The 288,358-nt window shown below is 43.6% G+C and overlaps 7 protein-coding genes and 1 long non-coding RNA gene across 14 annotated transcripts; 5 read left to right on the forward strand and 3 right to left on the reverse strand.

Moving 5' to 3' along the window:
* The first annotated feature begins 408 nt into the window (after positions 1–408).
* On the forward strand, positions 409–8,048 carry LOC118370299 (uncharacterized). Its single transcript, XM_052458721.1, has 4 exons — positions 409–635; positions 4,309–4,526; positions 4,624–4,756; positions 6,833–8,048. Coding segments are annotated over exons 1-4 (879 nt in total). The 5' UTR covers positions 409–633; the 3' UTR covers positions 7,359–8,048.
* A 264-nt stretch (positions 8,049–8,312) lies between these two features.
* On the forward strand, positions 8,313–9,513 carry LOC118395833 (uncharacterized). The gene is made up of 2 exons (XR_004828061.2): positions 8,313–8,427; positions 8,758–9,513. It is a non-coding gene; the product is annotated as an uncharacterized LOC118395833 (long non-coding RNA).
* Positions 9,514–20,291: 10,778 nt separating this feature from the next.
* Positions 20,292–30,652, reverse strand: zyg11 (zyg-11 family member, cell cycle regulator). The gene is made up of 18 exons (XM_035783292.2): positions 30,235–30,652; positions 28,912–29,077; positions 28,508–28,719; positions 26,850–27,167; positions 26,529–26,642; positions 26,313–26,429; positions 26,081–26,221; positions 25,772–25,948; positions 25,551–25,615; positions 25,323–25,422; positions 25,169–25,219; positions 24,844–25,005; positions 24,232–24,279; positions 23,843–24,040; positions 23,710–23,762; positions 23,519–23,616; positions 23,226–23,405; positions 20,292–23,139 (listed from the first exon to the last, which is right to left on the reverse strand). The coding sequence occupies exons 1-18, from the start codon at positions 30,235–30,237 to the stop codon at positions 23,123–23,125; spliced, it is 2,220 nt and encodes a 739-aa protein (XP_035639185.1). The 5' UTR covers positions 30,238–30,652; the 3' UTR covers positions 20,292–23,122.
* Positions 30,653–30,673: 21 nt separating this feature from the next.
* Positions 30,674–32,535, forward strand: LOC118391826 (cytochrome c oxidase assembly factor 7). The gene is made up of 3 exons (XM_035783293.2): positions 30,674–31,121; positions 31,327–31,467; positions 31,733–32,535. The coding sequence occupies exons 1-3, from the start codon at positions 31,016–31,018 to the stop codon at positions 32,173–32,175; spliced, it is 690 nt and encodes a 229-aa protein (XP_035639186.1). The 5' UTR covers positions 30,674–31,015; the 3' UTR covers positions 32,176–32,535.
* Positions 32,536–39,485: 6,950 nt separating this feature from the next.
* Positions 39,486–184,780, forward strand: ralgps2 (Ral GEF with PH domain and SH3 binding motif 2). Of its 5 annotated transcripts, none has more exons than XR_008061771.1 (20): positions 39,486–39,645; positions 77,945–78,056; positions 78,393–78,497; positions 83,568–83,618; positions 100,835–100,918; positions 104,410–104,499; positions 104,651–104,743; positions 106,015–106,141; positions 159,919–160,056; positions 160,130–160,220; positions 160,366–160,569; positions 160,742–160,893; positions 166,628–166,682; positions 167,123–167,200; positions 168,246–168,351; positions 171,079–171,171; positions 179,673–179,778; positions 180,536–180,627; positions 180,711–180,808; positions 181,024–184,780. XR_008061771.1 is itself a non-coding variant. In XM_052458730.1 (20 exons), exons 3-20 carry the CDS (start codon positions 78,009–78,011, stop codon positions 180,738–180,740), a joined length of 1,743 nt encoding a protein of 580 aa, XP_052314690.1. In that variant the 5' UTR covers positions 39,486–39,645; positions 52,925–53,026; positions 77,945–78,008; the 3' UTR covers positions 180,741–184,780. The 5 variants fall into 5 exon arrangements, 4 of the variants coding, with proteins under 4 accessions (XP_052314690.1, XP_052314687.1, XP_052314697.1 ...); XM_052458730.1 differs by adding an exon at positions 52,925–53,026 and having other exon boundaries at positions 180,711–184,780; XM_052458727.1 differs by having other exon boundaries at positions 180,711–184,780.
* Positions 110,643–156,518, reverse strand: LOC118391839 (angiopoietin-related protein 1). Of its 3 annotated transcripts, XM_035783308.2 has the most exons (9): positions 156,315–156,518; positions 146,285–146,402; positions 145,576–145,664; positions 137,877–138,133; positions 137,468–137,796; positions 136,918–137,209; positions 112,887–113,080; positions 111,882–112,152; positions 110,643–111,669 (listed from the first exon to the last, which is right to left on the reverse strand). In XM_035783308.2, exons 4-9 carry the CDS (start codon positions 138,079–138,081, stop codon positions 111,482–111,484), a joined length of 1,479 nt encoding a protein of 492 aa, XP_035639201.1. In that variant the 5' UTR covers positions 138,082–138,133; positions 145,576–145,664; positions 146,285–146,402; positions 156,315–156,518; the 3' UTR covers positions 110,643–111,481. The 3 variants fall into 3 exon arrangements, with proteins under 3 accessions (XP_035639201.1, XP_035639195.1, XP_035639208.1); XM_035783302.2 differs by lacking the exon at positions 146,285–146,402; XM_035783315.2 differs by lacking the exons at positions 145,576–145,664; positions 146,285–146,402.
* A 10,411-nt stretch (positions 184,781–195,191) lies between the features above and the next one.
* Positions 195,192–206,347, forward strand: LOC118391865 (glycosaminoglycan xylosylkinase). The gene is made up of 9 exons (XM_035783342.2): positions 195,192–195,339; positions 197,208–197,521; positions 197,615–197,862; positions 198,069–198,155; positions 198,271–198,380; positions 198,741–198,912; positions 198,988–199,179; positions 204,445–204,504; positions 204,628–206,347. Exons 2-9 carry the CDS (start codon positions 197,393–197,395, stop codon positions 204,857–204,859), a joined length of 1,230 nt encoding a protein of 409 aa, XP_035639235.1. The 5' UTR covers positions 195,192–195,339; positions 197,208–197,392; the 3' UTR covers positions 204,860–206,347.
* A 42,916-nt stretch (positions 206,348–249,263) lies between these two features.
* Positions 249,264–260,551, reverse strand: LOC127906535 (uncharacterized). Its single transcript, XM_052458756.1, has 2 exons — positions 258,890–260,551; positions 249,264–250,194 (listed from the first exon to the last, which is right to left on the reverse strand). The coding sequence occupies exon 1, from the start codon at positions 259,866–259,868 to the stop codon at positions 258,933–258,935; it is 936 nt and encodes a 311-aa protein (XP_052314716.1). The 5' UTR covers positions 259,869–260,551; the 3' UTR covers positions 249,264–250,194; positions 258,890–258,932.
* Between the last annotated feature and the right edge of the window lie 27,807 nt (positions 260,552–288,358).

Consider the following 288,358-nt stretch of genomic DNA (forward strand, 5'->3'; position numbering starts at 1 on the left):
CCCTGAATGGGGCAGCAGGTAGCCTAGTGGTCAGAGTGTTGGGCCAGAAGCCAAAAGGTTGCTAGATTAAATCCCAAACTGACAAGGTATAAATCTGTAGTTCTGCCCCTGAACAAGGCATTTAACCCATTGTTCCGAGGGCATCATTGTAAATAAGAATTTGTTCTTAAATGATTTGCCTAGTTAAACAAAGGTTAAAATACCCTTTATTTTCCCATGCCAGCATAACTTGATATAGGCCAAGGTCAATGCCTAGCGTTGCACTAGTCTAATAGTGCTTTCAAACCACTATCAAGTATTTTGCATAAATCTCCTAACTCTGTTCCTCTCCCTCTGGTTTCCATGGTGATCTAGAGACTGACACTGGTTAAATAGCTTTGTCCCGAGACCTCGTTACGGATAGTTACATCATGGTTGGTAAAGGGTGCGGGAGAAATCCTCGTTCTCCCCGCAGAAATACTGACATTCTATCGGACATGGTTCTTTCATAAACTAGGTCTATATGTCATAAAACAAAACGCAGTTATTTTGCAGTAATTCCGGAATATACACTACTATCGTGCGTATCATCTGTTATGGATACAGAGACATTGTAATTTTCTTCTGGCACAATCTGCCCTCAAGGAAGTTATCATGTGAGTTTTACAGAGTGAAATCCTCCTTTGTTATTTTCTTTCCTTGTGGTTTTGTAACAAACGTTTTATTTCCAACAGCAACATATGTGAGTATGTTGGAGAGATATTGACAATTTTGCTGTGTGTTATATCTTACATTTTGGATCGCCTGACTGATGGGTACATTATATACGGTACATTTTGAAGGATCCGCGCAGTGGCGCGCACTTTCTATTTGGGCAAATCCCTCTTGTAGTGTACATTTTATTTATCAAAGCCTACACCATGTACATTATAATTGAAATAGTTTCTAAATGGTAACATGTTTTTTTTATGCTTGTGCTTGATGGTGTAATGTAAGAGTTCGTACAGTGATTCTGTGTGATGTGAAAGTTTGAAGTGTAGCCTACTCCTTCCTGTAAGTGCTCTCCAGTTGTATCCTGCTCTAGCTCTCTGGTAGAACCCAGATTGAGGCGTGGGAGTCCAGCATACAATACTACAGAAGCCTGTAGAACCACTTTGTGTGTGTGTGTGTGTGTCTGTGAGAGAGAGAGAGAGAGAGAGAGAGAGAGAGAGAGAGAGAGAGAGAGAGAGAGAGAGAGAGAGAGAGAGAGAGAGAGAGAGAGAGAGAGAGCAAAAGAGAGAGAGAGAGCAAAAGAGAGAGAGAGAGAGAGAAGAGAGAGAGAGAGAGAGAGCGAGAGAGAGAGAGGAAGAGAGAGAGAGAGAGAGAGAGAGAGAGAGAGAGAGAGAGAGAGCAAAAGAGAGAGAGAGAGCAAAAGAGAGAGAGAGAGAGAAAGAGAGAGAGAGAGAGAGAGCGAGAGAGAGAGAGGAGAGAGAGAGAGAGAGAGAGAGAGAGAGAGGGAGAGAAAAAGAGAGAGAAAAAAAGAGAGAAAAAGAGAGACAGAGAGAGAGAGAGAGAAGAGAGAGAGAGAGAGACAGCCATCCATAAGCGAATTGAAAGAATATGAACATCTCCACTGCCTCTCTGCCATAATTATCACCATTTAAAATGCTAATTTCCTCTCTCCTGCAGGTGCCCAGACAGTGTATGAGACTAAATTGCTTGTCATAGCCGGTCACTCAAAGCTAATGACTGCCTCTGCTCTCTCATTACGCCTGTTGATGGTGAATTATGGCTGCTGTTGATACAAAAGGGAATTTATGCCAGGAACTCAACTCTTTCTAAGCAGATTCTCCTCCTCTTCCTTGTGCAGGGTTCATTCCAGCCCACTGGAGCTAATAGAAGCAGAGAGATGATTGTGTCCTGCTAGAGCCTTCTTGCTAATGTAGCCTTCATGTACTACTCTGTCTACTAAGAGGTTCAGACTTTTATGGCACAGGTGGTAGTGCACTTACCTCGCAACCATAGTGTTGCTGGTTCAAGCTCTGAGTGTCAGAGGTGGGTTTTCTGAGATATTTTTTGATTGTATATTTAACTTTTGATTATTATTTATTTATTGTTTATTTTTCCCATGCCAATAAAGCCCTTTGAATTGAATTGAGAGAGAGAGAGAGAGAGAGAGAGAGAGAGAGAGAGAGAGAGAGAGAGAGAGAGAGAGAGAGAGAGAGAGAGAGAGAGAGAGAGAGGATGTGTAGATGCTTATAGCCCATGGGTCTGGTTAGCTGCGAGAGTGTGTGAGATACCCATGGTGCACTTGGGGAGTGGTAATGCAAAATACAGTGGGTGGACAGTACTGCACACACACACACAAACCCCACAAAGCCCCTGAGGAAGTTGACTGCTTTGATGGGAACATCAGTCTCACCATCAGACACTGACCAAAGCAGGCTGTGCTACGTGGGCAGAATAAGCTGGGCTGTAGATACACACACACACACACACACTTTGATAAAACACAGGCCATGCATAAATCTCTCGCTCCTTCTTTATCTCTGTTCCACACTCACACATCTCTGCTTTCAAACTACAGCACCAAAAACACTATCTGGAGCGCGTGCTCTCTCTCTCTTTCGAGAAAGGGCCACACACACACATTCACACACTTCCTGTTGGGGTGAGTCAGACCCCATGGAGAGTAATGATGGGCAATGATTACATTGAGTCAACAGTCAACATGATCTAACAGCCCAGCATAGCAACACCACAACACAAGAAACATATATATAGAGAGTGGGTGGGGGGAGAAAGAGAGAGAGAGAGAGCACGAGAAGGGGAGGAGAGGGGGAGAAAGTGAGAGAACAAATACACACGCTCCGTGTTTGGAACTATGTCAGTGATGGGGATATGTCTGTGTGTTTACTTGGGTGTTACATGCAACCATACACAATATAGGACGAGTGTAAAGCATGTTTTAACATGATCTGACTGCAATTCATAAATAAGAGAAGGAAAACTGCAGTGAGAAAAGGATTAAAGAGACGAATGACATGAATGACGTTCTGTACGGTACTGTATGAGATCTAATGCTTCCGTACAGTGTATAGACTGTATTATAGACTAACTGTATAACTGACGTGTAAGAGTTGATGGAAGTGGCACATACCGTATAGTGTTAATTGGCAGGCCTGTTTTGCCCCGTCCATAACTTACTAGTGAGACCTATAGGAGCCAGGCCCCCGGGCCCTCGTCCCCCAGGCCCTCAGTCCCCCAGGCCCTCAGTCCCCCAGGCCCTCAGTCCCCCAGGGCCTCAGTCCCCCAGGCCCTCAGTCCCCCAGGCCCTCAGTCCCCCAGGCCCTCAGTCCCCCAGGGCCTGAACAGGGATGTTACTGATGCAGCTAATGGTAAACATACAGGAAACACCATCAAGGCAGAAAAGAAAACCTTCAATACAACACTTTAGACCCATTGGGCATCAGATCAATCTGGAGGGAATGCTATTTGAGTCCGAAAAGGATGTTCATATGATAGGTAAGATAAAGAAAATCTTGCAGAGAGCATATCCAACTGACAATCTCTTAGGAAAAAAAATATAAACTATTGGAACCACAACTTAAAAATAACTGATATTGGCACAAGATGGAGGGAGTGTTGGAACATAACTAATGAAATGACAGTTAACGAAAATGTATGTTTAATCCATCATAAACTAATGTATAGAATTTATTATACAAGAGACTCATTTCACAAATTCTACAGCACAACGGCAGAGTCATGTCTCAAGTGTAAAACTAACAATGACTCAATAATCCATGCCTTCTGGGAATGTTCTGAAGTCTAAAAGTTATGGGCGGAGATAGAACGATGGCTGTCATAAGTATTACAATCTAAATGTACTTTTAAGACATGGCATATGAGGGTGCAGTTAGATACCCTATGGGTTGGATAATACTTGTTTTGTCAATCATCTTGAAAAATGTGTACTTTCCTCCGACATTAACACAATGGAAAGGTCAAACGCTTTTTTATCTAAATGTTGAAGGTGTATGGGTGACGGAGAGAAACAAAATGGTGCAGTTTGAGGCCATGTAGTGGAGAGTGATGCTGGAGATGTGGGTGTGAGCATGTGGGTCACGCCAGGTGGGTCTGGACAAGATATAATGCAAAGAAAAAGTCTTATAAAAAATGTAAACATCGTACAAAAGTTTTTCCTAAATAAACACCTTCAACCTCTCAGTGTAATGGCTCATTTGTTAGACTGACAGATGTAGGGATGCAGGTTGTCACCCAGGTGATCCGATCTTTCAGTTGTACAGTAGCAGACAGTATCTAACTCTATGTATTTATGTATGTCAGGAGGTGTGAGAGAGCCATGCGTGGTGGTGGTGGTGGTGGTGGTGGTGGTGGCAGGGGGCTGTGGCAGGGCAGCGAGGCCCAAAGGAGAGAGGAGCACAGAGCTCAGGCTCGCCTGCAGGGGGGGTTACAGAGACTGGAACAGGCCACGAGCTACCACCTCAACACACTCACCACAGAACAACGAAGACTACACAGAGACCTGCTCAACATCAGGACCGGTGAGAGAGATGCTTGTGTGTGTGTGTACATGTGTGTGTGCACGTGCGTGCATGTGTGTGTGCGTGTGTGAGCTGATCTGTACCTGTGTGACCCCAGGTAACCCCTGGAGGAGGAGCCTTCACCCTCTGGTGTCGCAACCTGTCAACCCTGACCCCTCCCATCTCTCCATGCCCTGCAGGACTACCCTACCCACAATCCCACGGGCCACCAGAGACCCAAAGAAACACAGGTGAGCTCTTCACATCAGAGATAAACCAAACATTTTTAAATCACTGTGGGTTCCTGTCTCAGGCAGACTGCGTCAGCTCAAAGCCACACAGGGCAATTTGCTTTACTTCACGAGATGAAACAGCATGAAGTTTTTGCTGTGCAGTTTGCTTATTTCTTTATGATGACAGCCTTAACAGCCTACAGCCCTACCCCAGTTTATTACAGAGCTACCACAACACTGCCAACTGTACAGTGAAGCTGGGACTCTTTTTGTTAAAGGGTTAATGTAACATGTTCATAGAAGAATGAAGCTAATCTGTGGAGTGCTAGATTATATAACAGGACCTTCATAGGGCTAATCTAATCCTGGCCCAGATGGTTGAGAGAAGAACTGACAGGCTGTCAGGTGAACCTTGGCATTAGTACTTGTCCTTTCAGTTTCTTTGATCATTTCACTTTAGTTGCTGTGAAAAAGCCAAGTAATAACAAGTATAGAATGTCAGTGTTGACTAATCAAACCCCTGATAATAAATTATCTCTGGAGATGGCCAACCCTTCTTCAGGAGAGCTATACCCTCCTGCATGATTTTGTTCTATCCCTGCTCTAACACACCTGATTATTCTAATCAGCTGCTCACCAGGATGTTGATTAGCCAGAGCAAAAGCCTGCACAGTGCATAACCAGAAGGGGAAGTGCTTTCCAGGTGGAATGTTAGCCAGCCCAGCAGTTGGCCAACTGAAAACATTTTGCAACAGTAACATCTATTTATTTTTCCAATTCAATGAATGCACGAGAAATATCTATAGAGTTTAAACTTTAAAGAGAAGATCACATGCCATTCATGGGTTGCACAGCAAGATCAGTGAGTGGATGTGCACATTTTTCAAGATTACAGTATATCTCCCTGTTCTTCCATGCAGAAATTGTATCCATGTGTTTGCACTGTCATTGCATATCTACACATGTAAAGTTACTCATGATGTTTGTTATGGGATGGTAGTGTGTGTGAGTGTGTGTGTGTGTGTGTGTGTGTGTGTGTGTGTGTGTGTGTGTGTGTGTGTGTGTGTGTGTGTGTGTAACTTCACAGTAACTTCACTGTATGTGGGAATAGGATTTTTCCGTGATTTGTGGGGAGGATAGGGTGATGGTGTGTCTGCCTGACTGTATGCTTGTATGTGTGGTCCCCCCCCCCCTCCGCAGCAGGCTGATTGGTGGATGGGGATTTTAAGCAAGTGGACTGGTTAATTATGCTAATCAAGGGGGCAGATAACGAGACGCTTAAAACCTCACTCTGAGATACACACAAACACACACAGCTCTCTGTCAATGTGGGTTTGACTATCATCCTCTTGAGAGAGAGAGAGAGAGAGAGAGAGAGAGAGAGAGAGAGAGAGAGAGAGAGAGAGAGAGAGAGAGAGAGAGAGAGAGAGAGAGAAATTAGTGTGTGTGCGTTTGAGAGACATTCACAATTATAGCTCATATCCCATATCTATGCATATTCTATTGCTTCATACCCCCTTCCCCTCTCTCCTACTGGTAGGCTGCTGGGCTTTCCCCTCTCTTACTGTTAACTAGTGTATGTGGGCGGTTTACAAACACTGTTCTATACTACTCTACATACAGATACTGCTTCTCCAGTGATGTGTCTGTTTTTCTCTGTGCTGTGGCTTGGCAGGGATCCATGCTGGCTCTTTTAACAGACTGATTCTAAACTCATTTTCTTTTATGATGTGCATCCCTCTGCCAACTTCTAGTGGATTTATAGTCCCCTTCCTGGTTTCATTTTTTTTTCTTCTTTCTCCCTCCCTCTATCTCTTTCTCTGTTGTTCAATGCAGCATTTTACTGAATCCACAAAGCAGGCCCCTTGTTTGTTTGTTTGTGTGTGTGTCTGGGTATGATTGTTTTGTTGTCCAAAAACATTTGTTATAGCCAATAAACAGACACTGAGTCACAACATGGTGACACAAGGTGGATACTGATAGTTTGTTGTGTGTGTGTGTGCGTACGTGTGTATGCATTTGTGTGTCGTCTGACTGTTTATCTCTATTTCTCTCTCCCTCTCTCTCTCTTCTCTCTCCCCCTCATTGTCTCAGGTCAGTGAAAGCTGTATGTGGGGGAGTGTCTGGTCTGGCTGCACTCCAGGTTCGGGTCCATGACTTCCTCTGCAGCTCTGCAGACCCACAGAGACAGGGGGCAGAGAGCTCAGTGGCGCCACTCTGCCTGCCAGACCTCAAACTGCAGCCTGCAGCAGAATTGACCAGCACTGGGCTGGGGGAGAGAGGGGAAGTGGAAGGGGGGGAGGGGAGAGCTGAGAGAGAGAGAGAATATGTGAGGGGAAGAGAGAGGAGGGCAACGAGAAAGAAGGAGGAAGAGAACAGGAGGACAGACAGAGACAGAGAGAAAGAGGAGTATTATCCTCTCCCTCCTCCCCCCTCCGACGTCCTCGCTGCTGATGGTCGGCCCAGAACGCTCCACCTCCTGCCTGATTTCAACCAATCACTGTCCGAGGCTCGTAAAGCTCGCTACATCCGTTACCGAGGTCGACCCCCCTGCGAGAGGGAGCTGTCAATCACTGAGATATTCGCCAGGGGCAACACAGGTTCCATCCACAGATTCTGAAAAGAGAATAACCCTGTAAGACAAAACAAATCCTGTGAGTGTGGCTAGTAGTGTGTGACTTTTCTTTTAACATGGGACCTCCGCACATGTGTTAGTCCGTTAAGCAAAAGCCTTAGTATTTGCTCGGGGAGCTATAGCAAGTCTTCAGGTCTCAGGCAAGGTTACTCATCATGCGAGCGTGGTTCAACAAACCACTTCCGTTATATCATGGACACCTCCATAAACATTAGATCCATTCCAACCTACTATGTTTGGACTACATTGTGTCATACTGAACAGGGCTTTGGTCGCTGATACACCTGTTCTGTGCCAAACTGACAATGCATCTTATTCAGTGTTTCTATTTTATTAGGCAAGTTAGTTAAGAACAAATGATTATTTACAATGACAGCCTACCAGGGAATAGTGGGTTAACTGCCTTGTTCAGGGGCAGAACAACTGATTTTTACCTTGGGGATTCAATCCAGCAACCTGGATCTGGCCCAACGCTCTAACCACGAGGCTACCTGCCACCCTGTGAATGTATATCTGTGAATGTAGCATTTGAGATTTGCTCAATGTGAAAGTCCATAATATCTATTGTGTTAAATCATGTACCTGATTGAAATTCTCAATGTATGTAAAGTATAATGTTTAAAACTGTTGGCTCATGAATCATGATTTATCGTAATAAAATAGAGGCCATGAGGTGGTTGCATCAGTGCCTCTGTAATGTGTGTGTGTGTGTGAGGAGAATGCCCCCTGGCGACAGCTATAGATATTGGTTTACATTTATTGCCATTCAATGACCATAAATACTTATTTATTTAGTATCACAATGTTATGATAAACCTATATATATATTTTAAAAAAGGTATGTTCTGTGGTATTATTAATCTTGTATGAAATCTATTGTTTTAAGCCATGGACAACTCAGGTTTTATGCTTAGTCAGTGTTGTGTGTCAGTAACCAAGGCGACGAGTGTGTCCAACAATGAAAAGAGAGAAAAAGAAGAGGAGGGTGACCAAACAGGTTGGAGTACGATTTAGGAGGCTCAACTTTGAACTTTGAATTAGTCGTATGTACAGGGTACGCATGGTATACATAGTCTAACGAAATGCTTACTTGCAGATTCCTCCTTGACAATGCAACAACAATAAGAAATACTAAAACCTAAAAATACAAACGGCTCAGTAGACTAGAATAAACATTTTAGCATAGATTTATAGTCCAATATTTCCATGTGTTTTGGGCAAGGGGGTATTAGGGGACAAGTGTTTAAATGGTGCATTATTTACCAATAATAATAAGGCTGGTAGCAGCAGAATGGTGGGTGTAACATGAATGCAAATGCATATGCGTGTGTGTGTGCGCGCACCCATGTATGTGATGTCTTCTGTTTCTGTGTGTCTCCCATAGGAGCTGATCTGAAGGAGAGAGCTGAGATGAACTGTGTGTCTCCCATAGGAGCTGATCTGAAGGAGAGAGCTGAGATGAACTGTGTGTCTCCCATAGGAGCTGATCTGAAGGAGAGAGCTGAGATGAACTGTGTGTCTCCCATAGGAGCTGATCTGAAGGAGAGAGCTGAGATGAACCACTCTGACTCCGATCTATTTGTTCACGGACTGCTCAGTGGGTGGTGTGTGTGTGGGCCAGGGGCTTCCCCCAGTCTAGTTCAGCCTTCAGCCTGTTCTCATGCTAGTACATCTCACCCCCATCCTCATAATATGTAAAGTTATGATATGGGGGTAGTTTAGTGTTAGCACACAGTCAGGCAACACACTGCCAGGATACACTTCCACACTGCAGGCTGCAGGTTTTTCTTTGGCGGCCATGAGGCCTTTTGTTTGTTTTGTGTTTGGGCATGTCTTTGGTATTTTTCCTTTTTTGTACATATTTAAGTTTCGTCACCATCTGAACAAATAATAATCTGCTTGGACTGGCCGATTAAGAGGTCAAAAAGGAGCTGGCCCTGGACCTTACGCTTATTACACACATTTATGCACATCAAATATATTATATTTATGCACAGGATGAGCCTGCAGGAAGGGTACCACCTGAGGTTGGAGGATGGCTTCCCTGTAATGCACATTGTTGAGATTGCCTGCACATCAAATAAATTAGCAGGCTATTTATTGGTTTCATAACAATAACTAGATCTGTCTGATCTCTCCACATGGTGTTCTACTCTCTGGGTGTTGCGTTGCCGGTCAGTGACCTCTAACCTATCACATAAGCCAGGCTGAAACACAGTTCTATACCGACAGGGGTGATAGTAAGCTGGTCCGGTACAGCGTCCCGCAACTTAACGGTAAAACATGAGCCTATCACAATAATTACACAAAATGCCAAGAACTATAGACTTTAACCCCATTAACATTACTTCATGTCAAAGGCATGAAAATGTACGAATTGACTTGAAACCGAGTGGTCTACGCTTTAAATGATGTTGTGGTTCGACAAGAACACTTTGTCAAGGCGGAGATGAGTGGCCCATCCCGAGACGCGCACGGACAGCAGTGGACGCATCAATTTAGACTACAAGTGTACGTCTAATGACAATCGCAGAATGCCATTACAATACACGTTTAGGTGTTTTGTCAAATGCTTCTTTCCCGTCATCAAATTGTGGGTGCACAGTGCACTATTTGGATGCTTGAATTATTTTGTGAGTGAACGAAGATTCACAGGTAGCCTAGAGAGCACTTTTTTAAAAGTGATTGACAATCAGATGAGAACATCATTAATGGTTGTTTGTTCATCTTTACTCGTCCCACAGAGATTATATGAAATTAATTACATATGTAATTATCTGACTACACCTAGGCTATGAACAAAATGTTTATAGGGAGAGGCCCATACCAATAAGACATTTTATCTACCTTCACCCCTATATACCGAGATACTTTGCTCACTTCTGGCCATGTGATTTATTAGAAGAACATGGTGTTACGTGATTTACAACAATCATTTGATATTATGGGGAGAAGGGATGCATGTTATTTAGATTAGGGGAAATTAATAGCCCGATAATGAACATGATAACCTGAAAAACAAAGGACACAAACAAAACTGAAAATAGAAAAAAAACAACCATTAGAGGGGTATAAATCGAAGTCTCCAGTCTACTTACATCTGCTGCTTCTGCGATAGACTATCCTTAAACCAAAGGATTGAGGTACCGTCTCGACAAGTTTTTTTATATATTTTTTTTATCTGACTCGGCTAGCGATAAATAAAATGGTTATTTTTATATATTTTTTATTTAGTATTGACCGCTGATCTTGATTAATCTATAGGAAGAAATTAGTAGGTGATACGTAGTTGGCATACAAGTATTTGTAGGCTACTGTAAATCATAGTCTTGATCTTGTGAATTAACGATGCACTTTGTCAATCTCTCTGCCAATTCCGGGTTGCTAAAATTCTAATAGTTCACCTAATTTCAGTTTGTGACAAAACAAGCAAGTGTAGAGAATCGTTGTACCATCTAAACCACTGTGAGATACATTTTCCATAACCAAAAAGATTGTATGTGTAGTTGTTTTAAAGCTGTTGTAAACAAGTAAAAGAAGCAAAAAAGAAACTTCAGCTTGGGAAGCAACTTTTTTCTCTATTTACACATTTGTACATTTATGTGGTTATTAAGTATGCTGGTCTATGTCAAATCACTGATTGTTTATGTTTCAAGTTCAGGTCTTTTAGGTTTATCTTTGTGGTGATCTGTCTAGTACAATCACAGAGATAATCAAATTAATCACAAATTCAAATGAATTAAATTAAACATTTAAGCATTAATTGTGTGTTGGTGAAGCAGCCCACTAAACAACAGACTGAACTGTGTTAGAACAAATTGCACAATCGAATGTCCGATTTTGACAAGTAACTCTTTAAATTATATGGCAATGGGGGACACTAGTCAAAGGTGAGGGACACCATTACACCTGTATCACTATGCATTTGTCCCATTTCAAATGTAATTTTAATTGTCTTGTGTTTGACATTCAGAACCCCCCCATCTCTGAACTAGCCTGGCTGACGCGACCCACATGACTCACAGCGCAGGGGGAGCTTTAATCATACTAGGCTGGAAATTAGGCCGTTCGTGCAATATTCGCTCAGAAATTGTGCAACGGGTTTGATTGGTTCTTGCAAATGTTTATTTTATGAGGTTGAGAATTTGAAAGGATTTGAAAATCCAACCGTTGAAATGGAAGTGAGGGGGGGTGTTACTCTGGGGCTGTGCATGTGGCTGTTTGAATGAGAAAGACACTGCGGAGAGCCAACCAATAATTATAATTATTTTCTTGTCTGTATCAAGCAGCTCACTTAATGTCAGACTGAACTGTGACTCTGAACTTCCATCTCACAGCAAGAACTGGCAAATCTGGTGCAGTCCATGAGGAGGAGATGCACTGCAGTACTTAATGCAGCTGGTGGCCACACCAGATCACCAGATACTGACTGCTACTTTTGATTTTGACCCCCCCTTTGTTCAGGGACACATTTCTATTAGTCAAATGTCTGTGGAACTTGTTCAGTTTGTCTGTTGAATCTTGTGTAAATATTTGTATGACATATGTTAAGTTTGCTGAAAATAAACGCAGTTGACAGTGAGAGGACATTTCTTTTTTTGTTGAGTTTAGTTACACTTATCTAATGTATTCTAGTACAATCATTATTGAATTGGTCAAATTCTATTCACCAAGCCCAATGTTCAGCTATGAATGACGGAGTACTGTATGTGCTCAGAGTAAAGTATGAGGTCCTTATCAGTGTCACACCCTGATCTTTCACCTGTCTTTGTGCTTGTCTCCACCCCTCACCAGTTGTCTCCCATCTCCCCGCATTATCCCCTATGTATTTATACCTGTGTTGTCAGTTGCTAGTTTGTTTTGTTCGTCAAACCTACCAGCGCCCCCCCTTGCTCCAGTCTGTTTCTAGTTCCTGTTTTTGAGTTTTGACATTCTGCCTGTGTTATGACTTCTATGAATGGTGAGTGGAGGAGTCAAGCGCAGAGAGCAGGTAATTCCGTACGTGGATATTTTATTCCAAAGACAGCAGAGACACGGACATGCAAAACACAAGGGCGCATGATCCAAAATACACAGGACTAAAACTGTCCGGAAAAATATAGATCGCACTAATACACCAACACCAATAAACAGAGAACAAGCCCGCACAATTACCCAGCGGGCCTAGTGCCCTTAAATAGCCTACAAACAAAACTAACTCAAAACAGGTGTAACCAATTAAACCTAATTAACAGAAACAAAAGGAAAGGGAATCGATGGCAGCTAGTAGGCCGGCGACGACGACCGCCGAGCGCCGCCCGAACAGGAAGAGGCACCATATTCGGCGGGATTCGTGACAGCCTGCCCTGACCCTGAGACTGCCTGTCGTTCTGTACCTTTTGGACTCTGATCTGGATTAATTACCTCTGCCTGCCCTTGACCTGTCGTTTTGCCTGCCCCGTGTTCTAGTAATAAACGTTTGTTACTTCAACACTGTCTTGGTCTTCCCTAAAACGTGATAATCCCATTTCAGTTGCTTTCTTTTTGATTTACTCAGGGGAGTGATATGAGTGATATGCATTTGATTTCCAAGCTACCATCTTCTTGTTTTTATCTTCTGGTGTGTGTTGGTGGAGCAGGCCATTTAACACAAGACTGAAATGTGTTCCTGGCCTTAGCCTGTCTGGTACCCATTATTAGCCCACAATATGATCTCCCTAAGGACGCAAAGGTGAGAGGTTCTACTACACCTCTATCTATGCATGATGTTCAGCGTAAAATGCCAGAGGCGATTTTAATCCCATTTCAATGGTCTTGTTTTTAACCAAAACTTCCTTCGAGCAGACCAGCAGATGTCACACTCATTGGCATCTTTAGGATATTTGATAGTCAAGTCATACATTGATAAGTGTCTCTTGGTACATTTCAATCGATAGGTGTTTACTCTGTTTTATTGATGTGTTGGCTATTGATCTGTTTTTTTTCTTCTATCACTCCAGTGAGAAATTCATCGCTGATCTTTTGAGGGATGTGAAACATGTCACATCAGTTAGACATCATATCACTGAGTACAATTTCAATCTGCCTTTCCCTATTCTAAATCCAGAACGGCATCATATTCTACATACCGTGTGGTTCACCATTTTCTAACTTCTAAAACATCAGGTCTCAAATGTAAACTTTACCCTCTAGTATTAATGAATGAACACCATATTTAAGTTTGGTTTTATTTTATTTGTTGACAAGCTTGCAATAGTTCAGACCATATAGGCTGAGTTTTATGTAATTGTGGTTTTGTACTGTCACGTATGTTTTATATTCTATGAATTCTATGAACGCGAATGTATTAAAGCTTTGCCAAGATAAATCATCCAACTGACAGGTGTGGCATATCAAGAAGCTGATTAAACAGCAGGATTATTACATAGGTGCACTTTGTGCTGAGGACAAAAGGCCACTTTAAAATGGGCAGTTCTGTCACAACACAATGCCGCCGATGTCTCGTTTCCAGGGAGTGTGCATACAGACTGCAGGAATGTCCACCAGAGCTGTTGACAGAGAAATTAATGTTAATTTCTCAACCACCATTGTTTTAGGGAATTTGGAATTTGGGAATTACGTCCAACCGGCCTCACAAATGCAGACCACTTGCAACCATGCCAGTCCAGGACCTCCACATCCGACTTCTTCACCTGCTGGATCGTCTGAGACCAACCACCTTCAGATCCACGCCCCAACCTTTTTATTATTATTATATTTTTTAAGGTGTCTGTGACCAACCGATCCATATCTGTATTACCAGTCATGTGAAAACCATAGATTAGGGCCTTATGACTTCGTTGCATGAACTGTAACTTAGTAAATTCTTAAATTGTTGTGTTTTGTATTTTTGTTCTTTATATGAATGTAGGCTTGGAGTATATGTGTGTGTCTATTTCGCTCAAGGCAATTTGCATATACACCAGAATGTTATGAAGCGTGATCAGATGAATTGCAATTAATTGCAAAGTCCCTCTTTGCCATACAAATGAACTGAATCCCCCCCCAAAAAATTCCACTGCATTTCAGCCCTGCCACAAAAGGACCAGCTGACATGTCAGTGATTCTCTCGTTAACACAGGTGTGAGTGTTGATGAGGACAAGGCTGGAGATCACTCTGTCATGCTGATTGAGTTCAAATAACAGACTGGAAGCTTCAAAAGGAGGGTGGTGCTTGGAATCATTGTTCTTCCTCTGTCAACCATGGTTATCTGCAAGGAACACATATTTTATTTTTGTTTTGTTTTTTTAAATTTTTACCCCTTTTTTTATCCCTTTTTCTCCCCAATGTCGTGGTATCCAATTGTTAGTAGCTACTATCTTGTCTCATCGCTACAACTCCCGTATGGGCTCGGGAGAGACGAATGTTGAAATTCATACGTCCTCTGATAAACAACCCAACCAAGCCGCACTGCTTCTTAACACAGCGCGCGCATCCAACCCGGAAGCCAGCTGCACCAATGTGTCGGAGGAAACACTGTGTACCCGGGAGGCCCACGTGCCGTCATCATTGCTTTGCACAAAAAGGGCTTCACAGGCAAGGATATTGCTGCCAGTAAGATTGCACCTAAATCAACCATTTATTGGATCATCAAGAACTTCGAGGAGAGTGGTTAAATTGTGAAGAAGGCTTCAGGGCGCCCAAGAAAGTACAGGACCGTCTCCTAGTTGAATCAGCTGCGGGATCAGGGCACCACCAGTACAGAGCTTGCTCAGGAATGGCAGCAGGCAGGTGTGAGTGCATCTGCACGCACAGTGAAGGCGAAGACTTTTGGAGGATGGCCTGGTGTCAAGAAGGGCAGCAAAGAAGCCACTTCTCTCCAGGAAAAACATCAAAACAACGGCTAATGAGGTATCCCCCTATTGTGCAAAGCAATGATGACGGCTAATGGTGATCGTAATGAAATATGAAATGTTTCAGTGTCAAGTGAATTTTGGGTAGAATCAATCCACACTGCTCTAGGCTACTGTGAAGTAGTGCAAGATTATATAAGGTTAGGATTCAAGTTAATGTAAATCACTTACAAATACACAAAGGTGGTAGCAGGAATTGACAGAGCCGGACACTTAAGGCAGGGAAATACCCCCTCATGATGTGTTGAGTAAACCAAATTTAAAGGATGTGCAAAGTAGGACACTATAGCAAAACCCTGCTTATAAATAGGATCCTCCAGAGCAGTGGTGGTCAGTTTCTTAAATTGTTTTCAAAACTTTCACGACTGATGAGTACAAATTTGAGATTTTTGGCTCCAACTGCCGTGTCTTTGTGAGACGCAGAGTAGGTGAATGGGTGATCACCACGTGTAGTTCCCACCGTGAAGCATGGAGGAGGAGGTGTGATGGTGTGTGGGTGCTTTGCTGGTAACACTGTCAGTGATGTATTTAGAATTCAAGGCACACTAAAACAGCATGGCCACAGCATTCTGCAGCGATACACCATCCCATCTGGTTTGCGCTCAGTGGGACTATAATTTGTTTTTCAACAGGACAATGACCCACCACACCTCCAGGCTGTGTAAGGGCTATTTGACCAAGAAGGAGAGTGATAGAGTGCTGCATACCTTGCCTCCACAATCACTCAACTTCAACCCAATTGAGATGGTTTGAGATGAGTTGAACCACAGAGTGAAAGAAAAGCATCCAACAAGTGCTCAGCATATGTGGGAACTCCTTCAAGACTGTTGGAAAAGCAGTCCAGTTGAAGCTAGTTGAGAGAATGACAAGAGTGTGCAAAGCTGTCATCAAGGGTGGCTACTTTGAAGAATCTAAAATATACTTAGATTTGTTTAACACTTTTTTTGGTTGCTACATGACTCCATATGTGTTATTTCATAGTTTTGATGTCTTCACTATTATTCTTTAATGTAGAAAATAGTAAAAATAAAGAAAAACCCTTGAATAAATAAGTGTGTCCAAACTTTTGACTGGTACTGTATAAGTCTACTTAACTGAAATGTTGAAGCTTTTTTATTTTGGTTTGGTTTGTTATTTAGGTGAAATGGTTGTTTATGATTTGGCATATTTTGGGCATTTTTTTTGACAGTCCAATTTGTTTTCTTAATTAAGTTTTTTTCTTACTTATTTTAAAGCACTTTTACATGATTCTATCATATGGAGTGCAGCTGTACATGCTAATGATAAGCACAAACAATCTTGATTTATTTGTACATCAATTAATTTAGTTACCAGCAATGTGCAAACTATATGTTGTATGTAAATTCTGAGAGAAATTTGCGTTTTTGATAACTCTGAGTCTATTATTTTATATAATTTGTAAAACAAGCATATTTAGTTGCCATTTGTTTAACATTTTGTATACCAACGTATTTAATTGGAAATAATGTTTAATGTTTGAATGCTAAATGTATTTAAACATTTAACATGATTTCACTCTCATTTTGTGTTTTTCGCTCTGACCGACACATCAGTTAGTCTATACTCCACAGTTAGTCTATACGACACATCAGTTAGTCTGTACTCCCACGGTTGCTTAATGACAAAGCCAAGCAGACCTTCAAGTGTCTTGTGTGTGTTTCAGCCTACTCTGCACAGATGGGTTTGATTGAGAAGACACAGGGGCTACTCCCAGGGGCTGGTAAGATGACCAGTGTGTGATGTACACACATCACACACACATTCTACCATCACATCTCCACACACACACACACACACACACACACACACACACACACACACACACACATACTCCCATCACATCCACACCACAGGAGGTCGGGAGGACGAGCTCGTGGTAATGGCTGGAGCGGAATGAGTGGAACGGTATCAAATACATTAAACACATAGCTTCCATGTGCTTGATGCCATTCCATTTACACCAGCCATTATTATGAGCCGTCGTCCCCTCAGCAGCCTCTACTGATCCACACCCATAATTTACCATCATGAAATCGTGTTTTTTTGCATGAGTTCAGCCTCATTCTCTCTCTCCCTACCTCCTCTCCTGTAGGGGGCAGTCAGCGTCCCCCCAGAGCAGTGGGCTTTGCCCTGGCTAAAGAGCTGATCTTCACTGGTAGGAGAGTGGATGGACAGAGGGCTGTGGACATCGGACTGGTCATCAGAGCTACAGAGTAAAACCCAGATGGAGACGCTGCCTATTGATACTACCACAGGTTAGACGCACGCATACACACTAATACACGGATGCAGTGGAGGCTGCTGAGAGGAGGATGGCTCATAATAATGACTGGATAGTCAGTTGGCTAGCAACAAGGACAAGACGCTGCCATGAGGGGAAACATATTCGGCTGGTTCCAGCTAGTTGTATCTTGTTCTTGATACCATGTCTTGTTTTGATGTGTTTTGACTGATTTAATATCACTGCTAATATGGCAAAGAAACAACCCTTCTATAGCTAATCTCATGCTTTTTGACACATTTTGCTAAGCGGCTGAGAGAAAATATAGATGTTTTAGACTTAATTTCCTGCTAAGGCAAAAATTCAGGGGTGTGTGATACGCCAGTGCCCTTCTCCTCCTCTCCAGGCATCTGTCACTCCAAATTTCTCTCACTCCATCTCAGATGCCAGGAGTTGACAGGGGCATCTCGGCAGTCAAGTGGAGAAACAGTCCACAAATAACATATGCACACATACACAAACTAGTTATTTGCAGTCACACGGCTTGGAGGACATATTTATGTATCTGAGAATGATTTAGGACGAAAAACCATACTGATTGTTTTCTCCATTCCACAGTGATGAGTGATTGACGGCTATACTGAGAAAAAGTATAAACGCAACATGCCACAATTTCAAAGATTTTACTGAGTTACAGTTCATATAAGGAAATCAGTCAACTGAAATAAATAAATTTGGCCCTAATATATGGATTTCACATGACCCATGAGCCAGGGGTGCAGCCATGGGTGGGCCTGGGAGGGCATAGGCCCACCCACTGGGGAGCTTGGCCCAGCCAAACAGAATGAGTTTTAACCCACACAAATAATTTATTACTAACAGAAATACCCCCAGGTTTGAACCGGGGTAACCTACTAGCTAAAGTCTTGCCGTTTGTATGCCTTCAGAAAGTATTCCTACCCCTTGACTTATTACACATTTTGTTGTTACAGCCTGAATACAAAATGGATGAAATATATTTTATTTCACCAACCTACACACAATACCCAATAATGACAAAGTGAAAACATGTTTTAAGAAATGTTTTCAAATTTTAAATACAGATCTCATTTACATATGTATTCACACCCCTTTGCTACGACACTCCTAATTGAGCTCTGGTGCATCCATTTTCCTTTGATCATCCTTGAGATATCACTACAACTTGGAGTTATGTGGCCAATTCAATTGTTTGGACATGTTTTAGAAAGAAACAAACCTGTGCATGTCAGAGCAGAAACTATACCAAGGAACTGTCCATAAATCTCAGAGATAGAATTGTGATGAGGTATATATGTAGGGATGGGTATAAAACCATTTCTAGAGTGTTGAAAGTTTCCAAGAGCACAGTTGTCTCCATCATGTCTACTCTGACAGAACTACTCTTTGGCCTTAATGCAAAGCGCTATGTCTGGAGAAAACCAGGCACAGCTCCTCACCCATCTAACACCATCCATACCGTGAAGCACGGTGGTGGCAGCATCATGCTATGGGGATGCTTTTCATCGGTAGGGACTGGGAGACTGGTAAGGATAGAGGGAACAATGAATGAAGCCAAATACAGGCAAATCCTTGATGAGAACCTGCTTCAGAGTGCAAAAGACCTTAGACTGGAGGCATAGATTTACTTTCCAACAGGACAATGACTCCAAGTATACAGCCAAACCAATGCTGGAATGGCTTCAGAACAAGAATGTGAAAGTCATTGAGTGGCCCATCTAAAGCCCAGACTTGAATTCCATTTGAAAATCTGTGGAAAGACTTGAAGATTGCTATTCACTGCTGCTCCCCATCCAATTTAAGAGTTTGAGAAAATCTTTAAGGAAGAATGGGAGAAAATCCCTAAATCCAGATGTCCCAAGCTGATAGACATACCCAAGATGACTCAAAGCTGTAATCAGCACCAAAGTATTTCCTCGGGTGTGAATACTTATGTAAATGAGATATCTGTATTTCTTTTAATACATTTGATAACATTTCTAAATATGTTTTCACTTTGTCATTACGGGGTATTATGTTTAGATGAGTGAGAAAAAACATCTTTCATCCATCTTGAATTCAGGCTGTAACGCAAACATTTTTGGAATAAGCGGTGTGAATACTTTCTGAAGGCACTGTAGACTCAGAAAAAGGGTTCTCCCTCAGGGACAGCCGGCGAACCCTTAGAACTATTTCTCACAAATGGTTACGCATCATCACATGAGCATTTCTGTGGTCCTTCGTTCTCACTCCCAGTGTGGTCTCCAGGCCCCCTTCGCTGTGAGGATGGCCAAGGAGGCTCTGATCAGAGGCATGGAGGTGCATCAGCTTCTCAACACAACCTTGTGTTCTAAATGGTCTAATGATTGATTGATCAATTAATCATCAGTCACACACATCCCAGCTCTCACACCCTGTTCATTATATGTGTGCTAGTGGCAGGTATGTCTGTAACCTGTCTGTGTGGGTCTGTATCTCTCAGGTGGACGTCACATCGGGGATGGCCAGAGAGGATGTGCTAAGCCAGGGTAAGAGATCAACTGGTAAAATGCCCATCTGCATTGTCCATGGTCAAACTGTAGTGGTATATCATGTCTCTTTCTCCAGCTGATCCTGACACGAGGGCATGGCTGCCTTTATAGACAGGAGACCCCCACTCTACAATGGAGAGTAACACACATGGAGGGTTGTGTGTTTGTTTTTTAAACTGCAGTTGTAATATATTTTAGCATATGGATCAAGGATGACTTTTGAGAAAGTAAAACAGACTGCCAGTTTACAGCCGATGGGGGTGTACATTCTTTATTTCAAAAACATGAAAAAAAATGACCCTCAGCAGCAAAATGGCATCTTAGCAAATGGCCTTCCCATTAGAGCCACCCCACTCCCAGTTTCATGAAATACCCATACAGAAAGCGGAAACTGTCACATTAGGGGAATGCACAGACGAGACTAAACTTTCCCACAGCTTCAATCATAGTGAGAGGACAACTCAAATGTAATATTCTGTCAGTATAAATGTAGAAAATACTGACTTTAGTTTACAGTTCAGTTTGTTCTGTGCATTTCTCTTGATGCCATAGAGAAGAGATACTTTGACCCATGCAGTGGTAGCATGCACATACAATGTGTAGGCTGATTTGAAATCAAGCATGTGGAGATTTGCCAGCAGGCATGAAATGTAGTTTCAGCCGCCATTGCATAGAGAATGAAGACGAGATCAGTAGCATATATCATTATTAGTCACAACCAGGCTCATGCTCAGGAGGGTGCAATGTACAGACCGTTGCAGATAGACAATTTTGTCATTTTGACGGCAAGGAAATAACATTTTTAGTGCGGCCCACAAAAAGCGAATGCAGCCCCTGGGGCAAAATGAGTTCAACACGCCTGGGATAGGAGTCCTTTTGGGATTGCGCTACTCTCGCTGCCTCTCCCCTTAATCGCAGAATTCTCAACTCAGTTTTGCCTCCTACGTTTTCTTAAGTACCTCCTTTTGAAATAAACAACGAAACACATGATATTGTTTCCAACACTTTAAACCAATCATTAAAGACTGTACTTGAGTATGGGAGATGAGAAACTACAAACACTTGCCTGGCTATAGCGGTTAGCACTTAGCACTGACTTCGGAGTCTGGAATGGCTCTGAGGTTGACGGCACAATGCGTCGATAATGAAGGTGGCTGTGATTTTACTGGTTGGTTCTCCTCTTTCTCACTCAAACACCCAGATGCACAGCCCCCGAGCGTCACCCCCTTCAACTACAACAGTTGGATTTTCAAATCCAAACGAGGTCTCAAACCCAGAGGGGGGAAAAAACTAAAACATTGAGAAACCATAAAACCCGCCACACAATTTCTGAGTGAATATTGCATTAACGAACGGCCTCCTTTCCAGACCAGGGAAGTCACAGCTCTCCCTGCGCTGTGAGTCATGTGGGCCAAGTCAGTACAAACACTCCCCCTAGCATCAAACACACACTCACCTATACACTGATCCAAATACGCAAGCATGCACACAGACCAGCAACCATGGAAGCACATAACTTATTTTCTTGAGTTCTTTCTTCCTACTGTGCAAAGTCGTATATGTATTCTGTCTTAATGTTGACCAGTATATGTATTGCCATTTTTGTCCACAAGGGAAACAACATTACTATTAACATCATTTTTATAAACCAGGAGAACTCAAATCTTGTCCTGGAGGTCCACACTACTGCTGGTTTTCATCCTAACCCTCTAATCAGGTACTGATTAAGACTTGCAACCCCTGGTGAGTATACACTGTGGCAAAAATGTATCTATAAATTAATTCATACATTTATAATGCTCAATTAAATACCAGAGAGAAAATAACCATGGACTGTATTGTGGACCTCCATGTCTGGATTTGAATAGTCCTGCTTCAAACTGGGCGAATCAAAAGATCATTCAGACAAACTTGAGCATGCTGGGAAATCACAGATGTGCATATATTAGCTAATCAGCCAGAGGGGCTGGACTCTCAACCCCAGAACTGAGCTTTAAGGCTGCTACACACTTTACACAAATGCAGCAACAGCTTCGTTTTCTAGGTACTTCTACATACTTTTGTGCGGATCCAATTTGGGAATGGCCCGTATACGCTGCCCCATCACTGTTTGCGTAGGGTATGGAAGTGCCCTCTAGGGGCCGAATCCAAACTTGGTGCACCTGCAGAACTCCAACCATGAATTGATGTCAATGGTGTTAATTGATGTTGATTAGTGTGACTCTTCCAAGATGCGTGCAGGATTCTTAAATAAGGATTTGGCCCTTTCAGAGTCCAACAGGAAAGAAACGGTTAAACCATATAGTTCAACTGGTTTTCTATTCATGCTATGGACGCTGTTAACCAACAACTCATGCTTGTCTTAAGGTTTATTTTTCTTTAGTTAAATCAATCATAATTTCCTTATCCCAACAGTAGTACACTGAGTCATACTGTTGCTTTTGAACCAAACAAGAAAATAAATAACAGCAAGGTATGTGTGCAAAGAAATGCGTCGTTTCTGTTCTCTCATTCACTTTACAGCACCACCTTGTGACAGGGTGTCTTTCTTCACCCCAGTTTAAAGGCGCCCACATACTAGGTTTGGTTTACGCCAAGTTGAACTCGGCTAGGCGAAGCAAACGTCTGTGCCTCGCATATACTCCCTTAAAAGACCTTTGCTTGAAAAATGAGAAAAGAAAATGCAATATTACCGTTTCTCCCTCTTGAAACGCCGTAGCAACATAGCCACCCGCTCAATAGTCAGAATTAATCTACGAAGAATCAAGGAATCTGTAAATCATCTTGATAAATTTGGTGCAGTATTTCTCAAGTGAAAAATGTGCAATTAAAACTAGGTTCACTGAATGACAAACACTTCAATGAAGAATCCCGTAGTACTGTTGACTTTGGCTTGCCTCAAGAACACATTTGGTGCGCGAACAACTGTAAAAAAAACCTGCGAACTCCAATATAATCAGAAACGTAAACATTGGGCGCAAACTGTTTCGACTGGGAAGCATGCGACAGGCTTAATGAACATGTGTGAACACACACACCTCTTCCTGGACTCTTGTCTTGACATTACAGGTGGAATTGGGTTCTGATCAGGGTGTATCACTCTCTGGAGGAGAAAGACAGAGCAGTTTTATTGACTTTTAACATGTTTTGAAATCACACACCAGAAATCATTGTGTGTGTGTGTCTCACCTTTGTGTGTGTGTGGGGGTGTTTGTGTGGTCTGGCCGGTGCGAGCCTGGTGGCGCTGCAGGCTCTCCAGGATGCCATCAGTCAATCGCATGACATCTGCGTGTGTGTCGGGGTGTGTCTGGACCTTTTCCAGCTGCTGCAGACCTCCCTCCTCCAGCAGCATACTGCAGTACCGAGGGGCTGCAGGAGTCCAGAGAGAGTACACTCACATTGATGACGCACAGAGCAGAATATACAGAAACGTAGGACAGGTAGAAAACTATTAAGCTCTATATGGAGTGTGTGTGTTTCACCGTTCTTGCTACAGACATGCTGCATGGCCCAGGCTGCCCACAGCTGGACTCCTGGGGTGTGAAAACACTCCAACAGGGGGAAGAAAGGGTTAAAGGACCTACAGAGGGGGGAGGAGATCATTAATACTCAGGCTGCATCTTAATAGTTTACAGTGGCTTCCTCTCCTCATGTGTGTGCATGGAGGTCTTACCTGTAAGCCACCATCTCACACTCTGGGGTCTGCCACTTCAGGATGGCAGAGTGCTGGAGGAGAGACACAGAACACGAGACAATTATTACACACACACAGGTGGTATAACAACTCACAGACCTCCCCCACGTACCAGTTGTTCTAGCAGGTCAGACCTCAGTGTGATACTGAGTGTCCATGCAGCCTTTCCTCTGGAGGTGAGGTGGGCCAGTATCCCAGCAGCGAAGTAGGACACCTCCACCTCGGGGCTGTGGAGCAGGGAGCAGATGTGATCCAGAAAGCCCTGAACCATCAGCTCCTCATGCAGCTCCCCAACCTCTGCTATGTTGTTCTGGAGCGAGACAGAGCCACACAGTCAGCTCTTCCACCACTTCAAATGGGATGATTCAAACATAAAACAAATCGGTTTCATCAGTAGTTTGTCTCTGCTGAATTCACTACGGCTCGCCCCTACGACCACAAACCAGGGTTACTGACCAGTAGAATAAATACACTGTCAGTCAAAGGTTCACTATGACTCACCAGCAGCCCCAACACCTTCTGCTGGATGGAAGACTCCGAGGGGAACGACTACAGAGAGAAAGAAAGGGGACAATAGAGGCGTGAGTGAGTCAACTTGCACTTCAGGCAGTAAGAACATCAGAGAGAGAGTGTTGTAACTAGCACTTTAATGAACAGCTCTAGGGTCTGTGAGTATGTGTGTGTACTACCTCCAGAACTTTAATGAACAGCTCTAGGGTCGGTGAGTATGTGTGTGTACTACCTCCAGAACTTTAATGAACAGCTCTAGGGTCTGTGAGTATGTGTGTGTACTACCTCCAGAACTTTAATGAACAGCTCTAGGGTCTGTGAGTATGTGTGTGTACTACCTCCAGAACTTTAATGAACAGCTCTAGGGTCTGTGAGTATGTGTGTGTACTACCTCCAGAACTTTAATGAACAGCTCTAGGGTCTGTGAGTATGTGTGTGTACTACCTCCAGAACTTTAATGAACAGCTCTAGGGTCTGTGAGTATGTGTGTGTACTACCTCCAGAACTTTAATGAACAGCTCTAGGGTCTGTGAGTATGTGTGTGTACTACCTCCAGAACTTTAATGAACAGCTCTAGGGTCTGTGAGTATGTGTGTGTACTACCTCCAGAACTTTAATGAACAGCTCCAGTCCCTGGTTCTCTATAAAATGGCGGCAGGTGGTTGGTGATTCGTCGGTGAGGTTCCAGAGCGCGCTCAGTGTGAACTTGAGGGTGGCATCCACCCCGCCCTGAGTCGCCTTCTGACGCACAATGTGGAGGAGTTGCTGCAGAGAGAGAGAGAAAGAGGGATAGAGAAAGTGGGGTATAGACAGAGAGATTGTGACAATTACTGTATTTCTTTTTAAACACTGCAGACAGCGATTCTTTCGATTGGGAAGGCATGCCAATGACCAGCTGTGTGAATGGAGGATGTTTGAACAGTCTCACCTTCACTATGAACAGCTCTGCTCCCAGCTGGGCTGTCTGCTCTGTAGATAACTGTATAGGAAAACACACACATCAGCAAAGACCAAACCTCAAACACATTTCTAATACCATATTTGACACACAGTCAGACATGTAGACACACACACACCCCTACCTTGGCAGCCAGTATAGAAATTATAGCCACAGCCATCCTCTGCATGTTCTGGTCCTCATGGTTACATAGCCACTGCATCACCAGCTTAGCAGCCTCAAACCTGGATTATAGACAACACACATGCACAGTACAAAGGATACGTGCATTGTACATACTACATCTCTCATGAGACGCAATCTTAAAGGATGAATACATCTACAGTGAAAGTCATTCAATGTGTATATCTACCTGTTGAAGGGGACCTCCTGCAGTATGCGGTCACTGCACAGAGAGAGAAGGCAATTCTTTTGCAACTGGAGAAAAAGGATCCAAGATGATGGTTAGAGCCAAAACAAAAACCTCACTCAAGCCTGGTCCAGAAACAGCCCCTAGCCAGTCTGTGTTTACAGATGGGACGAACCTGGATATGTGTAAACAATATGGAGGAGAAGGTGAGAGTGTGTGTGTACCTGTTGGTGGTTAGGGAAGGTCCTCATGGCCTCCAGCAGTAGTTGAGTGACTGTGCCAAGCAGTCTAACAGGCATGCCCGCTGCCAGGTCCTGCTTGGTCAGGTTAAACACACATGCACTGGCTGCCAACTGGACGTTCAGGGTGGCAGGGTGGTTCTTCATCCCCAGTATTACCAACTAGAGACAGAAGGATCGAGGAAGAAGAGGGAGTGACTAATTACTTTATAAAAATGTGGACACAGAGCCATGCTGTTGTAAGATGTATTTTGAGGTGAAGGGTAGAGTAGACATTACACAATGTGTGTGTACCTTGAGTATGTCAGGCCGTGGTTTCTCCATGACGTGAGTGAGACTGAACAGATGAAACAGAGCCTCTCTGACAAAGCCGTCTCTCTCACTGTAGCGAAGCAGCGACTCACAGATCTGAGTCTCATTGGCCTCTCCTGTCACCTGCCAAACAGAGGACACATACATAGCGTGGTGCTCAGTCAGTATTGCTGCTTCCTCTACAACGACAGAGAAGAAAAACAGTGAAACCCACCTTGAGGATGCCCTCTCCATTGAGGAAGTCAGAGAAGCCAGCATCTGTAGCCAGCAGACCAACAAAGGTCATCCCTGGACGTTCCTCTACAAACGCCTTGACCGCTGCATCTGTCACCTGGCATAACACACACACCAGGTAAACACTCTACACACACAGCTGCAATACACACACTCACAACTCGAGCCAACTCCACTCATACTCTGTCTCCAGTACCTGTTTGCGTCCAGACACATCCAGAGAGACCAGAGCAGGCAGGATCCCAGGTTCGCCCAGCAACTGGTGAGCCACGTCTGATGTGAACTGTTTATCATCACTGATGTCCAGGTGCTGCATAGGTAGGTTTTCACACATCCACAAAAGCACTAGTATCATAAATAACACTATTCGAGCACCACAAGTAAACGTCAGGGATAGCGAACAATCACAGTGCTGGAACTAGAAAAAAGTTTAAGAAACTTCACTCAGCGATATATATGCTTTTTATAGTGGAGCAAATGAAAACAGAACTTGAGCATTAGAGTTGTCTCCACCCACCTGCAGTGCCTCCAGTTGTCCAATGACGGCCAATAGCTGTGCGGTGCTCATCTCCAGCCTCTTCAGCTGGTGTAGTGTTAGTGACCTCAGCCTCTCCCTGAGGCCCAGTAGAGGACTGAGGTTGGTTACTGAGGTGTTGGACAGGTCCAGGCTCTCCAGGCGGGGTAGGGAACACACGTCAGCCAGCCCAGCGTCGTAGAAGTCCACATTGGCCAGGGAGAGGGAGCGGAGCCCCTGGAGAGAGCTGAAGCGGTGATGAGATGGTTCCTCCAGAGAGGACATGGTTAGACCTGTCAGGACCAACCGCTGTAAGCTCTCCTGTGGGGAGGAAGAGTGTTTGCGGTTGTCTGTCCCTGCTGGAAGCTCTCTTATCTGTGTACACCGCATTCGGAAAGTATTCAGACCACTTGACATTTTCCAAATATTTTTACGTTACAGCCTTATTCTAAAATTTCCTCATCAGTCTACACACAATACCCCAGAATGGCAAAGCAAATGTTTACCTATTTTAAAAAGATATATAAATAATAAACTTATTTAAGTAAGTTTTGAGACCCTTTGCTATGAGACTCAAAATTGAGCCCAGGAGCATTGTTTCCATTGATCATCCTTGAGATGTTTCTACAACTTGATTGGAGTCCACCTGTGGTAATTTCATTTGATTGGACATGATTTGGAAAGGCACACACCTGTCTGACCAAGAACTCGATGGTCACTCAGACAGAGCTCCAGAATTCCTCTGTGGAGATGGTTGTCCTTCTGGAAGGTTCTCCCATCTCTGCAGCACTTCACCAATCAGGCCTTTATGGTAGAGTGGTCAAATGGAAGACACTCCTCAGTAAAAGACGACAGCCCGCTTGGAGTTTGCCAAGAGGCCTCTAAAGGACTCTGATCATGAGAAACAAGATTATCTGGTCTGATGAAACAAAGATTGAACTCTTTGTCCTAAAAGCTGAGCGTCACGCCTGGAGGAAATCTGGCACCATCCCTACGGTGAAGCCTGGTGGTGGCAGCAGCATACTGTGGGGATGTTTTTCAGAGGAAGGGACTGGGAGACTAGTCAGGATCGATTCAAAGATGAACGGAGCAAAGTACAGAGAGATCCTCGATGAAAACCTATTCCAGAGTGCTCTGGACCTCAGACTGGGGCGAAGGTTCACCTTCCAACAGGACAACGACCCTAAGCACACAGCCAAGAGAATGCAGGAGTGGCTTCAGGACAAGTCTCTGAATGTCCTTGATTGGCCCAGCCAAAGCCCAGACTTGAACCCGATCGAACATCTCTGGAGAGACCTGACAATAGCTGTGCAGCGACGCTCTCCATCCAACCTGACAGAGCTTAAGAGGATCTGCAGAAAAGAATGGGAGAACTCCCCAAATACAGGTGTGCCAAGCTTGTAGAGTCATAACCAAGAAGACTCAAGGCTGTAATCGCTGCCAAAGGTGCTTCAACAATGTATTGAGTAAAGGGTCTGAATGCTCCTTTTTCACTTTATACATGTGCAAAAAACTGTTTTTGGTTTGTCCTTATGGGGTATTGTGTGTAGTTTGCTGAGGAAAAAAAACAATTGAATCCCATTTAGAATAAGGCTGTAATGTAACCAAATGTGGAAAAAGTCAAGGGGTCTGAATACTTTCTGAATGCACTGTATGTTTACCTGGCAGTGTTTGTTGGAGGCCAGTCCCTGTAGTATGTCAGAGATGGTGAGGTCAGCGTTTACCCTGGCAGCATCCAGCTCCAGCAGACGGTGAGGACAGAGAGCTCTCTGGAACGCCTCGGCAGAGATACGAGCAGTCCGGATACACGCACGACGCAGCCGTAGGTACTCACAGCTACGAAACACTCCCACTGTACTGTCATTCAACAGACCTGAAAACACCACCCACACTTTTCTTGTAAGAGCTGGGCTGGGAAAAATATCACCCAATGACTGGAAATAGCCCATTACTGCTCTAGACACTGAATTAAAGGCCTGTTTCATGTTTTTGTACTAATAATGAAGGTAAGGATCTGAGCTTGGATCTGTGACCACTGACTACTTCATGTTCGTTGCTCACTTACCTTCAGTGGCCATCTTAGCTAACAGCTGGTCAGCTAGCTCCTGGGGGAACAGTAAAGAGTCTCTGAGACAGAGAGATCCATCGGCGTGCTTCGCACAGAACTTCTCCAGGTTCCCACTCATGTAAGACAGACACAGGTCTGTCAGAGATGCCGGGGACGCCTCGTCCTGGAACACACACACACACACACAACATTAGACACTTACACTACATGACCAAAACTATATTGACAACTGCTTGTCAAACATGGGGATTAATATGGAGTTGGGATCCCCTTTGCTGCTGTAACAGCCTCTACTCTTCTGGGAAGGCTTTCCACTAGAACCAAAAGACCTAGCCCGAACCATGAAAAACAGCCCCAGACCATTATTCCTCCTCCACCAAACTAAACAGTTGGCACTATGCATTGGGGCAAGTAGTGTTCTCCTGGTATCCACCAAACCCAGATTTGTCCGTCTGACTGCCAGATGGTGAAGTGTGATTAATCAATTCAGAGAACACGTTACCACTACTCTAGAGTCCAATGGCGGCGACCTTAACACCACTCCAGCCAATGCTTGGCATTGCGCATGGTGATCATAGGCTTGTGTGTGGCTGCTCGGCTATGGAAACCTCGAAGCAATATCTGCTCGTCATGAAGCTCCCGACTAAACGTTATTATGCTGACATTGGACAGACGGTTTTTACTCGCTACGTGCTTCAGCACTCGGTGGTTCTGTTCTGTAAGCTTGTGTACACTGAGCCATTGTTTACAGTTGACCGGGGAAGCTCTGGCAGGGCATACATTTGACGAACTGACTAGATGAAAAGGTGGCATCCTATGAAGGTGCCACGTTGAAAGTCACTGAGCTCTTCATTAAGGGCAAAATTTGTCTATGGAGATTGCATGGCTGTGTGCTCGATGTTATGCACGGGTGTGGCTGAAACAGCCGAATCCGCTAATTTGAAGGGGTGTCCACATACTTTTGTATATATAGTGTATGCCAGCAATCCCAAATGGCATACCAAGCATATGGCCAAAGTTAAAATGGTCGCCAATGAGACCTGATACCCATAACTCCCAGGAGGTAGAGTATGTCTGGAGTGGTGGGCTGTTGTCAAACCCCAAAATAACGAGCAATGATCGCTAGATAATTATCCATCCTCCTGAGCGAAAAAAAAAGAAGAAGGTTTAACTAGTTAACGACGTGGATCAAATTTCAGCAGATATCTAACGAAGACTAGTTAGCTTGCTACTGGTATGCATTGTTCGATGCCTTGCTGGTCCTTGTCGACAATGCACGACAATTGAATTCTAGACATTGATATCGAAAACAAAACTCACCATTTTCAAGAAATTGAAGGCTCGACTCCCGACCAAAGATCAATATCGCTACTGGTCTCTACCTACGCCGAGTCGTCTCGGTTTGCCTTGTTAACCTGCTACTTAGCTAGCCTAATCTTGCTGGATTATTTTTTGTAAGGTGATAACTAGCTATCTAGCGTTTTAACGTTAGCTACAAGCTAGCTAACTTGTTGGTACCGAACTAAAATAGAAAATCGATGTTCCTGGAAAACGATTAATATAGTTGTGAAAATGTTTCGACTTCATTTTCAAACCATGTCCGTTAGTTAACCTAGGCTGAAGGCTGACACTAATCTAAATCTACACACATACTTGTTTTTAACGACAGCTTTACTTTTTTAATTTAGGGGGCTAAATCAGCTTTAATATTGCAGATAGAGTGTAGCTCTATTTTTGTTGACAAACCGTCAAAAAAAAAAGGTGACACAGGAAGTACATCACCGGTCGATGGGGCGGGACTACGGAAGCCCTTTCGTGCATATTACAAAACCAGGAAGAAAGTCTCAGGAATGAGCATCTCTACCTTTTTTTTTTTTTTTTCAAACGAAAATAGATTATAATTCACTGCATGTCCGTCACATTGTCCACTATCAAGGTGATCTCTAAATACGCTTAAGTTGTTTTTCAACGGGACCAGACGAGCTCTTTCTTAAATTGTTACCTCATCAGTTCAACACCAAGGTCACAAGGAAGTTCTGGACTTTTCAACACGTGTTGTTTTTAGACAGTGTTTTTTTTAGGACACTACACCGTTTGAATCATGTCTGGACTCATAAACTTTGAGGACGAAAAGGAGGTGAAGCAGTATTTGGATAACATAGGTGTGGAATTCAGCTACCAGTGTTACAGAGAGAAGGACCCTGAAGGTAAGGAGCGAAGTGCACTGTCCTATACACTGCTGAAGGGAGTGATGTTAAGCAAATGGTCCATAATTTGCTGTCCCCTAACTGGGGTTCTGAACCACTGATTATGCTTGGTGTTAAGGTGTCTTTATGCCTCATGTAGTACTATAACCTTCACACCGTCTAACTCATTATTGTGGCTAACCTCGTGTATTAATTCTGCTGCCAGGGTGTCAAAGGCTTGCTGACTACATGGAGGGAGTGAAGAAAAACTTTGAGTCTACAGCCCAGGTGCTCAAACACAACTGTGAGACTAATAAACATGGCGAAAGCTGCTACAAGCTCGGGGCTTACTATATCCAAGGCAAAGGTACACAACTACACCACTAAACTTAATCCTATTCACTGGCAGATTACAACAGCAAAGCCTGAAACAATTTGCGTTTTTAACTAGACAAGTAAAAGATTTAAAGATTTGATTAGAGAGAGTATGGCTTTTGCTTGACAAATGTTTTAAGACAAGTCATCTTATTAATTAGAAATATTAGGATGATAAGAAAGTACTGATAGACAGAGAGACCCTGAATCCATCCCCCAAGTGGTCAAGTGCAACATGTTCTAAATCTCTCTATCAGGGGGATTTGCAGAGAATCTGAAAATGGCCTACTCCTGCTTCATGACGGCCTGCAGCAGTGGCGGTAAGAAGTCTGTGGACGCGTGTCACAACGTGGGTCTCCTCGCCCATGACGGTCGAGCCATGGAAGCCGGCCCTGACCCGGTGGTGGCTAGGCAGTACTATGAGAAGGCATGTACAGGGGGGTTCGCACCCTCCTGCTTCAACCTTAGTGCCATGTATATCGAGGGCTCCCCGAAGCAGAGTAAGGACATGGGCCTGGCTCTGAGGTATGCCACAAGAGCCTGTGAGCTAGGACACGTCTGGGGTTGTGCTAACGCCAGTCGTATGTATAAACTGGGGGACGGGGCGGAGAAGGACGAGAAGAAAGCAGAGGAACTTAAGAACAGGGCGAAAGAGCTTCACTTCCAGGAGAAAGAGAGGCAGCTCAAGTTTGGGGAATGAAGGGGTTTGTCAGAGAGAAGTTGTTTCAATAAATCTTTGTTCCAAAGGGGCAATTTGTTTTGAATGATTGTCCAGGGTCATGTGGTGCTTCCTCTTGGGCTGTGTGTAACCTGACATGCTACATAGACATGACTGCTTAGTGCTGGCCAAAGGTTAAAGAATTCATTTGTGTGTTTTAACCTGTGTGTGGATGGTTTATATGTTGCTTCGTAATACATTTACATGTATTTTTTTTCTCTATGGGGTACCGACTCTGTCAATATGAAATTGTCCATCTCGACATGTACACATTCTCAGTCCAACACATCTGCCTGAAAATTGACAACAACTTGACCTGATTAAAATTAGTTCCCGCAAACAGCTCAGTTCATGTGGCGTCATTATAGTTAGGAATCCATGATGGAGAGTATCTCATCATATATGGACAGTGAGAAAAGGGTGCCGTTCATAGTTGAGCGTGTCACAATGCAGCAATCTGGGAAGTAAATCTGTTCTGCCACTAGATGGAGTCAAAGTCAAGGAAAATGAGTCTGCTATGGGGTATGGCAAATCTACTGTATTGGTTAATCAGGGCTGGTGTAGGAGTTTTATTTTCTTATCTTTCATTTGCTCATCGCCCTCTGTGCTGTGTTCAAAATATAATAATCAAATGGGACTGAGTAGAGGTAAAACGTGTGGTATTATAGCATATTTCTTGCGATTTTGCCATGAGGCTGAGAGGACATGTTGCTGTTTTAGAGGTCTGAGATTCTTAAAAGACAGGACAATCTGAACTTTTCCCCACAAATATGTCTTTATTAACAACATTTGAAATATTTTTCGATAGACCAAAGTACCGACAATCACACCTTGTAAAGGAACATATTTTATTTTATATACCATAAAAGGCATTTCATTTGTCCAATTATTGTCCAAGTGTTTAAAGGCCTTGATTGTTTAATTCTAATGTGATTATTCTGATATGTAATACAGTTTTCTAAACTTATTTTTGTTTTGTTTGGATTTATAGCACTAATTGCTCTAGGGCTAATTTTGTTTGCAATTTGCTATGTTTTTCTAGTTTTAGAACATAAAACAACATAAAGCAAACGGTATCCCTTATGTCTAGCACACCAAATACATCAATTGTTTACGCATATGTTAACAAACCGTGATTACATTATTTTTTGTTGTTGTTAAATATTGACCAAAAAATATGGACTCTATCGGTGACGGAGTTGACAACCAATACTCAAAACAGACATTTTTGCCTCTAAAACTAAAAGCTCAATACAAACATTTGTAAAATATGGAGAATTATTCATTTAAAAATCCCCAATTAAAAACAACCATTCTATCAGATCTTTAAGCACTCTGACAGAGTTGACAACTGTTTCATTTTTCTTAATTTGAGTTTATTTTATTTTTTACAGGGACAGTGCACAGTAATCAACGTTTCAGTAAAAGTGCCGGTTTTAGCTAGCTGGCTAGTTTTCAACCGCAGTCCCTGGGCAGATTATTAAAAACAATTAAGAGTTGAAGTGGTATACACAGAAATGTTTTCTTCGGTTGCTTTAGGAAAACCTAATTAAGTGTAACATTTTAACCAAAATTCATATTGTATCTTTATTAGCCATATGGAGTTGACAGTTTATGGTTGTGCCCATGGTGATTCCAGTATTGTTAGTTTTTAAATCTTTCAAAAATAGAACACTTTACAGACCATGAGTGGCATGACATGTATTGATATGAATACGGGGTCCTTATGGTATAGCTGACCCTGCTCATTCCTGATTAATTTAGGATTTTAGACAAATTTGACAGAGTTGACAGTCTTTTAGGAATCAGAGTTTTGAGAGAAATATTCTATAAAGTCACAGGGAGCTATTGCAAGAAACTACAGGAGATATTTTTTCAGTTAATATCCATTATTGGAATTAACTTCTTTTTTTGAACACTTGGGATCTGTTGCCCCGGTCAAGAGCATTTCCAGGTATGGAGCTGACATGGAAATTAATAATATTGTATTTTGAAAATTGAATAAACTAATCTTTTCCCTTTTAAAATGACCATAAATGTACATTTTACGGTCAAATAATGCAACAAAATAACTATACAAATAAAGTTTTCCTGCCGGACAAGGATTGTTCCGACTTTCAAGAATCTCTGAGCTAATTTACTGCTATTGTACACATTTTGCCATGAGACTGAGAGAAATTTTGCAGTTTTCAAGCTAATTTCCTGTAATTCTAAACATTTATTTGATGGCAAATCAAATTCTATTTGTCACATGCTTTGTAAACAACCGGTGTAGACTAACAGTCAAGTGCTTACTTTTGTACCATTCCCAAAAATGCAGAGAGAAAAAAAATAGAAAGTCAAAAGATCTAAAATAATAATTTGAGGAATAAATAGAAAAATAACACACAGAATAAATACACAATGAGTAATGATAACGTTGCTATATACTCAGGGTACCAGTATCGAGTTGATGCAGTGGTACAAAGTACAGTGCCTCCAGAAAGTATTCACACCCCTTAATGTTTTCCACACGTTGTGTTACAGCCTGAATTTAAAAATGTATTAAATAGTTGTGTCACTGGCTTACACCCACAATACCCCATAATGTCATAGGGGAATTATGTTATATTAGATTTTTTTGGGGTTATAAATTAATAAAACATGAAAAAGTTTGTCTTAAGTCAATAAGAATTCAACCCTTTTTATGGCAAGCCTAAATAAGTTCAGGAGTAAAAATGTGTTTAACGAATCATAAGTTGTAGGGACTCTGTGGGCAGTAATAGTGTTTAACCCATAAGAGTCTAAGTCCTGTCTAAGCCAGGGGAGGGGCTTAATTAACAGATTCACTACATGGAACAACAGTCTTTCCATAAAAAGTGTCTGTCCTTTTTATGAGAGTTATATGATCAGGAAAATGTTTTACATTTTTTTTTTACATGTACTTAACCCCATATTTTTGGCACTAAACAGTCTCCATATATACAGTGCATTCGGAAAGTATTCAGACCTCTTAACTTGGTCCACATTTCATTACGTTACAGCCTTATTCTAAAATAGTTTTCATAGCCCCCCCCCATAATGACAAAGCAAAAACAGGTTTAGACATTTTTGTAATTTTATTAAAAATAAAAAACTGAAATATCACATTTACATAAGTATTCAGATCCTTTACTCAGTACTATGTTGAAGCACCTTTGGCAGCGATTACTCGATTACTGACGCTACAAGCTTGGCACACCTGTATTTGGGGAGTTTCTCATATTCTTCTCTGCAGATCCCCTCAAGCTCTTTCAGGTGGGATGGGGAGCGTTGCTGCACAGCAATATTCAGGTCTCTCCAGAGTTGTTCGATTGGGTTCAACTCCAGCCTCTGGCTGGGCCACTCAAGGACATTCAGAGACGACCTGAAGCCACTCCTGCGTTGTCTTGGCTGTGTGCTTAGGGTCGTTGTCCTGTTGGAACGTGAACCTTTGCCCCCGTCTGAAGTCCTGAGCGCTCTGGAGTAGGTTTTCATCGAGGATCTCTGTACTTTGCTCCATTAATCTTTCCTGACTAGTCTCCTAGTTCCTGCCCTGAAAAACGTCCACAAAGCATGATGCTGCCACCACCATGATTCACCGTAGGGATGGTGCCAGGTTTCTAACAGACATGGCGCTCGGCATTCAGGTTAAAGAGTTCAATCTTTGTTTCATCAGACTAGATAATCTGGGGTCTTATGGTTCTTTAGGCACTTTTTGGCAAACTCCAAGCGGGCTGTCATGTGCCTTTTACTGAGGAGTGTCTTCCGTCTGGCCACTCTACTATAAAGGCCTGATTCGTGGATTGCTTCAGAGATTGTTGTCCTTCGGGAAGGTTTTCCCATCTCCACAGAGTAACTCTGGAGCTCTGTCAGAGTGAACATTGGTTTCTTGGTCACCTACCTGACCAAGGCCTTTCTCCCCCGATTGCTCAGTTTGGTCAGGTGGAAACCTCTTGGAAGAGTCTTGGTTGTTCCAAACTTCTTCTATTTAAGAATTGTGCTACACAATCCTATCTCGGAGCTCTACGGACAATTCCTTCGACCTCATGGCTTGCTTGGTTTTTGCTCTGACATCCACTGTCAACTGTGGGACCTTATGTAGACAGGTGTTTGCCTTTCCATGTCCAATCAATTGAACTTACCACAGGTGGACTCCAATCAAGTTGTAGAAACATTTCAATGGAAACAGGAGGCACCTGAGCTCAATTTCGAGTCTCATAGCAAAGGGTCTGAATACTTACAGTTGAAGTCGGACGTTTATACACCATAGCCAAATACATTTAAACTCAGTTTTTCACAATTCCTGACATTTAATTCCAGTAAACATTCCCTGTCTTAGGTCAGTTAGGATCACCACTTTAGTTTAGGAATGTGAAATGTCAGAATAATAGTAGAGAGAATGATTTATTTCAACTTTTATTTCTTTCATCACATTCCCAGTGGGTCAGCAGTTTACCATCATTAATTTTTAATTTGTTGTTAGCCCAGCTAGCATGAACACTGACAGTTGTGAATCTCATGCAGCCGAAGAGCGACTGCTCTCTTACCCGGGAAAGCACTGAACAACAGACAGAGATGTTGGACCATCGAAGAGGTGCAAATATGATGAGAACTGCATTGATTTGGGGTTCACTGATATTGGGAGTAGTACTTTTCCTCAGCCACAGTGTGTTATATGTGCAAAAGTACTATCTCACAACTAGATGAAATCTTCACTCTTGCACAGACATTTTAGAAGCAAAAAAATGCCAATTTGAAAAATAAGCCACAGGAGTTTTTTGAGTGAGAATTAACACGACTTTCGAGTAGTAAGACATGTATCAAAGCAACAGATACCATTAATAAGGGGCAAGAAGCTTCTTATATGGTGAGCTACCGAGTGGCTAGGACAGGCAAGCCCCACACTATTGTGGAGGACTTAATTCTTCCTGCTGCCCTGGATATGGCTGGGACAATGCTGGGGGAAAAGGCCAAAAAAACTATACAGACAATGTCTTCATCAAACAACACTGTTTTACCACGCATCAGTGACATGGCAGGAGATGTTTTGAAACAATTACTGCTTCCCATACAAGTCAGTGAATTCTATGCACTACAACTGGATGAGTCAACAGACGTGGCGGGCCTGGTACAGCTCCTGGTATATGTTTATGGGGGTCAAATAAAGAATACATCCTCTTCTGCAAACCACTGGGAACCAGGACAACAGGAGAGGATATTTTTTACTGGGCAGCTTTGTGACATCAAATGGACTTTGGTGGTCAAGATGTGTTGGTATCTGTACTGATGGCGCAAAAGCCATGACAGGGAGACATAGTGGAGTGGTAACACGTTTCTCCCGCCGCCACTTGGTTACACTGCAGCATCCACAGTGTGGCCCTTGCTGCCAAGGCAATGCCTGACAGCTTGAAATATGTTTTGGATGCTACAGTGACAATGGTTAAAGCAAGGCCCCTGAACTCTCGTGTATTTTCTGCACTTTGCAATGATATGGGCAGCGACCATGTAACATTTTGTAACATACAGAAGTGCGCTGGTTATCTAGGGGCAAACTATTGACACACTTTTTAATTGAGAGACGAGTTTAAAGTTTTCTTTACTGACCATAATTTTCACTTGTCATTTCATTTAATTTTTTCTCGTCAGAATGATCTGAATCTAGGATTACAGGGACTCTCTGCAACTATATATAATGTGCGGGACAACATTCTGGCTATTATTAAGAAGTTGGAGCTCTTCTCTGTCTGCATTAACAAGGACAACACACAGGTCTTTCCATCATTGTATGATTTTTGGGGGGCAAATGAACTCAAGCTTATTGACAACGTCAAATGTGATATAACGAAGCACCTGAGTGAGTTGGGTGCGCTATTACGCAGGAACTTTTCTGAAATGGATGACACAAACAACCGGATTCGTTATCCCTTCATGCCCTGCCTCCAGTTCACTTACTGATATCTGAACAAGAGATCCTCATTAAAATTGCAACAAGCGGTTCTGTGGAAATTGAATTTAATCAGAAGCTACTGCCAGATTTCTGGATTGGGCTGCGTTCAGGGTATCCTGCCTTGGCAAATCGCACTGTTAAGACACGGATGCCATTTGCAACCACGTACCTATGTGAGAGTGGCCCTCACTAGTAAGAAAACTATATACAGGCAAACTGTGTGTGGAAAATGATTTAAGACGGAGACTCTCTCCAATACAACCCAACATTGCAGTTATGAGCATCCTTTCAAGCACAACCTTCTCATTAACGTGTGGTGAGTTATTCACAATTGTTGATGAACAAACAAGGTTTTAAATGTAAGATGGTTAAATAAAGAGTACAATTATTGATTATTATATTATTATTTGTGCCCTGGTCCTAATAACAGCTTTTTGTCACTTCCCACGAGCCGGGTTGTGACAAACTCACACTCAGTTTTAGGTTTCATAAACACATCATATAGTGTGTGTGGCAGGCTTACAATGATGGCTAAAAACAACATTTGAGAGTGCGTTGACCCTGGTGCTGAAGGGGGTACGGTACGCAGCTGGAGGTTGAATGCTTGAAGGGGTACGGGACTATAAAAAGTTTGGGAACCACTGCTGTAAAGGAAGGAAACCGGTCAGGGATTTCACCATGAGGTCAATGGTAACTTTAAAACAGTTACAGAGTTTAGTGGCTGTGATAGGAGAAAACCGACGATAGATCAACAACATTATAGTTACTCCACAATCATAACCTAATTGACTGCATGAAAAGTACAAATGTGATAAATTAACTTTATGTCCTGAATACAAAGTGTTCTGTTTGGGGCAAATTCAATATAACACAGCTGAGTACCACTTCATTTTTTCAAGCATAGTGGTAGCTGTATCATGTTATGGGTATGCTTGTAATTGTTAAGGACTGGGGTTTTTTTGGGGATAAAGAAATTAACAGAATGGAGCTCAGCACAGGCTAAATTCTAGAAGAAAACCTGGTTCAGTTTGCCTTCCACCAGACACTGGGATATTGATTTACTTTTCAGCAGGACAATAACCTAAAACTTAAGGCCAAATCTACACTTTAGCTGCTTACCAAGAAGACAGTGAATGTTCCTGAGTGGGAGAGTTTCAGTTTTGACTTAAATCTACTTGAAAATGTATGGCAAGACCTGGAAATGGTTGTCTAGCAATTAGCAACAACCAATTTGACAGAGCTTAAAGAATTTTGAAAAAAAAAATGAACAAACGCTATACAATACAGGTGTGAAAAGCTGACTTTAAAAAAGCTTGTGGCACCAGAAAAGGCGAGGGCGGGAGAACTAGCTAAACCCCTCCCATTTGCCGTGCCTGCTCAACCCTCATTCAAAACAGATCACAGCTGTTGCAAAGCACACTGCCTTTAGGTGCTTCTGAAATCTGCTGCCACAACGAAACGAGTGTTTCACCCGAAAAGAGGGACCTGGCACCCATCTCAGTGTGGTGAGTGTTCTATGTCTGTTTTCGTAAGCTATTATAGGTGTAGCAGCTTCCCTGAATCTACATCAATTTGCGCGGAAGATTAGCTAACATTAGCAACTGGACTAACGTAAGCTTTCTATTTTGAAGGTTAAAGTAAAGAGTTGAGTTGAATAGTATTATCTGTCGCAGTAACTAACTAGCTAGTTCTCGCCCTCATTGTCTTATACAATGTTCTCGTTTGTCTTGTCACACAGTAGTCAACGTTTTTTGCTAAGTTAGCTAGCTAGCCTGTGACCTAACTAGTTAGCAACCGCCATCTAATCTCGTTGCAATTTGTGCTTTGTAGGTTAGCCAGTTAGCTTGTTAATAACGGTGATTTGCGCGTGTTCCCGGCGTGCTGTTAGCGCTTAGCTAATGACCACTGAAACGGCCTCGTAGCTTTGCTCGCGACTCAGAACCCGCCCAGATCCGGGGAGGGTATTGGGTGGGGCGTTCATTGGGGTTTTATTCACACCCTTGGATTTAAGCATAACAAGTTATCGTTTTATTTTTTGTTCACTCCTGCTACGTTAGGTTACTGCTGTGGGAGGACAGTCTGAAAAGCCACAACACTTTGTTTAGGGAGATGCAAAGGCATTTAGTTTATTTATACACGTGTAAGAATCATCAACCTAGTCAGACAGCCGTTTCAATACGAATTGATTAATATTTAATTGCGGGTTGGCATCAACATCGTGATGTCTGCCTCTTGTAGTATATGTCGGCATCAGTGTTTCTCTCGCTAGCTAGCGCTACAGCAATATACCAGTTAAAAAGAATGACAGTGGGTCAATATAATTGATGCCAAAGGGTGATAGTGTTCGTTGGCTAATTAATATGTTATTTGTAATGCACAGTCAAGGACATCTTATGTCCCACATCATTCGCTATATGAGCCATGTTTCATTATATTAATTATATTTTATATATTGCTAGCCAATAGTCACTCTGGCTGGGCAAAGCCAGAAAGACTACATAGCAACACATTTCAGTCAAGCCTACACAGGCCATGCAGGCCAAATTCAGTTTACCCAGTAAAATCATGCCTTCATCTACTCGCATTTTCATCGAAAAGGACCCATGTGCACCAACGTATGAATTTCATAGTAGCATATCAAATTGGTTGTCAAATGACGGCTAAATCTATATTATTGGGAAATGAAGATATAGATTAAAAAAAAAAAATATTTACATTTTTATCTTGGATTTATAAAAAATATATCATTAGTAAAGACTTGATTTCTGGATAAACGGATGCAAAGGGTTTTTCAGAAAAGATTGACCAGAAATGTATCGAAACATAATGTTAACGTAAAGGCCTACCATTATCAACACTTTTAAAACTATTTAGTTTAGTATATTTTAGTTTAGAAGTTGAAGAGGAGGATAATGCAAGTTCAGAATTAACAAGAAATTGTAGACCTACCAATTTAGTTAGTGATTTTACTTATATGAATTAAGTGATTAAAACTCATAATTCCATTACTGGTAACTAAAAAATCTGTAATGGAATTACTGCAACTGAATTGGCTACATTGGGAAATCATAATAGTCACAAACCACAGTTGGGTCACTTATAACTGTCCTCCCCTCCACTGGCATACTGTTATCTTCAGCAGATAACGGTTTTCTTTCTGTTGTCTGGTGGTCAAACGAGTAGTTTTAAAACAGTCTGGACAACCCCTTCTTCTCTCACGCTCCAGTTAATGTCACCTCTTACTGACTCTTATCCATGAGCCCCCTTTCCATTTGCTTTAACCAGCATCACACACTGCGCACTGACTGATGTTGAAAAGTAGTTCGCTCTGGCCGTGATGTTCATGTCCAGACTGGATGAAATCTGAACCTGTCATAGACATATGTTTCACAAGTTTGGACAGCAGAGTACTGTACTGTATGCTATTGTGCTCTGCTGTCCAAACTTGTGAAATATGACATTTTCTATCCATAATTATGCATTTCTGTGTAGTACAGATCAGGAACCTATGATGTAATTCCATTACCAGGTGTAAATCCACTTCGCTTAACGGATAAATAAAATAAATTCTTATTTTACCAGGTAAGTTGACTGAGAACACATTATCATTTGCAGCAACGACCTGGGGAATAGTTACTGGGGAAAGGAGGGTCATTAATGAGCCAATTGTAAACTGGGGATTATTAGGTGATCATGATGGTTTGAGGGCCAGATTGGGAATTTAGCCAGGACACCGGGGTTAACACCCCTACTCTTACGATAAGTGTCATGGGATCTTTAATGACCTCAGAGTCAGGACACCCGTTTAACGTCCCATCCAAAAGACTGCACCCTACACAGGGCAGTGTCCCCAATCACTGCCCTGGGGCATTGGGATATTTTTTTAGACCAGAGGAAAGAGTGCCTCCTACTGGCCCTCCAACACCACTTTGAGCAGCATCTGGTCTCCCATCCAGGAACTGACCAGGACCAACCCTGCTTAGCTTCAGAAGCAAGCCAGCAGTGGTATGCAGGGTGGTATGTTGCTGTAAACATTTCACGTTTAGTTTAAACATGTTGTTTTTGAAGCAGGGGACAAATACAATTTGATTTGTAGTTAAATAACCAAAAGGGATATTTTCAAACTCAAGCTGCCATGTCATTGTTGACATCCCTTTTTTTCTGCAGACATCTTTGAATCTGAATTTGGAGAAGATATTTTCTTTTAAGTGTTTGAATTACGTGGTCGCATAAAAACCTGAGTGATATTTTACCGTAATATTGTTACCAAAGTTTTCATCTGCACAGTTCTACTAACTTAGTTTTTGTACATTTATTTGTGTGGAGGAGGGAGTGGTAATGTTAGAGTTCAGAAATCTTTAAGCATTTTATATTGAAATTCAAGTGTTTTGTTTTTGCTTCAATAGAGTTATCAGGGGTGTGCAACTATACTTTTACTTGACAGAAAATACATTTGTGCAACACATTCGTCAGAGAAAATCTTCATTCATTAGTACTCCCAAGTGGCGCAGCGGTGTAAGCCACTGTATCTCACTGCAAGAGGCATCACTACAGACCCTGGTTTGATTCCAGGCTGTATCATAACAGGCTTTTATTGGGAGTCCCAGCAGCACACAATTGGCCCAGTGTCGCCTGGGTTAGGGTTTGGCTGGGGTAAGCCGTCATTCTAAATACGAATTTGTTCTCAACCGACTTGCCAAGTTTAAATAAAGGTTAAAAAAATCACTTAATCAGATGACCGCAGATGTGAACGTTACTTGGCCAGCTGCCACACAAGTAAATGTGCCTACAATAAAAAAGCATGGTGTTTTTTCCAAGAATGATGCATGGCCATCATTTCTGTTTATCATAGAAAGAATGTAGCCAGCTACATTTCCTAACTTAGTCTTTCCATTTACCAGAGAAAAGTAGACTGCACTGAGAAGAATAGTGGAGAAAAGTAGCAACACACAGCGTTCTGACCGATCTGCTGATAGAATGCCCATTCCTGAATTCTCATCCGTGGAGGAGTGAAACTGAAACACAGTATTAGTCTGAGCAGAAATTACAATAAGAATGATTTTAGATCTGCCTTTACAAAACGCAGCAAGATATTTCTTATGCAATTTGCTTCTACGTGAAACATTCCCTGATAAAAATAATTTGGTATGTTCTTGTTTGTCTGGTTTGACACATTTTACTCATGTATATTTTACATGTGTGAAATGTATTTCTTGCTCATCCCAAGTCCCCCTGAGACACCATTAGAGAGTGGGGTCACAGCCAAGGTCAGCCATTATCAAAGGTGACCCTGGAGCAAGTGGGCTTGCTCATGGGCACATCAACAGATTGTTCACCTTATCGGCTCTGGGATTCGAACTAGCAACCTTTCGGTTACTGGCCCAACACTGCTAGGCTACCTGCTGACTCTCGTTTACAGTGACAATAGAGTAGACAAACTGTGTGAGATGAGTAAAGGGTTTGTGTAAAGATGGAAAATGTCCTTTAGGCCGCACCATGTTAAATAGCCCACCTGCTAAAGTGTTCACTGTATATAAAAAATTAAGACGTGCAGCTAGTGTTCCACTCCCTGGACAAGGAATGAGTTGCTTTGGTGTGAAGCTGAGCTTTGGTCTCAGACATGAAGAATCAAAAGTTAGATTTTTATCAAAGTGATTGAGATGTTGGTTGTTTACAGAAGTGATCCCAAGTTCCCATATCTTTGAGAGACAATCAGAAAGGGCTTTAATATTCTCCTGTTTGTTTCTGCTCCCATTAACGCGTGCGTCAAACTGAATGTCATGATAGTTTGTTAACACAACAGTGAGCATCTGGCAGAAGGCTAATCCACAGTTACTCTGCTGCTGCCCGCAGGACGGTTTGACAGCTGCCATTCTTTCTTTCTGTAATTATAAGTGTTTGTTTGACACAGGAATATTACAGCTAAAAGCTTTGTTTTGCTGGCCAGTGCTGATCTCATGCAGAAGGTGGCTGCTATATAGTGTACAGTATAGTCAGAGCAGACATATTGGTCACAGTCAGAGATTTGATCAAGTGTTAGTAAATTAAAGTTTCACCGGAATCTCTATCCTGCATCAGTGTCTCATCATTTAAACTGACTTGTTTGCTTGAATTGGCCTTTTTCCGATCACATTTTTGCACAATACCCATGTGTGTATGCGCTACAAGACGTGCGTCAGACTCCGATGTCTGCGCCCTGGTCTGTCTCAGGTTTCTGGGTTTTGTCCCTTGTCGGAGGGACTTTCTCAAGTACTTTACTTGTCCTCCTGGTCCACGTGTCTGTATTGGTATTTTGTAGTTTATTTTACCTTTATTTTACTAGGCAGGTCAGTTAAGAACAAATTCTTATTTTCAATGACGGCCTAGGAACAGTGGGTTAACTGCCTGTTCAGGGGCAGAACGACAGATTTTGTACCTTGTCAGCTCGGGGATTTTAACTTGCAACCTTTCGGTTACTAGTCCAATGCTCTAACCACTAGGCTACCCTGCCGCCCCAATTTTAAATTAAGCTGGAGGCTGGCTCGTCTATGATGGCTTTAGCCGACATCACAAATGATGCACGCTTTTCAACGGGGCAGTAGTCCATGAGTTGTTGTGATTCTGGATGGCCAGATAGCAACAAACAGTAGTTTCATCTAGTTCTTGATACCAACTGTGACTGTATTTGAGACAAGTGCTCATTGTGCAAATTTGACGAAAAAAAGTTTACATGTTGTCAACAATCTAAGCCAACCCTGTCTATCTTGCCATCCTAGTTTTGCGCGTGTTTGGTTTTTGTTGCTGAACAACCAACCCATCTATTGGCTGGGACGGGGCAGCCTTATGAGACTGACAAGACAGATTGCAGAGTAGGCATACAACTGACTGACTGAAGACATGAGGGGGATCTTCATCCTACTCAGTCTTTTTCCTTCTGGCCTGTGTCATTAAGTCTAACTAGACTCAATGGTCCAACAGTAGGAGGTTTCTCTCGCTATCTCTCCGCCTTAGTCTGTCTATTCCACTGACTGACGCTGCCTGTCCCTCCTGTCGCCCAAGTAACGTCTGGTGTCAGGTAAAAACAGAGAACTCACAAAGCACCTTTTTGTTTCCTTATGATCCTACAATGTTCCATCATGTCATTTTAAAGCCCGTTTTGGACTATTCATATCTGTGGGAGACTGGTAGGTTGTGTGACTGGGTGTATGTGGGGTGTCTGATGGTGCTGGCTGCCTACTGAAGTGGGTGTCTGTATTGATAGTGCCTGACTGAATGAAGGGGGGTGTATGCGTGCAAATGTGTGGACCGGAATGTGTCACTGTGATAGCAGAAGGTTACGTCTGTGTTCTGTGCCCATGCCCCGTGGTCGAGGGCCCATGGGGTCCTGTACCAGTCTGTCTGCCAGCTTAGCCGTTGGGCTGTCACTCAGGAGAATGTTTATCGACTTTCACTTCCACATATCACAGTAGGGTGGAGACTAATCATGGTTTACATTGAGCAATGACAGACCAGTCTTTGAGCAATTAGGATAGTACCCCAGGCTCTTCAAAGCCGACAGACTATCTTCCTTCCTACGTCAGCAAGACAAAGGAGCTGATCGTGGACTACAGGAAATGTAAGGGTGAGCACACCCCCATCAATGGCGCTGTGGGTCAAGAGCTTGAAGTTCCTCGGTGTCCACATCACTAAGCAATTAACATGGTCCACACAGTTGTGAAGTGAGCACGACAGCTCCTCTTCCTTCTCAGGAGGCTGAAAAGATTTGGCATGGCCCCTCAGATCCTCAAAGTTCCACAACTGCACCGCTGAGATCATCTTGCTTGCCTACATCTCCACCTGGTACTGATACTGCAAGGCACCCGACCGCAAGGCGCTATAGAGGGTGGTAACTACGGCTCACAACATCACTGGGGCAGTGCTCCCTGCCATCCCGGGACCTCTATACCAGGCGGTGTCAGAGGAAGGCCACCCAAGGCATAGACTGTGCTCTCTGCTACCGCACGGCAAGCAGTACCAGTGCACCAAGTCTGGAACGAACCGAGCACTGAACAGCTAATACTCCCAAGCCATAAGACTGCTAAATAGCTAATCAAATGTCTACCTGATGCTGCCTTATCAATCCTGTTGCTTGGTCACTTTAACCCTACATATGTACATACTGTACAGTGCCTTCAGGAAGTATTCACATCTCTTGACTTATTCATTACATTACATTTAAGTCATTTAGCAGACGCTCTTATCCAGAGCGACTTACAAATTGGTGCATTCACCTTATGACGTCCAGTGGAACAGCCACTTTACAATAGTGCATCTAAATCTTTTAGGGAGGGGAGGTGAGAAGGATTACTTTATCCTATCCTAGGTATTCCTTAAAGAGGTGGGGTTTCAGGTGTCTCCGGAAGGTGGTGATTGACTCCGCTGTCCTGGCGTCGTGAGGGAGTTTGTTCCACCATTGGGGGGCCAGAGCAGCGAACAGTTTTGACTGGGCTGAGCGGGAACTGTACTTCCTCAGTGGTAGGGAGGCGAGCAGGCCAGAGGTGGATGAACGCAGTGCCCTTGTTTGGGTGTAGGGCCTGATCAGAGCCTGGAGGTACTGAGGTGCCGTTCCCCTCACAGCTCCGTAGGCAAGCACCATGGTCTTGTAGCGGATGCGAGCTTCAACTGGAAGCCAGTGGAGAGAGCGGAGGAGCGGGGTGACGTGGGAGAACTTGGGAAGGTTGAACACCAGACGGGCTGCGGCGTTCTGGATGAGTTGTAGGGGTTTAATGGCACAGGCAGGGAGCCCAGCCAACAGCGAGTTGCAGTAATCCAGACGGGAGATGACAAGTGCCTGGATTAGGACCTGCGCCGCTTCCTGTGTGAGGCAGGGTCGTACTCTGCGGATGTTGTAGAGCATGAACCTACAGGAACGGGCCACCGCCTTGATGTTAGTTGAGAACGACAGGGTGTTGTCCAGGATCACGCCAAGGTTCTTAGCGCTCTGGGAGGAGGACACAATGGAGTTGTCAACCGTGATGGCGAGATCATGGAACGGGCAGTCCTTCCCCGGGAGGAAGAGCAGCTCCGTCTTGCCGAGGTTCAGCTTGAGGTGGTGATCCGTCATCCACACTGATATGTCTGCCAGACATGCAGAGATGCGATTCACCACCTGGTCATCAGAAGGGGGAAAGGAGAAGATTAATTGTGTTGTCTGCATAGCAATGATAGGAGAGACCATGTGAGGTTATGACAGAGCCAAGTGACTTGGTGTATAGCGAGAATAGGAGAGGGCCTAGAACAGAGCCCTGGGGGACACCAGTGGTGAGAGCGCGTGGTGAGGAGACAGATTCTCGCCACGCCACCTGGTAGGAGCGACCTGTCAGGTAGGACGCAATCCAAGCGTGGGCCGCGCCGGAGATGCCCAACTTGGAGAGGTTGGAGAGGAGGATCTGATGGTTCACAGTATCGAAGGCAGCCGATAGGTCTAGAAGGATGCGAGCAGAGGAGAGAGAGTTAGCTTTAGCAGTGCGGAGCGCCTCCGTGATACAGAGAAGAGCAGTCTCAGTTGAATGACTAGTCTTGAAACCTGACTGATTTGGATCAAGAAGGTCATTCTGAGAGAGATGGGGGGAGAGCTGGCCAAGGACGGCACGTTCAAGAGTTTTGGAGAGAAAAGAAAGAAGGGATACTGGTCTGTAGTTGTTGACATCGGAGGGATCGAGTGTAGGTTTTTTCAGAAGGGGTGCAACTCTCGCTCTCTTGAAGACGGAAGGGACGTAGCCAGCGGTCAGGGATGAGTTGATGAGCGAGGTGAGGTAAGGGAGAAGCTCTCCGGAAATGGTCTGGAGAAGAGCGGAGGGGATAGGGTCAAGCGGGCAGGTTGTTGGGCGGCCGGCCGTCACAAGACGCGAGATTTCATCTGGAGAGAGAGGGGAGAAAGAGGTCAGAGCACAGGGTAGGGCAGTGTGAGCAGAACCAGCGGTGTCGTTTGACTTAGCAAACGAGGATCGGATGTCGTCGACCTTCTTTTCAAAATGGTTGACGAAGTCATCTGCGGGGGGGAGGGGGAGGAGGATTCAGGAGGGAGGAGAAGGTGGCAAAGAGCTTCCTAGGGTTAGAGGCAGATGCTTGGAATTTAGAGTGGTAGAAAGTGGCTTTAGCAGCAGAGACAGAGGAGGAAAATGTAGAGAGGAGGGAGTGTAAGGATTTCAGGTCCGCAGGGAGGCGAGTTTTCCTCCATTTCCGCTCGGCTGCCCGGAGCCCTGTTCTGTGAGCTCGCAATGAGTCGTCGAGCCACGGAGCGGGAGGGGAGGACCGAGCCGGCCTGGAGGATAGGGGACATAGAGAGTCAAAGGATGCAGAAAGGGAGGAGAGGAGGGTTGAGGAGGCAGAATCAGGAGATAGGTTTGAGCAGAGGGAAGAGATGATAGGATGGAAGAGGAGAGAGTAGCGGGGGAGAGAGCGCGAAGGTTGGGACGGCGCGATACCATCCGAGTAGGGGCAGTGTGGGAAGTGTTGGATGAGAGCGAGAGGGAAAAGGATACAAGGTAGTGGTCGGAGACTTGGAGGGGAGTTGCAATGAGGTTAGTGGAAGAACAGCATCTAGTAAAGATGAGGTCGAGCGTATTGCCTGCCTTGTGAGTAGGGGGGGAAGGTGAGAGGGTGAGGTCAAAAGAGGAGAGGAGTGGAAAGAAGGAGGCAGAGAGGAATGAGTCAAAGGTAGACGTGGGGAGGTTAAAGTCGCCCAGAACTGTGAGAGGTGAGCCGTCCTCAGGAAAGGAGCTTATCAAGGCATCAAGCTCATTGATGAACTCTCCGAGGGACCTGGAGGGCGATAAATGATAAGGATGTTAAGCTTGAAAGGGCTGGTAACTGTGACAGCATGTAATTCAAAGGAGGCGATAGACAGATGGGAGAGATGAGGATCCCGGTGCCACCACCCCGCTGACCAGTAGCTCTCGGGGTGTGCGAGAACACGTGGGCGGACGAAGAGAGAGCAGTAGGAGTAGCAGTGTTATCTGTGGTGATCCATGTTTCCGTCAGTGCCAAGAAGTCGAGGGACTGGAGGGAGGCATAGGCTGAGATGAACTCTGCCTTGTTGGCCGCAGATCGGCAGTTCCAGAGGCTACCGGAGACCTGGAACTCCACGTGGGTCGTGCGAGCTGGGACCACCAGATTAGGGTGGCCGCGGCCACGCGGTGTGGAGCGTTTGTATGGTCTGTGCAGAGAGGAGAGATCAGGGATAGACAGACACATAGTTGACAGGCTACAGAAGAGGCTACGCTAATGCAAGGACATTGGAATGACAAGTGGACTACACGTCTCGAATGTTCAGAAAGTTAAGCTTACGTAGCAAGAATCTTATTGACTAAAAAGATTAAAATGATACAGTACTGCTGAAGTAGGCTAGCTGGCAGTGGCTGCGTTGTTGACACTACACTAATCAAGTCGTTCCGTTGAGTGTAATAGTTTCTACAGTGCTGCTATTCGGGGGCTAGCTGGCTAGCTAGCAGTGTTGATTACGTTGCGTTAAAAGAACGACAATAGCTGGCTAGCTAACCTAGAAAATCGCTCTAGACTACACAATTATCTTTGATACAAAGACGGCTATGTAGCTAGCTACGATCAAACAAATCAAACCGTTGTGCTGTAATGAAATGAAATGAAAATGTGATACTACCTGTGGAGCGAAGCGGAATGCGACCGGGTTGTTGAGTGCGGAAGTTCTATTCGGAAGACGTTGGCTAGCTGTTGGCTAGCTAGCAGTGTCTCCTACGTTAAGGACGACAAATAGCTGGCTAGCTAACCTCGGTAAATTAAGATAATCACTCTAAGACTACACACTCTAAACTACACAATTATCTTGGATACGAAGACAGCAAAGACAACTATGTAGCTAGCTACCACTACACTAATCAAGTCGTTCAGTTGAGTGTAATAGTTTCTACAGTGCTGCTATTCGGTAGACGGACGTTTGCTAGCTGGCTAGCTGCTGGGCAGATAGCAGTGTAGACTACGTTAGGACGACGAAATACGATAATTACGCAATTATCTTTGATACAAAGACGGCTATGTAGCTAGCTAAGAAGAAATTGGTAAGATTAGACAAATCAAACCGTTGTACTATAATGAAATGTAATGAAATGTAATGAAAAGTTATACTACCTGCGGACCGAAGTGCGGATGCGACCGCTCGCTCCAACCCGGAAGACACTTTCCACATTTTTTGTTTTTACAGCATGCATTAAAAAATGGATTAAATTATATTTTGTCACTAGCTTACACGCAATACCCAATAATGTCAAAGTGGAATTATGTTTTTAGTTTACAAATGAAAAGCTTATGACCTTTTTGGGATAGGGGGCAGCATTTTCACTTTTGGATAAATAGCATGCCCAGAGTGAACTGCCTCCTACTCTGTCCCAGATGCTAATATATTATTATTATTATTATTAGTAGTAGTAGTAGTAGTAGTAGTAGTAGTAGTAGTAGTAATAGTAGTAATAATAATACTGAAGTTTCTAAAACTGTTTGAATGATGTCTGTGAGTATAACAGAACTCATATGGCAGGTGAAAACCTGAGAAAAATCCAACCAGGAAGTGGGAGGCAGAAATGCTCATTATAAAAATTCAGAAAACAAAACATATTTTACATAGGTTTAAAGATTAACTTCTTGTTAAACCAACCACAGTGTCATATTTATAAAATGCTTTTCGGTGAAAGCATACCTAGCCCAGAACATAGCCCAGTTAACGTTAGCTCAACTGTCCCGTGGACAGGACACCAATCCCGAAGAAGTTTTATCCAATTTTGGTTTTTAATTTGGGGCCTATAGACAAGTTCCTTTTTTCCACTTGCCTCATTCATTTTTTTGTGGTAAGCCTATACTGTAATTACAGCATTAACGCCAGTCATATTTTGACAAATATATATAATTAATATTAACATCAAGGCTTTATTCTGTCGCACAGATGGGTGAGAAAAGCCAGTGCCTGTTGCACACCACAACATCATTGCAATCTGAGCAGAGGCAGTCTACATTTTGAAACTTTTTAACCGTAAACGTAATTGTTTAAAACCTGGCTGTTCTTAGCCAAATTCCTACCATAGGAATGCAGAGGGAATTACTTTATAAACCCTTCCTCATATGTCATTGAAACCAGTAGGTTATTTCTCTAATTTCTCTCATGTCCTATTGGGGGGCGGCAGGGTAGCCATTGGGTAGAGCGTTGGACTAGTAACCGAAAGGTCAGCTCAGGGATTCGAACTTGCTACAAGGTACAAAATCTGTCGTACTGCCCCTGAACAGGCAGTTAACCCACTGTTCCTAGGCCGTCATTGAAAATAAGAATTTGTTCTTAACTGACTTGCCTAGTAAAATAAAGGTAAAAATAAATTGGTTTTCAAATAACTTTTTTTTGTTGTCCAGCAGCCGTGGACACGATCTTAGTCATATTAGCCAGTTGTTTCATCTTTATCTTCCCTCATTCTGAAATATATTTTCATTTGTCACATGAAACCTGGGCTGTTGAGAACGGCTTTTTTCGGCAATTGCATTTGGGAACATTTGCATGTATAGCCTACTGCGGTGCACACATTCACTGCTTATGTGAAGAAATAATGTAGGAACATTTTTAAGCTAAACCTTCAGCTCTGTTGCAGAAGCCTCACTGCTTTTAAAGGTATTGTTGATGTACAGTGGTTGTATGAATTTGGAATCTATCATCCCACAACTGTCCCAGAGGTCTGTTTTTGGAATATTTATTTCTGACACAGAATGACAAGCTGACCAATAGATAATGTTGGGTAACTATGGTGGATAGTAGATTGACATGGGCTAATGCTCTTTCTGTTCTCCACTCATCTTGTTGCCAGAGGAAATGTCTAACTTCAATATGCGCCTCGGAATTTGATAAGGACATGCACCGTTCCATCCCTGACTTCGGTCTTCACTTGTAGTGACGCCTGAGGACATGATCTCATGACGTACATTGGCTAATAAGAATTGAGATCTGAGAGAGCCATGTGTGATAAGTGCTTCGGAGCAGGGCGATTGGCAGCCGGGAGAAGCGAATTGTAATTATTATATTCAGTCCAGACATAATGGCCACTGGCTGCAAAGCATGGATTATTTTTTAGATGGGCATTACTGCCGCCGGGAATTTCGAGACCTGGTAAGTAATCATTTCACTGTTAGTCTACACAGCATGTAACAAATAACTATTTTATTTGTGTAGAAATTAACCAGGTTTAAACATTTATTTTCCCCAAAGAGAACCAAGCCTGCAATACTACTCCTGTGTCTTTATCATTAGAGTCCCTCTTGGCTTGCCCAGATTTCCCTTTTAGAGCCTCAGCTTACCCTGTGAGTGAGGTGCACCTATTTGAAGTGAACTGGAAGCCCCTTTCTCCAGATTTTCTTTGTTGTACTACTCTACTCAGTCTCCCTGGCCTGTGTAGGAGGCATCAGTTTATAACATAAATTTGTGCTCCGTCTGTAGATATCTTCACACCCGAAAGAGCACACAGACACACAGTTGGGAGGGAACCTGACCAAGATGGTGTGTAACATGTTTTACATCCTGATGGGCACATGTCTAGCAAGGGATTCTCCAGGGACCTGTGATGCCACTGTTCACACTCAAGACCAATGGGTGGAAGTATGACAATCACTTTACTGGGCATTACTACTCACTGCACTGACCTTAGCTTGGGCTCTGAAATGCAGACGACCGCAAAAACCCACAGTGGGAGAAAGAAACACTTGGGATTGAAAACAGTTAAGCTTACTCCTGTATTGACACTTTAATCTCCCTCCTTCTAGAACCCATGAAGGCCTTACCTTGGGTAGTAACCACCCAGCCCTCTGTCACCCTGCAGTGTGTCTGGTCCCAGAGGCTCGGCTCACCACTGCTGGCCTGTCTGGGTAAGCTGAGCTGTTAGCTGGTTGTGTCATGGAAAGCTGTGAACTTGGTCCAGAGCCCTGAGAGAGGATCATCAGATAAAAGCTCAGCTCACTGTCTGCCCTATAGAGCCAAGGAGGACGCACGCACGTGTACACACTACGCGTTATCCTCTTCTTCCCTTGTGATATCCTCTCAGGTTTACTATGGGCCTGTGATTTTAAAGAAAACAACACTTACCACCTCTTTCCCCACCTCTGTTCCTTCCCACGCTTTCTCTCTGCCTGTTGGGTATAGACATGCAGTGAATGTTGATGGTGTGTCAGAAACTTGAGATGACTTGTGTGTCACTGAGATTAATTCTGAATGGAGCGAGACGAGATGGCAGAAGTGTCTATTACAGGCATGACCACTGAGTGTGTGTGTGTGCTTCCTCTACAACTGAGGCAGGTTTGGACATGCAGGGACCTGGATAAACATGCTCTTCCACTCTGAGGAACGTTTCTGGAAGTTTCTTTAGTATCCTTTTTTTAATTCCTTTTCTATTTTGCCATATTTTTAACCGAGCTGTTTATCAATTTCTGAACCTACAGTGCATTCAGAAAGTATTCAGACCCCTAGACTTTATCCACCTTTTTGTTGCAGCCTTATTTTAAAATGGATTGAAAAAAAAGATCTACATTATTCTACACTCAACCCCATTATGACAAAGTGAAAACAGGTTTTTTTTTTGTGCAAATTTGATTAATAATAAACAAATTATTTACGTAAGTATTCAGACCGTTTTACTATGAGACTTGAAATTGAACTCGGGTGCATCTTGTTTCCATTGATCATCCTTGAGATGTTTCTACAACTTTATTGGAGTCCACCTGTGGTAAATTCACTTGATTGGACATGATTTGGAAAGGCACACACCTGTCTATATAAGATCCCACAGTTGACATTGCATGTCAGAGCAAAATCCAGCCATGAGGTCTAAGGAATTGTCCGTAGAGTTCCAAGACAGGATTGTGTTGGCGCACAGATCTGGGGAATGGTACCAAAACATTTATAATGTATAGAAGGTCCCCAAGAACACAGTGGCCTCCATTCTTAAATGGAATAAGTTTGGAACCACCAAGACTCTTCCTAGAGCTGGCCGCCCGGCCAAACTGAGCAATCAGGGTGAGAAGGGCCTTGATCAGGGAGGTGACCAAGAAACCGGTGGTCACTGACAGAGCTCCTCTGTGGATGGGAGAACCTTCCAGAGGACAACCATCTCTGCAGCACTCCACCAATCAGGCCAGACGGAAGCCTCTCAGTAAAAGGCATATGAATGCCCGCTTGGGAGTTTGCCGAAAGGCACGTAAAGGACTGACCATGCGAAACGGGAATTCTAAAAACCTGTTTATGCTTTGTCATAATGGGGTATTGTGTGTAGATTGAGGGGGGGAGAAATGTTTAAATAATTATAGAATAAGGCTGTAAAAAAATGTGGAAAGAGTCTAGGGATCTGAATACTTTCCGAATGCATTGTATATAATTTTACGGACACAGTATTAGTTGTTTTTAATCCCACCCTTGAGCTCCACTGAACCCCTCCCACCTATCTCTGAACACCATCCATTTTTTAAAATTTCTGTTGGCGATATATTTTTCAACTTTAGTTTCCTTTGTGTGAAAGTGGAAGGGGAGGGGAGGCTGGGAGACACTGGTGGAAACAATGCCGTGCCTATTTAAAAAAAAACAAATAAACAACAACAATTCAATAGAAATGAGTGTTTGGAAGGCCATGCATCCTGTATGTACTTGTCTTCTGTGAGGAGAAAAATACATTAATATTGTGTGCGTGTGGCCCCTGGCCATGTTGCTCTGTAGGAGAGGTGGCCCAGAGAGGTTTGAGCGGCTCTTTCAGGGAGGGAGAGAAAGAGCGAGGGGTTGAGAGGTGTGTAGCGGTTGAAGAGATGCAACTGTTTGTTCAGGCCGCAGCTGTTGCTCATCTTCCATTAGACAGTGCCCCCCCCCCCCCACACACACACACTCACTCACTCACTCACTCTCACAGAAGCGTACAATGTAACATTGTTCTGTTCTTTGTGGGAAAGAAGAAAGGATCAATCCATCATGACTGTGTGATGGAAAAATAACAGCCCATATATATACTGCCGCCCTCTGCTCTGCCTGCTTTTATTCCAATGAGAGGGGGCTCTACTGCTCTCGCTCCTCTTCTTGTTCTCCCCTTTTCTCAGAGGTTTTATACAGATCTTTCTTCGTGTGTGTGAGAGCATGCATGAGCATTTGGGTGTCAGGCTTTGTTCCTTTCCAGCGTGCAATGTGCACTCTGACCCAGTGAACTTTGAGAGCAAACACTTGTGTGTGTCTGTGTTCCCCTCCACACGTATAATAATAATAATAATAATACCCCTTTTGTACACAGACCCAAATCTCAGTCATTTACCATGCCTGCTTCTTTTTTGTTATTGGTGTATCTGAAAAATGTGCCATGTCCTCATTGGTTATACCCACATAGGTGATTGAAAGATGAACTGTTTTGCCGGTCGTTGGGGTAATACTATGGAAGTTTAGATGCCAATCACCATATAAATTCAATGATGAAAAATCCGGGAAGGAGGAGAGATGACTAGAAATGATTCGGTTGACAGTTTTATGTGTGGATTAATTGTCGGAGTAGAGGACCTTGTGCATTTCAGGTAAAATAACAACTCAATGTTTATATCCCAGGACAAATTTACTAGCAACAGCAAGCTAGCTAAATTGAACAAATTAGCTAGCAAGTGCAAGCTAACTAGCTAAATTGCCATACATTTTTTTATGCTTTCCGACCTGTCCCCAAAAGAATGTACCCTTTCCAACAATGCAGAGTTAAGATCAATTGAAATAGACACAAGGAATAAATACACAGTGATTACCGACTAACAAAACAAGTAAAAGTAAGATTATATAAAGGGGGAACCAGTACTGAGTCGATGTGCAGGGGTACGAGGTAACTGAGGTAGCCGTTTGTGAATGTTAACATGTTTAAAGGTGTCGATCACATCAGCTACAGTAAGCAAGGTCACCCAGCCGTTCGCGACAACTGGTGTTCTCATGCATGGTTCAATGTTGCTTGCCTCGAAGCAAGCATAGTAATTTGCTTTGCTTATTCTTGTATGGACGCTTTGCCTGTTTCACTCATCAGCGGTCGTAGCGGTTTTTCTTATACGTGTCCGGATTAATGTCCCACTCCTTGAAAGTGGCACTTCTAGCCTTTTAGCTCTGTGGTTGCTGCCTATAAGACATGGTTTCTGTGGGGACAACATTGTAAATGCACTTATTAATGAAGCTCGTTACTGATGTGGTTTACACAATGTTATCAGATGAATCCCGGGACATATTCCAGTCCTGCAGCTTAGTAGAAAAAAACAAATAGTTGTATAGCCATGTCTTATTTCCACTACGTCTTGGAAACATAGGATATTACAGTTTTAGGACCCGTCGGCGGGAAAGTCTCGAACTGAGCTTATCCAGTTGTTCTCCAGTGACTGCACTCTCGCAAGAAAAACAGAGCGCAGTGGCGGTCTACATGCTCATCGACATAATCTCGTCATGACGCTGCCTCACTTGCTTCTTGCACCGCTGCTTCCTCTTTCGAGTCCCGTGATCAGGATCTGGTCTGAGGTAAGCAGAATGTCTGGAGCTGCAGACTTGTTGAAGTAGAAATCTTTATCTAAATCAAGGTTAGTGATTGCTGTTCTGATGTCCAGAAGCTGTTTTCGTCATAGGAAATGAAGCAGCATTGGTCAGGAGCCCGTGACACTGGAGCTATCCACCGCAGCGCTATCTCTCTGACCCAGAGTTTTGCTTAGTGAAGCAGCTTCAAAGAGGAGTTGCTACACATTGTAGAGTCTGTTCCACTGCTTTGTTCATACGCCTGACTAGTGTCAGTACTGTTGCACAACTATTTTGCGCATATGTCAACACCGCTACACTAAGTAAACTCTGATAGTGCAATACATACAGCAGTATTTTTAAAGACATGTGCAGTGCACAGAAACAAGTGCAAGTCTTATGTTTCGTACTTAGTAGTTGTGTGTGACTAGAAGTATAAAACATCATCCTTAGCCTTTCCAATGAATGTGTAGTTTGGACCATCTGTGGCTATTTAGCTGCTCCACTACCTCCCAACAACGTGGGATAGAAAATAAATAACAGAAGAGGGGGAGGGTGCTGAGTTTCAAAGGAGCTCAGAGGGAAGGATGAGTGGAGGGTCACACACACCGCTTATCTTTCTCCAGCTCATAAAGCAGTCCTAACCCAGCTCTTATTATAGACCCATGCAGAGATAGGGCCAGCAGGATCAGAGCTCTACATGCTTCTACAGTGCTGCATGCTGGACAGTTTTGGTCAACATGGAAAACACACAGGAGGTCATATAGGGAGTGTTCAGCTACATCTCTCTTGTTTTCCTTTGGTCATGGGCACAGATTTGCAGATGTTATCGCAGGTGCAGCGAAATGCTTGTTTCTAGCTCCAACAGTGCATTAATAACACCTAGCAATCACATAATCCCCCCCCCCAAATAAATGAAGAAATGTCAGAATGAGCAGTGTGTGTGTGTGTGTGCGTGTGTGGACAGTATATGAATATAAGCAGTAGTTCTTGAGGATGAACCATGACTAGAATACAGTGTATATACAGTTGAAATTGGAAGTTTACATACACCGTAGCCAAATACATTTAAACTGTTTTTCACAATTCCTGATATTTTAAATCTAGTAAAAATTCTGTCTTCGGTCAGTTAGATCACCACTTAATTTTAAGAATGTGAAATGTCAGTATAATGGAGATAATTGTTTATTTCAGTGTTTTCTTTCATCACATTTCCAGTGGGTCAGAAGTTTACATACACTCAATTAGTATTTGGTAGCATTGTCTTTACATTTTTTAACTTGGTCAAACTTGGGTAGCATTCCACGAGCTTCCCACAATAAGTTGGGTGAATATTGGCCCATTCCTCCTGACAGAGCTGAGGTAGATGAATCAGGTTTGTAGGCCTCCTTGCTCGCACACACTTTTTCAGTTCTGCCCACAAATTTTCTATAGGATTGAGGTCAGGGCTTTGTGATGGCCACTCCAATACCTTGACTTTGTTGTCCTTTAGCCATTTTGCAACAACTTTGGAAGTATGCTTGGTGGTGTTGTCTATTTGGAAGACCCATTTGTGACCAAGCCTTTAACTTCCTGACTGATGTCTTGAGATGTTCCTTCAACATATCTGCATCATTTTCCTGCCTCATGATGCCATCTATGACTCAAATGATGTCAATTAGTCTTTCAGAAGTTTCTAAAGCCATGACATAATTTTCTGGAATTTTACAACCTGTTTAAAGGCACAGTCAACTTAGTGTATGTGAACTTCTGACCCACTGGAATTGTGATTATAAATTCAATAATATGTCTGTAAACAATTATTGAAAATATTACTTGTGTCATGCACAAAGACTTGCCAAAACTACAGTTTGTTACAAGAAATTTGTGGAGCTGTTGAAACACTTAGGTTGGAGTCATTAAAACGTGTTTATGTAAACTTCCGACTTCAACTGTACATATAAAGTGGGAAAAACGGTGTGTGAACATAATTATAGTGACCAGTGTTCAATGACTATGTACGTAGGGCAAAGCAGTCTCTAATGTTCAAGGCAGGGTATTGGGCGGAGGGTGTTTTAACAGTGCAATGGCTTGTAGATGGAAGCTGTTTATCAGTCTCTCGATCCCAACTTTGTTGCACCTGTACGGTCTCCTTCTTCTAGATTGTAGGGGGTGAACAGGCTTTGGGCGGGTGGCTGAGGTCCTTTATGATCTTCTTGGCCTTTCTGTGACAGCAGGTGCTGTTGATATCCTGGAGGGCAAGCAGTGTGCCCCCGATGATGCATTGAGCTGACCGCACCACCACCTGTAAAGCCCTGTGGTTATGGATGGTGCAATTGCCACCGCTCTCAATGGTGTGTATCTCTAGAAGTCTCTCTACCGTTTCCTGTAGTCCACGATCAGATCCTTCGTTTTGTTGACGTTGAGAGGTTATTTTCCTGGCACCACTCCGCCACGGGTTTCACCGCTTCCAGTAGGTTGTTTTGCCATTGTTTGTAATCAGGCCTATCGCTGTGTCGTCAACAAACTTGATGATTTGAGGTGAACAGGGAGTACAGGAGTGCGCACCCCTGTGGTGCCCCTGTGTTGAGAATTTGCGTAGCAGAGGTGTTCAGGGCTCAACATTTTAAGGTGTGTCCAGGTCAAGTAATAATATAGATTTCAGTTGAATGAATGGCCAAGTAAAAAAAATGACACCCAAACATCAAAAAATTACTCCAATCAGAATTGAATCAATGACACGGCTGTGCATTGTTGGCGTTGCCTGTATTCCTATTTGCTCCAGCCCTTTTCAATAAATGTTATATAAATGTTATATTTCAGTAAGTTAATACTTTGTAGCGCCACCTTTTGCTGCGATTACAGCTGTAAGTCGCTTGGGGTATGTCTCTATCAGTTTTTGAGAGACTGAAAGTTTTTCCCATTCCTCCTTGCAAAACAGCTCGAGCTCAGTGAGGTTGGATGGAGAGCATTTGTGAACAGCAGTTTTCAGTTCTTTCCACAGATTCTCAATTGGATTCAGGTCTGGACTTTGTCTTGGCCATTCTAACACCTGGATATGTTTATTTTTGAACCATTCCATTGTAGATTTTGCTTTATGTTTTGGATCATTGTCTTGTTGGAAGACAAATCTCCGTCCCAGTCTCAGGTCTTTTGCAGACTCCATCAGATTTTCTTCCAGAATGGTCCTGTATTTGGCTCCATCCATCTTCCCATCAATTTTACCATCTTCCCTGTCCCTGCTGAAGAAGAGCAGGCCCAAACCATGATGCTGCCACCACCATGTTTGACAGTGGGGATGGTGTGTTGAGGGTGATGAGCTGTGTTGCTTTTACGCCAAACATAACGTTTTGCATTGTTGCCAAAAAGTTCAATTTTGGTTTCATCTGACCAGAGCACCTTCTTCCACATGTTTGGTGTGTCTCCCAGGTGGCTTGTGGCAAACTTTAAACAACACTTTTTATGGATATCTTTAAGAAATGGCTTTCTTCTTGCCACTCTTCCATAAAGGCCAGATTTGTAATCTCAGCAAAAGGTGGCGCTACAAAGTATTAACTTAAGGGAGCTGAATAATTTTGCACGCCCAATTTTTCTGTTTTTGATTTGTTAAAAAAGTTTGAAATATCCAATAAATGTCGTTCCACTTCATGATTGTGTCCCACTTGTTGTTGATTCTTCACAAAAAAATACAGTTTTAGATCTTTATGTTTGAAGCCTGAAATGTGGCAAAAGGTTGCAAAGTTCAAGGGGGCCGAATACTTTCGCAAGGCACTGTAAGTGTTTAATGTTCTAAAGATGCAGCTTTTAAATGGTAATAATTATGAAAGTCGGAGTCTAAGCTATTCTCAATCACAGATTTATTTTTAATTACATTTTAGGCCACAAGAAGTGAAATTGAGCAAACAATATCAAGATGGAAAAATATGGGGAGTTTAAAGAACTGAATCTTAAACTTTTTCCTCAGCTGACAGAAATGATGCGTTGTTGGCCTAGGCCTATTAACATATTCTAGCAATGTGCAACCTGCCAAGGCCTAATGAGATCGCAGGAGGAGGCAACAATCCTTATCAGTTTATAATTATCCAGTTCTGAGGACGACAGTTTCTTTGCAGCCCATGATGATTTACAACGATCACGATGCACAGCCAGCGAGGTTCAATCTCCACTTTTCAGCGCACACAGAAAGCCAGATAGGCCTAGGCTACTACACATCTATTTTGTGCCACAGCTCCAACAGAGTAGAATAGGCTATTGGAAATAATTTGTCTCCACTAAATATATTTTGTCACTAGCTAGGTTTCCATCCAATGGCGACCAATTTAAAAAAAAAAAATGTATTTTTTATTTTATTCTCCTTTTTTTCTTTTCGTGTGACTATTCAAAAATCAACATAAAACCAATATGCACATTTTACCAGCAGAAATGTTTCCTTACAACTGACCAGTTGCAGGTAAAGGTTGTGCGTGGTGACTTGGTACCCATAAAAATACCTTTTGCAGTTAAATTCCCATATGCCAAAATAAAAGTTAATTGTGTTTCCATCACATTCTCAACTCGACTGATGGGTCTCACAAAAAATGTTGCGTTATATAGACTAATAATAAGAATACTATACTGAATTCATTAACATAAATATTAGTAACCAAACTAACATTGAATATTAGAAATTATGGTATTTAACAGTAAATGTGTTACTGGTGAGACTAGTGTGCCATCCCAGCGGCCTCCGCAATGGATTAGTCCTTCATATTTATTTTTTGGTAGGATGGTTGCTAGGGGACGAGAACATCGTCTATGGGCGGCAACCTCCTGTGTAGGTCACTCATTTTCAGTCACCCTTTGGCTGATGGTGTTACACCTCCCTTATTTTTTTTTAAAACTTAAGCTTGAGGACAGATTCTTAATTTAAAAATATTTTAGTTATTATTTTTCTTCCCATAGGGCAAGTGGCAAAAAAAGTAAATGTCAAGCCCTGGTGTTGTTTCCTACCTTCACAACTGGTCTGTACATACTCTGATGTGTGTGCCCAAGCTAAGCTGCATTGTAAGGGAGGAAATGATACCGCTTCCACAGGCTTTACCGTGCCTGTCGGTACCAGAGCCATGGCATTGTTCTAACCCAGCCTGTGAGTAGGGAGAGATGGTGTGTTTGAGAGAAAGGGAAACTGTCTGTTACAGAGAGAGTGTGTGTTTTAGACGGGTGCCTGTGCTTTTGTCAGGTTCCAGCACGTCGGCCCTCTTCCACCACAAGGCTCTTCCACCCAAAATCCCTGGGGCCCGACTGGCACCTTCTCCTGGGAAAAGGATGGTGTGGGTGTTACCCAGGTAGGGTGTGTGCTGTTACACTTGGTAGCTATTTGAACGTGAAAGGCCAGGCTATGATTAGGTTATTAGAGATAAACCTATTTTGCTCCAGCGCGAAGCCCGTTGTATCTATTCCTTGACAAAAGCAGACACGTGCGGTCTGTCTGTTATCTTGTTAGACAAACCAGAGTTAAAATGTCTGTTAGCTAGCTAGTAGTGTTGAGCTATTAGTGCTTTTGAGGTCCATTCAGTTTGGGTTAGATTATTAAAAAATAATTGCCGGTGTTGATAATTTAAAACAATAAATGAACTATGCATTATTTGGGTTGACTGCTGTAACGCAGATTAAAAAAAAAAAATACTCGTCCAATGAGGGTATTGACTGCCCATTACTGCTATTCACTTACTAACCATAATTTATTCACATTACTTTAGTTTAATACAATATTTTAGTTATATTATGTTGTTTGTGTGCTGTTCCGCTTTAACACGTTGTTTTCACGTTTAGATTATAAGCCTGAGAGAAAGAATAACATGTTTTGCTCAGGCACCTGTGAGAGGCCCATTGTAGCTGTTCCTTGACAAAAGCAGACACACCTGTTGTCTGTCTGTTAGCTAGCTAGTGAACTTAAGGTGTGTGTGTGTCAGCTAGCTAGTGAACCTAAGACCTGTCTGATGAGTTATCTGTATAGTTGCCAGTTTCCCCCTGTGCTTCCTACTAGTGTTTTTTTCTTTCACTTTTGCTCAGTGTACACATGCTGCTCTTCCTTCAGAAAGACATGCCTCAAAACTTTTATTAATTTGCACAATTTCTCATTTTATTTTGCTCGAAAATGACTACACATCGAAAATGACATTTGGTAGCAACTAGCTATGCTTGTATAGCTTTGAGCTGGATTTGTCTGTCTTTGCTATTTTATATTTGTTGTCGCTCGTTAGCATTGAGCCAACAGTATCTGATTTCTCTACTTGTTTGTGCTAATTTTGTTAACCCATGGGCCTCTGACCAGAAGGCTTTCTTGCATTTTTAGCACCCCCTTCTGTGCTATGCCATTAATACAGTAAATCCCAGGATGAGAGAAGGATTGTATGACGATGAAAATCTGGATACCCCCCAAGCCTAATGTTTATCACTAATTAACCATTTATTCACATTACTTTAATAAAATGTTTTAGTTGTGTATTTTAGAAATTTAAAAAATTTTGATTTCAATCCAAGTCATTTAATCTCTATAGAACTGCTGCCTATGCGCTCTGACAATTTCTGTAGTTCTGCAAAGTAAGGCATACTTTTATGACTGCTGAATACAAACTATTGATCACTTAGAATATGTATTTTCAGGTAGAGATCTCATGAACAGGGTTGCCGTGTCTTTTTATTTCAGCCAAATTGGGATACTTTGAAGAAAATGTATTGGTTGCGGGTTTTTGGGCTACTTCGGAATTGCATGGCGGCCACCATGGCTATGGCTTAAAAATAGAAATAGAATAGATGCGTGTCTAGAAATGACTGTGACAAAGCACAGCAAAACGACTAGGGGCTCTTAGAGTGCATTGCAAATATTTCCTCGGAGGTGGATTAAACCACATTCTGTCTGTCGACTTTCCTTATGGAAAACCATAGCAAGTGAAGGGTTTTAAACATGCTAAATTCTTGGGTCTTGAAATGGAAGTTATGGAGTTCCCTCGTGTGCGTCTGTAATAGGGAGAAGTTCACAAGGAAACTGACATTAAATGTGGATAATGATACAGTTGCATCTCTTGGCCACCAATTAGCATATTAATTCCTATGCAGGCTACTGTAGCCTACCATTTTATACAATAAATATGTTGAAATGATGATGATGATGATGATATCACTGGAGTCATTGCAAATCAGTTTGTGCCACTTGTGTAGCCTACCTGGAGCTGGCAAACATATTTAATAAATAGCCTTTAACTTCAGTTCATTGTTGTTGTAGCCTTGTGTTATTATGCAATTATTAGTGGCTATATTTATTTAGTGAAATTGTAAGTTAATGTGACCATGATCACAATTGATATGTCGCACTTGCCGATCAGTTGTTAGACTGCATGAAATGGAAGGTAAATCAGTCAGATTATGCCACAGGTATAAAAATAAAAAAAAACACTGGCTGTTGTTGACAAGCATAGGCCAATTCAGTTCATATCCATATTTTTATATTTGATTATGTGATTTGAAATGACAACCCCATCCTCAGTAGTCTGTTCCAGCAGGCTTTTGGGCAATGGAAGCATTTCTCACCTCGAAGTTGCCTCGCTGTTCATGTTGGAAAAAAATGAGTCTGTCAATTGGAACTAAGCAAGCTGCTACGTCATTAATCTTATATCTTGCCTAGGCTTCTGCAGGCTTTCTGACTTTACCATCAGGTCTATCAGGGGCACTATACTACCTGCATTTAGCTAACCAAATTGAAACGTTGGTCAATTTAGTAGTTTATAACCTCCCAAAATAACCAACATTTCGGTTAATCGCTCAGCAGTAGTAGTTAGTGAACCTAAGGTGTGTCGGTCTCTGTTAGACAACTTCGGTTCCCTAGTTGGCTAGCTAGTAGGGATGTGCATATCGCAAGACGATTCGATCCGTATCTAAATGCATGGGCTCCGATATATGGGGCGGCAGGGTAGCCTAGTGGTTAGAGCGTTTGACTAGTGACCGAAAGGTTGCAAGTTCGAATCCCCGAGCTGACATGGTACAAATCTGTCATTCTGCCCCTGAACAGGCAGTTAACCCACTGTCTAGGCTGTCATTGAAAATAAGAATTTGTTCTTAACTGACTTGCCTAGTAAAATAAAGGTGTAAAAAAACAAAATAAAAAAAATTAAAAGGAACAATACATTTCAGTTAGAAATTCGGTTTGAGTAGAGGAATGAATTGGTGCGATATGATTTGATGCACTCACATTTGTTGCATAAACACATTATTTTCTATTAGAAATCTGCTGCTCATGAGCTGGGATGTCTGAGTTGACTTCTGTGTGTGTTAGGGCTGCACAATTAATCAAATTCAGATCAAAATTGCAATTTTGAGATGTGCAATATCCATATCGCAAGAGGCTGATATGTTCTCTTTTCTTTGACACTGTTAATACAACAAAAACTAGACGATGGTACAACCTCCAATGAGAGACGCTGGATTCTGTTCATTCACGACATACACATTCTACACCATCTGCTTTGAACTGTCAATTGATTTCAGGAATCAGTCACTGATATGGGGTAACCACTGCTTAGTCTGTTAGTCTATGTTGAACAATGATATTACTGCATCTGACTATGAAGAGATGGTGACTGACTGATTTTGTCAACTGCAGTCCAGGAGAAGTTGTTCCTAATCTATAGCGCCATGGCTCAATATGGGATCAATGATGTGTCTCACACACTCACACCTTTGTGAAATTTCAGGATGTTTTGGGGAGTAAAAATGTTTGACAATTAAGTCCTATTTTCCCTAACCCCGTAAGTTTAAAATGGCATTTAAACAAATTCAGGACATGAAAACAAGTTTTCATACCCTTTCAGGACATTGGGGTGATTTGCTAGGACATTGGGCTAGGACATCCTGATAAGGTTGGAAAACAAGTACACACACCAGGTTTTCCGTCAAGAAAATTTGGCGCCAGACAACGTGACCGAGAAGATTTTGATTTACTGGGTATTTGAGAAATATACCAGACATCCATATGCTTTGGGTGCGAAACGCATTAGTGTCCAGCCACGGTGCTCTAAATCACATTTAGATAATTGTATTTCATTTTAACAGTAGAACAGTGTCTTCATACCTGCGATAAATAAATTAATATCATTAAAAATATATAAAAATATATAAAAAAAAAACATTTAGCCCAGAAGAACAAGTTGCCTATGCAGTAATAAAACTTGAAATATAATAGTTGTATATCTTTTGCGGGAGTAAAAATGGAAACCCGTGCTCACACAACTAACACGTTTCCAAGCATTATGAGCCTATGAAGTATATTTGCCTTTGAAGTTGGAGCATATCAACTGGTATAGTATTTCCATCAATGACTAAAAAGCTTTATTTTGCAATGGTTTTTCTTTTTTTTGGGTCCAAAAGCCAGAAATTACCGGCTAACGGAAACCATGACACACACACAGAGGATCACAATGACCTTAATAACGTCCCTGCTATTGGTATTCATGTCAGCTGAGCCTGATAGCTAGAGGCAATATGCATTTAACGTTGTGATGGGAGTGGGATGGGGTAATGCTGCTGTTATTAACCCACATTATTCTAGAGGTAAATAAATACGAATTAAGTGACTTTTTGACAGAATCCCTTTTGATTGAAACAAACCTTTCCATACATATTTGTCCATTTTGACCAACTGGTCAAAGTGACTTTGGACCTGAATGCCAGAACTTTCAGGAGATGGGATGTCCTCAAAGTTGACCCATTTTGCATACCATGCCATGAGACATCAATGTCTTCATCACTGAAATAGTTCAACGGTTGAGTTTGATATCATTTAAAAACAGACAAACAGGGTTATCAAACTATACTTTATTTATTGATAGAAAAAATAAAAGATTTGACATGTTTTTAGATAATTGACATTTTTAAAGTACATTGTTTTTTGTTTAAAATAATGAAATGGTGACAACTAAGCTTTTTAAATTATTTAAATCGCAACTGTTTATGTAGTGATGAAGACATGGATATGGATGTGGTGGGGAATGCAAAATAGGTCAACAACATATTTTTATCTCTTGAATGTTTGGGCATTCAGATCCAAAAAGTCCCTTTCTGACAACTTCTACAATGGGCCAATATGTATGGAAGGTTTTGTTCAAATCAAAAAGGGTGTTGTCAAAAAGTGATTGAATTCAAATGAATTTACCCCTAGTTCTAGCTACACTTGACATTTTGACTGTCTCGCTGATATGATATAGGCTTGGAACGTTGAAGTTGGATGCTTAAGGATCCTTGATGTCCTGCGTGTCTGTAGTGTAGACAGATAAAACCCTTTAAGACTCATAAAGGAGCAGATGGAGATCTCAGCCGGTTTCCTATGAGTACGATTCAGTGACCGCTCTTCTGGCTATTGTTCCCCTGCCTTATTACTTCACGCATTACCTGCCTGACTCTCCACAACAATCTGTACTGACTGCTGCTGCTGCTGCACCACATTTCCTCCCTCTATTCCTTCTTGTCTGTCGCTGAGCTCCGGCCTCCAGTCTTCAGCAGGAGAAGCTGGGATGAGGCCAGGCTGGCTGCTCCCCTGTGACCCACAAATCAGGCCAGACTTGTGCACACACACACACACACACACACACACACACACACACAGTGTGCACAACTCACACGTGACAGCCTTCTGCTCTGGGACCCTAACCTCTTCCTCTGTTTGTCCCTCTGCATCTATTAGTTTTCCCCCTCCATAGGCTGCTGGTGTCAGGATCTGTATAAAGAACCCGGTTCTGGTCTGAGTGTTGGTGTCAGTGTTGGTTTATCATAGATGTGTCTGTCTCACTGGGGGAATGTGCCACTGCCAGGCTAGGAGAGGTGAGGAGAACAGACTGGCTGCACAGCCTGAGCTCTAATTATCAACCGGAGAGGGGGACCGGGAAGGGATAGGGTGCCTGTGTCTGTGTGCGCATGCATGTGGCTAAAAAAAGCCAAATCGCACTACCAAGGTCAGAGCTACTGATTAGGGACCAGTGTATTTTTCGCAAATGGGCTGGAGCCAGGCTAACAGCAAGCATGCCGCCTCCTGTGTGTGTGTGTGTGTGTGTGTGTGTGTGTGTGTGTGTGTGTACATCTACTTGCTCGTGTGTGTGTGTACATCTACTTGCTCGTGTGTGTGTGCGCGTACATCTACTTGCTCGTGTGTGTGTGCGCGTACATCTACTTGCTCGTGTGTGTGTGCGCGTACATCTACTTGCTCGTGTGTGTGCGCGTACATCTACTTGCTCGTGTGTGTGCGCGTACATCTACTTGCTCGTGTGTGTGTGCGCGTACATCTACTTGCTCGTGTGTGTGTGTGCGTACATCTACTTGCTCGTGTGTGTGTGTGTGCGTACATCTACTTGCTCGTGTGTGTGTGTGTGTGCGTACATTTACTTGCTCGTGTGTGTGTGTGTGTGCGTACATCTACTTGCTTGTGTGTGTGTGTGTGCGTACATCTACTTGCTTGTGTGTGTGTGCGTACATCTACTTGCTCGTGTGCGTACATCTACTTGCTCGTGTGTGTGTGCGTACATCTACTTGCTCGTGTGTGTATCTACGTGCACGCGTAGATAATTACGTAGACGTGCGCACACAAGTAGGTAGGTCTACCTGGGCAGGCGGGTGTGGGCGCGTCTATCTGGGCTTGTTTGAGTGTTGTGATAGTGTGTTAGAGCAGCACAGACTCTCTACTTCTCAATCTTCAATACCATCATACTTTTCAACACCAGGGACTGAAACTTCACCGCCATTGTGATTTTTTTTTTACCCAGCATTTGGCTGGTTATGGCTTTATGCGCTGATCATTTCCACTATCAGCTGTCAATCATCCATCTCTGTTCATGTTCTCCAGTGACCTCCTGTTACTCCCACTCAGTCAATAGTAACTCTCCCCTGGGGCTGGCCTTTTTAAACCGTCTGTCTGCCCTTGGCCAGTCTGCTCTCCCATTGGCTCTTGCCGCCTGTCTGTTGCAGATTATTAATAATCATGTTTCACTGGGATGCTGAGGTGTGTGAGGCAAAGTCGTCATTTGGTTTTCAGTCTGTAGAAAAGCACCATGGTTGCTAGGCAACCAAGATGCAGGCAGGTGGCGTGAGCTGCCTTGGCAAATGACTGGATTCTGCAAACTGTGTGTGTCCCCTCTAGCAGTGTTGCCATAAAATGCTCACATAGATGAGATGGCCTACTTGATGAGGTTCTCTCTTGGGACCAGCAACCCCCTTTCCTAATGTGAATCTGAGCTTCCTTCCCCACTCAGTAAGCTTCCTTCCCCTGGCTCAGGGGGAACCAATGGCATGTTAAGTGATGGTGTGAAGAGGCTTTCACTGTGGCTGCCGTGTGCTCAGACACCGTCCTGAATAACAGGACACTCACACCTCTCTTGTGCCCCTAACCTGCTTGTATCGACCAGCTTACAGTGGCAGGCATGCAGCCACATGCTGTGTGTTTGAGTCATTATTGTGTGTGACTGGCTCAGTGGCCCCTCTCAGCTCCTGTTCAACACCCCCCCCCATGGCTGGTTGTGGCTTTATGCCCTGATCATTTCCACTGACTGACAAAATGAGTTCTGAGTTTGCGTAGGCTACATGTTAATGTCACTGTTACTAACTGTTCAGCAATGGCACTTGATGAAAATTGACTAATGTTGATGCTATTCGCTCTGGCTGTAAGACTATAAAAGAGGTGTATGCTATCATGTGTTTCTCAGTGTGCTCAGCACAGTGAGCACACTGACCCACTTTGGGCCTGTGCAGTCTGCACAGTTTATAAATGCATGAGACTGGCTGGCATAGACAAACACAGTGCTGCTTTAGATGCTCAATGTTTCTACAACTAGGCTTATCTGTCTGCAGAAATTAAAGCTTATCAGAGATGCATATGATTTACTGTGATCTGTGGGATTTAGCTTAGCGTTAGTGTATGAGAAAAGCCACACATTAAGGGTGTCATAGACCCAGTCCTGCACTGCTGGGGGACTGCTGGCTATAAGATACTCACAGCTTTTCACTGACACGCATGACCTCACACTGTCACATGCCTGTTCATTTACTGGATGCAGCAGCTGACCCCGATCTCACACACACACAGCTTGTCTCATAAGCAGTGACACTGCACAGCTAACTGTCACACCAACAACACGCCTATTTGTCTGTGGGGACTAGTGACTCATCACTGAGCCAGACTAACTGACTTACACTATAGAATGTGATTGTTGGAGAGATGAGATTATAGGACAGCTCACATTGGGTCAGTGACTGGCCTGACCCTTTCTTGGTGGAATGAGTCATTGAAGGTGGCAGAATGCTGTGGCTCTGCTCTTTCCTCAGATCAGTGTTTGTGCAGTCTGTCATTGGCTGTTCTTTCTCTGTGGGTGTGAGGCATCTGTTGCCCTCACGCACAGGCCCCGTATTTGTAAATACACACACCCTGAGTAGAGGCAGATGACCATATGGTTTTCAGTTTCCGCTACTTTCTGTTGTAGATGAGCTCTTTGGGGCTTAGAGGACAAGATGGGCACATGAGAAGGAGGGAGGAGACCGGGCCCACTTTCTGAAGAGTTGAGGGTGAGGAGAGAATTTGTTGAGTGATAGGTCAACAGGAGAGGGAGTGAGGGAAGGTCAGCATTTTAAAACGTGTATTTTTCCATATAGACACATGCACTGAGATTGTCTGTCTGATGCTTTCAAATGCACTGTTTGATTAAATAATTAACACAAATGACGAGTGAGTCCGACCGCAATAGATTTGATTGTGTCAGGCTGAAATGACAGTGACTGACTAGCACCCGTTGTCTCCTCTTGCTGCAGCGACCACCACATAACATCAACAGTGTTTATAGTGTTGTCTCTCTCCTCCTGCTGCAGCGACCACCACAGAACATCAACAGTGTTTATAGTGTTGTCTCTCTCTCCTGCTGCTGCAGCGACCACCACAGAACATCAACAGTGTTTATAGTGTTGTCTCTCTCCTCCTGCTGCAGCGACCACCACAGAACATCAAATGTTTATAGTGTTGTCTCTCTCTCCTGCTGCTGCAGCGACCACCACAGAACATCAACAGTGTTTATAGTGTTGTCTCTCTCTCCTCCTGCTGCAGCGACCACCACAGAACATCAACAGTGTTTATAGTGTTGTCTCTCTCTCCTGCTGCTGCAGCGACCACCACAGAACATCAACAGTGTTTATAGTGTTGTCTCTCTCTCCTCCTGCTGCAGCGACCACCACAGAACATCAACAGTGTTTATAGTGTTGTCTCTCTCTCTTCCTGCTGCAGCGACCACCACAGAACATCAACAGTGTTTATAGTGTTGTCTCTCTCTTCCTGCTGCAGCGACCACCACAGAACATCAACAGTGTTTATAGTGTCTCTCCTCCTGCTGCAGCGACCAGCACAGAACATCAAGTGTTTATAGTGTTGTCTCTCTCTCCTGCTGCTGCAGTGACCACCACATAACATCAACAGTGTTTATAGTGTTGTCTCTCTCTCCTCCTGCTGCAGCGACCACCACAGAACATCAACAGTGTTTATAGTGTTGTCTCTCTCCTCCTGCTGCAGCGACCACCACAGAACATCAAATGTTTATAGTGTTGTCTCTCTCTCCTGCTGCTGCAGCGACCACCACAGAACATCAACAGTGTTTATAGTGTTGTCTCTCTCTCCTCCTGCTGCAGCGACCACCACAGAACATCAACAGTGTTTATAGTGTTGTCTCTCTCTCCTGCTGCTGCAGCGACCACCACAGAACATCAACAGTGTTTATAGTGTTGTCTCTCTCTCCTCCTGCTGCAGCGACCACCACAGAACATCAACAGTGTTTATAGTGTTGTCTCTCTCTTCCTGCTGCAGCGACCACCACAGAACATCAACAGTGTTTATAGTGTTGTCTCTCTCTCTTCCTGCTGCAGCGACCACCACAGAACATCAACAGTGTTTATAGTGTTGTCTCTCCTCCTGCTGCAGCGACCAGCACAGAACATCAAGTGTTTATAGTGTTGTCTCTCTCTCCTGCTGCTGCAGTGACCACCACATAACATCAACAGTGTTTATAGTGTTGTCTCTCTCTCCTCCTGCTGCAGTGACCACCACATAACATCAACAGTGTTTATAGTGTTGTCTCTCTCTCTCCTCCTGCTGCAGTGACCACCACATAACATCAACAGTGTTTATAGTGTTGTCTCTCTCTCCTGCTGCTGCAGTGACCACCACATAACATCAACCGTGTTTATAGTGTTGTCTCTCTCCTCCTGCTGCAGTGACCACCACATAACATCAACAGTGTTTATAGTGTTGTCTCTCTCTCCTGCTGCTGCAGTGACCGCCACATAACATCAACCGTGTTTATAGTGTTGTCTCTCTCTCCTGCTGCTGCAGTGACCACCACATAACATCAACAGTGTTTATAGTGTTGTCTCTCTCTTCCTGCTGCAGCGACCACCACATAACATCAACCGTGTTTATAGTGTTGTCTCTCTCTCTTCCTGCTGCAGCGACCACCACAGAACATCAACAGTGTTTATAGTGTTGTCTCTCTCTCTTCCTGCTGCAGCGACCACCACAGAACATCAACAGTGTTTATAGTGTCTCTCCTCCTGCTGCAGCGACCAGCACAGAACATCAAGTGTTTATAGTGTTGTCTCTCTCTCCTGCTGCTGCAGTGACCACCACATAACATCAACAGTGTTTATAGTGTTGTCTCTCTCTCCTCCTGCTGCAGCGACCACCACAGAACATCAACAGTGTTTATAGTGTTGTCTCTCTCCTGCTGCTGCAGCGACCACCACAGAACATCAACAGTGTTTATAGTGTTGTCTCTCTCTCTTCCTGCTGCAGCGACCACCACAGAACATCAACAGTGTTTATAGTGTTGTCTCTCTCTCTTCCTGCTGCAGCGACCACCACAGAACATCAACAGTGTTTATAGTGTCTCTCCTCCTGCTGCAGCGACCAGCACAGAACATCAAGTGTTTATAGTGTTGTCTCTCTCTCCTGCTGCTGCAGTGACCACCACATAACATCAACAGTGTTTATAGTGTTGTCTCTCTCTCCTCCTGCTGCAGCGACCACCACAGAACATCAACAGTGTTTATAGTGTTGTCTCTCTCCTCCTGCTGCAGCGACCACCACAGAACATCAAATGTTTATAGTGTTGTCTCTCTCTCCTGCTGCTGCAGCGACCACCACAGAACATCAACAGTGTTTATAGTGTTGTCTCTCTCCTCCTGCTGCAGCGACCACCACAGAACATCAACAGTGTTTATAGTGTTGTCTCTCTCTCCTGCTGCTGCAGCGACCACCACAGAACATCAACAGTGTTTATAGTGTTGTCTCTTTCTCCTCCTGCTGCAGTGACCACCACATAACATCAACAGTGTTTATAGTGTTGTCTCTCTCTCCTCCTGCTGCAGCGACCACCACAGAACATCAACAGTGTTTATAGTGTTGTCTCTCTCTCCTCCTGCTGCAGCGACCACCACAGAACATCAACAGTGTTTATAGTGTTGTCTCTCCTCCTGCTGCAGCGACCAGCACAGAACATCAAGTGTTTATAGTGTTGTCTCTCTCTCCTGCTGCTGCAGTGACCACCACATAACATCAACAGTGTTTATAGTGTTGTCTCTCTCTCCTCCTGCTGCAGTGACCACCACATAACATCAACAGTGTTTATAGTGTTGTCTCTCGCTCCTCCTGCTGCAGTGACCACCACATAACATCAACAGTGTTTATAGTGTTGTCTCTCTCTCCTCCTGCTGCAGTGACCACCACATAACATCAACCGTGTTTATAGTGTTGTCTCTCTCTCCTGCTGCTGCAGTGACCACCACATAACATCAACAGTGTTTATAGTGTTGTCTCTCTCTTCCTGCTGCAGCGACCACCACATAACATCAACCGTGTTTATAGTGTTGTCTCTCTCCTGCTGCTGCAGTGACCACCACATAACATCAACCGTGTTTATAGTGTTGTCTCTCTCTCCTGCTGCTGCAGTGACCACCACATAACATCAACAGTGTTTATAGTGTTGTCTCTCTCCTCCTGCTGCAGTGACCACCACATAACATCAACAGTGTTTATAGTGTTGTCTCTTTCTCCTCCTGCTGCAGTGACCACCACATAACATCAACAGTGTTTATAGTGTTGTCTCTCTCTCCTCCTGCTGCAGCGACCACCACAGAACATCAACAGTGTTTATAGTGTTGTCTCTCTCTCCTCCTGCTGCAGCGACCACCACAGAACATCAACAGTTACAAGTTCTGATACCAAAATCACTCATTTGTTTAGGAAAAACATTCCCTCAACTCTTGCTCTCTTTACGTGACATGTATGCATCGCATGCATGTGACCAATAGGCTATACGTCAGGCCCTATCATAATCGCATCAATAAATTGGTTATAATGAACTCAGAAAACTTACACATTGACAGAATAATGGATGCAGAGGGCGTGACAAACTCAAAACGGGGGAATGTTCACTGGTTGCTCGGGATGTAATGGGGAAGTCGGATGTGTGGAATAAATTTGACTAGTTGTGGAAAATACTGGAGATCAAGAATAAGGACCAAGCACTGCGTGCATATTATGTGTGCCAAACGGGTGCTGTTAAATTATATTGTCATATTACTGACCATTTGGAACAATGTAAACACATTTATTACAGCAAAGACTAAAAACATGGCATAAATTCCCATTTATTGTTTACGCTAATTATTCAATTTATTTTGTTTTAAAACTAAAATGCTTGATTGCATTTAAAATCATGACTGACTCATATGCTGTGTGATGCCATGAACGAATGAATGATTGATTGGTACAGTAGCCTATATAACCATTGAAATATAGGCCTAAGTGAGTTACGGTATTAAGACTAAACAGGATGCGCTCTTAGGCCTGCAGCCCGATGGTGGTTTTTAAAGGCTGCTATCCTAAGTCTGCTAATTATGACATTACTTATTATTGTAATGATGATCATAATAGTAATAATAACAATGAGATAAACAAAATGGAGGGTTATTATAAATAGTTTTTCTGACAATTTGGAACAGTGTAAACAACACTAAATAAAAGTATAAATAATACCAGAGAGGCTGTTCTAATGGGGGGGGGGGGGGTATAACAGTAGACACATTTGTGAAATTGTTTATCCGGCATGTAGTTGTGTGAGGCTTGGTGCTCACAGAATCAGTAGGCTATTAAACAAACTCAGTCTTTATTTATGTATGGATGATTTATACAGGCACTTTTTAACTTAAGCTATTGATTTTTAGACCTAATTAAGTTGGCTTCATCTCTCCTCACTTTGACAATTAAGGCAAGGGCTGTTTTCTCATCTCCTAACTCTGCTGCTGCCTCTGCCACATTGTTCTCAACACCATTATGCTGGTTAACTTTGCTATTGTTCACATAGCAACTTGGTCTAGGAAAAGGAGCCAATACAACACACAGCGCATGGATGTTTCAGAACGGGGAACAGCAACCGCAATCCAATGTGGGAGAAAGCACGTTTTTAATAAATTAATATTGTTTTTAGTAGCTTTTGCAGCATTGTTCTTACTTAATATAATCATATAAAATGTCAGTAGCTCATGTCTCAGTGATGGACTGTGCCATCCCCACAGCCTACACAATGGATTCGTCCACTCTGACAGGCGCCAATCAAACAGGTGTTTTGTACACCACAAAATGTTTTTTTTTTTTGGGTTGCTGCTCGACTAGAGAAATCTCGGTCAACCAAACAATCGACCAGTCGACTAAATGGGGTCAGCCCTACTGGAAATGGAACAGGGTAGTGAAGGGTTTAGGGCGTGAGGGCATCGAGCAGGGCCCTCAACCCTTTTCCTAGAGCTACCCTCCTGTAGGTTTTCGCTCCAACCCCAGTTGTAACAAACCAGATTCAGTTTATGAACCAGATAATTATTATAATGTGCTAGATTAGGGTTGGAGGGAAAACCTATAGGATAGTAGCTCTCCAGGAAGGGGGTTGGAGAGCCCTGGGATAGAGAACAGGGGAGAGGATTTAGAGGGACTTGCTAGGCCTGGCTGTTGAGTCAGGTTGAGTCATTGTGTTTCCAGGGGCCCCAATCTTTCCTCTTCAACACTTCCCCTGCTACATGCCCCAACATGAGGCTTTCAACCCTCTACCCCTCCTCTTCTCCATTCAGGAGCTGTCTGGTTCATCTCCGGATTGCTCAGAGGCAGGAACATCAGCTGATCCACACATTCCCAAATACAAAGCGCATTATCCAACAGTCTAACAGGCGATGCGGTGTCGCTCGACCAACTGGGATCTAGGAGGGGGCGATGTGTTCATCAGAGCTCTGAGATGCTGTGTTAATGTGGACTCATCTCTGTGTGTGGCTCTACTTATCAGCAGCCAGATTAATAAATCTTTTTTTTTTACCCCTTTTTCTTCCCCAATTTCGTGGTATCCAATTGGTAGTTAGTCTTGTCTCATCGCTGCAACTCCCGTACGGACTCGGGAGAGGCAACGGTCGAGAGCCATGCGTGGCCCGAAACACAACCCAGCCAAACCCCACTTCTTCTTGACACAATGCCCACTTAACCCAGAAGCCAGCCGCACCAATGTGTCGGAGGAAACACCGTACACCTGGCAACTGTGCCAGCGTGCACTGCGCCTGGCTCTCCACAGAAGTCGCTAGTGCGCGATGGGACAAGGACATCCCTGCCCGGCCAAACCCGGGCGACGCTGGGCCAGTTGTGCGCCGCCACATGGGTCTCCCGGTCGTGGCCGCCTGCGACAGAGCCTGGACTCGAACCCAGAATCTCTAGTGGCACAGCCTTAGACCACTGCACCACGTGTGTTATAAAATATTTTTATGATGTCAGGAAAAGTGTATTTAATCAACCGGGTGTATTTTCTACCCATTTATCTACTCTGAGCCTTGGAGTGGTTGTTTCCCTTGCTCTGCATGGGTAACGCTGCTTCGAGGGTGGCTGTTATCTATGTGTTCCTGGTTCGAGCCCAGGTAGGAGCGAGGAGAGGGACGGAAGCTATACTGTTACACTGGCAATACTAAAGTGCCTATAAGAATATCCAATAGTCAAAGGTTAATGAAATACAAATGGTATAGAGAGAATTAGTCATGTAATTCCTATAACTACAACCTAAAACTTCTTACCTGGGAATATTGAAGACTCATGTTAAAAGGAACCACCAGCTTTCGTATGTTTTAATGTTCTGAGCAAGGAACTTAAACGTTAGCTTTCTTACATGGCACATATTGCACTTTTACTTACTTCTCCAATACTTTGTTTTTGCATTATTTAAAACAAGTTGAACATGTTTCATTATTTATTTGACACTAAATTGATTTTATTGATGTATTATATTAAGCTAAAATAAGTGTTCATTCAGTATTGTTGTAATTGTCATTATTACAAATAAAATAAAATAAATCAGCCGATTAATCGGTATCGGCGTTGAAAAATCATAATCGATCGACCTCCAGTCTCTACTGCTCCTGCTGTCTCTAGAGAGTTGAAAACAGCAGATCTGGTGAACAGGTCAGGGTTCCATAGCCGCACTATTACATTGACCCCCCATTTGTTTTGTACACTGCTGCTACTCGCTGTTTATTATCGATGCATAGTCACGTCACCCCTACCTACATGTAAAAATTACATCAACTGACCTGTACCCCCCCCATATTTACTCGGTATCGGTAATCCTTGTGTATAGCCTCGTTATTGTGTTACTTTCTATTCTTTTATACTTTAGTTCATTTGATAAATATTTTCTGAACTCTTGAACTGCGCCGTTGGTTAAGGGCTTGAAAGTAAGCATTTCACAGAAGGGTCTACACTTTTGTTGTATTCGGCGCATGTGACATAGTTTGATTTTGATGAATCTGACTCATTGTCAAAGTATCCCTTTAAGCCTACAAGTCTCTATTATACGATGCTCCATGATGGTATGAGGGGAGGGGGGGGCAAACACAGCATTTTTATACATGACCCTTTAAGCATGATGATGTTCATTTCTTTATTAACTGAGGACTCTCACCTTTGTGGAAGCACCTGCTTTCAATATACTTTGTATCATTCATTTATTCAAGTGTTTCCATTATTTTGGTAGTTACCTATATTTCGTATGTTTCTCTCTCGCTCTCCTCTGTATCTCTCTCCACATCTGAAGTGAATTGCTTACCAGTTTCATCCACAAGGTGGCACTGTTGATCCAGGGTCTGATAAATTAAGCATTAGATTTTTACATTTTAGTCATTTAGCAGACATGGGTTTACATGTAGTTTCTCTTTGTCATTGTAATTGTTTGTGTGTCCAGAGTGCACACACTGAGGATGAGGATGAGGAGTGGTCTCCTGCACTAACAGACTGATGGTGTGGGAATGATGGACCTCCCCAATGGCCAATCAAGCATCACCACTGCCTCTGAGGTGAGACACACACACACCTTTATCTCCTAAACTCCTTACATTCTAATTATTAACATTTTGGCAATGAAGCCCTTTATCTACTTTCCCAGAGTTAGATGAACTTGTAGATACCGTTTTTAGTACATAAAGGAAGTAGGAAAGGCCTCTTGCCAAAATCCTGAAGTATCCCTTTAATTTCTGTGTCCGTGCAGGGCTTGAACATAAGTGCACTGTAGTGTTCCCCCAGGAGAGGTTTGGGAAACACTGATATAAAGAGCATTGTGGGTGTCAATCAAACCCCTATTTCTTTGAGCTTTTAGTTTCCCATGTTCCCTGTCCTAACGTGCATGTCTCCAGAAGAGCAGCAGCTCAGAGTCTCTCAGTGAGAAGGGTTCTGAACTGAAGAAGAGTTTTGATGCCGTCGTCTTCGATGTCCTGAAGGTCACCCCGGAGGAGTATGCAGTAAGTAGCTACCTATCCAACATATTGTGTTTGTGTGTGTAAGGAATATTACTTATGTGACCATGAGACACAAGAGGGAAGGGGAATGACAATGATGCATCTGGGACAGTCTTTTAGAAGGAGGTGTAAGTGGGTGAGTTCAGGAAGAATTGATGTGTGTTGGCAGGAGGGGACACTTGCCCTAATTTCCTCTGACATGCTCAATAGAACAAGGCCTATCTAAAAGCTACAGCTCCCAGCCTCCGATGGATCAAAACAGTCTGCCTTAATATCCTAGACAGTCAGTTTCCATGATGTCAGACAACATAAACCAGCTCACTGCGTATTATAGACGATCACTCTGTAGAGTATAACGAATGGCCTGTCATTTACCTGCTTTTCCCTGAAAAGCCAAAGCGCTGTATATTATTTATTGGAGATTTAGATCCATTGTCTGACTGGTTTTTCTGCAGGCAGTACGGTTAGAGCATTACTGCAACGCAGCTGTTTTTTGATGTGATTAGTGCAGCAGCTCGTTATCGCTGACACAGGTCCTCTGGTTAAGTATTTAGGAAGGTTCCATACTCGATGTTCTAGGCATAACTCTTGTTTGAGCCACTCTTCTCACTGTTGGGAGTCCTCTCCCCTGCCTTGCACTACCCAGCTAGACAGACAGGGAGCACTACCCTTTCATGTTCAAAGATCAAATAGGGGGTGCTTATATTTGTCCTGTTTCACAAATGTGAGTGTGTGTAACCTGTACAAGTGTATGGTGTGAAATGGAAATGTGTTTTTTGTATATCCCACGGTAGCGGAATTATGATTTAGGAGCTCTAATGCTATAATTTTATAACCAGCGTTTCGAATGCCAAACTGTCTTAATCAGGGTAATTGTTTTAAATGTATTTCAAAACAAACCATACAAGTACTACTTTTACAATTTCCACTGAAAAATGTGCAGAATTAATCAAAAATCTCTCTCCGGGTTGAATGCGACCACGTTTTCCTAAAACTAAATATCTGCTCCGAATTAAGATTCATAGGTGTCTGCAGAAAGAATGGGGTGTCAACTATGACATGGCACCTTGAGTTTTGAAAATATATATTTTGGTTATTAAGTAAGTGAAGTGAATTTACACCCGATAATGGAATTACATCATGGGTCCCTCATCTGTACGATACCGAAATGCATAATTTTGAATATCAATGACATTCAAGTTTGGATAACACAGTAGAGTACAGTACAATCCAGCAGAGTAGAGTTCAGTGCTGTAGATAATACATTTATGTTAGAACAAAAATATAAACGCAACGGGCAACAATTTCAAAGATTTTACTGCGTTGAAGTTCATATAAGGATATTAGTCTATTGAAATAAATAAATTAGGCCCTAATCTATGGATGACTTGGAGTATAGATATACATCTGTTGGCTGTTGGTCACTGACCCCCCAGGAAAGGACATGGATCAGGAAATTAGTATCTGCTGTGACCACCATTTGCCTCATGCAGTGCCACATCACCTAATCATAGAGTTGACCAGGCTGTTGATTGTGGCCTGTGCAATGTTGTCTGACTCCTCTTCAATGGCTGTGCGAAGTTGCTGGATATTTGCGGGAACATGCTGTCGTATGCGTCAATCCAGAGCATCCCAAACATGCTCAATGGGTGACCATGTCTGGTGAGTATGCAGGCCACTGGGACTGGGACATTTTCAGCTTCCAGGATTTGTGTACAGATCCCTGTGACATGGGGCTGTGCACGATCATGCTGAAACGTGAGGTGATGTCGGTGGATGAATGGCTTGACAATGGGCCTCGGGATCTCGTAATGATATCTCTGTGCATTGAAATTGCCATTGATAAAATGCAATTGTGTTTGTTGTCCATAGCTTATGCCTGGGCTGGCGTGGTTACACATTGTGTGTGGTTGTGAAGCTGGCTGGACGTACTGCCACATTCTGTAAAACGACATTGGAGGCAGCTTATGGTAAAGAAATGAACGTTTACCTTCTCTGGCGATCGTGGTGCTGGACATTCCTGCAGACAGCATGCAAATTGCACGCTCCCTCAACTTTTCTGTGTGACAACTGCACATTTGAGTGGTCTTTTATTGTCACCAGCACAAGGTGCACCTGTGTAATGATCATGCTGTTTAATCAGCTTCTTGATATACCACCCCGTTCAGGTGGTTGGATTATCTTGGCGAATGAGAAATGCTTACTAACAAGGATGTAAATTAATTTCTGCACAACATTTGAAAAATAAGCTTGTTTTTGAGTATGGAACATTTTTGTGATTTTATTTCAGCTCATGAAACATGGGACCAACACTTAACATGTTGCGTTTATATTTAACCTTTTCAATGTATTGTACTACAGTGCTTTTCAATGTCCATGGACGTTTGGTGTCGGTCAATTCTCAGTGGGTGAGGATGCTGGTTACAGGAAATGGAGGTGTGTCGAGCTGGGAGAGGTGACATTAGCTGGATAGTGAGAGATGGAGTTGTCCAGATTCTGACTGTAACACTTTTTAGTTCAACCAGCAGACAACAGAAAGACACAACAATTATGAGCTGAACATAACAGTATGTCAGTGGAAGGGAGGACAGTAGCAGGTGACCCAACTGGTGTGTGATTGTGACAACTATAATAACTCTTTGTAGCCTGTTCAGTTGCAGTATTTCTGTTACTGGTTTCTGGGTAATTCCATTACTGAATTGGGAGTTTTAATCACCTTCAAATTCGTTGACAAAATTGAAATCAGTAACTAATTGGTCGGTCAACCATTACTTGTTATTTCTGTAAACTTTTAACCTCGAGAGAGAGAAATTAGAAAATATCTTAAAAATGCTAACGGAATTACAAGGCAATCTTAATCTTAAAGAATGTGAACAATTTCTCAAACTAAATAAGTGTCAATAGTTGGTAGGGGTTTCACTTCATAATTATTGTTTTGATGTATTTCTGATAGCCTTTGGCTTTTTCTGGTAGATGTTTTCTGAGACTCCTTTTCCATCTGTTTATCCAGAAATCCAAGTCTTTACTTTAGCCACATTTTTTTTGGTATGGAAATGGTTGAAAAATGTATCTACAGTTTAAGTCGGAAGTTTACATACACATAGGTTGGAGTCATTAAAACTTGTTTTTCAACCACTCCACAAATGTCTTGTTAACAAACTGTAGTTTTTGTAAGTCGGTTAGGACATCTACGTTGTGCATGGCACAAGTCATTTTTCCATAATTGTTTACAGACCAGATTATTTCACTGTATCACAATTCCAGTGGGTCAGAAGTTGACTGTGCATTTAAACAGCTTGGAAAATTGCATGGCTTAAGAAGCATCTGATAGGCTAATTGACATCATTTTGAGTCAATTGGAGGTGTACCTGTGGATGTATTTCAAGGCCTACCTTCACACTCAATGCCTCTTTGCTTGACCTCATGAGAAAATCTAAAGAAATCAGCCAAGACCGCAGAAAAAAATGTGTAGACTTCCACAAGTCTGATGCATCCTTGGGAGCAATTTCCAAATGCCTGAAGGTACCACGTTCATCTGTACAAACAATAGTATGCAAGTATAAACACCATGGGACCATGCAGCCTTCATACCGCTCAGGAAGGAGACATGTTCTGTCTCCTAGAGATGAACGTACTTTGGTGTGAAAAGTGCAAATCAATCCCAGAACAACAGCAAAGGACCTTGTTAAGATGCTGGAGGAAACGGGTACAAAAGTATCTATATCCACAGTAAAATGAGTCTTAGATCGACATAACCTGTAAGGTCGCTCAGCAAGGATGAAGCCACTGCTGCAAAACCACCATTAAAAAATCCAGACTACGGTTTGCAACTGCACATGGGGACAAAGAGCATACTTTTTGGAGTAAGGTCCTCTGGTCTGATGAAATAAAAATAGAACTGTTTGGCCATAATGACCATAACAATGGAGGAAAAGGGGGAGGCTTGCAAGCCGAAGAACACTATCCCAACCATGAAGCACCAGGGGTGGCAGCATCATGTTGTGGGGGTTCTTGCTGCAGGAGAGACTGGTGCACTTCACAAAATAGATGGCATCATGAGGGGTAAATTGTGGATATATTGAAGCAATATCTCAAGACATCAATCAGGAAGTTAAAGCTTTGATGCAAATGGGTCTTTCAAACGGACAATGACCCAAGCATACTTCCAAAGTTGTGGCAAAATGGCTTAAGGACAACAAAGTCAAGGTATTGGAGTGGCCATCACAAAGCCCTGACCTCAATCCTATAGAGAATTTGTGGGCAGAACTGAAAGCATGTGCGAGTAAGGAGGCCTACAAACCTGACTCCGTTACACCAGCTCTGTCAGGAGGAATGGGCCAAAATTCACCCAACTTATTGTGGGAAGCTCGTGGAATGCTACCCGACACTCTTGACCCAAGTTAAACAATTTAAAGACCTTGCTACCAAATGCTAATTGAGTGTATGTTAACTTCTGACCCACTGGTAATGTGATGAAAGTAACAAAAGCTGAAATAAATCATTCTCTCTACTATTATTCTGACATTTCACATTCTTAAAATAAAGTGGGCATCTGAACTGACCTAAGAACTGGGATTATTACTCTGAATAAATGTCAGGAATTGTGAAAAACTGAGTTTAAATGTATCCGGCTAAGGTGTATGTAAACTTCTGACTTCACATGTATGCCTTCATTTCCCCAAAATATGTTTTTTTTAGCATTCATTTGACACCCAATTTGATATGCCCTTAATTACTTCACGTGTTGGTGCTCGTGGGTCCTTTTCAATGAAAATGCCCTTGAGTGCCTTTCTCAATGGCAGATCGACAGATTTTTGAAATAGCAACCTTTCAGTTACGAGTCCAACGCTGTAACCGCTATGCTAGTTCTCCCCAAAATATGAGATTTATCCTGGTTATTCTGGAAGTATTGAATATAGTTTGGAAAGCACCACAATGATGTTTGGTCAACTCTTCATTCCAAATCTGTGGCCCAAATTACAGCTCCTCATCTCCCATTCTCCCCTCTCTCTCGGTCTTCTTTCTCTGTCTTGTCTCTCTCTCTGTCTTGTCTCTCTCTGTCTCTTTCTCCAGGGTCAGATCACACTCATGGATGCTCCAGTGTTCAAAGCCATCCAGCCTGAGGTGCGTTACAGTACAGGACCGTCTGTTTTATTTCCCTGCTTCTCCTCTTACACACACACACACACACACAGAGCATATGTTTTACTATCCTTTTGGGGAACTGTTTTCCCTAAACCTAATCCGAACCTTACCCCTAAACTTAAATAGCCTTTGTCCTCGTGAGGACGTGCACAATGTTTAACTATCCTTGCGGGGACTTCTGGGGATTTCCAGTACCCATGAGGATAGTAATACATGCCCACACACATACACCAACTCTCTCACCCTTAAATGGCCTCTGTGAAAGCCAGTGTATGCGCTTCCTCTCTGTAGCCTTGTTAAGGGAGTTGACAGGCCTCAGGGCTAACAAGTGTTTAGGTTTGGCCACAGCCGACCAGTTGAAGCAGTAACCACACCACCACCGCTGTGGTCAGATGCAACTAGGAATCACTTTTGGTTCTGATTGGTTAGCTGTGTAGGCCTCTTCATTCCACCTATGCTTAAGCTACATTTGGCCCTTGTTTAAGTTAGAAATTAAAGTAAGGATTTATTTGAATCCTTAAGAGTATACCTCTTCGGGATTGGTGTCCCGTCCATGGGACTGTTGAGCTAATGTAGGCTAATGCGATTAGCATGAGGTTGTAAGTAACAAGAACATTTCTCAGGACATAGACATATCTGATATGGGCAAAAAGCTTAAATTCTTGTTGGTGTAACTGCACTGTCCAATTAACAGTAGCTATTAGTGAAATAATACCATGCTATTGTTTGTGGAGTGCACAATTTTGAACAAAGTTATTAATAAACAAATTAGGCACATTTGGGCAGTCTTGATACAACATTTTGAACAGAAATGCAATAGTTCATTGGATCAGGTTAACACTGCACATGCACTGCTCCCATCTAGTGGCAAATCTAAATTGCAACTGGCCTGGAATAATACATTATGGCCTTTCTCTTGCATTTCAAAAATGATGGTACAGACAAAAATACAAAATAACGTTAGATTATTTTTCTTTTACCAGATCTATTGTGTTATTCTCCAATGTTACTTTCACTTTTCCACAAACTTCAGTGTTTCCTTTCAAATGGTACCATCCTTGCAGATCCTTAAGAGGTTTTAAATCTGCAAGACTTGAACATGGTTGTTTAGCAATGATCAACAACCAGTTTGACAGAGCTTGAAGAAGTTTTAAAAGAATAATGGGCAAATATTGTACAATTCAGTGTGCAAAGCTCTTAGACTTACCCAGAATGCCTTGAAGTTGTAACCACTGTCAAATGTGATTCAAACATGTATTGACTCAGGGGTGTGAATACATATGTAAATGAGATATTTTCAATACATTCGCAAACATTTCATTTTGTCATTATGGGGTATTGTGTGTCGAAGGGTTAGTGAAAAACAAATCTAATTTTGAATGTGTGGAATAAGTCAAGGGGTATGACTAGTTTCTGAAGGCACTGTACATTTACTGTTCTTTTTGACAAATCTGTTAACGAAATCTGACAATACTTTGGATACATTCAGTAACATGATAAGAATATTCCTGGAAAATGTGGAGTAGGTGCAACATAAGCCAACTAATTGGCTAGTTCGATTGAGAGGACTAACTGGTTTCCCTAAGTGGCCACAAGAATGCACTGTTCCTAAGTAATTTCAATGCACTTTTATGACTCAAAGAGGAGTCTTTCACTTTAAGGTGCTTTGTGAAGCTGTGCTGTTGAGGAACTAGAGCAAGCGCACTTGTAGTTTTTTTTATTTGGAACACTACACTATCCCCACCCTCACACAACCACTGTAGTTTGCGCAATCCAAAAAATAGTAAATTATCCATTGCAATCTGGGTCAGGTGGGCATAATTTGAAATCCTATTCCATTGCCAACATGACTAGCTAATTTATAAAATACAACATTAGTGTAAGACTTTCACAATGCAATTCAGGGAAACCGATCATAGTTTTGGTGCGCATAGAAATGCGTCATGAGTGCATTCAGGTGTGTGTGGCGTGCCAAATTTTCTCTTTCTGTTCAGAACAACCCAGGGTATGAGGCCATGTCATCTTGTAACTGTACATCAAGCATAGTGATCATAAACATTGATTGTACAGATATGGAAATGTTAAGTGCACATTTGGACTCACATGTGTTTGGCTAGCTTGTATGACATCAAAGCGGTATTTATTATAATCCTCAATCTCATCTCTCAAAATACATGGAGTACTCTTAATTTACAGCATTTCCCTTACTCAGGCAACCAAAAATGTGCTAAAGTTGCCCAATTAGTGTGAGGGATTGGGGCAACTTGTCACGCGAGGTGCTCAAGTTCAGTTTGGCTGTCAGTCAAACCCCATAAAGCACTGTGAAGCGCAAAGCCAGAGCTCTGTCATGTATAGCATATAGCATACTGCCACTGCGTTCCAATTTAGGCATTTGTTAGTGCTCAAATCTGCAATTTTCAACCCATACACGAGGAAAAGGTTAAGAAAATGATCATGATTAAGGTTGGTGGTCAAAATGGATTTGTTGCTACCCTGTATGGTGGGACATTTCTGGCTGCCTGAGCCCTCCTTTGAATCACCTTCCAATGAAAGGCAGTTTTACTGTTGTCTCTGTTGGGGCCATTCCACAGCTCTGCTACCGAAGGATTTAAAGAGACTAACATGCCCTTGTTTTCTGTTCTGTTTGACTGCACACATACTGACTGACTGATCTTTATAAGGCATTTGATGATCTCTCCTCACATTGAAACCCAATGTAGTGCTCTGGGCCCTTCGCTTTTATGAGTGCTGGAGAGGGAGATGGAAGGAGGGGAGAACAGTGGAGTGAGATGGGGAATATGAGGAAAAGAGAAAGGATGGAGGGAGAGCAGAAGTAACATTAAATAAGGTGAAAGTTGGGGGGGCAGGGAAGAGGGTGACAGTAGAGGTAAGTGGGATGGATGGAAAGGAGAGAGCAGAGTGACCCTGTGTGTGTTGGCACAGACTGAGGCTCTTTACTGCTCTGTTTCTCTCTGATCGTGTGTGAAATGGCTCCTTAATACAGAGGCATCGTTGAGCTGACATCAGCTACAATTTGTACTCCTGTCACTCCTTTTACTCACATCTAGAATGGGGGAAAACATGTGTGTCTGTGTGTCCTGTTATATCACTCAGTGGTTTATCTGAATGTATGAATATGAAAATGGTGAATGGGATGTAGTTTGTCACATTAAAATACTGAGTTTATCTTTTAGTGTCCTTTAAATGATGTCCTGTTATGATACTGAAATGTATTGTCCTTCTGCTACCACTCTGGAAACAAGCCACGACTAGAGCCTGATCTGACTGTTTCTCACAGCGGCCAAATCCTTACTGGACATGTCTAACTCATTTTTTGGGGGAACTCTCTCATTGACGGCAGTACAAATAAGTCAGTTACGCAAGTTTGGGTTGAAAATCTCATTGAAGAATTTTAATGGTACATGACATGGCACGTTTTATGTAGCAATGAAAGTAGGGCTGTGACGATACCAGTATCAATTTTTTTCTTCTTGTCAACAATGAAACCCCCAAACTCTTTGGTCCTAGCGTATGTGAAATATTGTGTGCTATAGCTTGGAAAATAAATAAATGTGACTCGTGACATGTTTGTTTCCAACATTAGAGCTGTTTTCTGAAAGAAGTTAAATCAGCGTCGTGTTTTGTTTCCTTGCCGCAATACTAATGAGTCTCGCAATACTGGTATCGTCCTGGCCCTAAATGAAAGCTGCTACTACTAATATTAATAACTTTGTCCAAACTAAGACTTGGCACACTACATGGAAGTCTGTTTTCCATGAAGTGATGCCTTGAAAGTCTTATCCAGACCAGTGATTCACTAGTTTAACCGTTTAACCGTGGATCACTTATCATCTTTAGTCTGTCTCAACTGTACCTTTTTCTCACAACACAAGACCCTCTAAGACATTAATGTTGACGTCTTGCATGAACTCAGCAAATAAAGTAACGTCCTCTCATGGTCAACTGTTTATTTTCAGCAAACTTAACATGTGTAAGTATTTGTATGAACATAAGATTCAACAAATGAGGCATAAACTGAACAAGTTCCACAGACATGTGACTAACAGAAATTGAATAATGTGTCCCTGAAAAAATGGGGGGTCAAAATGAAAAGTAACCGTCAGTATCTGGTGTGGCCACCAGCTGCATTAAGTACTGCAGTGCATCTCCTCCTCGTGGACGGCACCAGATTTGCCAGTTCTTGCTGTGAGATGTTACCCCACACTTCCACCAAGGCACCTGCAAGTTCCCAGACTTTTCTGGGAGGGAATGGCCCTAGCCCTCACCCTCCGATCCAACAGGTCCCAGACGTGCTCAATGAGATTGAGATCTGGGTTTTTCGCTGGCCATGGCAGAACACCGACATTCCTGTCTTGCAGATAATCTCCCACAGAACGAGCAGTAAGGCTGATTGCCTTAGGATGTCTTCCCTGTAACGCACAGCGTTGAGATTGCCTGCAATGACAACAAGCTCAGTCCGAAGATGCTGTGACACACCGCCCCAGACCATGACGTACCCTCCACCTCCAAATCGATCCCGCTCGGTGTAACGCTCATTCCTTTGACGATAAACGCAAATCCGACCATCACCCCTGGTGAGACAAAACCACGACTCGTCAGTTAAGAGCACTTTTTGCCAGTCCTGTCTGGTCCAGCGACGGTGGGTGTGTGACCATGACGTCTGGTGAGGACCTGCCTTACAACAGGCCTACAAGCCCTCAGTCCAGCCTCTCTCAGCCTATTGCTGACAGTCTGAGCACTGATGGAGGGATTGTGCGTTCCTGGTGTAACTCGGCAGTTGTTGTTGCCATCCTGTACCTGTCATGCAGGTGTGATGTTTGTATGTACTGATCCTGTGCAGGTGTTGTTACATCTGGTCTGCCACTGCGAGGACGATCAGCTGTCCGTCCTGTCTCCCTGTAGTGCTGTCTTGGGCTTCTCACAGTACGGACATTGCGATTTATTGCCCTGGCCACATCTGCAGTCCTCTTGCCTCCTTGCAGCATGTATTTTTTTTTTTTTTTTTACCTTTATTTAACCAGGCAAGTCAGTTAAGAACACATTCTTATTTTCAATGACGGCCTGGGAACAGTGGGTTAACTGCCTGTTCATGGGCAGAACGACAGATTTGTACCTTGTCAGCTCGGGGGTTTGAACTCGCAACCTTGCGGTTCCTAGTCCAATGCTCTAACCACTAGGCTACGCTGCCGCCCTCTAAGGCACGTTCACGCAGATGAGCAGGGACCCTGGGTATCTTTCTTTTGGTGTTTTTCAGAGTCAGTAGAAAGGCCTCTAGTGTCCTAAGTTTTCATAACTGTGATCTTAATTTCCTCTTGAATCCAAGATGGCGTAGCAGTAAGTCGTCCTGTCGTGTCGTGTCCCTTGTGTATATCGTTTCTTTTTTGTTTTTTACATATTTTTCTTCGCATATCTCTTTAAAAACATTTTGCTAAACCTAAGCTTCCAAATACTCTCCTGCAACCCGCCTCACCCAATGTAGCTATTTTTCCTAAAGTATTTATATTTACTTCGGAACCCCTCAACTGAAGCTAGCCAGCTAACCACCAGCTATGCTAGCGGTCTTCAGCTAGCCGGTCATCAGCTAACCTTCAGCCCGGAAAGCTCTCGCCAGTTCGAACCGCAACCCCGGATGATTACTCCTGGCTAGCGTTTCCACCCACTTAGCTTGAAGCTAGCCCGGCCAGAGCACCTGTGCTACCACCGTAGCATACTCCTGGGCTACAATACCCGGGCCCACGACCGGTCTATCGATGTCACCGCATGAAGAGGAATAAACAGACTCACCCCATCGCGACGTCCCCCAAAGGCTAACTCTCTAGCCCTCGCTATCTCCCTGCTTGCTAATTCGGCCTGCTAACTGCTAGCTTGTCTAGCTCTGGTCCTCTAACTGCTACCTTGTTTAGCCCGGGCCTACGAACTGTTAGCTTGTTAGCACAGGCCTGCTAACCGTCTGAATCGCCGCGTCCCAAACACTCACTGGACCCATATCTACTTTCTATCTCTTTTTGATTTTTAATTTGTTTATACCTTCCGGAAACCTGCCTCACCCAATGTGATACGGAATCGCTATTATTTCTAATGATTTTTTTTTAGAACACACTCAAGAACCTCCAGAAGCTAACTAGCTATTTAGTCATTGTTAGTTTTTTAAAAACCTGGATAACACTCGCCAGTCCAGCTTCCCTGCCCCATCCACCGCTGCCCCCTGGACACTGATCTCTTAGCTACATAGCTGATGTACGCTGGACTGTCCATTAATCACGGTACTCCATTCTGCTGGTTTGTTTTATCTGTTGGCCCCGTTACCTAGTCAACGCCATTTTTACCTGCTGTTGTTGTGCTAGCTGATTAGCTGTTGTTGTCTCACCTACTGTTTTAGCTAGCTTTCCCAATTCAACACCTGTGATTACTGTATGCCTCGCTGTATGTCTCTCTCAAATGTCAATATGCCTTGTATACTGTTGTTCAGGTTAGTTATCATTGTTTTAGTTCACAATGGAGCCCCTAGTTCCACTCCTTCATACCCCTGATAACTCCTTTGTCCCAGCTCCCACACATGCAGTGACCTCACCCATTACAACCAGCATGTCCAGAGATACAACTTCTCTCATCACCCAGTGCCTGGGCTTACTTCAGCTTTACCCGCACCCCACCATACCCCTGTCTGCGCATTATGCCCTGAATATATTCTACCATGCCCAGAAACCTGCTCCTCTTAGTCTCTGTCCCCAAAGCTCTAGGCGACCAGTTTTGATAGCCTTTAGCCGCACCCTCATAATACTCCGTCTCTGTTCCGCGGGTGATGTGGAGGTAAACCCAGGCCCTGCATGTCCCCAGGCACCCTCATTTGTTGACTTCTGTGATCGAAAAAGCCTTGGTTTCATGCATGTCAACATCAGAAGCCTCCTCCCTAAGTTTGTTTTACTCACTGCTTTAGCACACTCTGCTAACCCTGATGTCCTTGCCATGTCTGAATCCTGGCTCAGGAAGGCCACCAAAAATTCAGAGATTTCCATACCCAACTATAACATCTTCTGTCAAGATAGAACTGCCAAAGGGGAGGAGTTGCAGTCTACTGCAGAGATAGCCTGCAAAGTAATGTCATACTTTCCAGGTCCATACCCAAACAGTTCGAACTACTAATTTTGAAAATTACTCTCTCCAGAAATAAGTCTCTCACTGTTGCCGCCTGCTACCGACCCCCCTCAGCTCCCAGCTGTGCCCTGGACACCATTTGTGAATTGATCGCCCCCCATCTAGCTTCAGAGTTTGTTCTGTTAGGTGACCTAAACTGGGATATGCTTAACACCCCGGCAGTCCTACAATCTAAGCTAGATGCCCTCAATCTCACACAAATCATCAAGGAACCCACCAGGTACAACACTAACTCTGTAAGCAAGGGCACCCTCATAGACGTTATCCTGACCAACTGGCCCTCCAAATACACCTCCGCTGTCTTCAACCAGGATCTCAACGATCACTGCCTCATTGCCTGTATCCGCTACGGAGCCGCAGTCAAACGACCACCCCTCATCACTGTCAAACGCTCCCTAAAACACTTCTGTGAGCAGGCCTTTCTAATCGACCTGGCCCGGGTATCCTGGAAGGACATTGACCTCATCCCGTCAGTTGAGGATGCCTGGTCATTCTTTAAAAGTAACTTCCTCACCATTTTAGATAAGCATGCTCCGTTCAAAAAATGCAGAACTAAGAACAGATACAGCCCTTGGTTCACTCCAGACCTGACTGACCTCGACCAGCACAAAAACATCCTGTGGCGGACTGCAATAGCATCGAATAGTCCCCGTGATATGCAACTGTTCAGGGAAGTCAGGAACCACTACACGCAGTCAGTCAGGAAAGCTAAGGCCAGCTTCTTCAGGCAGAAGTTTGCATCCTGTAGCGCCAACTCCAAAAAGTTCTGGGACACTGAAGTCCATGGAGAACAAGAGCACCTCCTTCCAGCTGCCCACTGCACTGAGGCTAGGTATAACACGGTCACCACCGATAAATCCATGATTATCGAAAACTTCAATAAGCATTTCTCAACGGCTGGCCATGCCTTCCGCCTGGCTACTCCAACCTCGGCCAACAGCTCCGCCCCCCCCCGCAGCTCCTCGCCCAAGCCTCTCCAGGTTCTCCTTTACCCAAATCCAGATAGCAGATGTTCTGAAAGAGCTGCAAAACCTGGACCCGTACAAATCAGCTGGGCTTGACAATCTGGACCCTCTATTTCTGAAACGATCTGCCGCCATTGTCGCAACCCCTATTACCAGCCTGTTCAACCTCTCTTTCATATCGTCTGAGATCCCCAAGGACTGGAAAGCTGCTGCGGTCATCCCCCTCTTCAAAGGGGGAGACACCCTGGACCCAAACTGTTACAGACCTATATCCATCCTGCCCTGCCTATCTAAGGTCTTCGAAAGCCAAGTCAACAAACAGGTCACTGACCATCTCGAATCCCACCGTACCTTCTCCGCTGTGCAATCTGGTTTCCGAGCCGGTCACAGGTGCACCTCAGCCACACTCAAGGTACTAAACGATATCATAACCGCCATCGATAAAAGACAGTACTGTGCAGCCGTCTTCATCGACCTTGCCAAGGCTTTCGACTCTGTCAATCATCTTATTCTTATCGGCAGACTCAGTAGCCTCGGTTTTTCGGATGACTGCCTTTCCTGGTTCACCAATTACTTTGCAGACAGAGTTCAGTGTGTCAAATCGGAGGGCATGCTGTCCGGTCCTCTGGCAGTCTCTATGGGGGTGCCACAGGGTTCAATTCTCGGGCCGACTCTTTTCTCTGTATATATCAATGATGTTGCTCTTGCTGCGGGCGATTCCCTGATCCACCTCTATGCAGACGACACCATTCTATATACTTTCGGCCCATCATTGGACACTGTGCTATCTAACCTCCAAACGAGCTTCAATGCCATACAACACTCCTTCCGTGGCCTCCAACTGCTCTTAAACGCTAGTAAAACCAAATGCATGCTTTTCAACCGATCGCTGCCTGCACCCGCATGCCCGACTAGCATCACCACCCTGAATGGTTCCGACCTTGAATATGTGGACATCTATAAGTACCTAGGTGTCTGGCTAGACTGCAAACTCTCCTTCCAGACTCATTTCAAACATCTCCAATCGAAAATCAAATCAAGAATCGGCTTTCTATTCCGCAACAAAGCCTCCTTCACTCGCGCTGCCAAGCTTACCCGAGTAAAACTGACTATCCTACCGATCCTCGACTTCGGCAATGTCACCTACAAAATGGCTTCCAACACTCTACTCAGCAAACTGGATGCAGTCTATCACAGTGCCATCCGTTTTGTCACTAAAGCACCTTATACCACCCACCACTGCGACTTGTATGCTCTAGTCGGCTGGCCCTCGCTACATATTCGTCGCCAGACCCACTGGCTCCAGGTCATCTACAAGTCCATGCTAGGTAAAGCTCCGCCTTATCTCAGTTCACTGGTCACGATGGCATCACCCATCCGTAGCACGCGCTCCAGCAGGTGTATCTCACTGATCATCCCTAAAGCCAACACCTCATTTGGCCGCCTTTCGTTCCAGTACTCTGCTGCCTGTGACTGGAACGAATTGCAAAAATCGCTGAAGTTGGAGACTTATCTCCCTCACCAACTTCAAACATCAGCTATCTGAGCAGCTAACCGATCGCTGCAGCTGTACATAGTCTATTGGTAAATAGCCCACCCATACTGTTTTTATTTATTTACTTTTCTGCTCTTTTGCACACCAATATCTCTACCTGTACATGACCATCTGATCATTTATCACTCCAGTGTTAATCTACAAAATTGTAATTATTCGCCTACCTCCTCATGCCTTTTGCACACATTGTATATAGACTCCCCCCCTTTTTTCTAATGTGTTATTGACTTGTTAATTGTTTACTCCATGTGTAACTCTGTGTTGTCTGTTCACACTGCTATGCTTTATCTTGGCCAGGTCGCAGTTGCAAATGAGAACTTGTTCTCAACTAGCCTACCTGGTTAAATAAAGGTGAAATAAAATAAATAAAAAAAATCATCTGTAAGCTTTTAGTGTCTTAACGACTGTTCCACTGGTGCATATCCATTAATTGTTTATGGTTCATTGAACAAGCATGGTAAACAGTGTTTAAACCCTTTACAATTAAGCTCTGTGAAGTTATTTGGATTTTTACGAATTATCTTTGAAAGACCGGGCCCTGAAAAAGGGACGTTTTTGTTTTTTGCTGTGTTTATAATTAGTAATGAACAAAGTCACTTTTTCCTACCAATATTTTAAGCTGTCCTGGTCATTGGTTACGCTGTAATAATGCTTTTATAACAAGGTTTATTAATGCAATGACCCTTATTGGGAAAGCAGGCAGCAGAGCAAACTAGCCGTTAGTTTGACTATTGCGTCATGGAAAAAATGTAATCTGCTGGACTGTAAGTAGAAGGCAGCAGTATATCTGTATCAGCAGTCTGGTATGTTTAATCTCATGTTATGGTGTAATATTCTCACTGGGCCGTCTAACTTCTTAACTGTAAATAGCTCTGTATAATGAGATATGACCCGAGGCTTTATATTGGTATCGCTGTTTTAGAATATACTTCTCTAATCAGCATAAAACACATTGTAACTGTGTGTGTGAGTGCATGTTGGTTGCATTGAAGAGCAGACTGCTTGGGATCAGCCTTCTCATAGCAGAGTGATTAAATCCAACATTATTGCTTTTATTCCAGGACACCGTGGCCCGTTAACAAGAATGTTTTTTCCAAAACTGGCGTGTCTGCCTTTGTGGGATTACAGCAGACATGACTATTATGGTTGTGATGCAATATGCATGAACAGGTGGATGGAGGTGAGCCTGGAATTAAGGCTTCTCCCTAGAGGCAGCAAGAGAGTTGGAGATAGATGGTGCTACTCACAACCAAGCCACAGAGAGAAGAATGTAATGATGGACTGTTTTATCTGTAGTACTGTGAGTGTCTTCTCTTAGATGGCCATGTATACCTGTCCAATAGAACAGGGAATCATCCTCCATCTATTCATCATGTGTCCTGCTCTGAATGATTAACCTCACGGTGTTCTCCCCGGTATCAGTGGTAGCTGGTAGGCCATAGGAGGAAGAAGAAGAAGAAAATGACAGCGACATCCTGGTCTGTCTCCCTCAACAGCTGCTGGAGCTGTTTTCTGGGAAATGGAAAAATGTTACAAAAAGACTGGTTCATAGAGAGGGAGGAAAGGGGAGAGGGATGGCGAGAAGAGGGAAAGAAAAGTTGTTGAGCTGCTGAGAACCTGTAACTGAAGCAATGTCTAGTTTACACGTGTTGTTACATTCAAAGTTAGTTCTAGCAGAGGCCCGTGTTTTTTGTTTTGCTTAGATGAGTGTGACATGGGTCTGATTGGATCCTGGCTGGAGAACGGACAATGATACAGAGGGGAGAGGATACTCCGGTAGAGGCTGCAGACAGACCCCTGGCTCAGGAGATGGACGGTGTCCCACTAGACCCTGTCACCTGCAGAGATCACCTCATCCTGTATCTGTTCTCTCTCTCTCTCCCCCACCCCTCCATCTCTCTAGCTCTGTCTCGATCCATATGCTCAGTGATGGCTGTCTGTTCTGGGGCTGAAACATGAACAGAACATGAGAGAAAAAGAGTAATGTTTTTACCCTGTGGTTACATGAACAGCATTAGAAGTAAATTATGTTTTGTCAGGAAGAGATTGTTTTGGCTTGTAGGGAAGCAGCATCACTGACATTTGAATACGTACCACTGAGATGTATGCCACTTCTCTTAGAAGTCTGTACCCACCACACACAGACACTCACTGGAAATAGAATACACACTCAACTTCTAGTTTAAACATGGCACGTACACAGGCAGTGTGTTGCTTTTAAAAACAGATTATTTGAGTAGAGCATTTTAGCTTACTGTGTTTTTTTGGGTCCACTCACGTTGTTCCTCTCCTACCATTTTATGAGTTATCACATTACCTGTGTGGAAAAGTGAACAGAGCCTGGTTTCCCTCTAGTGATGGAACTTTCCTTCAATATGATTGAAATAGGCCTATAGCCTATTGTTTATAAACTGAGTGTACAAAACATTAAAATCAAATTTGATTTGTCACATACACATGGTTAGCAGATGTTAATACGAGTGTAGCGAAATGCTTGTGCTTCTAGTTCCGACAATGCAGTAATAACCAACGAGTAATCTAACCTAACAATTCCACAACTACTACCTTATACACAGAAGTGTAAAGGGATACAGAATATGTACATAAAGATATATGAATGAGTGATGGTACAGAACGGCATAGGCAAGATGCAGTAGATGGTATCGAGTACAGTATATACATATGAGATGAGTAATGTAGGGTATGTAAACAGTATATTAAGTGGCATTGTTTAAAGTGGCTAGTGATACATTTTTTTTACATAAATATCCATTATTAAAGTGAGCTGGAGTTGAGTCAATATGTTGTCAGCAGCCACTCAATGCTAGTGGTGGCTGTTTAACAGTCTGATGGCCTTAAAGGAAAACGTCCCTAGCGGGCGGAACAGATAGGACAGCTTGTTACACAAAGGAAAAGGGGATGGATTGAGTGAAAGAGCGGGAGACTGAGGAACAAAGGGAAAAAGTTGTGCGATCGTAAATACAGTATCTTATGCATTCTAAATTACCACCCTTTTGGAAAAGGAAAATGCAATAAATATTTACTCTGAGCTGCGCCTCAGTATGTTGGGGTAGATGGAAGACTGTGTTGCCAAACCGAGTCCTCTGTCCTTTGAAGAATCTCTGGTTGTCACTTGGATAAGTTGTAGTAACATCGTTGTGTGGTAGATGGAATACTCTCTGTTCTTTCCTTACCTGCGTTTGCAGCTGCGGTCGCTAACTCAACGGCTAGGAGGTATCACGTCTGTCGTGAATAAGAGTTAAAAATTCATACCATTCGCAACCAAAGCTCATGCTGATGTTGGCTTCGTTCTGTAGTTATTATCTGAACCATTCTGACATAGGACCGTCATCCTCGGAACAGGAAGTTATGTTGTCGTCAAGGCTTTATATAGGAAGGGAGAAAAGGGGTGTGTGACAGTTTACAACCTCTGTCTCTTCACGTGGGCGGGCCACTGAGTGTCCTATAGGGGCAGTATTTCATTTTTGGATAAAAACACGTGCCCGTTTTAAGCGCAATATTTTGTCACGAAAAGATGCTCGACTATGCTTGGAATTGATAGCTTTGGAAAGAAGACACTCTGACGTTTCCAGAACTGCAAAGATTTTCACTGTGAGTGCCTTAGAACAAAAGCTTCAGGCAAAACCAAGATGTTTGAGCGACCAGGAAATGAACAGGATTTCTGAAGGTACGTTTTCCATGATCGCCTTATATGGCTGTGAATGGGACAGGAATGAACGGACACTTTCTAGCGTTTCCCCAAGGTGTCTGCAGCATTGTGACGTATTTGTAGGCATATCATTGGAAGATTGACCATAAGAGACTACAATTGCCAAGTGTCCCGCACGGTGTCTGCGTGGAAATTGGTGCGCAAAAGTCAGCTACCAGTATTTTTCCATCCGAATCAGAGAACAAAGAAGGCTTCTAGGACTGCCATTTCAATGAAGAGATATATGACAAAACACCTTGAGGATTGATTCAAACAACGTTTTCCATGTTTCAGTCGATATTATGGAGTTAATTCAGAAAAAAAGTTTGTGTAGGTGACTGAATTTTCGGTTAGTTTCGGTAGCCAAATGCATAGTAACAAAACGGAACGATGTGTCCTACACAAGAATCTTTCAGGAAAAACTGGACATCTGCTATGTAACAGAGTCTCCTCATTGAAACATCTGAAGTTCTTCAAAGGTAAATTATTTTATTTGATCCCTTTGCTGGTTTTTGTGAATATGTTGCGTGCTAAATGCTAACGCTAAATGCTAAGCTAGCTATCACCACTCTTACACAAATTGATTTTCTCTGGTTCTAAAGCATATTTTGAAAATCTGAGAAAACAGGATTGTTAAGAAAAGGATAAGCTTGAGAGCAGGCATATTTATTTAATTTCATTTGCGATTTTTAGAAATCGCTAACGTTGCGTTATGGTAATGAGCTTGAGGCCGTAGTCACGATCCCGCATGCGGGATGGGGCGGACTAAGAGGATATAGGAAGGGAGAAAAGGGGTGTGTGACAGTTTACAACCTCTGTCTCTTCACGTGGGCGGGCCACTGAGTGAGCAGCCCTAACTTATGAAAACCCACATCTCACATTTTAGAAGCTAAAATCACATTTCATCCCATCAAATTATTTCATATTCAAACATTTAAATTGAACAACAATTCCATGTGAATCCGATAACTCGGATGTGTAGACTTTCCACTGTAGAGTTTGTCATCTTATCATTGATGAGAATGTCTCAGATGACAATCTAACTGACATTGCATTCCTTAAGTACCACCGCATATGTTCAATTGTTCAGATTACCAGAATATAATTCATTCCCCCCCCCCACATTCTGACGTTTCCAGAATCTCTGTTAACCAAGGGTTTTGCAAATGTAACCTCAGTAGGGTAGAGAGGAAAAGGGGGGGAAGAGGTATTCATGACGGTCATAAACCTATCCCCCCAGGCCAACATCATGACAGTGGTTTCCAGTTTACAATGAGTCAAATAAAGTTTGTCCAGGGCCATCGATGTGTCTGCTTGGGGGGGAATCTATACGGCTGTGATTATAATCGAAGAGAATTCCCTTGGTAGATAATACGGTCGACATTTGATTGTGAGGAATTCTAAGTCGGGTGAACAGATGGACTAGAGTTCCTGTATGTTGTTATGATCACGTCTCGTTAATCATAAGGCATACCCACCCGCCCCTCTTCTTACCAGAAAGATGCTTGTTTCTGTTGGCGCGATGCATGAAGATACCAGCTTGCTGAACCGACTCCAATAGCATCTCTCCAGTGAGCCATGTTTCCGTGAAGCAAAGAACGCTAGTCTCTGATGTCTCTCTGGAAGGCAACCCTTGCTCGGATTTCATCAACCTTGTTGTCAAGAGACTGGACATTGGCGAGTAGTATGGTAGGGAGTGGTGTGCAATGTGTCCGTCTCCGGAGCCTGACCAGAAGACCGCTTCGTTTGTCCCTTTTACATCGACGTTGTTTAGGTTCGCTGGCTGGGATCTGATCCATTGTCCTGGGTGGATGGCAAAACACAGGATCCGCTTCGGGAAAGTCATATTCCTGGTTGTAATGATGGTGAGTTGAGTTGAGTGGTGTGACTCAGCCGTTACATTACGAGCGTTTTCAAGTGCAACATTAACGATGGTTTGATTAACGGTGGTGATTTAACAATGCTCCTACGAAGGATATAGCGATGAACTTAGCCTGAAGATGCTTTTGGGAAACCGGCCCAGGACAGTAGTAAAACATGCACTATAGGCATTATGGACGCAGTGTCTCTGAGAAACTCATCTCCTACACATCACATAAAACTAGGTATGTAGGGATGCATACATATTCACAGGATATGAGCTAACTACCATAAGACTAGCCAATAGAGGGCTGGAATGTAGGGCTTCTCAGCTGTAGCTAATGCCGCCCTCACTCTCTCTAACCCCTCTCTCCCTCATCCCACTCTTCTCAGCTGTAGCTAATGCCCCCCTCACTCTCTCTAACCCCCTCTCTCTCCCTCATCCCACTCTTCTTGTGTAACACTGGAGCCAGCCAGAAGGCATACAATAGTCAACTCTAAAGCTGATTGGTTAACACAAAATTTGTATTTCCATTCACTTTAAGCTACAAGCGCCCGCACTGTTGATTCTGAAGGCCTGAGGGCAGATTTTAGACCCCTGGCAACACATGATGGCTGAATATGATTGGATAAAAGATCTAACATAAAGACCAGCCCATCAAATCTCAACCTGGGGCTGGAAGCAGTGCAACCAAGAGGCAAGCTATGAAATGAAGAGTATAACTCTTACTCTGGGGAATAATTTAATACATATTTGTGGGGAAAATATATTTAAACAAAATATATATTCTGTTGATGTTTAGGCCAGCAGAGAAGGCCTTGCTGGCCCTGACGGCCCACCACTGCTGATGTTGAACAATCACAGACGAAAGGGCGTGGACTTGTTCGGTCAGCCAAAAAGGTTGTCTGCCCGAACAACCGGAATAAAACCATAACGAAGTCCAAAACTAATAAAAACATCACAATGTCATCATATATGCACAAACTATTAGGAGATGGGGAAGGGGAACACTGGAGGCGTGAATAACAAGAGCGGGATAGAGGGGTTGAGAGACCGGTAGAGGTGAGAGCATGTTTAAAGAGGAGTGTAGGTTAACTGAATGAGTCGTAAGCGACTTAACTACTGGGCTCACACACACACACACACACACACACACGGTTCTCTCTTAGTGGTGTGGAGTCAGTCAGGGCAGCAGTGTAACAGTTTACTGAGGCCTGCTGAAAGCTGCTGTCAGGAGGCTCTGGACTCCTCACCACCTCGCTCTCCACTCCGACCCGCCAACTTCTACTTGTTCCCCTTCAAACACACACAGGGACATTGCGTATGTTTCTTTGTGACGGCTCACTGGCCTGGGGAGGGGTGGTGGAGGAGGTTGCCTCCAGACAGCCAGTGTCATCAGGAGAGTATTTCAGCTGATTAGTAGAGATTACACCACATTTTTCTACTCTTCAATCAATTTGTCCCTGATAATATCCCTGGCCCCTGATCCAGTCTGCTGTGCCCAGAGAAGTCTCTCTTCCCCTGCTGTCTGTGTGTGTGGTCTCGGCCCTCACGGCTGGTACAGGGTCTGTCCAAGGGCACTAGTATCTGATTACTGGGATGATTGTTCACCCTCTGCTCTGAGGAAGCACAAGGTGGTGCAGAGTTTGATAGATTTGATTTAAATTTATTCGGTAGTTAAAAGTAGTATGCTGTTCAGCTGGAGGGAACGTTGGTGTTTCTATATGCCCTGTACACCTCTATCTGAACTGTTAAGAACAAACTGGGTTTGTCTTTTGTGGAAAACATTAACTCTTTACTACGTTCAAGACCAACTGTGAAGGTTGTTTAAATCTGTGTGTGACTGCTTTAGGATCTGTTGTGTGTTTTGGGTGTGTCATGTCAATCTGACAGACACACACTCACTTAACTGGGTGTTTGTGTGTTTAGGAGCTGTCGAGTTGTGGCTGGAACAAGAAGGAGAAGCACAGCTCTGCTCCCAATGCTGTGGCCTTCACCCGCAGATTCAACCAGGTAACACACACACACACACGCACACGCACACACACACACAGAGAGGCAGGCAGAAAAGCGGGGGGTGGACAGGGGGCGTAATGTACCCCTAGAGCTGAGTAATGAACCTTCAGTCTTGGCTAGCAGGTAATGGAGCGATTACATCCTCTCTTCACCACATCCCAAATCATCCCCTCTTCCCTAATCCTTTGTTTTGGAGCTTGGAGGATGTCATGGTAACAAAACATACCTCCTGCTGACTTGTTGACTCATCTCCTATAGGGAACACACACTCAAACCCCGTCTGTCTCATTGTTTAGCCTCATCAGACTGATATGGCTAATGAAGGCTCAGAAGAGACCTTAGACTCCTTCCCTCACTCTCTCTGGTGTTCAACTGTTTGGACACATTTCTTTGTGGTCTGAGAATGTGTTTGTGCATGTTTTTTGTGTGTGTGTGTGTGACCCGCACTCTCAGTGCCCTGTGAAGTCATCCACAGGAAGCCCTCTCATGACGCACAGGCGGCCTTCACCTTTCATCCTGCTCTTTCTGCCCCTTCCCTCTCTCCAACTTCCCCAGTCTCTCCCTGCCCATTTAAGTGTCTTTAAGACATTGTGGTCTCCGTATGAGATGTTAGAGGAATGTGTTTCTGTGTAAACTTCCCCATTTCTAGGCTAGCCTAAACAGCCGTTACAGATGTTAGTTCACTGTACACCACAGGGCTGGCTGACAAGCAGCAGGCAGACGGGCATCAGCGAAGGAAAGTGAGCCTTGTGAATAATGGGGCTTGGACAGGGAGAAGAGGCAGTCCCAGAGATGCTTCAGTCTTTGTTCTCTTCCTTTAACTCTGTTATTGGTAGCAGTCTTTGGACGACAAGGGGAAGTCTGCGTTCTTTCAGTCTAATACTGCTCAAGTCTAAATCAACCCGTAGCTAGCTCCATACTGCTTAGGTATGACTTCATGTTTATCTGAAAACCCTGGATTAATGGAAGGTAATTGTTCATCCTTGCACTCTGATAAAGGTTTTGGATTGAGTGTATAGGTTGGTATGACTGGAGAGGGGTAGCTGTTGAGTGGAATGTAGTGGGGAGTTGGGTACAGGGATGGAGAGGGGTGAAAAGGGAAGGGGGGGGGGGTGTTAGGGTTAGAGCTAACGAAGGATGAAGAGGGGTAGAGAAGGTTCTGGTTGGATGGTGCCTGAGAGGAGGCTGTTTCCTAAACCTAGTCCAGTTTCCCATAATGTAGGATCAGACTCTTTAGGTGGGTCACAGCCAGTACTACCGGGTGGCTACTTTAGACCGGGTCATGGTTTGAATTACACTTCAGTTTGTTTAGTGAGTAGTTTCTGTTCTATAGATTTTTGTTGTTTTATTATATCGCTGTGAATGTTATTTAAGGTGACATTTGTCTTATATTAACATTACGTTTGAAGGGGGGGGAAAAGTGAGTTTCGGGAATGTTCTCTCGTGTAGCCTACCAGGACGTTTAGAATTAGTGTCATCTCTAACAAACACTCACCAGACAAGGTTGAGCTGGTGATGTTTAGGTATCTAGTCTAGACCTATACAAACGTTGAAGGCATCAGCCACTAACCTAACCTAACCTAACCTAACCCGAGCCAGGCCCAGCTGTAGCCTCTTCAGCACTCTTTACCCAGGCAGTGAGAGAGGGAGCTATCGTAAACTGCTTTTGAGGGACTCAGCCATATTACAGAGCTAATCCACAGCTATTAGCTGGTGTTTCTGTTCCATACTATTTATGATGAAACAGCAGAGCTTTATAAGACCATAAACACTACAGGAAAGACAACTAAGAGCCTCTGCTTTTTCCTCTGGCCTGTAGAGTGCACACACATCGACACACGCAGAGAGAGACAGAGCACCTGTGTTGTAACAGCTGCCAGAAGCAACACAGTGATTTACAGTGACATGAGGACATTGTAGTGGCCATATTGGACAGGCCTATAAACCTTCTCTGCTGGGAGTAGTATTACAAGGCTGTTGCAGCTTTAGTTGGATATTATATGAGACTTTAGTGGCTTATAATATCATCACTGACCGCTGTGTCTGCACTGCACCTGTGACTGAGGGCAGGTGTGTCCGTGCTAGAGGGAATAGCTTGTTCAGGTGAACAGTACTGCCTCGCTGTATTATGGGATTCGTTTTATTAGTGGATCTCCATTCTCTCCTCTCTCTCTCTGTCTGCTGGTCTTTCTTTTCTCTCTCTTTCTGTTATTTACTGCAGTGTTTTAGATTTTAGCCTGTGCCTCCTGTTTACTATTCCCTTCGTCTTGACTTCCATGGAGCAAAAACACTGACTTTTCTGAGAAGAGGCACTCAAACCAGATGCAGGCCAGTGAATAACTTGACATTTTGAGTCAAGGTGCATGGACATCTCCTGAGCCAGAGGGTAGTGTAGTGGTGTGACTGTCGCACCAATTGTAGGACCCTTTTGGTGTAGTTCATAGCATGCTAGGATTTAGAGTCTAGGCTGTTAGAGAAAAAGTGATTTTCCTACCCTGCAACACTTCAACCACTCTAATATCTTACGTGACTGTGACCCAGTGGGTTTCTATACAGAGCCACCTGCAGTTAGCTAATATCGCACACTGTCCCTCGGTGGGGGGGGGGCAGTTTTGTTAACCAGAGCAACCCATCTCTCTCCCTTCCCATCTTCAGCACAACTCTGCACCGTACAGTAGAACCATAGTCTCACACACACACACACACAACCTCTCTAAAGGTTTGGGGATGGGAAGAGAGAAAGTGAGTGGGAGGAAGAATGTGACTCCTGGAGAGATGGAGATAAAGACCGTGAGTGGGAGAGTAGGCAGTGTAAGCGAGTGACGGAGAGTTAGATAAGGGGAGCTATGGTTGCAGAGGTGAAGACTTCAGGGACCATCGGTATTGTGTATAGTTGATGACATTGATGTCTTGGTCTATTACACAGACAGGCTGGACCTATTTCCTTTGTCCTGTGGTTAGGTGACATCAGCACTCTAGATCTCTCATCTTGGATCTGCCCTGATCTCTCTCTCTCGAACAGTGTACAGACAGCTGTAGACTATAAAAGACTCAGGAGGCCTGATATCAGCTTATTCTTTCCCCATTACTTCTCATCTTTCTTTCCTCTCTCATGAGGGCTGTTGGACCAGATGCTGACTGATTTATTGACCTTATTTGCTTTGCTATGAGAGGAGATCCATGCATGCGTGAGAGAGAGCTCTTGGCCAATGGCCATTGATGACTCGGTCCGATCACTTTGTTCTGTCTGGGGGTTAACACACACAGACAGACGGACCTCATTCACGCACAATGTGTCAGGAACCAAGGCAGGAACATTGTACGGTACCTGATGTTAAATGGCTATTATGGTTAGATCTCAGCCAGCAATCACATTTGAGTGTGTGTGTGTCTTTGTTGGGAAGTGCTCCTTAACCATCGGTCTGCTTTTTGTTCAGCACTTTGTGCTCTGCATTTATTGCCATTGGTTGGTTGTTTTGTGTCTCCAGACGACTTTCTGGGTGGTGAGAGAGATCCTGCATGCACAGACCCTGAAGATCAGAGCTGAGGTACTCAGTCTCTACATCAGAACTGCCAAGGTACACACACTGTACTCTACTGCTTATGCTCTACAGTAGTACTTTGTGAAGCAAGAACCACAGATTCTTGATTCATATTCACGAGTGGACAATAAATATATTGTAATGTGAAAGTGTGTGTGTATTCATCCGTGTTCTCTGTTCCCAACAGAAACTGTGTGACATAAACAACCTGCATGCAGTGATGGCTGTGGTGTCAGGCCTACAAAGCGCTCCCATCTATAGACTCTCCAAGACATGGGCGGTGAGTTACTGTGTCCCTGCAGCTCAAAACAATGATCTCTAACAGCTCTCTACAACCAACTGAGATGTGTTGACGGTGTGAAGAGCAGTCGCATATGTAAATGGTCCTTCTCTATTTCACCAGTTATTACACTGTCAATACATTGCTGGAATATGTAATGGTCTTGTTTATTGGAAGCATCTGTGCAGAAACCTCAGATCAGAAAAATTTGCAAGAGGGAGCTGTCTGATTCTGATCCATCCACAGACGGACAGAGCCTTGGAGATTAGGGCTGACATAATGACATACTGATGCGGTGATGTCATGGTGGAAATGTAATATTAATGTGAGTGATATAAACCCCCAGTAGTCAGCAGTACAGACAGCCAGAAAATCCTCTGGACCACTAGACCTGCCTGGTCAGAGAGACCGCACACCTGCTCCTAGTCAACACACACACACTCTCTCAAACACACTGTGGATAACTTTAGGCCGTGGCCAGAGCAGAACTTATCCCTCACCCAGAGCTCCTGTGGATATCATCAGTAGTGTTATCACGAAGTCTCCTGAGATCCTGCTGAGCTGTTATGACAACTGTTGCAATGTGACTTAAGCATTACGATGATCATACCAGATGCATCGCTATTTACCAGCCACATTTGTAAGTGTTTTCCAAACAAGCACATAGAGAGAAAGTTTGCCAAGTGCGAAAGAAAAGCAGTGCTGCTCTCGAATCAGCTTTTTCCATTCAAATCTTACCTTAACATTGGAGTTATTCCACAATACTAATGACAAATCAGCCCCTAGAGCGCTATTACCACCTATGACTGCAAATAGGCTATTGAGGCGGCTTATCATGCTAACCCGATAATAATGCACTAAATCAGATTGCATGTTATTGTGTTCATGTTGTCCCTCATGAAACACATTGAGGCAAAAATGAGACAGTAGTCTTGTTGCAAAATATAACTCGATTGAACATGAAATTGATTTCAATATGATTGAACTTGTAGATACTTGCTAGTATCATGGCAAAGTAACAAAATCCAAAGCTAATTTAACTTCTATAGGAAAACAGCCCTAATGTTGGAAGTAAACATCATTGTTGTTATCCAGAGTCGCATCAATTTATTGTTCAAGCTATAGCACATAATATTTTAAAGAACCATTAAGTTAGGTCTGCTTCGTGTTTTCAGTTTTGCCATGGTAAAAATATTGCGATACTGGTGTTGTCACGGCCCTAGTATGTTTACAATAACTCAACTCAAACATTTCTCCGTCTGTCTCTCTAGTTGTTGAGTCGGAAGGACAAAACAATGTTTGAGCGGTTGGAGTATCTCATGGCCAAAGAAGACAACTACAAACGTCTCCGAGACTACATACGCAGCCAGAGCATGAACTCCTGCATACCATACCTTGGTAAGACACACACACACTTCATATTTTAAAGTGACGTTTTCACGAGTCCCCCATATTATGTCCCCAGCAATCACCGATAACCACAATCAGCTGCACCCACTGGTAAAAGGCATCACAATTTACAGTATACCGCCACAATCAGCTGCACCCACTGGTAAAAGGCATCACAATTTACAGTATACCGCCACAATCAGCTGCACCCACTGGTAAAAGGCATCACAATTTACAGTATACCGCCACAATCAGCTGCACCCACTGGTAAAAGGCATCACAATTTACAGTATATTTCCTCTGCTCCCGCCACAATCAGCTGCACCCACTGGTAAAAGGCATCACAATTTACAGTATCCCGCCACAATCAGCTGCACCCTTTTGGTAAAAGGCATCACAATTTACAGTATTTTACTCTGCCACAATCAGCTGCACCCACTGGTAAAAGGCATCTCCAATTTACAGTATCCTCTGCTCCACAATTTCCTCTGCTCCCCTTTTGGTAAAAGGCATCACCCTTTTACAGTATATTTCCTCGCCACAATCAGCTGCACCCTTTTTACTCCATCCTTTTTGGTAAAAGGCATCACCATTTACAGTATATTTCCTCTGCTCCACTTTTTATGTATATTTCCTCCTCCATCCATTTCCTCTGCTCCCTTTTTATGTATATTTCCTCTGCTCCATCCCTTTTATGTATATTTCCTCTGCTCCATCCTTTTTATGTATTTTTCCTCTGCTCCATCCCTTTTATGTATATTTCCTCTGCTCCATCCTTTTTATGTATATTTCCTCTGCTCCATCCTTTTTATGTATTTTTCCTCTGCTCCATCCTTTTTATGTATATTTCCTCTGCTCCATCCTTTTTATGTATATTTCCTCTGCTCCATCCTTTTTATGTATATTTCCTCTGCTCCATCCTTTTTATGTATATTTCCTCTGCTCCATCTTTTTATGTATATTTCCTCTGCTCCACCCTTTTTATGTATATTTCCTCTGCTCCATCCCTTTTATGTATATTTCCTCTGCTCCACCCCTTTATGTATATTTCCTCTGCTCCACCCTTTTTATGTATATTTCCTCTGCTCCACCCTTTATGTATATTTCCTCTGCTCCATCCTTTTTATGTATATTTCCTCTGCTCCACCCTTTTTATGTATATTTCCTCTGCTCTACCCTTTTTATGTATATTTCCTCTGCTCCACCTTTTTTGTTTATTTTATGTATTTTCTCTGCTCTATTTTTGTTTATTTTCTCTGCTCTTTTTATTATTTTTTACTTGTTTATTTTCTCTGCTCTATTATTTTTTATGGGTTTATTTTTCCTCTGCTCCATCCTTTTTATGTGTATTTTTTCCTCTGCTCCATCCTTTTTTTATGTTTATTCTTTTTTTTTTCTGCTCTATTCTTTTTGTTTATTTTATCTGCTCTATTCTTTTTGTTTATTTTCTCTGCTCTATTCTTTTTGTGTTTATTTTCTCTGCTCTATTCTTTTTGTGTTTATTTTCTCTGCTCTATTCTTTTTGTGTTTATTTTCTCTGCTCTATTCTTTTTGTGTTTATTTTCTCTGCTCTATTCTTTTTGTGTTTATTTTCTCTGCTCTATTCTTTTTATGTGTTTATTTTCTCTGCTCTATTCTTTTGTGTTTATTTTTCCTCTGCTCCATCCTTTCCTCTCTGGAAGCTGGCAGCCAGACTGTCTGAGCACTAACAAAGCCCAGAAATCCCCTATGAACTACAGCACCATCAATCTTTCTCGCTCTCTCTCTCTCGGTCCTTCTCTCACTCTGTCTCTGTCTGTGTGGTTGTTTTCCTGGATTTTATTGTAGGTCTGTTTTTTTTTCTACCTGTGTTCTTTGAGGGCTAGATTGAAGGTTTCCTGTTTTATTAAAGCTAAAACCAGACTTCACTCATGTTTTTGGTTCCTGTTGTGGTTCATACAGGATGAATGTGTAAAGCAGGAACACACACACACACACACACACACACACACACACACACACACACACAGGTGTTAGGGGTTTCTCAGCTCTGTAAAGACAAGAAGTCAGATTGGTGCATGCTGTTTCACAGCATTATATATTTGCATGTGTCTTCACACTGTGTGTGTGTTTGTGTAGAGATCCAGTCATGCTGGTGTCATTGCATTACGTTTCTCTTTATAGCCTGGCCAGCATCCCTGTCAGAGGCTTTATAGAAGAGGAGTGAGGAAAGTAATAAAACAGAGAGCTAAAACAGTGTGTGTGCACAGGCACATGTGTTTCAGAGTACAGATCTATGTTTTAGGTTTTGTGTGAAAGTTGTGTAGGGTGCTCGGCCGGACAAAGAAAGAAAGAAATTGAGGGAGAGGATGGGAGAGCGAGGGAGGCACAGTGCTGGCATAGAAGCAGCCATATCCTAAAGTGTGTGTGTGTGTGTGCAGTGATTTATTGACTTCCCTCTGATTGTTTTCATAGGCTGCGTTCACATAGGCAGCACAATTCTGATCTATTTCCACTTTATTTCTTTACCTATCAGATATTTTCAAATCAGCTCTTTTTCAGAGTTGATCTGAATGGTCAAAAGACAGATTAGGGAAGTGTGTGTTTGTGTGCGTGTTCTGTTTCTGTGTCTTCAGTGGAACCCTGATCCTATGAGAGCTCTTTGTCCACCTGTGATTGTCTCATAAACAGGCAGTAAAGTAGAGGTTTGTTCATCTGAGTGTGTGCAAATCAGAGATGTGTAATACTTATAGTACAAACAGGCTAACAAGCTTGCTCTGTTAACAAGAGGTTGTTCTCATTTGAGGTAGCTGCTGTTCCTTACAAAACTCCTCCAGTCAATTTAAAAAACTTTTGTATCTCTTTCCTCCAGCATCTTCACAAGGTCCTTTGCTGCTGTTCTGGGATTGATTTGTACTTTTCGCACCGAAGTACGTTCATCTCTAGGAGACAGAACATGTCTCCTTCCTGAGCGGTATGACGGCTGCGTGGTCCCATGGTGTTTATACTTGCGTACTATTGTTTGTACAGATTAATGTGGTACCTTCAGGAGTTTTTAGAAACTACTCCCAAGGATGAACCAAACTTGTGGAGGTCTCCAATTTTTTTTCTGAAGTCTTGGCTGATATCTCTTGATTTTCATGATGTCAAGCAAAGAGGCACTGAGTTTGAAGGTAGGCCTTGAAATACATTCACAGGTACACCTCCAATTGACTCATTATGTAAATTTGCCTATCAGAAGCTTCTAAAGCCATGGCATCATTTTCTGGAATTTTCCAGGCTGTTTAAAGGCAGTCAATTTAGTGTATGCAAATGTCTGACCCATTGGAATTGTGAGACAGTGAATTATAAGTGAAATAATCTGCTTGTAAACAATTGTTGGAAAAATGACTTGTGTCATGCACAAAGTAGATGTCCTAACCGACTTGCCAAAACTAGTTTGTTAACAAGAAAGTTGTGGAGTTGTTGAAAAACTAGTTTTAATGACTCCAACCTGTGTGTATGTAAACTTCCGACTTCTTCAACTGTATGTCTTTGGAAATCTCGTATTTTACATGGAACGAATGTCCCCCTCCTTCCTCCTGTCTTTTTTCACCCCCCTTACCCTTTTCTCTTCTGTGTCCTTGTCCTTTGTCTTCCATCTAGCCACTATGTTCATGCCCTCCCTATGTTGATCTGTCTGTTAATCTTTCGTTTCCCCTCTACTTCAGTATAATCTTTCCCTATTTTCTTTCTCTCCCTCCATTTTTACATCTTTGTAGCCCAGACTACCAGCTCTCTTTTGCTCGCTCTCTGAACTACAATCAATCAAATGTATTTAAAGCCATTTTTTACATCAGCAGATGTCAGAGTGCTATACAGAGACCATCCAAAACCCCCAAACAGCAAGCAATGCAGATGTAGAACTACAGAAATCTGGTTCTCATTGTTCCTCCTCTCCTTGTCTTTAGAAAAGTGTTCCTGTCCTCCTTCTCTCTGCCCCTCACTTCACCTCCTCCACTCTCCACGGCTGCATTCTTTCATTATGAACTTCTCCATAGAAGACTGATCCTCCATTTTCGCTACTTCTCTGTTCCTTACAGCTCATTCATACAGCGCTGTAATCAAACGTATAATGTAAATGCCAGCTGTGACCGAGCAGGCGTACTAGTTTGACTGACTGTACACCATGTTCACTCAATGTCCTGGATGTTATTGTCTGTTTGCCATGGCGTGGTTGAAGGAGAGACAGACCAGGTGAGTGAGGCATGGTGAGGACAGAGGGTATTTAGAAACAGTTTTATTTAGTATTTAACTACATGGAAAGTGATGGCAGGTATTTACCTCTGTCAACTTGACGTTTGTTTGTACTGATGGGTGTTTTGAATTTTTGTATTTTTTTTTTACTGGAATAAACAGAAAGGCCATACCAGGGTTAACTTGAGTAGGGTGTGACTCACTATACTCATTATAAATACGTTGATAAATAACAGAAGGGAGAGACCATGGAGGAAACATTTGGCTTCAGCAGAATCATACGTCTTAAATTAACTCTCGCAAATAAAACCAAATATATTTACATACCAAAGCGAGCTGGGCTGTTCTCACATCACAAAGCACATTGTTACAATCCATTTCCTCTCTGTGGGAACCCCGAAACAACAAGCCCAAACAAAGCAAGAGAGAGAGGGGGTGAGTTAAATGTACATGAAGACTGTACCAAGTCTTGTCAGCCTGGGGGGGGCCTCTCAACCCTTTGACTGTGGAACGTTTTTAACTGATGACATCATAAGGAACTTATTCAATCTTTAGTACGCTGTGAAGAAAGGCATTCACTAGCAACAGACTCAGCTAGAGACGAGCAAAATAAAACGGCAAAATTAACCATTTATTTTCCAGTCAACATGTGTGAAATAAGCATCTGAAATTCCTAATGTAACCACCTTCATAGCGTATTGAAGTTTGACATTGTGGAAGACCATACAGAGTATAACATAGTGACTGTTGTAGAAGGCTGTGGCAGCTAGCTCTGTGTTAGAGTTCATACTTTGTCTGTCCACTGCTGTCTTTCACAGCACTTTCATATAGCTGTCCGTACATGTTAGAGAGGACTCAATAGAAGCACAGCTGAAACAATAGCAGAACGCTGTGTCATCTTTCCTTCAGAGATGCTGAAGAAGAACCAGGGTTTCCATGAAGCAGTTTGATTTGGGATTTGGGTCTCGACAGTTAAACAGCTTCTCTGCTCCACTTAAAAATGTAAGAAAGGAAAAGAATGGGAAGATTATGGGTAGCTTGGTGGAGAAGTTGAGACGTCACGGGGTGGGAGGGTTGGGATTAGGATGGGTCAAAGTTCATGGCATAGATAGTGGGGTGGAGACTGTTCCAGGCTCAGTCGATAGGTCGTATCATTATACGGACAGACTTGAGGGAGTACGATCCGCCTCCGTACTCAGCCCAGAAGATTCCATCCTGGAACTTACTGCGGTAAACCCCTCCGCTGTACCACACTCCATTCAGGTTGGTCTGACCACAGGCGTTGTACCACCAACCTCCCTTATGGAAGTGGGCACAGTTACCTAGCGATGGGAGAGGAGGAGAGAAAGACTTAGTGGTACAGAATATTCTAGTGGTAGTTGTCACTTGAGCAGAGATGTTACAGAGATGGGACCACAGTACAGAGAAGCTTGAGCAACAGTGTGCTTGGGAAACTGTAGCATAGCAGTGTGTTGGTGTACTAGTACAGTATTGTACCCGTATTCTAGCGTACACTGTTTTTCCCTTGTTTTACCTGAGAAAGCATCCTTGTCCCTGTCCAGTGTGGTGAACATTTTCCCATTGTGGCTGCTGAGGGAGTCTCCAGCGTTTCCCTGGTAGGTGCCCAGTCTCAGGCGGTAGCCCTCACTCTCAGGCTCCAGGCGGAAGCTGCTGTACTCAGCATACACCTTCTTCCCCACCCAGTCTTCCAGCTCTACCAGCAGCCTGTAGTCCCCCTGCTTTGCCAGGTTAAAGATGTTCTCCAGACCCAGCCAGTATTCACCGTCTATGTTCCCAAAGCCTTTCTGTAGGGGTAGAGACACAGCAGGTTATATTATATATGCTTTCCAGGTTCCAAGGGTTTCTAGTAAATGGTTAAAGGTTTGTGAGTTGTGTGTGGTTGTGTAGTTTCACACCTAAAGCATTTAGAATGTTCCGGTCATCCACCAACTAGCCTAAACGGCAGCAGTTTTTCTAGTCAGGAACCACACCTCTATCTGCAGACAGTAGATACAGTCACGCTCAGAGGACAAAAATGGTTAGTCAGTCGGTAGACTCCACTAATGTGATTTCTCGCCACATGTTAAAGGAAGCCAAACCTTCAGAATCAATGGAACATGTTGAAACTCAGTTGGAGACGATAATGTGTCAAAACTTCTGCCTCTGCTTTCCCAGTCAAGGTGAATTAACTGGCTGTGGCTGGGGAGAAAGACTATGGGGTCTGTACAGATACCACGCACACATTGGCAGGGCCAGGGCTTTCTCCAGAGTGATGGAGTGTGTTAGCAGCCTAGTGTGTTGGCGGAATGGTGTTGGTTATGTAACAAAGGAGGGGAGATTAGGGGGACGTGGAGCTTCCTACATCAGCCCCTCCCTGTCCCTGCTGGGGTCACAGCTGATTGGAGGTTTGAGGGAGAGGGCTGGACTTTACAGGCCATGGGTTAGCTCCAATGGCTCAGTGGTTAACAATAGACAGATGGATGCAGATACTTTTGTTCTCTCTGTGTGTGTCAGTGTGTGATCGTCTGCGCTACACCACCTTGTAGTTCTCCCAGTTCCTGAAGAAGTTGACCGATCCATCCTTCCTTCTCTGTAACACGGTCCAGCCTCCGTTGTCTAAGCTGTGTTCACACCAGGCCTGGATCAGCTGTTCATTACTCTCTGCCTTCAGCAGGTACATCCCACTGGTGCTGTGGCCCGCCTGGCGCACCTGGTAGCAGTCCTTAAACGGACCTGAGAGAAAGGAGAGGGGGAGGGAGGAATGGGTCAGTGCCTGCGTTGTCATAGCCAATGTCTCTACTCTGTTTGTCCTTCAGTGCTGCTTCTATGACATAACATCCTCTTCACTAATCACCAAACCATATCCTGCCTCAGGTGAATAAGATGTCTTCTTTCATCACAGACACAAAATACATTATGTAGCATTCGCTGAGGAGAGAGGCAGGGGGGAGGAGAGGCAAGGGGGAGGAGAGGCAGGGGGGAGGAGAGGCAGGGGGGAGAAGAGGCGGGGGCAGGAGAGAGGGCACCAAAGATGGTGCCAGAGAGAGGAGAGGTCATGAGCAGATGAGCTCCTGCATTTTTCAGCATGTTATTATTTTTTTAAAAGATTTAGATAAACTTGAATTTTTTTGTCAGGGACATATACAGGATGCTACCCTGTACTAAACAACCTTCACTCCAAATCAAAACCTACAACCTGATTTTGGACAGAATTACGGAATCACCTGAAAGGTTTACAACTACCAAATACTATTATTCCAAAACTATATAGCAAATGCTCTGGAAAACAACAGAAACCTGAAAACACCATCCAACCTGGAACTGAGTTGGTAATGTTTAGTCTAAAGCTATATTTTATTTCCAAAAGCCAAGAAGAAAAATACATACTTTACTTTATAAGGACTGAATGCTAAATTAAGGCTGCCAAGTTTGATACAACTTCAATTAGCACTGACGTGTGAAGTGAGGTGTCAAAGCCCTTTCCATTGTTGGGCTAGAGTCGCACGGTCTACTCCAACCAAATGGAGAAGCCTTAGAAGCTGCCTCCCACTGTTCAGAGGTAATTAAAATACAATGCCCTGTGTATGTAAAGAATGATAAGACATGAAAAGAGTACAAAATGAAGCTCCTTATGGAATATCAAGACACTTTGTGCTGACCATTATAAAAATGGAAACGATACCCCCACCCCGAGCAGGTCAGACCAGACCTCTTCTTAATATAGCCCAACAGCGGAAAGTCAACCTCCCAGCACAGAGTACTACATTTACCCAGCTGGAGGTAAGGCAGGTGGACGCAGGTGATTACACTACACTCAGCACAGACCCAGACAACAGTCCAGCACAACAACACCCCCTTAATCAGACCCGGAGAGCTGGAGGTGGAGAGAGACATATCTGTACTCTGGACTAGAGGTCGACCGATTTATGATTTTTCAACTCCGATATTGATTATTGGAGGACCAAAAAAAGACTATTGCAATTAATCGGACACATTTTTAAAAATGTATTAATTTTTTAAAATATTTATTTTTATTTTATTTTTTATAAATATATGTATTTGTAATAATGACAATTACAACAATACTGAATGAATACCTTTTTTTATTTTAATTTAATATAATACATCAATCTATTTATTCTCAAATAATGAAACATGTTCAATTTGGTTTAAATAATGCAATAACAAAGTGTTGGAAAAGAAAGTATAAGTGCAATATGTGCCATGTAAGAAAGCTAACGTTTTTAGTTCCTTGCTCGGAACATGAGAACATATGAAAGCTGGTGATTCCTTTTAACATGAGTCTTCAATATTCCCAGGTAAGAAGTTTTAGGTAGTAGTTATAGTATTTATAGGACTATTTCTCTCTCTACCATTGGTATTTCATATACCTTTGACCATTTGATGTTCTAATAGGTACTTTAGTATTGCCAGCCTAATCTCGGGAGTTGATAGGCTTGAAGTCATAAACATCGCAATGCTTGAAGCATTGCGAAGAGCTTCTGGCAAATGCAGTAAAGTGCTGTTTGAATGAATGCTTACGAGCCTGCTGCTGCCTACCACTGCTCAGTCACTGCTCTATCAAATCATAGACTTAATTATAATATAACAACACACAGAAATAAGAGCCTTAGGCCTTTCAGTGAAATGCGGAACCGTTACGTATTTTATCTAACAGGTGGTATCCATAAGTATACATATTGCTGTTGCATTGCACAACCTTCAATGTTATGTCATAATTACGTAAAATTCGGGCAAGTCAGTTCGCAATGAGCCAGGCGGCCCAAACTTTTGCATATACCCTGACTCTGCGTGCAATGAACGCAAGAGAAGTGACACAATTTCCCTAGTTTAAAATTGCCTGCTAACATAATTTTTTTTCAACTAAATATACAAGTTAAAAAATATATATACTTCTGTGTATTGATTTTAAGAAAGGCATTGATGTTTATGGTTAGGTACATTCGTGTAACGATTGTGCTTTTTTCACAAATGCGCTTTTGTTAAATCATCCCCGTTTGGCGACGTTGGCTGTCTTTGTTAGGAAGAAATGGTCTTCACATAGTTCGCAACAAGCCAGGCGGCCCAAACTGCTGCATATACCCTGACTCTGTTGCACACAATGCAAGAGAAGTGACACAATTTCCTATTTAAAAGAAATTCATGTTAGTAGGCAATATTAACTATATATGCAGGTTTAAAAAATATATACTTGTGCATTGATTTTAAGAAAGGCGTTGATGTTTATGGTTAGGTACACATTGGTGCAACGACAGTGCTTTTTCCGCGAATGCGCTTGTTAAATCACCCGTTTGGCTGTGATTCAATGATAATGTAACAGGCACCGCATCGATTATGCAGGACAAGCTAGATAAACTAGTAATATCATCAACCATGTGTAGTTAACTAATGATTATGTGAAGATTGACTGTTTTTCATAAGATACGTTTAATGCTAGCTTGCACCTTACCGTGGCTCCTTGCTGCACTCGCATAATAGGTAGTCAGCCTGCCACGCAGTCTCCTCGTGGAGTGCAATGTAATCGGCCATGATCGGTGTCCAAAAATACAGATTACCGATTGTTATGAAAACTTGAAATCGGCCCTAATTAATCGGTCAACCTCTACTCTGGACTGTGGTGAGACAACTTCAACAGGAGAAGGAGCAGGAGAAAAACAGGAACAGACTGCTGGAGGAGAGAGTGAGGGGGATGGCGTGTGACAGAACAACCCATTAGAGAGGTGGCCACCCCCGCAGAGAAACCTGCAGAACAGCCCACCTCAGCTCCTGACAAAAGTCTCAACACCACAGCAGAACAGTCCACCCCGGATCCTGACCATGTTGACATCACAGTGAGACAAAGAAATGAAGAACCTCAAGCCCAGAGAATCTAACCCCCTGTGAGCCCCCCCCCCACACACACACATGCACCCACTGAGGACATAGTCGTGGCCAAAATTTTGAGAATGACACAAATATTAATTTCCACAAAGTTTGCTGCCTCAGTGTCTTTAGATATTTTTGTCAGATGTTACTATGGAACACTGAAGTATAATTACAAGCATTTCATAAGTGTCAATGGCTTTTATTGGCAATTACGTGAGGTTGATGCAAAGAGTCAATATGTGCAGTGTTAACCCTTCTTTTTCAAGACCTCTGCAATCTGCCCTGGCATGCTGTCAATGAACTTCTGGGCCACATCCTGACTGATGGCAGCCCATTCTTGCATAATCATTTCTTGGATTTTGTCAGAATTTGTGGATTTTTGTTTGTCCACCCGCCTCTTGAGGATTGACCACAAGTTCTCAATGGGATTAAGGTCTGGGGAGATTCCTTGAAAATGTATATTTGTGTCATTCTCAAAACTTTTGGCCACGACTACACAAGAAACAGATTGTACTCCTTATGGACTCAAATGGCAAATGTATACAAGAAAAACAACATTTTTCCAAACAGTGTGTCTAAACTCTGGTGTCCAAACTCCCAGCGCGGCCGAGACCTTGTGCCTGAGAACCAACTAGGTTCACCCAGCCACATAATAATACACACAGGCACAAACGACTTGAGAGCAGGAAAGGGAGTGATTGAAAAAGCTTCTTCTACTTTCCCCGATGCAGAAGTGCCTATATCCACCCTGCTATCAGAAATATCCTGCTACTATACAGCTGTTAAACAAGTATTTCCCGTGACTGTGCCTCAAAACAAAATGTTTACCTGGTCCACCACTCCACTCTGGACTTGAACAGCCTCTATGCATAGAGGACCCACGCTAAGAGGGCCTACATCGACCACATAAACCCCCCAAGTCAACCATGCCCACATTCCATTTAGGCCCCCTCAGATCTATGGCCCTCCTGCCAACCCCATGCACACACCCTCACGAGAGGGCCTCATCATGGAAGTCACACACATACGCTCAGGCCATGAGCAGGCAAACAGGCCAAACCCCCACTCTTACACTAGCCCAAGCCAATGGCATGTACCAGATTCTCAGCCACACGACCAAACACACGACCAACAACATTGGACATTTTATGGAACACAAAGCCTTCACCATCTCATCCTGGAATATCCAAGGTCTGAGGTCGTCTGCCTTTGGCCTAAAGAGTAGGAACCTGGACTTCATCAAAGACATTGAAATACAGACATTGTCATCCGACAAGAAACATGATACAGAGGAGATGGACACACTGGTTGCCCTCCCTTGTCCCTCTCCCTCCCCTTGTCCCTCACCTTTGTCCCTCTCCTTTGTTCCTACCTTCATTGGCCCTCTCCCTCCCTCTTGGCCCTCTCCTTGGCAACTACCGCCCTTGGACCTTTCCCTCCACTTTTTCCTTCCCTTGTCCCTCTCCTTCGACTTTCTCTTTCCCCTGTCCCCATGTCCCTCTCCCTCCACTTTCTCCTTCCCCATGTCCCTCTCCCTCCACTTTCTCTTTCCCCTGTCCCCATGTCCCTCTCCCTCCACTTTCTCTTTTCCCTGTCCCCTTTGGCTCCTTCGGCCCTCTCCCCCCTCCCTCCCTCCCCTCGGCCCTCTCCATTTTTCCCTGCCATAAGGCCTTTCTCTCTGGACTCTTTCCTCTTCAGTCCTTTCAACTGCCAATAGTCCCAGCATTATTAGATTAGGAAAGTGCTGCTCTGCCTGAAGGAACTTTAGACTCACTCATGTGACACACACACACACACACACACACACACACACACACACACACACACACACACACACACACACACACACTTAGACTTAGACTTTACTCTGGGGGCTATTTTAGTTGGTTATGGTGCCAGGTTTCCTTCAGACGTGACGCTTGGCATTCAGGCCACTGTGTTCTTGGGGACCTTCAATGCAGCAGAAATGTTTTGGTACCATTCCCCAGATCTGTGCCTCGACACAATCCTGTCTCGGCGCTCTACAGGCTATTCCTTCGACCTTATTGCTTGGTTTTTGCTTTGACATGCACTGTAAACTGTGGGACCTTTTTTTTTTAGACAGGTGTGTGCCTTTCCAAATTGTGTCCAATCAATTGAATTTACAACAGTTGGACACCAATCAAGTTGTAGAAACATCTCAAGGATGATCAATGGAAACAGGATGTACCTGACCTCATTTTCGAGCAAAGACTCTGAATGCATATGTAAATAAGATTTATGTTTTTCCTTTTTAATAATACATTGGCAAAAAAATCTAAAAGCCTGTTTTCACTTTATCATTATGGGCTATTGTGTGTAGATTGCTGAGGATTTTTGTTTATTTAATCAATTTTAGAATAATGCTGTAACGTAGCAAAATGTGGAAAAGGCAAGGGGTCTGAATACTTTCTGAAGGCACTGTATATGGAAAAATGAGTTTAAACATTTTGACCAATCGATTGGTTGAAAGAACAGGACATCTCTGTTGACCACTATTTTTGACTTTTCTTTTTTTTTTCTTGAAAAACTCCATAGTCTAACGATTTACAAGCATTCCCAAAACATGAGGCACAGTACTCCGTAATGTGTTGGATTGGATTTGCATTCAAGACAAAAAGTAAATTGCTTTGCCACATTTTTTGCAGTATTAATTTAGTGCCTTGTTTTAAACAGGATGCATGTTTTTGGATTATTTGTATTTTGTACAGGCATCCTTTTTACTCTGTCGATTAGCTTAGTATTGTGAAGTAACTGCAATGTAGTTGTTCCATTCCCCTGTCACAGCCATTAAACTCTAACTGTTTTTTAAAGTCACCATTGGCCTCATGGTGAAATCCCTGAGCGGTTTCCGTCCTCTCCAGCAACTGAGTTAGGAAGGATGCCTGTATCTTTGTAGTGACTGGGTGTATTGACACCATCCAAAGTATAAGTAATACCATGCTCGAAGGGATATTCAATGTCTGCTTTTTTTTTACCCATCTACCAATAACCGGCCTTTGCAAAGCATTGGAAAACCTCCCTGGTCTTTGTGGTTGAATCTTTTTGAAATTCAGTGCTCGACTGAGGGACCTTACAATTACCTGTATGTGTGGGGTACAGGGATGAGGTAGTCGTCATAAAATCATGTTAAACACTATTATTGCACACAGAGCGAGTACATTGCAACTTAAGTCCAAGATGGCGTAGCAGTCAGGCGTCTTGTAACATTTTGCCTAATGTTTAAACTGCGTTAAAACGTTTTGAAAAGATCATACAATTCCATGGCAATGTACAATGTAGAATAATGGTCCTATTACATATGTATGACCACTAGGGCTTGTTAATGAAGCTCTATCTACCGCAACCCTTTCCAGCCATAGAACGCAGCTACAGTAACATGTTGATAGCTACAATTGGTAACTTTTCAGACAATAACAAAATGTGACAATTCTGCTCTGGCATAATGTTCATTATTTTGTTTTCCGTAACAACAAATGTCGCTGATTTGATTAGCTGCTGTCTTTATATTGGGGGGTGGGGGTGGTGATAAGCATTAATATTGCAGATTGTGGCTTCCGTCAACGTAATTGTCTGCATAATTTCCTATCCCCCATTTAGAGTACCAGTACAGTTTGGACACACCTACTCATTCAAGAGTTTTACATTTTTACTATTTTCTACATTGCAGAATAATAGTGTAGACTAACTATGAAATAACACATGGAATCATGTAGTAACCAAAAAAGTATTAAACAAGTAAAATATATTTTAGATTCACCCTTTGCCTTGATGACAGCTTTCCACAAACTTGGCATTGTATATTTTCCCCTAACCCTAGCACCCCTCCCCTAATTAGAGTAAACTAATGAAAAACAACTCTTAGGCTTCTACTTCCAGCTTATACATACTATATACATTTTACGAACACAGTATATTATACATTAGTTATCGTGTTATTTTTAGTCCCACACTTCAGCTCACTCAACCCCTCCCATCTATCTCCGAACATCATCCAGTTTTGATTTCTATTTGCCAAATATTTTTCAACTGTGCTTGTGGTGTTTCGCAACAGTTCTGAACCTTTCTATTCTCATAATTTCTAAAGATTGTAAATGAAAGATACATGTTTTTGCTAAGATTATATTATTGTTCGATTTGACTATGACTTTTCAAATCACAGAGCAGTACTATTTGCACAGTTGGCTCCAGGTAAATGTTGCAATTCTACAGCCATTCCTGAACCTGTGACCAAAAACAAGCTACCAGATCAAATAATCTTGTGGTTTTCATCGCAGCAAAATCTGCAGAGCTGGGATGGTTTTATCATATATATAAAACCCCTGTCTTAGGTCAGTTAGGATCACCATTTTATTTTAAGAATATGAAATGTCAGAATAATAGTAGAGTGATTTATTTCAGCTTTTATTTCTTTCATCACATTTCCAGTGGGTCAGAAGTTTACATACACTCAGTTAGTATTTGGTAGCGTTGCCTTTAAGTTGTATAACTTGGGTCAAACGTGTCGGGTAGCCTTCCACAAGCTTCCCACAATAAGTTGGGTGAATTTTGGCCCATTCCTCCTGACAGAGCTGGTGTAAATAAGTCAGGTTTGTAGGCCTCCTTTCTCACACATGCTTTTTCAGTTCTGCCCACACATTTTCTATGGGATTGAGGTCAGGGCTTTGTGATGGCCACTCCAACACATTGACTTTGTTGTCCTTAAGCCATTTTGCCACATATTTGGAAGTATGCTTGGGGCCATTGTCCATTTAGAAGACCTATTTGCGACCAAGTTTTAACTTCCTGGCTGATGTCTTGCGATGTTGCTTCAATGTATCCACATATTCCCCTCCTCATGATGCCATCTATTTTGTGAAGTGCACCAGTCCCTCCTGCAGAAAAGCACCCCCACAACATGATGTTGCCACCACAGTGCTTCACAGTTGGGATGGTGTTCTTTGGCTTGCAAGCCTCCCCCCTTTTCCTCCAAACGTAATGATGGCCAAACAGTTCTATTTTTGTTTAATTGGACCAGAGGACATTTCTCCAGAAAGTACGATCTTTGTCCCCATGTGCAGTTGCAAACCGTAGTCTGGCTTTTTTTTCTGGCGGTTTCGGAGCAGTGGCTTCTTCCTTGCTGATCTGCCTTTCAGGTTGTCGATATAGGACTCAATTTACTGTGGATATAGACACTTTTGTACCTGTTTTCTCCAGCATCTTAACAAGGTCCTTTGCTGTTGTTCTGGGATTGATTTGCACTTTTCGCACCAAAGTACGTTCATCTCTAGGAGACAACGCGTCTCCTTCCTGAGCGGTATGACTGCTGCTTTGTCCCATGGTGTTTGTCCTTGCGTACTATTGTTTGTACAGATGAACGTGGTACCGTCAGGTATTTGGAAATAGCTCCCAAGGATGAACCAGACATGTGGAGGTCTACAATTCTTTATTTTTTTTTAGGTCTTGGCTGATTTCTTTGGATTTTCCCATGATGTCAAGAAAAGCACTGAGTTTGAAGGTAGGCCTTGAAATACATCCACAGGTAAACCTCCAATTGACTCAAATGATGTCAATTAGCATTTTAGAAGATTCTAAAGCCATGACATCATTTTCTGGAATTTTACAACCCGTTTAAAGGCACAGTCAACTTAGTGTATGTTAACTTCTGACCCACTGGAATTGTGATTATAAGTGAAATAATCTGTCTGCAAACAATTGTTGGAAATATTACTTGTCATGCACAAAGTAGATGTCCTAACTGACTTGCCAAAACTACAGTTTGTTAAAATAAATTTGTGGAGCTGTTGAAACACTTAGGTTGGAGTCATTAAAACTTGTTTATGTAAACTTCTGACTTCAATTGTACATATAATGTGGGAAAAACGGTATGTGAACATAATTATAGTGACCAGTGTTCAATGACTGTACGTAGGGCAAAGCAGTCTCTAATGTTCAAGGCAGGGTATTGGGCGGAGGGTGTTTTAACTGTGTAATGGCTTGGAGATGGAAGCTGTTTATCAGTCTCTCGGGCCCAACTTTGTTGCACCTGTACGGTCTCCTTCTAGATGGTAGGGGGGTGGACAGGCTTTGGTCGGGTGGCTGAGGTCCTTTATGATCTTCTTGGCCTTCCTGTGACAGCCGGTGCTGTAGATGTCTTGGAGGGCAAGCAGTGTGCCCCCGACGATGCATTGGGCTGACCGCACCACCACCGTGTAAAGCCCTGCGGTTATGGATGGTGCAATTGCCGTACCAGGCAGTGATGCAACCCGACAGGATGCTGTCAATGAGGCTCTCAATAATAAGTAAAATAATATTATTTTTTTGTTGAATTATACCCCTTTTTCTCCCCAATTTTCGTGGTATCCAATTGTTTTTAGTTGCTACTATCATGTCAACTCCCGTACGGGCTCGGGAGAGACCAAGGTTGAAAGTCATGCGTCCTCCGATACACAACCCAACCAAGCCCCACTGCTTCTTAACACAGCTCGCATCCAACCCGAAAGCCAGCCGCACCAATGTGTCGGAGGAAACACCGTGCACCTGGCAACCTTGGTTAGCGCGCAATGCTTAAATGTAAATGTAATGCGCCCGCCGGTGCGCCCGCCGGTGCGCGATGAGGCAAGGACATCCCTACCTAACCCGGACGACGCTAGGCCAATTATGCGTCGCACAACGGACCTCCCGGTTGCGACAGAGCCTTGGCTTGGCGCGAACCCAGAGTCACAGCCATCAGAGACTCTGCAATACAGCGCTCTTAACCACTGCGCCACCCGGGAGGCCTATAAGTGAAATAATCTATAAACAGTTGTTGGAACAATGACTTGTGTCATCCACAAAGTGGATGTCGTAAACAACTTGCCAAAACTATAGTTTGTTAACCTCTTCTTGGCGCTACCCATCCCGGTAGCGGGATCATTTTCATCAGCAAATGCTGAATAGCATAGCGCAACAGTCAAATAATATTACTAAAAAATATTCCTATTCATGAAATCACAAGTGCAATATTGCAAAACACAGTTTAGCCTTTTGTTAATCCACCTGTCGTCTCAGATTTTGAAATTATGCTTTACAGTGAAAGCAATCCAAGCGTTTGTGTAAGTTTATCGATAGCATAACATCATGTAGATTAGCATCAGGAAGCTTGGTCACGAAATCAGAAAAGCAATCAAATTAATCGTTTAACTTTGATCTTCGGATGTTTTCAGTCACGAGACTCCCAGTTACACAAATGTTCCTTTTGCTCCATTAAGATTATTTTTATACCCAAAATACTGATGTTTGTTTGTCGCATTATGTTCAGAAATCCACAGGAAAGAGCGGTCACGACAACGCAGACGTATACTCCAAATAATATCCAGAATTTCCATGTCTTTTTAAAATACACTGCTCAAAAAAATAAAGGGAACACTAAAATAACACATCCTAGATCTGAATGAATTAAATATTCTTATTAAATACTTTTTTCTTTACATAGTTGAATGTGCTGACAACAAAATCACACAAAATTATCAATGGAAATCAAATTTATCAACCCATGGAGGTCTGGATTTGGAGTCTCACTCAAAATTAAAGTGGGAAACCACACTACAGGCTGATCCAACTTTGATGTAATGTCCTTAAAACAAGTCAAAATGAGGCTCATATACATGCCTGTATGACCTCCCTACAACGCCTGGGCATGCTCCTGATGAGGTGGCAGATGGTCTCCTGAGGGATCTCCTCCCAGACCTGGACTAAAGCATCCGCCAACTCCTGGATAGTCTGTGGTGCAAAGTGGCATTTGGTGGATGGAGCGAAACATGATGTGCTCAATTGGATTCAGGTCTGGGGAACGGGCGGGCCAGTCCATAGCATCAATGCCTTCCTCTTGCAGGAACTGCTGACACACTCCGGCCACATGAGGTCTAGCATTGTCTTGCATTAGGAGGAACCCAGGGCCAACCGCACCAGCATATGGTCTCACAAGGGGTCTGAGGATCTCATCTCGGTACCTAATGGCAGTCAGGCTACCTCTGGCGAGCACATGGAGGGCTGTGCGGCCCCACAAAGAAATGCCACCCCACACCATGACTGACCCCACTGTCAAACCGGTCATGCTGGAGGATGTTGCAGGTAGCAGAACGTTCTCCACGGCGTCTCCAGATGGTCACGTCTGTCACATGTGCTCAGTGTGAACCTGCTTTCATCTGTGAAGAGCACAGGGCGCCAGTGGCGAATTTGCCAATCTTGGTGTTCTCTGGCAAATGCCAAATGTCCTGCACGGTGTTGAGCTGTAAGCACAATCCCCACCTGTGGACGTCGGGCCCTCATAGCACCCTCATGGAGTCTGTTTCTGACCGTTTGAGCAGACACATGCACATTTGTGGCCTGCTGGAGGTCATTTTGCAGGGCTCTGGCAGTGCTCCTCCTCCTCCTTGCACAAAGGCGGAGGTAGCGGTCCTGCTGCTAGGTTGTTGCCCTCCTACGGCCTTCTCCACGTCTCCTGATGTACTGGCCTGTCTCCTGGTAGCGCCTCCATGCTCTGGACACTACGCTGACAGACACAGCAAACCACCTTGCCACGTCTCGCATTGATGTGCCATCCAGGATGAGCTGCACTACCTGAGCCACTTGTGTGGGTTGTAGACTCCATCTCATGCTACCACCAGAGTGAAAGCACCGCCAGCATTCAAAAGTGACCAAAACATCAGCCAGGAAGCATAGGAACTGAGAAGTGGTCTGTGGTCCCCACCTGCAGAACCAGGGGGTTTGACTTGGGTACATTGTGTTGTTTAAGTGTTCCCTTTATTTTTTTGAGCAGTGTATATATTCGATAATATATCAACCGAGTGTGTAGGTTTTTCAATAACAGCGAGAGGAACAATGGCGGCTTTCTCAGTTGCGCAAAAACTGACTCTGAGAGCCCGCACCTATTCACTTACGCTTTGTGATCCTTCACGCTAATTTTTCAAAATAAAAGTCTGATACTGTCCAAAGACTGACACCTTGAGGAAGCGATAGGAAAAGGATCTGGTTGATATCCCTTTAAATGGAGTGAAGGCAGGCTATGGAACATGGCGCTTTCATTATAGAAGCCACTTCCTGATTGGATTTTCCTCAGGCTTTCGCCTGCAATATCAGTTATGTTATACTCACAGACAATATTTTTACAGTTTTGGAAACTTTAGTATTTTCTATCCTAATCTGACAATTATATGCATATTCTAGTTCCTGGGGCTGAGAAATAGGCTGTTTCAAATGAGTACGTTTTTCTGTGTCCCAAAAACGAAAATACTGCCCCCTACACGCAAAAGGTTAAACTTCTCTAGGGTCGGAATTTTGGATGAAAAGCTTGCCCAAATAAAATTAATCACTAACCTTTGATCTTCATCAGATGACACTCATAGGACATCATGTTACACAATACATGTATGTTTTGTTAGATAATGTGCATATTTATAGCCAAAAATCTGTTTACATTGGCTCGTTATGTGCAGTAATGTTTTGATTCCAAAACATCCAGAGATTTTGCAGAAATGTTCATAATAAACATTGATAAAAGATACATTTTTTATTCACAGAATTAAAGATGGACAAAACAGCCAGAGGAATATCTGCCATTTTGGAGTCAACAAAGTTAGAAATAAAACTATAAACTTTCACTTACCTTTGATCTTCATCAGAAGGCATCCCAGGAATCCCAGTTTTACAATAAATGACTGCTTTGTTCCATAAAGTCCATAATTTATGTCCAAATAGCCACTTGTTAGCGTGTTCAGCCCAGTAATCCATCTTCATGAGGCGCAGGCACTTCGTCCAGACAAACTCGAAAAGTTCCGTTACAGTCCTTTAGAAACATGTCAAACGATGTATGGAATCAGTCTTTAGGATGTTTTTAACATAAAACATCAATGTTCCAACTGGAGAATTCCTTTGTCTGTAGAAAAGCACTGGAACGCGAGGTAAATCTGTCGGTAGCGGGCATCGTGAGACCAAGGCACTCTGCCAGACCCCTCCTTTATAGTAGAATCCTCATTCAAGTTTCTAAAGACTGTTGACATCTAGTGGAAGCCGCAGGAAGTTCAACTTTATCCATATCTCAATGTGTATTCGGTAGGCAAAGCTTTGAACAACTACAAACCTCAATGTCCCACTTCCTGGTTGGATTTCTCCTCAGGTTTTCGCCTGCCATATGAGTTCTGTTATACTCACAGACATCATTCAAACATTTTAGAAACTTCTGAGTGTTTTATATCCAATACTAATAATAATATGCATATATTCACATCTGGGACAGATTAGGAGGCAGTTCACTCTGGACCACGTTATTCATCCAAAAGTGAAAATGCTGCCCTCTATCACAAAGGTTATGGACAAATTCTTATTTTTAATGACTGCCTACCCCAGCCAAACCCAGAATACACTGGGCCAATTGTGCGCCGCCTTATGGGACTCCCATTCATGGCCGGATGTGTTAGAGCCAGGTTTGGGCCAGGGACTGTAGTACGCCTCTTGCACGGAGATGCAGTGCCTCAGACCGCTGCGCCACTCGGGAGTGCGTGTGTGTATATATGCATGTGTGTGTATATATGCATGTGTGTGTATATATATCAGCAAAAAAAGTAACTTCCCTTTTTCAGGACCCTGTCTTTCAAAGATAATTTGTAAAAATCAAAATAATTTCACATATCTTCATTGTATAGGGTTTAAACACTGTTTCCCATGCTTGTTCAATAAACAATTAACATGGAATGGTGGAACGGTCATTAAGACACTAACAGCTTACAGACGGTAGGCAATTAAGGTCACAGTTATGAAAACTTAGAACACTAAAGAGGATTTTCTACTGACTCTGGAAAAATACCAAAAGAAAGATGCCCAGCTTCCCTGCTCATCTGCGTGAACATACCATGGGTATGCTGTAAGGAGGCATGAGGACTGCAGATGTGGCCAGTGCAATAAGTTGCAATATCTGTTCTGTGAGATGCCTAAGACAAGACAGACAAGTGGACAGGACAGACATCTGATCGTCCTCGCAGTGGCAGACCACGTGTAACAACACCTGCACAGTACCGGTACATCCGAACATTACACCTTCGGGACAGGCAACAACTGCCCGAGTTACCATAAGAACGCACAATCTCTCCATCAGTGCTCAGACTGTCCGCAATAGGCTAAGAGAGGCTTGACTGAGAGATTGTAGGCCTGTTCTAAAGCAGGTTGTCACCAGACATCACAGGCAACGTCGTCACATAAGTGCACAAACCCACCGTCGCTGGATCACGCAGACTGGCAAAAAGTGCTCTTCACTGACGAGTCGTGGTTTTGTCTCACCAGGAGTGATGGTCGGATTTGCGTTTATCGTCGAAGGAATGAGCGTTACACCGAGGCCTGTACTCTGGAGCGGGATCGATTTTGGAGGTGGAGGGTCCGTCATGGTCTGGGGGCAGTGTTTCACAGCATCATCGGACTGAGCTTGTTGTCATTGCAGGCAATCTGAATGCTGTACGTTACAGGGAAGACGTCATCCTCCCTCGTGTGGTACCCATCCCGCAGGCTCATCCTGACATGACCCTCCAGCATGACAATGCCACCAGTCATACTGCTCATTCTGTGCATGATTTCCTGCAAGACAGGACTGTCAGTGTTCTGCCATGGCCAGCGAAGAGCCCGGATCTCAATCCCATTGAGCACGTCTGGGACCTGTTGGATCGGAGGGTGAGGGCTAGGGCCATTACCCCCAGAAATGTCCGGGAACTTGCAGGTGCCTTGGTGGACGAGTGGGGTAACATCTCACAGCAAGAACTGGCAAATCTGGTGCAGTCCATTAACTTAATATAATACATAAATAAAATCTATTTAGTCTCAAATCAATAATGAAACCTGCTCAATTTGGTTTAAATAATGCAACAACACAGTGTTGGAGTAGAAAGTAAATGTGCAATATGTGCCATGTAAAAAGCTAATGTTTAAGTTCCTGGCTGAGAACAGTTCCTGGTTGTTCAATATTCCGATTTATTCAATATTCCCAGTTAAGAAGTTGTAGATTGGAATTATGACACAGGACTATTTCTCTCTATACCATTTGTATTTCATATACCTTTGACTATTGGATGTTCTAATAGGCACTTTAGTATTGCCAGCCTAATCTCAGCTTCAATCATTGCTTTGAGCTGCTGGCAAACGCAGGTAAGTTTGAATGAATGCTTACTAGCCTGATGCTGTCTTCCACCGCTCTGTCAAATATCAAATCATAGACTTAATTATAATATAATAAACACAGAAATATGAGCCTTTGGTCATTAATATGGTCAAATGCGGAAACTAATTTAGAAAACAAAACGTTTATTCTTTCAGTGAAATACGGAACCGTTCCGTATTTTATTGAACGGGTGGCAACCCTAAGTCTAAATATTGCTGTTACATTGCACAACCTTATGTCATAATTATGTAAAATGCTGGGAAATTAGTTTGCTACAAGCCAGGCGGCTCAAACTGTTGCAAATACCCTGACTCTGTGCAATGGACGCAGGAGAGTTGACACAATTTCCTTAGTTAATATTGCCTCTGTCCAGTGTCTGTTCTCTTGCCCATATTTTCTTTTTCTTGGCCAGTCTGAGAGATGGCTTTTTCTTTGGTACTCTGCCTAGAAGGACAGCATGCTGGAGTCGCCTCTTCACTGTTGATGTTGAGACTGGTGTTTTGCGGGAACTATTTAATGTAGCTGCCAGTTGAGGACTTGAGGCATCTCTGTCTCAAACTAGACATTTTAATGTACTTGTCCTCTTGCTCAGTTGTGCACCGGGGCCTCCCACTCTTTCTATTCTGGTTAGAGCCCGTTTGCGCTGTTCTGTGAAGGGAGTAGTACACAGCGTTGTACGAGATTTTCAGTTTCTTGGCAATTCCTCGCATGGAATATCCTTCATTTCTCAGAACAAGAATAGACTGACGAGTTTCAGAAGAAAGTCTTTGTTTCTGACCATTTTGAGCCTGTAATCAAACCCACATATGCTGATGCTCCAGATACTCAACTCGTCTAAAGAAGGCTTTATTGCCTTTTAATCAGAACAACAGTTTTCAGCTGTGCAAAGGGATTTTCTAATGATCAATTAGCCTTTTTAAAATGATACATTTGGATTAGCTAACACAACATGCCATTGGATCACAGGAGTGAACGTTGCTGATAATGGGCCTCTGTAAGCCTATGTAGATATTCCATTAACAATCAGCCGTTTCCAGCTACGATAGTCATTTACAAAGTTAATTGTGTCTACACTGTAGTTCTGATCAATTTGATGTTATTTTAATGGACTTTTTTTTTGCTTTACTTTCAAAAATAAGGACATTTCTAAGTGACCCCAAACTTCTGAACATGTTGATAGTGGACAATTTTGTTTTACTACTCTTGACAATTTTAATACTTCCTGAGAAATATCCATTATTTACCATTTTACACCTAGGATTACTATAAATAACTAACGCATTGTGTAAGAGATTCTCCAAAACGGAAATATTACAAAGAAGGTTTTGTCGGCGTTTAAAAATCCATAGTGTAGCCTTCCAACAACTACCCTGACGGACAAATAAACATGGTGTAGGTGAGGCACTTTCAGGGGGCCACATTCCATTATGTCTGAAAAGGGTAATCAATAAAGGCTACTGATAGATAGCCTACTGTAATTTCATATTATGAGGCAAAAATTAGTAGGCTACCTGGTACTCGCAAGACTGTCCCGAAGATACCTCTGTATCCCGGTGACATCAGTGCCATGAATAGGATAGAATATTCTGCATGCAACAGACCAAAGACTGAACACACACTTGCATCATTAGCGAAGAGACCGAGCAGGCAGTAAGTTCATTGTCAGCCATCTGTTTGTTTAAACCCGCTCTGCGGCCTTCAAATCTCCAGTCATAATAAAATGCTCTTTCCCTATCTTTCAGAGGTATTTCCAAGAAGTATTATCACCCTGCAAATTGGTTTCATGCTGAAAATGATCTTGCTCACATGGGAGATGTGTTTTTGTGGGCACTAGTCAGGAGAGAGTTAGTTGAGTCTGGTCTCTCAGCTTTCTGCAGCTGATTATGGCTTCTGACTGTAATCTAGTCCTGTAATCTAGGATTTGAATAGGTATAGTGTACAGTGCATAGTCCCAACCCTTTGCCCAGTCTTCACATTTTGCTTCCTTAAAATTCTTTGCATTTTTCCTCTACACAACCTACTCAGCATTTTCAAAGTTTTTTAAATTGTTTTTTTTATTTTACCTTTATAGGCAAGTCAGTTAAGAACAAATTCTTATTTTCAATGACGGCCTAGGAACAGCGGGTTAACTGCCTGTTCAGGGGCAGAACGACAGATTTGTACCTTGTCAGCTCGGGGGTTTGAACTTGCAACCTTCCGGTTACTAGACCAATGCTCTAACCACTAGGCTACCCTGCCGCCCCAGTAAAAGAAAGTTAGAGGAAATATGTTCCAAAAAACAAAACAATTGTGGAAAAGTACCCAATTGTCCTACTTGATAGATACCTTAATAGAAAATGACTCGAATAAAAGTGAGTCACCCAGTAAAATAGTACTTGAGTAAAAGTCAAAGTATTTCACATTCCTTATATTAAGCAAAGCAGACAGCATGATTTTCTTGTTTAAAAATGTTATGGATAGCCAGGGGCACACCAACACTGACATCATTTACAAACAAAGTGTTTGTTTAGTGAGTCTGCCAGATCAGAGGGAGTAGGGATGAATAGGGACGTTCTCTTGATTAGTGCGTGTATTTGACCATTTTCCTGTCCTAAGCTTTCTAAATGTAACATACTTTTGATTGAGGGAAATGTATGGAGTAAAAAGTACATTATTTTCATTAGGAATGTAGTGGAGTAAAATATCTAAAAAGTACAAATACTCCTGAAAAAAAATATTATTATTTTTACTTTACACCACTGTAAAAACATTAATATATTTCTTAATTGCTTATGTCTTTACACCCAGAGTTAATTTTTAGTAGAAGTACCTTTGGCAGGCTTTTAGAGCTGTGAATCTTTTTGAATAATAATATACCAAGTTTTCACAACTCTTAGTGTGATGTCCATTTTGTTTTGTTCAAATTGCTCAAGCTCAGTAAATTTGGTTGGGAATCATTGAATCATTGATGGACAGTAATATTCAAACTTTGGCTCTGATTTGAGAAGAGACCACTCAGGAACATTCAGCACCTCTTGGAAAGCCATTCTGGCATTCAAATGTGTGTAATTGTTTCGATGAAAAATAAAACTCTCCCAGGGTTAGGTTTTCAGAAGTCTGAGGGCTTTTCCTTTTTACATGTGCTTTACTCCTTCCATATTGATTTTTACAAACTCCCCAGTCCCTGCCAATGACGAGCATACCCATAACATGATGCTGCCACCACAATACTTGAAAATTCTGAGGGTTTCACTCTGTGTTGTATTGGTTTTTAATTTAGGCCAAAAAGTTAATCAAATCATATCAAACTTTATTTGTCACATGCACCAAATACAACAGGTGTAGTAGACCTTACCGTGACATGTTTACTTACAAGCCCTTAACTTTATTTATTGAACTGCATTGTTGGTTAAGAAAATATTTACTAAATAAACTACAGTGAAAAAACAAAAAATAAGTAACAGAATAACGAGGCTATATACAGGGGGTACCGGTTTGTCAAGGTCATTGGTACATGTAGGTAGGGGTAAAGTGACTATGCATAGATAATAAACAATGAGTAGCAGCAGTGTAAAAACAAATGTGTGGGTGTCAATGTAAATTGTTGGGTGGCCATTTGATTAATAATAATTAATTTAGCAGTCTTATGACTGAGATAGAAGCTGTTAAGCCTTTTGGTCCAAGACTCGGCACTCCTGTACCGCTTGCCATGCGGTAGCAGAGAGAACAGTCTATGACGTGGGTGACTGGAGTCTTTTTACAATTTTTTGGTCCTTCCTCTGATACTGGCTGGTATAGAGGTCCTGGGTGGCAGTGCCACAAGCACTGCCCTCTGTAGCACCTTGCAGTCAGATGCCAAGCAGTTGCCATACCAAGCGGTGATGTAGCCAGTCAAGATGCTCTCGATGGTGCTGTAGAACTTTAGGAGATTCTTAGGGCCAATGCCACATCTTTTCAGCCACCTGAGGGGGAAGAGTCATTGTTGTGCCCTCTTCACAACTGTGGTGGTGTGTTTGGACAATGATAGGTCCTTAGTGATGTGGACACCGAGGAACTTTAATCTATTGACCCGCTCCACTATAGCCCCGTCGATGTGAATGGGGGAGTGCTCAGCTCTCCTTTTCCTGTAGTCTACGATCAGCTCTTTTGTCTTGCTGATGTTGAGGGAGAGGTGGTTGTCCTGCACCACTGCCAGGTCTCTGACCTCCCTAATAGGCTCTCATCGGTGATCAGGCCTACCACCATGTTGTCTGCAAACTTTATGATGTTGGAGTCATGCGCAGTCGTGGGTGAACAGGGAGCACAGGAGGGGACTAAGCATACTCCCCTGAGGGGCCCCTATCTTGGAGGGTCAGCGTGGTGGATGTGTTCCTTACCCTCACCACCTGGGGGAGGCCAATCAGGAAGTCCAAAATCCAGTTGGAGGGAGGTGTTTAATCCCAGGGTCCTTAGTTTAGTGATGAACTTGGAGTGCACTATGGTGTTGAACGCTGAGCTGTAGTCAATGAACAGCCTTCTCACGTGTTCCTTTTGTCCAGGTGGGAAAGGGCAGTGTGGAGTGCAATAGAGATTGTATCATCTTTTGGGGTGATATGTGAATTTGAGTGTGTCCAGGGTTTCTGGGATAATGGTGTTAATGTGAGCCATGACCAGCCTTCCAAAGCATTTCATGGCTACAGATGAGAGCTACGGGGCGAATGTCATTTAGGCAGGTTACCTTGTGTTCTTGGACATAGGGTGGTCTGCTTGAAACATTGTAGGTATTACAGAGAGGGTCAGAGAGAGGATGAGAATGTCAGGTAAGACACTTGCCAGCTGGTCAGCGCATGCTCTGAGTACGCATCCTGGTAACCCATCCGGCCCTGTGGCCTTGTGAATGTTGACCTCTTTAAAGGTCTTACTAATTAATATTGGCTACGAAGAGCGTGATCACACAGATGCAGGATTTTCTTATAAGCGTCCAGATCAGTGTCCTGCTCCTTGAAAGCGGCAGCTCTAGCCTTTAGCTCAATGCAGATGTTGTCTGTAATCCCTGGCTTCTGGTTGGGATATGTACGGTCACTGTGGAGACGTCATCGTCAATGCACTTATTATTGAAGCCGGTTACTGATGTGGTAAACTCAATGCCGTCGGATGAATCTCGGAACATACACTATATATACAAAATATAGATTCAACTTTTAAGCCACACCTATTGCTGACAGGTGTATAGAATCGAGCACACGCCCATTCAGTCTCCATAGACAAATAGAATGGCCTTACTGAAGAGCTCAGTGACTCAACGTGGCACTGCCATGGGATGCCATCATTCCAACAAGTCAATTCGCCAAATGTCTGCCCTGCCAGAGCTGCCACGGTCAACTGTAAGTGCTGTTATTGTGAAGTGGAAACGTCTTGGAGCAGCCGCGAAGTGGATATATGTTGCCGTAGGAGTTGTGCAAGGTTGGTAGAATCTTATTCAGAGTAGTAATGTCTGCTTAATGTGACTCCCCATCCCGGATCCGGGAGTGTAATCATCGCCTGACACTAATTAGCATAACGCAACGGACATAAATATCCCTAGAAAATATTCCTATTCATGAAAATCACAAATGAAATATATTGAGACACAGCTTAGCCTTTTGTTAATCACCCTGTCATCTCAGATTTTTGGCTTTACAGCCAAAGCTAGACAAGCATTTGTAAGTTTAGCGATAGCCTAGCATAGCATTATGTCTTGCTAGCAGCAGGCAACCGTGTCACAAATCAGAAAAGCAATCAAATTAAATCGTTTACCTTTGAGCTTCGGATGTTTTCACTCACGAGACTCCCAGGTAGATAGCCAAAGTTAATTTTTTTTCTCCAAAATATTATTTTTATAGGCGAAATTGCTCCATTTGTTCTTCACGTTTGGCTGAGAAATCGCCTGGAAATTGCAGTCACGAAAATGGCGAAAAATATTCCAAATTAGCTCCATAAAATCGACAGAAACATGGGAAACGTTGTTTAGAATCCATCCTCAAGGTGTTTTTCTAATATCTATTCGATAATATATCCGTCAGGACAATTCGTTTTTCAGTAGGACCGATTGGAGTAATGGCTACCACTGTATTTTACGCGAGAGTCACCCTGGGAGCCATCATGTGACCACTTACGCAATGTAGCTGCCTACGGCTATTCTTCAACATAAATGCGTAAAACTAAGTCACAATGTTATAGACACCCTGGGGAATACGTAGAAAGCGTAAGCTCATTGATAGGACATTCACAGCTCAATAGGGATTCATTGGAACACAGCGCTTTCAAAATATGGGGCACTTCCGGATTGGATTTTTCTCAGGCTTTCGCCTGCAACATCAGTTCTGTTATACTCACAGACAATATCTTTGCAGTTTTGGAAACGTTAGTGTTTTCTATCCAAAGCTGTCAATTATATGCATATTCTTGTCCTGACAAAATATCCCGTTTTTAAAACGGGAACGTTTTTTTTCCCAAAAATGAAAATACTGGTTAAGATGCTTCCACCAAGTATTAACACCGGAGTCTGAAGACGTATATGCAAACAATACATGCTTCATTTGTATTTCTTAGTATTTTGGAAAATGTTCTGTCATTTTGCTTTCACTTTGAAAATGTAGGTTGTGTAGATCAAGATGCAACTTTTTTTTTTATCCCGTTTTTAGATGACATTTTAAACATAAATGAAAAGACTATGCAAGGGGTGTGTGGACTTTTACTAGCGACTGTATTTTATTTATATATGTATGTATGTATGCATGTATGCATGCATGTATGTATGTATGTATGTATGTATGTATGTATGTATGTATATATGTGTATGTATGTATATATGTGTATGTATGTATATATGTGTATGTATGTATATATGTGTATGTATGTATATATGTGTATGTATGTATATATGTGTATGTATATGTATGTATGTATATATGTATGTATGTATATATGTGTATGTATATGTATGTATGTATATATGTGTATGTATATGTATGTATGTATATATGTGTATGTATATGTATGTATGTATATATGTGTATGTGTGTGTGTGTGTGTGTGTGTGTGTGTGTGTGTGTGTGTGTGTGTGTGTGTGTGTGTGTGTGTGTGTATGTATGTATGTATTGTGGCAAACTTCTTCAAAGTTAGGAGCGTTTGTCACAAACTAAGTGGTAAACTGTCACCAAATCACCCAAGAATGAGAGTTCTTTCGAACAGGACAGTACCTGTGTGTTTGTTTCTCCGTCCTGGTCCACCCAGGCCGTAGGCGAGGTCAAGGATAGCAGGGTTCGGTACACGAATCGGGTTCTTGGTAGGTCCAGGTCCAAACGCCAACAGGTAAGTCCAAACAATCCAGCTCATACACGGTAAATCCAGCCAATCTCTATAGTCTCTTTCTCTATTGTTCATAGCTCCTTCCAGCACCCTCTCTTCCTCTTCCTGGTTTTTCTTGACCCTTTATCTGTGAGTCGGCTCCACCTTCTGAGGGTTCCCCTTGCTTCTGGGACTTGTAGTTTTGGCGGTCGGCCATTTTGTGATCTGTAGTTCTGACAGGGGTGGCCATTTTAGTGATCGGGCAGAGCCCGTTTATTAGCTCTGCTCTCACATATCTGCCACTTATCACTCGACCCCCTTCTTTGCCACAGTATGTATATATGTGTATGTATGTATGTATATATGTGTATGTATATATGTGTATGTATATATTCATTTATTGGCCTTTTTATGTTCTGTTTTCAGTGGTGTGGGTGTCTGGTCAGTGATGCAGGTAGAGCTGTCTTTATCCCCACTGTTTGTCTGCCTGGTCTCAGAAAAGGCTTCCTTAAACTGGCCCATATGCCAGAATATGCTTGCATCATCCAGCCAGAGGTCAGGTTATAGCCTGGCTCTGACCAGCCAGCTGTGTGAATGTGTTGCGTGTTTGCCACTGAGTGCCTGCTCAGTGTTACACTACAATTCTTTCTCAGTTTGTATATCTGCCAATCCTCACAAAGGCCCATTTAAGCCAGCACTGAGTTTAGTCCAGCCATACGCCCAGAAATTACTCCCAGAGCGCAGATTAACAGATACTCTCAGGTCCCAGTGTAATTCTCTAGAACTCACTCCATATAGACGCGCACAAGCATGCGCGCGCGCGCACGCACACACACACACACACCAGCAGTAGGTTATAGCCAGTCCAGCTGTCCCAGAGGCACTGAGAGGAATGTGTGATCTCACTGCGCTGTCTGTCCTGCCAGGGATGAACCCACTAGACCACAGCCAGCCCATTGTCCAGACCGTTTCCCCTTTCACCAGGCGTTCATCATATTACATGCACCATTGGCCGCCGCAATTCTAATTTAGCGTCTCTGACAATTAGACATCTGAAATGTCTGCCCGGCCTACTGTGAGTTTAGCTTCTGCCTAATTCAGAAATTGCCATACCAGCACGGCTTCCAACCAACTCGACATGCTCTGGTAAATGGACACAATTATTCAGTCTTTGTCTCATTAACTCTAACCACCCCTCCCGGGGTTATTTGGTACGTACCGTCTGAGGTGAGCGTGCCCTGCGGTGGCGGCGGGTTGAGTCCAAATGGAGAGGCGGTGGGGGAGTCCATGCGTGACCCCCGTGGGAATGCCCGGTTGTTGTGATCCCTCTGTATCTCGTTGGTGAAGCGGCTGTTGACGGGGATGTTCTCTGGGACCACCTGGACCAGCGGGGGGACCACCTGCATCTCACTGCGCCCCAGAGTCCGCAGACACTGCTCCTCCAACGCAGCAATCAGCACAGATTGGTTGTTCACCACCCCCGCCATCGCTGCAAAACGCCCTTCTAGCTCCTTGTGGCAGGAGAGAGAAGTTAACATAAAGACCAGAAGTGTCTTGATATATTTCTAACAGATATTTTAGCAACATTATAAGTGCTATAGGCACATCTAAATGTTGTCCCCAGCTATATTAAGTGAGTGCTGGCCTTCTAAAGTTCCATTCTTATAGCAGTGTTGTTCTGCTTCTAGCACACTCCTTCATTCGATTTCACCTCTACATGAAAGTAACATTAACCACGTTGTGTTTCAGTTCCACCTTGGCGTTCTAACCTTGTAGCGCGAGGCTAGCCTCAGCATCTCTGAGGTGACGTTGAGAACCCGGTTCTCCAGCTGGGCCAGCTCCAGAGAGTTGTCTCTCTTCCTGATGATCTCGTGAAGCAGCTGCATGTAGAGCTGGGTCACCCTGGAGTTCATGTTCCTGCTCTCCTTCCTGAGCAGCTTCATCTCGTTCACCATGTTGCCGTCCACGTCCACCACCAGCTGCAGAGTCTCAATCTCCCGTCTCTGCTTGAACAGCACCTCTCTTACGTCAGCTATGTCCATCCGTGTCACACGCTCCTTGTCCGGCTCGGGGCCCGTTGCACTGGCACAGATGGGGCCTGATGATGGGCATTAGATTAATTCGAAGTCACGTGACAAGATGTAAAATAGACGTCTTCACAGAAGACTAAACACTGACCTGTGATCTTCTGCTGGGGAATCAGAAAGGTGTAGGAGCACTTCTTGACATCTGTGGGAGTTCGTTTGGCCCTGAGCAGGGGATATTCCTTGGTTTCTCTAGCCTGTCTGGAGCCCCTGCACTGGCTCTGCTCCAAGAAAGAGAGGCAGAGCAGGGCACACAGGCTCCACGACACTCCCTGCCTCACCCCCACCACACCCTGCATAGTGTACTTCTACTGGCTGGCTGGATGACTCCTGGACTTCCTCTGGGCTTCTCTGCAATTGATGAAGGAACAGGAGTTGGTGTGAAGTAATGGCTTACTGTTCCCAACAATGAACAATTAGATTGTTGACAACAAAGTACCAGGAGTGCTGGTCATGTATATTTTATCCCTAAAAAGGGAAAATAGTTTGGCAGCAGAATAATTCATAACAACAAAGCAGGATGTGAAGACTACACGTAGCTTGCACACACAGGGTTGGAATTCAACAAATGTTTACAGCTAGCAGACATTCCCTCAGTCAGAAGTAATAGTCAGGCTTGCCAATGGTGGACATTTACAGTATACAACTTAAACACCAGGTTGAGGTAGACGTTATGTGAATGCCCTGGCGGAAATGGTCAATGATCGTCAATGATCCCTAAGGCATTTGATTAGTCATGCGGCAGAATGATTCCCAATAAGATGTTTTAGCACTAAAGCCAGAAATTTCATCCAGAACAATACTCGGACAAACAGGGTTTGTGTAATGATCTAAAACCGAGCAGTAGGAGGGCTAGCTGGTCTCACAGGGAGCTGGGGAACAAATTGCTGTTCAGTCATTCTGCAAGAGGAGGTCTGGATGTCTGTTCTCTGTCAGAGCTGTTTCCTAAACACCCAGACTGCTGAGTCCCCTGGCCTTCCCTGGTGCTGCAGGGCTCTGAGACATACTTCCTCTCCCTGCAGATGGGGCTGTGTTAACACGATAGTTCTTTGAGCGAGGAGAGCTCTGGCTGGCTTCTCCCTCCCGGACTGACCCCAACTCTCCACCCCGCCCCACTGCCCCTCTCTTAACCCCTGGCTGTACATCCTAAGCCTGTTCTGGCTCCTCCTGCCAGACAGGTTTTGTAAACACGCACCACGAGGCTCCAGACACGAACACACGAACACACGAACACACGAACACACACACACACACACACACACACACACACACCCAGACACACACAGACCGTGGCACCACAAGGCTCCAGACACCAAAGCTCACAGGTATGTTAAGTAGAAAATGTAATTTACCTCTGGTGTCTGATGCCCCCAGCCCTGCCCACCACTCTGCCCTAGTTCCCTGGCCCTGCTCAGAATCCTATATCCTCTCTCTGACCCCCATTGTGGTTTCTGTCTCTCTGCTGGTGTTTGATTCTCATCAACACCTCTCAAACACACAGCTCCATTTTACACTCTGAGTTTGGCCTATGTAAGTCCACACAACACTACCCAACACCCCCACCCTGAAACTGGGGCTCTGTGTGGCTCCTGTATGATGCTGTTGTGGATCGTCAGACCTGGAGTCAAATCTGTCACTTAGATCAGTAGTGTGGAATAGAGGTCGACCGATTCATCGAAATGGACGATTTTAATTAGGGCCGATTTTTAAGTTTTCATAACAATCGGAAATCGGTATTTTTGGTCACCGATTTGGCAGATTTTTTAAAAACTAGGCAAGTCAGTTAAGAACACAATCTTACTTTCAATGACGGCCTAGGAACAGTGGGTTAACTGCCTGTTCAGGGGCAGAATGACAGATTTTTACCTTGTCAGCTCCGGGATTCAATCTTGCAACCTTACAGTTAACTACTCCAACGCTCTAACCACCTGCCTCTCATTGCACTCAACGAGGAGCCTGCCTGTTACGCGAATGCAGTAAGAAGCCACGGTAAGTTTCTAGCTAGCATTAAACTTATCGTATAAAAAACAATCATAATCACTAGTTAATTACACATGGTTGATGATATTACTAGTTTATCTAGCGTGTCCTGCGTTGCATATAATCAATGCAACGCAGGGTGATGATTTAACAAAAGCGCATTTGCGAAAAAAGCACAATCGTTGCACGACTGTAACCATAAACCTAACCATAAACACCAATTCCTTTCTTAAACTCAATACAGAGAAGTATATATTTTTAAACCTGCATATTTAGCTAAAATAAATCCAGGTTAGCAGGCAATATTAAACAGGTGAAATTGTGTCACTTATCTTGCATACACACAACAGTTTGGGCAGCTGGGCTCATTGTGAACTAATTTGCCAGAATGTTACATAATTATGACATAACATTGAAGGTTGTGCAATGTAACAGCAATATTTAGACTTATGGATGCCATCCGTTAGATAAAATACGGAACGGTTCTGTATTTCACTGAAAGATTAAACGTTTTGTTTTCGAAATGATAGTTTCCGGATTCGACCATATTAATGACCAAAGGCTCGTATTTCTGTGTTATTATGTTATAATTAAGTCTATGATTTGATATTTGATAGAGCAGTCTGACTGAGCGATGGTAGTCAGCAGCAGGCTCGTAAGCATTCATTCAAACAGCACTTTAGTGCGTTTTGCCAGCAGCTCTTCCCTGTGCTTCAAGCATTGCGCTGTTTATGACTTCAAGCCTATCATCTCCCGAGATTAGGCTGGTGTAACCAATGTGAAATGGCTAGCTAGTTAGCGGGGTGCGCGCTAATAGCGTTTCAATCGTCACTCGCTCTGACACTTGGAGTAGTTTGCTTCGAGGGTGGCTGTTATCTATGTGTTCCTGGTTCGAGCCCAGGTAGGAGCGAGGAGAGGGACGGAAGCTATACTGTTACACTGGCAATACTAAAGTACTTATAAGAACATCCAATTGTCAAAGGTATATGAAATACAAATGGAATAGAGAGAAATAGTCCTATAAATACTATAACTACAACCTAAAACCTCTTACCTGGGAATATTGAAGACTCATGTTAAAAGGAACCATCAGCTTTCATATGTTCTCATGTTCTGAGCAAGGAACTTAAACGTTAGCTTTCTTACATGACACATATTGCACTTTTAATTTCTTCTCCAACACTTTGTTTTTGCATTATTCAAACCAAATTGAACATGTTTTGTTATTTATTTTTATTGGTTTATTATATTAAGTTAAAATAAGTGTTCATTCAGGATGGTTGTAATTGTCATTATTACATTATTATTATTATTAAGGCATCGCCTTTTTTGGTCCTCCAATAATCGGTATCGGCGTTGAAAAATGATAATCGTTCGACCTCTAGTGTGGATACTGTGAAAGGGAGCCTGTTTTGTGTCGGTGTATGTTAGGGAGCTGAGCCAGTACTGTGTGAGAAGTGTCTGCGTAGAGTGCTTTTCTTTATTTCACTGGCTGTGTGTTAGTCCAACAGCAGATTCCCCTGACAGCGTAACCGGGTTCTGTATCCTGTATACTCACTCCCTGTTAATGGCTTTAGCATCTTCAAGCTCTCCACACACACACACACACACACACACACACACACACACACACACACACACACACACACACACACAAAAGGAAGGGATCACTGCCATTACCTCACTTTCCAACCAAGGTGCAAAAATTTAAGGAGCAAACTGAAGGAAAGAGGGTCAGCAAAATGTGAAGGACAATGGAACTCTTTCAAAAAAAGCTTATTTATTGCTGAAGGTAGCACACCAGGGTTGGGGTCAGTTCCAATGAAATTCCAGGAAATTCAGAGATTTTGAAAAATATAGAATTACAAATGTTCTTCATTAGCTAGGTTTCCATCCAATTGGTGACATTTTATACATACATACATACATACATACATACATACATACACACACACACACACACACACACACACACACACACACACACACACACTACCGTTCAAAAGTTTGGGTTCACTTAGAAACGCCTCAAGTCCTCAACTGGCAGCGCCATTAAATAGTACCCGCAAAACACCAGCCTCAACGTCAACAGTGAAGAGGCGACTCAGGCATGCTGGCCTTCTAGGCAGAGTTGCAAAGGGTACTATTTAATGAAGCTGCCAGTTGAGGACTTGTGAGGCGTCGTTTTCTCAAACTAGACATTCTAATGTACTTGTCCTCTTGCTCAGTTGTGCACCCGGGCCTCCCACTACTCTTTCTATTCTGAGCCAGTTTGCGCTGTTCTATGAAGGGAGTAGTACACAGCGTTGTACGAGATCTTCAGTTTCTTCGCAATTTCTCGCATGGAATAGCCTTCATTTCCCAGAACATGAATAGACTTACGAGTTTCAGAAGAAAGTTTGTTGTTTCTGGCTATTTTGACCCTGTAATCGAACCCACAAATGCTGATGCTCCGGATACTCAACTAGTCTAAAGAAGGCCAGTTTTACTGCTTCTTTAATCAGGACAACAGTTTTCAGCTGTGCTAACATAATTGCAAAAGTGTTTTCCAATGATCAATTAGCCTTTTAAAATTATAAACTTGAATTTGCTAATACAACGTGCCATTGGAACACAGGAGTGATGGTTACTGATAATGGGCCTCTGTACGCCTATGTAGACATTCCATTAAAAAAAATCTGCCGTTTCCAGCTATTCACAACATCAACAATGTCTACACTGTATTTCTGATCAATTTTATGTTATTTTAATGGACAAAAAGATGTGCGCTTCTTTCAAAAACAAAGAAATTAAGTGACCCCAAACTTTTGAACGGTAGTGTTTTATTCTAAAATCCGCATAAAGACAATTATTCCCAGCAGAGATTGCATATTCCCAGCAGAGATGTTTCCATCAAATTGACTTGTTGCAGATGAATGGCTGTATATGATGACGTACAGTAGTGCACATAATACCCTTTTCAGATTAAATTCCCAGGTACTGAATTAAAAATACAAGTTAAATGGGTTTCAATCGCATTTTCAACTCCTATCTGCATGCTGTTGGCTAGAGCGCACATGTAGCTTACATCCCTCAAACTCAACTCTGGACCTCGGAGTCAGTTCCACTGCTTGTTTTCATTGTTCCCCTCTAATCAGGGACTGATTTGGACCTGGCACACCAGGCGGGTTCAATTAATTATGAGCTGGAACAGAAAACCAGCAGGCTCTGGACCTGTTGAGTACCCCTGGCCTACATGTTTAGAATAATAATATTATTATTATTATTATTATTATTATTATAGAAAAAATTGTGAGATTATTTTTAATTGTCAAACTGCAGCCAAGTATTGATTATCATGTCAACAGAAAAATATCCTTGATATTTATTGAAAGGAGCATCAAGCTCATCACCTTGAATGTCACAGGGTGGTGAAAGTGCATCATTTATATCTGTAGCCTGTTAAACTACATGCTTTCTCGACTACCCGTAGTGGGAGGACCACACGTCATTGTGTGACTTCAAGTTTACTTCAATATGATTATGATTATATCTATTTGCGCATAAAAACGTTTACACTGACATTTCTCGCATGATTCATTTTACAGACACAGAAAGATCCCACCTTGTCTAGTATGTTTTGTCTACATTTAGAAAGTTTTCATCAGGCCTGGGACTTTTCTTTATCCGACATGTACTTTACTCAGATAAAAAGGTTGGATGAAAAGCATACACACACACACACGCACACACACACACACACGCACACACACACACACACACACACACACACACACACACACACACACATCTCTCTCAAGGCAGCTATACTGATCAAAAATATAAACGCAACACGTGAAGTGTTGGTCCCGTGTTTCATTTGACTAATTTCGTGACGTGAAATATAACTCAATAAATAAAATCTTTGAAATTGTTGCATGTTGCGTTTTATATTTTTGTTCCGTGTAGTTTTGCAGCTTCTTCATCCATGCCCATATTGCGCCATTATCAGGCTCCCTCTGAGAGACACTGCAGGGGCAGAGGTGTCTGGAATGTGACAGGTAGTATTATAGGACGGACTCACTCGCAATCCTCATCTCCATCTTCTGTTTTCTCTTTCTCACATGCACGTTTCTCTCTCTCTCATCCATCATGCTTGCACTCTTGCTCTCTCCCCTGAGTGTCACTGGTTTTTTACTCTCTTCATCTGTCTCTCCCCCTCTGCTTTAGGATCATTTTCCCCCTCTGTGGTGGTTCTTAGAACTAGAACACCAGAGGAAAGACATTCCAGGTTGAGAGAGAGGAGTTTTACTGTACCTTTTTAACTCCATACAAACCAATACACTACCTGTCATTGTCCACTGTCATTACATTCTGTCTGTACACTAAGTAAAGCACAACACAACAGTAGATCATCCAGACCAGACCTGTCAGTGGTCTGTACTCTGTGCCCTAACACCTAGTGAAGGCCTACAGGAAGTGCCTGTCTGTAGCAAGGAGCAGAATGTAAACAGAACCAGCTCTCTACTGAGTCAGCTGCAGACTACCTCCCAAATGGTACCTTATTGCCTATTTAGTGTCCTACTGTCAACAAGGGCTCTTGTCAAAAGAAGTGCACTATAGTGCATTTGGAAAGTATTCAGACCTCGCATTTTGTTACATCCTTATTTTAAAATGGATTGTAGTTTTTTTCTTCTTCTTTTCCATCAATCTACACACAATAGCTCATAATTAAAATTCTCCCATTCTTCTCTACAGATCCCCTCAAGCTCTGTCAGGTTGGATGGGGAGCGTTGCCGCAGAGCTATTTTAAGGTCTCTCCAAAGTTGTTTGATCGGGTTCAAGTCCGGGCTCCGGCTGGGCAACTAGGACATTCAGAGACTTGTCCCGAAGCCACTCCTATGCTGTCTTGGCTGTGTGCTTAGTGTCGTTGTCCTATTGGAAGGTGAACCTTGACCCCAGTCTGAGGTCCTGATTGCTCTGGAGCAGGTTTTCATCAAGGATCTCTGGTTTCATCAGATAATCTTGTTTCTAATGGTCTCAGAGTCCTTTAGGTGCATTTTGCCAAATTTCAAGGGGGCTGTCATGGAAGACATTCCTCAGTAAAAGGCCCTTCCCACCCCTGATTGCTCAGTTTGGCAGAGAGGCCAGCTCTAGGAAGAGTCTTTGTGGTTCCAAACTTTTTCCATTTAAGAATGATTGAGGCCACTGTGTTCTTTGGGACCTTCAATGCTGCAGAAATATTTTAGTACCCTTCCCAAGATCTGTGCCTCGACACAATCCTGTCTCGGAGATCTACGGACAATTCCTTCGACCTCATGGCTTGGTTTTTGCTCAGGCAAGCACTGTCAACTGTGGGACCTTATATAGACAGGTGTGTGCCCTTCCAAATCATGTCCAATCAATTGCATTTACCACAGGTGGACTCACTCCAATCAAGTTGTAGAACCACCTCAAGGATGATCAATGGAAACAGGATGCACCCGAGCTCAATTTCAAGTCTCATAGCAAAGGGTCTGAATACTTATGTAAATAAGGTATTTCTGTTTTTTTTATTTTTATCAATTTGAAAAAAATGATACCCAGTTTCACTTTGTCATTATGAGGTATTGTGTGTAGGTTGATGAGGAAAAACATTTATTTAATCCATTTTAGAACACGACTGTAACTTAACAAAATGTTTCTGAAAAGCTGAAGAGAAGTGTCTCTTTCAGTAAGACATCCAGGTCAGATTAAATCTCAGTCCAACCAGGGCCGATTAAACCAAATCAACTCGGAGCTACACAACACACCCAGAGCCGCATAGCTGACGAGGGAGGTAAATACAGACTGACTGTTAGATGGAGAGTTGGATCTGGAAGAAGTGGGACGTTCACTACTCCTCTTCCTGGCTGTCTCCAGAACACTCCGCCCCAACAATCACCTACAATCAAATCAAATCAAATGTTATTTGTCACATACACATGTTAGCAGATGTTAATGTGAGTGTAGCAAAATGCTTGTGCTTCTAGTTCCGACAATGCAGTGATAACCAACAAGTAATCTAACTAACAATTCCAAAACTACTGTTTTATACACAGTGTAAGGGGATAAGGAATATGTACATAAGGATATATGAATGAGTGATGGTACAGAGCAGCATACAGTAGATGGTATCGAGTACAGTATATACATATGAGATGAGTATGTAGACAAAGTAAACAAAGTGGCATAGTTAAAGTGGCTAGTGATACATGTATTACATAAGGATGCAGTCGATGATGTAGAGTACAGTATATACGTATGCATATGAGATGAATAATGTAGGGTAAGTGACATTATATAAGGTAGCATTGTTTAAAGTGGCTAGTGATATATTTACATAATTTCCCATCAATTCCCATTATTAAAGTGGCTGGAGTTGGGTCAGTGTCAATGACAGTGTGTTGGCAGCAGCCACTCAATGTTAGTGGTGGCTGTTTAACAGTCTGATGTCCTTGAGATAAAAGCTGTTTTTCAGTCTCTCGGTCCCTACAGTATAGTATGGATGTAACACTGTTGTACCTCTCTTCTGACTTGCTCTCTCGCTGTCCCTTTTCTGTCCTCTCCTCCCTCTTTCTGGGTCAGTATTGAGGCTGTTGTAGATAATGGGTAGTGACAGAGGTGAGGGAAGATGGACAGACTTGGGAAAGCAGAAAACACAGCCAGTTAGAAATCTCAACCCTTTCTTTCCCTTTCTCCCCCTTCTTAACTAAATTTAATAAAGAGAGAAGTATTGTTGGCTCAGGAACCACAGCGGATGGTTCGTGTATCCCCTAACAGATGTCGCAATGTCCAACCCCAGACAAAGCCATATACTCCCGCTCACTTACACACACATGAGCTGTTAATGGAGAAGTAACGGGACAAGAGACACTCAACATCTCGCCCTTTCTCTGTTAGGGTATTACTGTATTAGGGCTGTCCCCATTTAGTCGACTGGTCAATTGTTTGGTCGATAGGCTGTTGGTCAACCAAGATTCTTTTAGTCCAGCAGGCGCAAATATTTTTATGGGACATGAGACGCATGTCTAATGGTCCAAGAATAAGGGGAGTGTGGCTCCAGAATGTGCTCGCTTGCCATTTTGTGCATATTCATTGAAGTTATGAAACAATGTGTGCATTGTTTGCTGTCTCAATTCCCCATTACCGGTAATGCCCATAATTTATCATCTCCAACGTTTGTTTGGTTAAAGTCGTCTGTTTGCGGAACTCGCAACCCATGCTACACTTGTGAGAAACAAGTTATTTTTGGGGGGAGGGGGGGGGGTTACTGGTGTGTTCTGGCTACTGTGACAATCATGAATGAGAAGGATTGTGTTATCGCTGCTGCTATCAGCCAGGGTTAAAGTTAACTAAATGTTAAAGTGGTATAGACGTATTAGGGATGTGCACGGTTAGTCAAATATCCAAACTGATGTTCGTATTTGAATACTTGTGTGTTCATTTAGCAAGAGCAAAAAAGTATAGAGGCCTATTTTAACCTGCTTTTTAACACTGGAAAGTATTTTTCAAAATTAAGTGGAGTGATAGTTCACTAATGAAATAAATACAAGACGGAATAAAATTCCGCAATTAAAAGTTAGCGGAAGGAGTAGGCTACAACGAGCAACCAACTGGTAGGCTGTTTAATTGAATGTGGTTGGGGAGCATGCGCAGCATGTGACCTCAAAAGCCTAGCTAGCTTTATGAACTACAATCTGTTACGAACAGAGTGGACTAGGTTTTGTAGACTTTACCCTTTGTCAAAGTTTCAGAATATTGCGTTGTTTAGGTGTGCAAGGGCGAATTCAATGTTGTCGTTCCCTAACGGAAATATGCAAATACGCCAATAGGATCTCGCTACCTCATGCGTTGCTCTGCCCACCTCCTTGCTTGTTCTGCAAACTGATTTAATTTGCGCCCATTGGATACCACAGCCTGTCGTTTATGTTGGGTTAGTTATACACATCTTTTGTTATATGGGATGATAAAGAACACTGGCTGCTACAAGTTAGCTAGTCTTGGATGTAGCAGAGTTGCCTTGGAGGTCTCTCTCCGTCTGCTCGCTATACACACTGCTCTATATAACTTCCGGCTGCAGCAATAGAGCGCCAGCGTCTCCCTCGCACATCAGTGCTCAGGTTATTAAAAACACACTATTTAATAACCACACGTATTTGGCAAAAATGAATAATACTATTTGAATAGTGAGATTTAAATATATATACATTGCTAAGTCATATAGAGATATAACAGAGTTGAAGTCGGAAGTTCACATGCACTTAGGTTGAAGTCATTAACTCATTTTCAACCACTCCCCAAATTTCTTGTTAACAAGCTATAGTTTTGGCAAGTAGGTTAGGACATCTACTTTGTGCACAAGTAATTTTTCCAACAATTGTTTACAGACAGATTATTTCACTTATAATTCACTATCACAATTCCAGTGGGTCAGACGTTTACATACACTAAATTGACTGCCTTTAAACATCTTGGAAAATTCCAGAAAATTATGTCATGGCTTTAGAAGCTTCTGATTAGGCTAATTTACATCATTTAAGTCAATTGGAGGAGAACCTGTGGATGTATTTCAAGGCCTACCTTCAAACTCAGTGCCTATTTGCTTGGCATCATGGGGAAATCAAAAGAAATCAGCCAATAACTCAGAAAACAATTATAGACCTCCACAAGTCTGGTTCATCCTTTGGAGTAATTTTTAAATGCCTGAAGGAACCACATTAATCTGTGCAAACAATAGTACGCAAGTATAAACACCTTGGGACCATGCAGCCGTCATACCACTCAGGAAGGAGATATGTTCTGTCTCCTAAAGATGAACGTACTTTGGTGTGAAAAGTGCAAATCAATCCCAGAACAACAGCAAAGGACCTTGTGAAGATGCTGGAAGAAACGGGTACAAAGTATTTATATCCACAGTAAAATGAGTCTTATATTGACATAACCTGAAAGGCCACTCAGCAAGGAAGAATTCACTGCTCCAAAACTGCCATAAAATAGCCAGACTACGGTTTGCAACTGCACATGGGGACAAAGATTGTACTTTTTGGAGAAATGTCCTTGGGTCTGATGAAATAAAAATATAATTGTTTGGCCATAATGACCATTGTTATTCTTGGAGGAAAAAGGGGGAGGCTTGCAATCCGAAGAACACCATCCCAACCGTGAAGCAACAGGGGTGGCAGCATCATGTTGTGGGGGTGCTTTGCTGCAGGAGGGACTGGTGCACTTCACAAAATAGATGGCATCATGAGGAGGTAAATTATGTGGACATATTGAAGCAACATTTCAAGACATCAGTTTAAAGTTGGTCTCAAATGTGTCTTCCAAATGGACAATGACCCCAAGCATACTTCCAAAGTTGTGGCAAAATGGCTTAAGGACAACAAAGTCAAGGTATTGGAGTGGCCATCACAAATCCCTGACCTCAATCCTATAGACAATTTGTGGGCAGAACTGGAAAAGCGTGTGTGAGCAAGGATGCCTTCAAACCTGACTTAGTTATTACTCCAGCTCTGTCTGAAGGAATGGGCCAAAATTCACCCAACTAATTGTGGTAAGCTTGTGGAAGTCTACCAGACACGTTTGACCCAAGTTAAAGGCAATGCTACCAAATACTAATTGAGTGTATGTAAACTTCTGACCCACTGGGAATGTGATGAAAGAAATAAAAGCTGAAATAAATCTTTCTCTAAACTATTATTCTGACATTTCACATTCTTTAAAATAAAGTGGTGATCCTAACTGACCTAAGAGTGTGCAAAGCTGTCATCAAGGCAAAGGGTGTCTACTTCGAAGTATCTTGATTTGTTTAACACTTTTTGGTTACTACATGATTCCATGTTTTATTTCATAGTTTTGATATCTTCACGATTATTCTACAGTATAGACAATAGTAATAAAAAAAATTGGGTGTGTCCAAACTTTTGACTAGTACTGTGTATATCAAATCAAATGTATTTATATAGCCCTTCGTACATCAGCTGATATCTCAAAGTGCTGTACAGAAACCCAGCCTTAAACCCCAAACAGCAAGCAATGCAGGTGTAGAAGCACGGTGGCTAGGAAAAACTCCCTAGAAAGGCCAAAACCTAGGAAGAAACCTAGAGAGGAACCAGGCTATGTGGGGTGGCCAGTCCTCTTCTGGCTGTGCCGGGTGGAGATTATAACAGAACATGGCCAAGATGTTCAAATGTGTGTGTGTATATATATATATATATATATATAGCAGGTTCAGGTTAGAGCAGGTTCCATCTATATGTCAGTGTTCTGTCTGATGGATAGCAGCACCAGGAAGAGAGGCCATATTTGGAAGCTATTTTATTAATATTATTTTATAGACTATGCATTTCCCAGCCTGACATTTCCAGCTTCCAATGTCCCATCTGGCCTTCAGACTTTCCCAATCTGCTTCCAAAACCCCCAAACACACAACACATCCATCTCCTGAAAGAACAGAGAGGGGAGGAGAGAATATAGGGATCAGGGAGAGGATGCTTTAGCACAGTTGTAAAAGGTTTACTACAAACATGGCCCTGTCAGAACCCTACTGTTCACACACACACTTGGTCCCCCCCTCCCCACAAAAAAGCAGTTCTCGCGATTGCTCGTGATTGCTCCCTCTTCAGACACACACACACACAAACGCACCATTTGCTCTGTCTCTCACACGCACCCTCAACGTGTTAGCAATTACTTGGAACAGTCAGAGGAGAGAGCAAAGGATCAACATTCCAGGCAACCTCCACACGCTAGACACCAAGTCATACTTACAACTAACTGATAGAGCCAGAGATGGAAGATTTGGAGGAAGGGAGAGAGGGCAGGATTTAGGGAAAGTGGGGTTATAGTGGTCACCTCTTTCTGAGTAGGGTGTTTTAAGTCATGGTGTAAACTAGTGCTGGAGGAAATGATGAGAGAGCGAGACCAAAGGGTTTATGATGTGGAATCCATCTAAACCACAACTGGAATTGGTCCTGTAGGATGAAGAGGAAAACCGAGGGAAGGAGAGGAAGGCGTTTTAACAATATGGTTTTGGGTCTCTGGTTGGATCTCCCAAACCCAGAATATCTTAAGAGCCTGGAGTCAATGTTTTGGTTCTTCTAGTGTGTGTGTTATTTTTTTATTTCACCTTTATTTAACCAGGTAGGCTAGTTGAGAACAAGTTCTCATTTACAACTGCGACCTGGCCAAGATAAAGCACAGCAGTTCGACACAAACAACAACACAGAGTTACACATGGAATAAACAAACATTCCGTCAATAATACAGCATAAAAAATACAAAATCTATATACAGTGAGTGCAAATGAGGTAAGATTAGGGAGGTAGTAAGGCAATAAATAGGCCATGGTGGCAAGGCATTTACAATATAGCAATTAGACACGGGAATGGTAGATGTGCAGAAGATCAATGTGCAAGTAGAGATACTGGGGTGCAAAGGAGCAAAATAAATGCAGTATGGGGATGAGGTAGTTGGATAAGCTGTTTACAGATGGGCTATGTGCAGTGATCTGTGAGCTGCTCTGACAGCTGGTGCTTAAAGCTAGTGAGGGAGATATGGGTCTCCAGCTTCAGTGATTTTTGCAGTTCGTTCCAGTCATTGGCAGCAGAGAACTGGAAGGAAAGGCAGCCAAAGTAGGAATTGGTGTGTGTGTGTGAGGACTGGAACCCTAGTTGAGTTTCAGTTTCAAATGTGGGAGTCTCAGCATAGTGGGGTGTGGCCCCACTCTGCCTTCACCTCACACACGCTTTTCCAGTTCTGCCCACAATCAAAAATCACTCTTTGTGTGTCATAAGCCCAAGGAAGTCTCACACACACAAAGTTCCCTCGTAGACACAAACATGGCGAATCCCACAAGGCTTCCCTTACTCTCTCCATCCCACACACACACAGTGTCCTCTGACTCTTGGTTTGTGTGTGCCTGTGTCTTGCGTCTCCCACTGTCTTTTCTCTCCCCCCTCTAACTCCTTTGTTCCTTCTCTCTCCTTTCCTACGAGAGTAGTTTTGACTCCACACACTCAACTCCCCTGTTTGATTCTCCCTTAACATTTAACAGATCTTTGAATGAGCTCTTTTTGTCTGCTACAGTATATCACCTTCCTCTCCTCAAGCATATGTTCTTTCCACTGGTGCAGGTAACTGATAGTTATGGAGTGTTTCATTGTAGTTAATAGTGTTTTAAAGTGGAGCTGACTGCGTTGCAGAACTACTTTGCAGATATGAAACAATCATCATATCAGTCAAAAATATAAAATTCCCAGTTTATAATTATATTGTTTAAAATTAAGTTCTATTTGACCGAAAATGCCTTGACGTACAGTGAAGCATTTTTGGCAGAATAGATGGATGCAGTTCAGTGCAGGATTAATATAATTTCTTTCTTGGTAGTCAAAAAATATTATTATCAGGCTGTAAATCACAGCTGGCCTAGTACATTGTTTGCTGCCTGCAAACATTCAGGATGAACTGTTCCATTGACTCAATATTTTGAAACAAAAACGGACACCTGTAACTAAAGCTGGGAATGTCAATACAATAAAACTAGAAAGAGCAATGATCACAACTCAGTCATAACGGGGCTAATAGGCTAGCGCACGTGTCGAACACCGGGCCTGCCGGCACAAATGACTCAACAGTTGAGTCTTCGACTTTTTTGAAATTACAACCTGATGCACTAGCATAGGTGAATTAAACTTCAATTGCGCTGCTTTCATGTCCCGTTTGCTGCCTGCAAGAGAGGGAAAGTGTACAGAAACATGCCAGTCTTGCAAGGCTACCAAAATGTTGAAGTCTGGCTTCGGTTTTTAAAGCTTGACGAATAACCAAAAAACAAAACCTGCAACAAAACACCATGCAAAGGAGAAAATGTAGTCCTATCACAGCAACATTTGAGCAGTAGCTTAGGCTAACTACAATACATTTTGAGTGCAACATGCGATGCTGCATTCAACCACACCGGTGAGCCATGCAGTGCAAAAAAATGTCAAATAAGTTTAAATGTTACTACAACCTATAGCTAGGTTTTTGTTATTTGCAATAAATCCTGTTTGGCTAGCATCGCAGCAAGCGTGGACACATTTTATTTCTCTTTTTTGTTTTAATATGTTAATGCTATATACAGTAGAGGACATTATAAAGGGACATCTTTTTTCTAATAAAACAATTGCCAGTTTGGGTCTTACTTGCATGTTTTGTTTTGGCTATGTCTGGCACGCAAACTCTTAGTTTTTTTCAATATGGTCCGTCTGCTGATTGACTCCACGTTTTTAGATAGCTAAATAGCTAACAGTCCTATTGATCAAACAGCCATGAAAAGGTAGGTTATCTTGCCCTCAGTTGCTTATGCACATCGGCAAGATCAACTAGCTAGCTGCTGGGGGGGATGTCATTGGAGGAGTGGGTGAGTGACCAACTTTTTCCCCTTGCCGTTTTGTAGGTGGCTACAGCTAGAGATTCAGTTGTCATTTTTGTTAGCAAGCAAGAAATGTGAATCCCTTTGCTTGCTAATGCTGAACTTGAACAACTGTTATCCACAGTTAGCATATCTCTTAGTTGTCAATCAGATGTATTTGGCATCGATCAAATTGGCGGGTTTGCAAGTTCCCATTCAGTTTTCAAAACGTAGGTTGGGACAAGCATGCATGGAAGGCAAGCTGCAGAAGGACAAGCGGCTACTATTCCCTTCCGTTTATCAGTGCAATTTTGACGGACAACTAGCTGAACAAGTGCGGGAGGGTTTATGTATGGTTCCCTTGTTAGATTTTAGCTCATCTCGCTCTGGTCTGGCTAACATTAGTTGTTGATCTTGTTGATGTGTATAAGCAACTGAGGTTGTTTGATCAATAGGACTGTAAAGTTTCTAAATGTAGGAGGACACCCGAGGTATTTACAGAACTCTATTCAGGTGTATTTTGTGGCTTTTGACGAATGTGTTCTAATGCTCTAAAGTCGCGCTGTTGCTATGCCTGTAAACACAGTCCAGTTAAAAGTGAATGATGTCAGGCCTGTGGCAAGTGGCCTATTTGCATATTGTCCTACTGTAGTTCTGATTTGGCTATTGCTATAGAATTTTCAAATGCCTTACTATATGGAATTCTAAACATTCTAGGAATTTGAAAATGGCCACATCGGAGTGCTTGCTTGTCCCCCAAAAAAATGTTTCCAGGGGGGATTAACAGATTTTAAGATTTCATGTTGCTTCATAGGTGATGGATTCCAGGCTCAGAGGACAAAGCTGTGTGTGTGTGTGTACCTATACTTGTGGGGACCAGAAGTCCCCATAAGAATAGTAAACAAACATTTACCAACTGGGGACATTTTGTTAGTCCTCACAAGTTCAAATGCTATTTTTTTTTAGCTCCTTTAGGGTTAGGGCCTAGGGGTAAGGTTAGGGAAAATATGAATTTGAATGGGACTGAATTGTGTGTCCCCACAAGTTCAGTTATACGAGTGTGTGTTGTGGCTGGGTAAACCGCTTGTGGTCAGAGCGAGAGCCGCAAACTGAATACCTGTTGTGTTTGTGGGCTGACCGCAGTGTATTTAAGTTGTTCAGATTCACATATGAATACACCTATTCCTCAAAAGTCTAAGTTTGAATCGTCTCCAACACTTGGATGTCAAGTCTCGTTTGTGCTGGGAATCATGAGCTTGTGTGTATCTATTACTGAGGTAGGGAAGAGTGATGTTTGGAAAACAGAAGTGGTCTCGTTGGGGCCGTGTGTGGCCCCTGTGGTGTGCAGCACAGGGAGCACCCCACTGTGAGGTATAGTTTTGGTTGGCCCCATGCCTGCTGTTATGGCCAGCCAGCTCCACTAGCTGTCTGTCTGTAGTTTAACTACAGGACCTTCACAAGCCATATAACCTAAAATTGTTGATATGTATGGGTTAGGGTTGTTGTAGCCAGAGTGCTGACCCAGTTTAAGTCCCTCAACACGTGTTCCAGGTGAACTGGGAGCCAAGCACTTCTACCCCCTCCCCTCTTTATCCCTCTCTCTCTCCCATATCTCTATCTCTCCCGCTGTCTCTGTGTGTCAGTCAGATGAGTTAGTGCTGTGATTTACTCTGATTTATCGATCGTTGAAAAACCCTCCGCCTCACAAAACGTTTTCAGAACCTCTAGGCCTGCCCTCATTTTGTTTTTAAGATCTGCTTTAGCTGTTAGGCCAGTTCACATAGGCAGTCTTATGTGAACTGTGTTGCTGTGCTCTTACGTCCCTATCCCCAGTCATACAGCATTAACAGATGTGTATCCAGAGTGAGCGGAGAGTTTTCCATGTATCTAACTTGACAGCAGAGCATGTATAAGTGAAGACAGTTGAACCTAATTGTGAGTGGCGATATCAACGCTAGCAGACCGATATTATAAACGTTCCAAGCCCCGAGTGTCAGTGTGAGGTTTAGTAGTTTCTATCTGATGCCTGGATGGAGGGTTGCGTTGTAGGATGATGTGGTCATAGTAGAATTATATTGTATTATCAGTGTTGTTTTTCTTCAAACGACACCATGAATGGAACCTTCTATTCATTCAGAAACAACTCCATTCACTATCGATTGTCACAAAATGCGTGCGTGTGATAGTAACATTCAGCCACACACTGTAGAGTGTATCACCACCTCATTATGTTGACTTATTTATTTAACCCTAATCTATCCTGGTTAATTTAACAACCATTTCTCATTCTCAGGCAGAGAGGATATTAGGAAACCAAAGCTTAACAGGAGCAAGGGTCCACACACACACACACACACACACACACATCTCTGATCTCGCCATCTGACCTTCTCACTTACTCACACAATAGAATTATGGAAAAACTACAGCTCGACCGAGAGAAGGAAGTTACTCCAGTGAAATACAGTAAATGTCTACTGACTCATTGCTGCTCCCTATATGCTTTTTATTGATCTAGGCTAGTCAGTTAAGAACACATTTTTATTTAAAATGAAGGCCAAACCCTCCCCTAACCCAGACGACACCCTATGGGACTCCCGATCGCCTGTTGTGATACAGACCGGAATCGAACCCTGGTCTGTAGTGATGCCTCTAGCACTGTGATGCAGTGCCTTAGACCACTGCACCACTCAGGATACTTGAAAGGTAAAGTTTCTATATCCCAATAAAGGCCCAGCAGCAGTGAATGGACATTTACAGTGTAGCAGGTTACCTGTTGCTGAGCTCCTGTGTGTAGCTAATTCCCTTGACATCCATATACAGCCCGTCTGTCTCAGGCTCTCTGTCTAAGGAGTCCTTCTCACTCACTGTACAGAGTCTCGCTGTACATAGGTCTAGCTTTACCTTGAGGCTTATCTAGATACCAGTCCCCTGGAGAAATAGCGTTGCTAAACTCCCCTGATTCTTCTGCACCCAGAAAATAACTGCTAACAGAACGTTCTAACCTCTCCTGCAGAGCAGAGCTCTCCCAGCTGCTCACATAGCTACACAACACAATGCATGGAGTGAGAAAGCAATCCTCAGTGAGCCTCGGTGCTCCAGTTCAGTCCCCTCCTCAGGCTCTGCTCATCTACACTTCCCCCATCTTACACAGGTGCTCACCTCTATCATGTGGTTAGATCTCCGGAGCTTCAGAATCCAGAAGCTTGCTGTTGGAAGCCTGCTGCCCAGCAAAGTCCCTTCCCTGTGGGCTCAGTGAGGTTGGCGTTAGGGTTTATAGCTGGAGCTCTGTGTCCATGACTAAACTACCGGTTACTTCTACTTACTGAGCTCTGGTTCCTCAAGGTTTTCACAAATGATTGGCTGGAGAGGGAAGGGAGGGAGAGAGGAGGGTTTGGAGGAGGGAGGCTGTTTTTCCACCTCCTTTTCTCCCTGTTTCTTTTGGTATGCCCCAGCCCACCTCTGATGTCACTGGTCTGCGAAAAAGAGAGGGAGATATCAGAAGAAGCTCCCCCTAAAAGGTATTTTTTAAGGAAAGATGTAGGTTGTTGGAGAAACTTCAGAGTTCAAGAAATCAGTTTGGGGCAGACACACACACAGGTCCAGGTCTTCTCAGTAACCCACATCCCACTACTACTCTAAACTCACCAGCCTCTGTCTGGCTTACTCCTCTGTGCTTATACCCTTCTGTGTGATTCAGAGACTCCGTCCATCCCTTCCTAACCCAGCCTGTAGTGATAGGGTTCATGCTGTGACACAGTAATTCTGATGTCGTTGTCTCAGGGTTTACAGGAGCTTCCTTTAGACACTATGTAATACAGACAGCTGTGCACGAGTGGGTGTTTGTTGGTCACACTACTTTGTAGAGAGATGCAAAGGAGGCTCCAGGTGTATGGAGAGACCCTCTTCCTCACAGGAAGACATATGACATAAGAGACATATGACAGGCTCTATGTTCAGTGGTGCTGGGCGGGAGATAAATAGAACGGCGATGGAAAGCAGTAGAGAGGAGAATAGAATGACAGATATATGGAGAGGGGGGATGTAGGAATACAGCGTGATGGGAGAAAGCGACAGGCAGTTAAATCGTGCTGTAAATTAATCTCAATTTCCAGAGATGGAAACCAGCTACTGCCTTTGTCTCCTAATGATAATATTTATGTAATGAGAGATTGCGAAGCTTAGAGCTGTAGTACTGTCAGGGAGATGGAGACATCAAGAAAGAGAGAGAGTTGGCTGGGCTAAGAAGAGGAGTGAAGAGCATGTCATTACACAGTGCCTACAGAAAGTATTCACACCATAATGTCCAAGTGGAATTATGTTTTTAGAAATGTTTACTAGTCAATAAGTATTCGACCCCTTTGTTATGGAAATCCTAAATGGCATGGACTCTGTGTACAATTATATTGTTTAACATGATTTTTGAATGACTACCTCATCTCTGTACCCTACACATTTATCTGTACAGTCCTCAGACGAGCAGGGAATTTCAAACACATGTATTTATTTTACCAGGTAAGTTGACTGAACACATTCTCAGCAACAACCTGGGGAATAGTTACAGGGGAGAGGAGGGGGATGAATGAGCCAATTGTAAGCTGGGAATAATTAGGTGCCCATGATGGTTTGAGGGACAGATTGGGAATTTAGCCAGGACACTGGAGTTTACACCCCTACAATAAGTGCCATGGGATCTTTAATGACCTCAGAGAGTCAGGACATCCGAAAGACGGCACCCTACACAGAGCAGTGTCCCCAATCACTGCCCTGGGGCATTGGAATATTTTTTAGACCAGAGGTAAGAGTGTCTCCTACTGGCCACCACAACACCACATCTGGTCTCCCATCCAGGCACCAACCAGGACCAACCCTGCTTAGCTTCAGAAGCAAGTCAGCAGTGGGCTGCAGGGTGGTATGCTGCTGGCAATACATATTCAATCACAGACCAGGGAGGTTTTTCCCAATGCCTCGCAATGAAGGCACCTATTGGTAGATGGAAAGAAAATACATGAGTATTCCTTAGCGCATGGTGAAGTTAATAATTACACTTTGGATGGTGTATCAATACACCCAGTCACTGCAAAGATACTTGCCACCTTCCTAATTCAGTTGCCAGAGAAGAAGGAACCCGCTCAGGGAGTTTACCATGAGGCCAATGGTCACTTTAAAACAGTTCTGGAGTTGAATGGCTGTGATTGGAGAAACTGAGGATGGATCAACAACATTCTAGTTACTCCACAGTATGAACCTAAATGATAGTGAAAAGAAGGAAGCCTGTACCAAAAAAAATATATATATATATATTCCAAAACATGCATCCTGTTTGCAATAAGGCACTAAAGTAACACTTTGGCAGTGAAATTAACTGAATACAAAGCATTATGTTTGGGGCAAATCCAACACAACACATCACTGAGTACCACTATTCATATTGTCAAGCATGGTGGTGGCTGCATCATGTTATGAGTATGCTTGTTATTGGCAAGGATAAAAATAAACAGAATAGAGCTAAGCACAGCCAAAATCTTCAAGGAAAAACCTGGTTTCGTCTGCTATCCAACACACTGGGAGACATGCACCTTTCAACAGGACAATAACCTGTTGAGGACAATAACCCCCTTGAGTTGCTTACCAAGATGACTTACAATTTTGACTTAAACCGGCATGAAAATCTATGGCAAGGCTTACAAATGACTCTATAGCCATGATCCACAACCAACTTGACAGAGCTTGAAGAGTTTGCAAAATAATAAATAATAATGTGCAAATATTGTACAATCCAGCTGTGCAAAGCTCTTCGACTTACCTAGAAAGACTCCGCGCTATAATAGCTACTAAAAGTGATTCTAACATGTTGACAAGGTAATCAAGATAAAAATGTGATTTAAAAAATAGAAAAAAATCGTTGACAAAAAAATCAAATTAAATCCATTTTAATCCCACTTTGTACAACAATATGGAGAAAACCGAGGTATGTGAATACTTTCTGAAGGCACTGTATACAGTATAGTTAAGACCATCGCTCAACACTGATGTTTGTGTATATATGAATGACTAAAATGTGTGTGTTGACTAAGGAGTAGGGCTTAGTCAGTATGTGGTCTGGAATGACCTCTGCTCCCTGATGTTGTTTTGAATCATACCTCTGTCAGATGGGCCGTGTCTTCAGTTGGCTGGAACAACAGAGGTCTGAGAAATGGAGAGGCAGGGAGAGAAGGAAAGATTGGTTGGTCTGCAGGGCAAAAGTTTTTCACTGAGTCAGCAGTTTCTGTTTTCTGTTTACGTTCATGTTTGTGTGTGTTTTTGTAAGAAAGTTAATGTTGAAGTGATGTTAGTTCCCATGACAATGGCGAAGGTACATAAAGATGTCAGCCCCCATGTACTTACCACAAATGCCTTGTTTGCTAAGTTCGCCATATTGTACATGGCTCTCGTTACACTTGTTTTGTAAAGGCGTTAGCTCACTACACATGATCTCAATTCTAGCTCCAAGATGGCGGCAATTTGAAAAAACAACTAGATTGTGCTGTTTTACTGGCACATTGAACCATGTTGCATGCCTTTGTTTAGCACTACCCACAGAGTTCTTAAACTATGATGTCATATCTGATTCCTCCATCTTTATGCACCTTCGCCATTGCATTTGTTACTCTAGTACGTGTTGGTGTTCCAGGATTCTACTTAGCCTAGCATCTCTTGTGTTTAATAGTGTTTACCCATGACTGTCTACAAGTCAGACTGTTTCTCCCTCTCTCACTCTCTGTAGGGATGTATCTGTCTGACCTGACATATATAGACTCAGCGTATCCCTCTACTGGCAGCATCCTGGAGAATGAACAGAGATCCAACCTCATGAACAACATCCTGAGGATAATATCTGACCTGCAACGCTCCTGCACCTATGGTACATGCGCGCACACACACGCACACACCACTCCCTGCTCCATACCCTAAGACTAATTTCTCTGTCTCTGTAGATATACCAGTGTTGCCTCATGTCCAGAAGTATCTCAACTCAGTCAGGTACATTGAGGAGCTACAGAAGTTTGTGGAGGATGACAACTACAAGTGAGTAGTGGCTCTGTTACATTAATGGAGTTTGATAAGGTGACATTTATTGGAGGTCATAATCAGGCGTGTTTAGTGTCTGCTTCAGGTGTGTTTAGTGTCTGCTTCAGGTGTGTGGCATGTGGTCCTCATGGGTTGTGTTCAGGTTGTCGTTGAAGATTGAGCCAGCCACCAGCACCCCTCGCTCTACTGCCTCTAGAGAGGACCTTGTAGGTCCTGACGCTTCTACGTCTCCTCTCTGTGGCCATAAGGGCCTCATTGCAGACGGAACCAAAATCCCTCCCACGCCCCCCTCCCCTAGGAACCTCCTCCCCTACGGACACAGAAAGTGTCACAGCCTGGGCTACAAGTGAGTCATCTCAACACTGCGGACTCACTTTAGCTCATTTTAATATCCATTACCCCATCATTGTCTGAATTGTATGCCATAATCACCCCAATGAGCTTTTCTTAGGGGGTTTGCACATTTTACTGCATTGGTTCATTATCATGTTTTTAATAGTTATTTTGTTTCTCTGTAGTTTTATCCATAAGATGAATACAGTGGAGTTTAAGAGCGCTACGTTCCCCAACGCTGGTTCTCGTCATCTATTGGACGACAGCGTCATGGAGAGCCACACCCCTGCAAGAGGACAAGCTGAGAGCTCAACGCTCTCCAGTGGCATCTCACTGGGTTAGACACACAACTGTGTTTTGATTCCTGTCTGTTGTTTTATTGAATATGTGAAACATACAATATACTTGAGTGAAGCAACTCAACAACTACATCACATTAGTCATCTAACAGCCTCTCATCCAGAGTGACACACCGAAGCAACCAGGGTCAAAACCCTGCTCAAGGGCACGTCAACAGATCTCCCACCAGCCCTCCAAGATCCCCCCCTTCAGTTCCACAAGATCTGCCCCTCAACCATCCAAGACCCGCCCTCACATTTGCTCCCCACTGAGAAAAATAAACAAATAAATACAATAATTCCATTCCCAAGACCACCCCACCACCCCAATGCACCAACAACCAACAAAATGAACAAAAGATGAGGGTAACAACCATGCAAAAAACAAAAGACATCAAATCAAGGACAACCAAAATCATAACAGCAAGGCCAACTGAATATGTATGAGTGCATGTACAATGGGGCAAAAAAGTATTTAGTCAGCCACCAATTGTGCAAGTTCTCCCACTTAAAAATATGAGAGAGGCCTGTAATTTTCATCATAGGTACACTTCAACTATGACAGACAAAATCAGAAGAAAAAAAATCCAGAAAAATCACATTGTAGGATTTTTTATGAATTTATTTGCAAATTATGGTGGAAAATAAGTATTTGGTCACCTACAAACAAGCAAGATTTCTGGCTCTCACAGACCTGTAACAACTTCTTTAAGAGGCTCCTCTGTCCTCCACTCATTACCTGTATTAATGGCATAGTTGAAGTGTACCTATGATGGAAATTACAGGCCTCTCTCTTTAAGTGGGAGAACTTGCACAATTGGTGGCTGACTAAATACTTTTTTGCCCCACTATATGGCACTATTTACGTGTGTGTCCGTCCGTGCATTTGAAGGAGGGTGTGTGTATATTGCATGTGTACAAACACCTGCACAGCATCAGCCTCAGGCAAAACGGAATTAACTTAAACAACACTGCCCCTCAGTGTCATTCAACCATACTTTTTGTTTTATTTTGACGTAATCTTTTTAAACTTATATTTTGACCCTCAACTCCACTCCCACTTGTCTCCAATCCCACATCCCAACCCTCAGCTTCCCTCAGCCCCTCCCACCCATCTCTGCTGACCACCCTCTTTAAAATTCTATGCACCATATATCTTTCAAATATGCTGTGAATTTGAACAGAATTTCAATCTGTCTAATTGAATAGAATCCACAGATTGCGAGTTGAAGATAAATACTTTTACAACTAAAATTAGTATATTAGTAATTGACTGGCCTGGTGTCTCCAGATCTCCTAACACGGAACCCAGACCGGCTGCGAGCGTGCGCCATCGTGCATAAATGTATTTTTTGTCCCACTAAACCAAATGCGATCACGACACGCAGGTTAAAATATCAAACAAATTCTGAACCAATTACATTAATTTGGGGACAGGTCGAAAAGCATTAAACATGTATGGAAATGTATCTAGTTAACTTGCACTTGCTAGCTAATTTGTCCTGGAATATAAACATTGAGTTGTTATTTGACCTTAAATGCACAAGGTCTTCTACTCCGACAATTAATCCACACATAAAACGGCCAACCGAATCGTTTCTAGTCATCTCTCCTCCCTCCAGGCTTTTTCATCTTTGAACTTCTACACTTTTTTTACCACGACAACCGGCAAAACATTTAGTCTTTCAATCACCCACGTGGGTATAACCAAAGAGGAGATGGCATGTGGGTACCTGCTTCTATAAACCAATGAGGAGATGGGACAGGCAGGACTTTCAGCGTGATCTGCATCAGAAATAGAAAGGAATTCTATTTTAGCCATTGGCAACACAGACGCTCGCAAGCGGTGTGGGTGCAATAATTGAATAACATGGATTACTACATTTATTTTGCGACGCTCGCGCACGCGATGTGTCTGGTCTGGTCAGCATGTAACGGTACTATTTCTAGGGTCAATTTTAGATCAATGTTATGCATTTTCAGCCATTCCTGAATCTGAGACCAAAAACAGGCTAACTGCGGGCAATAATAAATGGTCTATTGATTCTGTATCACAACCAAATCTGAAGAGCTTCGATGATTGTATGCCCCAAATATTCAACGTTTTGTTGGTGGCAAGAATTCTATATAATAATTTTAGCTGAAAAGCACGAAGTCTTGAATCTTGCGTTGTTTTATATATCAACTCGTACACCCTGTACCATGGAATCGGTACATCAAAAATCTATTCCCAACTATTTTGCAACCTGTATAGCACAGTTGTCAATATCCTGATCCTCAAATGACACTGGCATACATTCCTATATATGCTATTTGTATTCCTCTGCCAGTTTTGATCCTTTATATTGGGCAGAAATACCAGTTCCGTACCTCCTTCCGCTGCCACCTGCCGCCTCCAGTTTGGGGGTACAATTAGTTGTGATCTTGGATTGAGCAGACCTTCCCATATAATTCTGATTACTCCATGAAAGACATAACTCTACCATTCCAATTTAGAATATAATTTAAAAACAAAATACACTTTTCAAAAATCTTTCCCATAAATACCTGTATTTTATCAACCAGCACATTTGAGTTCAGCCGTAATATTTGTTCTATCTTTTCAGGGGGGTGAAATTCAAATTGTAGCCAGCTCTGCAATGCTTGTTGAAAAATAATATATATGCCATTTAGCAGACGCTTTTATCCAAAGCGACTTACAGTCATGTCTGCATACATTCTACGTATGGGTGGTCCCGGGAATCGAACCCACTACCCTGGCGTTACAAGTGCCATGCTCTACCAACTGAGCTACAGAAGGACCTCAAGAATAGGGGAGGAGATGAGAAGAAAGGAGGGTTAGTGACTTAGCAGCAGGAGCTTTCACTGCCATGACCCCTGACCTATACACCCTGACCCCAGCCCCACGGCAGCCACCACTGCCTTAAAATATAATTTGGAGAATCATAGATGACTCTGTCTTCGGTAACGAGTTTATGCAAATTATTTGTGTTGGAGATTCAGGAAGAATTTGGGTGCATTTTTCTCCATATTCCTTCCAGTTTGCTTTATTTTCTTAATAGATTACATTAGATCGTTCTTGAATAAGTTCCTCCATTTCTTTTTGTTTTTCCTCTAACTTATTTTGTATCTCTGTAGTATCGTTTTTATTGCTATCTCCCTGTACGATTAGTTCATGGATTTCCCTTGTTAGTCTTGTCTCTTTAGCCAGAAACTGCTTTTTTATTATTGATGAATATTGAATTGAATGACCTCTGAAGGTACATTTTAAAGGTATTCCAAACAATAAGGGGATTTTCTGAACCTATATTGAACTGGAAAAATTCAGTTCTAAATTATTCTGTCTTAGTTAAAAAATAAATTGTCCTCCAGTAAACTTAGATTAAACGTCCATGTGGAACTTGTGTGAAGGCCAATTAGATGATGATCCAATCGCATTCTGTCTCCTATTAATGTTTTTAACCTTTGATGCAAGAGAGAACGAGACAAAGTAGTCAAGATGACCAGGGTAATTTAGTCTCCTCCATGTATATCTCATAAGTTTGTTTTTTTTAGTCTCCAAATATCCACTCGTTCTAATGTGTTTATAATATTTGTGATTTCCTTAGGGATAGCCCCCTTTTTTCCAATTTTCGCCTAAATGACATACCCAAATCTAACTGCCTATAGCACAGGCCCTGAAGCAAAGATATGCATATTCTTGGTACCATTTGAAAGGAAACTCTTTGAAGTTTGTGGAAATGTGAATTGAATGTAGGAGAATATAACACAATAGATCTGGTAGAAGAAAATACAAAGAAAAAAACAACCAGTGTTTTTTACCACCATCTTTGAAATGCAAGGGAAAGGTCACAGTTATAGCCATTACTCTGGTTGTAATTCCGATAGTGTCCACAAGATGGCAGCAGTTTATGTGCAAAGTTTCAGATAACTTGAAGTATGACTCGAGACTTTTAATGTGAAGTCCCCAAGGTACATTTGGGCAAATCGTGAAGGAGACATTTTAGTTCATATTCCATTTTTCTGCAAGAATATCGTCAAATCTGTATACAAGTATTAGTAGCCATATTATAAGTTCAACATTTGCAAAACAACCATTTTTCATAACTTCATAACTGTGAATATTCTTATTTTTGTCCAAAATGAAAAGGCATGCTGTCGTACAAGGTCAGTTGCTACATTTTACGACATATACATGGTTTCTGGATACTCCCGTAAAGCCCAGCTCATTGGCCATCTAGCTAGCTTTGTTTAACCCTGATTGGTGCTTATTTGATAAAGATAGTCGTTCAAGTGATCGGCGTGCCATGAAGGCGTCGCCCTCTGACCAAATATGGTGTCCTATAGGATATACTACACCCCTAATAAAATATTGAAGTCTTGTTACCTTCTAGGATCTCTGAGGAATAGATATGAACGTGATTTGACTCGTTGAAACAATGTTTAGGGTGAGATTTTCAAAGATTCCTTTCTTTGCAAACTGTGGAAATACAAAATCGATTGTGCATGCTATATGGACCTTTTTAGGATATGAAAAAGGATTTTATCTAACAAAACGGCACTTCATATCTGTCAACCTTTTGGATGATAAATCAGAGCAAAATTTCAGAATCTAAGTACACATTTCACAGAGGTGAATTTATCAAACATTGCGGTGAAAAAACTGTTTTGTTGTTAGGAGCTCTCCTCAAACAATAGCATGGCATTTTTTCGCAGTACTAGCTACTATAAATTGGACAGTGCAGTTATATTAACAAGAATTTAAGCTTTCAGCCGATATAAGACATTTATATGTACCGACATTTGTTTCTCTAAAACCTGCGATTTTGACATAACGCACTGCATGATTTACAACTGTCCCATTGATGGGACTCCTGTCCTGAAGAAGCTGGCACGGTGGTGACTTCCTTCACGGTCCATTACTTAACACTGTTATAGTCTCCCATCATAATGATTTGATCATTTGTTGCCTGTAAATTCAATAAATTGGTATAACATTTTTGTTAATTAATATCGTCGCACCTTTTGAGTTCCTTTGTACATGACAGAAAATTATTTCACCACCCCCATTCCTTTTTCCAAACAATTTCATCTAAGGATGTAGAGTGAGTTTCCTGTAAACAGTATGTTATATTCCTTTTCTTTTAGCCACATAAAAACTGATAATCTTTTTTATAATCTGCTAAACTGGTACAATTATAACTGGCTATGCTTATTCCCTCCTTACTATAACTAGATACTATTCTCAGTCTAAATCGGCCATAATTAGCGCTTGTAAAGTTACTGCCATGAGGTATTATGACAGTCAAAATTAGAGATTTCAAATGTTTGATATTTACAATTCAAGAAACTGGTTCTAGCAATATTCATTGTATTCCCTTGCCTGTGAGCCAATGCCACAGATGTTAGAAAATTGAGTCAAGATATTTGTGTGTGCTAAATCTGAGTAGGTTGTGTATGATATTGGATGTGATTTTAGTGAGTGTGTATTATGTCTTAATAAGAGTAAGACTATAATGTGTGATGTCCAAATAAATAATAACCCAGACAATTTGCATGGTTGCGTGTCTATGTGTGTAACATGTAGGGCGTAACATGTAGTGCATATAGCCGTAATATTCAGGATGATAATTGTAACTCCTATCATATCACCACCATAGTTGCATCATAATTACCTTTAACATCATTCCTGTCTGTTGACTATGACAGTAACACGTCTCTGTCTGTCTGCAGGGAGCAGTGAAGGTTCAGAGCTCAGCGAGGAGATGTCCTGGCCAGCCTTTGAGAGGTAACAATCTGTACAGACACACAGGTCTTTGAGGTCTTTGACCAAAGCTTAGCCTACAGGCAAGCAGCACTTGCTGCCTTCTGAGCCGCTCTCTCCTAGTCTCTCTCACCGGCTCCATGCTAGTGTGACAGAAGTTTTTTGGTAATGCCTAGGCTTCAGCTCAGTGGGCGAACACAGTCTTGACGTATTGAGGTTCAAACACAGTAACAGGTCACAGAAGCCCTTATGTCCCACCGTCCGTTGATCTGTACCAGAACAACCGTCCTGAAAGAACCTGAACAACCGTCCTGAACCCAACCCTGACGCTTTGCCAAAACGACAACAACCTTAACCTTTACAACCTTAACACTAATCTGAACCTTTACAATGAGCCAAGCTGAGAGAACCCAACCTTAACAGTGTTCCGTGCCTCCACCCTGTGCCTGTCCCACCCTGAACAGGACTCGGTTCTATCACTCTCTGGGGCCTGTGACCCGCGTGGCCAGAATCCCCTACAGAGGAGGCCTGAGGCCCAGCAGGTACACACACACATTGCGCCCCTACTCCTCCTCTGTGCCCCTACTCCTCCTATACACCCCTCTCAACCATCTCTCCACCCTGCCATCTGCTGCCCCCATATCCCGCAGCTCCTATCTCTGCCTGGGGCCAGTGTGCTTGTGTGTGTGCGTGGGGTGGGGGGTGGGGGGTGTTCTTCTATCTTCTAAGTCCCAACAAGTATAGTAAAACAAGGGAAATTCTCCCCTGTGGGGACATTTATCACGTCCCCATGAGGACAAACACTATTTTAGGCTTATGGGTTAGGGTTATGTTCAGGGTTAGGGAAAATAGGATTTTGATTGGAAATTAATTTTAGGTTCCCACGAGGATAGAAGTTTGTAACGTGTGTGTGTGTGTGGTATAATCAGGTGGTGGGCCTCTGGGTGATTCTCCGTTAAACCAGACCATTTTAGCAACACTCTTGCTCTCCCTGTATGGCATATCTCACATACATTTTAATGACTTGTTTACTGTTCAAACATTGATATGGGATCGTCAATGAATCATTATGTGGACCCTGCAGGTTTCGTTAGAAGTGACAGATTCAGAATGTTCCAGTAAGTTCCCAGTGTCATACTGCTGGGAGCTCTGTCAGTCAGGGATGACCTGCTATACACTTCTATTCTAGCTCCATACAGTTATGATGGATTGTGTTCTCTTCTCTCTAATGCTTCACTGGTTTCCTTCTTGCTCCCACTGGCTGCCCTCTTCTTACTCTCTGTGATCACAGCCAGACAGACTCTGCACTGGAACCTTCCAGGAATATATTGAAAGGAAAATGCATCTGTGGAATTGATTCAAAGCAAACCAAATACTGCTGCTACACAGTTGATTGAATTTGCAGATAGGTCAGTTCAGATATTGATTAATGAGGAAACTTCCCTACAGATTCCGACTGGCCATACTTCAGACAAAGTGCTTTTCGTATTTCTGTGAGTGCATGTCTGTTTATGTCCTTGTCACGGAGTGTGTGTCGGTTTGTGTTTCTGTGTGTGTGTGTTGTAACCCTGCTGTGTTCTGCTGAAGCTCGGCAGAGTCTGAGGAGTTAGCGGTGCACCTGTACCCTGGAGCCGTCACCGTACAGGGAGTCCTACGACGCAAGACTGTCCTCAAGGAGGGCAAGAAACCCACGGTGAGAACATACACTACCACACACACAGAAGATATTGTATTTACAGAAGGAACACCAAAACGTGTACTGTACAGACAGAGAAGGACATATACAGTGCCTTGCGAAAGTATTCGGCCCCCTTGAACTTTGCGACCTTTTGCCACATTTCAGGCTTCAAACATAAAGATATAAAACTGTATTTTTTTGTGAAGAATCAACAACAAGTGGGACACAATCATGAAGTGGAATGACATTTATTGGATATTTCAAACTTTTTTAACAAATCAAAAACGGAAAAATTGGGCGTGCAAAATTATTCAGCCCCTTTACTTTCAGTGCAGCAAACTCCAGAAGTTCAGTGAGGATCTCTGAATGATCCAATGTTGACCTAAGTGACTAATGATGATAAATACAATCCACCTGTGTGTAATCAAGTCTCCGTATAAATGCACCTGCACTGTGATAGTCTCAGAGGTCCGTTAAAAGCGCAGAGAGCATCATGAAGAACAAGGAACACACCAGGCAGGTCTGAGATAATGTTGTGAAGAAGTTTAAAGCCGGATTTGGATACAAAAAGATTTCCCAAGCTTTAAACATCCCAAGGAGCACTGTGCAAGTGATAATATTGAAATGGAAGGAGTATCAGACCACTGCAAATCTACCAAGACCTGGCCATCCCTCAAAACTTTCAGCTCATACAAGGAGAAGACTGATCAGAGATGCAGCCAAGAGGCCCATGATCACTCTGGATGAACTGCAGAGATCTACAGCTGAGGTGGGAGACTCTGTCCATAGGACAAAAATCAGTCGTATATTGCACAAATCTGGCATTTATGGAAGAGTGGCAAGAAGAAAGCCATTTCTTAAAGATATCCATAAAAAGTGTTGTTTAAAGTTTGCCACAAGCCACATGGGAGACACACCAAACATGTGGAAGAAGGTGCTCTGGTCAGATGAAACCAAAATTGAACTTTTTGGGAACAATGCAAACCTTATGTTTGGCGTAAAAGTAACACAGCTCATCACCCTGAACACACCATCCCCACTGTCAAACATGGTGGTGGCAGCATCATGGTTTGGGCCTGCTTTTCTTCAGCAGGGACAGGGAAGATGGTAAAATTGATGGGAAGATGGATGGAGCCAAATACAGGACTATTCTGGAAGAAAACCTGATGGAGTCTGTAAAAGACCTGAGACTGGGACGGAGATTTGTCTTCCAACAAGACAATGATCCAAAACATAAAGCAAAATCTACAATGGAATGGTTCAAAAATAAACATATCCAGGTGTTAGAATGGCCAAGTCAAAGTCCAGACCTGAAACCAATCGAGAATCTGTAGAAAGAACTGAAAACTGCTGTTCACAAATGCTCTCCATCCAACCTCACTGAGCTCGAGCTGTTTTGCAAGGAGGAATGGGAAAAAATTTCAGTCTCTCGATGTGCAAAACTGATAGAGACATACCCCAAGCGACTTACAGCTGTAATCGCAGCAAAAGGTGGCGCTACAAAGTATTAATTTAAGGGGGTGAATAATTTTGTTTTTGGTTTGTTAAAAAAGTTTGAAATATCCAATAAATGTCGTTCCACTTCATGATTGTGTCCCACTTGTTGTCGATTCTTCACAAAAAAATACAGTTTTATATCTTTATGTTTGAAGCCTGAAATGTGGCAAAAGTTCGCAAAGTTCAAGGGGGCCGAATACTTTCGCAAGGCACTGTACATGCACACACAGCCAGCCATCTGTTTTGTCAAGGTTGTCCCTGTAGCTGTGTGTTGATGGTGAGAGCCATCAACAGTGCTGTAGAAACACTCTCAAGACTAAGCAAAACAGTACACCTCAGAGACTAATAAATGCATTCAAACCACCAGCTCCCTTTTCTCTTTCTCTCTCTCCCTCTCTTCTGTTTCTCTGCCCTTTCACTGTGGTACCCCTGTTCTCCGTGCTCTTTCGCTGCATTCCTCCTGCTCTCTTTCGCTTCCCTCTCTCCCTGCTGTATCTCAGCTGTCTCATCTATTGCTGTCATCCTGACTGTTATTTGTATTTAATGAGCTTCTCTCTGCTGTCGCTCTGGGATGGAAACTCATCTGGACATGGTTATTTACTTGAGGCTGGCAGAGCTGACATAAGGCTACGTAAGGGTAGCATAAGGTTTACAGTAGGTGACATAAGACCTGTTTTCTTTGATATAACAACTTCTCGGCCTGTATGATTCCCTCTTTCTGTCTTTCTTTTGCATATGCACGCAACACACGCACAGTCAGAGCCACACTCCATTAGTCTTTTATTACTCTGTGAGCCTGTGTTTCCTCTCAGCAGGTCTTGTTTAGAGCAGACATTTTATTCTCCAACCAACCAGGCCTGGAAAAAGCTCATACTCTCTCTCTGTCCCGCTGTCTCTGTGTTGCTCTACATCTCACTCGCTCCATGTTTACTTCTTTGTCCCTGTCTCTCTGCTGAAGCAAACAAGCGGCAACAGAATTATATCTGTAGTCAACATAACTCACAGATTCCCACTATAACATCTATTTATATTTGCGTCTGTACTGGTCTATGTAGTAGCCTAAACTCGGTCTTCAATAATGGACTACTGTTATAAGCATATCCTATTGATTTATGTGTACTGTATGTTGCCCTGAAACTAGTTGTATGTATTAGGAGTATCTTTAAAGTTGTATTGTATTGATAGACTGGTGTAAGTGACTATTGCGTATGACCTATAAACCCTGACCTCTGACTGTGTGTATAGGTAGCGTCGTGGACCAAGTTCTGGGTTGCTCTGTGTGGAACTCAGCTCTACTTCTACCCTGCCAAGTCCCTAAAGGCCACAGAGAGAAAGCATGTGAGTCTCTCTCAGCCTTCCCACTCTACACCTCCCTCCCTCCATCATCCAGTCTCCCTCCCTCATACCATCCCCTTCCACACACTCTGGGTCTCCAGACCTGGCTGTTGCTGCCTCATTGTTCCAGTGTGATAAATCCAGCCAGCAAAGGGAAAGCGGGAGGGAGTGAGAAGGTGTGTGTGGACAGTATCAGTTTGACAGGGGAACAGTACTCGCACAGCAGATTTGAAACTGCACAGGAGCTCAGAGGAAGGAGAGAGCGAGAGGAATGAAAAACTAGTGGAGCGCCTGATGGAGGGATGTTGTCATTAGTCTTGGGGCTAGCGCAGTGGGTGGGGATGTTGTCATGGGTCTTGGGGCTAGCGCAGTGGGTGGGAATGTTGTCATGGGTCTTGGGGCTAGCGCAGTGGGAGGGGATGTTGTCATGGGTCTAGGGGCTAGAGCAGTGGGAGGGGATGGAGGGATGTTGTCATGGGTCTAGGGGCTAGTGCAGTGGGAGGGGATGTTGTCATGGGTCTAGGGGCTAGCGCAGTGGGTTGGGATGTTGTCATGGGTCTAGGGGCTAGCGCAGTGGGTGGGGATGTTGTCTAGGGGCTAGCGCAGTGGGTTGGGATGTTGTCATGGGTCTAGGGGCTAGCGCAGTGGGTGGGGATGTTGTCATGGGTATAGGAGCTAGAGCAGTGGGTGGGGATGTTGTCTAGGGGCTAGCGCAGTGGGTGGGGATGTTGTCATGGGTCTAGGGGCTAGCGCAGTGGGTGGGGATGTTGTCATGGGTCTAGGGGCTAGCGCAGTGGGTGGGGATGTTGTCATGGTTCTAGGGGCTAGAGCAGTGGGTGGGGATGTTGTCATGGGTCTAGGGGCTAGAGCAGTGGGTGGGGATGTTGTCATGGGTCTAGGGGCTAGAGCAGTGGGTGGGGATGTTGTCATGGGTCTAGGGGCTAGAGCAGTGGGTGGGGATTTTGTCATGGGTCTAGGGGCAAGAGCAGTGGGAGGGGTGGGGGGATGTTGTCATGGGTCTGGGGCTAGAGCAGTGGGAAGGGATGTTGTCATGGGTCTAGGGGCTAGCTCAGTGGGTGGGGATGTTGTCATGGGTCTAGGGGCTAGCGCAGTGGGTGGGGATGTTGTCATGGGTCTAGGGGCTAGAGCAGTGGGAGGGGATGTTGTCATGGGTCTTGGGGCTAGCGCAGTGGGTGGGGATGTTGTCATGGGTCTTGGGGCTAGCGCAGTGGGTGGGGATGTTGTCTTGGGGCTAGCGCAGTGGGAGGGGATGTTGTCATGGGTCTAGGGGCTAGAGCAGTGGGAGGGGATGGAGTCATGGGTCTAGGGGCTAGAGCAGTGGGAGGGGATGGAGGGATGTTGTCATGGATCTAGGGGCTAGAGCAGTGGGAGGGATGTTGTCATGGGTCTAGGGGCTAGCGCAGTGGGAGGGGATGTTGTAATGGGTATAGGAGCTAGAGCAGTGGGTGGGGATGTTGTCTAGGGGCTAGCGCAGTGGGTGGGGATGTTGTCATGGGTCTAGGGGCTAGCGCAGTGGGTGGGGATGTTGTCATGGGTCTAGGGGCTAGAGCAGTGGCTGGGGATGTTGTCATGGGTCTAGGGGCTAGCGCAGTGGGTGGGGATGTTGTAATGGGTATAGGAGCTAGAGCAGTGGGTGGGGATGTTGTCATGGGTCTCGGGGCTAGAGCAGTGGGAGGGGATGTTGTCATGGGTCTAGGGGCTAGAGCAGTGGGAGGGGATGTTGTCATGGGTCTAGGGGCTAGAGCAGTGGGTGGGGATTTTGTCATGGGTCTAGTGGCTAGAGCAGTGGGAGGGGTGGGGGATGTTGTCATGGGTCTAGGGGCTAGAGCAGTGGGAGGGGTGGGGGATGTTGTCATGGGTCTAGGGGCTAGAGCAGTGGGTGGGGATTTTGTCATGGGTCTAGTGGCTAGAGCAGTGGGGGGTGGGGGGATGTTGTCATGGGTCTAGGGGCTAGAGCAGTGGGAGGGGTGGGGGATGTTGTCATGGGTCTAGGGGCTAGAGCAGTGGGAGGGGATGTTGTCATGGGTCTAGGGGCTAGCTCAGTGGGTGGGGATGATGTCATGGGTCTAGGGGCTAGCGCAGTGGGTGGGGATGTTGTAATGGGTATAGGAGCTAGAGCAGTGGGTGGGGATGTTGTCATGGGTCTCGGGGCTAGAGCAGTGGGAGGGGATGTTGTCATGGGTCTAGGGGCTAGAGCAGTGGGAGGGGATGTTGTCATGGGTCTAGGGGCAAGAGCAGTGGGAGGGGTGGGGGGATGTTGTCATGGGTCTGGGGCTAGAGCAGTGGGAAGGGATGTTGTCATGGGTCTAGGGGCTAGCTCAGTGGGTGGGGATGTTGTCATGGGTCTAGGGGCTAGCGCAGTGGGTGGGGATGTTGTCATGGGTCTAGGGGCTAGAGCAGTGGGAAGGGATGTTGTCATGGGTCTTGGGGCTAGCGCAGTGGGTGGGGATGTTGTCATGGGTCTTGGGGCTAGCGCAGTGGGTGGGGATGTTGTCTTGGGGCTAGCGCAGTGGGAGGGGATGTTGTCATGGGTCTAGGGGCTAGAGCAGTGGGAGGGGATGGAGTCATGGGTCTAGGGGCTAGAGCAGTGGGAGGGGATGGAGGGATGTTGTCATGGATCTAGGGGCTAGAGCAGTGGGAGGGATGTTGTCATGGGTCTAGGGGCTAGCGCAGTGGGGGGATGTTGTAATGGGTATAGGAGCTAGAGCAGTGGGTGGGGATGTTGTCTAGGGGCTAGCGCAGTGGGTGGGGATGTTGTCATGGGTCTAGGGGCTAGCGCAGTGGGTGGGGATGTTGTCATGGGTCTAGGGGCTAGAGCAGTGGCTGGGGATGTTGTCATGGGTCTAGGGGCTAGCGCAGTGGGTGGGGATGTTGTAATGGGTATAGGAGCTAGAGCAGTGGGTGGGGATGTTGTCATGGGTCTCGGGGCTAGAGCAGTGGGAGGGGATGTTGTCATGGGTCTAGGGGCTAGAGCAGTGGGAGGGATGTTGTCATGGGTCTAGGGGCTAGAGCAGTGGGTGGGGATTTTGTCATGGGTCTAGTGGCTAGAGCAGTGGGAGGGGTGGGGGATGTTGTCATGGGTCTAGGGGCTAGAGCAGTGGGAGGGGTGGGGGATGTTGTCATGGGTCTAGGGGCTAGAGCAGTGGGTGGGGATTTTGTCATGGGTCTAGTGGCTAGAGCAGTGGGGGGTGGGGGGATGTTGTCATGGGTCTAGGGGCTAGAGCAGTGGGAGGGGTGGGGGATGTTGTCATGGGTCTAGGGGCTAGAGCAGTGGGAGGGGATGTTGTCATGGGTCTAGGGGCTAGCTCAGTGGGTGGGGATGATGTCATGGGTCTAGGGGCTAGCGCAGTGGGTGGGGATGTTGTAATGGGTATAGGAGCTAGAGCAGTGGGTGGGGATGTTGTCATGGGTCTCGGGGCTAGAGCAGTGGGAGGGGATGTTGTCATGGGTCTAGGGGCTAGAGCAGTGGGAGGGGATGTTGTCATGGGTCTAGGGGCAAGAGCAGTGGGAGGGGCGGGGGGGATGTTGTCATGGGTCTGGGGCTAGAGCAGTGGGAAGGGATGTTGTCATGGGTCTAGGGGCTAGCTCAGTGGGTGGGGATGTTGTCATGGGTCTAGGGGCTAGCGCAGTGGGTGGGGATGTTGTCATGGGTCTAGGGGCTAGAGCAGTGGGGGGATGTTGTCATGGGTCTTGGGGCTAGCGCAGTGGGTGGGGATGTTGTCATGGGTCTTGGGGCTAGCGCAGTGGGTGGGGATGTTGTCTTGGGGCTAGCGCAGTGGGAGGGGATGTTGTCATGGGTCTAGGGGCTAGAGCAGTGGGAGGGGATGGAGTCATGGGTCTAGGGGCTAGAGCAGTGGGGGGGGATGGAGGGATGTTGTCATGGATCTAGGGGCTAGAGCAGTGGGAGGGATGTTGTCATGGGTCTAGGGGCTAGCGCAGTGGGAGGGGATGTTGTAATGGGTATAGGAGCTAGAGCAGTGGGTGGGGATGTTGTCTAGGGGCTAGCGCAGTGGGTGGGGATGTTGTCATGGGTCTAGGGGCTAGCGCAGTGGGTGGGGATGTTGTCATGGGTCTAGGGGCTAGAGCAGTGGCTGGGGATGTTGTCATGGGTCTAGGGGCTAGCGCAGTGGGTGGGGATGTTGTAATGGGTATAGGAGCTAGAGCAGTGGGTGGGGATGTTGTCATGGGTCTCGGGGCTAGAGCAGTGGGAGGGGATGTTGTCATGGGTCTAGGGGCTAGAGCAGTGGGAGGGGATGTTGTCATGGGTCTAGGGGCTAGAGCAGTGGGTGGGGATTTTGTCATGGGTCTAGTGGCTAGAGCAGTGGGAGGGGTGGGGGATGTTGTCATGGGTCTAGGGGCTAGAGCAGTGGGAGGGGTGGGGGATGTTGTCATGGGTCTAGGGGCTAGAGCAGTGGGTGGGGATTTTGTCATGGGTCTAGTGGCTAGAGCAGTGGGGGGTGGGGGATGTTGTCATGGGTCTAGGGGCTAGAGCAGTGGGAGGGGTGGGGGATGTTGTCATGGGTCTAGGGGCTAGAGCAGTGGGAGGGGATGTTGTCATGGGTCTAGGGGCTAGCTCAGTGGGTGGGGATGATGTCATGGGTCTAGGGGCTAGCGCAGTGGGTGGGGATGTTGTAATGGGTATAGGAGCTAGAGCAGTGGGTGGGGATGTTGTCATGGGTCTCGGGGCTAGAGCAGTGGGAGGGGATGTTGTCATGGGTCTAGGGGCTAGAGCAGTGGGAGGGGATGTTGTCATGGGTCTAGGGGCTAGAGCAGTGGGTGGGGATTTTGTCATGGGTCTAGTGGCTAGAGCAGTGGGAGGGGTGGGGGATGTTGTCATGGGTCTAGGGGCTAGAGCAGTGGGAGGGGTGGGGGATGTTGTCATGGGTCTAGGGGCTAGAGCAGTGGGTGGGGATTTTGTCATGGGTCTAGTGGCTAGAGCAGTGGGGGGTGGGGGGATGTTGTCATGGGTCTAGGGGCTAGAGCAGTGGGAGGGGTGGGGGGATGTTGTCATGGGTCTAGGGGCTAGAGCAGTGGGAGGGGATGTTGTCATGGGTCTAGGGGCTAGCTCAGTGGGTGGGGATGATGTCATGGGTCTAGGGGCTAGCGCAGTGGGTGGGGATGTTGTCATGGGTCTAGGGGCTAGCGCAGTGGGAGGGGATGGAGGGATGTTCTCATGGGTCTAGGGGCTAGCGCAGTTGGAGGGGATGTTGTCATGTGTATAGGAGCTAGAGCAGTGGGTGAGGATGTTGTCATGGGTCTAGGGGCTAGCACAGTGGGTGGGGATGTTGTCATGGGTCTAGGGGCCAGCGCAGTGGGTGGGGATGTTGTCATGGGTCTAGGGGCTAGCGCAGTGGGTGGGGATGTTGTCATGGTTCTAGGGGCTAGAGCAGTGGGTGGGGATGTTGTCATGGGTCTAGGGGCTAGAGCAGTGGGTGGGGATGTTGTCATGGGTCTAGGGGCTAGAGCAGTGGGTGGGGATGTTGTCATGGGTCTAGGGGCTAGAGCAGTGGGTGGGGATTTTGTCATGGGTCTAGGGGCAAGAGCAGTGGGAGGGGTGGGGGATGTTGTCATGGGTCTGGGGCTAGAGCAGTGGGAAGGGATGTTGTCATGGGTCTAGGGGCTAGCTCAGTGGGTGGGGATGTTGTCATGGGTCTAGGGGCTAGCGCAGTGGGTGGGGATGTTGTCATGGGTCTAGGGGCTAGAGCAGTGGGAGGGGATGTTGTCATGGGTCTTGGGGCTAGCGCAGTGGGTGGGGATGTTGTCATGGGTCTTGGGGCTAGCGCAGTGGGTGGGGATGTTGTCTTGGGGCTAGCTCAGTGGGAGGGGATGTTGTCATGGGTCTAGGGGCTAGAGCAGTGGGAGGGGATGGAGGGATGTTGTCATGGATCTAGGGGCTAGAGCAGTGGGAGGGATGTTGTCATGGGTCTAGGGGCTAGTGCAGTGGGAGGGGATGTTGTCATGGGTCTAGGGGCTAGAGCAGTGGGTGGGGATGTTGTCTAGGGGCTAGCGCAGTGGGTGGGGATGTTGTAATGGGTATAGGAGCTAGAGCAGTGGGTGGGGATGTTGTCTAGGGGCTAGCGCAGTGGGTGGGGATGTTGTCATGGGTCTAGGGGCTAGCGCAGTGGGTGGGGATGTTGTCATGGGTCTAGGGGCTAGAGAAGTGGGTGGGGATGTTGTCATGGGTCTAGGGGCTAGAGCAGTGGGTGGGGATGTTGTCATGGGTCTAGGGGCTAGAAAAGTGGGAGGGGATGGAGGGATGTTGTCATGGGTCTAGGGGCTAGCGCAGTGAGTTGGGATGTTGTCATGGGTCTAGGAGCTAGCGCAGTGGGTGGGGATGTTGTCATGGGTCTAGGGGCTAGAGCAGTGGGAGGGGATGTTGTCTAGGGGCTAGCGCAGTGGGTGGGGATGTTGTCATGGGTCTAGGGGCTAGAGCAGTGGGTGGGGATTTTGTCTAGGGGCTAGCGCAGTGGGTGGGGATATTGTCTAGGGGCTAGCGCAGTGGGTGGGGATGTTGTCATGGGTCTAGGGGCTAGCGCAGTGGGTGGGGATGTTGTCATGGGTATAGGAGCTAGAGCAGTGGGTGAGGATGTTGTCTAGGGGCTAGGAGCTAGAGCAGTGGGTGGGGATGTTGTCATGGGTATAGGAGCTAGAGCAGTGGGTGGGGATGTTGTCTAGGGGCTAGCGCAGTGGGTGGGGATGTTGTCATGGTTCTAGGGGCTAGCACAGTCGGTGGGGATGTTGTCATGGTTCTAGGTGCTAGCGCAGTGGGTGGGGATGTTGTCATGGGTCTAGGGGCTAGCGCAGTGGGTGGGGATGTTGTCATGGGTCTAGGGGCTAGAGCAGTGGGTGAGGATGTTGTCATGGTTCTAGGTGCTAGCGCAGTGGGTGGGGATGTTGTCATGGGTCTAGGGGCTAGCGCAGTGGGAGGGGATGGAGGGATGTTGTCTAGGGGCTAGCGCAGTGGGTGGGGATGTTGTCATAGTGCTTGGGGCTAGCCCAGTGGGAGGGGATGGAGGCATTTTAAGAGTGGAGCAGCATCTGGTAGCATTCATTGGATAATGAGACCAAGGATATAATCCTCGTCCTCTGTGTCACTCGCAGGGTAATGGGAACCTCGTGGCTGGGAAACACACACATACAGCGCCATCTACAAACTGAGTGCAGTCTGCAGACAACTTTTTTTAAACTCTCACAAATGTTATTTTTTTCTGTCGTGTCTTAGGTTTCAGAAAGAATACTTGTATAGGACTATAAGAATCAGCAATAATATCAGAATGCTCTCTTCTCTCTCTTTTCTTCTCCCTCTCTCTTCCCTTCTTCTCTTCTCCCGATCTTCTCTTCTTTTCCCTCTCCCTTCTCTTCCCTTCTCTTCCCTCCTCTCTTCTTTTTCCCTCTCCCTTCACCTTCTCTTCTTCTCCCTCTCGTCTCTTCTCTTCTTTTCCCTCTCCCTTCTTTTCCCTCTCCCTTCTCTTCCCTCTCCCTTCTCTTCTTCTCCCTCTCATGTCTCCTTCTTTTCTTCTCCCTCTCTTCTCTTCTTCTCCTCTTCTCTTCTTCTCCCCCTCTCTTCTTCTCCCCCTCCCTTCTTCTCCCCCTCTCTTCTCTCCCCCTCTCTTCTTCTCCCCCTGTCTTCTTCTTCCCCTCTCTTCTCTCCCCCTCTCTTCTCTCCCCCTCCCTTCCCCCCTTATCTTCTTTTGCCTCTCCCTTTTCTTATCTTCTTCTCCCTATCTTCTCTTATTTTCCCTCTCCCTTCTCCTTCTCTTCTTCTCCCTCTCATCTCTTCTCTTATTTTCCCTCTCATCTCTTCTCTTATTTTCCCTCTCCCTCCCCCTCCCTTCTCTCCCCCTCCCTTCTCTCCCCCTACCTTCTCTCCCCCAACCTTCTCTCCCCCAACCTTCTCTCCCCGTACCTTCTCTCCCCTTCTCTTCCCCTCTTCTTCTCTTCTCCTCTTCTTCTCTCTTCTCCTCTCATATTCTCCCTTCTCTTCTTCGCTCCTCCTCCCTCTCTCTTCTTTTCCTCTCCCTCTCCCTTCTCTTCTCCCTCTCCCTTCTCTCCTCTTCTCCCTCTCCCTTCTCTTCTCTTCTCCTCCCCTCCCTTCTTCCCCCTTCTCTTCTCTTCTTCTCCCTCTTCTCTCCTCCCCCCTTATATTATCTTCTCTTCTTCTCCCTTCTCTTCTCCCTCTCCCTTCTCTCTTCTTCTCCCTCTCCCTTCTCTTCTCCTCCCCTCCCTTCTCTCTTCTCCTCCCCTCTCTTCTTCCGCCTTCTCTTCTTCTCCCTCTTTTCTCCTCCCTCTCCCTTCTCTTCCCCTCCCTTATATTCTCTTCTCTTCTTCTCCCTTCTCTTCTCCCTCTCCCTTCTCTCTTCTTCTCCCTCTCCTCTTCTCTTCTCCTCCCCTCCCTTCTCTTCTTGTCTTCTCCCTCTTCTCCTCCCTCTCTCCTCTTCTCTTCCCTCTCTCCTCTTCTCTTCCCTCTCTCCTCTTCTCATCAGTTCAAGTCATCTAGCAGTAAGAGTGTGTGTGTCGTGGGGTTAATGGCCATCATGGCAGACGACCCTGAACATCCCGACATCTTCCTGCTCACAGACTCTGAACATGGTGAGACTGTGACTGTTTGATTGACAGTTATTCAGCCAATCACATACAGACATGAATGTTCAGCCAAACTACTTATCTCCATTCCTCAGATGATCTGGATGTCCTTGGTGTAAATCCTCAACACACCCCATACATACTCTCTCTCACATGCACTATACACCCATATTATAATATAATATAATATATGCCATTTAGCAGACGCTTTTATCCAAAGCGACTTACAGTCATGTGTGCATACATTCTACGTATGGGTGGTCCCGGGAATCGAACCCACTACCCTGGCGTTACAAGCGCCATGCTCTACCAACTGAGCTACAGAAGGACCACTTTTGTATGCAAATGTGATCACATGCATAAACACATGTGTACCGACACACACAAACACACACAGGTTCCTGTCTGTCTGACCCAGCAGTATCCCTGTCTGCTATGTGTACTGCATGCCTGTCATATCTGACCGTCTGTCTTTTTCTCCCTACACACACATACATACATGCATACACACACACACACACACACACACACACACACACACACACACACACACACACACACACACACACACACACACACACACACACACACACACACACACACACACACACACACACACACACACAGTCTAAGTCTCTGTTCTCATATGTTCTGTATTGCGGCAGCTTCATGGCTCCTGCTGTACACAGATGGAGATGGGAGACTGAATCCCAGTTCTCTGCAACAGTGACATCTTGTGACCGTGTGTTTCTGTGTTTCCTAGGCAACACCTATAAGTACCAGGCAGGGAACAAAATGAACGCCCTGCTGTGGTTCAAACACCTCAGTGCTGCCTGCCAGAGCAACAGACAACAGGTAACAGACACACATACACACACTCACCCACACATATACCCACACCAACCAGCCCTCATACTTTTCTCTCTCTCTCTCTCCAGGTCCCAGCCAATTTGATGTCCTTTGAATGATTGCTGCTGAAGAGGACAGAACGATAGAGAGAGAAAAGAAAGGAATAGGGGAGGAGATGAGAAGGAGGGTTAGTGACTTAGCAGCAGGAGCTTTCACTGCCATGACCCCTGACCTATACACACTGACCCCAGCCCCACGGCAACCCCCCCCCCCCACTGCCACCACTGCCTTAACTTAAGGAGCCGTGTGTGTGTATGAGTGTGTTGAAGCAGTGGTTAATTTGGCTGCGTAGATTACTGAATGGGGAACTACACCACTTCTCCTTTCTTATTGTCTCCATAGTTTTTTCCAGTGGACTATCAACCTCGTGGAACTATGGGATGTCTCCTCTCCTCTTTCTTGGGATGGATGGACATTATTTATCCTTTATCCTTGTTTTTCATCACTCCCCCTCTTCTTGACACACCGTGGTCTGGTGGAAGACAGTCTGCACTTTGTAGGGCAGGACTTACACAACAACACACTCACAAACAACACTGGACTAAGCCAATGAAATGGGATTTTAAACACTTTTCTTTCACTCTTTGACTCACACACACAAGACCCCAATGGTGTCTTCACACACTTGACATGAGTTGGGCTCACAAAACTGACACTTTTCGCTCATTCACATATGCACAAATGTACACACAAGCACACACACTCGGACAAGTGGGAGTGAGCGTGTGATTGCAGCATTGTGAACATGAAGGGCTCTGATTCTCAATCTATTCCAGCAGAATCTACTCCCACACACACATCCTGAATGTCTCCAACTGTTTTCTATTCCAGAGCCTCCCCTTCTCGGGTCTATGTATGTGAGCGCGTATGCTAGGTCACATCACCGATACCATAAACCCAGTGTCTAAGCTTTCCTCTATTCCACTGTTATGGAACCAGTTATATCTCTTTTAGAAATAGGCTTTGGGTTACTCTCTGGACAGCCGTCTGTGCTCTGTCCACTTGTTAAGGCTCTAGATTCACCAGAACACACACACACATTAACACTAAAGACTTGAAAGCTGTGAAAAGGTGAACGATAGAGCAGAGTGAAAGATGGGGGAGTATTGAAGGGAAACTTGGGGATTTTGGCAATGAGGCCCTTTTATCCACTTCCCCAGAGTCCGATGAAGTCATGGAAACCATTTGTATGTCTCTGTGTCCAGTATGAAGGAAGTTGGAGGTAGTTTTGCGAGACAATGCTAACTAGTGTTAGCGCAATGGCTGGAAGTCTATTGGTATCTACTAGCATGCTAACAGATACCCATAGACAGAGACATACAAATGGTTTCCATGACTTCATCGGACTCTGGGGAAGTGGATAAAAGGGCCTCATTGCCAAAATTTCCCTTCAACACAAATGATGTTCTCAACTTGTTGTTTTGTTGTTGCTTTAACATGAGTGGGAGATTCAGGTCCTGAGCTAACCTGCTTCACAACTCTTGTGTGTGTTTTATACACACAGACTGCTACACACGCACACACACACACACACATTGCTGCAGACACACACATGAAGCTATCTGGAGCCATTCAGAATTCATTTTAACGATTTTGTTTAGTGTTTTAGTTTCCTTGGTGTGCTGGATGTATTGGCAGTATTACCCTGTAGATGACATGCAAATGTCTAGCTTGTTTTAATTGTCTGTTACATTTCTGTTACATTTTATTTTTGGTTTCTTCACTTTTTCTGACAATTCTATACCTTTTTTAAATGTACTTGTTTTTGATTTTATTGTTGTAGTTTTTTAATGTTTTCTCAGCTATGAGTTTCTCACATAGGAGTACGGTACAGACCTACTACACGCTAAGGCAGAGTTCACTGGCAGCCTCTAGACCTTTCCCCTGGTCCATACTCCTGGCATCTTCACAGGGGTGTGCCAATGTACCAAACACATTTTATTTCAGATTTGGGAGCAAGTGTTACAATTAGAACAAATTAAATGAATATGTTTTTGGGGAAAGGAATAAGGATGGTGTAGTAACATATATTCTGATACTAGTCATCTCAGAAAGGACTTATAGCTTTAATAGTGATTTATCCTACATTATAAACTGGGTGGTTCGAGCGATGAATGCTTATTTGGCTAAAGCTGCGGTATATCAGACCGTATACTGTACCATGGGTATGACAAAACATGTATTTGTACTGCTCTAATTACGTTGGTAACCAGTTTATAATAGCAATAAGGCACATTGGGGGTTTGTGATATATGGCCAATATATAACAGTCCTTTGCTGTGGTATATTGGCCATATACCACACCCCCTCGGGCCGTATTGCTTAATTCTCTCCTGTCTCTGTCTCAACTTGATAGTCAGGTTAGGTCCTGACTTGTAACAATGATTTACATCTCCCATATGTTCCTACAGCTATGTTTGTCTATTTTAGTTAGCATGTCAATTGTCTACTTACAACCGGAGGTCCAGCAAGTTCGCATAATATTCCTCACACCTCAAACAGACACTGTACTCTAGCAGCAAGAGACTCCATCTCCCAAGGGCCTTGTGTGGCAGCTGTTGTCTCTTAGGTCCTCTAGAGGCTGAGCTAATGGGAGTAGGTAGGTAGAACTTATCCCTAACCACTGATATATAGGGCCAGACTTTTATTCACCCCCTAATGGCTTGGTGTAATCTGATCCTAGATCTGAGGCTAAGGGCAACTTCTACATACTCCATTTCAATGACCTACAGAGGCTCATTTCAGATGGTCAACTCCTCAGCTCCTGGTAGTTATCCCAGCATGACCCCCCCCCCACACACACACACATCTACACCATCAGCTCCATTAACAGCAATGCTCCAGCAGGGCTCTGTCATACACAGGAAGCCAGAGAAAGAGAGGAATGAGAGGGGTAGTGTTCGTGGTACAAAGGGATGAGAGGAAAGTAATAGTATGAGTGTGTAGAACTTTTCATTTGTATTTTTTTTTAATTATACCTTATTAAGATTAGATAGGCAGAGCCTCTAGGCTGTCATTTCCTCACTGTTGAGCAGTGTGTAGAGCTCTGTGGGAAGTGGTATGGCATATTCTATGTGGAGTGAGTATGAACAGAGAGTTGAATGAATCTAGTACAGATGGTGGGGTGCAGGAGTTGGACAGTGAAGCAATCGGACAGAAGCTGCCCACAGAAGACCAGCAGAGGCAAACGCAGTCTGTTTCCCCTCTGTTGTCCTCTTTGAGTGCCCTTGAGCTTTTACAATCTGTTAGGGTGGGCTTTTTTTGTTTCTGAGAACTTTCTGAATGTCAAAAAGGTTTGTGAGGTTTCCACATTTTAACCAAAATTTACAAGGTTTCTGTGTCAATGTACAAATGCACAATCGTGTGTACTGTCTGAGTGAAGTTACTTTTTGGATTTGTCTGCAGGTCTCATTTTTTATTTTCCTTTACATTTCAGCTGAGGTGACTGGTTTACACAGGAGGGGGGTGTTGTGGTGTTGTGTGTGCGCTGTAGGAATGGAGAAGTACCCTGTAGCCATAGTTAAGCATATTCCCTCCAAATCCTAATTTTAACCATAGGGAAAATGTATAACTGACCTTGGATCATTGTCTAGGGCGACATCTACCTACTCTACTCCATATGGCTCAGTTGGAGAGTGATGTTTATGATGTGTTGAAGACGTCACTTAGCTCTGTCCATGCCCCATGAACTGTGGGGTGTGTCCATGTGCCATCCCTGTACCACCTGTTTTCTGACCCTGGTGAGGACCCACCCATGTCATGTGGCCCAGGTTTGCACTATGACCTCTGAACTGAGAGATGTGACCCGAGCCTCATCCAGACAACCAATAAACACTCTGCCCTTTTTATACTCTGTCCCTTTGGTTCACTTTTATTTATTTAAACATGGTTTCAGCTAAATGTGGTGTATGAATGTGTGTGTAAGGCCAGGAATTTTGACCTACCACATGAACTGTTAAACCACATGAACTGTTAAATGTCCTGGACAGTGCTTGTGGTTAGAAAAAAAACTTGTGTGTCTAAGCTGGTGTTAATACATTTTAGGTCCTGATTGACCTACAATCCTTCCTACTGAAATAAACCTACTTGAATTGTTGAACTAGTGTTATAGTTTTTCAATTGACTTGATCTCAATTTCTCTCAATTAAATTCAAATGGCTTTATTGGCATGGGAAACATGTTTACATTGCCAAAGCAAATGGAATAGACTATAAACAAAAGGGAAATAAACGAGAAAGATAAGTGAACATTACACTCACAAAAGTTTTAAAAGAATAGCCATTTCATACGATATATTATTGGCTACGTAAAGTGTTGTAACAATGTGAAAGTAGTTGAAGTATGAAAGGGAAATAAACAGATAAAAATAGGTTGTATTTACAATGTTTGTGCTCCACTGGTTGCCCTTTTCTCATGGCAGCAGGCCACAAATCTTTCTGCTGTGATTGCACACTGTGGTATATGGATATGGGAGTTTATCGGTGTTTGATTTGTTTTCAAATTCTTTGTGGGTCTGTGGGAAATATGTCTCTAGTGTGGTCATACATTTGGCAGGTGGTTATGAAGTGCAGCTCAGTTTCCACCTCATTTTGTGGGCAGTGGGTACATAGCCGGTCTTCTCGAGTGCCAGGTCTGCCTATGGCGGCCTCTCAATAGCAAGTCCATGCTCACGGAGTTGACATAGTCAAGGATTTTCTTAATTTCGGGTGCTCTGCCGCTGTGTAATCTGTTAATTTATTCGGGATCGGTGTCCCCTCCACGGGACAGTTGAGCTAATGTAGGCTAATGCGATTAGCATGAGGTTGTAAGTAACAAGAAAATTTCCCAGGACATAGACATATCTGATATTGACAGAAAGATTAAGATGAATTTAATCTAACTCCACTGTTCAATTTACAGTAGTTGTTACAGTAAAAGAATACCATGCTATTGTTTGAGGAGAGTGAACAATTTTGAACATAGACACATTTGGGAAGTCTTGATACAAAATTTGAACAGAAATACAATTGTTCATTGGATCAGTCTAAACCTTTGCACATTCACTGATGCCATTTAGTGGCCAAAATCTAAATTGCACATTGGCTGGAATAATACATTATGGCCTTTCTCTTACATTTCAAAGATGGCACAAAAAATAGAAAAGAAAAGTTTGTTTTTTCTTTGTTTTATCTTTTACCAGATCTACTGTGTTATATTATACTACATTCCTTTCACATTTACATAAACTTCAAAGTGTTTCCTTTCAAATGGTACCAAGAATATGCATATCCTTTCTTCAGGGCCTAAGCTACAGACAGTTAGATTTGGGTATGTCATTTTAGGCAAAACTTGGGGGGGAAAGGGTCTAATCCCTTAATTAAGGGCCAGATAGTGTTTCAATTTGCTCTGTTTTTTTGGTTGATTCTTTCCAGTTATCTTTTTGCTTTCTCATCATTTGGCTGGGTAGAAATGTTTAGTTTTTGGATTAAAATGTGTATTTTTCGTAGCCCTTTTTCTCCCCTATTTCATGATATTCAATTGGTAGTTAGTCTTGTCCCTTCGCTGCAACTTCCGTACGGACTCAGGAGAGGTGAAGGTCTCGAGCCATGCGTCCTCCGAAACACGACCCTACAAAGCCGTACTGCTTCTTGACACACTGCTTGCTTAACCCAGAAGCCAGCCGTACCAATGTGCCGGAGGAAACGCCGTACCAATGTGCCGGAGGAAACGCCGTACCAATGTGCCGGAGGAAACGCCGTACCAATGTGCCGGAGGAAACGCCGTACCAATGTGCCGGAGGAAACGCCGTACCAATGTGCCGGAGGAAACACCGTACCAATGTGCCGGAGGAAACACCGTACCAATGTGCCGGAGGAAACACCGTACCAATGTGCCGGAGGAAACACCGTACACCTGGTGACCGTGTCAGCGTGCATGCGCCCGGCTCGCCACAGGTGTAGCTGGAGTGCGATGGGACAAGGACATCCCGATGCATTGCCTTAGACCGCTGCGCCACTCGGGAGGCCCCTAAATGTGTTTCTGTCCTGGTGGTCTGTTTGTGAACAGAGCCCCAGAACCAGCTGGCCGAGGGGACTCTTCTCTAGGTTCATCTCTCTAGGTGAGGGCTTTGTGGTGGAATGTGTGTGCATGACTTCCTTTTTAAGTGGTTGTAGAAATGGAACGGCTCTTTTCTTGATTTTGATAACTAGCGGTGTAATCCTAATTCTGCTCTGCGTGCATTGTTTGGGGTTTTGCGTTGTACACAAAGTATATTTTTGCAGAAAGTCCCAATTGGGTGTTTGGCCTATTTTTGTGAATTATTGGTTGGTGAGTGGACCCCCGACCTCACAACCATGGAGGGCAATGGGTTTGATAACTGATTTATGTCCTTTTTTTTGCCAGATCCTAATTGGGATGTTGAGTTTTGTTCCTTTTGATGGCATAGAAGGCCTGTCTCACGAAGCGCGTCACTAGTTGCAGACAAAAAGTCAAAAAGTTCCGCTACAGTCCGTAGAAACATGTCAAACGATGTATAGAATCAATCTTTAGGATGTTTTTAACATTAAACTTCAATAATATTCCAACCGGAGAATTTCTTGTCTTCAGAAAAGCAAATGGAACGGGAGCTACCTCTCATGTGAATCCACGTGACCAGCGCATGGCTGCTGGCAGACCTCTGACTCATTCCCCTCTCATTCAGCCCCCATTCATAGTAGAAGACTCAAACAAGTTTCTAAAGATGGTTGAAGCCTAAAGAGTGGAAGCCTTAGGAAGTGCAAGATTACCAATATCTTCAATAGGGGCTGAGTTGAAAATCGACCAACCTCAGATGTCCCACTTCCTGGTTGGATTTTTTTCTCAGGTTTTTGCCTGCCATATGAGTTCTGTTATACTTACAGACATCATTCAAACAGTTTTAGAAACTTCAGAGTGTTTTCTATCCAAATATAATCATATGCATATATTAGCAACTGGGACTGAGGAGCAGGCAGTTTACTCTGGGCACCTTATTCATCCAAGCTACTCAATACTACCCCCAGCCATAAGAAGTTAATGCATTTAAGCCAATCAGTTGTGTTGTGACATGGTAGAGATGGTATACAGAAGATAGCCCTATTTGGGGAAAAAACAAGTCCATATTATGGCAAGAACAGCTCAAATAAGCAAAGAAACAACAGTCCATCATTACTTTAAGACATTAAGGTCAGTCAATCCGGGAACATTTCAAGAACTTTGAAAGTTTCTTCAAGTGCAGTTGCAAAAACCATCAAGAGCTATGATGAAACTGTCTCTCATGAGGACCACCACAAGAAAGGAAGACGCAGTTACCTCTGCTGCGTTAGTTACCAGCCTCAGAAATTGTAGGCCAAATAAATGATTCACAGAGTTATAGTAACAGACACATCTCAACATCAACTGTTTAGAGGAGACTGCGTGTATCAGGCCTTCATGGTTGAATTGCTGCAAAAAAAAAATACTATTATAGGACACCAATAATAATAAGAGGCTAGCTTGGGCCAAGAAACACGAGCAATGGACATTAGACCGGTGGAAATCTGTCCTTTGGTCAGATGAGTCCAAATTTGAGATGTTTTTTTTCTCCAACCGCTGTGTCTTTGTGAGACGCAGAATAGGTGAGTGGATGATCTCCGCATCTGTAGTTCTCACCGTGAAGCATGGAGGAGGAGGTGTGGGGGTGCTTTGCTGGTGACACTGATTTATTTTGAATTCGAGTCGCACTTAATCCAAATGGCGACCCCAGCATTCTGCCGCAATGCACCATCCCATCTGGTTTGGGCTTAGTGGGACTATAATTTGTTTTTAAACAGGACAGTGTCCCACACCTCCAGGTTGTGTGAAGGGTATTTGACCAAGAAGGAAAGTGATGGAGTGCGGCATCAGCTGACTTGGCCTCCACAATCACCCGACCTCAACCCAATTGAGATGGTTTGGGATCAGTTTGACCGCAGAGTGAAGGAAAAGCAGCCAACAAGTGCTCAGCATATGTGGGAACTCATTCAAGACTGTTGCAAAAGCATTCCAGGTGAAGCTGGTTGAGAGAATGCCAAGAGTGCGCAAAACTGTCATCAAGGCAAAATGTGGCTACTTTGAAGTATCTCAAAACAAAAATGAACACTTTTTTGGGGTACTAGATGATTCCATATGTGTTATTTTATGGTTTTGATGTCTTCACTATTATTCTACAATGTATAAAATAGTAAAAATAAAGAAAAATCCTTAAATGAGTAGTTGTCCAAACTTTTGACTGGCACTGTATAACAAGGCAATTAGAAATGCCATTTTCTAATAATCAGAATAATTTAATAGTGTGCTTCTCAACCATTGATGGCCTGATAAATCCTACCCCGAAAACCTATGTGAACTTTCCTTCACATCTAAATGTGATGAATTTGTGGGATATTTCAGAGATCAGATAACAAACATTAGGCTGGGTATCAGTCAAGCAAGACCTGATGAAATGTTGATGTGTGCCTTAGCCAACCACGCTACGGCACTATGGATTTATTTTCCCTGGTTGACACAGACATGCTCACGAAAGTGATACACCAACTGAAGCCTTCTACCTGCCTTCTCGATCCTATCCCGACCACCTTCAAAACAGTTTTTAATTGCATATCTGAAGAAGTGCAGGTTATTGTTAATCACTCCCTATTCACAGGCACTTTCCCCATTGCACTAAAAACTGCTATGGTGAAACACCTTCTGAAGAAAAGTAATCTAGATTCTTAAGCTCTTTGCAATTTTCAGCCAACCTCCCATTCTTAACCAAAATTCTGGAGAATTTGGTTTTCAAACAGCTAAATTATTGTTTTAAGTGCCAACTGTATTTTTTATTTTTTTTATTCCAAACTGTTTTTTATGCCCACCACAGCACAGAGACAGCCTTAGTTAAAGTGGTAAGTGATCTTAGAGCCAAGCACAGATGCCAAACAGCACTCTGTTCTTGTACTCTTGGATTTAAGTGCTGCGTTCGACACTGTTGACCTTGATGTCCTTCTGGACAGACTGGAGAGGTGGGTTGGCCTCTCCACTCCAGTTCTAAATTAGTTTAGGACCTATTTAACCAGTGGAGAGTTTTTGTCACTCTAGTTGAACATAACTCAGAAAATACATATCACATTATATCACGTCATATCACGTTACACAAGATTTGATTTTGGTTCCGGTACTGTTCAGTATGTTACCCCTTGTCAGCGTTATCAGAAAGCACAGCATTGATTTTCACTGCTACGCAGATGATACATAGCTGCATTTCTGTGTCGAGTATTTTAGTTCCACTGATAAATTATTGGACTGTATTAGTGATGTAAATACTTGGATGGCTCACAGCTTCCTCCAGCTAAATCAAGACATAACCAAGGTACTTATTGTTGCAGCCAAAGCACAGAGAGAATCTGGCCGAACATTTTAATTCATTTGAATTATCTTTATAACGATAAAATGTCAGGTAAAAAATCTAGGTGTTATTTACGTTTCTGAACTCAATTTCAAATCACACATTATGAATGAGACAAATGGCTTTTTACCACCTGAGGAACATCCCCACAGTGTGGTCGTTTCTCTCTCAGGCTGATACAGAGACAGTCCTCCATGCTTTTATAACAAGCAGGCTTGACTACTGTAATGCTCTCCTGTCTGGTCTACCCAAGAAAGCCATTGTTCAACTGCAAAACATCCAGAATGCTACAGCATGGGTACTGACCAAGACCAGACGGGGAGCACACATTGCATCAGTTTGAAGGTTTTCACTGGCTGCCTGTGCATTTTAGAATTAATTTTAAGATACTTCTGTTGGTTTTTAGATAAGTAGAAGCCTCAGAAATAGCCTCCCTGTGAACCTGAAGGGGGCTGAAACTTTGGACATATTTAACAGATCTTAAAGCACACCTTTATAGCTTTGTTTTTCCTTAGGGTGCTTTTTAGTCGTTCAGTTTTTGTTATTCTTTAGTATTTTATCCTCATGTTTGCTGTATAATATTTCAGTTTGTATTTGTTTTTTCCCCTGTGAAGCTCATTGTGTTGCATTCCATGTCTGAAATGTGCCGTATAAATACTATGTAAAAGTGGGATTGAGAATATTCAGTAGGACTCTCCAACCCTGTTCCTGGAAAGCTACCCTTCTGTAAATCAAATCAAATCAAATCAAATGTTATTTGTCACATACACATGGTTAGCAGATGTTAAATGCGAGTGTAGCGAAATGCTTGTGCTTCTAGTTCCGACAATGCAGTGATAACCAACAAGTAATCTAACTAACAATTCCAAAACTACTGTCTTATACACAGTGTAAGGGGATAAGGAATATGTACATAAGGATATATGAATGAGTGATGGTACAGAGCAGCATACAGTAGATGGTATCGAGTACAGTATATACATATGAGATGAGTGTGTAGACAAAGTAAACAAAGTGGCATAGTTAAAGTGGCTAGTGATACATGTGTTACATAAGGATGCAGTCGATGATGTAGAGTACAGTATATACATATGCATATGAGATGAATAATGTAGGGTAAGTAACATTATATAAGGTAGCATTGTTTAAAGTGGCTAGTGATATATTTACATAATTCCCATCAATTCCCATTATTAAAATGGCTGGAGTTGGGTCAGTGTCAATGACAGTGTGTTGGCAGCAGCCACTCACTGTTAGTGGTGGCTGTTTAACAGTCTGATGGCCTTGAGATAGAAGCTGTTTTTCAGTCTCTCGGTCCCAGCTTTGATGCACCTGTACTGACCTCGCCTTCTGGATGATAGCGGGGTGAACAGGCAGTGGTTCGGGTGGTTGATGTCCTTGATGATCTTTATGGCCTCCCTGTAACAACGGGTGGTGTAGGTGTCCTGGAGGGCAGGTAGTTTGCCCCGGTGATGCGTTGTGCAGTCCTCACTACCCTCTGGAGAGCCTTACGGTTGAGGGCGGAGCAGTTGCCGTACCAGGCGGTGATACAGCCCGCCAGGATGCTCTCGATTGTGCATCTGTAGAAGTTTGTGAGTGCTTTTGGTGACAAGCCAAATTTCTTCAGCCTCCTGAGGTTGAATAGGCGCTGCTGCGCTTCTTCACGACGCTGTCAGTGTGAGTGGACCAATTCAGTTTGTCTGTGATGTGTATGCCGAGGAACTTAAAACTAGCTACCCTCTCCACTACTGTTCCATCGATGTGGATAGGGGGTGTTCCCTCTGCTGTTTCCTGAAGTCCACAATCATCTCCTTAGTTTTGTTGACGTTGAGTGTGAGGTTATTTTCCTGACACCACACTCCGAGGGCCCTCACCTCCTCCCTGTAGGCCGTCTCGTCGTTGTTGGTAATCAAGCCTACCACTGTTGTGTCGTCCGCAAACTTGATGATTGAGTTGGAGGCGTGCGTGGCCACGCAGTCGTGGGTGAACAGGGAGTACAGGAGAGGGCTCAGAACGCACCCTTGTGGGGCCCCGTGTTGAGGATCAGCGGGGAGGAGATGTTGTTGCCTACCCTCACCACCTGGGGGCGGCCCGTCAGGAAGTCCAGTACCCAGTTGCACAGGGCGGGGTCGAGACCCAGGGTCTCGAGCTTGATGACGAGCTTGGAGGGTACTATGGTGTTGAATGCCGAGCTGTAGTCGATGAACAGCATTCTCACATAGGTATTCCTCTTGTCCAGGTGGGTTAGGGCAGTGTGGTTGAGATTGCATCGTCTGTGGACCTATTTGGGCGGTAAGCAAATTGGAGTGGGTCTAGGGTGTCAGGTAGGGTGGAGGTGATATGGTCCTTGACTAGTCTCTCAAAGCACTTCATGATGACGGAAGTGAGTGCTACGGGGCGGTAGTCGTTTAGCTCAGTTACCTTAGCTTTCTTGGGAACAGGAACAATGGTGGCCCTCTTGAAGCATGTGGGAACAACAGACTGGTATAGGGATTGATTGAATATGTCCGTAAACACACCGGCCAGCTGGTCTGCGCATGCTCTGAGGGCGCGGCTGGGGATGCCGTCTGGGCCTGCAGCCTTGCGAGGGTTAACACGTTTAAATGTCTTACTCACCTCGGCTGCAGTGAAGGAGAGACCGCATGTTTCCGTTGCAGGCCGTGTCAGTGGCACTGTATTGTCCTCAAAGCGGGCAAAAAAGTTATTTAGTCTGCCTGGGAGCAAGACATCCTGGTCCGTGACTGGGCTGGATTTCATCTTGTAGTCCGTGATTGACTGTAGACCCTGCCACATGCCTCTTGTGTCTGAGCCGTTGAATTGAGATTCCACTTTGTCTCTGTACTGACGCTTAGCTTGTTTAATAGCCTTGCGGAGGTTTTCACTCCAACCCGAGTTGTAACAAAACTGATTCAGTTTATGAACCAGGTAATTATTAGAATCAGGTGTGCTAGATTAGTGCTGGGATTAGATTAACTGCTGCTCCAGTTTCAACTGTTCTGCCTTATTATTATTCGACCATGCTGGTCATTTATGAACATTTGAACATCTTGGTCATGTTCTGTTATAATCTCTACCCGGCACAGCCAGAAGAGGACTGGCCACCCCACATAGCCCGGTTCCTCTCTAGGTTTTGGCCTTTCTAGGGAGTTTTTCCTAGCCACCGTGCTTTTACACCTGCATTGTTTGCTGTTTGGGGTTTTAGGCTGGGTTTCTGTACAGCACTTTGAGATATCAGCTGATGTACGAAGGGCTATATAAATAAATTTGATTTGATTTTGATTTGATTTAGATTAGGGTTGGAGTAAAAACCTACAGAACTGTAGCTCTCCAGGAACAGAGTTGGAGAGCCCTGCAGTAGGGTCTGTAGAATCTGTACTGAAAAAAGTGGTCCCATATTTCATGAGCTAAAATAAAGATCCCATAAATGTTCCATACACACAAAAAGCTTTTTACAGACTACGTATTACCACACCAGCCCAGGACCTCCACATCCGATACCTTCACGTGCGGCTACTAAAAGTGCGGCATCGTCAGAGACCAGCCACCCAGACAACTGATGAGTATTTCTGTCTGTAATCAATCCCTTTTGTGGGGGAAAACTCATTCTGATTGGCTGGACCTGGCTCCCCAGTGGGTGGGCCTGGCACCCAGGTGGGAGGGCCTATGGCTATGCCCCTGCCCAGTCATTTGTAATCCATAGATAAGGGCCTAATGCATTTATTTCAATTGACTGATATCCTTATATTAACTGTGTGAATCATTGTATATGGAATATTGGTTTATAGAGCAAAAACTATTCTGGGTGCTGCAGTAAACGTATTGTAGGGAAAACACAGCAGGGTCTGTAGAAATTATATCTATATATCATGGGACTCTGAATAATGGAGTGTTGCTGGCCTTTAACTCCACCAATTCCATTGGCCACAATGTGAATCATTGTAAATGGAATACATAGCAACACTTTCTACTCCACCCATTCCATTTGTTCCAATGCAACACTGTGAGTCTATAAATTTGAATATTGACTAATAGAGAGAGAACTATTCTATGTGCAGAGGTAAAAGTGAGGTTGGGAACACCCAGTAGGGTCCGTAGAATCTACAGTGCCTTGCGAAAGTATTCGGCCCCCTTGAACTTTGCGACCTTTTGCCACATTTCAGGCTTCAAACATAAAGATATAAAACTGTTTTTTTTTTGTGAAGAATCAACAACAAGTGGGACACAATCATGAAGTGGAACGACATTTATTGGATATTTCAAACTTTTTTAACAAATCAAAAACTGAAAAATTGGGCGTGAGGGAGTGTGTTCCACCATTGGGGAGCCAGAGCAGCGAACAGTTTTGACTGGGCTGAGCGGGAACTGTACTTCCTCAGTGGTAGGGAGGCGAGCAGGCCAGAGGTGGATGAACGCAGTGCCCTTGTTTGGGTGTAGGGCCTGATCAGAGCCTGGAGGTACTGAGGTGCCGTTCCCCTCACAGCTCCGTAGGCAAGCACCATGGTCTTGTAGCGGATGCGAGCTTCAACTGGAAGCCAGTGGAGAGAGCGGCTTCCCTCCCCTCGGCAGCCTCTACTGTATACAGTGATTCGCAATGAGGACATTTGTCTGACTTTGGGACATGTTTTAAAACCCACATTTTATGCAAATGTAACTTAAATATGAATCATTGGTTTATGTTTATACATATGTGTCATATATCATGAATAAATACAAGTTATTGACTCTTTTACACTTTTTTTTTTTTTTTGGAGGGTGGATCAGCTTAATATTGCGGAAATAATGTTGCTTCCAATGTAATTGTCTGCATCATTTCCAATCCCCCATATTTTTTGGTAAATATATATATCCATACACGCATCCATATATATACACACACATACATACACATACCTATATAGACAAACATATATATTTTTTAAAGAATATACCTTTATTATTATTCCCCGCAAACCCTTCCGCCGATCCCCCAATTGGAGTAAACTAATAAACACTTCTGCTTCTAACTTCAATCCATACATTTCATACACACTCTACAGACACAGTCTACTTTACAATAGTTCTCTCACTTTTCCACGATTAAGTGGGGGACTTTTATTTGGAAAAATTCCGTGACCCGGAACAACTGTTTAAGTGTTGCTGACGAAACGCGGAATTTTTTTGACAGCCTATCGATGAATAATACACAATTTCACACAAAACATCGAAAACACATTGATCGTTGCATTGATCTCGTTTAACACCTAGTAGCCGTAATCGCAAAGGTAAGCCATTTTATCAGACTTGCTAATACGATGGCTGTTGTGAGGTAACGTTAGCTATTTATTTGCAATCAACGGTGTTGGTAAGCTAACAGTAAAGTAATCAGTAGGCTTTTAATCACATTCATAGAATGTTTGATAATGTCTGTTAGCTTGCTCGCTAGTTAGCACACGCTTATCAGCTTTCAACGCAAGTTTTGATATGGAAAATATCGATGCAATTCGTCAGCTATCAGTACGTTAGCTACTAACTAGACGGGTTGTACTTCTAAGTAGCAGCTAACTAACGAACTTAGATAACTAACCGTTTATTTGCTAGTTGGCTAGCTAACCATCCGGCCAGCTAACCACCCGACTCGCCGGCTAGCTAACCACCCGACTCGCCGGCTAGCTAACCACCCGACTCGCCGGCTAGCTAACCACCCGACTCGCCGGCTAGCTAACCACCCGACTCGCCGGCTAGCTAACCACCCGACTCACCGGCTAGCTAACCAGTACTGCATTGCTGGACGAAAGCAAAACGGCCTGTACCGGTACCGTGCAGATTTATTCTAAAATCAACAAAGCGTTTGCTAAATGCCAAAGTAACCGTGTGGGCCTTTGCGATTTTCAAACAACTAGCTAGCCAACTACTGTTAGCGTAGAGTTTCCGCAGTAGTGGGACGTGTATGTAGTTGGTCCCATGAATTACCGATTGTGTGGAATGCAACTAGTCATTCCTGCCTGCGTGGCCACCGGCACTGCTAGACACGGGTTGCTTATATGTTTAACTTAGCCGGCTAATTCACGGGTTGTCCTCAGTTAACTACCTAGTACATACACTTTCTGGTATAGTGTGTATTTAAAAAAAAATCATTCTCAAGTCCGTTTCATGTCTATTTTGGGCTCCATAAATAACCTTTCAAATGACAGCCCTTTAATTTGAGTGGAAACATAATTGCTTGTTTTTGATGAGGGTGGAAATTGTATCCTCCAGCTGACTGGAAAGTTGTTGTTAGCTATGATGATTCTGTGACATTGACAGTGGCACTTTGACATACGGCAAGGACCAGAGCCATACATTTAGAATGAATACATAACTCTGGCGTTGTTGAGTTATGGAGAGCCTAGATAGCTGGATACAGTTACATCATCATCTTACTGATTATGGTATCTCCATTGTTATGCAGGCTCATTTGATATGTTGCAGGCAGTATGCTTATCTGCCCCAAATAGCACAACTCCCATCTATGAACAATCTGATCAATATCTTTGTCCTGACCATTACCAACCGATCAATACATCCATCTCAACTGACGTGGGTCTGTATGAGAGGAGCCCTGCTTTGGAGCCTTCATGTCCTGTCCTGATTCTTTTACCCCAACTTAACTCTCCTCTGTTGGGGGAGAGGACAGGCTAATATTCCAGTTTGCCTGGAGCTGTGGAGCCAGACAGACGAGGGTCACTGTCTGACAGCCCAAAGCAAGGTGTTATCCGATATCAAAACATTAAATGTTGTTTTGAAAGACAGGGAGTGATAGGCTAGATGGATCCTGTAACTGATCCTGTAACTGGTGGGAGAACAGCCAGTGGATTAGGCAGGGTGTTATGTTGTCAGTAAAGTGATTGTTTAAAACCCCGGGTGTGGATCCAGGAATCAGTCAAGTTTGGCTCCTTATGGGTGTCTCTCTCTGCTCCGATGACACAGTTGGAGTTGTAATATGTTACGAATTGAGCCCAGTAATTATACATTCGTTTTTCATCATGCTCCTGTCAATCATGTACCAGCCTGTCCAGCATCTTGGCTCCTGCTTTTTCTGTTTGTCTGTCAACAAGTTTAAGTTTTTATATCTAACTGTTTTTCATCACTAATCCTCTCTGACCTCCAACAGGCTGGTTGCTGGTACAGTAGGGGCCTGGTCTAGCTGTGGGTCTTGTGGTGAGACAGAGATCCACACCTGCCCTTCAGAAGGGTGTGTGTTGGAGCTGGGAGGGGGGGCAGGTGCCATGCTCTAGGGGTGAGGTGGGGAAGAGGGGGACTCACAGGTCAGGGGTGGTGTCTGAGGTTGCAGAGGAGATGAAGTTGAAGCAGCGTGTGGTTGTACTGGTTGCTGTGCTACTCCTGTTGGGGCTTGCTAAACTTTTTCTGCTGGACGGAGGAGAGGGGTCCGCAGCCAGCCGACGAGACCTCAGAGCCTTCCGCAAGGTAGGGTTGTGTTTTTGTGTCCGTGTGTATTTATTGTATCTGGTGCCTGCGTGTAGGCTATGAATGAACGTTTCTATCCATGTGTGTTATCAGATGGAGGCAGGCCTGTCTCTCTCCCGCGGTGCCCGTTTAACACACACTCTCCAGTCTGCATGGGAGGTGGCAGGCCAGTGGGTGGGCCCAAGGGAGGTGTACCCTGAGGAGACCCCCGAGCTGGCAGCCGTCCTCACCGCGCTGGGCACTGCCAGGGTGGAGCGAGCAGACGTGGGCTACAAGGGCACCCAGCTCAAAGCTCTACTAGTACTGGACGGGGGGCAGAAAGTGGTCTTTAAACCCAAGAGGTGAGAGCGAGAAAACACACATGCACACTCCATTCTTTGGTTCTGTGCTCCTGAACAGTCCTCAGGAACTGAGTGTCCTTGTTTCGCTCTGACTTCTGTCTGTCTGGTTTTATGTAAGACTAGGCACTGTGCTTTTACTCTGGTTTATGTAAGAGGATCACTCTCTCCATCACTCCCTCCATCTCCCTTCCTCCCTCTTTTTCTAGGTATAGTAGAGACTATATGGTAGAAGGAGAGCCATATGCAGGTTATGACAGACACAATGCAGAGGTGGCAGCTTTTCACCTGGACAGGTACGTGCACACGCGTATCGGTCTTATGCATAAATATATACATTTTACATTCGGGATTGGGAATCTGGATACTGGTGTTAGTTGTATCTGAGTGTCTGTCCTGTGTCTGCTGTAGGATCCTGGGCTTCAGGAGAGCACCCCTAGTGGTAGGGAGGTTTGTCAACCTGAAGACTGAGATCAAACCTGTCGCCACGGACCAGCTACTCAGTACCTTTCTAATGCAGGGTGAGATGCTAGCACACACACACAACAGGGCTCTGTTCGGTCCCACCCATTATATGTTTGCGTCTAGGTATGCCACTCCTTAAACGTTGATAAGATAATGTGTTTGCGTCTAGGTATGCCACTCCTTAAACGTTGATAAGATAATGTGTTTGTGTCTAGGTATGCCACTCCTTAAACGTTGATAAGATAATGTGTTTGCGTCTAGGTATGCCACTCCTTAAACGTTGATAAGATAATGTGTTTGCGTCTAGGTATGCCACTCCTTAAACGTTGATAAGATAATGTTTTGTGTCTGGGTTCAAGCAGCAGTGGGCTGGATCTCTCTCTAAATGGAAATGGTTAACCTCTCTCTCTCTCTAGGTAATAATAGTTGTTTCTATGGGAAGTGTTACTACTGCAGAGAGAGTGAGCCTGCATGTGCGGAGGGAGAGAACATGGAGGGATCGTTAACTCTCTGGCTGCCAGATGTCTGGCCGCTCCAGAAACATAGACACCCCTGGGGACGCACTTACAGGGAGGGCAAACTGGCCAGGTGTGTGTATTAACGATTTGTCTGTGTATATGTTAACTGTGTGTGCTTGAGTATTCATTTTGTGTGTGTGTGTAGGTGGGAGTATGATGAGAGCTACTGTGATGCGGTAAAGAAGATGCCTCCGTATGACGCTGGTCCCAGACTGCTGGACGTCATCGACACGTCCATCTTTGATTACCTCATCGGCAACGCAGACCGACATCATTATGAGAGTTTCCAAGACGATGGAGGAGCCAGCATGCTCATTCTGCTGGATAACGCAAAGAGGTGGAACACATACACACTCTACTTATTGTAGCTAATGTTAGCACATGAACGGTAGAAACACATTTAGGTACTCTAGACATGACTAAGATGACCTCTCCTTCACCTCTCTCTGTCTCCATCTCTACATCCCACACATCACTCCTCTTTTCTAGCGATGTAACGGTTCACCAAACCCATGGTTTGGTACGTCTTGTGGTTACGGTTCGGTACAGCGAAAATGAACAATGTTCAACATTCACAATGTTCCCTGCATTGTCTCTTGTGACCGGATTGCTTTGATTGACCTCTCAAGTTTCCACTCTGATGCTGCATGTTGGTGGGAATTAACCAGTTGTGAAGTCGTAATACCAGCTGTATGCATTCATGTGATTTGAACTCGTTGAGAACCGTTGATTGGCTAATGTTCAACAAGCTGTGTCAACCATAAACTAAAAGTGCAGTGATTATGCTTGGAAACAGAGTTTAAAAAACACATTTAATAGTTTGCTTTTTATAAATAATGTTTTGTTAAATTTAACTGCTGAAAATGCTGTTATAGAGGTAATTTCCTAAGTAGGTGACAGAGGTAACCATATGGGAGAAGTTGGTGATGGACAAGTTTCCCACAAGTAATTACCAGTTTGAGAGCTGTTCAAGTGGATTTTTCCCAGTCATGGTAAATTCTCAATTGGTTACGAACGCACCATGACACTGCTCCTTCAGTGCCAGATGCGCATTTGTGACTCTCATAAAGGGGGCATGTCTTTAGCATGGTACATCTCCCATAGTGGGGTAATGTGATGGGCTGTCACTGTTAAGTGAAACAGAGGATGCATTGGTTGAAAACTTCCTGCTTTGGTTTGCTTATAAAGAGCGTAGGGCTGACCCCTTTGTTGACTGGTCGATTGTTTTTTTTTTTTATGGTTCCCAAGACACCTGTCGGATTCATGCCTGTCACAGTGGACTATCCATTGTGGAGGCTACAGGGATGGCACAGTCCATCACTCTAAGACATCTGATACTGACATTTTATATGGTTATTATGTTAAAAAAATAATGGTGCAACACTAATAAATCTAGTATTATTTTATAACAAATGCACTTTCTCCCGCTTTGGGTATGGTCGCTGTCCGCGGTTCCAAAACTATCTTTAGTGAGCTGTAGAATTTGTGCCTTTCCCTATGTTGCTATCTGCATAATAGCTAAATGAACCAGCATATTGGGATTGAGAACAACGCGGAGGCAGCAGCAGCAGCAGAGACGAGGAAACAGCCCTTGCTTTAAGCCCTATTCAGACGGGGTTAGTTGTACTGGGGGAGATCGGGTAATGTAATTATGTGCACAAAACACCACATCTGTCATTTTAGTCCTGTCTGAATCTGTCAGTTATTTATATATGGCTGGAGAGTAACAATTCCAGTCAGAATAACCTACTTTTTTTGGAGAACGCCAAGGTCCTCTGATAATACTAGTCCCGTGTAAATCGACATCCTTGTGTTTTGAGAGAAATGTCAGTTTGACAGGTGTTGCTTACGGTTTGAGCAAGAAAACAAACACAGGACTAGAGAACGTGGGTTATGTAATTATGACCCCAGAACGTGGTTGAGTCGCCTACAACGCAGCGTTCACATGGCCTACAACGCAGCGTTCACATGGCCTACAACGCAGCGTTCACATGGCCTACAACGCAGCGTTCACATGGCCTGCAACGCAGCGTTCACATGGCCTACAACGCAGCGTTCACATGGCCTACAACGCAGCATGGCCTGCAGCGTTCACATGGCCTGCAGCGCAGCGTTCACATGGCCTGCAGCGCAGCGTTCACATGGCCTGCAACGCAGCGTTCCTGCAGCGCATGGCCTGCAACGCAGCGTTCACATGGCCTGCAACGCAGCGTTCACATGGCCTGCAACGCAGCGTTCACATGGCCTGCAAGCGCAGCGTTCACATGGCCTGCAACGCAGCGTTCACATGGCCTGGCGCAGCGTTCACATGGCCTGCACGCAGCGCAGCCTGCAGCGCAGCGTTCACATGGCCTGCAGCGCAGCGTTCACATGGCCTGCAGCGCAGCGCGTTCACATGGCCTGCAGCGCAGCATGGCCTCACAGCGTTCACATGGCCTGCAGCGCAGCGTTCACATGGCCTGCAACGCAGCGTTCACATGGCCTGCAGCGCAGCGTTCACATGGCCTGCAACGCAGCGTTCACATGGCCTGCAACGCAGCGTTCACATGGCCTGCAACGCAGCGTTCACATGGCCTGCAACGCAGCGTTCACATGGCCTGCAGCGCAGCGTTCACATGGCCTGCAGCGCAGCGTTCACATGGCCTGCAACGCAGCGTTCACATGGCCTGCAACGCAGCGTTCACATGGCCTGCAGCGCAGCGTTCACATGGCCTGCAGCGCAGCGTTCACATGGCCTGCAGCGCAGCGTTCACATGGCCTGCAGCGCAGCGTTCACATGGCCTGCAACGCAGCGTTCACATGGCCTGCAACGCAGCGTTCACATGGCCTGCAGCGCAGCGTTCACATGGCCTGCAACGCAGCGTTCACATGGCCTACAACGCAGCGTTCACATGGCCTGCAACGCAGCATGGCCTGCAACGCATGGCCTGCAGCGCAGCGTTCACATGGCCTGCAGCGCAGCGTTCACATCACATGGCCTGCAACGCCTCACATGGCCGCAACGCAGCGTTCACATGGCCTGCAGCGCAGCGTTCACATGGCCTGCAGCGCAGCGTTCACATGGCCTGCAGCAACGCATGGCCTGCAGCGCAGCGTTCACATGGCCTACAACGCAGCGCACGCAGCACATGGCCTACAACGCAGCGTTCACATGGCCTACAACGCAGCGTTCACATGGCCTGCAGCGCAGCGTTCACATGGCCTGCAACGCAGCGTTCACATGGCCTGCAACGCAGCGTTCACATGGCCTGCAACGCAGCGTTCACATGGCCGAGTGTTTTTGTTTTGTAAATAAACTCAGCGAAAAAAGAAGCGTCCCTTTTTCAGGACCCCGTCTTTCAATGAATTCGTAACAATCTAAATAATTTCACCAGTCTTCATTGTAAATGGTTTAAACACTGTTTACCATGCTTGTTCAATGAACCATTATTTTTTAACATGCACCTATTGAACGGTCGTTAAGACAGTAGGTAGGCAATTAAGGTGACAGTTATGGACACTAATGAGGCCTTTCTACTGACTGAAAATCACCAAAAGAAAGATGCCCAGGGTCCCTGCTCATCTGCGTGAATGTGTCTTAGACATGCTGCAAGGAGGCATGAGGACTGCAGATGTGGCCAGGGCAATAAATTGCTATGTCTGTACTGTGAGATGCCTAAGACAGCGCTACAGGGAGACAGGACGAACAGCTGATCGTCCTCGCAGTGGCAGACCACGTGTAACAACACCTGCACAGGATCAGTACATCCCAACATAACACCTGCGGGACAGGTACAGGATGGCAACAACTGCCCAAGTTACACCTGGAATGCACAATCCCTCCATCAGTCCTCAGACTGTCTGCAATAGGCTGAGAGAGGCTGGACTGAGGGCTTGTAGGCCTGTTGTAAGGCAGGTCCTCACAAGAAAACACCAGCAACAACGTCACCTATGGGCACACATCCACCGTCGCTGGACCAGACAGGACTGGCAAATAGTGCTCTTCACTGACGAGTCACGGTTTTGTCTCACATGGGGTGATGGTCGGATTTGCGTTTATCGTCGATGGAATGAGCGTTACACCGAGTCCTGTACTCTGGATCGATTTGGAGGTGGAGGGTCCGTCATGGTCTGGGGCGCTGTGTCACAGCATCTTCGGACTGAGCTTGTTGTCATTGCAGGCAATCTCAACGCTGTGCGTTACAGGGCAGACGTCCTCCTCCCTCATGTGGTTCCCTTCCCGCAGGCTCATCCTAACACGACCCTCCAGCATGACAATGCCACCAACCATACTGCTTGTTCTGTGCGTGAGTTCCTGCAAGACAGGAATGTCAGTGTTCTGCCATGGCCAGCGACGATCCCGGATCTCAATCCTATTGAGCATGTCTGGAACCTGTTGGATCTGAGGGCTAGGGCCATTCCCCCCCAGAAATGTCCGGGAACTTGCAGGTGCCTTGGTGGAAGAGTGGGGTAACATCTCACAGCAAGAACTGCCAAATCTGGTGCAGTCCATGAGGAGGAGATGCACTGCAGTACTTAATGCAGCTGTTGGCCACACGGTTACTTATGGTTTTGGCTCCCCCCCCTTTTCAGGGACACATTATTCCATTTCTGTTAGTCACATGTCTGTGGAACTTGTTCAGTTTATCTGCAGTTGAATCTTATGTTCAAATATTTACACATGTTAAGTTTGCTGAAAATAAACGCAATGGACAGTAAGAGGACCAAACTGTTCAGTATGAATGTGTACCATTACACCCCTACTCTTTTCCCTCTGATCCTGTTGATTAATCTGCTGAGCTGTGTGTGTTATGACATTGTGTATGCAGGTGTTTAATAGGGATGTAACGATTCACCGATAAGGTGGGTTGGCATATAACGCGAACATCTATTAACCCAAAGGTTGCGTGTTTGCATCTCATCAGAAAACTTTAGCATTTTAACTAATTAGCAACTTTTCAACTAGGAAAAGGGGATACCTAGTCAGTTGTCCAACTGAAATGTGTCTTCTGCATTTAACCCAACCCAACTGTCTGTTAGTGAGCATTTCTCCTTTGCTAAGACAATCCATCCACCTGACAGGTGTGGCATATAAAGAAGCTGATTAAACAGCATGATCATTACGCAGGGGCAACTTGTGCTGGGGGACCATAAAAGGCCACTCTAAAATGTGAAGTTTAGAGTGATCCGGGTCAACAGCATCAATGTAACAGTATAGCAAAAAATAAAAAGCTAACTTTGTCCTCCCCTAACTGAAAGTGGGGTGGTGTAGATGCCCAGTTTCCCTTATGGCTCAACTCAGGTGCCTACATATAAGACATATATATAATTTACACACACACAGAAGTCTAGCTCAGAGAGGCCCAGCTCATAAGGTTAATCAGCAACAGATTTTAATTTAGAATGGGAAATGAATGTTTTTATTCAACAAATGCATTGAATCGCATTGAACTTAATCGTATTGATTCGTTCCTCTAATCAAACCAAATCATTTCAAACCAAAATGTATCGTTCCTGTACCGGAGCCCATGTATCTAGATACTTATCGAATCGTCTTGAAAGGTAGAGATGCACATCTGTAGTATCTAACCAATCTTACTGTGTTTTTTTTCTTGTTTTGTAGTTTTGGGAATGCAGCTCTGGATGAAAGAAGCATTTTGGCCTCTCTGTATCAGTGTTGCATGTGAGTTTACACACACACAGAAAATACCAACATTTGTCAGTAATCATGAACCATTTCTCCTTTCTGCAGTGTGTTTGAGCTGTTTTTCTTCTCTACATTCTTGCACCTCTCTCCATCTGTCAGGGTGCGTATGTCTACGTGGAATAGGTTGAACCTGCTGAGGGCAGGGGCTCTGAGTTCAGCCATGAGGCAGGCCCTGACCTTTGACCCCATCAACCCCGTCCTGGCCGAGCCTCACCTGGCCGCCCTGGACAGACGTCTGTCTGGTGTCATAGCAACCATCCGACAGTGTGTGGAGTCACAGGGCCCTGACAACACACTGATAGAGGACCGCTTGAACCTGCCACACTCCTAAAGGAGGACAGGAGAGCGGGATGGAAGAGAGGAGAGACCTGTCCCATCCCTTGTGGAGGACAAGAGAGAGGGATAGATGAGAGACGAGGGAAAGGAGAAGCTCTCACCCAGGGTTCGAGAGAGAGGGTTGAGCCATGGTAGGAGCTGGAGGATAAACCACCTCCCACGCTCCAAGTCTCATGGCCTCCTAGAATGGGACAGGAAATGACTCCAGCAGCAGGAAGTGGTTTCCTCTACAAACTGTTTCCCTCCACACTAGAACACTTGAACCTAATGGGATCTATATCTGAGGAACTGTATTCCCAATGTCTCTCCTCTGCCTTCTGCACACACCTCGTGCCAAACCCTCCCTCTCGTCCAGTAATAACGAGGGAACCAAAGCCATAGGACTCAACCCAGCGGCACTCAGGATAGCAGGGGTCGCTCACACAGCCATAAAACCCACTCCATGTGGACACAACACTCCCAGCAAAATCCACTGGACTGACAGTGGAGAGGGAGACTGGTTAAATGACCAAGGGGAATTTTGTGGTCAGTCTGAATGTGACTAACAAACAGACGTGTCTGTGTCTGAAATGACACCATATTCCCTATATAGTGCATAAGGCTCTAGACAAAAGTAGTGCATAGGGAGGGAATTGTGTGCAATTTCAGAATCTGCCAACTGACTATGGATGTCTCATGCTGCTCTATTCAATATATATTGTACTAGTTTTGGCCCCAGTTTCTCAGACCTTATTCCTATTTCTGAATTAAAAGCACTTTCAAAAGATATTGTTCATTAAGCATGCTTTTTTTACTCCAGGATTTGACTTGATCTGGGTCTAAGAAACTGGCCAATGAGGTTTTAAAGGTTGGCTACACACTCGAGGGCTTTGGTCAAGACTAGTGCACTATTTTGGGAATAGGGTAGCCTTTGAGACATTACCAGTGTGTACATAACGAACTGTTGAATAGCATTACTGAGAGAGTATAATTATGAGAATTGTAATGTTAAATTAACCTAATTTAGTGTCGTGTCTGAATGTGTGTGCCTGAATGTGTGAGCATGAGTGTAGGGCAGGAGTCTGTCACCCAAAAAACATCCCGCAATCAGTTTTTGGTCAAAAAAAGACTAAAAATCACAAGAATCCTGCAAAAAAAAGTGTAATTTAGCAAAATCTGTTCCCAAATATTCTGACAAATCATAAGAGATGTTATCGTGTCAATCTAATCAAGGTATGAAATTATTTTCAAATACAATCTCTTTGAGCTTAGTTGTGGTCAATTTGCAGTGTTCATTATTATGTTCAGCCCCCCCGACCATCTGCTCCAACAAATCATCCAGCAGCTGTATCTAGTTGTCTATACCTGGGGTAGGGGGTGCCATACTCTAGTTGAGTATGCTACTGACGTTTGAGAGAATCTGGGACAGGGCGGGTGAAGATGGGAAGTTTGGGGCTTTATAGGAATGTAATGTTTTTAACATTAAAAATGTATTTTTGTAATATTTGGTATTTCAGTGTTTTGTATAAAAACAAGTAATGGCTCCTATTCAATTGGCTTTTCTTGAAAAGGTGGTTTATACAGATGTAGGATATTCAATGTATCGCACTTGTTCCTGAGAATCTCAAATCAAATAATCTAATCAAATGTTATTTGTCACATACACATGGTTAGCAGATGTTAATGCGAGTGTAGCGAAATGCTTGTGCTTCTAGTTCCGACAATGCAGTAATAACCAACAAGTAATCTAACTAACAATTCCAAAACTGTCTTATACACAAGTGTAAGGGGATAAAGAATATATACATAAAGATATGAATGAGTGATGGTACAGAGCGGCATAGGCAAGATACAGTAGATGGTATTGAGTGCAGTATATACATATGAGATGAGTTTTTAAACAAAGTGGCATAGTTAGAGGCTAGTGATACATGCATTACAAAGATGCAGTAATGATATAGAGTACAGTATATACGTATGAGATGAATAATCTAGGGTATGTAAACATATGAGGTAGCATTGTTTAAGGTGGCTAGTGCTATATTTTACATCATTTCCCATCAATTCCCATTATTAAAGTGGCTGGAGTTGAGTCAGTGTCAGTGTGTTGGCAGCAGCCACTCAATGTTAGTGGTGGCTGTTTAACAGTCTGATGGCCTTGAGATAGAAGCTGTTTTTCAGTCTCTCGGTCCCAGCTTTGATGCACCTGTACTGACCTCGCCTTCTGGATGATAGCGGGGTGAACAGGCAGTGGCTCGGGTGGTTGTTGTCCTTGATGATCTTCCTACATTGCAGGAAATGCAGATTTTTACTGGTCAAATTAAGAGCTTACATCTATCTGTACATGCTTTGTATAGATGCTCCTATATAGAGGGTCTAAAGATGCTCAAACTATCAACTGTTACTCTTTCTATTTGCAACAACTTATAGTTTTACTTTTCCTCCCTTTAGAGGGAGCCAGATCACCACAGTAGAAACCTCTAGATACAGACATACCAGACAGGACAACCGATGCCACCACTTTCTCTTTACTATCTTGCACAAACAGTCTTGAGGTCATCTGTGGCATAGCCTGGTGGTAACAGATTAAAAGCGAGAGATGCATTTACAATCACAGATGTATGGCTAGAGGATAGAAAACAGTATGAAAGGTTGTGTGGGATGACTGGTGGTGGTAGCATCATGACCTATAGTTTCTAATCAGACTAATCTCTGGAAGTTCCTCCTGTGACTGGCTGGCCTGAATATTGTTTGTGTCAGAGGTGTTATTAACCCTTAAATTATGGCAACCAGTCCATGTTCTGGTTATTAATGTCACAAAGGGGGTCTTTTACCGGTAAGTCTCTCCTTGTTGAGCTAACTGTAAAATACCTCACTTTACGTGTTAGAGCTGAAATGCAGCTGTCAGATACAGACATTCATACAGAGGGGAGTCCCCTGGACAACACTACTGGAGAATGGGCCTTCTCTCCATCTCTGGGGGGAAGATGGCAAACACACACCATTGATGTGTGATAACAGCCCACTCATACCCAGAGTCAGGCCTGGTCTCCCAGTATCAGAGTGGGAGGAACATGCACATACAGTCCTCGGGTGTCTCCCCATGTGTGATTGTATGTGAATCGGCTCCAGCACAGACCTGCATCCACCCATCGTTTCCACTTATACCAGTTCTCAGCTGTTTGCGTGCCAAAATAACACCCGCATGCGCAGACACACACACACACTTTATTTTCCATGGAATGGTGTTTTACAGAGATGCTTGGTTTCATGTTCTTTCTCTCCCTCCGCATCTCGCTCTTTTGTTTAATGCACTTTCTCAGGTTCACTATGAGTCAGCGACAGCAAAAACATGTCACACACCGATATCAGATGGGGGGGATGTATGGGGTTACAGTAGGTGGGCTCTTCCAGATAGACTGTCACAGGGATAAACTTGTCTCAAATGTCTCCATGTCTGTTTTATTACTGTGGGGGTGGGGGTTTTCTCTGTGATCTCCTCCCGCACTAACACTCAACTCTACCCTACATCCCAAAGTTCACTCCACTCTATACTTTTATGCTCAAGGTGGTTGTTACACTTGGTGGTTCAGTGAACTACTGGATGCTAGTGGGATGATGAGTAACCTTGCCTGAGACCTGAAGATTTGTTGTGTCCAACTGTTCTGAATGTGTTGTACCTTGAATGTGGACAGTCGATGCATTTTGTTCTACCCTGCATATCAGACCTCAGTAAACGGTCATCTGGAAAAATGTGCAATATTCTTACCACCTGGGGGATTTTAGTAGAATAGTTGTTTGATAGAGCATGTCCAGACATGCAGTACCAACCTCTGTCTCTCTGACCTATATCAACCTGCTAACTGGAAGCAGATCTCTCAAGCTGTTTGATGCTTAAATCACTGACTGTTAATCAGCATCACTGATTGGGAAACATTTTTAAAAGAGATGGGAGAAGAGAGAGAACGCATCATGGTACCGGATGGTGTGAGAGTGATTCATCTGTCACCACATCCCATCCTGGTTAAACATATCACAACTACAATTGCTGTACAGCCCCTAATGGGAGCTACTGCTTTGTGGTTTGGAGGGGTATTTACCAGAGACCGTATATATATATATATATATATATATATATATGTTTTTACTGACCTTCACACGCATGCATTCACGCACACACAAGTCAGTGGGTGGTTGCCCATGTGTGATTGCTGGGGATAGTAGATGAGGGCCAAAACCATGTAACTGACCAGTTTAGCTCTTGCTGTGTCAGCACACTATTATCAGAGGTCTAAGGTCAGACACACCTTAGACCGGCTCAGCTCAGAGGTCCTTTGTTTAATGATCAACCTGGTTGGAGTCCAGGCATTCATTATTTGGAGTGTTTGCCATCATGAGAACACTGAAATGCAATCATGATGATTAAACTCTAACACAGTAAATGCATACTGTACCTCTGAAAGACTGGTTAGATCAGGGGGAAAACAGTGGCTTAGTCTGGACTGAGGGTAAGATAGAAGCCCGGCTTTCTACTGAAGTTAAGCTAAGCAGGTGCAGGCTTGGTTAGTGCCTGGTATGGGAGCAGGACTGGCCCGAGCCTTTTGGGGGATATAAGCGAGATTTGATTGCCCTGAAATTCTACCCATTTTGCCATTAAGGGTAGAGAAATCTTTGCAGTTTAATTCTAATTTCCTGCAATTCTACACATTTTGCCATGACTTGTGCCATGTTAATATAGCTGAGTGATAGTGACTAACAAAATCAATGGGGGTCCCCTGGAGGTCAGGGCCCCTGGGCATGCGGTTGGTATTCGGCCATGATTTTCTACAAGTTTAGATTGCTGGCTAGACTAACCAATCTAAAATTTGTTAGCTCACATTGCCCATTGAGTGACCATCAGGGACTGACATAACAACTGAAAAATTGCTGATGAAGAACCAGATTTCGAACTACACCTTGCATATCCTTTTATTTTAACTCTCAACAGTAAATTGGGACCCTGACTGAGTTGCAATTGTATTAACTACTGCTTATGCCTGGAGCCGGCCCTGGATGGGAGGCAGGTTTTATTTAAGGTTAAGGCCTTACAAACACACACAAACAGGTAGTGTAGTATGTCAGGATGTCAGCTGACCAGTGTGGTGAAGATGGGTCTGCTGCCTCTGACAAGGTGATGTTACTGTCACAACGGAAAGAGAGAGAGACAGAGACGGCGAGAGCAACAACAAAAAAAAAAGGACATTGAAATGCCGCAAATGGACCCGTACAAAAACACATCCCTGGGCAACCGTGTAAGAGGAGGAGGGTGAGGAAGATAGACAAGATGTTCGGTGGATTACATGGAAACACACACACACACAATAAGAGATGCTGTGTGGACTGGGTGGAAAAGAGGCCGCATCGTGACGCACGGCCCACCGCAGAGTTTCCCAGCTTCATCAGAAAGGAAGAATCAACGGCTGATCTAAAATAAGTGTGTGTGTCAGTGTATGATATTTAGAACACAATGATACTACTGTGACCTTATGTGTCTGTCACCTTACACCATAAAAAATGTTTTTATATATTTGTGTGTCAAATCTCAATCATCTCTGAAACTGATATAACTTGTGTAAACATTAACAGAATATGATGCAGTGTTCACTCTTCCAGGAAATGCTGTAAAGGTCTATGTTTACTGTGGTACTGCACTGTTATTTCCTGGAGTAGCTATAAAAAGAACAGCAAGTAGCCATGCTGCAGTTTATGCTTAAAATCAATGAAACTGACAGTCTGTGGATAGTAAAGTAAGTAAAATGTTGCTTTTTAGTGAAAAAGGCCTCCGTTCTCCTAAATTGTCAGCCAGTCTAACTATGAATAACCAGTGGATTATTTCACATAGTCTTTTCTACATGTGGATCAAATTGTTTTCACACTTGTAGTTCTGGTTGATTCCTTAAAAAAACCTGTGTCCAATGTAGAGAGAACTGGAGAGTTTGAATTATCTGAATTAGTTGTGTTAGTGCTGGGATGGAACAAAAGCCTTCTCCCATGCAGCTCTCCAGGACCCTGGTATGAATGTAAACTGGCCAGTAGTCACTTTTTCGCAACCTTTAACCATTAAAGGGGAAATCTGCAGTTGCTACATAGAATTTTGGTTTCATGGTATGTACCCAATGATTCTTGAAGAAAATAACTTAATACCTCATGAGCTTAGCTCAACTGTCGTAACCCATCAGAACTCAAATGTTCGTAAACAAGTAAATGTAAACAAACACTATATAGCCTCAAAACATGGTTAAAACTATCATTTGCATCCATAGCTCTGTCTATGAATTTGAGAGTGGTTACATTTCTCCAGCCCCATCCCTCAGCTTTTTACTGAAACAGGGGCAGGGAAACGCTTTGTTATTGTTTCAACTGCTGAATGCCCCTTTAAAGAAGAAATCCAGAGGTTGTGGGCGACCCAAAGCCGCCCCACTTCTTGCTTAGTATTTTTTACTTTGAACGGAAACAAGATGGTTGAGCCCTGAGCCGCTTGGTCTTCTGGGCAAGGTGTGTCTTTGCGCTAATCTCATCGACTCGAAAGACCCTGGTGCCCCGGAGCTGGAGGGAAAGTGAAATCACTTGCAACCTAACGTTACAGCCACCAGAAATAAACAAAGCCGAAGAAGCCAACAAGCATCAGTCTCGGTTCTGAATCAACTCGACCCCAAAACAGAAAAAGGGAGCAATAAAAAGATTGCTCATGACCAATCCAGAAACCGGATAAACATTGGAATTAACTTTGAAAGGTGGAAGAGCGATGCCGAAATGGCCACCATTCTAATGGACTGGTAACATTAGGTAATTGTTGTGATGCGTTTAGTCTGCTAGCTACGTTAGCTGCTAACGTTAGTGTGTTTAATGTAAGGAATCTAATGATAGCATCATGTAGTTACACTGCATAAACCCCACAAGATGCCTCTATTTCAACTAGCTAACGTTAGCTAGCTAAAGCTATTCAAATTGTTGATGTGATCAAATCAAATTTTATTTGTCACACACGTGTTTAGCAGATGTTATTGCGGGTGTAGCGAAATGCTTGTGTTTCTAGCTCCAACAGTGTAGTAATATCTAAACAAGTAATATCTAACAATAAACACAAAAGTAAAGGAATGGAATTAAGAATATATAAATATTCAGATGAGCAATGTTAGTGGCATAGACTAAGATACAGTAGAATAGGACACAATACAGTATATACATATGATTAATGCCAAATATGTAAACAATATTAAATGAAAGTTAGTGCTAGTTTGACCACCAGAGGGCATCTTTGAGAAGCATTCCATAGTCTTCCATGTTGGCATTACCAGAGACGGGGAGGGCACGCGGGAAACCGGGGTTCAATACCCTGAAGGGGAGGAAGCAGTAGGCTGTCCTTGTAAATAAGAATGTGTTCTTAACTGATTCCATATGTGTTATTTCATAGTTGTAACCTATTCACTATTATTTTACAATGTAGAAAAGTCTAAATAAATAAAATCCTGGAATGAGTATGTGTCCAAACTTTTGACTAGTACTTTCGGGATGTAATGTGTTGTCTAGTGATCGATAAACTCACACAAACTAAGCTGTGTTTTGCTATATTGCACTTGTGATTTCATGAATATAAACATTTTTAGTAATTTTGGGGGAATTTGGCACAATTCAGTGGTTGTTGATGAAAATGATCCCGCTAAAGGGATCCGTGTGCCAAGAAGTTAATTCATTTGATTAATATTATGGTGTTCTATTCCAAGAAAAATGAAAAGCTCTCTGGGTTTCCGTTAGAATGGAACAGAAAATATGGCGCTGTACAACGTGATGGTCGGCAGTACAGTACTGGGCTATTTAGCTAAAGACTCCCTGTGTCGTGGGGGCAGGGCACATGGGAAACCGGGGTTCAATTCCCCAACGGGTAGGAAGGAGTAGGCTGTCCTTGTAAATAATAATTTGTTCTTAACTGATTCCATATGTGTTATTTCATAGTTGTGATGTCTTCACTATTATTCTACAATGTAGAAAATAGTAGAAATAAAGACAAATTCTGGAATGAGTAGGTGTATCCAAATGTGACGATCAGGAGTAGGCTACAGCATAAGTGGATTGGAGGATTCTAAATGAATATCTAAGGGGTATAACATTTCCACACCCTAATTGTAGAGTAACTGAACTTTCAGTTGAGCGTACTAGCTCTTTGCCTTCTCTACCAGAAGTTGATGCTGTCTGTGTACACAGTAGGACAACAGCCTCCAATGTACTGATTTGTTTGTAGATGATAATGTTAGGAGGTTGACAGCATTTTCAGCCCAGGACCACCTCAAACAATGCATCTAGCTATAAAATAATCACACAAACATGCATTTCTCAGGGAGATACTGGTGGAGGCAGTCTGATTTCGAGAACTTGTACAGCCTCAGTTAAGGTAAGAAATGCTGTATGTATTTTCCGTTATGCTTAGTAATTCAATAATTATTTTGCTCGTAATCACGGAAAATAGCTAGCTATGTTTGCCTCTACATCACATATTTCCTGTCTATATAAAGCATTGATTCCTACCTAGTGTGAACTACCCACCAGAACGACTAAATTAATTTCCAGTGGTCAGTCAAGTAAACAATGGTTCATTTGCATGACATATTGGTGGACTATGGCTCATCAAGTCATAGGATGGAACGTTAGTATAACACGTTACACTGGTTACAGCACACCAACACGTCCTATGTATGTTAAGGACACTTTTGTGACTGACACTGACTTATTTTGTGCTAATGTCTCTATATTTAGCTGTAGTCAACAGAGCATTGATGGTTGAATCAATAAACGGTACATGTGTTCTCATTAGAATTTACTCAGTCCATCCATATTATGTAATCAAAATCAACATTTATTTAATATATGCACAGGATACAGTGGGGTGTTTACGGGAATAAGACATTGCGTTGTACCGGGTACTATTGAAGTAACAATTTGTTTGATCTCTTCCCACAGTGCCAACAATCCCCAAAGACTCGGACTTGTCCCTCCTGTCCCACTACCAACCAAGCAAGAGTTTCTCAAGAAACATCATGGGGCGGCAGGGTAGCTTAGTGGCTAGAGAGTTGGACTAGTAACCAAAAGGTTTCATGTTCAAATCCCTGAGCTGACAAGGTACAAATCTGTCGTTCTGTCCCTGAACAGGCAGTTAACCCACTGCTGTCATTGAAAATAAGAATGTTCTTAACTGACTTGCCTAGTTAAATAAAGATACATTTAATTGATCATTACCATCAATGCTCTGTTGACTACAGCTAAATGTAGAGTCATAAGCACCAAATAAATCCGAGTCAGTCACAAAAGTGTCCCTTACATACAAAGAAACTTTTGTTCATACAGAATGGTAGACATTGCACTTGTTACAAGTATTTGACCTTTTCTTGAGAAATCAATATACAAATAAATTGAGTTAGAATCAATACCATGAAAACTTGGTTCGGAAGGCCATTGACACTTGCGCTAATAAGTGATTTCAATGAATTTCAGTGATATTGTTTTTTCTCCCATCAGCATCAAAACTGCCGGAGTAACAGAACCATGGATGACTTGGACAACTTGCTGCACAATAAAAAATTAACACAAATCTGTTATGTAAAAATCCACGTTTTCATTTGAATTCACATTTAAAAAACACTTTACAAGGTAAAGGTGACTTTTCAACTACAAAAAAAATAGGACAATAACAACTGAACACTTGTAGAACTTAAATAAAACACCCAGACAATACAGCTAGCTACCAGCTCCCATGAAAAAAGCCTACATGGTGCCGCAGTGGATCATGGAAGGCCAGTACTAGGCAAACACAGCAACTTGGAATGATGACCCTGTTGCCAGGTTCCACACCTCCAGGCCACAAATGTATGTGCTGCGACTGCTTCTACCTTTTACCAGTGGTGGAAAAAGTACCCAATTGTTCTACTTGAGTAAAAGTAAAGATACCTTAATAGAAAATGACTGAAGTAAAAGTGAACGTAATCCAGTAAAATACAACTTGAGTAAAAGTATTTGCTTTTGAAGATACTTAAGTATCAAAAGTAAAAGTAAAATTATACATCATTTCACACTCCAACACTCAGACATCATTTACAAACGTAGGGATAACCAGGGACATTCTCTTGATAAGCGTGTGAATTGGACCATTTCCTGTCCTGCTAAGCATTCAAAATGTAACAAATACATTTGGATGTCAAGGAAAATATATGGATTAAAAAGTACATTATTTGCTTTCGGAATATAGTGAAGTAAAAGTTAAAGGTGTCAAAAATGTTAATTGTAAAGTACAGATACCCCCAAAACTACTTAAGTACTTTACACTATTGCCTTTTACCCCCTACTAGGTCATCAGAGCCTGTATGCATCAATCTAAGTAACATAATTTAAAAATCCCCATCAGAATCTGTCAGTTTAAGCTAGAGATAACTGCATGGGCTGCATCTCAATCCACCGCATCCGCCTATGGCAGCCTTCCGCATTTGCGGTGGAAGATGGCCGTGCTACAGCAGCGTTTTTCAGACCAAGAGACATCCTGAAAAATCGGTCTTCTCACAAAAATGTCTGTATCGTCCGAACGGTTATGACCACTCTATGAAAAAATGAGACTCTCAAACACAATGGTGTTTTACGTTTTGCTCTACAATCTAATCTACTTCCCCTCTCGTTATTGTGCCTGCCCTACTAGCTAACTTTTATAGCTTTTTGTCGGGCATTTCCATCTTTGTGTTAGCTAGCTAGCTAGTTAGCTTCGGGTCTTTCCCGTTACTTCAGAAGTTATCTTGTAGCTAGCTAGCTAAGTTAGCCAGACATAACTATCATAGCTATGATCACAGAGCTCAGCAGTGCTGTAGGCTATCGGTCCTCGCTTGACTGAGTCCACCAAAGCCGAGACTGACAGTCCACCCTTGACTGTGCCAGTCAGATAGCTTCATATAGGCGGGAGTTTCCAGCCCGGTCCGTGATACCTAATTAGGCGCGGGTCTCGACCCCGAAGTATGACGGGTTAAAGTCAACGGTAAGTATAACCTTTCCTCTAAGCATCTGAAGCCGATACCGAGGGAATCGAAGCATACACCGAGACACCCCGAAACAAAAACCTTTTTTTTTTTACACTATTTTCATAGAACACATCTCAAGTGAAGTGTTGTACACAGGATGTCGTTCCACCCATGTAAACAGTTGGAAAAACAATTCCCAGCATCAGGTAAGAACACACTTCAGTTCTTCAAAGACTGAGACAACCATCCCGTTATTCAAAGACTTTGTGTGCGAGTTCCAATGCACCTGGAGCAAGCCAAATTACAGAACCCCTGCCATGTCAAGGATATGCACTTGCTTAGCTACAGTTCATGGTGCAGATGAGAATGGTTTTGAGCATTTACCCTGTATGGACAAATCATTTGCTTTGCTTGTTCTGCCTGCTTCTCTCCATCACAGTTCAGACCAAGAGCAGCCTAACAAACGATGCAGAGCATCTGATCGCTTCCTACGCAGGACACATGAAAGCACTGTTTCAGCCGCTAGGCTTAGCAATTCAGGAGCTGCAGAAACGCCTCTATGATGCTGAGACCATTAAGTTACAGACCTGCTCATCCAATGCTTTCAGGGCAATGCTCAGATGGTTGGAAAATATTTGGCAACACAGTGTTGCTCGGTGTCACTTATGGTTGGCACAGTTCAAGAACCCTGACAAAGAGAAGGTTCCACTCCTAGGTGTACCCATAGCAAATGGCCGGACATTTGGCCCAGCAGTAGCCCTCCTCCTCCAAGTGTCTAAGGAAGAAAGAGAAGCACAGATGGCGCTTCAGTGCCTCATTCCAAAACCTAGAACACATCAGCCAGCAAACCATTACTCCCGTCCCAGGGCCCCAACTGAGATGCCTAGAAACCAGGCTCAGACTCACGCTGTCCCTGCTCAGGAGTGGAGGAACAGACACTCAGTCCTACCAAAGAGGTGGAGCGCAGCATCACCCAAGAAGCAGAAGCGCACCATATGCAGGCCGTGTCCCGTCTGCGCCACAGCACTCAGAGCTTCAGCCCTGATGGAACAGACTCTCTGGATCTACTCAATCTATTTTTTGGTACCAAAAAAAATGGCGGAGGCCTCCATCTGAGCTCTCCCAGGCCTACTGCAATATTATCTAGCAGGTGTAATATCAAAGCAGTAAAAACAGCACCATATGATGGAGTAACTCCGTTAAAGAACTCCGAAGTTAATGTCTCAATGTAGTGGAAAGCCCACCACAATACTCTGCAGGGGAAAGAACAAGAAAAAAACCCTGCAGGGTAATTAGCAGAGAACCCGCGCCTTTGGCGCTGGGAACAGCATGTTATAGAAATTCACAATTCACACATGCACAACTAGCCGACTGGCTTGTTCTAAGGTAAATTACAGTTTGTGGCAGCAAGAGCCACCATACTAATGGATGCACACGGAGTCGTAGTGTAACGCTAACGAAACACAAGTAGGACAAACCACGGGCATTTAGCCAGCTGCTCCAGGCTGCAAACAGCCAGTGAGTATACTTCCACGCAAGACATTACACTTACCAGTGACTTACTTACCAAGCGAACTTCAGAAAGTTTGTACCTCAAACCATAGACGTCCGCTGAGAAAATGAAAGAGAACGTGTGTCCCGGCCATGGGGTCTATATATAGGGGCGGAACCCAGCCGTGACACAGGTGTACATCTGTAAATCCTCCCCTCAGATGTATCCCTCCGCTGCGTAACCTTTGTTTACTTGAAGTGCAGGTGTGCTTTACGCAAGAGGCAAATTAGTTTACGGGTCATCGAGGAACATTTATTGGTTGACGGGAATAACCAAAGTGATGAATTATCGCGGGGGTGAAGTACTTGATGAATGTGTATTGTGTGACTTAAAGTTGAAGTTATGGAACAAGTTATTGAAGTGTGTTTATGTAAAACTGTTGTTTATTATTTTAGGGCTCACGAGTGGCGTATGGGTCTAAGGCACTGCATCTCTGTGCTAGAGGCGTCACTACAGATAGTATCACAACTGGCCGAGTCCCATAGGGCGGCGCACAATTGGCTGAGTGTCATCTGGGTTTGGCCAGTGTAGGCCATCATTGTAAATAGGATTTTTTTCTGAACTGACTTGCCTAGTTAAATAAAGATATATATATATATATATATATATATATATATATATATATATATATATATATAATGTATATATAATGTATGGTAGAAATGTTTTTTGGGGCTATCATGATGGAACATTCCTAGCTCTAGGCAGGTAAAAGATTAGCTAGAGTAGAGTTATACCTGGGAGAGAGCAGGCTGGACAGGTAACACATTGGCTAGAGTAGAGTTATACCTGAGTTTTGTTATAGGCAGAGAGTTGTTGCCAGAATAGTTTATACTGAGAATATGTTTGATTTGTCTGTCTTTGTCAGCAACCTGTTAGTGATTTTCTGTGCAAATTTTATGGGCCAATTAGTCCTGCATCTGTTAATATTGTAAATAAAAGCCTCTAAGAGAGGTGAGCATCCTCAGAACATCCTGTCTGTCTCCTCACTGTCCGATCAGCCGCTTCAGTTTCTTCTTCACCGCATAGTTCACAACCGGGTGACTTTGACCACAGATGCCTCCCTCCAGGGATGGGGAACAGTTTTGAACCAGTGGTTTATGGTGTATGGTCCGCACCATTGTTAATAGCTCACATTAACGTTCTGGAGCTCAAGGTGGTTCACCTTGCACTACGGCACCTCCTCCCAGTACTGAGAGTACAACATGGTCTGACAACGCAACCATGGTTGCACACATCAACCGCCAGGGCGGACTGAGGTCAATGGCACTGCACCAGGTAGCAAGGGAGCTACTGCTTTGGGCAAACAAACACCTTACATCCCTCGGAGCAACACACCTGCCAGGGGTGGAGAATCAGGCAGCAGACCTTCTCTCCAAACAAGGCCCTCTTTGTTCAGACTGGAGGATACATCCCACATGTATCTGGACACGAATTGGATGGGCCATCGGCGATTGGTTCGCATTGCAAGACTCAACCCATTGTCCTACAGTGGCTTCAGAAAGTGTTCACTGCCCTTGACTTTTTTCACATTTTGTTCTGTTACAGCCTGAATTTAAAATGGATTAAAATGAGATTGTTTGTCACTGGCCTACACTCAATTACACTTTCACATTATGGGGTATTATGTTAAAAAAAAAAATAAAAAAAAATTAGTATTCAACTCCTTTGTTAGGGCAAGCCTAGTTAAGTTCAGGAGTAAAAATAGTCACAAAATAAGTTGCATGGACTCACTCTGTGTGCAATAATAGTGTTTAACATTATCCACACATACAGATAATTGTAAGGTCCCTCAGTCGAGCAATGAATTTCAACCACAAAGACCAGGGAGGGAGGTTTTCCAATGCCTTGTGAAGAAGGTCTGCAATTGGTAGATGGGTAAAATATTTTAAAAGAGCAGACATTGCATATCTCTTTGAACATTGTGAAGTTATTAATTACACTGTGGATGGTGTATCAATACACCCAGTCACTACAAAGATACAGGTGTCCTTTCTAACTCAGTTGCCGGAGAAGAAGGAAACCACTCTGGGATTTCACGTTGAGGCCAATGGTGCTTTTTGGTCTTTTTGTCAAGCAAAACTTTTTTGTGGAAGGTACTAAGCAGGGCGCAGTTTCCTTATAGGCCTATTTGGCTGTACAGTCTATCACCTGTTTTTGTTTGAGTTTAAAAAAGAAAACAAGCATAGCTATTCTTTATATGGTCTGAAATAAAATGTGTTCATATGGGCACAGTTATATGTTTAGGCTATAGCATACCACATTTTTTGCTGTTATGAAAATAAAACATTTTACGTAGGAAAAAATGATCTGGTAAAACAGCGACATTTGGACATTTTGGTTAAAACAGACCGTCACATGACTATAGAAATGGAAACATTGGGATTTTAGAGACACAAAGCCCCCCCCCTTAATAAAAAATGGGTTTTATTAAATCAAAATAAAGTGTGCTAGCCATTTACTTATATGAAGGTCATGTGTCATTCAGCAGCATACCTGTATCATCGTTAATTAAGCAACAGCGTAATTGGTTCAAGGGGTACAGTTTCATCAATCATGTCTGAGAGAATGTATTACACTCCAAAACCACCAAGTCCACCATTACACTTCTCTCATTGTAACACCTCAAACCTAATCTTTGCCATTCCAAAGGTATTCATGTATACATGTATCTATCATTCCCCAATACATCAATCATTCCCCAATCCTCAGTATAGGAGAAGCAACTACATTCTGTCTTAGATGTTGTGCAGAAGGCTCTAGCGACAAAATTAATAACGTTGGGGATAGGCCATCTCCTTGTCTACATCCCCGAAAAATAGCGAATGAACTTGTGTATACCATTAGTAGAAACCATAGCAACTGGGTTAGCATATAACACACAAACCTTATCGATAAAATTATTTACCAAAATAAATCTCTCAGAGACAGCTCAAAAGTACTGCCTTTCAAACCTGTCAAAAGCTTTCTCAGCATCTAGAGACAGCACAGCACACAGTGTGTCCAGATGTTGTGGTTCGTGTATTACATGCATTGATCAATGGACATTGTCAGCTGCAAGGTGACCTTTCATAAAACCTGACTGGTCCATGTGAACTTATCCAACTACTTTTCCATCTGTAACGCCAACACTTTTGATCTTTCCCTTTCTTTGGCAGTAGAGAGATTAATGCAGAGTTGGTGTGCTCATGAAAAAAAACCTGGTTAATGGCCGAATGAATTGACTCCAATAATACTGGTCCTAAAATGCCCCAAAAATGTAGTAACAGTTGAGGTGGAATGCCATCCGGGCCAGGTGATTTACCCATTTTATCACCTTTCAGTGCTGAGTCCAGGTCCTCTAATGAGATGGGTCGGCCTACATCCGCAGATCGCTTCTCATCCAAAACGGGCAAATCAAGATTATCTAAAAACTGCTTGCATTTATCTGGTTCAAACTGGATAGAATATTTCTTTAACTCTTGGTAAAAATACTGAAATGTTCCATTAATATCCTGTGGATCAGAAAGTAAGCCTTTAGAAGTGGGTTGAATATATTCTATAGAAGTACAAGATTCCCTTTGTTTAAATGTTAAGGCTAGAAGCTTGCTTGATTTGCTCCCATTAAAATAATAGTTCTGCCTCACTCTATGCATAATGAACTCAGCTCTCCTCCTTAATAAATCATTCAGTTCCCGTTTAACCAGCCTCAAATCATTTGACATTATTTTAGTAATTCCTTTTCAGTTTATGTTCAAGTGATAAAACATTTTTCTCCAATAACTTGATTCTGTGATTCCTGGTTTTATTGAGGTGAAAAATGTGGTTAGTAGCCATCCATGTAAACGTCGGGTCCTCTACAGAGTCCTTGTTAATTTTATTTAAAAATATATATATATATATATATATTTCACTTATTTAACCAGGTAGGCCAGTTCATTAACAACTGCGACCTGGCCAAGATAAAGCAAAGCAGTGCGACAAAAACAACAACAGTTACAAACAAAACGTACAGTCAATAACACAATAGAAAAATCTATGTACAGTGTGTGCAAATGTAGAAGAGTAGGGAGGTAGGCAATAAATAGGCCCAAGATGCAAAAATAATTACAATTCAACATTACTACTGGAATGGTAGATGTGCAGATGATGTGCAAGTAGAGATACCCTCTTGCTCTTTTGCACCGCAGTAAGTAATAATATGGGGGTGAGGTAGTCGGGTGTACTATTTACAGATTGGCTGTGTACAAATATCAACCACAAACAATGTTTTTGAAGAATGGTCGTATTAAAATGCCAACATTTTGTTTTATTCACCTTAAAGCTCACATCCACGGGTAACCAGTTGATTATGATCTGAAAAGGTCGCAGGCAATATTTTGTATTGGCGCGACGCACATACTTGCGAGTATGCAAGAATAGAAAACATTCAATTCTACAGTATGATTTGTGATATGCAGAAAAAAAATGGTATGATCTTTGATGCTAGAATTCTGAACTAGCCACGCATCAGAGATATTGAGATGTTCCGTCATTGCATTCAATGCTAATGGCTCCCGAGTGGCGCAGAGGTCTAAGGCACAGTGGTCCCTGGTTGGAATCCAGGCTGCATCACATCCGACCGTGATTGGGTGGCGCACAATTGGCCCAGCGTCATCCGCGTTTGGCTGGGGTATACCATTATTGTAAATAAGAATGTGTTCTTAACTGACTTACCTGTTAAATAAAAATAAATGATGCTGATTGTTGGGCATGTGAAAAAGTTTGTGGATCTATCAAGTTTGAGATTCCAAATTGCATTTGTATCTGCCCATATGACCAATTCATACTCTGAGAAAGTGATAACAATTATTTGGTAAGCCCAGGGGAAAAATCTGTCCTCAGACAGCGGGTGCATAGATAGACATGCTCCTTTCTTGCCATATATAGACATGCAAATGTAAACTAAGCGACCTGAAGTGTCCTTGCAAGTCTTTTCGATAACTAAAGTTAAATTCTTTTTAATCAAAATAACCGCACCTTTGGACTTAGAGGCTCCAATAGTCGAAGCAGAAACTTTATAAATCTGTAAATTAGAGTTATATTCTCCTCGCCAATGGGATTCCTTGATAAATGCAATAGAAATATTTTTTTTACGGCGCATTAAGTCTAAACATGAGACAGCTTAACCATTGTCAAAAACAATCCCGACAATTACGAGTTGAACTGAAAGTGGTTCAGATTTACATCAGATAAGCAGTGACATGTAACTGAGATAAGAATCCTCCCCCCACCCGTGCCAGACACCCCCGCTGTTTCTGAGACGCATGACATCCACACAACGCAGCTCTTGTAGGTCTCCAGAACTCGGGCCTAGTCCCTCCTAAATAAAATATATTCCAATCAGGTTATACAAACCAAAAAAGTAGAAAGTAGAAATATTAAAGGCAATATAACCAAGAGGAATGACACTTGTGAAGCTGTGCAACCAAACTTGAAAACAAAACCTGGCTACAGTGGTTTAGGGAAATAGGGACACAATGAAGTGATTAACTTAATCAACTTAAAAGCTAGCGTCAACACCTACTAATCATGTTCCAACTTCAACACCCTCATATAAATATAGTTGAAACTATAGGTAGTCGTGATTGCTGCAAATCCATGGGTTCAAACAGTGAAAACATTACCATATTTTTTATAATCCGGTACTAAATAATAAGATTGTAGACCTGTCGCTGGGGAGACTTCTCCGAAATTCCTCTGCCTCTGTTGCCGAGGTGAAGGAGAGCTGCTCACCATTGAAATTTAAGTCGCAGGGTGGTGGGATAGATCAGAAAATAGGGTATGCACTGAGAGTACAATTCCCCCTGGGCATCTGAGAATGCTTTCCTTCACTGAATTGTGAAGGCACTGCTTGAAAACGTATGGTTTTCCCGGAATCTTGGACAGGCGCATTCTTCCTTGTGCTCCTTGTAGAATAGCGTTGCGGTCCTGGTATCTGAAAACCTTGAAGACCATGGTCTGGGGGTTGTCGTTCTTTGCATTTTGGTTGTAGACCCTGTGGGCCCTTTCCATTTGAATCGGAGTAGTACCAAGGGACGGAATCCATTTGGGAAGGATTTCTTGCAGGAATGCAATTGCATCACCTCTCTCCCGGTTTGGAGCATTCCCATGACCCTCACGTTATTGCGTCTGTCTTGATCCTCAAGCGACGCCATTTTGAACCGCATCTTCTCAAGTTCCAAAGTGCAGAAGTTCATATCCCTTTTTAGGCCCCCTGCCTCAGTCTGAATGCAATCCAGCTTTTATTTTAGTGCTCGAACTGATCCCATGTGGGTGTCCAACTTATCTTGCAAGTTAGCAACTTGTTCCCTCACTCCTTGAATTGCTGCACCAACAGCACGTGTAACCACCCCCTCCATCCAACCTTGTTGTTCATCTAAAGCTAGCATCAGTAGCTACTTCGGTTCTGGTGTTTAGTTGCCATTTTAGTGGGCGAACCCATATGTTTATTGACCCCAGACATTTCCACTGACATTTAAACTAGAAAGTATACAAAATTAAGTAAAAGTAGATAACCTGAATAAAATATAGAACGAGGAAATATCAGCAGGAGCTTCAAAGTCTTCTGACCATTGCGTTTGTAGGTCACCTTCCCAAAGGTTGCAAGTTTGAATCTGACAATATGACATTGTTTGTTGTTTATATTTGTTTTAAGCCTATCCCAAACCTTAACCCTTACCTTAACCATTCAGAGTTAATTGCTAACCTTAAGAATTTGGGGTTAATGCCTGAACTTGACATTTACCTTAAAGATGTGGAGTTAATGCATATACTTAACCTTAAACACTTAGAGATTTGATGGTTGGAACATTTGAGAAAAATGGATGACATGAGATTGAGAGCTGGTAGCAGCAACTAGGCCCAATGAATTACCTTTGGAATGATCCTCTTTGAACTGCCAGATCTGAATAAATGGGTTGGATGGATTGATTCGATAGTGTAGCAATCTAATTACAAGTTGTTCATATTGTCATGACGTTGGCCTGGGTGGTTGGTTTATGACAGTCATAAATACCTCTTCCCCCTGTTTTCCTCTCTCCACCCTATTAAGGTTACATTTGCAAAACCCCTTGGTTAGAGATTCTCGGGACGTCAGAATGTGGGGGGGAAAATGAACCATATTCTGGTAATCCGAACAATTGAACATATGCAGTGGTACTTAATGAATTCTCATCAATGATATGACAAACTCCACAGTGGAAAGTCTATACATCAGAGTCATCCCATCACATGGAATTGTTCAATTTAAATGTTTTAATATGAAATGATTTGTGATGGGATGAAATGTGATTTTAGCTTCTGAAATGTGAGATTTGGATTTTCATAAGTTAGGGCTGCTCACTCCGTGGCCCGCCTCTGTGAAGGGACAAGGGCTATAAAACGTTCACACACACCCCTCTTCCTTCCTATATGAGCTCAACGACATCATAACTTTCTGTTCCGCGGATGTGAGATGACGATCCCATGTCAGAATGGTTCAGATAAAAACTACAGAATGAAGCCAACATCAGCATGAGCTTCGTTTGCGAATGGTATGGACCTTGAAACTCTTATTCACGACAGAAGTGATACCTCCTAGCCGTTGAGTTAGTGACCGCAGCTGCAAACGCAGGTTAGGAAGTGTTATGAATCCCTTTTGGCCCGACAGTCTAGGGGGGGGGATGGTAATGAGACCCATAACATAAATCATGCAAATTATAATAGTGACAAAGTAAAAGAGTGAACGAAATAACTACGACAACTGAAATCTACCGTCAAACTCAGGGTTTATTAATAAACACACGGTAATGGGGGGAAGCAGGAAAAGGGGCTGAGCTGGACCCAAGGAAAGAAACAATAAGTATTCAAAAACACCCCTAAGCTAGACTAGCTTACTTTAACAACAGCTAATTAACTAACCAAAAATACAGTGGGCGGTCCACCCAGTTCTAACTAGTGTATTTAACAAAGTCTACCTACGGGTAGTGTATGCCCATGGGCGACTTATCTTGGTTTCCCCTTTTCCCACCAGCAATCATACACCATAACCAAAACAATACTCACAGGTGATGACAAAGTGCTATGGAGGTGCTCAAACAAAAGCGAGGTTAATACACAACGAGAGAGTGAAACACAGAGACCTACAGACATGGCATTTACAGAGAGATTGAGCTCCAGAGCAAACTGATGGGGTTTTTAAACCAAGGGAAAGGAACTGTGATTGGGTAGGAAACAGGAGGTGTGTCTTCTGATTGATGATTGGATTGGTGACTGATTGGGGCGTGATGATTTTCACCTGTGAGGGGAGAAGGGGAGAAGGAGAGAAAAGACTAACAAACTAACACCGTGAACTGGCAACGAAACAGTTCCATGTGGCACAGACACAGGAAACAATCACCCACAAAATTCCCCAAGAACATGGCTGCCTAAATATGGTTCCCAATCAGAGCCAACGATAAACACCTGCCTCTAATTGAGAACCAATCTAGGCAACCATAGACTTACATAAACACCTAGACTAGAAAACACCCCATAAACATACAAAACCCCTAGGCCAGACAAAACACATAAATCCCCCATGTCACACCCTGACCTAACCAAAATAATAAAGAAAACAAAGATAACTAAGGCCAGGGCGTGACAATGGCACTGCATTGTCATTTAGTCTACTCTTATTTTTTTACTTTTTAAATTTGAAATAAATGTTTTAAGCTTACTTATTTTTGATGATAAATGTTTTATAGTGAATGATTGGTGTTAATGGATGGTGTAATTTTTTTTATTTGAAGTAAATGTTTTAGGCCTAAACTTTTTGGATAATAAATACATGTTTTATAGTTAATGGTTGGTGTTAATGGATGGTGTAAAAAAAAATATTTGAAGTAAATGTTTTCGGCCTAAACTTTTTTGTTGATAAATAAATGTTTCATAGTGAATGATTGGTGTTAATAGACGGCGTAAAAACTAGATAAAACAAAAAAACATTCTTTAAAACGAGAATACATTGTAGAAACTATACAGATATAGTATAGTCTGTTTTTAGCTTTCAGCCTTTATATAAACATATGAACTAATTTATATACAATATTCAATCCATATTAACACATTTCCATAGGCCTAGGCTCCAACATCCTTCCCATATGAACACATTTATAACTGAACCAATTTCTGTAGGCTATATATACAATATTCTGCCCATATGAACTAATGTACACTACATGACCAAAAGTATGTGTACACCTGCTCGTCGAGCATCTCATTCCAAAATTTTATTTAACCTTTATTTTACTAGGCAAGTCAGTTAAGAACAAATTCTTATTTTCAATGACAGCCTAGGAACAGTCTGTTCAGGGGCAGAATGACAGATTTGTACCTTGTCAGCTCGGGGGTTTGAACTTGCAACCTTCCAGTTACTAGTCCAACACTCTTACCACTAGGCTACCCTGGGCATTAATATGACGTTAGTCCCTGCTTTGCTGCTAAAACAGCCATGTTATTCTCATGTTACTTTTAGTAGTTATTGTAATTGGTTATTCGTTGTGTATTTATTCCTAGTGTCACTATTTCTATGTTGTATTTTATTTTGTATCTTTATCTCAAGTGTATGGAACGCCGTTTGGGTCTTTGCGTGTCAAAAAAGATATACGTCAAAGAACACTATCTGATATGTAAAATAACACTATTTGACTAGTCAAATAAGCTTGTTGACCAATCAGGACTTGAATATGACTGCATGTCACATAATAATTTAACACATTTATTAATTTTTGACGTAGTTATTACACATTGATTACACTATCACTCGTATTTCATGTCACAATGATTCACCGATACGTATGCTAGGATGCTGGTAAAGTTTTGTCTGGCGCCCGTGCTGCTGCTGCACGTGCGCAGACACACTTCCCCGAGCTCTGGACAGCGCTGATTGTAAAAAAGCTAGCTAGCTGATGGATGCAAACAATGTTCTTCCCCAAAAACATAGCAAAACAACATAATCTGTTTCAGTAGCTATAGTCATCTAAAATGCCCCTAATTTATAAGACAGTTCTTATTTGATTAATGGTGATCGAATCCACCTATGTGAAGTTAACCACAATAATGATTATCCACAGTAGTGGCTAAAGCTAGCTAGTTACCCCAGAAGTTGCTGATAACCTCTGTATCAAAGATATTTGCAAACATTTTTGATCCTGCTCGTTTTATCCTGATCTAATTTCAAACGCTCACACAGACGTTTTCACATTCGGTCGAAAAAATAACGCCTTATTACCAACATGCTATTGTACAGCTTTGACAATGATCGTAATGGTGGCACTTGGCTTGCACGTGCAAATTCAGCACACACAACATTCTATACATTTCTATGATGAAATGGCGCCGGAGAAGAAGGCTGACGTTTTACGTGTCCCCAACCGATTGTGTTTTTTTGTTCATTTATTTGCATTGTTTGTAACTTATTTTTTAAGTTATTTTGTACATAATGTTACCGCTACCATCTCTTATGACCGAAAATAACTTTTGGATATCAGGACTGCGATTATTCACCACGGACTAGCAGAATCCTGTTTTTCCTTTAACGAGTCTGACAAGCGTGACATGATTGATATACTACCTTCTCGGGAAAAGGCCCAGATCCCCGTGATTTGTGTGAAGAGGAGGCGGAGAGAAAGGGGCCAGAGGGCGGGCTGCCTTCTGAGAATTCATAGGTGATCGAATAAACCTCAACTTCCCTCCATTCTGCTAGCAAACATGCAATCTTTGGAGAATAAAATCGATGACCTACACGGAAGATTAAACTACCAGCGGGACATTCAAAACTATAATATCTTATGCTTCACGGAGTCGTGGCTGAATGATGACACTATCAAAATACAGCTGGCTGGTTATATGATGTACGGGCAGGACAGAAAAGTGGCATCTGGTAAGACAAGGGGCGGCGGACAATGTTATTTTTGTAAATAACAGCTGGTGCACAATATCTAAGGAAGTATAGAGCTATTGCTCGCCTGAGTTAGAGTATCTCATGATAAGCTGTAGACCACACTATCCACCGAGAGAGTTTTCATCTGTGTATTTTTCATAGCTGTTTACATTACCACCACAGACTGAGGCTGGCACTAAGACAGCATTGAATGAGCTGTATTCGGCCAAAGCAAACAAGAAAACACTCACCCGGAGGCGGCGCTCCAATTAGCCGGGGACTTTAATTCAAGGAAACTTAAATCCATATTAACCAAATTTTTATCACCTGAGCTCAATAAGGCTATATCCTATGGAGAACTAGAAACATTGCTAAAGCTTAGCTCTGGATGAGTAAACTGATATGTCTTTCTGGTCTCTTACACCCAAAGTCAGTAAACCTACATTTTAATCAATAAAATGTAGGTTTTCGTATTGATATAGAACAAGACAAAAACAGCAAAAAGTCTCACAAGGGCTTAAAACATGCTCTAAGGCATCTGTACTTAATTGTTTTTACCATAAAGAGTTTACGTTATTCCAGACCAGAACCTATAATATGAATAATTAAGGGCTTGTGAATGTCTTCAACATATATCGTTTTGAGACGAGTCCCAGATCTCAGAACTTTTTTGTGATGTCCTCCTCTTTCATGGCTCAATAAGTATATCACCTTACTAAATACAATGATTCTTAAGTGAAAACCTGCATTTCCAGAATTACAGCAAACCCATAAAAAACACAATAAAAATATTCCCAAGAACAAGTTGTTCACCTCCTTTGAATTCAAATCGTTGAAGGGAAAAGAGACACACAAGCTACAAAAGTTGAGCCAGGCAGATATTAAGGTAACAATGGCCTCCATTGCTAATATCTATATATAAACAGTGCCTTCGGAAAGTATTCAGACAGCTTGACTTTTTCCACATTTTGTAACGGCTCTCTTCTATCTCCTCCTCTGACGAAGAGGTAGAACAAGGATCAGACCAAAATGCAGCGTGATGATGATTCATGATATTTTAATGAAGGAAAACTATACATACAGAAACTACAAAATAACGAAATCAAATAACGAAAACCGAAACAGCCCTATCTGGTGCAAACACAAAGACAGGAACAATCACCCACGAAACACTCACAGAATATGGCTGCCTAAATATGGTTCCCAATCAGAGACAACGATAATCACCTGACTCTGATTGAGAACCGCCTCAGGCAGCCATAGACTACGTAGACACCCCACAAACCCCTAAGACAAAAACACACCACAATAACCCATGTCACACCCTGGCCTGACCAAATAAATAAAGAAAACACAAAATACTAAGACCAAGGCGTGACAGAACCCCCCTAAGGTGCGGACTCCCGGACGCACCTCAAAACCATAGGGAGGGTCCGGGTGGGCGTCTGTCCATGGTGGCGGCTCCGGCTCGGGACGTGGACCCCACTCCATAAATGTCTTAGTTCCTCCCCCTCCCGTCCTAGGATAGTACACCCTCGCCGCCGACCATGGCCTAGTAGTCCTCACCCAGAACCCCACTGGACTGAGGGGCAGCTCGTGACTGAGGGGCAGCTCGGGACTGAGGGGCAGCTCGGGACTGAGGGGTAGCTCGGGACTGAGGGGAAGCTCGGGACTGAGGGAAAGCTCGGGACTGAGGGGCAGCTCGGGACTGAGGGGCAGCTCGGGACTGAGGGGCAGCTTGGGACTGATGGGCAGCTCAGCACTGAGGGGAAGCCCAGCACTGAGGGGAAGCCCAGCACTGAGGGGAAGCCCAGCACTGAGGGGAAGCCCAGCACTGAGAGGAAGCTCAGCACTGAGAGGAAGCTCAGGCAGGTAGTTGGCTCCGGCAGATCCTGGCTGGCTGGCGGATCTGGAAGAGTCTGGTTGACTGGCAGATCTGGAAGAGTCTGGTTGACTGGCAGATCTGGAAGAGTCTGGTTGACTGGCAGATCTGGAAGAGTCTGGTTGACTGGCAGATCTGGAAGAATCTGGTTGACTGGCAGATCTGGAAGAGTCTGGTTGACTGGCAGATCTGGAAGAGTCTGGTTGACTGGCAGATCTGGAAGAGTCTGGCTGACTGGCGGATCTAGCTGCTCTGGCTGCTCCATGCAGACTGGCAGCTCTGGCTGCTCCATGCAGACTGGCAGCTCTGGCTGCTCCATGCAGACTGGCAGCTCTGGCTGCTCCATGCAGACTGGCAGCTCTGGCTGCTCCATGCAGGCTGGCAGCTCTGGCTGCGCTAAACAGGCAGGAGACTCCAGCAGCGCAGGAGAGGAGGAAAGCTCTGGCAGCGCTAAACAGGCGGGAGACTCCGGCAGCGCAGGAGAGGAGGAAAACGCTGGCTGCGCTGGACAGGCGGGAGACTCCGACAGCGCTGGAGAGGCAAGGCGCACTGTAGGCCTGATGCGTGGTGCTGGCACTGGTGGAACTGGATAGAGAACACGCACAGGAAGCCTGGTGCGGGGAGCTGACACCGGAGGACTGGTGTGTGAAGGTGGCTCTGGATAGACCGGACCGTGCAGGCGCACTGGAGCTCTTGAGCACCAAGCCTGCCCAACCTTACCTGGCTCGATGCCCACTCTCGCCCGGCCAATACGAAGAGCTGGTATGAACCGCACCGGGCTATGCACCCGCACTGGAAACACTGTGCGCTCCATAGCATAACACGGTGCCTGCCCGGTCTCTCTAGCCCCCCGGTAAGCACAGGGAGTTTGCGCAGGTCTCCTACCTGGCATAGCCATACTCCCTGTGAGACCACCCCCCCAAGAAATTTTTGGGGCTGACTCTCAGGCTTCCATCTGCGTCGCCGTGCTGCCTCCTCATACCAGCGCCTCTCCTTTTTCACCGCCTCCAGTTCTTCCTTGGGACGGCGATATTCTCCAGGCTGAGCCCAAGGTCCTTCACCATCCAGTTCGTCCTCCCATGTCCAGTCCCTCTCTCGCTTCACCTTGGTGCGGCTACACTCCCCTGGTTTAGCCCAGGGTCCTCTCCCGTCGAGGATTTCCTCCCAAGTCCAGAAATTCTTGTCGCGCTGCTCCTGCTGCCGCTGTTGCCTGTTACCACGCCACTTGGTCCGGGTAGGGTGGGTGATTCTGTAACGGCTCTCTTCTATCTCCTCCTCTGATGAAGAGGTAGAACAAGGATCGGACCAAAATGCAGCGTGATGATGATTCATGATATTTTAATGAAGGAAAACTATACATACAGAAACGACAAAATAACGAAATGAAATAATGAAAACCGAAACAGCCCTATCTGGTGCAAACACAAAGACAGGAACAATCACCCACGAAACACTCACAGAATATGGCTGCCTAAATATGGTTCCCAATCAGAGACAACGTTAATCACCTGACTGATTGAGAACCGACTCAGGCAGCCATAGACTACGTAGACACCCCACAAACCCCTCAGACAAAAACACACCACAATAACCCATGTCACACCCTGGCCTGACCAAATAAATAAAGAAAACACAAAATACTAAGACCAAGGCGTGACACATTTTGTTACGTTACAGCCTTATTCTAAAATGTATTAAATAGATTATTTCTCTCGTCAAGCTACACACAATAACTCATGATGACAATGCAAAAACAGGTCTTTAGAAATGTTTGCTAATTTATAATAAATTTTAAAAACTGAAATATGACATTTACATAAGTATTCAGACTCTTTACTTGTTGAAGCACCTTTGGCAGCGGTTACAGCATAGATTATTCTTGGCACACCTGTATTTGGGGACTTTCTCCCTTTCTTCTCTGCAGATCTCCCCAAGCTCTGTCAGGTTGGATGGGAGTGTCGCTACACAGCTATTTTCAGGTCTATCCAGAGATGTTCGATTGGGTTCAAGTCTGTGCTCTGCCTGGTCCTGTCATGTTTTGTCATATATTGTCTTGTCATTATGCTTTCCCTTCTGTTCGTTTCCCCCTGCTGGTCTTATTAGGTTCGTTCCCTTTTTTCTCTCTCCTTCCCTCTCTCTCCTCTCTCTATCGTTCCGTTCCTGCTCCCAGCTGTTCCCCATTCTCCTACTCACTCATTTAGTCTTTTCACACCTGTTCCCTATCTTGTCCTCTGATTAGAGTCCCTATTTCTCCCCTTGTTTTCCGTTTCTGTCCTGTCGGATCCTTGTATGATGTTCGCTGTGCTGTGTCTTTGTCTCGCCCTGTCGTATCTTGTCTCCTTCAGATGCTGCGTTTGAGCAGGTGTCTGAGTCTGCTACGGTCGGTGCCTTCCCGAGGCAACCTACAGTTAATGGTCGAGTCTCCAGTCTGTCCTCGTCACTACGAGTGGATTTAAGTTTTTATGTTTTGTTTTCTGCTCTGATTGTCCAGGAGTATTGCTTATATCCTTTACTGGAATAAAGACTCTGTTTTCGCCAAGTCGCTTTTGGGTCCTCATTCACCAGCATAACAGAAGGATCCGACCAAGAATGGACCCAGCGACTATGGATTCTCTCTACTCTACTCTCGAGTTCCAGGGAGCGATGCTTGGCAGACACGAGCAGGAATTGTCTGCTGCTCGGCATGCCGTTGAGACCCTGGCCGCTCAGGTCTCCGACCTCTCAGGACAGTATCAGAGTCTTCGTCTCGTGCCACCAGCTACTTCCGAGTCTCCGGAACCTAGGGTTAATAACCCACCATGTTACTCTGGGCAGCCCACTGAGTGCCGCTCCTTTCTCACCCAGTGTGATATTGTGTTCTCTCTCCAGCCCAACACATACTCAAGAGAGAGAGAGCTCGGATTGCCTACGTCATATCACTCCTTACTGGTCGGGCTCGGCAGTGGGGCACAGCTATCTGGGAGGCAAGCGCTGAGTGTAGTAACGATTATCTGAACTTTAAAGAGGAGATGATAAGGGTTTTTGATCGTTCTGTTTTTGGGAAAGAAGCTTCCTGGTCCCTGTCTTCCCTATGTCAAGGTAATCGATCCATAACGGATTACTCTATAGAGTTTCGCACTCTTGCTGCCTCCAGTAACTGGAACGAGCAGGCGTTGCTCGCTCGTTTTCTGGAGGGACTCCACGCTAAGGTTAAGGATGAGATTCTCTCTCGGGAGGTTCCATCCAGCGTGGATTCTTTGATTGAACTCGCTATTCGCATTGAACGACGGGTAGATCTTCGTCACCGAGCTCATAGAAGAGAGCTCGCGTTAACTGTGTCCCCTCTCTCTCCGACACTACCATCTTTCCCCACTGACTCAGGTGTTGAGCCCATGCAGCTGGGGGGTATTCGCATTTCGACTAAGGAGAGGGAACGGAGAATCACCAACCGCCTCTGTCTCTATTGCGGTTCCGCTGGTCATTTTGTCATTTCATGTCCAGTTAAAGGCCAGAGCTCATCAGTAAGCGGAGGGCGACTGATAAGCGCTACTAGACTGTCCTCTCCGTCAAGTACCTGTACTACCTTGCCGGTCCATCTACGCTGGACCGGATCGGCAGCTTCCTGCAGTGCATTAATAGACTCTGGGGCGGAAGGCTGTTTTATGGACGAAGCCTGGGCTCGGGAACATGACATTCCTCTCAGACAGTTAGGGAGCCCACGGTCATGTTCGCCTTGGATGGTAGTCCTCTCCCCAGTATATTATGTGAAACACTACCTTTAACCCTCACAGTATCTGGTAACCATAGTGAGACCATTTCTTTTTGATTTTTTGTTCACCTTTTACACCTGTTGTTTTGGGTCATCCCTGGCTAGTGAGTCATAATCCTTCTTTTGATTGGTCTAGTAATTCTATCCTTTCCTGGAACGTTTCTTGTCATGTGAAGTGTTTAATGTCTGCTATCCCTCCTGTTTCTTCTGCTCCCTCTTCACAGGAGGAACCTGGTGATTTGACAGGAGTGCCGGAGGAAAATCATGATCTGCGCACGGTCTTCAGTCGGTCCAGAACCAACTCCCTTCCTCCTCACCGGTCGTATGATTGTTGTTCTGATCTCCTCAAGAAGCGTTTTGCATCCGCTCCTATCCTTGTTGCACCTGACGTCACTAAACAGTTCATTGTCGAGGTTGACGCGTCGGGGGTGGGCGTGGGAGCCATTCTGTCCCAGCGCTCCGAGACTGACGATGGGGTCCATCCTTGCGCGTATTTTTCTCATCGCCTGTCGCCGTCGGAACGTAACTATGATGTGGCTAACCGCGAACTGCTCGCCATCCGTTTAGCCCTAGGCGAATGGCGACAGTGGTTGGAGGGGCGACCGTTCCTTTTGTTGTTTGGACTGACCAAAGGAACCTTGAGTACATCCGTTCTGCCAAACGACTGAATGCGCGTCATGCTCGTTGGGCGTTGTTTTTCGCTCATTTCGAGTTCGTTATTTCTTATTGCCCGGGTACTAAGAACACCAAGCCTCATGCTTTATCCCGTCTCTTTAGTTCTTCTGTGGCTTCTACCGATCCCGAGGGGATTCTTCCTGATGGGCGTGTTGTCGGGTTGACTGTCTGTGGAATTGAGAGACAGGTTAAGCAAGCACTCACCCACACTCCGTCGCCACGCGCTTGTCCTAGTAACCTTCTTTTCGTTCCTGTCTCTACTCGTCTGGCTGTTCTTCAGTGGGCGCACTCTGCCAAGTTAGCTGGCCACCCCAGCGTTCGGGGTACGCTTGCTTCTATTCGCCAGCGGTTCTGGTGGCCTACTCAGGAGCGTGACACGCGCCGTTTCGTGGCTGCTTGTTCGGACTGCGCGCAGAATAAGTCTGGTAATTTTTTTCTGCTTCTGCTCCTGGTCTTGCTGGGTCTCAGTCTGTCCCCAGCCACCGCATCTTTCCTGCCCTTGCTGTGTCTCAGTCTGTTCCCTGCCACCGCATCTCTCCTGGTCCTGCTCCTGCACTTGCTGTGTCTCAGTCTGTCCACAGCCACCGCCTCTCTCCTGTTCCTGGTCTTAGCCTTGCTGTGTCTCAGTCTGTCCCTAGTTGTTACTCTCCTGGCCTGTTTGGTCCTGTTTGCTCTAAAGCTTACAGTTCTCTACCCGTGTCTCATTTTTTTTAGAGTAGTAGCCCTAGATTCCCTCTTCTTCGTCTTCCGTTACGGGCCTGAGGAGAGGAGTTGGGTTCTTTCTCGGGACGTGCTGGACCGTTTGTGATCTATGATTTCCTCCGTGGCCGCCAGTGTTCCTCCTCGAGTGCGCCAGGAGGCGCTCGGTGAGTGGGGGGTACTGTCATGTTTTGTCTTATATTGTCTTGTCATTATGCTTTCCCTTCTGTTCGTTTCCCCCTGCTGGTCTTATTAGGTTCGTTCCTTTTTCTCTCTCCTTCCCTCTCTCTCCTCTCTCTATCGTTCCGTTCCTGCTCCCAGCTGTTCCCCATTCTCCTACTCACTCATTTAGTCTTTTCACACCTGTTCCCTATCTTGTCCTCTGATTAGAGTCCCTATTTCTCCCCTTGTTTTCCGTTTCTGTCCTGTCGGATCCTTGTATGATGTTCGCTGTGCTGTGTCTTTGTCTCGCCCTGTCGTATCTTGTCTCCTTCAGATGCTGCGTTTGAGCAGGTGTCTGAGTCTGCTACGGTCGGTGCCTTCCCGAGGCAACCTACAGTTAATGGTCGAGTCTCCAGTCTGTCCTCGTCACTACGAGTGGATTTAAGTTTTTTATGTTTTGTTTTCTGCTCTGATTGTCCAGGAGTATTGCTTATATCCTTTACTGGAATAAAGACTCTGTTTTCGCCAAGTCGCTTTTGGGTCCTCATTCACCAGCATAACAGAAGGATCCGACCAAGAATGGACCCAGCGACTATGGATTCTCTCTACTCTACTCTCGAGTTCCAGGGAGCGATGCTTGGCAGACACGAGCAGGAATTGTCTGCTGCTCGGCATGCCGTTGAGACCCTGGCCGCTCAGGTCTCCGACCTCTCAGGACAGTATCAGAGTCTTCGTCTCGTGCCACCAGCTACTTCCGAGTCTCCGGAACCTAGGGTTAATAACCCACCATGTTACTCTGGGCAGCCCACTGAGTGCCGCTCCTTTCTCACCCAGTGTGATATTGTGTTCTCTCTCCAGCCCAACACATACTCAAGAGAGAGAGCTCGGATTGCCTACGTCATATCACTCCTTACTGGTCGGGCTCGGCAGTGGGGCACAGCTATCTGGGAGGCAAGCGCTGAGTGTACTAACGATTATCTGAACTTTAAAGAGGAGATGATAAGGGTTTTTGATCGTTCTGTTTTTGGGAGAGAAGCTTCCTGGTCCCTGTCTTCCCTATGTCAAGGTAATCGATCCATAACGGATTACTCTATAGAGTTTCGCACTCTTGCTGCCTCCAGTAACTGGAACGAGCAGGCGTTGCTCGCTCGTTTTCTGGAGGGACTCCACGCTAAGGTTAAGGATGAGATTCTCTCTCGGGAGGTTCCATCCAGCGTGGATTCTTTGATTGAACTCGCTATTCGCATTGAACGACGGGTAGATCTTCGTCACCGAGCTCATAGAAGAGAGCTCGCGTTAACTGTGTCCCCTCTCTCTCCGACACTACCATCTTTCCCCACTGACTCAGGTGTTGAGCCCATGCAGCTGGGGGGTATTCGCATTTCGACTAAGGAGAGGGAACGGAGAATCACCAACCGCCTCTGTCTCTATTGCGGTTCCGCTGGTCATTTTGTCATTTCATGTCCAGTTAAAGGCCAGAGCTCATCAGTAAGCGGAGGGCGACTGATAAGCGCTACTAGACTGTCCTCTCCGTCAAGTACCTGTACTACCTTGCCGGTCCATCTACGCTGGACCGGATCGGCAGCTTCCTGCAGTGCATTAATAGACTCTGGGGCGGAAGGCTGTTTTATGGACGAAGCCTGGGCTCGGGAACATGACATTCCTCTCAGACAGTTAGGGGAGCCCACGGTCATGTTCGCCTTGGATGGTAGTCCTCTCCCCAGTATATTATGTGAAACACTACCTTTAACCCTCACAGTATCTGGTAACCATAGTGAGACCATTTCTTTTTTGATTTTTTGTTCACCTTTTACACCTGTTGTTTTGGGTCATCCCTGGCTAGTGAGTCATAATCCTTCTTTTGATTGGTCTAGTAATTCTATCCTTTCCTGGAACGTTTCTTGTCATGTGAAGTGTTTAATGTCTGCTATTCCTCCTGTTTCTTCTGCTCCCTCTTCACAGGAGGAACCTGGTGATTTGACAGGAGTGCCGGAGGAAAATCATGATCTGCGCACGGTCTTCAGTCGGTCCAGAACCAACTCCCTTCCTCCTCACCGGTCGTATGATTGTTGTTCTGATCTCCTCAAGAAGCGTTTTGCATCCGCTCCTATCCTTGTTGCACCTGACGTCACTAAACAGTTCATTGTCGAGGTTGACGCGTCGGGGTGGGCGTGGGAGCCATTCTGTCCCAGCGCTCCGAGACTGACGATGGGGTCCATCCTTGCGCGTATTTTTCTCATCGCCTGTCGCCGTCGGAACGTAACTATGATGTGGCTAACCGCGAACTGCTCGCCATCCGTTTAGCCCTAGGCGAATGGCGACAGTGGTTGGAGGGGGCGACCGTTCCTTTTGTTGTTTGGACTGACCAAAGGAACCTTGAGTACATCCGTTCTGCCAAACGACTGAATGCGCGTCATGCTCGTTGGGCGTTTTTCGCTCGTTTCGAGTTCGTTATTTCTTATTGCCCGGGTACTAAGAACACCAAGCCTCATGCTTTATCCCGTCTCTTTAGTTCTTCTGTGGCTTCTACCGATCCCGAGGGGATTCTTCCTGATGGGCGTGTTGTCGGGTTGACTGTCTGTGGAATTGAGAGACAGGTTAAGCAAGCACTCACCCACACTCCGTCGCCACGCGCTTGTCCTAGTAACCTTCTTTTCGTTCCTGTCTCTACTCGTCTGGCTGTTCTTCAGTGGGCGCACTCTGCCAAGTTAGCTGGCCACCCCGGCGTTCGGGGTACGCTTGCTTCTATTCGCCAGCGGTTCTGGTGGCCTACTCAGGAGCGTGACACGCGCCGTTTCGTGGCTGCTTGTTCGGACTGCGCGCAGAATAAGTCTGGTAATTTTTTTCTGCTTCTGCTCCTGGTCTTGCTGGGTCTCAGTCTGTCCCCAGCCACCGCATCTTTCCTGCCCTTGCTGTGTCTCAGTCTGTTCCCTGCCACCGCATCTCTCCTGGTCCTGCTCCTGCACTTGCTGTGTCTCAGTCTGTCCACAGCCACCGCCTCTCTCCTGTTCCTGGTCTTAGCCTTGCTGTGTCTCAGTCTGTCCCTAGTTGTTACTCTCCTGGCCTGTTTGGTCCTGTTTGCTCTAAAGCTTACAGTTCTCTACCCGTGTCTCATTTTTTTTTAGAGTAGTAGCCCTAGATTCCCTCTTCTTCGTCTTCCGTTACGGGCCTGAGGAGAGGAGTTGGGTTCTTTCTCGGGACGTGCTGGACCGTTTGTGATCTATGATTTCCTCCGTGGCCGCCAGTGTTCCTCCTCGAGTGCGCCAGGAGGCGCTCGGTGAGTGGGGGGGTACTGTCATGTTTTGTCTTATATTGTCTTGTCATTATGCTTTCCCTTCTGTTCGTTTCCCCCTGCTGGTCTTATTAGGTTCGTTCCCTTTTTTCTCTCTCCTTCCCTCTCTCTCCTCTCTCTATCGTTCCGTTCCTGCTCCCAGCTGTTCCCCATTCTCCTACTCACTCATTTAGTCTTTTCACACCTGTTCCCTATTTTGTCCTCTGATTAGAGTCCCTATTTCTCCCCTTGTTTTCCGTTTCTGTCCTGTCGGATCCTTGTATGATGTTCGCTGTGCTGTGTCTTTGTCTCGCCCTGTCGTATCTTGTCTCCTTCAGATGCTGCGTTTGAGCAGGTGTCTGAGTCTGCTACGGTCGGTGCCTTCCCGAGGCAACCTACAGTTAATGGTCGAGTCTCCAGTCTGTCCTCGTCACTACGAGTGGATTTAAGTTTTTATGTTTTGTTTTCTGCTCTGATTGTCCAGGAGTATTGCTTATATCCTTTACTGGAATAAAGACTCTGTTTTCGCCAAGTCGCTTTTGGGTCCTCATTCACCAGCATAACAGGTCCACTCAAGGACATTCAGAGACTTCAGCCACTGCTGCGTTGTCTTGGCTGTGTGCTTAGGGTCGTTCTCCTGTTGGACGGTGAATCTTCACCCCAGTCTGAGGACCTGTGCGCTCTGGAGCAGGTTTTCAACAAGGATCTCTCTGCACTTTGCTTCGTTCATCTTTGCCTCGTTCCTGACGATTTTCCCAGTCCATACCGCTGAAAAACAACCCCACAGCATGATGCTACCACCAACATGCTTCACCGTAGGGATGGTGCCTGGTTTCCTCCAGACGTGACACTTGGTATTCAGGCCAAATAGTTACATTTTGCTTTCATTAGACCAGAGAATCTTGTTCCTCATGGTCTTGAGAGTCTTTGGTGCCTTTTGGCAATCTCCAAGTGGGCTGTCATGTGCCTTCCGTCTGGCCACTCTACCATAAAGGCCTGATTGGTGGAGTGCTGCAGAGATGGTTGTCCTTCTGGAAAGATCCCCCATCTCCACAGAGGAACTCTGGAGCTCTGTCAGAGTGATCATCATGGTCTTGGTCTCCTCCCTGACCAAGGCCCTTCTCCCCGGATTGCTCAGCTTGGCCGGATGGTCAGCACTAGGAAGAGTCTTTGCGTTTCCAAACTTCTTCCATTTAAGAATGATGGAGGCCACTGTGTTCTTGGGGAACTTCAATGCTGTCTAAGAGCTTTACGGACAATTCCTTCAACCTCATGGCTTTGTTTTTGCTCTGACATTCAATGTCAACTGTGGGATCTTATATAGACAGGTGTGTGCCTTTCTAAATCATGTCCAATCAATTGAATTTACTACAGGTGGACTACAATCATGTTGTAGAAACATCTCAAGGATGATCAATGGAAACAGGATGCACCTGAGCTCAATTTTGAATCTCTTAGCTTAGGGTCTGAATACTTACGTACATAAGGTATTTCAGTTTTTTTTTAATTCTACAAACTTGTTTTCACTTTGTCATTATGGGGTATTGTGTGTAGATTGCTGATGATTTTTTATTTATTTACATCCATTTTAGAGTAATGCTGTAACGTAACAAAATGTGGAAAATGTCAAGGGGTCTGAATACTTTCCGAAGGCACTGTATCTATGCTACTAGTTCATGCTCCAGTGTCGTGCTAAGGTTAGACAGCTTGACACACTACGGTCTTAGAAAAAGGGTTTCAAAAGGGTTCTTTGTCTGTCCCCGTAGGAGAACCCTTTTTGGTTCCAGGTAGAAACTTTTTGGACTTCTTGTAGAATTCTCTGTGAAAAGGGTTCTACATGGAACCGAAAACGGTTCTACTTGGAACTAAAAGGATTATCCTATGGGGACAGCCAAATAATCATTTTATATTGTGGATCGCACCCGGGAAGAGTATAGTGTGGACTTTCAAGAAAGGTTTTATTATCATGAGGGAGCGTGCAGTTCAGTCTCTACTTCCCCTGCTGTCATCCCACAGAGCCTAATAATTCTATATCTGTTCCTTCTAATTTAAATTCTACGTGTAGCGAACAAGACTTTTCTTTCATCTATTGAGAAAATCACAGCAGCTATTATTATCACTCCCTGACCTGCCCTCCCTGCCCTGATTGCCAAACACTTGCTTTTACCTGACTGACAACTATAAAGGGTTGTTTATATAGTAGTATCACTACAACGAATGAATGAGTGTGTGTACTGTCCTAGACACCCACTCATTACAGTACAAAGCTGATAAACAACCAGCCTGGTGTTCCATCCTCATGTCACTGGTTAAATGGCTGTACTATAAAAATAGAGTGGAGTTTTTGTGAAGGATTGGCTGCTTAGACCTTGCATAGGTGTGGCACAGGTCAGGCCCAGGGCAGGCAGCCATGTGTAGCCAGCAATCAAACATTGCTTCATGACAATGATGACGACACACACACATTGCATCACATCCCTGCTGCATTTTAACTTTCACTTTCTGAACCGCCCCTGCAGTGAAACAGACAGTTATGCAATTGTCTCAGGACAAAGTATCACAGAACAAACACCCGGCCTTTGGCTGGCAGAAAGACCAGGGCCATGGAAAACGTGAAAACTCAGTAATGATGACAGGGTATTTGATGTGAGGCTGTGCAGAGTTTTCATATTAAATACTTTATTTGATCTTGAAGGCAATGGAAATATTAGATACAAAAATAACTATCTTATTCACAAAATATTTTATTACATTCAATTTGATTACATTTTATTTGAAGAGAATTGGAAATATTTGGAACATTCCCTATGACAGGAAAAGCACTGGGTTAAAATGATAATCTTATACACAAAATATTGACATACAATCCTTTTCCACCATCTCTTTATTACATTCAATATCTTTGTAACTTTATGGTTGATCAATGCATCTTACAAACTAAATATTATAGAAAACAATCAGTTGCCTCTATACCTGTCCACGAACAGGAGATGCTACATCTATTGACAGAAAAATGAAAAACTATGCATGTAATGTACCAGCATACTTTACTGCCTGGTACTTTCAAGCAAACGTTACAATTTTAACAAACTTTGGAGGACTGGATCTCACTCTACTGAGTTGCACTGTTTATATTGGACGTAGACATTGGGTTTCAGTTTCCCTATTTAACCTTAAAGAATCAGCCACCATAACGGCTTTGGTTCGTCCTCCAGCCCAGCTCCAAAATGACCCCCTCACTTAGTGCATGTCTCTTAGGCTGAGGGAATGTTACAACACAGAGGGAATATGTGGACTGGAGCCTGAACATAAAGGTTATGACCCCTTGTTATAACACATAAGCTGTGTCAGGTGGTTAGTGTGTTGTCTATACCAGTGTTTCCCAACTCCTCGAAAACCCACAACAGTACATATTATTGTTGTTGCCCTGGAGAAACTCACCTGATTCAACTCATTGAGGGCTTGATAAGTTGACAAGTTGAATCCGTGGTGCTTGTCCGGGGCTACAACAAAATGTGTGCTGTTGGGGGTACTCGAGGACTGGAGTTGGGAAACACTGGTATAGACAGCACACTAACCACCTGACCCAGCTTATGTGTTATAACAAGGGTCATAACTTTCATCCAGATGTAAACTGTACTGTACTGTACTAGTCTATACAGCCGCAGTATAAAGGAGTTAAACATTTGTTCACAGGTGTTGCTCTCATGGAATGTCATTCATTGAGCACTACAGATAACTTGTGGAATGAAATCTTTAATGCTATCTTACAGTGTGGCTTAACACTTATAGACTGTACGCTTTTCAGTCTGGTCACTGCTCGACAAGCTCGTAGACTGTGAAAGTGCTCTCTTTCAGGTTGGGTTTGCCCTCGTTGAAGACGAGGTAGACTTGATCACCTTTGATTAACTTGACCTCAGTAGCGAAGGTGACCTCAGGGCAGGTTCCGTTGATGGTGTTGAAATTATGCCTGCTAATGTGTTTCCAAAACAGGTAGACTTTCCCCTTGCCGTCTGCTCTGTTTACCTGGCCATGGATAAAATAGATGGCGTCCTTCGGTGCGGTGAAGATGTCGTACTGTACTTCGTCTGGTTTTTCTTCTGACTTTCTGCCCTCTGCAGACAGAGGAAATACACTTACATTTACCAAGCTGCACACTAGGAAAGATAATGACCAGCTCTGATTCAAGGCCTCTTCATTTTTTGATCCTCACAGTGCAAATTCATATTGGAATAAGTGTCCATGTGTATTGGATACTCAGTTGTTCTTGTCATAACCAGAACATTGCGTCTATTGCTGTGACTACTTCTTTTTATTGCATTGAGAGACTGTTAACATACACTTGCATAAAGGATGTACACAATACTGAGGTTGAGATTACTGTGTGATCTAAAGACCATAGAAGAATAAAGACAGAAACATTCACCTTGAAGTTTGAAGTTCTGCTTGAATTTCTCTGTGCAATGTGATTGTCCAGTTCCCTAAAGAGGCAGAGAGAGAGAACAAGATAAAGAGAGAGAGAGATGAGACTTTGTAAAGGTTGTACACACATATACACATACATATACACACACATACACTGGTCCTTACCTGTGTGACTCTCTGGATGTAGAACCCAATGCAGAAACACATTAACCCCACGAACAGAACCATGATCACGAGCCCCATCACTGCTACACACCTGGACCAGGGGCGGATGGCTGTAGGTGAGGGGGGCCCTGGAATGAACACAAGGGCTTCCATCTGTCTATCTCTCTGTTTTTCCATCTGTAAGTTTACCTGTGAGTCTACCTGTATCACCATTATGTTATGTGTGAGTTGTGTGTCTATTTGTCTGACTGGCAGTTTTGACTGTGTTCCTTATTGATCGAGGGAGCTCTATATTTATAACCAATTTCTCCCACACACGGGGATAAGGCAGGGATCCCGAGTCCGGCCCCCAGCAACATGGTTTTGGGCTTTCCCCCAGCCAGACAGCATGGTCATAGAGACTGGAGGAGGGAACAGAGGGAACCCGGGAATTCTCCCTTCCACCCACGTACTACACTACAATTCTCCCTCCCGCCCGCCCGCCCACGCACTACACTTTATACTCTTCTCTTTGGCTCGCCTGCAAACTGGCACGACTGGCACATGCACAAACAAAGAGGAAGGAAGAAGTGAAACTGTTACTGACAGCCAGGGAGCTTACAGGTGGTGACAAATCCATGAAAGCATATTTTTACTGCAGTGATGTTAATAAACTCATTAAGAGAACATGTTTTCCACTTTTCCAACACTAATATCCTGAAAACTGTATGGCAATATACACTTTCAATAAATGAAGCTGCAGTTTTTCACACACACACACACACACACACACACACACACACACACACACACACACACACACACACACACACACACACACACACACACACACACACACACACACACACACACACACACACACACACACACACACACACACACACCTGTATAAAAGTAACACTTGTTTTGATATCATTTTTAAAAAGCTTGAGAAGTCAGTGTAATGGGATTAGTGCGGTGTGTGAAGAATCCAATACTTTAACTTGTATGTGCTACAAATCACTATTGTGGGAGCACCTCCTCTAAGAGTATGAATTAGGCTGTTTGAGAAGGTTTGAATTCGAAGCAACCTGCATACACATTGATTGACGCACAAAAGACCAACATAGCTACTGTAGTCGATCAAAGCTGTGTGCTCGAAAAACTTGGTAGAGCATGAGTGGAGTAGGCATTGTGATGCTCATGTGAATTTCCGACCAATGCCTACTTCTCAATTAAACGTTGTTTTTTGTTTTTAATGCCCATGGTTTCTACATAGGAAGGTGATTATGCAACATAAACTGGGTGGTTCGAGCCCTGAATGCTGATTGGCTGACATCCATGGTATATTTAAGCAATAAGGCCCGAGTAGGTTTGGTACAGTGGCTTGCGAAGGTTTTTTATTTTTAATTTTATTTCACCTTTATTTAACCAGGTAGTCTAGTTGAGAACTAGTTCTCATTTGCAACTGCGACCTGGCCAAGATAAAGCATAGCAGTGTGAACAGACAACACAGAGTTACACATGGAGTAAACAATTAATAAGTCAATAACACAGTAGAAAAAAAGGGGCAGTCTATATACAATGTGTGCAAAAGGCACGAGGAGGTAGGCGAATAATTACAATTTTGCAGATTAACACTGGAGTGATAAATGATCAGATGGTCATGTACAGGTAGAGATATTGGTGTGCAAAAGAGCAGAAAAGTAAATAAATAAAAACAGTATAAAAACAGTATGGGAATCAGGTAGGTGAAAATGGGTGGGCTATTTACCAATAGACTATGTACAGCTGCAGCGATCGGTTAGCTGCTCAGATAGCTGATGTTTGAAGTTGGTGAGGGAGATAAAAGTCTCCAACTTCAGCGATTTTTGCAGTTCGTTCCAGTCACAGGCAGCAGAGTACTGGAACGAAAGGCGGCCCAATGAGGTGTTGGCTTTAGGGATGATCAGTGAGATACACCTGCTGGAGCGCGTGCTACGGATGGGTGTTGCCATCGTGACCGGTGAACTGAGATAAGGCGGAGCTTTACCTAGCATGGACTTGTAGATGACCTGGAGCCAGTGGGTCTGGCGACGAATATGTAGCGAGGGCCAGCCGACTAGAGCATACAAGTCGCAGTGGTGGGTGGTATAAGGTGCTTTAGTGACAAAACGGATGGCACTGTGATAGACTACATCCAGTTTGCTGAGTAGAGTGTTGGAAGCCATTTATTTTACCTCCTTGGCATTTTTCCTTGGCATTTTTCCTATTTTGTTACCTTACAACCTGTAATTAAAATAGATTATTTTGGGGTTTGTATCATTTGATTTATACGACATGCATACCTGTCACGCCCTGACCTTATAGAGAGGCTTTTTATGTCACTATTTTGGTTTGGTAAGGGTGTGACTAGGGTGGGCATTCTATTTTCCTTTTTCTATGTTTTTGTATTTCTTTGTTTTGGCCGGGTATGGTTCTCAATCAGGGACAGCTGTCTTTTGTTGTCTCTGATTGGGAACCATACTTAGGTAGCTTTTTCCCACATGGTTTTTGTGGGTAGTTGTTTTCTGTTTAGTGTTTTGCACCTGACAGGACTGTTTCGCTTTCGGTTATTCACTGTTATTTTTGTTTAGTGTTCAGTTTAAATGAAAAGTAATGAACACTTACCACGCTGCGCTTTGGTCCGATTCCTCTTCTTCAGACGACAAAAACCGTTACAATACCACTTTGAGGATGCAAAATATGTGTTATTATGAAACAAACAAGAAATAAAACAAAAAAACGGAAAACTTGAGCGTGCATAACTACCCCCCCCCCCCTATAAGCTTGACACATCTAGCCACTGGAATTTCTGCCCATTCTTCAAGGTAAAATTGCTCCAGCTCCTTCAAGTTGGATGGGTTCCTCTGGTATACCGCAATCTTTAAGTCTTACTACAGATTCTCAATTGGATTGAGGTCTGGGCTTTGACTAGGCCGTTCCAAGACATTTAAATGTTTCTCCTTAAATCACGTAAGTGTTGCTGTAGCAGTATGCTTGGGGTCATTGTCCTGCTGGAAGGTGAACCTCCGACCCAGACTCAAATCTCTGGAAGACTGAAACAGGTTTCCCTCAAGAATTTCCCTGTATTAAGCGTCATCCATCATTCCTTCAATTCTGACCAGTTTCCCAGTCCCTGCCGATGAAAAACATCCCCACAGCATGACGCTGTCACCACCATGCTTCACGGTGGGGATGGTATTCTTGGGGTGATGAGACATAGCGTTTACTTTGATGGCCAAAAAGCCACATTTTTGTCTCGTCTGACCAAAGTACCTCCTTCCATATGTTTGGGGAGTCTCTCACATGCCTTTTGGCGAACACCAAACGTGTTTGCTTATTTATTTCTTTAAGCAATGGCTTTTTTCTGGCTACTCTTCTGTAAAGCCCAGAGTGGAAGGCTTAAAGTGGGCCTATGGACATATTCTCCAATCTCAGCTGTGGAGCTTTGCAACTCCTTCAGGGTTATCTTTGGTCTCTGTGTTGCCTCTCTGATTAATGCCCTCCTTGCCTGGTCTGTGAGTTTTGGTGGGCGGCCCTCTCTTGGCAGGTTAGTCGTAGTGCCATATTCTTTTCATTTTTTAATAATGGGTTTAATGGTGCTCCATGGAATGTTCAAAGTTTCAGATATGGTTCGAGCCCTGAATTCTGATTGGCTGACAGTCATGGTATATCAGACCGTATACCATGGGTATGACAAAACATTTAGTTTTACCGCTCTAAATACATTGGTAACCAGTTTGTAATAGCAATAAGGCACCTCGCGGGTTTGTGATATATGGCCAATATACCATGGCCACGGTCTGTGTCCAGGAACTCTGCGTTGCGTTGTGCTAAGAACAGCCCCTAGCTATGCTATATTGGCCATATACCACACCTGTTCGTACAAAATACCATTGAGGGGGTCATAATAGTTTGTAGGCCAAACTGTTCAGATGATTTTGTGAGAAGGACTGCTTACTGTATTGATATTACATGACTTAATGGTTCATAATAGGAGATTTGTTGCAAGTGTTTGGCACATTTCAGTGATTCATTGTTTGCCACCCATGATTTAATTGATTCAGTGATTGGCATCACTTACTTTAGTGATTTTGTGTTTTACTAATTTATTTATTTTTACCCCCTTTTTTTCTCCCCAATTTCATGGTATCCATCCAGTTACAGTCTTGTCTCATCACTACAACTCCCGTATGGACTCAGGAGAGGCGAAGGTCAAAAGCCACTCCGAAACACAACCCAACCTAGCCACACTGCTTCTTGACACAATGCACATCCAAACCAGAAGCCAGCCGCACCAATGTGTCAGAGGAAACACGCTGACCAGGTATGCAGTGCACCCAGCCTGCCACAGGAGTTACAAGTGTGCGATGAGACAAGGATATCCCTTACCCCTGCCGGCCAAACCCTCTCTAACCTGGATAACGCTGGGTCAATTGTGCGTCGCCCCATGGGCCTTCCGGTCGCGGCCAGCTGCGACAGAGCCTGGGCTCGAACCCAGAAACTCTGTTGGCACAGCTAGCATCGCGATGCAGTGCCTTAGACCACTGCACCACCCGGGAGGCCTTCACTAATTTAATTGACAGAGAATGTAGTAGTAGGACTTTCCTTGTGATGACAGGGAAGAGATCAGTAGTGTAAACTCTATACTGACTCATTCATCTGAGTAATTAATCCCTGCACCCATTCAGCATAAGTTGGAATGATACCAAGCACTCCCACACATGTCCAAACCCACCCTTGTCTTTTCGCAACCCAACCTTGTCTTGTCGAAACCCAACCTTGTCTTGATTTAAATAGTTGTGGTGACTTCATGGACTTTGTTTTCATTGGGGGTTAGTACAGCTGGACACTTGGGCTAGTAACTGAATTGGGCTAGTAACTGAAAGGTCGCTAGTTTAAGTCTCTTAGCAGAAAAGGTGAAATATCAGTCAATGTGCTCTTGAGCACCCTAATAGCTTGAGGGTCGCCGTTGATAATGCCAGACCCTGGCCGGGACTCCTCTCTCTGAGGGTGTCTCAGAGAGAGTTCAGATATGCAAAACATTTGTTTTCAATTCAATATTAATAGACACTTTTACATGTGTGAATTAGGACCAATTAGGTCCAATATAAGCACCCACCAAATTATTACACACACACTCACACACACACACAGTGAAAAGAGTTGGCCCTGGTCCTGCTCATCTCTCTATTGTTATTTTTCCGCCCATGTTTCCCGACCCATGGGTTTGTCTCAATGAGAGGAGAGAGTGTGGGAATTACTCTCTCTAGGTGTGTCTGACTGTCTGTTTGTCTGTCTGTACAGGGGGATTGGATAGCTTTTCAGTGCTTCCATGATATTGCTTGCACCTATCCAATTCCTTCAGATCTACAAAGGGGTAAGGCCTTAGGGAAGGAGCCAGGTTTTTACAAGTATTTTATTGATTTTTATTTAAACTTTCATTTTAACAGTAAGGACATAATGCAACCTAGGTCTCTTTTTCAAATGTGCCTTGTATAAAACAACAGAAATATACACATTATACACAACATATACACTGAATGTATGAAACATTAGGAACACCTGCTCTTTCCATGACATAGACTGACCAGGTGAATCCAAGTGAAAGCTATGATCCCTTATTGATGTAACCTCTTAAATCCACTTCAATCAATGTAGATGAAGGGGAGGAGACAGGAAAAAGACAGATTTTTAATGAGGCTGTTCTGAGGACAAAATGGGTGCAACTCAATTTTAGAAAGGTGTTCCTAATGTTTTGTACAGTCAGTATATGTATATATATACATAAAATAATTCCCAAATATATATATATATATATATATATATATATATATATATATATATATATATATATATATATATATATATATATATATATACACACACACATTAAAATACAAAAATACAGTCACTGGAAGCACAAATCAAACATTACAAATCACCCATGAAAACAGTTACATTCCTCCACAAATAAGTCCCCATCACTACATTCAATTGTCCAAATGGCACCAGAACATTAAGATTAAATGTATTTTGAATTTTGTTCCAGCAATACGGTTCACTAAAACTAAAATTGTGGTCCTTCTGTAGCACAGTTGGTAGAGCATGGCGCTTGTAACGCCAGGGTAGTGGGTTCGATTCCCGGGACCACCCATACGTAGAATGTATGCACACATGACTGACTGTAAGTCGCTTTGGATAAAAGCGTCTGCTAAATGGCATATATATAAAATCAGGTTTACCTAGCTCAGTGGAGAGCCTAGGAACCTCAAGAGTTAACCAATACTGTGAATGGGTTAGGCAAATCAAATTAGGGGTCAACAAGGAACCCCATAGGAGGTGCGATTGAGGAACCTCTTTAGTTCTTGGGGGTTCTTGCTGTTACCTAACTGTCCAAATTAATTATTTTTATTTGAATTTGAGAGGACAGCAGGTGCAGGCACTTAACTGAAAAATGTAAATATCTTCTCAATTTAAGGTAAGGTTTCTCCCTTTATGATCTAAATTTATATTATTTTATGATGATACCATCTGGGTTTTCATATTTGTGCAAATGGCTGTGTTATTTGACACTTTTTAAGAATTCTTACTGAAACAGAAAATGGACACAATTCAATGGATATGAATCAACAAAGAGGTAAGAATATGTAACAATATGTTATACTGTGTATACTTCAACAGAAAAGATAGATAAGATGGAAGTTTGTGAAGTAGGACCTTGTAAACAAAAATTGAGTAATGTAGAGATCTTCGGGTCTATAGCAAAGTCCAGCCAACCTTTTGATACAGGATGTATTGATGAGTATCAAAACTGTCACCTGTAACAAAACAAAGGGCGATATTGTAAATGTCATCCAAAGGTTGAAGAATAGTAGCAGCTGTACTTTGATAAATAAAATCACCATAATAAAGAGCAGATAAAAAGGTTGACTGAATAATCTACTTTCTACTGCTGAGAGAAAGGCATGATCTGCTTCTGTAGAAAAAAACACATTTAAGTCTTAGCTTCTTAACCAGCTCATCTGTATGTTTTTTAAACGTCAAATTGATATCAATCCAAATGCTTAAATATTTATATGCGGTAACACATGCGATTATAGAACCATCTAAAGAGTTAACATGTACAGTCATGGCCAAAAGTCCTCTTGAGGATTGACCACACGCTCTCAATGGGATTAATGTCTGGGGAGTTTCCTTGCTATGGACCCAAAATATCAATGTATACCACTTAGTTATCACTTTTTCCTTATGCGCTCCATCATGCTGGAAATGGCATTGTTTGTCACCAAACTGTTCCTGGATGGTTGGGAGAAGTTGCTCCTGGAGGATGTGTTGGTACCATTCTTTATTCAAGGCTGTGTTCTTAGGCAAAATTGTGATTGGGGTAGAAGCAACCCCACACATGAATGGTCTCAGGATGCTTTACTGTTGGCATGACATGCTTTTTCCGGATGCCCCAAACAATCGGAAAGGGGATTCATCAGAGAAAATGACTTTACCCCAGTCCTCAGCAGTCCAATCCCTGTACCTTTTGCAGAATATCTGTCTGTCCCTGATGTTTTTCCTGGAGAGAAGTGGCTTCTTTGCTGCCCTTCTTGACACCAGGCCATCCTCCAAAAGTCTTTGCCTCACTGTGCGTGCAGATGCACTCACACCTGCCTGCTGCCATTCCTGAGCAAGCTCTGACCTGGTGGTGCCCCGATCTCGCATTCTAATCAACTTTAGGAGACGGTCTTGGCGCTTGCTGGACTTTCTTGGGCGCCCTGAAGTCTTCTTCACAACAGTTGAACCACTCTCCTTGAAGTTCTTGATGATCCGATAAATGGTTGATTTAGGTGCAATCTTACTGGCAGCAATATCCTTGCCTGTGAAGCCCTTTTTGTGCAAAGCAATGATGACGGCACGTGTTTCCTTGCAGGTAACCATGGTTGACAGAGGAAGAACAACGATCCCAAGCACCACCCTTCTTTTGAAGCTTTCAGTCTGTTATTTGAACTCAATCAGCATGACAGAGTGATCTCCAGCCTTGTCCTCGCCAACACTCACACCTGTGTTAACGAGAGAATCACTGACATAATGTCAGCTGGTCCTTTTATGGCAGGGCTGAAATGCAGTGGAAATGTTTTCTGGGATCCAGTTAATTTGCATGGCAAAGAGGGACTTTGGAATGAATTGCAATTCATCTGATCACTCTTCAAACAAACTGAGGCAGCAGACTTGTGAAAATTAATATTTGTGTCATTATCAAAACTTTTGGCCACGACTGTAGTTCGTTCATCTGAAACATTCTTACAAGATTTTAAAAGCAGCATGCATTTAATTTTGCTCGTATTAAGCACTAGTTTTTAAATCAGCAAGGGATTCATGCATAACTATGAAATCTGACTGTAGTTTTAACACAGCCAGATCAACAGCCGGGGCAATAGCATACAGTGGGGAGAACAAGTATTTGATACACTGCCGATTTTGCAGGTTTTCCTACTTACAAAGCATGTAGAGGTCTGTAATATTTATCATAGGTACACTTCAACTGTGAGAGACGGAATCTAAAACAAAAATCAAAATGTTTAAGTAATTCATTTGCATTTTATTGCATGACATAAGTATTTGATCACCTATCAACCAGTAAGAATTCCGTCTCTCACAGACCTGTTAGTTTTTCTTTAAGAAGCCCTCCTGTTCTCCACTCATTACCTGTATTAACTGCACCTGTTTGAACTCGTTACCTGTATAAAAGACACCTGTCCACACACTCAATCAAATAGACTCCAACCTCTCCACAATGGCCAAGACCAGAGAGCTGTGTAAGGACATCAGGGATAAAATTGTAGACCTGCACAAAGCTGAGATGGGCTACAGGACAATAGGCAAGCAACTTGGTGAGAAGGCAACAACTGTTGGTGCAATTATTAGAAAATGGAAGAAGTTCAAGATGACGGTCAATCACCCTCAGTCTGGGGCTCCATGCAAGATTTACATTTACATTACATTTAAGTCATTTAGCAGACGCTCTTATCCAGAGCGACTTACAAATTGGTGCATTCACCTTATGACATCCAGTGGAACAGCCACTTTACAATAGTGCATCTAAATCTTTTAAGGGGGTGAGAAGGATTACTTTATCCTATCCTAGGTATTCCTTAAAGAGGTGGGGTTTCAGGTGTCTCCGGAAGGTGGTGATTGACTCCGCTGTCCTGGCGTCGTGGGGGGGTTTGTTCCACCATTGGGGGGCCAGAGCAGCGAACAGTTTTGACTGGGCTGAGCGGGAACTGTACTTCCTCAGTGGTAGGGAGGCGAGCAGGCCAGAGGTGGATGAACGCAGTGCCCTTGTTTGGGTGTAGGGCCTGATCAGAGCCTGAAGGTACTGAGGTGCCGTTCCCCTCACAGCTCCGTAGGCAAGCACCATGGTCTTGTAGCGGATGCGAGCTTCAACTGGAAGCCAGTGGAGAGAGCGGAGGAGCAGGGTGACGTGAGAGAACTTGGGAAGGTTGAACACCAGACGGGCTGCAGCGTTCTGGATGAGTTGTAGGGGTTTAATGGCACAGGCAGGGAGCCCAGCCAACAGCGAGTTGCAGTAATCCAGACGGGAGATGACAAGTGCCTGGATTAGGACCTGCGCCGCTTCCTGTGTGAGGCAGGGTCGTACTCTGCGGATGTTGTAGAGCATGAACCTACAGGAACGGGCCACCGCCTCATGGGACATCAATGATCATGAGGAAGGTGAGGGATCAGCCCAGAACTACACGGCAGGACCTGGTCAATGACCTGAAGAGAGCTGGGACCACAGTCTCAAAGAAAACTATTAGTAACACATTACGCCGTCATGGATTAAAATCTTGCAGCGCACGCAAGGTCCCCTTGCTCAAGCCAGCGCATGTCCAGGCCCGTCTGAAGTTTGCCAATGACCATCTGGATGATCCAGAGGAGGAATGGGAGAAGGTCATGTGGTCTGATGAGACAAAAATAGAGCTTTTTGGTTTAAACTCCACTCGCCGTGTTTGGAGGAAGAAGGATGAGTACAACCCCAAGAATACCATCCCAACCGTGAAGCATGGAGGTGGAGACATCATTATTTTTTATTTATTTTATTTATTTAAAACTCTGTTTATTAAGTTTTACACACACACACACACACACACACACACACACACACACACACACACACACACACACACACACACACACACACACACACACACACACACACACACACACACACACACACACACACACACACACACACACACACACACAGACAAGACAAAGCAATATAAATAATATACTCAACTAGAAAAAAATACAAATAAAAATACAAATAAAAAAAATGCTTTAAAGATACCATACTTTAGACAAGTTAAACACACCAGGCAGAAGGCTACAGAGGTTAAAGGGCAATCTATAGTACAGGGACAGAGCAAACACCTCACCACTGTTCCTGTAAACAGTCAAGGGATAAGGGTGGAGAAATGCAACCACTCACAGAGAGTCATGGCCACAGACCGACCATCCACTGGACAGAAAAAAAGTTTACAATGCTTTAAAATAAATACAAAAAATGATTATTCATGTAGGCGTGAACAAAATGTAAAAATAACTGGGAAAAACAAGCTCACACTTCAGTCTCTGCCTGGGCAAGATGAACAAGGCATCTGCGGATCACAATCAATAAGCACATGGACCTTAATGCCCCCCCCCAGAAAAAAACACAGAGAGAGGCTCCTCCAACCCTTAAGTCACAGACTTATTTTAGTATTAATTGGAATGCCATCAGAGGATGGACTGTTTAAAGTAAGACCGGAATGGAGCCCAAGCCCCATCAAACAGTTTGGGGTTCCCACGTGAATTGAATTGAATTTTTTCTAGTTTCAGAGAGCACAACACATCCCTCACCCAATATTTATAAGATTGGGGTGCTGCCATCTTCCAGTTCTGTAGTATTAGCCGTCTAGCTAAAAGAGTTGTATAAGCAACAGTGTCCGACTGGATTCTTGATAGGGGGGTACCCATGGGCAGTACTCCAAAAAGGGCTGTAAGGGGAGACGGATCTATAACAGTGTCATATATATCAGAGAAACATTTAAATATTAATTCCGAGAAACCTGACAGTTTATGACAGCCCCAAAACATATGCAACAGTGTGGCTGGTTCCACTTTACATCTGACACAGGTAGGATCAAAATCAGAGAATATTCTTCCAAGTTTGGCCCCTGACCAGTGGATACGGTGAACTACCTTGAATTGAATGAGGCTGTGTCTAGTGCTAAAAGAGGACGAGTGCACCCTGTGCAGCACAGATTCCCAGGCGTCTTCCCCAAGTTCCTCCCCCAAATCCTTTTCCCATCGAGTCTTTAAAGGCACCAAAGAAGGGTTCTGTAAGTCATGAATGATTGCATATACATCTGAAATTGCACCCCTAGGAAGCTTGTTCAGCTCCAAGATGCTCTCTATAGCTGTATTCGCAGGCCTATTGGGAAATCCAGGTGTTAGCCCTGACAAAGTTTCTAGTCTGGAGATAGCGGAAAAAGTGGGATTGGGGGAGATTTAACTTTTCCTGCAGCTGAGAAAAAGAGGCAAATGTATCATCAAAGAATAATTGGGCTAGTGAGGAGAGGCCTAGTGAGTGCCAAATGCCAAAAGCCCCATCATTCAAAGATGGAGGAAATAAAATGTTCTGATTGATTGGGCCTGATAGAGAAAAGCCTTGGAGGCTAAAGGCTAAACGGAACTGATTCCAAATTTTAAGGGACTGCTTTACAATTGGGTTGACACACCTTTTGCCTAGGGACACTGGGAGAGACGAGTACAGCACAGAGGAAAGTGCTGCAGGTTTACACGATTCAGACTCCATCTGGACCCAGAGTGGTCTAGGGCCAGTAGGATCAGTCTGCAGCCAGTACAGAACGGCTCTGAAATTTGCAGCCCAGTAGTATGTCTGAAAATTTGGTAGAGCTAAACCCCCCAATGACCTAGGCTTCTGTAAATGTTTTCTACCAATCCGTGGTACCTTGCCATCCCAAATAAAATGCATGAATGTTTGAACCAGTGAAATAAAAAAGATTTTGGAATAAAAATGGGTAAACATTGAAATAAATATAAACATTTGGGCAACACATTCATTTTAATGACATTAATCCTTCCGATAAGAGAAAGGGGTAGCGAATTCCAAAAAGTAAAAGATTGTTTCAATCTGTCTGCTAGAATAACAAAGTTTTCCTGAAACAAATTTGAATATTTCCTTGTCACTTTTACTCCCAAGTAAGTGAATTGATCCCAGACAATCCTAAACTGAGAACTTGTAAAAGAGCACTTTAAAGCAGCCTTGTTTACCGGAAAAAGCTCACTCTTGCCTAGATTCAGCTTGTACCCTGAGATTGATCCAAACTTTTTAAGAACAGATAGGGCACGTGGCAATGAGGTATCGGGGTTGGAGATAAACAAAAGGAGGTCGTCAGCATATAGCGAGACTTTCTGCTCCCAGCCCGCCCTGATTATGCCATGAATGGCATCATTAGAGCGTAGTGCAATGGCGAGAGGCTCGATTGCCAAAGCAAACAACAAGGGGGAGAGTGGGCAACCCTGTCTGGATCCGCGGTGCAAGGGAAAATAGTCAGAGGACAAGTTATTAGTCCGTACCGAAGCCATGGGGGAAAAATAAAGAATAAAGATTCTTTATTTTATCCACGCAATGAATTTGGGGCCAAAGCCAAATCTATAAAGGGCAGCTGTTAGGTAATCCCACTCAACGCGGTCAAACGCTTTTTCGGCATCAAGTGAGACCACCACCTCTGGGTCCTCCGACGCTGGGGAGTACAGTATATTCGTAAGGCGCCTAATATTGAAAAATAAATGCCTATTTCTCACAAAGCCAGTCTGGTCAGAGTGTATTACTTGTTGCAGCAAGCCTTCCATACGGATGGCTAAAAGTTTAGCTAGGATTTTGTAATAACAGTTTAAAAGTGAGATTGGGCGACAGGATCCACATTCCAGGGGGTCTTTGTTTTTCTTTAGTAGTAATGAAATTGAAGCCTGATAAAGACTAGGCGGTAGCTTTGAAGTATTGAGGCACTCTGCAAATAGTCCAGACAAGAATGGGCAAAGCAGACCAGAAAACATCCTGTAAAATCGGTTGGAAAACCGTCCGGACCCAGTGATTTACCACTTTTCATTGCGGACACTGCTGTTGCAATCTCCTCAAGCGTAAATTCTTCTTCGAGACAGTCATGGGAGTCTGTATCAATTGAAGGCATATTCAAGCCATTAAAGAAGGAGTCAATCAGCAAGGGGTCTTGAGGGGATTCAGAGGTGTATAGCGCAGAGTAAAATTGTTTAAATTGATCATTGATCTCTTTATGTATAACTGGTGGCACCAGACGGGGTCCTTATTTGTGGGATTAAACGTGAGGCCTCAGATTTACGGATCTGATGCGCAAGGAGTTTACTGGCCTTGTCGCCTTGTTCATAGACTTTGTATCGAGCTCGCAAGAGTAACTGTTCAGCTTGCCTGGTAGAAAGCTCATCAAATTCAGATTGGAGTAGTTGGCGCTCTTTATGCAGATCAGAGGAAGGATCCGTAGCATATTTCTCATCCAGTGTGGCTATGGACTCACTCAGGTCCCGAAGTCGCTGGGAGCGAACTCTGTTTTAGTTGGCTGTATAAGAAATAATTTGGCCACGTAGGTATGCTTTGAGAGACTCCCATATGGTAGAGCAGGACATACCTGGTGTTGAATTAGTTTCTAGGAATAAGGTGATTTCAGAAGAAATTAAATTGACAAACTCCTTATCTGAGAGTGAAATGGGATTGAGACGCCATTGATATCACATAGGAGGTCGCTGGGGAAACTCTAGTTCAAGCACTAATGGTGAATGGTCAGAGATAACAATACTCTCGTAAGTACACTTCCGAAGGTTAGGCAGAAGTTTTTTTGTCCAAAAAGAAGTAATCAATCCGAGAGTATGTTTGATGAACATGAGAATAAAAGGAATACTGTCTATCTGTAGGATGTAGGAAACGCCAGGCGTCAAACATAGCATATTTCTGAAGAAAGGATTGAATAAGTAGGGCACATTTAGATGGGCCTGTATTTGTTTGTGAGGACTTGTCAAGAACTGGGGACATTTTACAGTTGAAATCCCCCCCTAAAATCAACAAATGAGAATCTAAATTGGGAATAGCAGACAGAAAGGAAGAAATGAAACTTGTGTCATCCCAATTGGGAGCATAAACACTAGCCAAAACAAGAGGGGTAGAAAACAGTTCACCGGTTACTATGACGTATCGTCCCTTAGGATCAGCAATAACCTCAGAAGCTACAAAGGGAGTAGCTTTATCAACCAGAATAGCAGCACCTCTTGATTTACTATGAAAGTTTGAGTGGAACACTTGACCAACCCAGTCCTTACGCATCCTAAAATGCTCACCAGTCCTCAAGTGAGTCTCTTGTAGAAATGCAATATTTGTATTCAAACCCTTTAAGTGTGAACACCCTCTTAAGCTTCACCGTGTTGTTGACCCCTTTGGTATTCCAAGAAATGTACTTGATCGTATTATTTCGGCCCCTCTGGGCATTCCCGTTATTCAACCCTGTCATTAGAGCATAGAATGGAAAAGCAATGAGCGCCCAAAACCCCCAGAATAATCTGTCTCAGAGTAATAATGTACGGTGGTAAATGTTTGGAAAAAGTACAGAAAAAAAACAGAAAAAAAACTAAAAAGACAGAATGACAACATTAGAACTGAACAATTCAACCTGCCCCCCCACCCCCTCCCCCATCCCAGACAATACCTCCCCAAACGAGGTACAAGCCTAAATAGAACATGTTCTCTTCACACAGTATGTCTGTGAGAGTGCGGTCTTAAACCTAAACCCACAGTCCCGCTCTTTAAAGTCGCGTTTTGTTAGTGGATCAAGCAGCAAAAAGAAAGATTTGTATGTATTTTTTCAAATAGAAAAAAGGTGAATCCCTTGTGCAAACGAAATGACAAAAGCACCACTTGTGGATGTATATTATTGTATTCCCAGTCTTATAACAGGCATTGAGAGAGAAAATAAATCAAATGTATAAAGGCTTTCTGCCAAAAATCTAATTTGAAGTAAGGAAATCATAGTAAGACAATCAAAAATAATAGTAATTATAATAGTAGTCTAGTTGAAGCTGAGACAGCTTACAACCAATACCAAAAAACTATGTGTGCGCAACATTGAACGTTTGCTGGGCATAAATGACGCTCAAAACTTTTAAAATTAAAGTGAGGCCCCAAAAACCGTGTAGCCTCGGGAGACATTTACTGTTTACTGGGTCAATGCAAACGGATGCAGTAAACAAATAACCAAAAATATTTTGATTCACTGAGACAATGTGTAAACAAACTAAATAGGTGAGCGAGATAAGGCACGCACACTAGATGATCAAAACATTAGATCACATCAAATAAGCCTGAATAGTTTCACCAACTATAGAAGACTAGCCTGTTATATCTAAACATAATTGTACCACAAGTGGGTTACTTACTATCCACAGTTCGCAAGCAACAGTTGCTGAACTGTGAGCATATTCAAGACTTCTTGATGTGACGTTGAATGTGAGCCATAGCCTCATCCGGAGATTCAAATGTGTAGTCTTTACCCTCATGAGATATCCATAAACGGGCCGGGACTCGCAGTCCATACTTCACACTTGGATGGTCCCAAAGTACTGGTTTGGCCTGTCCGAAAGCTGCGCGCTGCCTGGAAACAGTGGGGGAGTAGTCCTGGTAGATGGAAAAGCTCTGTCCTTGAAAGCTCAGAGTGGTATTGCGGGCTCGTCGGAGGATCTCCATCTTCTCATGAAAAAAGTGCACTCGAAGAATTATGTCACGGGGCCTCTCCCCATCCCGGGGCTTTGGGTTTAGCGACCGGTGAGCTCGATCAATCAGGAGCTTTTCATCTAAGGCAAGAACATCCTTCAGCAGCCCTGAAACGAAATCCGTGGCAAGATGCATTTCCGCGGGCTCTGGGACCGATACAAGTCTCAGATTATTGCAGAGAGAGAATCCCTCTAGACTCACACAGCTCTCCTTCACCTTTTTCAAATCCGCAGCTAGGCGTTTAACTTCAGCCTCCAGGGATGTAGTTAAATCGGAGACATAAGTAGCGGAGGTCTCCAGGGCTGCAATCGTTGTAGTGTGTGACGCAGTTGTTGTTTTGAGTAATGTGATTGCTGGCACAGTCTCGTTCCGCAGGATGGTTAAATCTGCTTTTAAAGTATCAGAAACCTCCTGTATTCTGGCCTCAATCGTAGCAACCACCTGTGTTTTCATTTCAACTATCTCAGAGCGTAGTAGTTTGATGGCCTCGAGAATGTTCATTTCAGCACCGCCAGGCCAAGCCGCGCCCCCGGGTAGAGTGTGCGTCCCCGGGCCCTCAGACTCAGGAGAGGGCGGTGATGAGAGCGGGTCTTGTAGGCCGGGTTTTCTCAAAGTCATGCTTTTGGCCTTATGTTTGGTCGACATGCTGACATTCGGAAGCAAAGTAGTCTTGGTTTTTATGGAAAGGGATCACCAAATTAATATTTTAAAAATAAATACGGTTCTGCTGCAGAATTCACATAAACTTTAAGAATACCACGGGAGCAAACGGAAAACACGTCAGTCGCACATGGCGTCCCCTACCATCCCCTCCGAGACATCATTCTTTGGGGATGCTTTTCTGCAAAGGGGACAGGAAGATTGCACCTTATTGAGGGGAGGATGGATGGGGCCATGTATCGCGAGATCTTGTCCAACAACCTCCTTCCCTCAGTAAAGAGCATTGAAGATGTGTCGTGGGTGGGTCTTCCAGCATGACAACCACACGAAACACACAGCCAGGGCAACTAAGGAGTGGCTCCGTAAGAAGCATCTCAAGGTCCTGGAGTGGCCTAGCAAGTCTCCAGACCTGAACCCAATAGAAAATCTTTGGAGGGAGCTGAAAGTCCGTATTGCCCAGCGACAGCCCCGAAACCTGAAGGATCTGGAGAAGGTCTGTATGGAGGAGTGGGCCAAAATCCCTTCTGCAGTGTGTGCAAACCTGGTCAAGAACTACAGGAAACGTATGATCTCTGTAATTGCAAACAAAGATTTCTGTACCAAATATTAAGTTCTGCTTTTCTGATGTATCAAATACTTATGTCATGCAATAAAATGCAAATGAATTACTTAAATCATAGAATGTGATTTTCTGGATCTTTGTTTTAGATTCCGTCTCTGACAGTTGAAGTGTACCTATGATGAAAATTACAGACCTCTACAGGCTTTGTAAGTAGGAAAACCTCCAAAATCGGCAGTGTATCAAATACTTGTTCTCCCCACTGTACATAATAGTATCATCCGCTAGATAGATTACATTTACAATATTTAACAGATTGACTTTTGAGCTATAGCAAATCTAACAGTGGAGTTCAAACAAATGGGTTTTTTGGGGATTTATTTTTCTTCACATTTTCCACCATCTTGCAATCATATGAGGCAATATGTGTGCTTAGCTGCACATACAGATGTAGGATCTTAATTTGAGCCAGTTTTCTACAGCAGGAAAAATAAGACTACAGCAACGGGAACTGTTAATTATGTGGATTGTAATTATTGGAGGGGTTCATTAACAAATATTTCGTAACAAAAATGAAGACTGTCATTTCAAAGTGGAAATTACAAACTTCAGAAGCCATTTTAAACCTCAAATAGACTACAAGTTTTAATTCCCATCATTTCAAGAAAGCTCTCTTGCAACAAGGTGTAACGGCCGTTGGTGGAAGAAGGTGAGGACCAAAGCGCAGCGTGGTACGTGTTCGTCATGTTTATTCGAAACTGAACACTAAAATGCAAAACAACAAAAAGTCAACCGAAACAGCTCTGTCAGGTGCAACACACACTAAACAGAAATTAACTACCCACAAAACCCATGTGGGCAAGAGCTACCTAAGTATGGTTCTCAATCAGAGACAACGATAGACAGCTGTCCCTGATTGAGAACCATACCCGGCCAAAAACAAAGAAATACAAAAACATAGAAAAAGGAACCTAGAATGCCCACCCTAGTCACACACTGGCCTAACCAAAATAGAGGGTGATCAAATTAAGATCCTACATCGGTACCATTTCATCATGTACTACCATGGAACAGCCAGGATAAAACCTAGCCATGATGGCAAAAGTGTCAAATGATGAAAGATAGTGAGAACCAATTGTGAGAAGCCACACCTGGACAATGGAAAACCACAAAACAAGAACTGTTTGGAAATTCCTTCTGATACAGGCTTGATTACCTGCAGACAGAGGAAACAGATAGGAAACCCTGGAAAAACACACCCTCAATGCTAATTACAAACATGCCTACAAACCTGCTTCATTTGAAAAGCTGACAGGTCCATGCTAGTGTTCCATTTTGCCCTCAGGCAGGAGAATCCCACGCAAACACTGAAAATATAGTTTCCTGTGTGTATCTCCAGAGTCAGTTACTGACCCACTAGGAAGTGAAGATGAGTAGAACCAAGACTTGTTCTTGGCCATGTGACCTGTCCAGGTAAAACTCCTGGCCCTCTGAGGATCCTCTGTTCTGTTTAAAGGTAATACATTTGTGTGCCGAACATTAACTGATGCCATGTCGATGTGAAAGGATAAGACCTATGATGATGAGGAATTCTGAAACATGGTTTTCTTGAGAATAGCAAATATCAGAACCTCACAAAGCCCACTCATATATAATGTTCCAACTCAATGATTAATATCACTTTAATAATTCAAGGAGACGACTCATGTTTTAGGTTCGTGCTGGTGTATTGCCGACTGAGTCGCTCGCTTTACATTGCCATGGAAGCCTACCACTCAAGATTGTGGGATTTTATTTGACTAGAATTATATTGTGTAATGTCTATGCCCATAGGGTGAGATGATAGGACAGTTTGAGTCAGAATTAAGGATCTGAGGGATCATGAGGAGAAGCTGTAAGGTGGTAGATAAACGTTGATTGGACTGGAGCATGGGACATCAAATCAAATCAAACTTTATTTGTCACATGTGCCGAATACAACAAGTGTAGACCTTACAGTGAAATGCTTACTTACAAGCCCATAACCAACAGTGCAGTTCAAGAAGAGTTAAGAAAACATTTACAGAATAAACTAAAGTAAAAAATTAAAAATAATAATAAAATGTTTTATAAAAAGTAACACAATAGCGTAACAATGGTGAGATAATATACCCGGTACCGAGTCAGTGTGCTGGGGCACAGGTTAGTTAAGGTAATTTGTACATGTAGGTTGGGGTGAAGTGACTATGCATAGATAATAAACAGTGAGTAGCAGCAGTGTACAAACAAATTGAGGGGGGCTCAATCTAATAGTCCGGTGGCCATTTATGAGTGGGCTCTATGAATATCACATGACATTACATTTACATTACATTTAAGTCATTTAGCAGACGCTCTTATCCAGAGCGACTTACAAATTGGTGCATTCACCTTATGACATCCAGTAGAACAGTCACTTTACAATAGTGTATCTAAATCTTAAAGGGGGGGGGGGTGAGAAGGATTACTTATCCTATCCTAGGTATTCCTTAAAGAGGTGGGGTTTCAGGTGTCTCCGGAAGGTGGTGATTGACTCCGCTGTCCTGGCGTCGTGAGGAGTTTGTTCCACCATTGGGGGCCAGAGCAGCGAACAGTTTTGACTGGGCTGGCGGGAACTGTACTTCCTCAGTGGTAGGGAGGCGAGCAGGCCAGAGGTGGATGAACGCAGTGCCCTTGTTTGGGTGTAGGGCCTGATCAGAGCCTGGAGGTACTGAGGTGCCGTTCCCCTCACAGCTCCGTAGGCAAGCACCATGGTCTTGTAGCGGATGCGAGCTTCAACTGGAAGCCAGTGGAGAGAGCGGAGGAGCGGGGTGACGTGAGAGAACTTGGGAAGGTTGAACACCAGACGGGCTGCGGCGTTCTGGATGAGTTGTAGGGGTTTAATGGCACAGGCAGGGAGCCCAGCCAACAGCGAGTTGCAGTAATCCAGACGGGAGATGACAAGTGCCTGGATTAGGACCTGCGCCGCTTCCTGTGTGAGGCAGGGTTGTACTCTGCGGATGTTGTAGAGCATGAACCTACAGGAACGGGCCACCGCCTTGATGTTAGTTGAGAACGACAGGGTGTTGTCCAGGATCACGCCAAGGTTCTTAGCGCTCTGGGAGGAGGACACAATGGAGTTGTCAACCGTGATGGCGAGATCATGGAACGGGCAGTCCTTCCCGGGAGGAAGAGCAGCTCCGTCTTGCCGAGGTTCAGCTTGAGGTGGTGATCCGTCATCCACACTGATATGTCTGCCAGGCATGCAGAGATGCGATTCGCCACCTGGTCATCAGAAGGGGGAAAGGAAGATTAATTGTGTGTCGTCTGCATAGCAATGATAGGAGAGACCATGTGAGGTTATGACAGAGCCAAGTGACTTGGTGTATAGTGAGAATAGGAGAGGGCGTAGAACAGAGCCCTGGGGACACCAGTGGTGAGCGCGTGGTGAGGAGACAGATTCTCGCCACGCCACCTGGTAGGAGCGACCTGTCAGGTAGGACGCAATCCAAGCGTGGGCCGCGCCGGAGATGCCCAACTCGGAGAGGGTGGAGAGGAGGATCTGATGGTTCACAGTATCGAAGGCAGCCGATAGGTCTAGAAGGATGAGAGCAGAGGAGAGAGAGTTAGCTTTAGCGGTGCGGAGCGCCTCCGTGATACAGAGAAGAGCAGTCTCAGTTGAATGACTAGTCTTGAAACCTGACTGATTTGGATCAAGAAGGTCATTCAGAGAGAGATTAGCGGGAGAGCTGGCCAAGGACGGCACGCTCAAGAGTTTTGGAGAGAAAAGAAAGAAGGGATACTGGTCTGTAGTTGTTGACATCGGAGGGATCGAGTGTAGGTTTTTCAGAAGGGGTGCAACTCTCGCTCTCTTGAAGACGGAAGGGACGTAGCCAGCGGTCAGGGATGAGTTGATGAGCGAGGTGAGGTAAGGGAGAAGCTCTCCGGAAATGGTCTGGAGAAGAGAGGAGGGGATAGGGTCAAGCGGGCAGGTTGTTGGGCGGCCGGCCGTCACAAGGCGAGATTTCATCTGGAGAGAGAGGAAAGAGGTCAGAGCACAGGGTAGGGCAGTGTGAGCAGAACCAGCGGTGTCGTTTGACTTAGCAAACGAGGATCGGATGTCGTCGACCTTCTTTTCAAAATGGTTGACGAAGTCATCTGCAGAGAGGAGGAGGGGGAGGGGGAGGAGGATTCAGGAGGGAGGAGAAGGTGGCAAAGAGCTTCCTAGGGTTAGAGGCAGATGCTTGGAATTTAGAGTGGTAGAAAATGGCTTTAGCAGCAGAGACAGAGGAGGAAAATGTAGAGAGGAGGGAGTGAAAGGATGCCAGGTCCGCAGGAGGCGAGTTTTCCTCCATTTCCGCTCGGCTGCCCGGAGCCCTGTTCTGTGAGCTCGCAATGAGTCGTCGAGCCACGGGGGCGGGAGGGAGGACCGAGCCGGCCTGGAGGATAGGGGACATAGAGAGTCAAAGGATGCAGAAAGGGAGGAGAGGAGGGTTGAGGAGGCAGAATCAGGAGATAGGTTGGAGAAGGTTTGAGCAGAGGGAAGAGATGATAGGATGGAAGAGGAGAGAGTAGCGGGGGAGAGAGAGCGAAGGTTGGGACGGCGCGATACCATCCAGTAGGGGCAGTGTGGGAGGTGTTGGATGAGAGCGAGAGGGAAAAGGATACAAGGTAGTGGTCGGAGACTTGGAGGAGTTGCAATGAGGTTAGTGGAAGAACAGCATCTAGTAAAGATGAGGTCGAGCGTATTGCCTGCCTTGTGAGTAGGGGGAAGGTGAGAGGGTGAGGTCAAAAGAGGAGAGGAGTGGAAAGAAGGAGGCAGAGAGGAATGAGTCAAGGTAGACGTGGGGAGGTTAAAGTCGCCCAGCACTGTGAGAGGTGAGCCGTCCTCAGGAAAGGAGCTTATCAAGGTATCAAGCTCATTGATGAACTCTCCGAGGGAACCTGGAGGGCGATAAATGATAAGGATGTTAAGCTTGAAAGAGCTGGTAACTGTGACAGCATGGAATTCAAAGGAGGCGATAGACAGATGGGTAAGGGGAGAAAGAGAGAATGACCACTTGGGAGAGATGAGGATCCCGGTGCCACCACCCCGCTGACCAGAAGCTCTCGGGGTGTGGTCCTTCTGTAGCTCAGTTGGTAGAGCATGGCGCTTGTAATGCCAGGGTAGTGGGTTCGATCCCCGGGACCACCCATACGTAGAATGTATGCACACATGACTGTAAGTCGCTTTGGATAAAAGCGTCTGATAAATGGCATATATTATTATATTATTATATTAACACGTGGGCGGACGAAGAGAGAGCAGCAGTAGGAGTAGCAGTGTTGTCTGTGGTGATCCATGTTTCCGTCAGTGCCAAGAAGTCGAGGGACTGGAGGGAGGCATAGGCTGAGATGAACTCTGCCTTGTTGGCCGCAGATCGGCAGTTCCAGAGGCTACCGGAGACCTGGAACTCCACGTGGGTCGTGCGCGCTGGGACCACCAGATTAGGGTGGCCGCGGCCACGCGGTGTGGAGCGTTTGTATGGTCTGTGCAGAGAGGAGAGAACAGGGATAGACAGACACATAGTTGACAGGCTACAGAAGAGGCTACGCTAGTGCAAAGGAGATTGGAATGACAAGTGGACTACACGTCTCGAATGTTCAGAAAGTTAAGCTTACGTAGCAAGAATCTTATTGACTAAAATGATTAAAATGATACAGTACTGCTGAAGTAGGCTAGCTGGCAGTGGCTGCGTTGTTGACACTACACTAATCAAGTCGTTCCGTTGAGTGTAATAGTTTCTGCAGTGCTGCTATTCGGGGGCTAGCTGGCTAGCTAGCAGTGTTGTTTACGTTACGTTGCGTTAAAAGAACGACAATAGCTTATTTGATATTCCCTGGGAAACTGTCTTATCAGTCATGGTAGGCATATCTCCCTTATCTAGAGGTTAGAGCCGCAGGAAAGTAACCAGAGGGTTGTCGGTTCAATTCTCAGGTCCATCATGAAAAGGTCTATTAGAATGTAGCATATCCCATGTGACACCCACTTGCATTGTGCCATGGAAATTGTGCAACTACAGCTGTCCAGGCTGACCCGCTCGTGTGTGTGTGTGTGTGTGTGTGTGTGTGTGTGTGTGTGTGTGTGTGTGTGTGTGTGTGTGTGTGTGTGTGTGTGTGTGTGTGTGTGTGTGTGTGTGTGTGTGTGTGCGTGCGTGCGTGCGTGCGTGCGTGCGTGTGTGTGTGTGTGTGCGTGTGTGTGTGCGCACACTGTAGAACACTCAGCTGAGACATCAGTGAAACAGAGGTTCCATCTCCTCATTTTATTTATGAAACAAAAAAGGTACACAAAGGTTTCCCATAAAAAGAGGAGAAGTGCATTACGCTCACAACAACAACAATCTTAAAATAGAGTAACAGTACAGTACAGGTTAGACCAGTATGGTCTCTGTTCCACAGTCAGACTCCACCGGCAGCCAAAACCAATGAAAAACATTACAGTTGTTTTCAATTTCACAGCAGTCATATGCAATACTGCCTGTCTGTACACTGACTGGTGAGAGCAATGGTGACGAAACCCAACAGAGAGAGAGGGAGAAAGAGTTTAAAGTAAACAATAAGGCAAGAATGTAAACTGATACTAATTTACCAGTCAGTGATCAGGTACAGGAAATACAGTAGTACTCTGATGTGACACACATTCTGAAGACATACAACAATTTTTATCCTCACAATTTACACAGTATGACAATAAAGATAACAAATGCATAACAATATCACTGTCTACATTTCCACCACATACACTATACATAAACTATGATCTATTGGCATTAAATAAAATAAATTATTACCATAAAAGTTGCATAAAACTGAAAACCCATGCACCTTATCTACTACTATAGTATCTACTATAAAGACCAATGGAATCATAATTTTCATGAAAGTTCATGACATGTCAGTTGATACCATATCAACGAAAATAAAGATTTGCATCATTTGTACATTCATCATCATTCCCTGAATATCATCTTTAAAACAATTCTTACACTTTCTTGTTCAAGCATATGTGTGTGTGTGTGTGTGTGTGTGTGTGTGTGTGTGTGTGTGTGTGTGTGTGTGTGTGTGTGTGTGTGTGTGTGTGTGTGTGTGTGTGTGTGTGTGTGTGTGTGTGTGTGTGTGTGTGTGCTTGTTGTCCCCAGCCCCTCAGTGTTGACATTGCATCCCCAGCATGTAGTGTAGTCCCAGGGTCAGCTTCTTCACCACCAAGTTCTTTTCCTTGCCTTTCGAGGTGAAGTGTAGAGTGGCCTTCTCTCCATTCCTGAGGTACACCGTCTGGTGGAGGAGGAGAGACTCCCTACAGTTCTCCTCTGTGGCCTGTAGGCTGAAGCTGGCCAGCTCCCTTCTCCCCATCCTCAGCTCAAGTGCCCCGTTGCCTGCCTTCCCATCCAGACCCTCACAGCTGACGTCTATGTACAGCATGTAAGGACCAATACAGCTGACTTGGATCTCACTCTTCTCGCTGAGACTCATATTATGGCCAACATCGTTGGCCTTAAAATTCACTGGTTCACTTTTTGGCATGACTGGAGAGTCTGAGAGGAAGTGAGAGAGGGGAGAGAGAGTGAGCAATCATAAAGGCGTATTCAGGATAACTAACCTCCTGCACAACTTTCATGTTATAACATATTTTCCAGCTGCTATAATGCATTATTCAACTGCTATAACACCTCCTCCTACTGTTATAAATGTGTGTATAGATGATGTCCTGTTATAAGGCCTAGTGCAATGAGATACAGTGTGATGAACAGGAGATAACTCACAACTCACTCGCAATAGAGGCAAATATGTATATCTCACTCTCACTCTTTTCCGGCCTCTCAGACCCCTGGAACTGCAGAACACACATTGTTAGAAAAAAACACACACGCGCACACACACACGTGTCCTGTTATTAGTGTTTAGTGAGACAGTGTGTTAGTAAGGGACATCCTTTATGTCTCCCTGACATCCTGTCAGAAAGGTCACAGAGCGCTGGGGAGTCCGATGGTCTGTATGGTGGGAGAAAGCTGCCTCAACGCACTGATCTAAGGTCAGCTCAGAGTTTCACCCTTTAATGGTTATGGTTAGGATTGGGGGCGGGTAAGGTGATACTAGATCTGTGCATAAGGGCAACTATTATCTAGATTGTTGGACAAACCAGTTAAACTCTTGGTGGTTAATGATGATTATGATGCCATCCTTCTAACCACAACAGTCCACATAGATGTATACTCCTTATATTCACATATATATAAAAACTGACAGATAAGATATGTTTAACTTGCTATGCTTGTTCGTTTGTGATTAGTTTGTGCTCTCTGCTGTGGTAGTGGTTATAACGACATCTAGCGGTGTCATTATATTGCTAGATGTCGTTATAACCCCTACCACAGCAGAGCACACAAACTCATTATAAATGAGCAAGCATAGTTTGTGGAAATTCTATTCTCCCTAACTTGAAAAGTAAGTAAATAGGCTGCTGGCTTAGTTCAACACTAACAGTAGCTTATCAATAGAATGCTCTATTTGTTGGTTATGTGAGATAAAGAGAAGTGCTTTTTATTTTCCCATTGTGTCAAAAAAAACATTAATCTGCAGTTGTGTAAGCATTTCACCTTACGGTTACACCTGCTGTGTCCTGTAGGTCCATCCTGGTCACATAAACTAGACGTAACATAGTAAACGTAAATCCAGGACACACAAATTGGTATGATATGTAACCAATATCCTAGCTAACGTTAGCCACCTAACTAGAATTCATAATATATCACACGTTTAGCAAATTCCTTACATATTGTACGTTTTGCAAATTCATAACATATGACTCAAATTGTAATTTGTAACATTTCATATGAAATCGGTGATGGACAACCACAAATGTATACTTAACATACGAAAAGTAACATATCATACTAAATGGAGTGTGGGATTACAACAGAATAATATGAACTGCTCTGAGACCGGGTTGGTAGACCAGGGGGTTCCCAAACGTTTTTGTGGAGGGACACATTTTTTATAACAAATTCATCAGGGACCCCTCATAATATCAGAATAACTCCTACTTTAAAGTGTGATACAAATAGTGTACAAGCAGTTTTACTATGACTTCTGCAGTTTATGGCCAGACTAATTAAGTCTGGGGCCCTGGGAAAGAAAATGTTTAAGGCTCCCCTTCTGGCATCAGAGAGAAAATGTTAAAATTTGAAAGCTAATTCTTGCCATGGGTCAGTGTACCATTTGCAGTTTTAAAGCTTAAATTACAGTGCATTTATCTTCAAAACAACATTTTTGGGGAATACAAGAAGTTGAGTTGAAAAAATATATAATTGATGGATAACTGTGGATACCAACATCCCTGCAAGCTTCCCAGGCCCATGTTGTGCATCTAAGGGTTAAGAACATACATTGTGGATGAATAATATTTCAGTTGTTTTGTTTTGCACCCTCTAAACTTTTTCCACATAGGCTTATCCCTTGTCCAAAATTCGTTGAATGTGTTGTTGCTAGCAATATTAATAAAACATTTAATTGTAAAAAATATTTTGAGATCTGGCAGCGGTACCTCCACGGACCCCACTTTGGGAACCCCTGGTGTAGGCAAAACTTGACTAATAAACTTTGATTTGATGTCTGTGTGCCGAGGTCTCTGGCACTTTTTGGTTATTCAAAAAGATCCCAGATATAAGCCTGCATAAATAAAATCACTGTTGGCTTGTAGCTATACTCACACGTCGATGCTCGAGATAGAGGCAGTAGAAGCTTAGAGTCAAACAAACTGCCACGAGCGCGCTCTGAACAGACAGGACCACGGGGAGCCTCCAGCCTCTCCCGGACCTGTGCACCCGAACGTGAACCTCTCCATCCATTACTGGTTTGTAATGTCTTGATACACTGTATAATATTACGTTTTAATGTGTCTTCTTTTACCTGTATTTTCCAGTCTAAACTAATATATTACATTGCATTTTATGTAGCCTATATTTATTCTATATACAATAGTGATCATCATGGCGCGGCTGTCAGAATGCTCATTTGCCCGTCTCGGTTCTGTGTTTTATAAACCGGTGAGTGGGCACAAGAGAAGTGACTGGAAAACATCCCCCACAGACTAAAAAAAACAACACATCAACTCTTCTCATCTGTTTCATGTTTTCAGTTTCTAAAATTGGACTGATCACTGGTGACAGTTGCAGCTCCTAAAATGACCAATACGCGTTTGTGTGTGTTTGCGCGTGTGTGAAAGTTCGAGCAAACGGAGAGATTAGCTAGGAAACGGATTCTCCTGCCCTGCGCCCACATCTATGTCAGGAAAACACTGATGGAGGGTTGGATACAGACATCTAATATTTTATATGTATATCCCATAAAGGTAACCAATGTCAGAACCAGAACCATATATATATATATATATATATATATATATATATATATATATATATATATATATATATATATATATATATATATATATATACTCTCTCTCTCTCTCTCTCTCTCTCTCTCTCTCTCTCTCTGGCGAAACCCCTTGACTAAGATTAGGACTTGATGAGGAAATCTGAAACAGGTGCCTTTCCCCACCATCTCACTTTCTCTCCCCCTATATCTCACCTTTTCTTTCTCTCTTCTCTCTATTTCTTCCGCAAACCATATCATTCCCTCCACCCAATTTCTCGCTCTCCTTTTTTTGTGAACAATTATTTGTATTATTATATTCTGTATAAGGCAATATACAAGCAGTAGCCTACACAGGGGGAGCAATATAAAACATCAAAAAAAGAATAAATAAAGAGAAGAATCAAGAAGGAAAAAACAGAACACAAAACAAATACCTCATCTCTCCTCAGATCTTACCTCATCTCTCAGCCCAGCAACAGACCCAGGGTTAATATGACTGTGATAATCTACAGTGTGAGAGTGGAACAGTGGGACTACTGGAATCCTGGTCAGTTAGGTCACCTAAAGTCACAATAACCTTACATTTACAATGTTATTATCAAAGCAGTTAGTTTCAGTGAAATGTCAAGTGAGGGGGAGGGCAGATGAGGGGAGAGATAAGGCTCTGGGTCTGGGCATCCTACATACAGGGGAATTCCAGACATTACAGTAAAACTGTACTGACCTGTAGATCATTATTGAGAAAGCACAGCAGAAGGTGTTCTTTCTGAATCTGAGGGTGCCTTGGACCTGAGCCTGCAGCAGGGTGTGTGAAACTGTAGGAGTAGGGTATTTTAAAGGAGAGGGGGTGGGAGGGGGAGAGAGAGAGAGAGCGAGAGAGAGAGAGAGAGAGATAGAGAGAGAGAGAATGAGAGAGAGAGAGAGGCAGGTAGGTGGAGATGAGCCAGTGTGGTGATTCACTGGTTGACCCCAGCTCTAATAAACAAACAGCATTCAAATTCAATCAATTTCTTTCTTTCCCTCTCTCTCTTTCCCTACAAGTCCATGGTACTGTTTGTTAGCACAAGGGCCTAGTCACGTTGAGGGTCCTTTATTATTTGGCTGTCATTTCAGGTCGATCCTTTAGCTGTCATTTTTTATCTTCGCCTAAGCTGACTGCAGTTTCATATCTGACAGGCAAATAGCGCCAGAGACTGAGAGACCGAGGAAACATGCTGCATTTCATTATGATATTTAGTTTGTATTTGTATTTGTAATTATTATGGATCCCCATTAGCTGCTGATAAGGAAGCAGCTACTCTTCCTGGGGTCCAGCAAATTACAATACACATTTAACAATACATTAAGGGTGTGCCCTCAGGCCACTACTCTACTACCACTTATCTACAACACAAAATCCATGTGTACGTGTGTGTATAGTGTGTATGTTATCGTGTGTGTCTCTGTATCTGTATCTGTGTTTTGTCTCTTCACAGTCCCCGCTGTTCCATAAGATGTATTTTTATCTCAGTCATGGATCTATGTGGTACTGTGCACCTACCATAGTCTGTTCTGGACTTTGGGTTTGTCAAGAGACCTATGGTGGCATGTCTTGTTGGGTTTGGATGGGTGACCGAGCTGTGTGCCAGTAGTTCAAACAGACAGCTTGTGCATTCAACATGTCCCTCCTTGTGGCATCTGACAACACGACTGAACATTAGTCCAGGTGCGACAAAACTAGGGCCTGTAGGACATGCCTTGTTGATATTGCTGTTAAGAACGCAGAGCAGCACTTTATTATGGATAGACTTCTCCCAATCTTAGCTACAGTTGTATCAATATGTTTTGACCATGACAGTTTACAATCCAGGGATACTCTAAGTAGTTTAGTCACCCCAACTTGCTCAATTTACACATTATTCATTACAAGATTTAGTTGAGGTTTAGGGTTTTATGAATGATTTCTCCGAAATACAGTGCTTTTAGTTTTTTAAATATTTATTCCTTGCCAAACATTCTGAGACTAACTGCAGCCCTTTGTTAAGTGTTGCAGTCATTTCATTCACTGTAGTAACTGACATGTATAGTGTTGAGTCATCTGCATATATAGAAACACTAACTTTACTCAAAGCCAGTGGCATGTCGTTAGTAAATGTTGAAAAAAGTAAGGGGCCTAGACAGCTGCCCTGGGGAATTCCTGATTCTACCTGGATTATGTTGGTGAGGCTTCCATTAAAGAACACCCTCTTTGTTCTGTTAGAAAGATAACTATTTATCCCCAATATAGCAGGGGGTGTAAAGCCAAAACAAATATGTTTTCCAGCAGCAGACTATGATTGATCATTTTGATTGATGTCAAAAGCCACACTGAAGTCTAACAAAACAGCCCCCACTATTTTTTAACCGTTATTTAACTAGGCAAGTCAGTTAAGAACAAATTCTTATTTTCAATGATGGGTGGGTTAACTGCCTGTTCAGGGGCAGAACGACAGATTTGTACCTTGTCAGCTCTGGGATTTGAACTTGCAACCCGCTACCCTGCCGCCCCACTATCTTTTTGTTACCAATTTCTCTCAGCCAATCATCAGTCATTTGTGTAAGTGCTGTGCTTTGGACTTTGGAGTATTTTATTTTTTGATGTGTTATTTCTTACATTATTAGCCCAGAAATGTTTTGGTGTTATTACATACAGCCGGGAAGAACTATTGGATATCAGAGTGGCGGTAACTCACCAGCACTACCAGCATTATGACCAGGAATATGAGTTTCCAGAATCTGATATTTTGTTCGTACCCCCCAGGAAAATTTAACTTATTCCAGAGGCCAAACCAAAACCACGCTGGCGAAGGAGAGGTACTCGGAGAGGTCTTCTAGTCCAACTTAGAAGGCGTGCACACCACCCACCGCTTCCGAGTATATTACTTGCTAATGTTTAGTCTCTGGATAATAAAATTTCCGAGCTCAGGGCAAGGGTTTCTTTCCAGAGAGACATCAGTGATTGTAACATACAGTGGTTCCTCCTTTAAAAGTTGCGAGCTTGCACCATGGGACTTAGAGCTACCCAGCGTCTCGGCTTCATTGCTCCAGACCACCACAAGGGGGAGTTAGAGCACTCATTATGCATTTGGGTCCCAAGGTAGTGAAATAGTGAAGACATCACAAATATGAATTAACACTGGTCTCCCACGTGCCCTGCATTCTCTAGTACAGACATGGCCTGCTCTCCCTTATCCCATGTTTACTATAGTATGTATTGTAAACTGCACAGTAGCCTAATAAACAAATAAACACATTTCGTTAATAAAATAATGATTAAAAAATACTCTTTCAAAATGCAGATGTTGATTGAGTTATGGATCCATAACGAATTGCTATAGGAATAAATGTCACTGATTTACAGAAATATTGGAACAAAGTTGTCTAATGAAGGCAAAAAATGTAGAATCCTCCAATCCTGTAGCCTACTACCGACAATCACGTCGTACAGCGCCATATTTTCCATTCCATCCCTGAGGGTTTCGTTTTTCGCTTTTCTCTGAATAGAAACACCATAATATTAATCAAATTAATTACGCCACATTTCTTAAAATCAATCCCATATATCAAATCAAATCAAATGTATTTATATAGCCCTTCTTACATCAGCTGATATATCAAAGTGCTGTACAGAAACCCAGCCTAAAACCCCAAACATATACTATGTCATTACAAAAAAGGTTTTAAATTCTCTGGTAATGCTAATATGGAATACTATCAAATGCTTCTCAAATCTGCCCTCTGGTGGTCAAACTAGCAATAACTTGCAGTAACAGAAATAATGTCTGAGAATTAAATGACGTGCCACCGAATGCTGCAGCAGCACGCAAGGTGTGCCGCAGTATGACGCAACTTTTAAAAGGAGGAACCACTGTACTCTGTTTCATGGAAACATGGCTCTCTCAGGATATACTGTCTGGGTCTGTCCAGCCAGTTGGGTTCTCAGTTCATCGCTCATTCAGGAATAAATATCTCTCCGGGAAGAAGAGTGGGGGTGTATGTTTCATGATTAACAACTCGTGGTGGTATTGTGATAACAATCACCTCAAACCCTTTTGTTCACCCGACCTAGAATAACTCACAATCAAATGCAGACCGTGTAACCACCCAAGAGAATTCTCTTCGGTTATAGTCAAAGCCGCGTAAATTCCCCCTCAAGCCGATACCACGACGACCCTGAAAGAACTTCACTGAACTTTATGAAAACTCGAAACCACATATCCTGAGGACGCATTTGTTGTAGCTGGGGATTTTAATACAGCATATTTGAGGAAAACACTCCCGAAGTTCGACCAACACATTGACTGTAGTACTTGCGCTGCTAAAACAGTCGACCTGATCATGACTCCATTTTGCGCTCCCTGGTACTGTATAGAACAGAAACATTAAGTCATGCTCTGGAATGCGGTACCCCAAAGACATCATAAATCTCCTGTCAGTGTTATCTCCCAGAGGCCCACTTTCAGTTCACACAGACACAATAGAGTTATAAGAACCCTCTATTCTGTTGCATAAAACAACCATTTGAAGCAATACAATTATTTTAACATATAAATCCAGCTGGCTGGAGTGTTCATGGACATATTCAATCTCTCCCTATCCCAGTCTACTGTCCCCACGTGCTTCAAGATGTCCACCATTGTTCCTTTACCCGAGAAAGCAAAGTTAAGCAAAGTTATAAAGTCTAAATGACTATCACTTCTGTCATTATGAAGTGCTTTTAGAAACTAGTCAAGGATCATATCACTTCTACCTTACCTTGCTTCGAGGCAAGCAGCACTGAAGCATGCATGAGAGCACCAGCTGTTCCGGACAAATGTGTGATCATGCTCTCCATAGCCGATGTGAGCAAGACCTTTAAACAGGTCAACATTCACAAAGCCACGGAGCCAGACAGATTACCAGGATGTGTACTCAAAGCATGCGCTGACCAACTGGCAAGTGTCTTCACTGACATTTTCAACCTCTCCCTGACAAGTCTGTAATATCTACATGTGTCAAACAGGCCACCATAGTCCCTGCTCCCAAGAAAGCGAAGGTAACCTGCCTAAATGATTACTGCCCCGTAGCACTCACATCGGTAGCCATGAAGTGTTTTGAAAGGCTGGTCATGGGTCACATCAACACCATCATGCAAAAAACCCTAGACCCACTCCAATTCACATACCACACTAATAGATCCACAGATGACCAATCTCAATTGCACTCCACACTGCCCTATCCCAACTGGACAAAAGGAACACCTATGTGAGAATGCTGTTCATTGACTACAGTTCAGCGTTCAACACCATAGTACCCACAGAGCTCATCACTAAGTTAAGGATCCTGGGAGTCAACACTTCCCTCTGTAACTGGATCCTGGATTTCCTGACAGGCCACATCCAGGTGCTAAGGGTAGGCAACAGCACAAGCTTTTTACTATCATTCTTTATATCATGTATCTTTGTTTCATAGTATAGTTTCTTCTTCTTTTTTCAGTTTAGTCACATGATTTCTCAATTTGTAGTACGTTTGCCAATCGGTTGTACTTCCAGACTTATTTGCCTCATCCCTCTCATCCATACAATTGATCGATTCCTTATCAATCCAAGGGGATTGAACAGTTTATTATTTATATCATCAACATACGAATCACTACTAAACTTATTGTATGGCCTCTTTTACACTATATTAGGCCCAGCCTAGATGTGGTTACTACTATATTGTGATCAATACATCTGATGGATTTGGATACTGCTATAAAGCAAATTTCTGCAGCGTTAGTAAAAATGTGATCAATACATGTTGATGATTTAATTACTGTGCTGTTTGTTCCCTCGCTACTTCCTTCACAGATCTGACAGGACTGGGTGAAGGTAGTACAGTGGACACTAGATGGAGCTATAGCTTATATATACCAATCTCAAATCCATGAGTAAATTAGGTCCATAATTGTGCATTGATTTCAATCGCAGACTTGTAGGGGAGAGTGGGGTAAATTGAGCCATTTTTTACATTCAGCATCACTCTGTCAAGGGAAATGTAGTACTCTTTCTAAAAAAGACATCTACATATACACTACTATTCAAAAGTTTGGGGTCACTTAGAAATGTCCTTGTTTTTGAAAGAAAAACACATTTTTGTCCATTAAAATAACATAAAACACACCAGAAATACAGTGTTGATTTTGTTAATGTTGTAAATGACTATTGTAGCTGTAAACAGCAGATTTTTTAATGGAATATCTACAAAGGCGTACAGAGGCCCATTATCAGAAACCATCACTCCTGTGTTCCAATAGCATGTTGTGTTAGCTAATCCAAGTTTATAATTTTAAAAGGCTAATTGATTGTCCTTTTGCAATTATGTTAGCACTGCTGAAAACTGCTGTGCTGGTTAAAATAGCAATACTACTGGCCTTCTTTAGACTAGTTGAGTATCTGGAGCATCAGCATGCGTGGGTTCGATTACAGGGTCAAAATGACCAGAAACAAAGAACTTTCTTCTGAAACTCATCAGTCTATTCTTGTTCTGACAAATGAAGGCTATTCCATGCGAGAAATTGCCAAGAAACTAAAGATCTCGTACAACGCTGTGCACTACTCCCTTCACAGAACAGCACAAACTGGCGCTAACCAGAATAGAAAGAGGAGTATTTCTGATCAATTATGTTATTTTAATGGAGACATTTTTAAATTTTATTTCAAAAGCAAGGACATTTATAAGTGACTCCAAACTTTTGAACAGTAGTGTATTTCAGGATGTTCTGTATCCCTGGAAATAATCAGAATTCATGTAAACATTACAGTAAAAAAAAAAAACATGGTATGGGGTAAATTGAGCCACAGGACAGGGTTAAGTAGACTACAAATGTTGTATTGAATGAAATATTACCACTACCTTTTTAAAACCATGTTAATATTTATTTCACAAACACAATTCAACACAATCACAAATGCTTTTTTATCTTTTAATACTTTTAAGCATCTTGTAACACAGGTTTAACACCTAAAAAAACTTTAAACATGGGCCAGGCCATGTTGTTACTACATATCCCAGCGATAATGCTTTGCATTACACCTGGGAAGAAAACACTTACATTTGCCTAACTTGCCATTGGCACAACTTACCCAAAAGCAAACATATATTAGCCCACACAGCTACAACGATGCACTTTCATGCTAGGTTTAGGACCTCATATTGAAGCTTATAGAGATACTAACTGATGTATTAAACAATCTTAAAAGTATCTACTTTGGTTTAGATACAAGTATCATGAAACCTCTAACACAATAAATTAATTTGACTTAGTGAAAATCAGTTTTGGTGAAAACCATGAAATTATGACCTCTTCCTAAATATTAGTCAAATTATTCATTTTGTGTATGATTTCCTAGAAAGAATGGAGGGTCAACTTCTTTGGCTCTACTTACCCCACCCTCCCTTATGTCAATGGCAGCATGGCATATAAAAGTGAATTCTTTCAGCTGTTTGGTGCTAGCTATAGATCTGAAAACATGTGTTAGCTCACAGAGTTAATGCCTAGTCTTTAGGTCAGAGAGCTACCATGCTCTTTAGGCATACAGACAAGCTGAATTATTAACCTGGTTGGTCACATCTACAGCTAGCCTGGTCCCAGATCTGTCTGTGCCATCATGTCAGCTCCTGACCATGCACAAACAAAATGGTACCCAGGCTCATCTACAGTACATGGTATTGATTCCTGCATTGGCAACTTATACTGTGTTTATGTAATGTGTGTGTTAATGTAATAATACTAGTTACATTGGATAAAAGAGTCTATTCAACAAGCTGGTTGATACCACAGGATCAGAATTGAATTTTGTCAGATAGATTGAGTCTCTGCCTGTCTTACAGCTGATGTTAGAGTACTGTATGAGCCTGTGGTTATCCTCCACTGTGGTCATCTTCCATGGTGGTTATCCTCCACTGTGGTTATCCTTGATATATAAAAATGTTCCGGCTTCATCATTTATAGACAAAAATAAGAGGCCTATCTAGGTGGGCCCGGTTAGGTATTTACCTAGGTGAGGTGCACTGTAATAAGGTGTTGAATGGGTGTGTGGACATGAAGCTAAGGTTAGGGTTAAGGTTAGGATTATGGCTAGGGTTAGGGTTAGAATTGAACTGGGGTCTGGACATAAAGCTAGGGTTAGGGTTATCCTTGACCTAATAAGATGTTTTCCAATATAATCAATTGCACTGAATTCCATCATGAATAGCAACATGCTCTCCTATGCCTTTGTAGTATCCTGAGTATGATGTAGGCTACTGTATATGTGTTTTACTGTAAAAGCTTGGCCCCTATGCAACTGCAGTGAGATGAATGTGGAGGCAGTGCTGCAACATTTAAAGGTGCAATATCCAGAAATGCTCCGCCATTTCCTGGTTGCTATAATTCAAATAGTTTGCCTAATTTCAGTTTATTTGACAAAATACGTGTTTGAAATCATTGTACCATCTATACCACTGGGAAATATATTTTCAATGACCAAAAATATAATATTTTCAGCTGTTTGAAGCTAGTGTACAAAACCGAAAGTAAAAGATGCAAAAAACATAACTTAAGATCGGGAAGCATAGAAATATACCAATCGACCGCTTCTTAGACTTGCACATTTGTATGTGAATTCTGAGGGGTCACCCGAAAAGTCACACATTGCAGCTTTAACATCTGCCTCGCCTGCACTGCGCGCATGCATGCATGTACAGAAACACTGAGGGGTGCATGATGGGCACAGCCAGACCTCAGAGAAGAACAGAGCGTTCCTCTGACTCCTCTGTCGCTGCTCTAACTTCCTGTGTGACTGTCACGGGGGATGGAGTGTGATTTATGGGGGAAGAGAGGGGGGAGAGGAGACTAGGTGGGCCTGTCGGTCCCTGATGCAGATTCAATTCCCCCACATACACACACACTTGCATGCATTGACACACATGAGCACCCACACATGCAGATCCAAACACATATTTAAACACACAAGCACACAGACAGTTGCACACATGCTCATTAGTTCACACACTTCTGGATTTTATTTATTTTTATACCTACACTAACTACTTCCCCCTCTTTACATGAGAAGTTGAGACTCCACTTGGACTCAAACTCAAGTGAGTGTCAGGGTTAGTTTCACACATTGAGAGGTGCAGGTGATGAGAGGCATGGGGATATTATTCAGCACCGACAGACAAGTGTTTTCATCAACCTAACACCTGAGAGACCTGTGGTCTGGCAGCTGCAACTAAACTGTCTCGCAGTTCGCATTCAGATATTGTTGCCTCTTTCTATTTAGACAGAAATTTCACCCTATAGTCAAAACTACAGTGCATTCAGAAAGAATTCAGACCCCTTGACTTTTTCCACATTTTATTATGTTACAGTCTTGTTCTAAAATTTATTAAAAAAAAATGTTCCATTCAATCTACACACAATACCCCACAATGACAAAGCAAAAACTTTTTTAGAAAAGTTTGCAAATGTATTCAACATAAAAAACAGAAATACCTTATTTACCCTTTGCTATGAGACTCGAAATCAGGTGCATCCTGTTTCCATTGGTCATCCTTGAGATGTTTCTACAGTCATGGCCAAAGGTTTTGAGAATGACACAAATATTAATTTTCACAAAGTCTGCTGCCTCAGTTTGTATGATGGCAATGTGCAAATACTCCAGAATGTTATGAAGAGTGATCAGATGAATTGCAATTAAATGCAAAGTCTCTCTTTGCCATGCGAATGAACTGAATCCCCCAAAACATTTCCACTGCATTTCAGCCCTGCCACAAAAGGACCAGCTGACATCATGTCAGCGATTCTCTCATTAACACAGGTGTGAGTGTTGACGAGGACAAGGCTGGAGATCACTCTGTCATGCTGATTGAGTTCGAATAACAGACTGGAAGCTTCAATAGGAGGGTGGTGCTTGGAATCATTGTTCTTCCTCTGTCAAACATCGTTACCTGCAAAAAAACACGTGCCGTCATCATTGCTTTGCACAAAAAGGGCTTCACAGGCAAGGATATTGCTGCCAGTAAGATTACACCTAAATCAACCATTTATCGGATCATCAAGAACTTCAAGGAGAGCTGTTCAATTGTTGTCAAGATGGATTCAGGGCACCCAAGAATGTCTAGCAAGCGCGGGATAAGGGCACCACCAGTACGGAGCTTGCTCAGGAATGGCAGCAGGCAGGTGTGAGTGCATCTGCACACACAGTGAGGCGAAGACTTTTGGAGGATGGCCTGGTGTCAAGAAGGGCAGCAAAGAAGCCACATCATCAGGGTCAGACTGATATTCTGCAAAAGGAAGAGGGATTGGACTGCTGAAGACTGAGGTAAAGTCATTTTCTCTGATGAATCCCCTTTCCGATTGTTTGGGGCGTCTGGAAAAAAGCTAGTCCGGTGAAGACAAGGTGAGCGCTACCATCAGTCCTGTGTCGTGCCAACAGTAAAGCATCCTGAGACCATTCATGTGTGCTGTTGCTTCTCAGCCAAGGGAGTGGGCTCACTCACAATTTTGCCTAAGAACACACTCATGAATATAGAACGGTACCAACACATCCTCCAAGAGCAACTTCTCCCAACCATCCAGGAACAGTTTGGTGATGAACAATGCCTTGTCCAGCATGATGGGGCACCTTGCCATAAGACAAAAGTGATAACTACGTGGCTCGGGGAACAAAACATTGATATTTTGGGTCCATGGCCAGGAATCTCCCCAGACCTTAATCCCATTGAGAACCTGTGGTCAATCCTCAAGAGGCGGGTGGACAAACAAAAACACACAAATTCTGACAAACTCCAAGCATTGATTATGAAAGAATGGGCTGCCATCAGTCAGGATGTGGCCCAGAAAGTTAATTGACAGCATGCCAGGTCGGATTGCAGAGGTCTTGAAAAAGAAGGGTCAACACTGCAAATAATGACTCTTTGCATCAACTTCATGTATTTGTCAATAAAAGCCTTTGACATGCTTGTAATTATACTTCAGTATTCCATAGTAACATCTGTGTGAACATTTATATTTGTGTCATTCTCAAAACTTTTGGCCACGACTGTACAACTTGATTGGAGTCCACCTGTGGTAAATTCAGTTGATTGGACATGATTTGGAAAAGCACACGCCTGTCCATATAATGTCCCACAGTTGACAGTGCATGTCAGAGCAAAAACAAAGCCATGAGGTCAAAGGAATTGTCAGTAGAGCTCCTAGACAGGACTGTGTCGAGTCACAGTTCTGGGGAAGGGTAACAAAATATTTCTGCAGGATTGAAGGTACCCAAGAACACAGTGGCCTCCATCATTCTTAAATGGAAGAAGTTTGAAACCACCAAGACTCTTCCTAGAGGTGTCCGTCTGGTCAAACTGAGCAATCGAGGGAGAATGACCCTGGTCAGGGAGGTGACCAAGAACCGATGGTCACTCTGACAGAGCTCCAGAGTTCCTCTATGGAGATGGAGGAACCTTCCAGAAGGACAACCATCTCCGCAGGACTCCACCAATCAGCCCTTTATGGTCGCTGTACATTCCGCTCATCATTCCCTTATGCCATAGTTTGTACATGTCAATTGGCAGTAAAAACCACATTGTTTAGGCAAGTCAGCCATATCAGCTATGTTTTCTAAAAAGGCAGTAAATGAGGCTGAATGAACTGTTTCGCTGCCAGACAAGGCTCTGCTGATAGGCAGGTGTAGTGGTGGTAAGGATTCACTCTATGGTGCTGAAAAGAAAGCTCTACTGTTGGGACAGCTTTAAGTAGGCCCCAACAGTTTATGGACATCGTTTTTCACCCTAATAGTGCAATTAATGTATTGTTTAGTGTTGCATAATTTTTTTTGAAACAGTGTGACTGTTTGAGGTTGTGGACAGGTGTCTTTTATACTGATAACAAGTTCAAACAGGTGCCATTAATACATGTAACGAGTGGAGGACAGAGGAGCCTCTTAAAGAAGAAGTTACAGGTCTGTGAGAGCCAGAAATCTTGCTTGTTTGTAGGTGACCAAATACTTATTTTCCACCATAATTTGCAAACGAATTCATAAAAAATCCTGCAATGTGATTTTCTGGATTTTTTTTCTCATTTTGTCTGTCATAGTTGAAGTGTACCTATGATGAAAATTACAGGCCTCTCTCATATTTTTAAGTGGGAGAACTTGCACAATTGGTGACTGACTAAATACTTTTTTGCCCCACTGTAGATGCTAAAATCTCCACTGCTAGGAACTATGCCAAAAAGGCTGAAGCTTTATGGCACAGGTTAAGATTGCGAACAACACAGTCACTGGTCGTGTCCGAATATCCATAATAGCATGCTACATACATAAACTGCATACTAATTACTCATCGTAGCATACATTTTAGCAAGTACTGTTTTGTAAAACTTTTGGAGTGGCTCTAATCCGTGACTGGATCTGGAGTCTCCTTATTCGTGAGTGAGCAAATTCTCACAGTATCTCAATGGAATTTGGGACTTTGGGACTCAATCTCTCATGCTGAAACCGGAGTATACATACTGGTAGTGAAATTAAAGTTACATGCCAAAGGATGGTATTACCAATGTCACTAAGCAAAAAACAAACAAACCAGCAATAGCCACTACAATGTCGAAACATAATCTTGTCATGAGTTCAGTACCATTTGCTTGATTTTGCGTCCCCACAACTAGTGTATCGACATTAGCTAGCTGGCTAACGTTAACATGCTAGATAAGCGAGTCAGCATAGGCTGCTACCGAGCTAGCCAGCCTACCAAGCTCTAGTCCAATGGAAACTGATGCAACCCTGCTGGCTTCCGGCTAGCTAGATGACCAGATTCAAGGCTTTAATAATTGCCATTGTGCAGAAATAGCTCAGAAAATACTAATTGATGAGGTAGCTAAATTAGCTAGCAAGATGGCCATTATATTTTTGTATGGCTTTGATAGTTACCAGTGTACATGCACAAATGCATGATGACACATTGTATCGAAGTTAAGAAGGAATGCAGAACAAACTGCCTCTCTGGGACTGGACTGATCCATCTAGCTGGCTAGTAGAGGTATATAAAAATGCCGGTATACAGATGCATAGCTCCTGCAATTATATTTTGTTCTAGTTATTGACAATATATGTTGCAAAGTAAATACCTGCATCAAATATATATAATTGTATGTAAGTGCATAATATCTCTAGTTGTTTTTTTGCATAGGAAAGGGGACTCACCCAACATCAAGCTTGTGAGTGGGGATACACATTTATGATAGCTATTGACGAGGATGAAAAACCCGGTGCCCACTAGATGTCCTCGTAATACCCATATTTAAATCAATGCACTAGATTTTTCATCAGTATTGTGAATGACAAGCCCATTCAATCTATTTTTGGGTATTTATAATTGTTTATACTCAGCAGGTAGGTGCCTACGTACTTCAGATCATTTCTATTCATGAATGGTTTCATGTGAGCTTGGTTGCATCCCCCATCTTAAAGTGTACGATGGCATTTGATATCTTAAATTAGGCTGTGTTTCTATTTTTTCTGGATTGCCATTTCTCATTTACTTTGTCCCTTCTCACTCCAGAAATGCAAATCAGTTGTCAAATCAGTTTACAGAGAAAATAACTTGATGTACTGTAAGCGTCTAACAGATCCATAAATGTTCAAGGTACTGTATCTTAATAATATACAATTCATATACAATATTGATATTTTACTAGTGGTGTAAAGTAGTTAAAACCTCTACAGGATCTGTGCCTCCCCGCGGGACGGTTGAGCTAACGCAGGCTAATGTGATTAGCATGAGGATGTAAGTAACAAGAAACTTTCACAGGACAAAGACATATCTGATATGGGCAGAAAGCTTAAATTATTGTTAATCTAACTGCACTGTCCAATTTACAGTAGCTATTACAGTGAAATAATACCATGCGATTGTTTGAGGAGAGTGCACAGTTATGAACTTGAAAATGTTTGGGCAGTCTTGATAAAACATTTTGAACAGAAATGCAATGGTTCATTGAATCCGTCTAAAACTTTGCACATACACTGCTGCTGTCTAGTGGTCAAAATCTAAACTGTGCCTCAATTTCTAAGTCATATATGGGCCTTTCTCTTGCATTTCAAAGATGGAACAAAAAAGAAACACAAAAAACGCATGTTTTTCTCTTTGTATTATCTTTTACCAGATCTAATGTGTTATATTCTCCTAAATTTATTTCACATTTCCACAAATGTCAAAGTGTTTCAAATGCTATCAAGAATATGCATATCCTTGCTTCAGGTCCTGAGCTACAGGCAGTTAGATATGGGTATATCATTTTAGGTGAAAATTGAAAATCCTCATAAAGTAAAAATACTTTAAAGTATTACCTAAGTAGTTGTTTTTGGGTATCTGTACTTTACTTCACTATTTATATTTTGGATCACTTTTACTTCAATACATTCCTAAAGAAAACAATGTACTTTCTGTAACTGACAGTTAGACTTACAGGTTATGTCGTTGTCTTCTGTTTGAATTGTTTACGTGTCCGCTGTGCGGGGAAAATGATAATACAAGCGGAACTATGTAGCTAATACTGTTGTAACGGGGATCCTTATTGTAGCAACACACTTTTGGAGGGAAGGCAATCCTGCGCTGCGTTAGCTAAGTTTTCATGTCATCGGGTGTAGTTCATAAAGGTTGAAGAGTGTATGTTAGGATGAAGTGTGAATTCATGCCAGGAATAATAAGTGTGAAGTTTGATTTCCTCCCTTCTGTAATAAGCAGCCAATTAGGTATTTTTTCCTTTATTCATGTGTTTAATCTGAACCCGTTATAACGCCGGTTAAACTGTTATGTATGTAAGCACTTCAGAGTTATACCAAGCTAATAAGTCACTCGTAAGATAAGGTTGTAAGAGTGTGCTTAACTGTATTTTTCATTTACTTTATAGTTCTCACGGAAGGTGATAATTCTGACTAAAACTACAGAATAAAGCCGCCAGTTAAAATCAAAGAACGGTTGTGCTCGTGGTTACTGAAGGGAGCTACAGTGAGAACTCATTGGCTGCTTATTACAGAAGGGAGGAAACTGAAAAGGGCAGAGAACTGCGCGATGAAAGGTGGAGACAGCTCGAACATTGTTTCAGGGTCAGCTATGAGAAGTGGAAGGCTCTGGTAAAGGAAGCAAAACTGTCACTGACAGGCTGTTGCTCTGAAGACCTACTAGAAGACCTCTTAAACAAGATTAGCCATACCTCTACAGAGCTAAACCTTGTCTATGTAAATTTGCGTCAAATCGACATTCCCGACAACGATATACGACGCAGAGTTGATACTTGTGAAGCAGTTACAATGTCTATTATCAAGACTGTAAGGTGTCATTTAAAAGGCAGGGAAGAAGGTCAAAGTAACCAGATAGAGTTGCACTGAAAGAACAGCAATTCCTTGTGCATGTCCGAAACTCTCACATAAGTCAAGTCTCAACTATCAGCCCTCAAGTGCTTCCTCCCAGTCTCAAATCAACTCAAACGTCAACTCCAGACGCTCAAGCGTGTCATCTGTCAAGAGACAAGAGGCTGCGGCGGAAGTTGCTGCTAACCAAGCAGCTTTAGAAGTAATGGTTAAGCAAGAACGCCAACTAGAAGAGCTTCAGAGACTCGAAGATGAAGATAAGAAGAGGACAGCGGAGCAAGAAGCTGAGGCTGTGAAACACAGCTTAGAAAAAGCTAGGCTGCGAGTCAAGTTAGAGGTAGAAAATGCTGCCAGACGAAGGACGCTAGAAGACAAGCGTAGAGAGTTAGAGCGCCTAGAAGTGCTCAAGAAACTAAATGCTGCCAAGGCGCGAATGCAAGTGTATGAGCAAGATGAAAACTCAGAGGACGAGAAGAGAGAACTACTCTCTAACTGCAAATCTGTGAAAGAAGTTATGCACAGAAGTGGCTCATTTCACAGTCTCTCACCACAACATGTTGTGACAAGCACACAGCAAGAAGATGGCACCAAGACCATGTTCAGGTTACTAGCGGAAGCAATCAGTGAAAGCCGCCTCCCCATACCAGAACCAGTAACATTCAATGGAGAGCCTCTCTCGTACACTGACTGGAAGGTCTCTTTTCAGACTCTGATAGACAGGAAGAACATACCAACAACTGAGAAGATATATTACTTAAGAAAATATGTCGGTGGGCCTGCCAAGAAAGCCATCGAAAGTTACTTTATGTTAGGAACATAGTCAGCCTACCATGCTGCATGGACCATTCTTGAAGAAAGGTACGGAAACAAATTCTTTATCGCCAAGTCTTTCAGAGATAAGCTCAATGCATGGCCTACGATAGGATCCAAGGACAGTCTTGAACTTAGAGACCTTGTAGACTTTCTTCGCAGCTGTGAAGTTGCTATGTCTCAGAATAAGGGCCTGGAGGTGCTTAATGACTGTAATGAAAACCAAAAGATCCTCGCTAAACTTCCAGATTGGCTAACTTCAAGATGGAATAGAAAGGTCATAGACATCTTAGAAGAAACGGAGATCTTCCCTAGCTTCAGTCAGTTTGTGAAGTTTCTCATGAGAGAAGCCAAGATTGCATGCAATCCTGTAACATCCCTTCATGCTTTGAAACCAAGTGAAGATGTTAAACTTAAGACGCCAAGGATTCAAAACTCCGGAGCAAGGGTATTAGCAACTAACTCTGATGAGAGAAGATACTGTTACTAGTTGTGTCTTCTGTGAGAAGTCAGGTCAAAGTCTCCACAAATGCTGGAAGTTCATGGATAAGCCCACCGCAGAGCAACAGAAGTTTGTTCAAGAGAATAAATTGTGCTTTGGCTGTTTAAGGCCTGGGCATCGATCGAAAGATTGTGATAACAGGAAACACCTGCGACACGTGTCAGAGGAGGCATCCATCCTGCCTGCACGAAGATCGTACTAAAGAAAGGTTAAGGGATAGGAAGACAGAGCCCCCACGAGATAAGGGGACAAGAGCGTCAAGTGAGGCCATATCTAACAGAGTCGTAAGGGACATTAACAACACTCACACCTCCACAATCATTCCAGTATGGGTGTCAACCACAAGTGAGCCAGATCGGGAAGTTCTTGTGTATGCACATCTTGACACCCAGAGCGACACCACTTTTATCCTTGAAGAGACAACAAAGGCTCTCAATACAAGGAAGGAGCCAGTCCAACTGAAACTCTCTACAATGGCTTCAAGGAATACCATTGTGCCCTGCCAGAAGCTGTCTGGTTTGCAGGTTAGAGGGTTTTACTTGGAGAAGAAAATCCCTCTGCCAACGACCTACTCGAGAGAGTTTGTTCCTGCAAAAAGAGATCATATTCCTACTCCAGAGACTGCAAGAGCATGGTCTCATCTTGAACACATTGCAGAGGAGATTGCTCCTCAACAGAGCTGTGATGTCGGTCTCTTAATTGGCTACAACTGCTCCCAGGCTCTCCTTCCAAGAGAAATTGTGTCTGGTAAGGGAAATCAGCCTTTTGCTCAGAGAACAGATCTTGGCTGGAGCATGGTCGGCTATGGAAATCC

The sequence above is a fragment of the Oncorhynchus keta genome, chromosome 1 (genome assembly GCF_023373465.1).
Source record: "Oncorhynchus keta strain PuntledgeMale-10-30-2019 chromosome 1, Oket_V2, whole genome shotgun sequence".
Lineage (NCBI taxonomy): Eukaryota > Metazoa > Chordata > Actinopteri > Salmoniformes > Salmonidae > Oncorhynchus > Oncorhynchus keta.

What these genes read in the sequence shown, in the direction of transcription:
- LOC118370299 (XM_052458721.1), top strand. An exon ending in CCTGCTCAACATCAGGACCG is followed by an intron (nt 4,527 to 4,623) that starts GTGAGAGAGATG and finishes GTGTGACCCCAG; the next exon opens with GTAACCCCTGGAGGAGGAGC. An exon ending in AGAGACCCAAAGAAACACAG is followed by an intron (nt 4,757 to 6,832) that starts GTGAGCTCTTCA and finishes TCATTGTCTCAG; the next exon opens with GTCAGTGAAAGCTGTATGTG.
- LOC118391839 (XM_035783315.2), bottom strand. Translation starts at nt 138,081, where the DNA reads ATGCAGGGTGTGGTGGGGGTGAGGCAGGGAGTGTCGTGGAGCCTGTGT. An exon ending in GGGCACGCTCACCTCAGACG is followed by an intron (nt 113,081 to 136,917) that starts GTACGTACCAAA and finishes CCTTTCTCTCAG; the next exon opens with GTCCGTTTAAGGACTGCTAC. An exon ending in GGAACTGGGAGAACTACAAG is followed by an intron (nt 112,153 to 112,886) that starts GTGGTGTAGCGC and finishes CTACCCCTACAG; the next exon opens with AAAGGCTTTGGGAACATAGA.
- ralgps2 (XM_052458730.1), top strand. Translation starts at nt 78,009, where the DNA reads ATGATGGACCTCCCCAATGGCCAATCAAGCATCACCACTGCCTCTGAG. An exon ending in TCACCCCGGAGGAGTATGCA is followed by an intron (nt 78,498 to 83,567) that starts GTAAGTAGCTAC and finishes CTCTTTCTCCAG; the next exon opens with GGTCAGATCACACTCATGGA. An exon ending in CTCCTGCATACCATACCTTG is followed by an intron (nt 106,142 to 159,918) that starts GTAAGACACACA and finishes CACTCTCTGTAG; the next exon opens with GGATGTATCTGTCTGACCTG.
- zyg11 (XM_035783292.2), bottom strand. An exon ending in CCTTCCCTAACCACCAACAG is followed by an intron (nt 25,616 to 25,771) that starts GTACACACACAC and finishes CTTTTTCTCCAG; the next exon opens with TTGCAAAAGAATTGCCTTCT. An exon ending in GCATGTCTGTAGCAAGAACG is followed by an intron (nt 23,406 to 23,518) that starts GTGAAACACACA and finishes GGACTCCTGCAG; the next exon opens with CCCCTCGGTACTGCAGTATG.
- LOC118391865 (XM_035783342.2), top strand. Translation starts at nt 197,393, where the DNA reads ATGAAGTTGAAGCAGCGTGTGGTTGTACTGGTTGCTGTGCTACTCCTG. An exon ending in GTGGTCTTTAAACCCAAGAG is followed by an intron (nt 197,863 to 198,068) that starts GTGAGAGCGAGA and finishes CTCTTTTTCTAG; the next exon opens with GTATAGTAGAGACTATATGG. An exon ending in CAGTACCTTTCTAATGCAGG is followed by an intron (nt 198,381 to 198,740) that starts GTGAGATGCTAG and finishes CTCTCTCTCTAG; the next exon opens with GTAATAATAGTTGTTTCTAT.
- LOC118391826 (XM_035783293.2), top strand. Translation starts at nt 31,016, where the DNA reads ATGTCTGGACTCATAAACTTTGAGGACGAAAAGGAGGTGAAGCAGTAT. An exon ending in CAGAGAGAAGGACCCTGAAG is followed by an intron (nt 31,122 to 31,326) that starts GTAAGGAGCGAA and finishes TTCTGCTGCCAG; the next exon opens with GGTGTCAAAGGCTTGCTGAC. An exon ending in TTACTATATCCAAGGCAAAG is followed by an intron (nt 31,468 to 31,732) that starts GTACACAACTAC and finishes TCTCTCTATCAG; the next exon opens with GGGGATTTGCAGAGAATCTG.
- LOC127906535 (XM_052458756.1), bottom strand. Translation starts at nt 259,868, where the DNA reads ATGTCGACCAAACATAAGGCCAAAAGCATGACTTTGAGAAAACCCGGC.